General features: G+C 46.5%; 1 protein-coding gene across 2 annotated transcripts; it reads right to left on the reverse strand.

The window, feature by feature from the left end:
- Positions 1 to 45,255: 45,255 nt before the first annotated feature.
- On the reverse strand, positions 45,256 to 241,261 carry SLC22A16 (solute carrier family 22 member 16). 2 transcript variants are annotated; one of them, XM_063917134.1, is made up of 9 exons: positions 240,990 to 241,261; positions 239,361 to 239,505; positions 174,066 to 174,542; positions 102,266 to 102,383; positions 64,884 to 65,421; positions 62,953 to 63,080; positions 57,743 to 57,852; positions 57,508 to 57,607; positions 45,256 to 48,619 (listed from the first exon to the last, which is right to left on the reverse strand). In XM_063917134.1, the coding sequence occupies exons 2-9, from the start codon at positions 239,387 to 239,389 to the stop codon at positions 48,416 to 48,418; spliced, it is 1,704 nt and encodes a 567-aa protein (XP_063773204.1). In that variant the 5' UTR covers positions 239,390 to 239,505; positions 240,990 to 241,261; the 3' UTR covers positions 45,256 to 48,415. The 2 variants fall into 2 exon arrangements, with proteins under 2 accessions (XP_063773204.1, XP_063773203.1); XM_063917133.1 differs by lacking the exon at positions 239,361 to 239,505.
- Positions 241,262 to 288,358: the final 47,097 nt, after the last annotated feature.

Here is a 288,358-nt window from a genome sequence, read left to right on the forward strand (position 1 = left end):
GTTTGTGTCGGCCACTTGTGTCGCTTAGCTTAGCCATCCAGCGACCTCGGTGCAAATTTTAGGACTAAAAATAATATTGTGAGGTGTTCAGAATAGACTAAAAATGAGTGTAAATTATGGTTATTGAGGATAATAATACTATGGGATCAGAATGACCCCCAAATTCTATGATTTAAGCTGTTTTTGAGGGTTTTTTGTAAAAAAACACTCGAATCCAAAACACACCCGAATCCGACAAAAACTTTTCAGGGAGGTTTTGCCAAAATGCGTCCGAATCCAAAGCACGGCCGCGGAACCGAATCCAAAACCAAAACACAAAACCCGAAAAATTTCCGGTGCACATCACTAATATATATATATATATATATATATATATATATATATATATATATATCAGAGGCAAAGAAAAATGTTTTGGAGCCGCAACACCCTTTGTCAAGGCGAGTTATTCATCTTGACAAAGGGGCGTTGCAGCCCCGAAATGTTGGAGTTTGGTTGTGATGTATTGAATACACGGATAATAAGAATTTACTTACCGATAATTCTATTTCTCGGAGTCCGTAGTGGATGCTGGGGTTCCTGAAAGGACCATGGGGAATAGCGGCTCCGCAGGAGACAGGGCACAAAAGTAAAGCTTTTACAGGTCAGGTGGTGTGTACTGGCTCCTCCCCCTATGACCCTCCTCCAGACTCCAGTTAGGTACTGTGCCCGGACGAGCGTACACAATAAGGGAGGATTTTGAATCCCGGGTAAGACTCATACCAGCCACACCAATCACACCGTACAACTTGTGATCTAAACCCAGTTAACAGTATGATAACAGAGGAGCCTCTGAAAGATGGCTTCCTAAACAATAACCCGAATTAGTTAACAATAACTATGTACAAGTATTGCAGATAATCCGCACTTGGGATGGGCGCCCAGCATCCACTACGGACTCCGAGAAATAGAATTATCGGTAAGTAAATTCTTATTTTCTCTATCGTCCTAAGTGGATGCTGGGGTTCCTGAAAGGACCATGGGGATTATACCAAAGCTCCCAAACGGGCGGGAGAGTGCGGATGACTCTGCAGCACCGAATGAGAGAACTCCAGGTCCTCCTTTGCCAGGGTATCAAATTTGTAAAAATTTACAAACGTGTTCTCCCCTGACCACGTAGCTGCTCGGCAGAGTTGTAATGCCGAGACCCCTCGGGCAGCCGCCCAAGATGAGCCCACCTTCCTTGCGGAATGGGCCTTAACAGATTTAGGCTGTGGCAGGCCTGCCACAGAATGTACAAGTTGAATTTTGTTACAAATCCAACGAGCAATCGACTGCTTAGAAGCAGGTGCACCCAACTTGTTGGGTGCATACAGTATAAACAGCGAGTCAGATTTTCTGACTCCAGCCGTCCTTTAAATGTATATTTTTAAGGCTCTGACAACGTCCAACAACTTGGAGTCCTTCAAGTCGTCTGTAGCCGCAGGCACTACAATAGGCTGGTTCAGGTGAAACGCTGATACCACCTTAGGGAGAAAATGCGGACGCGTCCGCAGCTCTGCCCTATGTCGAATGGAACATTAAATAAGGGCTTTTATAAAACAAAGCCGCCAGTTCAGATACTCTCCCGGCCGAAGCCAGGGCCAGTAACATAGTCACTTTCCATGTGAGATATTTCAAATCCACATTCTTTAGTGGTTCAAACCAATTGGATTTGAGGAAATCTAAAACTACATTTAGATCCCACGGTGCCACCTTAGGCACCACAGGAGGCTGTATATGCAGTACTCCTTTGATAAAAATCTGGACCTCAGGGACTGAGGCCAATTCTTTTTGGAAGAATATTGATAGGGCCGAAATTTGAACCTTAATAGATCCCAATTTGAGACCCATAGACAATCCTGATTGCAGGAAATGTAGGAAAACGACCCAGTTGAAATTCCTCCATCGGAGCACTCCGCTGCTCGCACCACGCAACATATTTTCGCCAAATACGGCGATAATGCTTCGCGGTGACTTCCTTCCTTGCCTTTATCAAGGTAGGAATGACTTCTTCTGGAATGCCTTTTCCTTTTAGGATCTGGCATTCAAACGCCATGCCGTCAAACGCAGCCGCGGTAAGTCTTGAAAAAGACAAGGACCCTGCTGAAGCAGGTCCCTTCTCAGAAGTAGAGGCCACGGATCGTCCGTGACCATCTCTTGAAGTTCCGGGTACCAAGTCCTTCTTGGCCAATCCGGAGCCACTAGTCTTACTCCTCTTTGCCGTATAATCCTCAATACCTTTGGTATGAGAGGCAGAGGAGGAAACACATATACCGACTGGTACACCCAAGGTGTTACCAGCGCGTCCACAGCTATTGCCTGCGGATCTCTTGACCTGGCGCAATACCTGTCCAGTGTTTTGTTGAGGCGAGACGCCATCATGTCCACCATTGGTTTTACCCAACGGTTTAATAGCATGTGGAAAACTTCTGGATGAAGTCCCCACTCTCCCGGGTGAAGGTCGTGTCTGCTGAGGAAGTCTGCTTCCCAGTTGTCCACGCCCGGGATGAATACTGCTGACAGTGCTATCACGTGATTCTCCGCCCAGCGAAGGATCCTGGCAGCTTCTGCCATTGCCCTCCTGCTTCTTGTGCCGCCCTGTCTGTTTACATGGGCGACTGCCGTGATGTTGTCCGACTGGATCAACACCGGTCTTCCTTGAAGCAGAGGTTCCGCCTGGCTTAGAGCATTGTAGATTGCTCTTAGTTCCAGAATGCTTATGTGAAGAGACTTTTTCAGGCTCGACCACACTCCCTGGAAATTTCTTCCCTGTGTGACTGCTCCCCAGCCTCTCAGGCTGGCATCCGTGGTCACCAGGATCCAATCCTGCATGCCGAATCTGCGGCCCTCCAATAGATGAGCCTCCTGCAACCACCACAGAAGGGATACCCTTGTCCTCGGCGACAGGGTTATCCGCAGGTGCATCTGAAGATGCGACCCTGACCATTTGTCCAACAGATCCCTTTGCATGGAATCTGCCGAAAGGGATTGCTTCGTAAGAAGCTACCATTTTTTCCCAGGACTCTTGTGCATTGATGTACAGACACCTTTCCTGGTTTTAGGAGGTTCCTGACCAGGTCAGATAACTCCTTGGCTTTTTCTTCGGGAAGAAAAACCTTTTTCTGAACTGTGTCCAGAATCATCCCCAGGAACAGCAGACGAGTTGTCGGCATTAATTGGGATTTTGGAATATTCAGAATCCATCCGTGCTGCTTTAGCACCTCTTGAGATAGTGCTAAACCCATCTCTAGCTGTTCTCTGGACCTTGCCCTTATTAGGAGATCGTCCAAGTATGGGATAATTAATACGCCTTTTCTTCGAAGAAGAAATATTATCTCGGCCATTACCTTTGTAAAGACCCGAGGTGCCGTGGACAAACCAAACGGCAGCGTCTGAAACTGATAGTGACAGTTTTGTACAACGAACCTGAGGTACCCCTGGTGTGAGGGGTAATTGGAACGTGGAGATACGCATCCTTGATGTCCAAGGATACCATAAAGTCCCCTTCTTCCAGGTTCGCTATCACTGCTCTGAGTGACTCCATCTTGAACTTGAACTTCTTTATGTACAGGTTCAAGGACTTCAGATTTAGAATAGGCCTTACCGAGCCATCCGGCTTCGGTACCACAAAAAGAGTGGAATAATACCCCTTCCCTTGTTGTAGAAGAGGTACCTTGACTATCACCTGCTGAGAATACAGCTTGTGAATGGCTTCCAAAACCGTCTCCCTTTCTGAGGGGGACGTTGGTAAAGCAGACTTCAGGAAACGGCGAGGTGGCTCTGTCTCTAATTTCAACCTGTACCCCTGAGATATTATCTGCAGGATCCAGGGATTTACCTGCGAGTGAGCCCACTGCGCGCTGTAATTCTTGAGACGACCGCCTACCGCCCCCGAGTCCGCTTGCGAAGCCCCAGCGTCATGCTGAGGCTTTTGTAGAAGCCGGGGAGGGCTTCTGTTCCTGGGAAGGAGCTGCCTGTTGCTGTCTCTTCCCTCGTCCTCTGCCTCGTGGCAGATATGAATAGCCCTTTGCTCTCTTATTTTTAAAGGAACGAAAGGGCTGCGGTTGAAAGGTCGGTGCCTTTTTCTGTTGGGGAGTGACTTGAGGTAGAAAGGTGGATTTCCCGGCCGTAGCCGTGGCCACCAAATCCGATAGACCGACCCCAAATAACTCCTCTACGCATCGCCTGTCCACTGTCGTGTCCATAAAGCTCTTCTGGCCGAAATGGACATAGCACTTACCCGTGATGCCAGTGTGCAGATATCTCTCTGTGCATCACGCATATAAAGAAATGCATCCTTTATTTGTTCTAACGACAGTAAAATATTGTCCCTGTCCAGGGTATCAATATTTTCGATCAGGGACTCTGACCAAACTACCCCAGCACTGCACATCCAGGCAGTCGCAATAGCTGGTCGTAGTATAACACCTGCATGTGTGTATATACCTTTTTGGATATTTTCCATCCTCCTATCTGATGGATCTTTAAGTGCGGCCGTCTCAGGAGAGGGTAACGCCACTTGTTTTGATAAGCGTGTTAGCGCTTTGTCCACCCTAGGAGGTGTTTCCCAGCGCTCCCTAACCTCTGGCGGGAAAGGGTATAAAGCCAATAACTTCTTTGAAATTAGCAGTTTTTTATCGGGGCACCCCACGCTTCATCACACACGTCATTTAATTCTTCTGATTCGGTAAAAACTACTGGTAGTTTTTTCACACCCCACATAATACCCTGTTTAGTGGTACCTGTAGTATCAGCTAAATGTAACATCTCCTTTATTGCCAAAATCATATAACGTGTGGCCCTACTGGAAAATACGGTTGATTCGTCACCTTCACCACCGGAATCAGTGCCTGTGTCTGGGTCTGTGTCGACCGACTGAGGCAAGGGGCGTTTTACAGCCCCTGACGGTGTTTGAGGCGCCTGGACAGGCACTAATTGAGTGTCCGGCCGTCTCATGTCGGCAAACGACTGCTTAAGCGAGTTGACGCTATCCCGTAATTCCACAAATAAAGGCATCCATTCTGGTGTCGACCCCCTAGGAGGTGACATCCTCATATTTGGCAATTGCTCCGCCTCCACACCAATAACGTCCTCATACATGTCGACACACACGTACCGACACACAGCAGACACACAGGGAATGCTCTATACGAAGACAGGACCCACTAGCCCTTTGGGGAGACAGAGGGAGAGTCTGCCAGCACACACCAAAAAGCGCTATATATGACAGGGATAGCCTTATGATTAAGTGCTCCCTTATAGCTGCTTTTATATTAATATATTGCCATTTATTTTGCCCCCCCTCTCTGTTATACCCTGTTTCTGTAGTGCAGTGCAGGGGAGAGACCTGGGAGCCTTCCTGACCAGCGGAGCTGTGACAGAAAATGGCGCCGTGTGCTGAGGAGATAGGCCCCGCCCCTTTTTCGGCGGGCTCGTCTCCCGCTATTTAGTACATTTAGGCAGGGGTAAATATCTCCATATAGCCTCTGGGGCTATATGTGAGGTATTTTTAGCCTTTTTAAAGGTTTTCATTTGCCTCCCAGGGCGCCCCCCCCCCAGCGCCCTGCACCCTCAGTGACTGCCGTGTGAAGTGTGCTGAGAGGAAAATGGCGCACAGCTGCAGTGCTGTGCGCTACCTTAAGAAGACTGCAGGAGTCTTCAGCCGCCGATTCTGGACCTCTTCTTGCTTCAGCATCTGTGAGGGGGCCGGCGGCGTGGCTCCGGTGACCATCCAGGCTGTACCTGTGATCGTCCCTCTGGAGCTTCATGTCCAGTAGCCAAGAAGCCAATCCATCCTGCACGCAGGTGAGTTCACTTCTTCTCCCCTCTGTCCCTCGTTGCAGTGATCCTGTTGCCAGCAGGAATCACTGTAAAATAAAAAACCTAAGCTAAACTCTCTAAGCAGCTCTTTATGAGAGCCACCTAGAATTGCACCCTTCTCGGCCGGGCACAAAAATCTAACTGGAGTCTGGAGGAGGGTCATAGGGGGAGGAGCCAGTACACACCACCTGACCTGTAAAAGCTTTACTTTTGTGCCCTGTCTCCTGCGGAGCCGCTATTCCCCATGGTCCTTTCAGGAACCCCAGCATCCACTTAGGACGATAGAGAAATATACTTTAAGTCTCTGAGTGCCGCTGTCTTTTTCATTTTTGCTGCTGTACTACACGTTCCAGAGGGTACCGGAGCTAATTGTGAGATGGAGATAGAGTGCCGATCAATACACCAAGCCAAATATATATATATATATATATATATATATATAAACACACACACACACACACACACACACACACACACACACACACACACACACACACACACACACACACACAAAATAGTGAATTTGTCACTGACACAGCAGTATATCTCCTACTCGCTGCCTTGCTGTAACACACTGACTAGTCTCAAGTTCAGCCTCCCCAGTCCCACCTGTGCCGGGTATGCTGGACTCTGGAGCAAGACTGTATATGTATATAGTGCACCCTCAGTCCACTCCATTCCCTCTTCCCTGTATGTTAGTTGTTGCTTAAAGTCCGAGCCCTGTCCCCGATCTCAATTCTAACCCTGCAAACGGCGCTGCAGGGTTTTTGCGCATGCGCTAGAGTAGTCATATAAATAATTTTCACCATTGAATACTTTTGATGCGATGGTTAGTTACCATTACATCGAAAGTTTCAATGGTGGAAGCCCAGCCATCATTTGATGGTTTGCTTCCGATGTCCATCCCTTTGGGTGTCAGTCATGCACGGAGCCGTCTTGCTGCCGAGGATCCGCCCCGCACACACAACAGAGTCAAACGGCTGGGGCGGGAGTGTTGATGCTACTGCCGCTGTGTGTGCGCGCACTATTTCCCTTACTCTATCATTACAGCGGTTGTATGGAGGGTGTATATACTGCTAAGCTCCCATAGCTACACACCCGGACACAGCCCCACAGCAGCTATATACACGTCTGTACAAACAGTCAGTGCTCCTATAATGACGACAGAAGAGCTATGCTGTGCTCGCAGCAGTTACTAATGACAATAGGTAACAGCTGCTCCATTTTATCTGCTCTTCTGGGATCATCATTAGCTTGCGGCATTAATATATAGTTGTCACCTCTAGATGGCAACAAAGAGCTCTTGGACTCTCAAAACATATAACAGAGCATCATGTGCTAATAAAGGACAATCACCGTACCAGAAACAAAGCAATGACACAGGGGAAGATGTAGTTATCAGTGATAAGTGCCAAATGCGCTAGAACTGGCACACTCTGTATTTTGGGGCTCTATTCAGCCCTGAATATTTTCGGACAATGTCAACACCATTTTTTTTAAAAATTGATTTCCGTGCTGTGTAGCAGTAAACTCAGGGACAGCGGTTCATTAGCACACTTGGGGAGATGTATTATGCGGGCACATACCGTGCAGCTGTAGGGCTTCCTGCTTTGCCTCTTTACCAATGTGAAGCAGTACCAACAAACAGGGCCAGATTACGGGTGGTGGGGGCCCAGGGACAACAAAGTTGTGGGGCCTCCACTACTATACCCCTGTGCACACCCCAACATCCCACCACTGCACATGACCGGCTCAGGCTCAGTGTCCCATGGGAAGTCATGGCACTATCCCTCGAGACTCACGATACATGGAGGAGCACCCCGCCAGCCGCTGTTAATGAACAGCTCAGCCGAGGGAGACTCCTCTGATTCACACAGCAGTATGTGGGGGCCCCGGGACAACTATCCCTGTCACCCCTGCTTTAATCTGGCCCTGCTGATGAGATATACCCTGTATATACATCTAATTTGCTGAAGCAGGGGAGTGAAACCCCTTCCTCTTGCGATCCCTGACAGAGACCAAAGATCATCAGCTTAGTTCTAAAGCGCTGTGTCTCCCTGCCTGGCCGGCTCCACTGGGCATGTGCGAGATCTCGCTACTATCACAATATTTCCAGTGCAGCCCAGAGCCCAGCAGCTGCTGCAGCCAAGGACAGCGCTGCCCCTGCTATGATGGTTGAGCAACGACACCTGCAGCTGTTGAAATCAGTAGCTGCAGGTGTCGGAATGGTCAGTGCCAGATGTGGGCGGTGATGTGGGTGGAGCTACCACTGACTTTTCAAACAATTGAATATTGCCCTATGTCTTTGCTGTACTGCCACTGAAATGTCCTGAAAGATTAGAATTCTAACCCCATCATTAGTCAGAGACTGAGCCCTTCTATAGGCAGCTAGAATGTTGTCTTTGATCCGAAAGTCTAAAAATGTAGCTGTCACCAGATACAGATAAGATATAGCTCTCTCCTGCTTTTAGCCAAGATGATTTGCACGTTCAGTTTGGGGGAGTCCTAAACTATCAGACATGTAAAGAGCCAAGGGCAGGGAGACACTGAGACGAGTAAGATTGTTCCTACGGTTTCTGTCTTGTAGATTGACCAATTTATCCATCATAGATTGGAGGGGATGCGGTCAACACCAATGGAGGGCCTGTTGAGTTACAATATTCTGTATGGACAGAATAGTATTGTTCACATCCCTGATGTGCTGCTCGGCTGTGGGCAAGCAAGTGGCACGAGTAGAGAGCAGGCTTAAAGCCATATCCTTAGAGGTTTAAAGGGAGGATAGTTTTTGCTTAATTTTAAGTAGCCCAGATAAGCGATGGTCAATTATGGGTATCAGAATTTCTGTAATTTCTTTGGCCATGTCAGAAGGGGTATGAGACGGTGCTTATATCATTATAAAATAGATTCATACACATATTTGTTCCTTTTTGTAATACTTTTTTTTTTTTAGTGTATTGTATCTTTCTTACATTTGATGTGAATCTTTGCAGTACAAAACACTGTTAATATACAACCTTGCTTAAAATTAAAACATATTAACTGAGTTAACTGGCTGAATAAATATCCTGAACTTCACACAGCTTTAAACTTATATTATGCTGACCTTTATACATATCCATTACTCATTTTTACATATAACATTTTCTAAATTAACTATCTGGTCCTCTAAGTGAGTGTCAGTGTTCAATATGTGGGAGGGTGGGAAGATGATCAATTCAGTCTTAGACATGTTAAGTTTAAGAGTGCTGGGACATCCAAGAAGAGATAGCAGAGAGATAGCTGGTGATATGAGGAGCGAGGGGGAGAGGTCAGGGGAGGAAAGGTAGAGTGTCATCAGCATGATATTGGAAGTCGAAAGAGTAAATGAGCTCACCTAAAGAAGATGTATGGAGAGAGAAAAGGAGAGGTCCAAGAACAGAACCTCAAAACACACCTACTGTTATGGGAGATGAGGGAGAGGTGGAGAAATGAGATGAGACAGAGAAGGAGTAGTCAGAGATGTAGGAGACAGCTAGGAGAAGGCAGTATCATGCATACCAATGGAGTGAAAGATTTGCAGGAGGAGTGTGGTCCACAATGTCAAAAGCAGCAAATAGGTCAAACAAAATTGGCAAAGAGTAGAGGCCCTTTTATTTGGCAGCATGGAGGTCATTGCAGACTTTCGTGGGATCATTTTTAGTGTAGAGGACAGAAGCCAGGCTGAAATGGGCTAAGCAGAGAGTGGGAGGGAGGAAAGAAAGGCTGGAAGGCGTTTGTAGACAATATGCTCAAGGAGTTTGGGGGCAATAGGGAGGAGAGAGATGGGTCATAGTTGGAGAGAGTGTTAGGATCTAGGGTAGGTTTTTAAGAATAGAGGAGCCAAAGGCATGTTTGAAGGAGGGGGGGCACTGCCTGATAAGAGGGAGAGATTGAGGAGGTGGGCAAGACTGGAGCAGGCAGAAGGAGAGAGGTAGTGAAGGAGATGGGAGGGGATAGTGCCAAGTGGGGAGGTGGTTGGGTGAAGGACTAAATGAGGTCCATTACTTCATCTCCAGGTAAAGGGACAAAGAAGTCAGAGTTGGTGAGATGGATGGGGAGGGGTGGTCAGTGAAAGGAGGGGGCAGGTTGTTGAAGGTCTGTTGGGGTGTAAAGTCATGACATATGGAGTAAATTTTTTATGTGAAGTAGGTGACAAAGTCAAGGGCAGAGAGCAAAGAAGGGGGTCAAGGTGGAGGTGAGCAAGGAAGGAGTTGACAGTGGCAAAGAGATGCTAGGGGTTTGAAGATTGTGAGGAGATGAATGATGTATGATTGTTTAGAGATGGAAAGGGCATTACTGTAAGATGAGAACATAAATTTGAAATGGAGGAAGTCCGTTTTGGAATGTGATTTCCTCCATTATGGCTTGGCGGTATGTGAACCTTTTTGCAGATGGATTCGGTATGATATACCGATGGACGGGATGCCGGCAGTCAGAATACCAAAAGTGCCAACCCGTCCATCAGAATCCCGGCAGCCCCCCAGAAAAGACCCTAACCCTCCCCTGCCCCCTACCCTCCCTTGTGGGTGCCTAACCCTAGCCCTCCCTTCCCTGCTGCGTAACCCTAACCTCCCCTTGTAAGTGCTTAGCCCTAAACCCCCCTCCCTGGTACCTAAGCATCCCCTTTCTGTCCCTGCACACTATCCCTAACCCCCCTTCTAATGTCTAAACCTAACCCCCTTCCCCGCACGTGACAGGACGCAAGTGGGTCCCACTAAAAGAACGTTCTGGATTTCAGACGTCAGTATTTTGACACCGGGATCCTGAGCACCATCTGGATTTTGATGTTGGCATTATGCCCCCCATTCGGGATTCCGGCCTCAGTATTCGACAACCGGGATCCTGTCCGGCGGATATCTGGTGATTTGGAATGCCAGGGTTGACGTTTTGATCTTCAAGGGCGAATAGTGGTTGCTGGAGCGACAACGTCAAGAGCAAACGTAAGGGAGGCATTCTATAGGGAAGTGGCTTGTTTAGGAGAGGGAGAGAATAGGAGAGTGAAGTGAGTTAAGCAGGGGGGGGGATAAGGAAACTGTGTTCATGGCCTCAATGTTACGCTTAGTGATGGTAGCCTTAGGAAGCAGATATGGATAAGGAGAGAGGGATAAGTTAAAAGAGATCAGGTGATGGTCAGAGAAAGAGAATGGGGAGTTGGAAAAAGTCAGAAATATCACAATGGTGAGTGAAGACCAGATCAAGTGAGTTCCCATTCACATGGGAGGGTGAGGAGGTCAGCTGGGTGAGACCAAGAAATTATGTGAGGTTAAGGAGCGTAGTGGCAGAGGATTCTGTTGGAACATTGGAGGTCATTCCGAGATGATCGTAGCTGTGCTAAATTTAGCACAGCTACGATCATTCACACTGACATGCGGGGGGACGCCCAGCAGAGGACTATCCCGCCCCGCATGTCAGTGCTGGCCCCCCCGCAGAAGTGCAAAGGCATCGCATAGCGGCGATGCCTTTGCACTTCAAGAGTAGCTCCCGACCAGCGCAGCTACTGATCACTCCCCGGCCCGCAGCGGCTGCGTGTGAAGTCACGCAGCCACTGCGGCCCGCCCCCCGTTCGGTGTGGCCACGTCTGCATTGGCCGAACCACGCCGCCATTCCGCCCCCCTCCCCAGCGACTGCCTCTGCCTGTCAATCAGGAAGAGGCGATCGTAGCGCCTGGCATGCACCGGTGCACTGCGACGCCGGCGCAGTTCTGCCCCGATCGCACCGCTGCGATAAACTGCAGCATGCGATTGGGTCAGAATGACCCCCATTGATTGGGATGTTGAGATCACCTAAGATAATGGAGGGAATGTCTGAAGAAATTAAGTGAGTGAGCCAGGAAGCAAAGTGATCGAGCAATTTGGGGGAATGCCAGAGGGACGGTAAATGACATCTACTCGAAGGTGAATAGATTAGAAGAGGCATACAGCATGGACCTCAAATGTAGAGAATGTAAGGGTATGAGTTGGTAGGAATAACCAGAGGATAGACAGACCCCAAAACCATCATCACGTCATTCCCCGGGCTGGGGTTTGTGTGAATGTGAGGCCCTCAGCAGAAAGCACAGGAATGGTGTGAGGAAACCCGGGTTTTGATAATGGCTAGATAATTCGCCCATTGGGTGCCATCTACTGGCTGTTGGCACCTAAAACAATGAAATATTGCCCAATTATACAAAATCCAGACTCTCAAGTGAGGAGTGTAAGTCAATACTTGAATGTACAAAAAGTGAGACCTTCCAAAATTTATAATCAATTAAAGCAGGCCTATGGTGTTGTGAGAAAGTATTGTGAAATGTTCAATAATGTATAAACAATGGTGCATGATGAGGATCCACCGGGACAGCAGATCACTTGTCACAGTTTTGGGTGGGAGGTTATCGATCATCCACCAATTTTCCATTTTTTTTCTAAGCTCAAAGAGTTCTTGGGCGCAAAGCATTTTGGAAGTGATGATGATTTGAAGTTTGCAGTCAACAACTGTTTTAACAGACTGAAGGCATGCGAGTACAAGGGGATTCTAAAGCTCGTGGACAGATATGATAAATGCTTAAATTAAGTATATGTTGAGAAATAGACAAGAGAACTCAAATGTTTAAAAAAGTAAAGACACGGGGGGTAGGGTGGGGTGGGGGGTCCTGGCTATGCTGGCAAGGTGCTAGGAAGCGGGTAAGTACAGCACCCCGGTCTGTGATCCTGCAAAACCCATCCAGAGCCCAGTCAAAGTTTTTTCACTCACCCAGCATTGTGCCCCAACACCCACTGCCCCCGGTGAGGCGTGTGACGGCCTGTTAGCATCAGCCTGAAGCCGTGGCTGGACAGGTTTGTGTGCGGCCCTGCAGCTGGTAGAAGCCATGGCCGCCTGTCATTTCCAGTGTTGCTCTGACTCTCAGTGTGGAGCTCCTTGTGCGGCTGCCGGATGCGCTCTCTTAGGGGGTCACAGGTTCGGAGAAATAAGCCGGCGGGCCCGCTGTCTGTGTGGTCCTGAATGCTGGGTGCCGGTCTGCTCTTAAGACTACCAACTAAGACCTAGTGAGGGAGCAGTGTACTGTATTGACGGCGCCCATCTTTGGGAGTATCCCACTGAATACACTACACTGCAGCTTGGAGCCTTTCCTGCACAGCAACTTCTCCCTTTGTAGAGGTATCTACATAGCCTGCATTTATTAACCTGCTCCTTTTCCATTTCTAATTTTTAAATATGGTGAAGCACCACTATCCATCCGCAGATGAGGCTGAAGTTAGCTTCTTATTCGGCCAGCTTCTTATTCACTTCTTATTCGAGCTCCAGCTTCTTATTCAGAAAATTTAGTTTTGCAAGGGTTAACCAGTCTTGGGCCACAAATTTGACCCCTGAAATGTGACTCACTTGTATTTTGCCTGGCCCGACGCTGTTTTGGCCATGAAATACACTGGCAAAGTGGGCACAAACACCATATTTTACCATTTTGAATAAGTAGCTGTAGTTTTGCAAGGGTTAACTAGTCTTGGGCCACAAATTTGACACCTGAAATCAACACAGGGTGGTCACTTACATATGACCCACTTGTATTTTCCTTGGCCCAACGCTGTTTTGGGCATCAAATACACTGGCAAAGTGGGCACAAACACCATTTTATAAATTGCCATTTTGAATAAGTAGCTGTAGTTTTGCAAGGGTTAACTAGTCTTGGGCCACAAATTTGACACCTGAAATCAACAAAGCGTGGTCACTTACATATGACCCACTTGTATTTTGCCTGGCCCAACGCTGTTTTGGGAATGAAATACACTGGCAAAGTGGGCACAAACACCATAATTTACCATTTTGAATAAGTAGCTGTAGTTTTGCAAGGGTTAACTAGTCTTGGGCCACAAATTTGACACCTGAAATCAACAAAGCGTGGTCACTTACATATGACCCACTTGTATTTTGCCTGGCCCACACTGTTTTGGGCATGAAATACACTGGCAAAGTGGGCACACACACCATTTTTCACCATTTTGAATAAGTAGCTGCAGTTTTGCAAGGGTTAACTAGTCTTGGGGCACAAATTTGACCCCCGAAAACAACAGAGGGTGGTCACTTGCATGTGACCCACTTGTATTTTGCCTGGCCCAACGCTGGTTTGGGCATGAAATACACTGGCAAAGTGGGCACAAACACCATTTTATAAATTGCCATTTTGAATAAGTAGCTGTAGTTTTGCAAGGGTTAACCAGTCTTGGGCCACAAATTTGACACCTGAAATCAACAGAGGGTGGTCACTTACATATGACCCACTTGTATTTTGCCTGGCCTAATGCTGTTTTGGGCATGAAATACACTGGCAAAGTGGGCACACACACACCATATTTTACCATTTTGAATAGAGATGAGCGGGTTCGGTTTCTCTGAATCCGAACCCGCCAGAACTTCATGTTTTTTTTCACGGGTCCGAGCGACTCGGATCTTCCCGCCTTGCTCGGTTAACCCGAGCGCGCCCGAACGTCATCATGACGCTGTCGGATTCTTTGCGAGGCTCGGATTCTATCGCGAGACTCGGATTCTATATAAGGAGCCGCGCGTCGCCGCCATTTTCACACGTGCATTGAGATTGATAGGGAGAGGACGTGGCTGGCGTCCTCTCCGTTTAGAATAGATTAGAGAGACACTTGATTTACTAATTTTGGGGAGCATTAGGAGTACTCAGTACAGTGCAGAGTTTTGCTGATAGTGACCACCAGTTTTATTTATAATCCGTTCTCTGCCTGAAAAAAGCGATACACAGCACACAGTGACTCAGTCACATACCATATCTGTGTGCACTGCTCAGGCTCAGGCCAGTGTGCTGCATCATCTATTATCTATATATAATATTATATATATCTGTCTGACTGCTCAGCTCACACAGCTTATAATTGTGGGGGAGACTGGGGAGCACTACTGCAGTGCCAGTTATAGGTTATAGCAGGAGCCAGGAGTACATAATATATTATATAGTGAGTGACCACCAGACACACAGTGCAGATTATTTAATATATCCGTTCTCTGCCTGAAAAAAGCGATACACACAGTGACTCAGTCAGTCACATACCATATCTGTGTGCACTGCTCAGGCTCAGGCCAGTGTGCTGCATCATCTATATATATTATATATCTGTCTGACTGCTCAGCTTACACAGCTTATAATTGTGGGGGAGACTGGGGAGCACTACTGCAGTGCCAGTTATAGGTTATAGCAGGAGCCAGGAGTACATAATATTATATTAAAATTAAACAGTGCACACTTTTGCTGCAGGAGTGCCACTGCCAGTGTGACTAGTGACCAGTGACCTGACCACCAGTATATATAATATTAGTAGTATACTATCTCTTTATCAACCAGTCTATATTAGCAGCAGACACAGTACAGTGCGGTAGTTCACGGCTGTGGCTACCTCTGTGTCGGCACTCGGCAGCCCGTCCATAATTGTATATACCACCTAACCGTGGTTTTTTTTTCTTTCTTTATACATACATACTAGTTACGAGTATACTATCTCTTTATCAACCAGTCTATATTAGCAGCAGACACAGTACAGTGCGGTAGTTCACGGCTGTGGCTACCTCTGTGTCGGCACTCGGCAGCCCGTCCATAATTGTATATACCACCTAACCGTGGTTTTTTTTTCTTTCTTTATACATACATACTAGTTACGAGTATACTATCTCTTTATCAACCAGTCTATATATTAGCAGCAGACACAGTACAGTGCGGTAGTTCACGGCTGTGGCTACCTCTGTGTCGGCACTCGGCAGCCCGTCCATAATTGTATATACCACCTAACCGTGGTTTTTTTTTCTTTCTTTATACATACATACTAGTTACGAGTATACTATCTCTTTATCAACCAGTCTATATATTAGCAGCAGACACAGTACAGTGCGGTAGTTCACGGCTGTGGCTACCTCTGTGTCGGCACTCGGCAGCCCGTCCATAATTGTATATACCACCTAACCGTGGTTTTTTTTTCTTTCTTTATACATACATACTAGTTACGAGTATACTATCTCTTTATCAACCAGTCTATATATTAGCAGCAGACACAGTACAGTGCGGTAGTTCACGGCTGTGGCTACCTCTGTGTCTGCACTCGGCAGCCCGTCCATAATTGTATATACCACCTAACCGTGGTTTTTTTTTCTTTCTTTATACATACATACTAGTTACGAGTATACTATCTCTTTATCAACCAGTCTATATTAGCAGCAGACACAGTACAGTGCGGTAGTTCACGGCTGTGGCTACCTCTGTGTCGGCACTCGGCAGCCCGTCCATAATTGTATATACCACCTAACCGTGGTTTTTTTTTCTTTCTTTATACATACATACTAGTTACGAGTATACTATCTCTTTATCAACCAGTCTATATATTAGCAGCAGACACAGTACAGTGCGGTAGTTCACGGCTGTGGCTACCTCTGTGTCGGCACTCGGCAGCCCGTCCATAATTGTATATACCACCTAACCGTGGTTTTTTTTTCTTTCTTTATACATACATACTAGTTACGAGTATACTATCTCTTTATCAACCAGTCTATATATTAGCAGCAGACACAGTACAGTGCGGTAGTTCACGGCTGTGGCTACCTCTGTGTCGGCACTCGGCAGCCCGTCCATAATTGTATATACCACCTAACCGTGGTTTTTTTTTCTTTCTTTATACATACATACTAGTTACGAGTATACTATCTCTTTATCAACCAGTCTATATATTAGCAGCAGACACAGTACAGTGCGGTAGTTCACGGCTGTGGCTACCTCTGTGTCAGCACTCGGCAGCCCGTCCATAATTGTATATACCACCTAACCGTGGTTTTTTTTTCTTTCTTTATACATACATACTAGTTACGAGTATACTATCTCTTTATCAACCAGTCTATATATTAGCAGCAGACACAGTACAGTGCGGTAGTTCACGGCTGTGGCTACCTCTGTGTCGGCACTCGGCAGCCCGTCCATAATTGTATATACCACCTAACCGTGGTTTTTTTTTCTTTCTTTATACATACATACTAGTTACGAGTATACTATCTCTTTATCAACCAGTCTATATATTAGCAGCAGACACAGTACAGTGCAGTAGTTCACGGCTGTGGCTACCTCTGTGTCGGCACTCGGCAGCCCGTCCATAATTGTATATACCACCTAACCGTGGTTTTTTTTTCTTTCTTTATACATACATACTAGTTACGAGTATACTATCTCTTTATCAACCAGTCTATATATTAGCAGCAGACACAGTACAGTGCGGTAGTTCACGGCTGTGGCTACCTCTGTGTCGGCACTCGGCAGCCCGTCCATAATTGTATACTAGTATCCAATCCATCCATCTCCATTGTTTACCTGAGGTGCCTTTTAGTTGTGCCTATTAAAATATGGAGAACAAAAATGTTGAGGTTCCAAAATTAGGGAAAGATCAAGATCCACTTCCACCTCGTGCTGAAGCTGCTGCCACTAGTCATGGCCGAGACGATGAAATGCCAGCAACGTCGTCTGCCAAGGCCGATGCCCAATGTCATAGTACAGAGCATGTCAAATCCAAAACACCAAATATCAGTAAAAAAAGGACTCCAAAACCTAAAATAAAATTGTCGGAGGAGAAGCGTAAACTTGCCAATATGCCATTTACCACACGGAGTGGCAAGGAACGGCTGAGGCCCTGGCCTATGTTCATGGCTAGTGGTTCAGCTTCACATGAGGATGGAAGCACTCAGCCTCTCGCTAGAAAAATGAAAAGACTCAAGCTGGCAAAAGCAGCACAGCAAAGAACTGTGCATTCTTCGAAATCCCAAATCCACAAGGAGAGTCCAATTGTGTCGGTTGCGATGCCTGACCTTCCCAACACTGGACGTGAAGAGCATGCGCCTTCCACCATTTGCACGCCCCCTGCAAGTGCTGGAAGGAGCACCCGCAGTCCAGTTCCTGATAGTCAGATTGAAGATGTCAGTGTTGAAGTACACCAGGATGAGGAGGATATGGGTGTTGCTGGCGCTGGGGAGGAAATTGACCAGGAGGATTCTGATGGTGAGGTGGTTTGTTTAAGTCAGGCACCCGGGGAGACACCTGTTGTCCGTGGGAGGAATATGGCCGTTGACATGCCAGGTGAAAATACCAAAAAAATCAGCTCTTCGGTGTGGAGGTATTTCACCAGAAATGCGGACAACAGGTGTCAAGCCGTGTGTTCCCTTTGTCAAGCTGTAATAAGTAGGGGTAAGGACGTTAACCACCTCGGAACATCCTCCCTTATACGTCACCTGCAGCGCATTCATAATAAGTCAGTGACAAGTTCAAAAACTTTGGGTGACAGCGGAAGCAGTCCACTGACCAGTAAATCCCTTCCTCTTGTAACCAAGCTCACGCAAACCACCCCACCAACTCCCTCAGTGTCAATTTCCTCCTTCCCCAGGAATGCCAATAGTCCTGCAGGCCATGTCACTGGCAATTCTGACGAGTCCTCTCCTGCCTGGGATTCCTCCGATGCATCCTTGCGTGTAACGCCTACTGCTGCTGGCGCTGCTGTTGTTGCCGCTGGGAGTCGATGGTCATCCCAGAGGGGAAGTCGTAAGCCCACTTGTACTACTTCCAGTAAGCAATTGACTGTTCAACAGTCCTTTGCGAGGAAGATGAAATATCACAGCAGTCATCCTACTGCAAAGCGGATAACTGAGTCCTTGACAACTATGTTGGTGTTAGACGTGCGTCCGGTATCCGCCGTTAGTTCACAGGGAACTAGACAATTTATTGAGGCAGTGTGCCCCCGTTACCAAATACCATCTAGGTTCCACTTCTCTAGGCAGGCGATACCGAGAATGTACACGGACGTCAGAAAAAGACTCACCAGTGTCCTAAAAAATGCAGTTGTACCCAATGTCCACTTAACCACGGACATGTGGACAAGTGGAGCAGGGCAGGGTCAGGACTATATGACTGTGACAGCCCACTGGGTAGATGTATGGACTCCCGCCGCAAGAACAGCAGCGGCGGCACCAGTAGCAGCATCTCGCAAACGCCAACTCTTTCCTAGGCAGGCTACGCTTTGTATCACCGCTTTCCAGAATACGCACACAGCTGAAAACCTCTTACGGCAACTGAGGAAGATCATCGCGGAATGGCTTACCCCAATTGGACTCTCCTGTGGATTTGTGGCATCGGACAACGCCAGCAATATTGTGTGTGCATTAAATATGGGCAAATTCCAGCACGTCCCATGTTTTGCACATACCTTGAATTTGGTGGTGCAGAATTTTTTAAAAAACGACAGAGGCGTGCAAGAGATGCTGTCGGTGGCCAGAAAAATTGCGGGACACTTTCGGCGTACAGGCACCACGTACAGAAGACTGGAGCACCACCAAAAACTACTGAACCTGCCCTGCCATCATCTGAAGCAAGAAGTGGTAACGAGGTGGAATTCAACCCTCTATATGCTTCAGAGGTTGGAGGAGCAGCAAAAGGCCATTCAAGCCTATACAATTGAGCACGATATAGTAGGTGGAATGCACCTGTCTCAAGTGCAGTGGAGAATGATTTCAACGTTGTGCAAGGTTCTGATGCCCTTTGAACTTGCCACACGTGAAGTCAGTTCAGACACTGCCAGCCTGAGTCAGGTCATTCCCCTCATCAGGCTTTTGCAGAAGAAGCTGGAGGCATTGAAGAAGGAGCTAAAAGGGAGCGATTCCGCTAGGCATGTGGGACTTGTGGATGCAGCCCTTAATTCGCTTAACAAGGATTCACGGGTGGTCAATCTGTTGAAATCAGAGCACTACATTTTGGCCACCGTGCTCGATCCTAGATTTAAAGCCTACCTTGGATCTCTCTTTCCGGCAGACACAGGTCTGCTGGGGTTGAAAGACCTGCTGGTGACAAAATTGTCAAGTCAAGCGGAACGCGACCTGTCAACATCTCCTCCTTCACATTCTCCCGCAACTGGGGGTGCGAGGAAAAGGCTCAGAATTCCGAGCCCACCCGCTGGCGGTGATGCAGGGCAGTCTGGAGCGACTGCTGATGCTGACATCTGGTCCGGACTGAAGGACCTGACAACGATTACGGACATGTCGTCTACTGTCACTGCATATGATTCTCTCAACATTGATAGAATGGTGGAGGATTATATGAGTGACCGCATCCAAGTAGGCACGTCACACAGTCCGTACTTATACTGGCAGGAAAAAGAGGCAATTTGGAGGCCCTTGCACAAACTGGCTTTATTCTACCTAAGTTGCCCTCCCACAAGTGTGTACTCCGAAAGAGTGTTTAGTGCCGCCGCTCACCTTGTCAGCAATCGGCGTACGAGGTTACATCCAGAAAATGTGGAGAAGATGATGTTCATTAAAATGAATTATAATCAATTCCTCCGCGGAGACATTGACCAGCAGCAATTGCCTCCACAAAGTACACAGGGAGCTGAGATGGTGGATTCCAGTGGGGACGAATTGATAATCTGTGAGGAGGGGGATGTACACGGTGATATATCGGAGGGTGAAGATGAGGTGGACATCTTGCCTCTGTAGAGCCAGTTTGTGCAAGGAGAGATTAATTGCTTCTTTTTTTGGGGGGGTCCAAACCAACCCGTCATATCAGTCACAGTCGTGTGGCAGACCCTGTCACTGAAATGATGGGTTGGTTAAAGTGTGCATGTCCTGTTTTGTTTATACAACATAAGGGTGGGTGGGAGGGCCCAAGGACAATTCCATCTTGCACCTCTTTTTTCTTTTCTTTTTCTTTGCATCATGTGCTGATTGGGGAGGGTTTTTTGGAAGGGACATCCTGCGTGACACTGCAGTGCCACTCCTAGATGGGCCCGGTGTTTGTGTCGGCCACTAGGGTCGCTAATCTTACTCACACAGTCAGCTACCTCATTGCGCCTCTTTTTTTCTTTGCGTCATGTGCTGTTTGGGGAGGGTTTTTTGGAAGGGACATCCTGCGTGACACTGCAGTGCCACTCCTAGATGGGCCCGGTGTTTGTGTCGGCCACTAGGGTCGCTAATCTTACTCACACAGCTACCTCATTGCGCCTCTTTTTTTCTTTGCGTCATGTGCTGTTTGGGGAGGGTTTTTTGGAAGGGACATCCTGCGTGACACTGCAGTGCCACTCCTAGATGGGCCCGGTGTTTGTGTCGGCCACTAGGGTCGCTTATCTTACTCACACAGCGACCTCGGTGCAAATTTTAGGACTAAAAATAATATTGTGAGGTGTGAGGTATTCAGAATAGACTGAAAATGAGTGTAAATTATGGTTTTTGAGGTTAATAATACTTTGGGATCAAAATGACCCCCAAATTCTATGATTTAAGCTGTTTTTTAGTGTTTTTTGAAAAAAACACCCGAATCCAAAACACACCCGAATCCGACAAAAAAAATTCGGTGAGGTTTTGCCAAAACGCGTTCGAACCCAAAACACGGCCGCGGAACCGAACCCAAAACCAAAACACAAAACCCGAAAAATTTCAGGCGCTCATCTCTAATTTTGAATAAGTAGCTGTAGTTTTGCAAGGGTTAACTAGTTTTTTTTTGTACATTTTTCCTACCTTATATCTGTCTGTTTTTACCCAGTTTTGTTTTTTCACAGTTGTTTACAATTGTAAAGTTCAACGGAATTTGCTGCGCTATATAAGAATCTGATAATAAGGAAATTTATTTTCAGAACTTAACTTTGTTAAATCTCTTTCTGCGCGGTACACTGGATTCTGCAGGGAATAACATCGGGGTGTAGAGTTGGATATTGATCCGAGGCACCAACAGGCTAAAGCTTTGACTGTTCTCAGGATGCCTTGCACCGCCTCCTCTATAACCCTGCCTGCATGCACAGGAGCTCAGTTTTGTTAACCAGTCCAATGCAGTAGCATGTAAAAGATATGACAACAGTTAGTAGCCACACAGACCCACATTCTCACAACAGGAGGGTGTAGTACGGTATGCCGGCGCTCGGGCTCCCGGCGACTAGCATACCGGCGCCGGAAGCCTGACCGCCGGCATACCAACAGCGTGGCAAGCGCTAAGGAGCCCCTTGCGGGCACGCTGCGCTCACCACGCTGCGGGCACGGTGGCGCGCTATGCTTGCCACACTATTTTATTCTCCCTCCAGGGGGGTCGTGGACCCCCACGAGGGAGAATAGCTGCCGGTATGCCGGGTGTTGGGATTCCGGCGCCGGTATAATGTGCACCGGGATCCCGACATTCGGCATACTGAAGACCACCCCAACTGGAGAAGGTACCAGCGGCTAATGCCATACAATCCCAAAGAAGCTAAGTGCGTCAGGGTGGGTGCCCTGTTGAATCCAGTGTACCTCGCAGAAAGAGATTTAACAAAGGATAAGTTCTTTCCATAAATCTCCTTTTCTGCAGCTGGGTACATTAGTATTCCACAGGGAATAACATCGGGGATGTCCTAAAGCAGTTCCTCATGGGTGGGGATGCAGTGTAGCGGGCACAAGAAACCCGCGTCCAAAGGAAGCATCTAGGGATGCGGAAGTATCAAAGGCATAGAACCTAATGAACGTGTTCACTTAGGACCACGTAACCGCCTTGCACAATTTTTCGAGGGAGGCGCCACGGCAGGCCGCCCAAGAAGGTCCAACAGCCCGAGTAGAATGGGCCTTGATAGTTGCAGGAGCTGGACGACCAGCCTGTACATAAGCTTGTGCAATCACCATTCTAATCCACCTGGCCAAGTTCTGCTTATTAGCAGGCCAGCCACGTTTATGAAAACCAAAAAGAACAAATAGAGAATCCGATCTCCTAAGGGAAGCGGTTCTCTTCACGTAGATACGGAGAGCCCGTACCACATCCAAATACCGCTCTTTGGAGGACAAATCAGGAGAGATAAAGGCCGGAACCACAATCTCTTGGCTAAGGTGGAAATATGACACTACCTTAGGTGAATAACCAGGGTGAGTTCTAAGAACCGCACGGTCACAGTGAAAAATCAGAAAGTGTGACCGACATGACAAGGCACCCAAGTCCGAAACCCGTCTAACAGAGGCAATTGCCAGAAAAAACAAGACCTTAAGCGTAAGCCACTTAAGGTCCACAGACTCAAGAGGTTCAAACGTAGCCTCATGCAGGGCATCTTGAACAACAGACAAATCCCAAGGAGCCACCGAAGGGACATAGGGAGGTTGAATCCTTAGAACACCCTGAGTGAAAGTATGAACGTCAGGCAGAGACGCAATTTTTCTCTGAATCCATATCGACAAGGCTGAAATATAAACCTTGAGGGAGGCCAGACGAAGGCCTAAGTCCAGGCCCTGTTGCAGGAATGCCAAAAGTTTTGCAGTACTGAACTTGTATGCATCATAATTCTTAGCCGCAGAGCAGGTGAAGTAAGAATTCCAGACTCTATAATAAATCCGAGCCGAAGCTGGTTTACAGGCTTTCAACATCGTTTGAATGACCGCCTCAGAAAAAACTTTGGCACTCAGGACGGAAGCTTCAAGAGCCACGCTGTCAAAGCCAGACGGGCCAAATCCTGGAAGACACAGGGGCCCTGAACTAGGAGGTCTGGGCATTGTGGAAGTAGAAGAGGACGCTCTATCGAGAGACCCTGTAGGTCTGAGAAGCAATGTACTCTGGGACATGCTGGAGCGAGTAGAAGTAGGATTCCTCCTTCTTGCTTGAACTTCCTTATTACCCTGGGCAGGAGTGACACCGGAGGGAACACGTACGGCAGCCGAAAGTTCCATGGAATTGCCAGTGTGTCCACGAACGCTGCTTGAGGATCCCTTATTCTTGCTCCGAAGACTGTAACCTTGTCATTGTGTCGAGACGAAATCAGGTCTACATCTGGTAGACCCCACTTGTCTACTAGGAGTTGAAATACTTCAGGATGAAGGCTCCACTCTCTGGCGTGTATGTCCTGACAACTGAGGAAGTCCGCTTTCCAGTTGAGGACCCCAGAATTAACACTGCCGATATGGCTGGCAGATGGCGTTCCGCCCAGTGAAGGATTTTTGACACTTCCAACATTGCCATGCGGCTTCGAGTGCCACCTTGATGGTGTATGTACACCACTGTGGTAGCATTATCCAATTGTACTTGAAAAGGCCTGTTCTGTACCAGAGTCAGGGCAAGTTTCAGAGCATTGAACACTGCCCGCAACTCCAGAATATTTATCGGGAGGAGAGATTCCTCCCTGGTTCACCGACCCTGAAGAGAATGTAGTTCCAACACTGCACCCCAACCCCGCAGACTGGCATCCGTCAGAAGGACCCAGTTGGAGATCCAGAAGGGACGACCCCTGCTCAATTGTTGGTCCTGTAGCCACCAGGCCAGTGACAGACGAACCTCTGGAGTCAAGGATATCATGTGAGATCTGATCTGGTGAGGCAGGCCGTCCCACTTGGCAAGGATTAGCTTCTGCAGAGGGCGAAAGTGAAACTGAGCATACTCCACCATGTCCAAAGCAGACACCATGAGGCCTAGTACTTGCATCGCCGAGTGTATCGACACTCGTGGGCGAGACAGGAAGTATTGTATACTGTCCTGACGCTTCAGGACCTTCTCCTGAGACAAGAACAACCGTTGGTTGAGTGTGTCCAACAATGCCCCCAGGTGCACCATGCTCTGAGCAGGGACCAGGAAGGATTTCTTCCAGTTGATGAGCCACCCGTGGGCTTGCAGAAATTGGACCGTCAGTTCCAGATGACGGAGGAGAACCTCTGCGGAGTTTCCCAGGATAAACAAATCGTCCAGACCTGGTGGGATCCTGTTACCTTAACGGCGGAGTAGGGCAGTCATAACCACCATGACCTTGTTGAAGATTTGCGGAGCCGTGGTCAGGCAAAAAGGTAATTGATAATGTAGGTTGCCAATAGCAAACCGCAGGTTTTGTTGATGCGATATAGCAATAGGTATATGTAATAAGTTTCCTGTGTGTCCATAGATACCATATAGTCCATGGGCTCCAAAGCGAAAACAATAGAGTGAAGGGTTTCCATACGGAACTTGGAAACCTTCACAAAATTGTTCAAAGACTTGAGGTTTAGAATGGGCTCCATTCGGTTTCGGAACTAGGAACAAAATATGGTGTTTGTGCCCACTTTGCCAGTGTATTTCATGCCCAAAACAGCTTTGGGCAAAGCAAAATACAAGTGGGTCATATGTAAGTGACCATCCTCTGTTGAATTCAGGTGTCAAATTTGTGGCCCAAGACTGGTTAACCCTTGCAAAACTACAGCTATTTATTCAAAATGGTAAATTATGGTGTTTGTGCCCACTTTGCCAGTGTATTTCATGCCCAAAACAGCGTTGGGCCAGGCAAAATACAAGTGGGTCATATGTAAGTGACCACCCTCTGTTGATTTCAGGTGTCAAATTTGTGGCCCAAGACTGGTTAACCCTTGCAAAACTACAGCTACTTATTCAAAATGGTAAATTAGGGTGTTTGTGCCCACTTTGCCAGTGTATTTCATGCCCAAAACAGTGTTGGGCCAAGCAAAGTACAAGTGGGTCATATGTAAGTGACCACCCTCTGTTGATTTCAGGTGTCAAATTTGTGGCCCAAGACTAGTTAACCCTTGCAAAACTGCAGCTACTTATTCAAAATGGCAATTTATAAAATGGTGTTTGTGCCCACCTTGCCAGTATATTTCATGCCCAAACCAGCATTGGGCCAGGCAAAATACAAGTGGGTCACATGCAAGTGACCACCCTCTGTTGTTTTTGGGGGTCAAATTTGTGGCCCAAGACTAGTTAACCCTTGCAAAACTACAGCTACTTATTCAAAATGGTAAATGATGGTGTTTGTGCCCACTTTGCCAGTGTATTTCATGCCCAAACCAGCGTTGGGCCAGGCAAAATACAAGTGGGCCATATGCAAGTGACTACCCTCTGTTGTTTTCAGGGGTCAAATTTGTGGCCCAAGACTAGTTTTTTTTTTTTCCAAAATGTTTTTATTTTAAATTTTTTCCTTGAAAACATTTTCAATATAATGCCAACAAAGCATTAAGTGGGATAATACTTAAGAAAACAATACAGTAGAAAATGATTGTAATACAAATTGTCGTATCCAAAATATAAAGTCTGCATATTATCAAAACCTTTTGTAATCGATCAAGAAAGGAAGAGTAAAGGAGAATTTAGTCTTCCAAGGAGAAAGAGTAGAGAGAAAGAAGAGAGAAGAGGAGAAGGAATAGAAGAGTAGGAAACGACAAATGAACGTATGTATGATGTAAAGAGAGGAAGGTGGGAAAGGGATCGCCTGTAGCCCCGTAAAAAAAAAAAAAAAAAAAAAGGGGGGGGAGGGGGGGAAAGGGCACTAAGGAAATGGATGTTAACTCAATCGGATGGGAGGTTCAGATAGAAATACTGCAGTTTCATACCATAGAGTTGTACGAAAACAATTATGAATTTGAGTTTTTGTTGAAATGTTTAAAGTGTCAATAAAAGATTCCCAAATCTCAAAAAATTTCTCTATGCGTTGTTCTTTATGTAATGAAGTTTCCATCCAATCCATTTTGAATACATGAAAAAGTTTATCTTTAAACATTTGTAAGGAGGGAGGAGATGGATGTATCCATTGTTGTAAAATACATTTTTTTGCCACAGCTGATAAAATCAACAGTAGCTTGCGACAACCCGGAGATATTCTAGAAGTGGTTGTTAATATGCCAAAAACGGCCCATTCAGGGGACAATGGTAGAAAATTAACCAAATCTGAAATAGCGAATTGTTTTATTTGAAGCCAGAATTTTTTGATATAAGTACAATCCCACAGACAGTGAAAAAGAGTAGCTTCAGGTCGAGTGCATTTTGGACATGTCGAAGTGGAAGACATCCCCACCAACTGACAACGAGAAGGTGATAGGTATCCCCTATAAAAGATTTTAAAAAACATTTCCTGGTACATAATGGTTGGAAGGGTACGATTGGAATATAAAAGCGCTTTTAGAATGATTGCTTCACTAAGATCAGGAAAGTGTCTCTGCCATCTGGTGATGCCTGTATCGTAGTGGCCTTCATAATATGGTGTCCGCAATATTTTATAGAACCTTGAAATAGCTCCTTTAGTGTTAGATGTAGATCGAAGGGAGATATCCAACTGGTTCCTCCAGTCCATGGGAGAAAGATAAGAGGTCACTTTAGAAACATAATGCTGTGCTTGCAAAAAGGCTAAATTGTGAATTTTTAAGAAAGAAAATTTAGATTGAGCCTGAGAAAAAGTAAGAGTACGTTGTATGGTTTTATCAGTAAGCTGATGAATTGTGGTAAGCCCCTGTTGGGCCCACAGAGAAAAGGGGCCAGATTCCAAACCATGTTGAAAGTGTACATTGCCAAGCCAAGGAAGAAACAAAGAGTACGAGGCGTTAAGTCTCCATTTATTACGAATTGTATGCCAAACTGACCATGCTGACATTAAGAGAGGGTTGTCTAGTACTCCTGCTGGGACGTCAGATTTATGGAGGTGTAAAAAACAAACTAAGTCTATATTGGTTAGGAAGGACTGTTCTACTAAATAATTGGAATATAATTCAGAATGTGAGATCCAATCCTGAATATGCCTGCATACAGCAGCATAATTATAGATTTCCATATTTGGAAAATTAATACCTCCTTCTGATTTAGTTCTTTGTAGCAATCGGAGACTAAGGCGAGGTTTCATTTTTTTCCAAATAAATTGTCTGAAAGCTGCATCAATTCGTTTAAGATCCGTCTTGGTAAACACTAGTGGTAGAACCTGAATAGGATACAGCAGCTTCGGGAAGGTAATCATCTTTATAAGGTTGGCTCTTCCTAGAAAAGATAGTTTTAAATGTTGCCACCCGTCCAATTCTTTAAGGACTGTATCAATAGTACTTTTAATATTAATGGTATATAAATCATGAATATTTCTAGGAAGGCGAATCCCTAAGTAAGAGATGTAAGCATCTGCCCATTTCAGATCACCAACCGATAATGTATTTCTACGAAAGGAAGCGCTTAGGGCCATGATGGTAGATTTGGAGTGATTTATGGTAAAACCTGATATCCTACCAAAATCTTCTAGTTTAGAGAGAAGGGGCATTAAACATTCGTGTGGATTAGAGATAAAAAGGAGAAGGTCATCTGCAAAGGCAGCTATCTTGATTTCTGTGTTGAAGGGGCCAGGATTGGAGAACTCTCAACAAAGGATCTAATGCAAGATTGAAAAGTAAGGGGGATAAAGGGCATCCCTGTCGAGTTCCCCTAAACATTTGAATAGGATCACCTAAAAGTCCATTGATTAATAATTTTGTCTTGGGGGATCTATATAGATATTTGAGTAGATTAATAAAGGAAGAACCAAACCCTCGTTGTTGTAATATAGCATATAAATGTGGCCATAAAACTTTATCAAAAGCTTTTTCGGCATCTAAACTCAACAATATATTAGTGGAGTGGCCTTGAGTTGTTGAAGAATATAAAGCCGCTATTGCCATGCGGACATTGCGAACCATGTTCCTGCCATGAGTAAATCCAGATTGGTGGGATGTCAGGAGAGAAGGAAGGATTGTTTGCAAGCGAAAAGCCAGAATTTTAGAAAGAATTTTGTAATCCTGATTCAGGAGAGTAATGGGTCTATATGAGGCTACTAAATCAGGATTTTTATTGGGTTTTAATAATAATATGGTATAGGAATCATTAAATGTAGGATAATTAAGTTTTCCCTCCTGAATCTGTTTGAAAACATGAGTCAGGGAAGGAATAATATCATCTTTTAGTATCTTATAATAGTTCCCATTAAATCCGTCAGGCCCCGGTGACTTGTTGAGATGTAGGCTATCAATGGCAAACCTAACATCTTCCTCTGTTATGTCACTAGAAAGGAATTCTTTCTGTTGAGCTGTTAAATATGGTAAGTTGGCTTCTTTAAAAAAGGAGTCTGACAAAAGGGGGTCGACTGGTGCATCTTCATAAAGAGAAGTAAAATATGAATGAAATATATTGTTAATGTCAGCAGGTTTAGCAGCCATTACATTAGAGTTTGGATCTAGGATTTTTATAATGAATTGTTTCTTCCGTTGTCGACTTGCCATGTAAGCCAAAATTTTTCCCGATTTACCTCCCCAGCGGTAATAAGTATTTTTAGAATAATCCAATTTGATTTGAGCCTCCTTTAAAAGAAAATATTCCAAAATTTGTTTATGATGTAAATAATTAGATTTATTATCTGCTGTTGAAAATCGCAAATAGTGACGGTAAGCTTCCTTCAGTCTATTTTTCAAAGAAAGTAATGTCTCCCTGTGGGTCCGGTTACGTTTGGCTATGTAAGATATCACGTGCCCTCTCATCACCGCCTTTGAGGCCTCCCAGAATAAAACAGGATCGTTCCAATGTTCTAAGTTATCGTCTACATATTCCCTCCACTTGGTTTTCAAATACAATTGAAAATCGTCATTCTGGGAGAGGAAAGATGGGAAGCGCCAAAGGCGTGAGGAATGCCAAGGAGTATGTCTAGTTAGGTCAAAAAGTATGGGGGCATGATCCGATATAATGATAGGATCTATTATAGTATTGCAGACTCGCTGGAATAGAGTATCCGCTACTAGTATATAGTCTATTCTGGTAAATACATCATGAACCTTAGAATGAAATGTGAAGTCCTTGCAAGAAGGATTATGCAGTCTCCATTGATCAACCACATCATGGTTGGAACAGAGAAAATCAATCCCACTTACACGATTGGAAGGGATGGGGGAGGCATGGGCGGAGTGATCCAATAGGGGATTATGTAAGCAATTAAAATCGCCACCAATTATTAGATTAGGGTTATCATATTTCATAAGAAGATTTGATAGTTTTTTAAAAAAGGTTAAATTAGACGTGTTGGGAGCATAAATATTTAAAATAGTAAATTTCTCACCATGAACTGAAAGATGTACCAGCAAAAACCGCCCCTCCCTATCAGCCACTACATTATCAATAGTATATTGAAGATGTTTACTAAATAAAATCGCCACACCACGTTTCTTTTTATCGAAAGAGGCTGAGACACATTCCTGAATCCATGTCGCTTTAAGGGTCGTATGGGGACCACGCAGCCAGTGCGTCTCCTGTAATAAAGTGATATCTGGGGTTAATCGTTTGAGATGAGATAATACCCGTCGTCGTTTGCATATGGAATTCAATCCAGCTACATTCCATGACAGAAACCGGATAGAAGTCGATGATAGTTGGGGGGCTAAATTGGAAATGTTAGCATGGGCCGTCATCCAATTCCACACCTACCAAAGGAGAATGTAAACGGTGTATCTTTGATTAGGGTGCCCGTCACATCCCAGCGAGTGAGACCGGCGTTCTGAATGTAAGTTGAAGATGGTAACTGCATGGGGAGAATGGAAAGGGGCCACAGGCGATTCAGGAGAATGGGAGAAAGGGAAAAAGAAGAAGATAAGAAAGAAAATAAAGAGCACCAAAAATAACACATGAACATACTGTAATGCATCATAAAAATAGTAAGCATGTAACTACTGCAATAATTCCGACAACTTATTAATAATAGACCAACCCCTCCTTCACAAAGAGGGTAAGAAACTACTATTTTGCCGGGAGACCCGGGTAAAGCGTAAATAGCCAAGATGGTAATCCATCGATTCATCCATTTGGAGGTGGATTTTTAGAGGAACCTTGCAATGGAATCTTTAGGTGATCTCTAGCTTGGTCAGGATTATCAAAAGTAAGGGTCCTCCCATCAGTGAAGACCCGCAGTTTAGCCGGGTAAAGAAGGGCGAATTTAACATTCTCAGTGAACAAATGTTTGCATATTGGGGTGAATTCTTTTCTCCTCTGAGCCACAGAGGCCGAAAAGTCCTGAAATATCAGCACTTTAAAGTTTCGTACTTCAAGAGTGCGTTTTTTCCTGTATGCCATGAGTATGTTCTCTTTATCTCTAAAATTAAGAAATTTGGCAATAACAGGACGGGGGCGTATCTGGGATGAGGGGGGACCTCTATCAGGGCCAATTCGATGCGCCCTTTCAATAATCACTGTTCCCGAGGTACTAGGAACATTAAGGATTTGAATTATATCAACACTGAGTAAATCAAAAAGATCTGAACCCGATATTGATTCTGGGATTCCTATAAATCTGAGATTGCTCCGCCTATCTCTGTTTTCAAGTTCATCAATCTTTGAGGTCAGGAAAGCTATTTGTTGATAGTGGGAATCATCAGAATTTTGCAGAGATACAATAGCATCCTCTGCCGTACTAACACGTTGTTCCACTTCCACTAATCGTTTGGTATGTGATTCTAAATAGGATAGGACCGTATTCAAACTTGTTTGGATTGCATCCAACTTTTTCTCCAGAGTTGGGTTTAAAGGTACGGAGCTTTCCACAGAGAGAGAGGGTATAATGGGTGAGGAGGAAAGATCTTGAGAGGCTGAGGGAGGTGAGCGGTTGGGTTGGGGTGTATTTACCTTTTCCCTAACAGAAGGGGTTTTGGATTGAGATTTCCCGTTCTTGACCATGGTATCAGTTGGATATTTGTCTACAAACTTGTCCATACTACGGGACAATAACCAGATTAGCTAGAGATTCTGTACCACCTATGGATGTAGATCTTTGAGGCAGCTACATAACTATAAATATATCTAGAATCAAGATTAAATTCAATTACTGAATCTGTAAAAATTAGTCTGCACTTATTGGATTGTACACAAATTATCAGGATCAGTACCTGTGGGTCATTTATAGCAACACAGTTATTCAGCAGCAGTTCTGCAAGATTTAAAACCAATAAAAAATAAATAAATAAAAAAAAAGGGGGGGGGGGAGAGGGAGGGGGAGGGAAAAGGGTGAGGGGGGGAGTAAACCTCTAAAACAATATCCAATGAGACTTATACCAATATATAATTGGAAGTAGATGTAGTGTATAGAGGATTATGATCCTAGAATCAGCGTAATTTGTATTAAATACCAGTAATGTGGGGTATATTATTTATCCATAAACCACGTCACTTTTGCGGAGAGTTAAGCGACTTACGATGGTAACGTCTGTCCTCTGTGATCAGTGCTATTTATCGTAGTGGGAGAATAGCATATAGCACATATGACTAGAAATTACAGTAATGACTGCTTCACAAATTAACAGTAACCAAAACAAGTATAGATATGAAACAATATAGTATATGAATATGTCACAAAGTGCAGAATTTTAGTCAAAGGCGTTTGTCACCACTTTAACCTTTGTTATGATAAATTATTTGGAAACAACCTCCTCACATTCACCAATCACAGTATGTTTTCTAATACATGCCAGAGTAGATGGATAATGCTGGCTTTTATGACTGAACACCACCAGATGGCAGTGTTTGCTTTCTGTAACAAGGTTGAGCGACGTAGTATTAATTTATGGAACAGTGAGCTGTAGTGGGTCTCGGAAATATTTGCAATAATATAATTATTATATACAGTAGTTTTACAGTCACACTAAGCCATAAGCTCCTTAGGTAAAAGTAGGTTGTGTTCTGGCTTGAGGTATAGAGTGGAGATGAGAATATTTAGCAGAAGTATAGAAGAGAAGAGGGCTAGAAATAGAGAGAAAGTGAAAGGGAGAGATGGGTAATTAATACCAGATTAATCAATACTCCGTCCGTCACCGATTCTGGTATCGAGGGTTCCGATGGATGAGTGATGGGTAGAGAAGATTAAGGAGAGACTCTGCAGTAAAGGTGGGATCCGTCTTCTTAGGGCTTAATTCTCAATTGCCAAGACAGGAGATCCTCGCATAGGGGTCTGAGTCCACCGCAACTAGGGTTCGATGTTTGGCATTGATTGCAGGCTCACCATCCATCTACAAGTCATCTCCCGGGTCCTCAGCGGCAGAAACACATCCGAGGTCCGGGCACCAGCAGGGGTGGGCAGCACGCCGATCAGTCCCAGTTGACACAATCAACAGTTCAGCAGGCAGCCCTGCCAGCACTTCACACACTACACCAGCAGGTAAGTTCAGCGGGTAGCCGGGCAAAGCTGTGTTCCTGGGGGGTATGCCCGTTGTTACCGGAGCGCTGCTGCGTTATCTTCATACGGGGGAATAGGAGGCGTTCATCCGGCGCGTCTCTGAGGTCTTATGCAGGGGTGAGTGATCCTCCGTCCCCTCTCTCCGCCCGACAGTAGTAGGTCGTATAGCCGCCACTATAGTTACGGGGAGTGGGCTCCAAGGGCAGTCGTCTCAGGCAGTGCTCGCCAGACCGCGCCAACCAACCAGGTCCCGGTCACTGCTCACTCGGCTCCGCTATTGAACGGGAGGTAGTCACAGGATTCCGCTGCTTTCCCCGATATTTAACCAGAGTCTTCCGTAAGGCAGCTCAGAGTCACATTGAACAATGGCTGTTCCTCGCCACGAGACACGTAGAGGCCCCGACTGTGTGGGCTAGATTCCGGTGGAAATATTTCTCTGCTGTCCCCGATATATGGCTTGTTGCGTACAGCCAGTCCTCCCACGGCTCTCTGTATGGATTATTTTTGTTAATTAGCCGTTTTAAGGAAGGATGGTGGATGATTCTGTACAGGGGAGACGGAGAGAGGACTAAAATGCGGCCATCTCGATGCTCCGCCCACCGGAAGTCGGCCCAAGACTACCGTATTTTTCGGACCATAAGACGCACTTTTTCTCCCCAAAAATGTGGGGGGAAAAGTACATGCGTCTTATGGTCCGAATATGCGTCTTATGGTCCGAATAACAGAGCAGGAGTAAAAACCTTATGGAGCGCTCTCAATGCGCTGGGTGGGAGCGCACTGGGTGGGAGAGGCAGCAGTTACGAGTGCGGGTAGCGGCGGGTCCTGTCTGCTGCTGCTGCTGCTTTGCCGTCATCCGAGAGGCGGCATCACGTGGCTCCCCCGCTCCCTCCCCTCGCCTCCTCCAAAGTACTGCTGCTGCTGCCTCGCCGTCATCTGAGAGGCGGCATCACGTGGCTCCCCCGCTCCCTCCCCTTGCTTCCTCCAAAGTACTGCTGCTGCTGCCTCGCCGTCATCTGAGAGGCGGCATCACGTGACTCCCCCGCTTCCTCCCCTTGCCTCCTCCAAAGTATTGCTGCTGCTGCCTCGCCGTCATCTGTATGTTGTGAGGTAAAAAGGTTCTCGTCTGCTCTGTACTGTGACTATGGCTGTGCTTGTGTGGCTGCCTCTGTCACACACTGTCCCAGAAAAATCTGTGTACCGTATTCTATGTAAATGGCCTGTAAAGCTGATGTCTGTGTCTACAGTATAGATTGTAAGCTTATTACACTATTTGGTTCAGAATATTTTTTTTCCTGTTTTCCTCCTCTAAAAACTAGGTGCGTCTTATGGTCAGGTGCGTCTTATGGTCCGAAAAATACGGTAGTTAACCCTTGCAAAACTACAGCTACTTATTCAAAATGGCAAAATATGGTGTTTGTGCCCACTTTGCCAGTGTAATTCATGCCCAAAACAGTGTTGGGCCAAGCAAAATACAAGTGGGTCATATGTAAGGGAACCTACTCTGTTGATTTCAGGTGTCAAATTTGTTACCCAAGACTTATTAACCCTTGCAAAACTGAATGATCTGAATAAGAAGCTGGAGTTCGAATAAGAAGTGAATAAGAAGCTAGAGCTTGAATAAGAAGTGAATAAGAAGCTGGCCGAATAAGAAGCTAACTTCAGCCTCATCATCCGCAGCTGCAAAGCTTGAAAAGTATTCAAAAAATCCTGCAACGCAGGGCTCTGCACCCCCAGTTACAAGTAATCTACCAGACTCTGAAGAGTCAAATATATTGCAAGATTCTGCAAACACTTCTCCCCCTCAGGTCTCCCTGCAACAAGTGCTTGATGCTATTGCCAGCAGCTAAAATAGACTCTCTGGTAAAATTGAAAGGGTGCAAGGCGATTTATCCCTATTAAGACAAGATGTTCATCGTATCCGGGAAAAGGTTGGTGAGGTGGAGACCCACATATCTACCACTGAAGACTCTTTGGCCCTATGAAAAATACCATCACCTCATTACAGGGACATGCAGTCAGGGGAGGCAGTGCCTCCCCTGTCATTAATGACTAAAATAATACAAAGAAGATACATATGACACATATCCTGTGTCATATATATCTTCTTTATATTATTCTAATAATTTTAGGTTATTAAACTAGTTTGGGAGGCACTGCCGTAGACAATGGGAACGGGGTTAAAGCGGGGGGCGGGGCCAAGCACTGGGCTCTAAAAGCCCGTTAAAACAAGAGGGGAAAGCGGCACTTCTACAAGTGCCTCGCTGGCAGGGAAAGCACGCCCCTGCCAGCGAGGCACATGTGATTGGACAGCGGATCCAGTGCTGGATCCGCTTGCCCAATCACCCGTACGCAGCTGCAGGACAAGGAAGGGACTCGGGAGCTCCCCTCCCTTCATTCCCCCTGACCTCTCTCCTGCCGGAGGGACAGCATCCGCAGTCAGTTCCTGCTGGCCTCTCGTCCTGCGCAACACAGTTGCTGAGGTAAGGAAAAAGTATTGATTTGTAAGGCGCACCCCCCTCTGGTATCCGCTTCTCCGGTCCCCGTGTTGCCTATGCCCACTCACCCATCCATGTGCCGCGGCAGCGGCTCCCCCCCCCCTGCGCAGCAGCCGGCAACACCCCTCTCTCCCTGCGTATCAGCTCTTTTCCCCGACGGCCAACAAACCCCCCGCTATCTCCCCCTGCAGAAGCCGTTCTTCTTGCAGCAGCCGGCAACCCCCATCTCTCCCCGCGCATTGGCTCTCTCCCCCGGCGGCCATTAAACCCTGTTAGCTCTACTCTGTGGATGCCGGCTTCATCTGCAGCGGCTTTAAACCCCACAACCGATGGGTCGTAGTGTCCGCTGGCTGCCTCGGAGCAGGAGGTAGGACTGGGGCACATATGAATTGGTCCACCCTGTTGGAAGTGAGGAGCACAGCCTATAAAGAGAGGAAGGGGCCAGCCTTTGATGCATCCCACCCTCCGGCTTTAATGAGCTTTGCTTGTGTGCGGCAGCCATGCGTGGGGGGGAGCGGCCAATGAGGGGAGCAGAGGACTGGCTGCCCGGGATCTGATCCGGGGTCCCGGCGTCCCAATCCGCCCCTGTCTGCAACTAAGATATCTGCATTCTATGCACAAAGAGAAGTCAGTATTATTTTGTGTCTACTGACTGACCGCAAAGTTCTGGTTAAATTTTGTGTCTCTTAGCGAGGCGAGGCACATGTGATTGGACACGTGGAGTGCTTCCCCAGTCATTGTCCTCACCGCATGTCACTGCCTCATTATCACTACAAGTAACTATCACGCAGAATAAGATGGTGGACATGGTTCGGCGGTTACGTAGAGACAATGGGCCTAATTCAGACCTGATCGCAGCAGCAAATTTGTTAGCTAATCGGTAAAACTATGCGCACTGCAGTGGGGGGGGGGGGGGGCAGATATAACATGTGCAGAGAGAGTTAGATTTGGGTGGGGTGTGTTCAAACTGAAATCTAAATTGCAGTGTGACTATAAAGCAGCCAGTATTTACCATGCACAGAATCAAAATAACCCACCCAAATCTGACTCTCTCTGCACATGTTATATCTGCCACACCTGCAGTGCACATGGTTTTGCCCAGTAGCTAACAAATTTGCTGCTGCGATCAGGTCTGAATTAGCCCCAATGTGCGGTTTGTTGGCCTACCTGAAAAAGAGAAAGGATCCTCTCCAGAATCCTTTTTAGAAACTTGGCTACTTGAAATTTATGGTAAAGATCCTTTCACGCCTCAGTTTGCAGTAGAGAGGGCTCACAGAATTCCCATCCACCCTTTACCACCAGGAGCACCACCCCGAACACTTATCGCTAAATTTTTTCATTATAAAGATCGGGGCACCGTGCTTAGACTGGGTTGCACTAACGCACCCTGACAAGAAATAAAGACTTCTACCTTTCCAGACTTTGCAGCAGATGTCCAAAAAGATCTGCCTCAATTTGTTCTAGTAAAATGTAGACTTCGGGACTTAAATTTGTCTTACTCCATGCTGTTTCCAGTTAAGCTCCTAGTGGTCGCAGAAGGAGAAACCAAGTTCTTCAACAAGCCGCTTGAAGCCACCGCTTTGCTCCGAGCGGTCGACAGATGGCTCTGGACTGACCGCTTGATCATATATCCTCGTTAGATACGTGTAAGTTATGTCAGTATGTCACTTAATGCTCTAGGCATATTATATTATGTGCTATATATGCTATATTGGTCTGGTTTAGCTGAAAATGCTCTTTCATTACTTGTACCTTGTCACGTCTAGCAAAGTTTGAGGATCCGGCAGCTGAGACTTGCCCGAGGAGGTAGATGGCAGTGGGTGAGCAAGATGAGGGGGTTGGATATAGTTCCTTCGCATTGGACACGGAACAATGAAGAACGTAGGCGGGGTTGAAAGTCAAAGAATAGTATTTATTATGTACAGGGCTGAGTTAGAGAACTGTAGCTGGAGCACGTTGGTTTAAGAACGTAGTTGCGGATAAAGCACTGCATGTTGTGGCTTGAAAGACAAGGGCCAATATTTACGAAGATTTCGAGTTTGTCCGATTTGTGTTTTTTTTTCTAAGTCCCAATCCGGGAATTCACTAAGCACCAATCTCGGCAGTGTTTTGACTATTCGTAATGGTTTGATTAGCAAAGTTCCAAAATACGAATGAATAGACCATCGGTCAAACATGGCTGTTATTTCATACAATACGGGCATTCACTATTCATTCGTATTTGGGTGTTAGTTTCTGAGTGCTCAAGTGCGGGTCTGTTTTTTTCCGATTCGTTAAAAAAAGCAGCATAAAATAGACCTGCTTTTTCCAGTCGAGTTTGGATAACCATGCACGGATCAGTGAGATCTGTGCATGGTTATCTATGGGAAAGGGTCTGTTTAATGTAAAAACTGAAAAAAATTGCGTGGGGTCCCCCCTCCTTAGCATAACCAGCCTCGGGCTCTTTGAGCCGGTCCTGGTTGTCAAAATATGGGAAAAAAAATGACAGGGGTTCCCCCATATTTAATCAACCAGCACCGGGCTCTGCGCCTGGTCCTGGTTCTGGTTCCAAAAATACAGGGGACAAAAAGCGTAAAGGTCCCCCGTATTTTTGAAACCAGCACAGGGCTCCACTAGCCAGGTACATAATGCAACAGTCGGGGGACACTTTTATACTGATCCCTGCGGCCCTGGCATTACATACCCAACTAGTCACCCCTGGCCGGCGTACCCTGGAGGAGTGGGAACCCCTTAAATCAAGGGGTCCCCCCCTCAAGCCACCCAAGGGCCAGGGGTGAAACCCGAGGCTGTCCCCCCCCCATCCAAGGGCGGTGGATGGGGGGCTGATAGCCTTTTGAAAAAATGTAAATATATTTTTTAATAGTAGCAGTACTACAAGTCCCAGCAAGCCTCCCCCGCAAGCTGGTACTTTGAGAACCACAAGTACCAGCATGCGGTGGAAAACCGGGCCCGCTGGTACCTGTAGTCCTACTACTAAAAAAATACCCCCAAAAAAGCAGGACACACACACACCGTGAAAGTATAAGTTTATTACATACATGCACACCTCCATACATACATACTTACCTATGTTCCCACGAGGCTCGGTCCTCTTCTCCATGTAGAATCCTTGGGGTACCTGTGAAAAAAATGATACTCACATAATCCAGTGTAGAATCAGACCTTTGTATAATCCACGTACTTGGCAAAATAATAAAACGGAAACCCGACCACGCACTGAAAGGAGTCCCATGTTTACACATGGGACCCCTTTCCCCGACTGCCAGGACCCCCCCTGACTCCTGTCAAAGAGGGTCCCTTCAGCCAATCAGGGAGCGCCACGTCGTGCCACTCTCCTGATTGGCTGTGTGCTCCTGTAGTGTCTGTCAGGCTGCACACGGCAGAGATACAATGTAGCGCCTATGCGCTCCATTGTAGCCAATGGTGGGAACTTTGCGGTCAGCAGTTGACCGAAAGTAACCTCACCGCTGACCGCAAAGTTCCCACCATTGGCTACAATAGAGCGCATAGGCGCTACATTGTATCTGTGCCGTGTGCTGCCTCACAGACACTACAGGAGCACACAGCCAACCAGGAGAGTGCCACGACGTGGCGCTCCCTGATTGGCTGAAGAGACCCTCTTTGACAGGAGTCAGGGGGGTCCTGGCAGTCGGGGAAAGGGGCCCCATGTGTAAACATGGGACCCCTTTCAGTGCGTGGTCGGGTTTCCATTTTATTATTTTGCCAAGTACGTGGATTATACAAAGGTCTGATTCTACACTGGATTATGTGAGTATAATTTTTTCACAGGTACCCCAAGGATTCTACATGGAGAAGAGGACCGAACCTCGTGGGAACATAGGTAAGTATGTATGTATGGAGGTGTGCATGTATGTAATAAACTTATACTTTCACGGTGTGTGTGTCCTGTTTTTTTGGGGGTATTTTTTTTGTAGTAGGACTACAGGTACCAGCGGGCCCGGTTTTCCACCCACCGCATGCTGGTACTTGTGGTTCTCCAAGTACCAGCTTGCGGGGGAGGCTTGCTGGGACTTGTAGTACTGCTACTAAAGACAATGTTCACATTTTATCAAAAGGCTATCAGCCCCCCATCCGCCACCCTTGGATGGGGGGGGGGGGGACTGCCTCGGGCTTCACCCCTGGCCCTTGGGTGGCTGGACCCCTTGATTTAAGCGGTTCCCACTCCTCCAGGGTACCCCGGCCAGGGGTGACTAGTTGGGTATGTAATGCCAGGGCCGCAGGGACCAGTATAAAAGTGTCCCCCGGCTGTGGCATTATGTACCTGGCTAGTGGAGCCCGGTGCTGGTTTCAAAAATACGGGGGACCCCTACGCTTTTTGTCCCCCGTATTTTTGGAACCAGGACCAGGCGCAGAGCCCGGTGCTGGTTGATTAAATATGGGGGAACCCCTGTCATTTTTCCCAAAAAATTTTTTCAACCAGGACCGGCTCAAAGAGCCCGAGGCTGGTTGTGCTTAGGAGGGGGGGACCCCACTCAATTTTTTTCAGATTTTTTAAGACTGTAAACAACTTTTTAAGGTACACAATGAAGCCCTGCACGGATCTCACAGATCCGGCCGGGATTCCTTGTGTTTTGTCAGGCAGTGTTTTACTCATCACTCCCGTAAAACACTGCCTGATATTACGAATCACATCGACATCGGAAAAAACGATTGTGCAAAACTCGGCAGCTTAGTGAATGATCGTATCAGGATTCAAAAAGTTGCAGTAAAATGCACCCGTTACCATTCGAGTTCAAACACCCTTCAAAACGGCCAAAACACGAATCTTTGTAAATATACCCCCAGGTTGTGAATAATGAGCTGCGGAACTGTGGATGGTGGTTAAAAGACGTGGCTGGAAGTAGGAACTGTGGACTGTGATTTGAAAGACGAGACTGTAGATAATGAACTGTGGAACTGCGGATGGCAGTTGAAGACGTGGCTGGAGACAAGGGCCAGTATTTACTAAAAATCCGAGTTTGTCCGATTTGTGTTTTTTTTTCTAAGTCCCAATCCGGGAATTCACTAAGCACAAATCTCGGCAGTGTTTGGACTATTCGTAATGATTTGAATGACAACGTTCAGAAATACGAATGAATAGACCATCGGTCAACCGCGGCTGTTATTTCATAGAATACGGGAATTTACTATTCATTCGTATTTGGGTGTTAGTCTCTGAGGGCTCAAGTGCGGGTCTATTTTTTTCCGAATCGTTAAAAAAAGCAGCAAAAAAATAGACCTGCTTTTTCCAGTCGAGTTTGGATAACCATGCACGGATCATTGAGATCTGTGCATGGTTATCTATGGGAAAGGGTGTGTTTAGTGTAAAAACAGCAAAAAAAATTGCGTGGGGTCCCCCCTCCTAAGCATAACCAGCCTCGGGCTCTTTGAGCCGTTCCTGGTTGTCAAAATATGGGAAAAAAAATGACAGGGGTTCCCCCATATTTCATCAACCAGCACCGGGCTTTGCGCCTGGTCCTGGTTCCAAAAATACGGGGGACAAAAAGCGTAGGGGTCGCCTGTATTTTTAAAACCAGCACCGGGCTCCACTAGCCAGGTACATAATGCCACAGCCGGGGGACACTTTTATACTGGTCCCTGCGGCCCTGGCATTACATACCAAACTAGTCACCCCTGGCCGGGGTACCATGGAGGAGTGGGAACCCCTTAAATCAAGGGGTCCCCCCCCTCCAGCCACCCAAGGGCCAGGGGTGAAGCCCGAGGCTGTCCCCCCCATCCATGGGCTGCGGATGGGGGGCTGATAGCCAAGTGTAAAATAAAAGAATATTGTTTTTTGCACAAGAACTACAAGTCCCTGCAAGCCTCCCCAGCAAGCTGGTACTTGGAGAACCACAAGTACCAGCATGCGGGGGTTAAACGGGCCCGCTGGTACCTATAGTTCTTCTGCAAAAAAAATACCCAAATAAAAACAGGACACACACACCTTGAAAGTACAACTTTATTACATACATTCCGACACACACTTACCTATGTTCACATGCCGACTCGGCCCACGTCTCGACGGCGATTCCAGGGTACCTGAAAATAAAATTATACTCACCTAAAGCCTGTGTGTCGTGTCCTTTTGTAATAATCCACGTACTTGGCAAAACAAAAAAACGGAAACCTGACCACGCACTGATAGGGGTCCCATGTTTACACATGGGACCCCTTTCCCCGACTGCCAGGACCCCCCCTGACTCCTGTCAAAGAGGGTCCCTTCGCCAATCAGGGAGCGCCACGTCGTGGCACTCTCCTGATTTGCTGTGTGCTCCTCTAGTGTCTGTGAGGCAGCACACGGCAGAGATGGGATCCGGTCTGAAGATCGACAGTATCTAGGTCGACAATGTTTAGGTCGACCACTATAGGTCGACAGTCACTAGGTCGACATGGATGGAAGGTTGACAGGGTTTCTAGGTCGACATGTGCTAGGTCGACAGGTCTAAAGGTCGACATGAGTTTTTCAAATTTTTTTTCTTTTGTTGAATTTTTTCATACTTAACGATCCACGTGGACTACGATTGGAACGGTAATCTGTGCTGAGCGAAGCGGTAGCGGAGCGAAGGCACCATGCGAGGGGACGCGGTACACTAATTTGGGATCCCGGTCACTCTACGAAGAAAACGACACCAAAAATAATAATCCTCATGTCGACCTTTAGACCTGTCGACCTAGCACATGTCGACCTAGAAACCCTGTCGACCTTCCATCCATGTCGACCTAGTGACTGTCGACCTATAGTGGTCGACCTAAACATTGTCAACCTAGATACTGTCGATTTGATGAACCACACCCGGCAGAGATACAATGTAGCGCCTATGCGCTCCATTGTATCCAATGGTGGGAACTTTGCGGTCAGCGGTTGACCGAAAGTAACCTCACCGCTGACCGCAAAGTTCCCACCATTGGATACAATGGAGCGCATAGGCGCTACATTGTATCTCTGCCGTGTGCTGCCTCACAGACACTAGAGGAGCACACAGCCAATCAGGAGAGTGCCACGACGTGGCGCTCCCTGATTGGCTGAAGGGACCCTCTTTGACAGGAGTCAGGGGGGGTCCTGGCAGTCGGGGAAAGGGGTCCCATGTGTAAACATGGGACCCCTTTCAGTGCGTGGTCGGGTTTCCGTTTTTTTGTTTTGCCAAGTACGTGGATTATTACAAAAGGACACGACACACAGGATTTAGGTGAGTATAATTTTATTTTCAGGTACCCTGGAATCGCCGTCGAGACGTGGGCCGAGTCGGCATGTGAACATAGGTAAGTGTGTGTCGGAATGTATGTAATAAAGTTGTACTTTCAAGGTGTGTGTGTGTCCTGTTTTTATTTGGGTATTTTTTTTGCAGAAGAACTATAGGTACCAGCGGGCCCGTTTAACCCCCGCATGCTGGTACTTGTGGTTCTCCAAGTACCAGCTTGCGGGGGAGGCTTGCAGGGACTTATAGTTCTTGTGCAAAAAACAATATTCTTTTATTTTACACTTGGCTATCAGCCCCCCATCCGCAGCCCATGGATGGGGGGGGGACAGCCTCGGGCTTCACCCCTGGCCCTTGGGTGGCTGGAGGGGGGGACCCCTTGATTTAAGGGGTCCCCACTCCTCCAGGGTACCCCGACCAGGGGTGACTAGTTAGTGATTTAATGCCAGGGCCGCAGGGACCTATATAAAAGTGTCCTCTGGCTGTGGCATTATCTCTCTGACTAGTGGAGCCCGGTGTTGGTTCAAAAAATACAGGGGGACCCCTACGCTTTTTGTCCCCCGTATTTTTTGCACCAGGACCAGGCGCAGAGCCCGTTGCTAGTTGATCAAATATGGGGGAACCCCTGTCAATTTCCCCCACATATTTTTTCAACCAGGACCGGCTCAAAGAGCCCGAGGCTGGTTATGCTTAGGAGGGGGGACCCCACGCAATTTTTTCCAGATTCTTAAACACTTTAAAAACCTTTTTAAGGTACACAATGAAGCCCTGCACGGATCTCACAGATCTGTCCGGGATTCCTTGTCTTTTGTCAGGCAGTGTTTTACTCATCACTCCCGTAAAACACTGCCTGATATTACGAATCACATCGACATCGGAAAATACGAATTGTGAAAAGTCGGCAGCTTAGTGAATGACCATATCAGGATTAAAAAAGTTGCAGTAAAATGCACCCGATACCATTCGAGTTCAAACACCCTTCAAAACGGCCAAAACACGAATCTTTGTAAATATACCCCCAGGTGTATTCAGCGTGTAGTCTTCATCCGGGCCCCCTTCTCTAGCCAGCAGTACAAGTAACCCCTTTCAGACCGCCTGAGGCGGGTTGCACACGGGAGCCTGATACGGGAGCTCCCAGTGTGCGACCCGCCTCAGTCCCATCGCCACCGCTGTCTGCAACCCGGCATATTGCTGGGTAGGTGACATCAGTGGTGACGCTGCGGGGGCAGCACTTGGAGATCACATGATCTCCAAGCACAGCCCGTACCCACACAGTGAACGGGAAATGGATCGTATTGACCCGGCTCCCGATCACACCGCACAGTGAACCAGGTTGAACACGAGTTTAACCCTGCTCGCAACCAAGGTTAAAATACCAGGTCGCTCGACCCAGTATTTCAACCCTTGCACCTTTCAGACCGCACCTGAACACGGGTTATGCGTGTTCATGTGCCAATAACCCGTGTTCATAGGTGGTGGTCTGAAAGGGGTATGAGTAGACTCTGGTGCTGTCCTAGAGTCTACTCACCAGCTTTTCCCAAAAGTCACTTGTGCGGGTTTTTGAGGGCAAATGGGTGGTAGGCAAAAATTTAGCCTAGGGCGCAGTGCCACCATGCACCGGCCCTGCTCCCAGCCACGTACCTGTGGAGCTAGGAAGTGCTGGAGGAAGAGCAGCCCCAACACAGGGAGCAGGTATGTTGTTTACTCTCTCTGTTACCGGCTACAGCAGGGGCTGGCCAGGATTTGCACGGGAAAGTGGCGGGTACTTTAGTTTGATATGGGCTAAGCTCACCGGGGACCGGGCTGTACTGCCTATATTCTATGCTATACTGCGAACAGAGTGGGATAGAAATGTGCTCTCCATAGTATTTAACAGTTTCTTATATAGCGCAGCAAATTCCGTTGTCACCCACTGCTGTCACCCTCTCCCTGGAATCACCCTCTCCCGGTCACCCACTGCTGTCATCCTCTCCCTGGTGACACCCTCTCCCTTTCACTCACTGCCTCTCTCCATCACCCTTTACCTGTCACCCTCTCCCCGTCACCCACTGCCTTTCTCCGTCACCCTCTCACTGTCACCCACTGCATCTCCCCTGCATCACTGTCTCCCCATCACATCTCTCTCCTGTCACCCTCTGCCTTTCCAAGGCATCACCCTCTCCTTCGTCATACCGATACAACATTCCCATTGAGGACTTGTTGCGTGGTCACATCCTTATTGCAAGACCACACCCAGTTTTCCGAGAGCACGTGTGCCTTTGGCACACGCAGGGACAGTGGCGGTAGTGGGCATGGTAGATGCTAGAACCAAGTGGGCTAAAGGACCTCTGATGTCAGGGGGAGGAGCTAGGCCGGCGGGATACTTCTTTCACTCTGCACGCCACCAACTACTCCCTTTAGTAACCTGGTGGTGAGCGGAGCGAGCCACCGTGTCCAAAGCACGGCGAATTAAGTGAGCCCACAAGGGTACATTTTGGGTTCCCTGTACAGCCCTGGTGACGTCAGAGGTTTTCTCTCCAACTGGGTTTTAGACATTTTAGTGGGCATCGGCTCAGGGGAGGTAGCGAACAGTGGCTCGATGGCGGTAGGGGTCATCGGTGGGACTCGGCGGACATTATGGCTGCAGTGCCTCACCAGCCACTGACCTCACCGCACGCCACTGATTAGTACAATGTACCCGATAATGGTATAATATAAAAGTTGAAGATATATCTAGAACAGTTGATACATTGAGGAAGTTATCAGAGAACATTCTGAAGCTGAATTAAATACAGTAGGGACAGACATACTCCAAGATGTATTTTGCGGACATTTATTTGTGACAATAAGCAAAGTATACCGGCAACATTTAGCAATTATACTACAATACATGGCCTTCAACTAAACTTCACTCTGATGCAAACTGATATTTTAAGAAAAATTACCCCAAATAATTGTAACGGTTCTTTTGCTAATCTGGTGAGCGCAATTTTTTTCAGTATCGATATGTAAGGTAAGATGTAGATTAGGAAGATTTTGAATAAAGTCTTAAAGTAATATTTACTCTAGTGCTCTCTTAGGAATTTTGCGAACAGCATTTGTAGGATAATATGAGAGGAGTGTTTCCTCCAAATCTCATTCTAAATAAGCTCATTCTTAAAATAAATAAATAGAGGAGTATTCAGTTAGTGGGCCGTTTTTGCTGATTTTTAGGCATTTTTCGCCAATGCCTTTTCACTAAGAAAAAGAATTGAAAAGGCATTGGCGAAAATGCCTTAAAAACGAGCATAAATGGCCCCCAATTGAATACGAAGAGGGGTACATTTGATAGCTCCGAAAAAGATGGCGCTAATGGAATACTCCCCATGGACTAAAGGTAACACCACAACAAGCACTTCACTGTATTTTAGTGAATTCAGGACATAATATCAATTAGGTATGGAAATTAATCAGTTAGTACTCTAAGTTTAGTTAATTCAATTAAAGTAAGTGATGTCATTTGTAGTGGGGTTTAAAAACCCAGCAGTCTCAGTCCAGATTGTGTGCAGCAGCTAGGAGCATTACTGGATGCAGAGAGGTAAGCATATTGATCTCATGGCCCTCTATATTTTTATTGGTGTATAATTACAAATGATGTTAATAATTGGAATTGAATACTGATGATAATAATGTGTGGAGTTAAATACTAGCTCTAAAAAATCTTGTGGTTTAGATAATAGGGATATAAATAATCCAAAATCCATTTTTTAGTTGATCTATAGTATTTTCTCTATAATGGATAGCTTCTAAATGTTAACATGATAAATATTTCTGGTAAATAGTCCTGGAGGTTTAGAAAAGAAGGTATTCAATATCAATATAATATCTAATATTTAGATGAAAAGAGTTTATACTTTCTGCTATTTTAAATCAGATATGAACAAATTCCTACAAAATCCTTCAGTATATTTTGGGTAATGACGAATACCTCCTTAAAACATTAATTCTGACAAAGAGCTAAAGCTGATCAGAATTATTTGTGTACCTATATCATTATTCCCTTATTTATACACTCTACTCCATCATAGGTACATTTACAGTTTTCTGCCTTGTGTAAAATCTACGTTTGGACGCGATTTAGTGAAAAGCTGCTCTATGAGCTATTTTTCAACACAATTGGTATGTATGAAAATTATGGGCCAGTATTTTTAATATATATCATACCCATATAGTATTAGAAATGTGTTTTCCATTATAGGTTTAAATACAATTGCTCTCAGAAATCTCCAAACATAGTTTGGCTCAGTGGATAAACACAGAATGAATTACATCTAATGTGCTTAATTGGTATGTATAAATGTATCATACTAATATGATTATGGAATTATAAATCACCATAAAATGAGTAGCAATACGTCCCCCACTTTAGTTTATAAATGATAAATAAGATAAGTTTTTGCAACAGCTCCATTTAGCTTATAAATGATGAATATAATAATTTCCTATAACAATTTAACTGTCTTGGGTTATTATGTCAATATAGATCAAATAGGTCAGATTTGATCCACTAAAGAAAACCCCATTTGTCATTTATTCAGTTTTCTATCCTCCATTCCTCCTCATATATATTCCTATCCTGTCATTATTTATATATAATATATGTTATAATTTTACAGATATCCCATGTGGTGTGATCTAGTTCGATATCACTTTTAAGTGTTTTTATTTATCTTTGAAGACACGCTAAGTTGCTTGTCCATACTGTGATCCTTTGGTATGTATACATTATAATTGCAATTAATAGGAGTACATTGTAGATAAACAAAATGATATATTTATGGAATGTTTTCCACATTGTTTAGATTATAAATATAACCCCTGATGAAGTCCGTAGGACGAAACGCGTTGGGTTAAGACAGCGGTTTTTGTCATCTCTTCAAGGAGGATCAATTATCATGTTAATATGTGACTGAATTGTTACCAACACAAATATTTGTACGAAACTTTGTTGATTGTCACTTTGGACATATTGTGATACAGCTTATTTTACTGTATTTTATTAAATAAATAAGTCTATTTCTCATGATTTTTTTATTTGAAGTGAAAACTCTTGATATACCAAAGAATATCACTAGCTCCCTGGGGAAACTTTATTTCTTTTTTATTCGTAACCATTGTACCCCGTCTAACAGGGGGTACTTCCCCTACGGTGTAGCTCTTCATATCTTTAGCGCGATAAAGGTCTTATACTTTTTCTACAACACCACATATGTGTTTAACTTCTTTACACAGACTAATAATTGGATGCTTTGCAAACATTATTAACTTGTGCTTGAAAAATCATATACTTAGCACATAAATTCCTCAACTCTGCCACTCATTCCCCGCATCTGTAATGATTAAACATTTCTAGTGCATATCACTGTGTATTGCAATCAATAAAACAAACTCAAGAATCATATAAAACTAAATATATCCATCTCTAAAGCAGCAACTTGTTTCTCTTTTGGTGCCGATTTCAACGTATAAAAACCCAAACATTTGGCTATGAATGTATGATCCCAGTATAAAGTGAATGCAGTAATGTACATAAACACTAGTTACTTGGTAACATATGAAAAAGCTGATTTCTCTTGGCACTGGCTGTGTGTGGGTGACATTGGATACTGGGAATACTACAGGTGACCTTTTCTCTCAACACAAACAAATGGATAGTCCAACAAATGTTAGCTTTTTGTTTGTTCTGGCAATCATTTATCTAATTAGTTGGAGTTTGTATTTCAGCAAAATGTTTGAGTTTTTTATTCAATATGTCATTAAAAACATCAGGCTTCGGCCTAGATCTGCATGTATGTCTACGACTTCACATCTGAGCACATTAACTGATTGACTTAGTAGAAATACAATGTTTTCAATGTACACTACAGTATGCCTTATGCGATGTTCGTGAAATCAATCCCTGTGATTATTTATAACACATGATCAGTAGCTTCAAAGTCTATACATCAGGGAGGTCTGTACTTGAGGACTGTAATTTTTCCATCACAATGCCATTTGATTCTGACAGTGATTTCCTTGCACTTTCCTTCTTTTTTTGCATTTCTGCAGCTTCCTCCATCGTGTTCATGAGTGGCATCCCAAGTGTTTCAGGGAGCAGAAGGGTTAAAATGCCAGAAATGAAGGCCACAATCCCAACTAGTAGCTAAAAGTGGCAACACAAAACAAGTGCATCAGTAATTCTTTATGTGCTCAAGAATACAAAGACCATTGAATAAATACAAAGTCAAACATTCATAACATTTATACTGACAGTGGTTTAAAAAAAGTGAGATCTATAATAGCTTCTATATATCAAATAAAAAGGCCACCATTCAGAATGGGCTCTACTAGAGATACCTGCCCCCCAAACCCTGCATTAAGCAGGACAGGAGGCATCTTTTATTGCCAATAAGTGCTTTTTAAGGCTAAACTGCATTATTTGCAGAGATGAGCGGGTTCGGTTTCTCTGAATCCGAACCCGCCCGAACTTCATGTTTTTTTACACGGGTCCGAGCGACTCGGATCTTCCCGCCTTGCTCGGTTAACCCGAGCGCGCCCGAACGTCATCATCACGCTGTCGGATTCTCGCGAGTCTCGGATTCTATATAAGGAGCCGCGCGTCGCGGCCATTTTCACACGTGCATTGAGATTGATAGGGAGAGGACGTGGCTGGCGTACTCTCCGTTTAGAAATTAAAATAGATAGGAGAGTGAGAGTGAGACACTTCATTTACTTACTGGAGCTTAGGAGGAGTTATACTGGTGACTGATGACCAGTGACCTGATCACCAGTGCAGTTTTATAATTTATTATTATTTAATAATCCGTTCTGTTCTTGTTCTCTGCCTGAAAAAAACGATACACAGTGACTCAGTCACACTCACATACCATATCTGTGCTCAGCCCAGTGTGCTGCATCATCTATGTATAATATCTGACTGTGCTCACACAGCTTAATTGTGGGGGAGACTGGGGAGCAGTTATAGGTTATAGCAGGAGCCAGGAGTACATATTAAACAGTGCACACTTTTGCTGCCAGAGTGCCACTGCCAGTGTGACTGACCACTGTGACCAGTGACCGGACCACACTGACCACCAGTATAGTATATTGTGATTGAATGTCTGCCTGAAAAAGTACACTCGTCGTGTGACTTGTGTGGTTTTTTTATTCTATAAAAATTAAAAAACTCATTCTGCTGACAGACCGTGTCCAGCAGGTCCGTCATTATATAATATATACCTGTCCGGCTGCAGTAATGATATATATATATATATTTTATATCATTATTTATCATCCAGTCTATACTGGCAGCAGACACAGTACGGTAGTTCACGGCTGTAGCTACCTCTGTGTCGGCACTCGGCAGTCCATCCATAATTGTATACCACCTACCCGTGGTTTTTTTTTTCTTTCTTCTTTATACATACTACATCTCATTATCATCCAGTCTATATTAGCAGCAGACACAGTACAGTACGGTAGTCCACGGCTGTAGCTATCTCTGTGTCGGCACTCGGCAGTCCATCCATAATTGTATACCACCTACCCGTGGTTTTTTTTTCTTTCTTCTTTATACATACTACATCTCATTATCAACCAGTCTATATTAGCAGCAGACACAGTACAGTACGGTAGTCCACGGCTGTAGCTACCTCTGTGTCGGCACTCGGCAGTCCATCCATAATTGTATACCACCTACCCGTGTTTTTTTTTTTTCTCTTCTTTATACATACTACATCTCATTATCAACCAGTCTATATTAGCAGCAAACACAGTACGGTAGTTCACGGCTGTAGCTACCTCTGTGTTGGCACTCGGCAGTCCATCCATAATTGTATACCACCTACCCGTGGTTTTTTTTCTTTCTTCTTTATACATACTACATCTCATTATCATCCAGTCTATATTAGCAGCAGACACAGTACAGTACGGTAGTCCACGGCTGTAGCTACCTCTGTGTCGGCACTCGGCAGTCCATCCATAATTGTATACCACCTACCCGTGGTTTTTTTTTCTTTCTTCTTTATACATACTACATCTCATTATCATCCAGTCTATATTAGCAGCAGACACAGTACAGTACGGTAGTCCACGGCTGTAGCTACCTCTGTGTCGGCACTCGGCAGTCCGTCCATCCATAATTGTATACCACCTACCCGTGGTTTTTTTTTTCTTTCTTCTTTATACATACTACATCTCATTATCAACCAGTCTATATTAGCAGCAGACACAGTACAGTACGGTAGTCCACGGCTGTAGCTACCTCTGTGTCGGCACTCGGCAGTCCATCCATAATTGTATACCACCTACCCGTGGTTTTTTTTTCTTTCTTCTTTATACATACTACATCTCATTATCATCCAGTCTATATTAGCAGCAGACACAGTACAGTACGGTAGTCCACGGCTGTAGCTACCTCTGTGTCGGCACTCGGCAGTCCATCCATAATTGTATACCACCTACCCGTGGTTTTTTTTTCTTTCTTCTTTATACATACTACATCTCATTATCAACCAGTCTATATTAGCAGCAGACACAGTACAGTACGGTAGTCCACGGCTGTAGCTACCTCTGTGTCGGCACTCGGCAGTCCATCCATAATTGTATACCACCTACCCGTGGTTTTTTTTTCTTTCTTCTTTATACATACTACATCTCATTATCATCCAGTCTATATTAGCAGCAGACACAGTACAGTACGGTAGTCCACGGCTGTAGCTACCTCTGTGTCGGCACTCGGCAGTCCATCCATAATTGTATACCACCTACCCGTGGTTTTTTTTTCTTTCTTCTTTATACATACTACATCTCATTATCAACCAGTCTATATTAGCAGCAAACACAGTACGGTAGTTCACGGCTGTAGCTACCTCTGTGTTGGCACTCGGCAGTCCATCCATAATTGTATACCACCTACCCGTGGTTTTTTTTTTTCTTCTTTATACATACTACATCTCATTATCATCCAGTCTATATTAGCAGCAGACACAGTACAGTACGGTAGTCCACGGCTGTAGCTACCTCTGTGTCGGCACTCGGCAGTCCATCCATAATTGTATACCACCTACCCGTGGTTTTTTTTTTCTTTCTTCTTTATACATACTACATCTCATTATCATCCAGTCTATATTAGCAGCAGACACAGTACAGTACGGTAGTCCACGGCTGTAGCTACCTCTGTGTCGGCACTCGGCAGTCCATCCATAATTGTATACCACCTACCCGTGGTTTTTTTTTTCTTTCTTCTTTATACATACTACATCTCATTATCAACCAGTCTATATTAGCAGCAGACACAGTACAGTACGGTAGTCCACGGCTGTAGCTACCTCTGTGTCGGCACTCCATCCATAATTGTATACCACCTACCCGTGGTTTTTTTTTCTTTCTTCTTTATACATACTACATCTCATTATCAACCAGTCTATATTAGCAGCAGACACAGTACAGTACGGTAGTCCACGGCTGTAGCTACCTCTGTGTCGGCACTCGGCAGTCCATCCATAATTGTATACCACCTAGTCCTACCCGTGGTTTTTTTTTCTTTCTTCTTTATACATACTACATCTCATTATCATCCAGTCTATATTAGCAGCAGACACAGTACAGTACGGTAGTCCACGGCTGTAGCTACCTCTGTGTCGGCACTCGGCAGTCCATCCATAATTGTATACCACCTACCCGTGTTTTTTTTTTCTTTCTTCTTTATACATACTACATCTCATTATCAACCAGTCTATATTAGCAGCAGACACAGTACAGTACGGTAGTCCACGGCTGTAGCTACCTCTGTGTCGGCACTCGGCAGTCCATCCATAATTGTATACTAGTATCCATCCATCTCCATTGTTTACCTGAGGTGCCTTTTAGTTGTGCCTATTAAAATATGGAGAACAAAAATGTTGAGGTTCCAAAATTAGGGAAAGATCAAGATCCACTTCCACCTCGTGCTGAAGCTGCTGCCACTAGTCATGGCCGAGACGATGAAATGCCAGCAACGTCGTCTGCCAAGGCCGATGCCCAATGTCATAGTACAGAGCATGTCAAATCCAAAACACCAAATATCAGTAAAAAAAGGACTCCAAAACCTAAAATAAAATTGTCGGAGGAGAAGCGTAAACTTACCAATATGCCATTTACCACACGGAGTGGCAAGGAACGGCTGAGGCCCTGGCCTATGTTCATGGCTAGTGGTTCAGCTTCACATGAGGATGGAAGCACTCAGCCTCTCGCTAGAAAACTGAAAAGACTCAAGCTGGCAAAAGCACCGCAAAGAACTGTGCGTTCTTCAAAATCCCAAATCCACAAGGAGAGTCCAATTGTGTCGGTTGCGATGCCTGACCTTCCCAACACTGGAGGTGAAGAGCATGCGCCTTCCACCATTTGCACGCCCCCTGCAAGTGCTGGAAGGAGCACCCGCAGTCCAGTTCCTGATAGTCAGATTGAAGATGTCAGTGTTGAAGTACACCAGGATGAGGAGGATATGGGTGTTGCTGGCGCTGGGGAGGAAATTGACCAGGAGGATTCTGATGGTGAGGTGGTTTGTTTAAGTCAGGCACCCGGGGAGACACCTGTTGTCCGTGGGAGGAATATGGCCGTTGACATGCCTGGTGAAAATACCAAAAAAATCAGCTCTTCAGTGTGGAGGTATTTCAACAGAAAAGCGGACAACAGGTGTCAAGCCGTGTGTTGCCTTTGTCAAGCTGTAATAAGTAGGGGTAAGGACGTTAACCACCTCGGAACATCCTCCCTTATACGTCACCTGCAGCGCATTCATAATAAGTCAGTGACAAGTTCAAAAACTTTGGGCGACAGCAGAAGCAGTCCACTGACCAGTAAATCCCTTCCTCTTGTAACCAAGCTCACGCAAACCACCCCACCAACTCCCTCAGTGTCAATTTCCTCCTTCCCCAGGAATGCCAATAGTCCTGCAGGCCATGTCACTGGCAATTCTGACGAGTCCTCTCCTGCCTGGGATTCCTCCGATGCATCCTTGCGTGTAACGCCTACTGCTGCTGGCGCTGCTGTTGTTGCTGCTGGGAGTCGATGGTCATCCCAGAGGGGAAGTCGTAAGCCCACTTGTACTACTTCCAGTAAGCAATTGACTGTCCAACAGTCCTTTGCGAGGAAGATGAAATATCACAGCAGTCATCCTGCTGCAAAGCGGATAACTGAGGCCTTGACAACTATGTTGGTGTTAGACGTGTGTCCGGTATCCGCCGTTAGTTCACAGGGAACTAGACAATTTATTGAGGCAGTGTGCCCCCGTTACCAAATACCATCTAGGTTCCACTTCTCTAGGCAGGCGATACCGAGAATGTACACGGACGTCAGAAAAAGACTCACCAGTGTCCTAAAAAATGCAGTTGTACCCAATGTCCACTTAACCACGGACATGTGGACAAGTGGAGCAGGGCAGGGTCAGGACTATATGACTGTGACAGCCCACTGGGTAGATGTATGGACTCCCGCCGCAAGAACAGCAGCGGCGGCACCAGTAGCAGCATCTCGCAAACGCCAACTCTTTCCTAGGCAGGCTACGCTTTGTATCACCGCTTTCCAGAATACGCACACAGCTGAAAACCTCTTACGGCAACTGAGGAAGATCATCGCGGAATGGCTTACCCCAATTGGACTCTCCTGTGGATTTGTGGCATCGGACAACGCCAGCAATATTGTGTGTGCATTAAATATGGGCAAATTCCAGCACGTCCCATGTTTTGCACATACCTTGAATTTGGTGGTGCAGAATTTTTTTAAAAACTACAGGGGCGTGCAAGAGATGCTGTCGGTGGCCAGAAGAATTGCGGGACACTTTCGGCGTACAGGCACCACGTACAGAAGACTGGAGCACCACCAAAAACTACTGAACCTGCCCTGCCATCATCTGAAGCAAGAAGTGGTAACGAGGTGGAATTCAACCCTCTATATGCTTCAGAGGTTGGAGGAGCAGCAAAAGGCCATTCAAGCCTATACAATTGAGCACGATATAGGAGGTGGAATGCACCTGTCTCAAGCGCAGTGGAGAATGATTTCAACGTTGTGCAAGGTTCTGATGCCATTTGAACTTGCCACACGTGAAGTCAGTTCAGACACTGCCAGCCTGAGTCAGGTCATTCCCCTCATCAGGCTTTTGCAGAAGAAGCTGGAGACATTGAAGGAGGAGCTAACACGGAGCGATTCCGCTAGGCATGTGGGACTTGTGGATGGAGCCCTTAATTCGCTTAACAAGGATTCACGGGTGGTCAATCTGTTGAAATCAGAGCACTACATTTTGGCCACCGTGCTCGATCCTAGATTTAAAGCCTACCTTGGATCTCTCTTTCCGGCAGACACAAGTCTGCTGGGGTTGAAAGACCTGCTGGTGAGAAAATTGTCAAGTCAAGCGGAACGCGACCTGTCAACATCTCCTCCTTCACATTCTCCCGCAACTGGGGGTGCGAGGAAAAGGCTCAGAATTCCGAGCCCACCCGCTGGCGGTGATGCAGGGCAGTCTGGAGCGACTGCTGATGCTGACATCTGGTCCGGACTGAAGGACCTGACAACGATTACGGACATGTCGTCTACTGTCACTGCATATGATTCTCTCAACATTGAAAGAATGGTGGAGGATTATATGAGTGACCGCATCCAAGTAGGCACGTCACACAGTCCGTACTTATACTGGCAGGAAAAAGAGGCAATTTGGAGGCCCTTGCACAAACTGGCTTTATTCTACCTAAGTTGCCCTCCCACAAGTGTGTACTCCGAAAGAGTGTTTAGTGCCGCCGCTCACCTTGTCAGCAATCGGCGTACGAGGTTACATCCAGAAAATGTGGAGAAGATGATGTTCATTAAAATGAATTATAATCAATTCCTCCGCGGAGACATTGACCAGCAGCAATTGCCTTAACAAAGTACACAGGGAGCTGAGATGGTGGATTCCAGTGGGGACGAATTGATAATCTGTGAGGAGGGGGATGTACACGGTGATATATCGGAGGATGATGATGAGGTGGACATCTTGCCTCTGTAGAGCCAGTTTGTGCAAGGAGAGATTAATTGCTTCTTTTTTGCTGGGGGTCCAAACCAACCCGTCATATCAGTCACAGTCGTGTGGCAGACCCTGTCACTGAAATGATGGGTTGGTTAAAGTGTGCATGTCCTGTTTATACAACATAAGGGTGGGTGGGAGGGCCCAAGGACAATTCCATCTTGCACCTCTTTTTTCTTTAATTTTTCTTTGCGTCATGTGCTGTTTGGGGAGGGTTTTTTGGAAGGGACATCCTGCGTGACACTGCAGTGCCACTCCTAGATGGGCCCGGTGTTTGTGTCGGCCACTAGGGTCGCTTATCTTACTCACACAGCTACCTCATTGCGCCTCTTTTTTTCTTTGCGTCATGTGCTGTTTGGGGAGGGTTTTTTGGAAGGGACATCCTGCGTGACACTGCAGTGCCACTCCTAGATGGGCCCGGTGTTTGTGTCGGCCACTAGGGTCGCTTATCTTACTCACACAGCTACCTCATTGCGCCTCTTTTTTTCTTTGCTTCATGTGCTGTTTGGGGAGGGTTTTTTGGAAGGGACATCCTGCGTGACACTGCAGTGACACTCCTAGATGGGCCCAGTGTTTGTGTCGGCCACTAGGGTCGCTTATCTTACTCACACAGCTACCTCATTGCGCCTCTTTTTTTCTTTGCGTCATGTGCTGTTTGGGGAGGGTTTTTTGGAAGGGACATCCTGCGTGACACTGCAGTGCCACTCCTAGATGGGCCAGGTGTTTGTGTCGGCCACTAGGGTCGCTTAGCTTAGTCATCCAGCGACCTCGGTGCAAATTTTAGGACTAAAAATAATATTGTGAGGTGTGAGGTATTCAGAATAGACTGAAAATGAGTGGAAATGATGGTTTTTGAGGTTAATAATACTTTGGGATCAAAATGACCCCCAAATTCTATGATTTAAGCTGTTTTTTAGGTTTTTTGGAAAAAAACACCCGAATCCAAAACACACCCGAATCCGACAAAAAAAATTCGGTTAGGTTTTGCCAAAACGCGGTCGAACCCAAAACACGGCCGCGGAACCGAACCCAAAACCAAAACACAAAACCCGAAAAATTTCCGGCGCTCATCTCTAATTATTTGTTTAGAATTAATTGGGTCGAAGTTACCTTAAACGAAGAACATAGAACTGAAATATTCTTTCTTATGTGTGAGAGTTACATAGCTACACTCTCTATCCCAATGAAGACCCATATCCATCACAGTTCACAGAATTCCTTATGGTATTTGTTACAAATTGCAGCCAATCATCCTGCAATACAATTGTGAAATGTTATTTGCCCTTGAACACCACACATTACTGCCTTTCTATGAACTGGGGTGGGGAAAACGGTAAGGTACCTATTTTATGCGGTTCTCGCAATTTTTGCTATTATGGGCCAGATGAAATGATGTCCGAGTTGGCTGGAGCTGCGGCCTCCTGGCCGAATTATGTCTTTTTTGAAAGCGGCAATTATTTACAAGGCAAAACCATACCTTGTAAATGATTGCTGCTTTAAAAAAAAAACCCAGAGTTCGTTTGGGAACCCGCACCTCTGGCCAACTTGGACGTCATTACATTCAATCATTATCTTAATCTCTATTATAACCAACTTCCAAATGATAGAGACTATTGGCTTATTGCTTGATTATCTCAATGACTCTACGTATTCTATGTAATACTTAATTCTCTCTGACTATTGCTGTATTTGTCAATTGTACCTTTAATTCTTACAATGTCTGCGTATGTGACACTTCATACTTCAATAAAAAAGTTTTATAAAATAAAAAGCCAACATTACAATAGGATGACTTCATACCATAAAAATAAACTGAGAAATTATAAATGAGTGATGATTTAACATCTTTTAATAGAAAAGAAGGTAAGGAAATAGAGAATATAAAATAAAACTATGACAGAGAGATGGACTACATCACGTCATGTAAAACCTCCAGTCTCTAAGGATGGGCAATGCATGGCTTTAGAACTACTGATGCTACGGCAGTACCACTAGTAGGATAATAATAAGAATAATACCTGTGGCATAAATATCCACACTTCTGTAAGGTAAACACAGAACGGAGCAACCACACTACCAATCCGACACATCATGCTCCCACTGCCAACAGCCAAGGACCTAGAATTACAAGGGGATAGATTAGTACTTGACAAGAAGCTGCTTGAATTTGTCCACTCGGTAAAAAAAGTACTACTGAAACACATTTCACTATTTTAATCTAAATGTACATACTTTATGTTCAGATCAGCTTACCGTACAACTGTTGGATATAGTTCAGCTGTGTATAGGTAAATAAGTCCAAATGCAATACCTATAGAAAACTTTCCCGCCATGCTCATAACAATGATTATAGTACTGTAGTCCTGTAATACACAAGTATATCATTTACATCTGTTACCCTGGAATATCTGCATAGGAATTATGCTATAAATGTATATTAAGGCATAAAAGGTCTCAAATTATTTCCAAAATAAAACTTGTCATTAAAAATCGCCAGTGCTGTCTACTGCTGAGACCCCATTGTTCTAATTTTATCGGTCAAGTACTCACTGTACCTTTACTGTATTTTTATGAATCAAACTGTTGCTTTATGTTTAGATACCACCATACATACAAAATAATGAATAAGCGTATATTATAGGTGTGTGAGGAGATCTGCTAAAGGCACATTTTGCCAATAGTAGAAATTCAGCCCAATCTGATTGGTCTGAAATGTATCATGTCAATAACAAACTACCGTATATACTCGAGTATAAGCCGACTTTTTCAGCACTTTTTTTTGTGCTGAAAAAGCCACCTCGGCTTATACTCGAGTCAGTGACAGGCAGAGGCAGAGCAGTGTGAAGGAGGGACACGGAGCGCACAGCGCGCGGCTCTCCTGTGTCCCTCCTGCATCTCCGGCGGCAGCAGCGGCGGTTCTATTACAGGAAGTACCCGTTCGTGACCTCTGATCACGAACCGGCACTTCCTTTAATAGACCCGCCGCGGCCGCCGAAGATGCAGGAGGGACACAGGAGAGGCGCGTGCTGTGCGCTTCGTGTCCCTCCAGAAGACAGCGCGGGATCGACGGAGGGGTAAGTAACAACACTGTGGGGCATACCTGGCACTTGGGGAGGGAACGTATCTGGCATCATGAGGGGGCGTATCTGGCAGCACTGTGGGGGCATATCTGGCAGCACTGTGGGGGCATATCTGGCAGCACTGTGGGGGCATAACTGGCAGCACTGTGGGGGCATATCTGGCAGCACTGTGGGGGCATATCTGGCAGCACTGTGGGGGCATATCTGGCAGCACTGTGGGGGCATATCTGGCAGCACTGTGGGGGCATATCTGGCAGCACTGTGGGGGCATAACTGGCAGCACTGTGGGGGCATATCTGGCAGCACTGTGGGGGCATATCTGGCAGCACTGTGGGGGCATATCTGGCAGCACTGTGGGGGCATATCTGGCAGCACTGTGGGGGCATATCTGGCAGCACTGTGGGGGCAGATCTGGCACTATGAGGGCATATCTGGCACTGAGGGCTGTGTACGGCTAGAGCTGCATTTCCCACCCTAGGCTTATACTCGAGTCAATAAGTTTTCCCAGGTTTTTGTGGTAGAATTAGGTGCCTCGGCTTATATTCGGGTCGACTTATACTCGAGTATATACGGTAGTTCTTTCAGACTGAAACTGAGAACTAGGTGTGAAGCCAATTTTGAGTCATAGACCAGAGGTACTCAAACATGATCCTCAAGGCACCCCAATGGCCCAGGTTTTAACTATATACATAGTTCAGCACAGATGGTTAAATCAAATTGACTGATGTACTAATTAAGTCACCTTTGGCTAAGCATGGATATACTTAATGCCTTGAGGACTGCGTTTGAGAACCTCTATCATAGACTAACTGGACCACGGAAAACGCAAGAATTTTATCCAAAGCATCATCCATTCACTTTGAACAGGTAAGTCTTCAAATCATTTTCCTGCCAGATCTGAATTAAGCTATAAACTCCCTTACAATTCATTTTGTAAAGACTGTTTCCCATTGCAGCTAATAAATGAAAAGGCAAGAAGGAGTATGTTTTTATCTTAATATTAATTTGTTTACTATAATAAATACATGGATGCAGGAGTTCGATGTGTTAGGTTGACTGAGATTATATAGACATTGATGAAATGTCAATATGGTCACATGTTGACAATTTGTGCACATTCTGGTATTGACATTGTGAATTACGACATACTGACTGCATACCAGATGTAGAACACCATACTTTTTTACCAACAAATATAAAACCTGTACTAGTGAGTGATGTATAAGGTTTACAAAAACCTGCTCTGTGCATTGCTTTACTTTTAGGCTCATGCAGTGCATCATTCTAGAGGCCTAGGTATTACATTAATGGGGCAAACACTGGTCTCTGTGGAGAAAGCAGATGGAGATGGCCGAGGAAGACCATCTGCTTGCATTTCCTGAGCAGTTCAAATGATCAAATTTCTCTCTGCATGGTATACAGTATGTCCCAGCTGATTGTAATTCATCACTGGTGGCAGCCAACTAGAAGCCAGTGGGGAAACCATCACAACATGCCAAGTGATTGCCATTGGGACCCTGCTACTACAACAAATGCAACCTGCTAATTCTAAACAACAAGCAGAAGATGGTGGCATGGGTAAGTAGTGTTGACCACATTACTGCATATTCCTGCTTCTGTATCACTATGCCCTGCTGTCATTATATTTAGCATCACTGCTGATGGTAGCATATTAATGGGCATTATTTCTTGTACATTAATGGGCACTAATACTACTGTCATTTAACTGGTCAATACTATTACTAGTGGCAAAGAAATAGTTATTACTGGACACTGCTATACTGGGCCACATTAAGTACTGTGGGTACCCAAGGCTAAAGAGATGTGGAGTAACTTCGTACCAAGGGTCACGAGCCCTTACTATCATCCATTCGACTTCCTGATTTAGATTATATGCACCACAGTTTTAGGTCTAATGCATACCATTCATAATGGCTCTAATAAATTTTTTGACGTTTGACTAATAAAACTTTAACACGTATGCCATCAGACCACCCCACATGCACTTCCAATGTCCATTAGATCCCCCACATAACCCGAGATCTCCCAACATGTTCCTTAAATGCCGCCAGGCCCCCCCTATTTGACATAAGACCTTGGCACCTGACCCATAAATGGCTTTCAGACAGACCCACATGCTTTTTTTTTTATAGGACCTTCAAATCCTGCACATGCCCTAAGGTAGAGTGACTATATTACCCCATGGATAACACAGGTTCTGTGGCTGATTAAAACCAGCTGAAATGTAGGCTTGAAGTCAGCCAGCCACAGAACCTGTGTAACCTATGAGCGTCCCAGATAAAGGGGATAATATGGTCACTCTACCTAAGGTGGCTTACACCTAAATATGAATTACATGAAGAGACAATTTAGTAAGTCAAAGGCTTTGTAATTATCTATTCAGTATTATGAATCCTATATACTGACAATGGAAATTACGGAAAGAATCCAAGATGTACAGCCTGCTATTATTTATAAGACAGATCTGCAACACACACACATTGTAACACCATGCTACTGGAGTTAAACAATACAATGGATTGATAACTGCACAAAATTGAAGCCTTTGCTCCCTATAAACTTAATGTTTCACACTGACAATTCTCTGTGTTTACCACAAACAGAGTAGTAATCATTAACAGGATGGACAGCTTTATTGAGGATTATGTTTAGATAATCTCTTTGATGTATTTGTACAAAGAAAAAAACTCGGCCACATGCGGCATTTGCTGGAGATTCGCGTGACAGTGCCATTGCCAGCAAAGGAGAACATCACTCATTCATAAGATGAGCATAATTACAGCATGGCTAAAAGTAGCAGGATCCCGTGGAGCAGAAGGGAGAGCATACTCTCCTTAGTGGGAGATGTACTAAGCAGTGTTAAGAGTGGAGAAATGAGCCAGTGGAGAAGTTGCCCTTGGCAATCAAGTATAATTTTATAGTATGCAAATTATAGATGTTACTTCAATGCTGATTGGTTGCCATGGGAAACTTCTCTACTGGCTCACTTCTCCGCTCTTTTCACTGCTTAGTACATCTCCCCCTTATTCTTTTCCTCTCCCAAGTGCTGTCTGACCAAGTTGCACTAGGAGGGAGCATCTCTTTGGCTGTTTCCCCAAAGAGGCACTGCTGTTACTGGTAATTTATCATTCAATACTATTGCTAGTGGCATATTAATAGTTATTACTGCTACAACTAAAAGGATACATAGCCAGTATATATAACGGATAGCACTGTCGCCAAAATATCAAGGTTACAAAAGACACAACTGGCTAAATCTCAGAGAAGTGCGGAAATTTTATGCGAGTCTGGCCATTTGTTTAGAGCAGCAATCATTTACAAGGCAAAACCAGGTTGGAGCATGGGTGGACAAAATCCATATATTTACTCATATGCAGATCTGTATGTATCTAAAGATGTGTAGCATATATGCTTGGTTTGCCGGTTTAATCTATACTAGTTGCAAAATTGTGCCTCAGGCTCCAAACACATCCAGGTCTGTATAGCCCGCATTTAAGTGAACGTGCCCTCAATGAACTTTGAATACTTGAAAACACTTGGTCACAAACAAGTTTTGTTGTAATTGTAGACACGGTAAAAAACATACAACTTTGCATCAGCTGTGCTTGTGTATGCTCATTTTCTAAGTTACGCAAATGGCTGTATATTCACCCTGCATCAGCCCCTAAGGATATAATTAAGTGTTACTTATGCTCTTGTGCATTTTGAGCCTCATTGAGCAGCAGACACAGCACCTGCCATGAGGCAATTAGAACGCATGTCTAATATTGGCCCTCATTCCGAGTTGTTCGCTCGCAAGCTGCTTTTAGCAGCATTGCACACGCTAAGCCGCCGCCTACTGGGAGTGAATCTTAGCTTAGCAAAATTGCGAACGAAAGATTCTCAAAATTGCGAATAGAAATTTCTTAGCAGTTTCTGAGTAGCTCGACACTTACTCTGCCACTGCGATCAGTTCAGTCAGTTTCATTCCTGGTTTGACGTCACAAACACACCCAGCGTTCGCCCAGACACTCCCCCGTTTCTCCAGCCACTCCCGCGTTTTTCCCAGAAACAGCGTTTTTTCACACACACCCATAAAACGGCCACTTTCTGCCCAGAAACACCCACTTCCTGTCAATCACATTACGATCACCAGAACGAAGAAAAAACCTCGTAATGCAGTGAGTAAATTACCAAACTTCTTAGCAAATTTACTTGGCGCAGTCGCAGTGCGAACATTGCGCATGCGCAATTAGCGGAAAATCGCTGCGATGCGAAGAAAATTACAGAGCGAACAACTCAGAATGACCACCATTGTACAGATAGGCTACATATTTATATAACATTAGTGACAACTACATGAGACACAAAACAAAGAAATACCTCAGGGATGAGCATAATTACACCACAAAAGACAGTGCTGAGTAACAGGAATGGAACTAGTGTGTTCCTTCTTCCAAGTTTGTCCATACAGAGACAGCAAATAATATAAGATGGAATCTCTACAGCGCCTGTAAAATATTTTCAAATTATTTGACTTTACATTGGAATTTATCTTTAAAAACCATTGTGCTTTGAAAACGAATTTCATTTTTAAATTAAACAATGGAGGTTTAACATAAACATACTATACAATACTATTACATGGTCGCAGCACATTACTTGCACATGACATATATAACAATGATGATATAGAAGCAGTGGCAGAACTTGTGAGTGGCGGCCCCAGGTGCATACTTTGAGTCCCCCTTCTCTGACCAACCCCAAGTTCATAATATTCCACACACCAATGGGTGACGGGGAGAGGTAGAGGATGACAGGGTGAAGCAGTGCGTGGCAGAGAGAGGCACAGAGTGAAAGGGAGAGGTAACAGGAGAGGCAGTGGGTGACAGAGAGATGGTGACAAGAGTACAATCAAACAATCATGCTGTGTAGAGACCAAAGGGATATACATTGGTGACGGTGGGTGTTGAAGGAAGAGTGTGCCAGTGCACAGACTCTAGTCTTCCTGATCTCCAGGGAGGCCTCATGCCCTATCCCAAGATGGCCACCAAAATCACAATTGAGAATGTACAGGGGCCATCTTATTTCTTTACTGTATAAGACTGTGTAGTGACATGGTGGAAGACATGGTCTCCTACTTAGCTCCTATAAGAGACCTGGTTAACACCTGCCATAAAGCTGTTCCAGCATAACTGCAAAGCTACCCATGGCTTCATCACCAGTGTACATGTAACAGTGGGCATGGCTGTACCTGCTATTTATTAATAAGCCAACACCACTGGTTAAATAACTGGGCTGCTCATAGTTTAAGTCATCCACTGGTGTTTGCCTATATAACTCTGCAATATCAACACTGGCACGCAAATCATTTACAACATTGGGAACACAGAAGCCACTGCCCTGTCTGTAAGAGGGGGCCCCCACCCTCTGTGCTTTCTTCAATTCAGTACTCTGACAAGCAGGCACTGACAGCCCCAATTACACCGGCCATGATTTGCCTTTAGTTCACAGACAGCTGAAATTCAGGAAGAATTCACAGTTCAGCGAAGCAGAAAGCATCTCTGAGCATCAGCACTAACAGGCAGCAGGACTCCCCTATATGTCCGGCTCAGATGGCAAACTGACGTTGCCGCACACACACAAGGTCAGCCCCACCTCCCTTCACTGAGCCAAACGTCTGACTTTGCTCAAAATGGTCATGCACTGGCCCAGGGGATAACTCATTGCTGGTCTAGGGCCCTTGTTCAATGCACCTGCTGCACCCGTGGTAGTTCCGCCTCTGCACAGAAGCCTCTTGATAAGCCTGAGGAATGCTATACGGTTCTTAATACGTGTGAAAACTTAGTGGGTAGACATTTTTGGTCTTCTTAGATGGCTCAAATTGGATTGATGTGATTTTAGTGATGCAACAAAGCTAGGGTGGACCAGATAGGAACAAACTTGCTAAGTAATAACAGGATGGTAGTAGTAATGAGATATGCAGTCATTGTGCCACCTTCGTGGGTATGAGGATAGCTGACACAATAATGATAACGTATACATTCTAGCAGGAAGTATAATAAAAATTATTATTTCAATATTTTCACCAGATAAATAGTGAAGTAAAAATTAATATAGTATTAACCCTAGGTGAGATACACAATCTTGCATTTAAATGATATAGTAAAACAGAATAAAAAACTTTTAATTACTAAAATAAAAATAAAAAATACTTTCAGACCACTCACAATATTTGACAGTATTGTAAATGCACTAATGTATTGGTACGTCATTGTGTGTGTTTGTCGAGCTTTTGAATATGATGTGAATACCTGAAAGAAAAAGATTTACATATTCGTTTCCTCCCAGGTTGACAGAATTTAGGGCAAACACGTAGTATCCCAAGCTACTAGTAAACCAGATGAGCCACACAGACATGGTCCTTCTTGCAAAACTCCAGCTGTGAAACAAATGTAATAAATTGTGCTTTTTGGCTATTTGAATTTCTTGTCCACTAGCAGTGTTGGCTTCCTCCACAGGCAAGAGTTCAGCGAGATTGTAGGATGTGCTCACTCTGTTCCACTTCTCCATTGTACTAATTATATCTTCTACCTCTTTGTATTTTCCCTGGGAGTGCAGCCAAAAAGGAGTCTCAGGAAGCATCCAGCAACATAGGACAAATGGTAGGGTGATGACAGAAAGGATTATTTGGTAGAGCCACCAGGTGCGCACCAAAAAACCAACCAAAGCCACAATCATAACTCCTACTGCAAAAAATGCATGTATATGAATAGAAGCCCATGTACGAGCTTTGATCCCTACATATTCCGTCACGTAAACAAACACCACCACTAGGTAACCACTGGAAACCTGTAAATAAAGAGAAATATTTATTAATTTAAAATTAAATTGTATCGGGTCATACTTATAACTGAATACAAACCAATTACAAAGCACCAACATTGTACTAAGCTCGAAGATGTTTTGTATATGATACTATCAGACTTTGGGGTCTATTTACTAAGCCTTGGATGGAGACAAAGTGGACGGAGAAAAAGTCCCAGCCAACCAGCTACTAACTGTCATTTTTCAAACGCAGCCTGTGACATGCCATGTAGATGCTCATTGGCTGGTACTTTATCTCCAGCCAATGCTTTGTAAATAGACCCCTTTATATTTAAAGAACAAACAGACACTTTCAGTAAGATTCAGCACTAACATTTGTATTTAGTCTTTGTTTAGTTTGGAGAATTATAATATGAAAGTTCCAAAAAATATTATTACAGTGTTAATCTCAGTTTTGCCTTTTGTTTTAAGACCTAGCTTAGTATTTAGTCTATTGGTATAACAACGGAAAAAAGCTCTGTGGAAAATTAATTGATGAATGAAATAAATCTATCCACAAAAATGGTGCGTTAACTAGATCATCATTAGTATTAACGAGCAAAATTCTACCATCTTATCACAAAGTGTTTTTAAGGAGATTTAAAAAGAAAAAAATTGTATTTGTATATTAAAGCCCTTAAGCTAGCCATACAGTAGGATGATTTTCCGTACAATGCATGATTAAGACGCCTTGTACAATGCATTGTGTGCACATCGTGCATTTTTGGGGTACGGATGCGATATGCAGTCACGCGGGTCAAATGTCGCACATATGATCAGGCAATCTGAGTAGCGGTGAATTAAAGGGCGTACGATAGATCATAAGGTACAAAGTCCGACCTTATGATATCATACGCCGGGGAGCTGCAGGGGGAAATCGGAGATGACTCGCATCTAATGCTGGTCGTCCTAATGTATGGCCTGCATTAGTGTGATAATATTTGTGTGTCCAATGTATAGAGGGTTTGATTCTGATATGGTTAGCATTGCACAGCCGCAAGGAAGCAGTTGTGTACTACCATACAACAAATAATCTAATGCTGCAGGAAGCATATGTAGGAAAAAGAATCCTCTTGCATGCATCTGCCACCCGAGTGCTGCATCTGAGAATGCAGCATCAGATTACCATCACGACCATCAGTCACGATGGATGCAGCCTTCACCGTCTGCATAAGCCAAACTTTAATCAGACAGAATGTCAGAACCCCTCTGCCTGGTCCAGGAAACCTGCATCCTGGACATGACACGACCCCGTTTTGTCACAGTCTACATGTATGAAACGGTACCTTGATAAAGAGTTCAGAGAATGTCCGGTTTATGAGACTTAACAACTGTACACACTATTTCCCCTGAAGAGGTTCCAGGAGACAAAATGTGTTGGGACCACTTTTTGGCTTTCCCAAAAACTTTCATACCTGGATAAAAGACTTTCTGCACTGGAATTCAGAACACCAATCTGACATACAGTTTTTAAATAGCCATGGCCATCTTATTGCTATACATATGCCTATATGCTGAATGAATTGAACTGTTCTTTTGTAATAATTTAACTACTGTATATGAAAATAAACTCACCTATTATTACACTTAAGACTAAATGTAGTGGGTCCATATTTGCAGCAAATTGCAAATAATTAAGATGGGCCGGTGATAAGCCAAGCTGCCAGCAACGTGCAGTGGGTTTACAACTTGCCCTATTCTGGCATATTTTCTACAATTAAAAGAATAAATAATACACAAAAAAGTGTGTGTCTTCTCCCCTAAGGTATCACCAGCACTAATTATAACAGTCTAGAATTGTAGCAGTAAAATCGTGGTGACATACAGCATGTGACCACTGCCAGCATTAAAGTATGAAAGACTGGGCTGTGTAGACCATAGCAGGGGATACACAGTGTGATGTCCTACTGCCATAAAAAGTATCATATCTCTCCCATTCTGGCAACCGAAAACGGAGGACTCCCCGCTTTCAAAGTATATTGTCCTTTAGTAGTTCATTTGTGGTGATCAACAAACAGTAACCCCTTACACTGCAAAACTCATTATGAAGTTCAGGGCTGGAGGAACAGTGTTTCCCCAAAGATTAATTTCATGGGCACTCAATCTGACTTTTTTTTCTACAGCCTATCAGGCACAATGCTTCTTCAGGGGTCAAAAGTAGGGAGGCCAATTACGGGCCTTTTTTCAAAACCGGGTAATGGGAATGAAAAAAGGTAAATCCCGGGATTCCCGGATTTGGAGTCGAAGACCTGCCCACCCCAGCCCACACAAATACAATCGTGAGTTGAAGTCAGGCCCGCGGACGCCAAGGTGCGGTCCTGGCGTCTGGCGTCAGACTCGCCATCATGAGCTTGCGGGCAGTGAGGTGAGGTCCAGGCGGCATGGGTGGCTGGTCTCAGACTACACAGCGTGACCTCTGACATCATGTCACGCTGTGCAGTACGCTCTGCTGGGGGCAGGGGGAGCCAGAAGGAGGGATCGGGTTAGTGCCTGAGCCACCTGAGTACGTTCAAGGCTGCACGGCATTAAAAAAAACCAATGGGGCAGGTAGATCCTGCTATCCCTGGAATTGGATCTTCCAATCCTGGGATTGAATCCCGGCCATTTTTTTGCCTAAATCCCGGGATCCCGCCGATCCTGATCCCGGGATTGGCCTCCCTAATCGGATGCCTAAAATCAGAGTCACGCTGCGCTTGCATTACTGTGGCAGACACAATAACAGAGATCCATCCCCTTCTTTAAGTTGCAGGGAGCGGTTTGGACGGAGTGAACATTGCAGAGAGGCTATATGGAGAATGCAGACACGCACTGTGTCTCAGCGTGCAGCACTATCTCAGTTCTATTGTATCTGTGTCATGCCAGCAAGTGGGCAATACCTGCAAGTGCCTATCTGTGTCCAGCATAGTACACCCCCTACACCTGGCTACTTCTTTATGCTTTTTCAGAAGAAGGAGAGAAAGAATTGGGTGAACAGATTCAATATTACTTTGATTGATATATATTTTAAAATGTCCCATATTACAGGGTGTATGACAGTTAAATATAGAAGGTAAAAACAAAATGACAAATTGACACAAACATTGTGCTCCAGAATAATGTTTTATGTTATAAAAACAAAAGAGGTGTGTACTTCAAAATGATTGACAAGTGTTTGTTCAAATAATCAATATATAAATGTATATAAATTGTCAAATTTTGGGGATTTGAAGATCGTCTTATAATAAATCACATTTCACAATGTAAGACCCAATTAATATACTTTAGTATTATAGAGTGGTACATTGGATATAAAGTATACATTTATTTGCACTGATTGTATTAGTAATTTTTATAATAAAATGCAACAATCTGATATGATTCAACTAGTTACATTTCTAAAATTAGGTACATTATTGCTGTATTAATCTCATGTATACTTGTTCAGTGTTATTGCATCCTTACCAGGACCTTCTGCCAGCTTTTATTTATAATTATAAGTTTATATTTTCCACACACACTAATATGTTTCTGACTAAACATTATAATAAGTGACAATATATACATTAGTGTGAATTTATACCAGTATATAATAAACAAGCAATATACTTACTGGAGCATAGAATATTTAATTTATAGAATAGGAATGTGATTTCCAAACAATTGTGTTCTCTTTGCTTAATTAACCGGTTTTAGCTAGCAATATTTGGTCTTAATCCACACAGATGAATATGTTTCTGGCTAAACATTATAATAAGTGACAATATATACATCAGTGTGAATTTATACCAGTATAAGCAATATACTTACTGGAGCATAGAATATTTAAGTTACAGAACAGGAATGTAATTTCCAATCAGTTGCAGGGACGTGCAGTCAGGGGAGGCAGTGCCTTCCCTGTCATTATGATTAGAATAATATAAAGAAGATACTTATGACACATATTCTGTGTCATAAGTTATTTCGCTGCTGTGGCGCTATCACGTCTGGACAGTAGCACGGGCAAGTGAAGCGGGATCCGATGTTAGAGCTGCGCTACAGAAGCAGGCGCTACGGAGGCAGCGGGCTGGGGACCGCGCGGCGGCGCTGGGCAGAGCTGTAACTGCAGCTCACCTTGATCGTCCTCCGCTCTCCTCACAGCAGCACCTGCACCCTCCGGAACGGGGCCCATCACCACACAGGCGAGGTGGTGGGTGGTGGTGGGTGGGTGGGGAGCCGGGGGGGGGGGCCAGTTGTACTGGGTGGGAAGTGACTGGGCAGCTCACCCTCAGATCACCTGGACTGCAGCTCACCTTCAGATAATCAGGGGATGAGCTGCAGTCCAAGTGATCTGGAGGTGAGCTGCAGTCCAAGTGATCTGGGGGTGAGCTGCAGTCCAAGTGATCTGGGGGTGAGCTGCAGTCCAAGTGATCTCGGCCAGATCACTTGGACTGCAGTTCACCCCCAGATCACTTGGACTGCAGGGACAATGAGGAATAAATAAAATAAATGTAAAAAAATTATATATATGTATATATCACAGCCGCCCGCCGCTCACCGCTGACCAACGCTCACTGCCGCACGCTGCACCGCCACTGAAAGCTGACCACCGCAGACCACAACTGGCGGTGGTCAGAGGGACATCAACGCTGCAGCAACAAAGGACAGCTTAGTACCGCCACATCCCCCGCAGACCATGGGCTCCTCCGCCACCGCCGCCGAAAGTCCCTTCCACACCTCCGCTGCACATATCAGGTAATGTTTCCCTGCTTCCCTATGTCCTCTGCTGTCACTTTCCCTGTCCTTTCTGTCACTCGCTCTGTCACTGCTGTCACTCTCTCTCCCTGTCCCTGAAATGTGTATCATACCGTGTGCTGTAATGTGAATTTCGTCTCATACGGTGTGCTGTAATCTGAATTTCGGCACATACCATGTGCTGTTATGTGAATTTCACCTCATACCGTGTGCTATAATCTGAATTTCGGGTCATACCGTGTGCTATAATCTGAATTTCGGGTCATACCGTGTGCTGTAATCTGAATTTTGGCTGATACCGTGTGCTGTAATGTGAATTTCGGCTGATACCGTGTGCTATAATCTGAATTTCGGGTCATACCGTGTGCTATAATCTGAATTTTGGGTCATACCGTGTGCTGTAATGTGAATTTCGGCTGATACCGTGTGCTGTAATGTGAATTTCGGCTCATACCGTGTGCTGTTATGTGAATTTTGGCTGATACCGTGTGCTGTAATGTGAATTTCGGCTGATACCGTGTGCTATAATCTGAATTTCGGGTCATACCGTGTGCTGTTATGTGAATTTCGGGTCATTCCGTGTACTGTTATGTGAATTTCGGCTGATACCGTGTGCTGTAATGTGAATTTCGGCTCATACCGTTTGCTGTTATGTGAATTTCGGCTCATACCATGTGCTATAATGTGAATTTCGGGTCATACCATGTGCTGTAATGTAAATTTCGGCTCATACCGTGTGCTGTAATGTGAATTTTGGCTCATACTGTGTGGTATAAGGTGAAAGGGGCACAGTATAGTATAAGGGGTCCTACTACACTGAAGGACACGCCCCCATTTGAGTGGCCATGCCCCCTTTTCCGGAGGCGCGCGCATAACCAGTGCCTCCCCAGCCAATGTCCTCACCGCACGTCACTGATCAGTTGTGTTCTCTTGACTTAATTCACCGGTACATTTTCACCCCCTGTACCACTCCATAATCCTAAGGTATATCAATAGGGTCTTACATTGTGAAATGTGATTTATTATAAGCCAATCTTGAAATTCCTAGAATTTTGTCAATTATATACATTGATATATTGATTGCTTGAACAGACACACGTCAATCATTTTGAAGAGCGGACACCTTTTGTTTTTATTACATATGTTATTCTGGAGCACAATCTTTATTTTTGCGTCAGTTTGTCATTTGTTTTTAACCTCTATATTTTAATGTCATACACCCTGTAATATGGGATATTTTTTAGATATATAGCAATAAAAGTAATGCTTTAATATTAAATCTGTGCACCCTTCGATATACAACCCTTTCTCTCTCACTTCTAAAATGTCAATTTGGTCGTCAAGGGTGGTACTCCTGTTAGAGATATTATTTATATAACTATTAGTTACGGGGTCTTTTGAAGCAACATTTCATAAGTCGTACGTGTGTGCAGATATTTGTGGTCCACCACTTTGTTACTTGTCACCTGGCTGGCATACTTTTCTGTGAAGAAGATCTACTCCGTCTTCCATATGAATTGTGCTAGATAATGTAACAAAATATATCTGCAGTGTCATAGGGTCATTTCTTTTTATAGTATCTTAAAGCCCATTCACCCCTCCTTCTCGGAATAGGAAAGACACTAAATGAATCAGAGGCATAGATACAGGGGTCACAGCAGACAACGGACACTGAGCCAAGCACATCTACTGACACACAGCACATGTACTGTGCACTCCTGGGAGAATTGCAGTTGTTCCAATAAACATTGCCCCGAACACTGCACAGCCTAGTGGCCAGGCATGATATTTATGAGTCAGCTGAGGTGACAGGATGGCCTGATTAAGAGTTGAATGCTATGTTATGCATTGCGATATACTACCTACGTAAGTTGCAGTGAGAATTTGGCTACAGAGTGACTGACAGTGTGTGTTGATGGCAGATAACAGGGGGAGTTAAAAGCAGGCATTTAGGAAGCACTTTGTGGGCATGCCGCAGCCAGTGACTACATTTGTATACACAGTTTTGGCGGCTTACTTTCGACGAACATTCTGAACAAACACAAGGTTGCTCAGATGTTTGATGGTGCATCTTTGTACACAAGCAGATTACAAAAGCCACCAGTGGATGACCCTGTATACATTCCAGTGGCTTCAGCATTAGCATATTTTCACAGTACTGTTGCGTACAAAGATGCAGTCGCAACAGCATTTGCACCCACCACTGAATCGGGACCAGACACACTTACTGTTATCCCTGGAAAAGGCAGTGTAGAGATACCCTATGGGCGCTAAAGATGCTGCTGTCCTCTGTCGTGGTTATACCCTATAACCGTAATGTTACGCTAATTAAGAAAAAGTGGGTGACAGAGAACTTGCGCACTAAGGTTCAAAAGTGTGTGACCAGACAGCACCCCGTGTGAAAGAGGTTTACTTATCTCAAGCGATATTCCAAATCGTTGTGTATGATGCTTTCCTCGTATTTAGAATATTGGCAAATACAGTATGTGAAAAGAGAAAGAATTTCCATATAGTGTAATCCCGTTTGGACCAATATCAATACATTCAGACATAAAAAAAAATTATATACATATTCCTTAATGTATCCGTTACTTGTGAGAAATGGAGGCTTTACCGGACTGATATATATTTCATGCGCATATAAATTCCGTCACAGCCGTGGCTCATGTAAACCACCAAGGCGGGACAAGGAGCAGAGTGGCGATGGCGGAAGCCACCAGGATTCTGCGCTGGGCAGAAAATCACGTAAGCGCTCTATCAGCGGTATTCATTCCGGGAGTGGACAACTGGGAAGCAGACTTCCTCAGCAGACCCGATCTCCATCCAGGAGATAAATCATGGAGGCCAGGTGCAAGGAGGTTGCATTAGTCCAGTCAAGAGATGATCAGTGATTGGAAGAGGGTCTTTCTTGCCTCCAGGGTGAGAGAGAGGGTCTTATTCGAGAGATCTTGCGGCTTCAAAGGTGGAAGCAGCAAGAATAACAGATAGCCTGTGTGCGGGTTTGAAGCCGAGAGTAGAGTCAAGCATAACTTCTTCACATTGCTCTTTATGTGATGGAACAGATGGTGATATTATTGATAGATAGTGAAATGGAAGGAGGTGAGGGGACTCTGGAGGGTGGGAATACTATCAGCATGGCATTAGACATTAAATTTAATAAACTGCTGGTACATCCTGGAGGATATAGCAATAGCAAAGACAGCTGGATACATTGGAGAGGCTGGTTTTGCATTAAACGTTATTGCCTGTACATCTAGTGTTTATCTCGGCTGAATTGTGGTGGTGCCTGTAAATTATGAGCTAATATATTTGGGCCTATAAGTTTAAACTGCGTATAGCTCTGAATGAGCCTAGTACAGCCAGGTAGGGATAACAGTAAGTTAGAAAAGAAAAAAGTGGGTGACAGAGAACTTGTGCGCTAAGGTTCAAAAGTATGTGACCAGACAGCACCTCGTGTGAAAGAGGTTTACTTATCTGAAGCGATATTCCAAAACGTTGTGTGGGATGCTTTCCTCGTAATTAGAATATTGGCAAATATGTGAAAAGAGAGAGAATTTCCATATAGTGTAATCCTGTTTGGGCCAATACCAATACATTCCTTAATGTATCCATTAATTGTAGGACATGGAGGCTTTACCGGACTGATATATATTTCATGCACGTAGAAATTCAATCTTAAGCGTCTGTTCCATGTCCACCTCAATAATTCGAAAATCACTCAGACATGTGGAAAAAGAAAAGTGGTACCCCACATAGCGTGATATTGTATGTACAATTTATTTCACAAACAATAGCATAAAAAACCAATAGGTTAAGGTAAAAATGGAGGCTTTACTAGATCGAGATGCATATAGATAGAAATGTGAGTGCCAGGGTCCGGATCTCCTGGTGCTCTGCTCAACTGCTGGATGTCAGGCTCCACAGCCTTACCTCCGGTGGGTGCACCCGCGGGTTACCGTCCCGCTGGTTGACGCGGCTGCGGCAGCAGGGAGCTGCTGGCGGCGGGTCCTCCTGGACAGATGTGCGGCTGCCAAGGGCCGAGGGTCTGGAGGCGGGGATCACTGCGGTAAGGTCCTCTAATGGTGACACAGTATAGTGCGTCAGAGACAGAAGCTGGCTAAAGCTGTGTGCTAACAGCTAAGTCTCCTGTGCTGGGGGCAGCCATGTTGGAGACCAGAGTATTACCAATGAAGTTCCCAATCTGTTTCCAGCCAATCCTGCATGTTCTCCCCTTACAAAAGGGGGCTGGCTCAGAAGGAGAGTGCCAGTGCTTCAAGTTACCTCCTTGTGAAAGGTTCTCCAGCTCTGTGCTCCCAGGTTACTTCTGGTTCCCTGGTCATGGTTGCTCTCATCCATCGGTTACCTAAATGCTGCTGCAGTCCTGCTGTCTAAGTCCGTTGCCACTTGTGGAAGCGCTCACGGGGTCCCAGGTCGTAGAGGAGCTCCAGGTGCTAACAGCGGTTCCAGCAGACATCTTCATTTCTTCAAAGTCCAAATTCTTCAGCCTCGTCTTTCTATCACAAACCACAGCCTTCATTTCTTCAAAGTCCAAGTACTTTAGCCTCATCTTTTAATCATAAAACACAGTCTTCAGTTCTTCTTTACCGGAGTTCTTCAGCTTCACTCTTCAAGTCATTTAGCCATAGACTATAATTCTTACAGTTTCTTCTATTTCTCCAATAATCGTGTACAACCTGATTATTCATTAAAACTACAGTTATCTTCCTACGAAGTCCTCCTTGGCTTTACGCCCTCAGGCCAACATTAACACTTAGTTTGGCTTCCACCCCATGAGGAGGAATTACATTCAGCCACCTCGTTAACTCGGAAACCCAACTTACGTCAAGCGTGACACTGGAAACCGAAATGCAATGCTCAGTCCACTGTTACCATCAGTCCACCTGTCACAGGCCAACGCATATCGAGCAAATGCTCTTCGTCAGGGCAGTGACATTTGCACCAGGAGATCCGGAGCACCATGAGCACCAGGAGATCCGGACCCTGGCACTCACATTTCTGTCTATATGCTCTTGTTGCATCTTGATCTGGTAAAGCCTCCATTTTTACCTTAACCTATTGGTTTTTTATGCTATTGTTTATGAAATAAATTGTGTATACGATATTACGCTATGTGGGGTACCACTTTTCTTTTTCCACATGTCTGAATGATTTTCAAATTATTGAGGTGGACATGGAACAAACGCTTAAGAGAACCGGTAGGTCGCGAAGAAGATTCTCCGCTTGTCGTAGGCCGTTGTATATGGCCCTCAATTCCAGGACGTTGATGTGTAGACAAACCTCCTGGCTTGACCATAGGCCCTGAAAATGTCTTCCCTGTGTGACTGCTCCCTATCCCCGGAGGCTCGCGTCCGTGTTCACCAGAACCCAGTCTTGAATGCCGAATCTGCGACCCTCTAGAAGGTGAGCACTCTGCAGCCACCACAGGAGAGACACCCTGGCCCTGGGGGACAGGCTTATCTTCTGATGTATTTGTAGATGGGACCCGGACCACTTGCCCAGAAGGTCCCACTGAAAAGTCTTCGCATGAAACCTGCCGAAGGGGATGGCCTCGTAGGTCGCCACCATTTTCCCCAGTACTCGAGTGTATTGATGTACTGACACTCTTTTCGGTTTTATCAGGTCTCTGACCATGTTCTGGAGTTCCTGGGCTTTTTCCATCGGGAGAAAAACCCTCTTTTGTTCTGTGTCCAGAATCATGCCTAAGAACGACAGCCATGCTGTTGCAGCACTCTCAGGGAGAGCGACACGCTTTTCTGCAACTGTTCTTTTGATCTCACTTTTATCAGGAGATCGTCCAAGTACGGGATAATTGTGACTCCTTGCCTGCGCAGGAGCACCATCATTTCCGCCATTACCTTGGTGAAAACCCTCGGGGCCGTGGAAAGCCCAAACGGCAACGTCTGAAACTGGTAATGACAGTCCTGTACAGCGAATCTCAGGTATGCCTGATGAGGAGGATATATGGGGACGTGAAGGTATGCATCCTTCATGTCTAGTGACACCATAAAATCCCCCCCCCCTTCCAGGCTGGAGATAACCGCCCTGAGCAATTCCATCTTGAACTCGAACCTTTTCAAGTACAGGTTTAGGGATTTTAAATTTAGAATGGGTCTGACCGAGCCATCCGGTTTCGGGACCACAAACAGGGTTGAATAGTACCCCTTTCCCTGTTGAATTAGGGGAACCTTGATAATCACTTCCTGTTGGCACAGCTTTTGAATTGCAGCTAAAACTATCTCCCTCTCTGGGGGAGAAGCTGGTAAAGCAGATTTGAAGAATCGGCGAGGAGGCACGTCTTCGAATTCCAGCTTGTAGCCTTGGGATACAATTTCCACCGCCCAAGGATCCACGTCCGACTGAACCCAGACGTGGCTGAAAAGTCGCAGACGTGCCCCCACCGGCGCGGACTCCCTCAGTGGAGCCCCAGCATCATGTGGTGGATTTAGTAGAAGCCGGGGAGGACTTCTGCTCCTGGGAACTAGCCGTAGCAGGCATTCTTTTCCCTCTACCCTTACCTCTGGCGAGGAAGGAAGAGCCCCGACCTCTTCTGGACTTATGCGACCGAAAGGACTGCATCTGATACTGTGGTGTTTTCTTTTGCTGTGGGGGAACATAAGGCAAAAAGGTAGATTTACCCGCGGTAGCCGTGGAAACCAGGTCCGTGAGACCTTCCCCAAACAAAACCTCACCCTTGTAAGGCAAAACTTCCATATGCCTTTTTGAGTCGGCATCCCCCGTCCATTGGCGGGTCCACAATGCTCACCTAGCAGAAATCGCCATGGCGTTGGCTCTCGAACCTAGCAGTCCAACGTCTCTCTGAGCGTCTCTCATATATAAGACTGCGTCTTTAATGTGACCTAAGGTCAATAAAATGGTATCCCTATCTAGGGTATCAATATCAGCAGACAAGGTATCTGTCCAAGCTGCTACAGCGCTGCAAACCCAAGCCGATGCTATTGCCGGTCTGAGTAATGCACCCGTATGTGTATATATTGATTTTAAAGTCGCTTCCTGTCTGCGATCAGCAGGATCCATGAGGCCTGCCGTGTCTGTAGACGGTAGCGCCACCTTCTTGGATAAGCGCGTTAAAGCCTTGTCCACCCTGGGCGAGGATTCCCAACGTACCCTGTCCTGTGCAGGGAAAGGATACGCCAAAAGAATTCTTTTGGGAATCTGCAGTTTCTTGTCTGGAGATTCCCAAGCCTTTTCAAATAACGCATTCAGCTCATAAGATGGGGGAAAGGTTACCTCAGGTTTCTTTTCCTTAAACATGTGTACCCTCGTGTCAGGGACAGAGGGTTCATCTGTGATATGCAAAACATCTTTTATTGCAATAATCATATAATGAATGCTTTTGGCCACCCTTGGGTGTAACCTCGTATCATCGTAGTCGACACTGGAGTCAGAATCCGTGTCGGTATCAGTGTCTGCTATTTGGGATAGGGGACGTTTTTGAGATCCTGAAGGGCCCTGTGACACCGTCAAAGCCATTGATTGACTCCCTGTATTATCCCTGGACTCTGCTTTGTCTAATCTCTTATGTAACAAAGTCACATTTGCATTTAAAACATTCCACATGTCCAACCAATCATGTGTCGGCGTTGCCGACGGAGACACCACAATCATCTGCTCCACCTCCTCCTTAGACGAGCCTTCCGCTTCAGACATGCCGACACACGTGTACCGACACCCCCACACACACAGGGATATAGTTTATATGGAGACAGTTCCCCAATAAGGCCCTTTGGAGAGACAGAGAGAGAGAATGCCAGCACACACCCAGCGCCAACTGACACTGGAAACAAAATTCCCAGATAAACAGCACTTTTATTTAATCATATGTATATATCTATACACTCACTGCGCCTTACAAGTGCCCCCCCCCCCTCTTTTTTGCCCTGTGTCACCGTGTTCAGCAGGGGAGAGTCCAGGGAGCCAGCTTCTCTGCAGTGTGCTGTGGAGAAAATGGCGCTGGTTAGTGCTGTGGGATCAAGCTCCACCCCCTCAGCGGTGGGCTTCGGTCCCGCTCAATTTTTCAATACTGGCGGGGGATATTAATATATATTGCCTCCGCAGCCTATATATTGCCTGTTAGCCAGTCCTAGAGGTTTATTATTGCTGCCCAGGGCGCCCCCCCTGCGCCCTGCACCCATCCGTGCCTGCAGTGTGTGTTGTGTGTGGGAGCAATGGCTCCCACACACAACACCTCAGAGAAGATCTGAAGTCTTCTGCCGCCTTTGAAGTCTTCTTTCTTCTTATACTCAACCGGCTTCTATCTTCCAGCTCTGTGAGGAGGACGGCGGCGCGGCTCTGGGACGAACGGCGAGGGGAGACCTGCGTTCCGACTCCCTCTGGAGCTAATGGTGTCCAGTAGCCTAAGAAGCAGAGCCTATCATTTAAGTAGGTCTGCTTCTCTCTCCTCAGTCCCACGATGCAGGGAGCCTGTTGCCAGCAGTGCTCCCTGAAAATAAAAAACCGAACAAAATTATTTTTCAGAGAAACTCAGGAGAGCTCCCCTGTAATGCACCCAGTCTCCTCTGGGCATAGGATCTAACTGAGGTCTGGAGGAGGAGCATAGAGGGAGGAGCCAGTGCACACCCATTCTAAAGTTCTTAATAGTGGCCATGTCTCCTGCGGAGCCCGTCTATACCCCATGGTCCTTACGGAGTCCCCAGCATCCTCTAGGACATAAGAGAAATATATATATTTCTCTGACGTCCTAGTGGATGCTGGGGACTCCGTCAGGACCATGGGGATTAGCGGCTCCGCAGGAGACAGGGCACAAAAATAAAGCTTTAGGATCAGGTGGTGTGCACTGGCTCCTCCCCCTATGACCCTCCTCCAAGCCTCAGTTAGGTTTTTGTGCCCGTCCGAGCAGGGTGCAATCTAGGTGGCTCTCCTAAAGAGCTGCTTAGAAAAAGTTTTTAGGTTTTTTATTTTACAGTGAGTCCTGCTGGCAACAGGCTCACTGCAACGAGGGACTTAGGGGAGAAGAAGTGAACTCACCTGCGTGCAGGATGGATTGGCTTCTTAGGCTACTGGACACCATTAGCTCCAGAGGGATCGAACACAGGCCCAGCCATGGAGTCCGGTCCCGGAGCCGCGCCGCCGACCCCCTTGCAGATGCCGAAAAGTGAAGAGGTCCAGAAACCGGCGGCAGAAGACTTTTCAGTCTTCATGAGGTAGCGCACAGCACTGCAGCTGTGCGCCATTGTTGTCACACACTTCACACCAGCGGTCACGGAGGGTGCAGGGCGCTGCAGGGGGCGCCCTGGGCAGCAATGAGAATACCTTGTTCAGGCTAAAAAATACATCACATATAGCCCCTGGGGCTATATGGATGTATTTAACCCCTGCCAGGTCTCAGAAAAACGGGAGAAGAAGCCCGCCGAAAAGGGGGCGGGGCCTATTCTCCTCAGCACACAGCGCCATTTTCCCTCACAGAAATGCTGGTGGGAAGGCTCCCAGGCTCTCCCCTGCACTGCACTACAGAAACAGGGTTAAAACAGAGAGGGGGGGCACTTATTTGGCGATATGATTATATATATTAAGATGCTATAAGGGAAAAACACTTATATAAAGGTTGTCCCTGTATAATTATAGCGTTTTGGTGTGTGCTGGCAAACTCTCCCTCTGTCTCTCCAAAGGGCTAGTGGGGTCCTGTCCTCTATCAGAGCATTCCCTGTGTGTGTGCTGTGTGTCGGTACGTGTGTGTCGACATGTATGAGGACGATGTTGGTGAGGAGGCGGAGCAATTGCCTGTAATGGTGATGTCACTCTCTAGGGAGTCGACACCGGAATGGATGGCTTATTTAAGGAATTACGTGATAATGTCAACACGCTGCAAGGTCGGTTGACGACATGAGACGGCCGGCAAACCAATTAGTACCTGTCCAGGCGTCTCAAACACCGTCAGGGGCGTTAAAACGTCCTTTTACCTCAGTCGGTCGACACAGACACGGACACTGACTCCAGTGTCGACGGTGAAGAAACAAACGTATTTTCCTTTAGGGCCACACGTTACTTGTTAAGGGCAATGAAGGAGGTGTTACATATTTCTGATACTACAAGTACCACAAAAAAGGGTATTATGTGGAGTGTGAAAAAACTACCTGTAGTTTTTCCTGAATCAGATAAATTAAATGAAGTGTGTGATGATGCGTGGGTTTCCCCCGATAGAAAATTATTGGCGGTATACCCTTTCCCGCCAGAAGTTAGGGCGCGTTGGGAAACACCCCTTAGGGTGGATAAGGCGCTCACACGCTTATCAAAACAAGTGGCGGTACCGTCTCCAGATAGGGCCGCCCTCAAGGAGCCAGCTGATAGGAGGCTGGAAAATATCCTAAAAAGTATATACACACATACTGGTGTTATACTGCGACCAGCGATCGCCTCAGCCTGGATGTGCAGCGCTGGGGTGGCTTGGTCGGATTCCCTGACTGAAAATATTGATACCCTTGACAGGGACAGTATTTTATTGACTATAGAGCATTTAAAGGATGCAATTCTATATATGCGAGATGCACAGAGGGATATTTGCACTCTGGCATCAAGAGTAAGTGCGATGTCCATATCTGCCAGAAGTTGTTTATGGACACGACAGTGGTCAGGTGATGCAGATTCCAAACGGCACATGGAAGTATTGCCGTATAAAGGAGAAAAAGACAACGTCTTTTCAGCCTCAGTCCTTTCGTCCCCATAAGGGCAAGCGGGCAAAAGGCCAGTCATATCTGCCATGGGATAGAGGAAAGGGAAGAAGACTGCAGCAGGCAGCCCATTCCCAGGAACAGAAGCCCTCCACCGCTTCTGCCAAGTCCTCAGCATGACGCTGGGGCCGTACAAGCGGACTCAGGTGCGGTGGGGGGGTCGTCTCAAGAGTTTCAGCACGCAGTGGGCTCACTCGCAAGTGGACCCCTGGATCCTACAAGTAGTATCCCAGGGGTACAGATTGGAAATTCGAGACGTCTCCCCCTCGCAGGTTCCTGAAGTCTGCTTTACCAACGTCTCCCTCCGACAGGGAGGCAGTAGTGGAAACAATTCACAAGCTGTATTCCCAGCAGGTGATAATCAAAGTACCCCTCCTACAACAAGGAAAGGGGTATTATTCCACACTATATTGTGGTACTGAAGCCAGATGGCTCGGTGAGACCTATTCTAAATCTGAAATATTTGAACACTTACATACAAAGGTTCAAATCAAGATGGAGTCACTCAGAGCAGTGATAGCGAACCAGGAAGAAGGGGACTATAGGGTGTCCCGGGACATCAGGGATGCTTACCTCCATGTCCCAATTTGCCCTTCTCACCAAGGGTACCTCAGGTTCGTGGTACAGAACTGTCACTATCAGTTTCAGACGCTGCCGGTTGGATTGTCCACGGCACCCCGGGTCCTTACCAAGGTAATGGCCGAAATGATGATTCTTCTTCAAAGAAAATGGACGATCTCCTGATAAGGGCAAGGTCCAGAGAACAGTTGGAGGTCGGAGTAGCACTATCTCAAGTAGTTCTACGACAGCACGGGTGGATTCTAAATATTCCAAAACCGCAGCTGTTTCCGACGACACGTCTGCTGTTCCTAGGGATGATTCTGGACACAGTCCAGAAAAAGGTGTTTCTCCCGGAGAAGAAAGCCAGGGAGTTATCCGAGCTAGTCAGGAACCTCCTAAAACCAGGAAAAGTGTCAGTGCATCATTGCACAAGGGTCCTGGGAAAAATGGTGGCTTCTTACGAAGCGATTCCATTCGGCAGTTTTCACGCAAGAACTTTTCAGTGGGATCTGCTGGAAAAATGGTCCGGATCGCATCTTCAGATGCATCAGCGGATAACCCTGTCTCCAAGGACAAGGGTGTTTCTTCTGCGGTGGCTGCAGAGTGCTCATCTACTAAAGGGCTGCAGATTCGGCATTCAGGACTGGGTCCTGGTGACCACGGATGCCAGCCTGAGAGGCTGGGGAGCAGTCACACAGGGAAAAAATTTCCAGGGAGTGTGATCAAGTCTGGAGACTTCTCTCCACATAAATATACTGGAGCTAAGGGCAATTTACAATGTTCTAAGCTTAGCAAGACCTCTGCTTCAAGGTCAGCCGGTATTGATCCAGTGGGACAACATCACGGCAGTCGCCCACGTAAACAGACAGGGCGGCACAAGAAGCAGGAGGGCAATGGCAGAAACTGCAAGGATTCTTCGCTGGGCGAAAAATCATGTGATAGCACTGTCAGCAGTGTTCATTCCGGGAGTGGACAACTGGGAAGCAGACTTCCTCAGCAGGCACGACCTCCACCCGGGAGAGTGGGGACTTCATCGGGAAGTATTCCACATGATTGTGAACCATTGGGAAAGACCAAAGGTGGACATGATGGCGTCCCGCCTGAACAAAAAACTGGACAGGTATTGCGCCAGGTCAAGAGACCCTCAAGCAATAGCTGTGGACGTTCTGGTAACACCGTGGGTGTACCAGTCGGTGTATGTGTTCCCTCCTCTGCTTCTCATACCCAAGGTACTGAGAATTATAAGACGTAGAGGAGTAAGAACTATACTCGTGGCTCCGGATTGGCCAAGAAGGACGTGGCACCCGGAACTTCAAGAAATGCTCACAGAGGACTCATGGCCTCTGCCGCTAAGAAGGGACTTGCTTCAGCAAGTACCAGGTCTGTTCCAAGACTTACCGCGGCTGCGTTTGACGGCATGGCGGTGGAACGCCGGATCCTAAGGGAAAAAGGCATTCCGGAAGAGGTCATTCCTACCCTGGTCAAAGCCAGGAAGGAGGTGACCGCACAACATTATCACCACATGTGGCGAAAATATGTTGCGTGGTGTGAGGCCAGGAAGGCCCCACGAAGAAATTTCAACTCGGTCGATTCCTGCATTTCCTGCAAACAGGAGTGTCTATGGGCCTCAAATTGGGGTCCATTAAGGTTCAAATTCCGGCCCTGTCGATTTTCTTCCAGAAAGAATTGGCTTCAGTTCCTGAAGTCCAGAAGTTTGTCAAGGGAGTATTGCATATACAACCCCCTTTTTGTGCCTCCAGTGGCACTGTGGGATCTCAACGTAGTTCTGGGATTCCTCAAATCACATTTAAACCGCTCAAATCTGTGGATTTGAAATATCTCACATGAAAAGTGACCATGCTGTTGGCCCTGGCCTCGGCCAGGCGAGTGTCAGAATTGGCGGCTTTGTCTCACAAAAGCCATATCTGATTGTCCATTCGGACAGGGCAGAGCTGCGGACTCGTCCCCAGTTTCTTCCTAAGGTGGTGTCAGCGTTTCACCTGAACCAGCTTATTGTGGTACCTGCGGCTACTAGGGACTTGGAGGACTCCAAGTTGCTAGATGTTGTCAGGGCCCTGAAAATATAGGTTTCCAGGACGGCTGGAGTCAGGAAAACTGACTTGCTGTTATCCTGTATGCACCCAACAAACTGGGTGCTCTTGCTTCTAAGCAGACGATTGCTCGTTGGATTTGTAGCACATTTCAACTTGCACATTCTGTGGCAGGCCTGCCAAAGCCTAAATCTGTCAAGGCCCATTCCACAAGGAAGGTGGGCTCATCCTGGGCGGCTGCCCGAGGGGTCTCGGCATTACAACTCTGCCGAGCAGCTACGTGGTCGGGGGAGAACACGTTTGTAAAATTCTACAAATTTGATACCCTGGCTAAAGAGGACCTGGAGTTCTCTCATTCGGTGCTGCAGAGTCATCCGCACTCTCCCGCCCGTTTGGGAGCTTTGGTATAATCCCCATGGTCCTGACGGAGTCCCCAGCATCCACTAGGACGTCAGAGAAAATAAGATTTTACTTACCGATAAATCTATTTCTCGTAGTCCGTAGTGGATGCTGGGCGCCCATCCCAAGTGCGGATTGTCTGCAATACTTGTACATAGTTATTGTTACAAAAAAATCGGGTTGTTATTGTTGTGAGCCGTCTGTTCAGAGGCTCCTACGTTTGTCATACTGTTAACTGGGTTCAGATCACAAGTTGTACGGTGTGATTGGTGTGGCTGGTATGAGTCTTACCCGGGATTCAAAATCCTTCCTTATTGTGTACGCTCGTCCGGGCACAGTATCCTAACTGAGGCTTGGAGGAGGGTCATAGGGGGAGGAGCCAGTGCACACCACCTGATCCTAAAGCTTTATTTTTGTGCCCTGTCTCCTGCGGAGCCGCTAATCCCCATGGTCCTGACGGAGTCCCCAGCATCCACTACGGTAAGTAAAATCTTATTATATATATATATATATATGCACAGACACACACACACTCTTGGATACCTGACAATTACACAGGCAGGGACTGTGATGACATTGTATTCAAATACATATATTATAGTTAGTCCCCCTTTTGCAGTTATAACAGCTTCCACACTTTTTGGACTGCTTTCCAAAAGATATTGGAGTGTTTTTGTGGGAATTTGTGCCCATTCATTCTGTACAGCTTTTATGAGGTCAGGCACTGATTTTGTACCAGTAGGCCTAGTTTACAATCTCCATTCCAGTTCATCCCAAAGGTGCTTGATGGGGTTGAGGTCAGGGCTCTGTGCGGGCTAGTCAAGTTCTTGCACACCGAACTCATCAAACCATGGGGTCTATTTACTAAGCCTTGGACGGAGATAAAGTGGATGGATATAAAAGTACCAGCCAACCAGCTCCTATCATTTTTCAAACATAGCCTGTAACATGGTAGTTAGGAGCTGAATGGCTTGTCCTTTATTTCCATCCAAGGCTTAGTAAATAAACCCCCATGTCTTTATAGCTTTGTGCACTGGGGCACAGTCATGCTTGAATAGAAAAGCGCCTTCTCCAAAACTGTTGCCACAAAGTTGAAACCATAACATTGTCCAAAATGTCTTGGTATGCTGAAACATTAAGATTGCCCTTCACTGGAGATAAGGGGCCTAGCCCAACCCCTTAAAAACAGCCCCATACCATTATACCTCCTCCACCAAACTTCACAGTTGGCATAATACAGTCAAGCAGGTAACATTCTCCCGACATCTGCCAAACCCAGACTTGCCCATCTGACTGCCAGAGTAGCGATTTGTCACTCCCCAGAACACGTTTCCACAGTCCAGTGTGGTTTGCTTTACACCACTCCATCCTACGCTTGGCATTGGAATTTGTGATGTGAGGCTTGCATGTAGCTGCTCAGCCATCGAAAACCCATTCCACTAAGCTCCCGCTGGACAGTTTTTGTGCTTACATTAATGCCAGTGGAATTTAGGAACTCTTAAGCTATGAAATCAGCAGAGCGTTGGCGACTTTTACACACTATGCGCCTTAGCAGTCGTTGACCTTGCTCAGTGATATTACACTGTCTTCCACTTCATGGCTGAGTTGCTGTTGTTCCTAAATGCTTCCACTTTCTAATACTATCATTTTCTTTTGACCGTGGAATAATCAGCAGGGATGAAATTTCAAGAAGTATCTTACTGCAAAGGTGGCACCTTATCACAGTACCGCACCTGAAGTTACCGAGCTCTTCAGAACAACCCATTTTGTATTACAAATGTTTGCAAATGTAAACTGCATGGTTGGGTGCTTGATGTTATACACCTGTGGCAACAGGTCTGATTGAAACACCTGAATTCAATATTGAACAGGTGTGGTCAAATACTTTTGACCATTGTGTGTGTGTGTGTGTGTGTGTGTGTGTGTGTATACATATATATATATATATATATATATATATATATTTCTCTATCGTCCTAGTGGATGCTGGGGTTCCTGAAAGGACCATGGGGAATAGCGGCTCCGCAGGAGACAGGGCACAAAAGTAAAGCTTTCCGATCAGGTGGTGTGCACTGGCTCCTCCCCCTATGACCCTCCTCCAAGCCAGTTAGATTTTTGTGCCCGGCCGAGAAGGGTGCAAATCTAGGTGGCTCTCCTAAAGAGCTGCTTAGAAAAGTTTAGCTTAGGTTTTTTATTTTACAGCGAGTCCTGCTGGCAACAGGATCACTGCAACGAGGGACTTAGGGGAGAAGAAGTGAACTCACCTGCGTGCAGGATGGATTGGCTTCTTGGCTACTGGACATCAGCTCCAGAGGGACGATCACAGGTACAGCCTGGATGGTCACCGGAGCCTTGCCGCCGGCCCCCTTGCAGATGCTGAAATAAGAAGAGGTCCAGAATCGGCGGCAGAAGACTCCTCAGTCTTCTAAAGGTAGCGCACAGCACTGCAGCTGTGCGCCATTTTCCTCTCAGCACACTTCACACGGCAGTCACTGAGGGTGCAGGGCGCTGGGAGGGGGGCGCCCTGGGAGGCAAATGAAAACCTATTTTGGCTAAAAATACCTCACATATAGCCTCCGGAGGCTATATGGAGATATTTAACCCCTGCCAGACTCCGTTAAGAGCGGGAGACGAGGCCGCCGAAAAAGGGGCGGGGCCTATCTCCTCAGCACACAGCGCCATTTTCCCTCACAGAAAGGCTGGAGGGAAGGCTCCCAGGCTCTCCCCTGCACTGCACTACAGAAACAGGGTTAAAACAGAGAGGGGGGGCACTAATTTGGCGTTAGAAATATATAAAAAAGATGCTATAAGGGTAAACACTTATATAAGGTTGTCCCTATATAATTATAGCATTTTTGGTGTGTGCTGGCAAACTCTCCCTCTGTCTCTCCAAAGGGCTAGTGGGTCCTGTCCTCTATCAGAGCATTCCCTGTGTGTGTGCTGTGTGTCGGTACGTGTGTGTCGACATGTAGGAGGACGATGTTGGTGAGGAGGCGGAGCAATTGCCTGTAATGGTGATGTCACTCTCTAGGGAGTCGACACCGGAATGGATGGCTTATTTAGGGAATTACGTGATAATGTCAACACGCTGCAAGGTCGGTTGACGACATGAGACGGCCGACAAACAATTAGTACCGGTCCAGACGTCTCAAAAACACCGTCAGGGGTTTTAAAACGCCCGTTTACTTTAGTCGGTCGACACAGACACAGACAGGGACACTGAATCCAGTGTCGACGGTGAATAAACAAACGTATTCCTTATTAGGGCCACACGTTAAAGGCAATGAAGGAGGTGTTACATATTTCTGATACTACAAGTACCACAAAAGAGGGTATTATGTGGGATGTGAAAAAACTACCATAGTTTTTCCTGAATCAGATAAATTAAATAAAGTGTGTGATGATGCGTGGGTTCCCCCCGATAGAAAATTATGGGCGGTATACCCTTTCCCGCCAGAAGTTAGGGCGCGTTGGGAAACACCCCTTAGGGTGGATAAGGCGCTCACACGCTTATCAAAACAAGTGGCGGTACCGTCTATAGATAGGGCCGTCCTCAAGGACCAGCTGACAGGAGGCTGGAAAATATCATAAAAAGTATATACACACATACTGGTGTTATACTGCGACCAGCGATCGCCTCAGCCTGGATGTGCAGAGCTGGGGTGGCTTGGTCGGATTCCCTGACTAAAAATATTGATACCCTTGACAGGGACAGTATTTTATTGACTATAGAGCATTTAAAGGATGCATTTCTATATATGCGAGATGCACAGAGGGATATTTGCACTCTGGCATCAAGAGTAAATGCGATGTCCATAACTGCCAGAAGATGTTATGGACACGACAGTGGTCAGGTGATGCAGATTCCAAACGGCACAAAGGTGTATTGCCGTATAAAGGAAGAGGAGTTATTTGGGGTCGGTCCATCGGACCTAGTGGCCACGGCAACTGCTGGAAAATCCACCGTTTTTACCCTAAGTCACATCTCTGCAGAAAAAGACACCGTCTTTTCAGCCTCAGTCCTTTCGTCCCTATAAGATCATATCTGCCCAGGGATAGAGGAAAGGGAAGAAGACTGCAGCAGGCAGCCCATTCCCAGGAACAGAAGCGTTCCACCGCTTCTGACAAGTTCTCAGCATGGCGCTGAGACCGTACAGGACCCCTGGATCCTACAAGTAGTATCCCAGGGGTACAGATTGGAATGTCGAGACGTTTCCCCTTCGCAGGCTCCTGAAGTCTGCTTTACCAAGGTCTCCCTCCGACAAGGAGGCAGTATGGGAAAAAATTCACAAGCTGTATTCCCAGCAGGTGATAATTAAATTACCCCTCCTACTACAAGAAAAGGGGTATTATTCCACACTATATTGTGGTACTGAAGCCAGAAGGCTAGGTGAGACTTATTCTAAATCTAAAAAATTTTTGAACACTTACAAAGGTTCAAATCAAGATGGAGTCACTCAGAGCAGTGATAACGAACAGGAAGAAGGGGACTATATAGTGTCCCGGGACATCAGGGATGCTTACCTCTATGTCCCAAATTTGCCCTTCTCACTAAGGGTACCTCAGGTTCGTGGTGCAGAACTGTCACTATCAGTTTCAGACGCTGCCGTTTGGATTGTCCACGGCACCCCGGGTCTTTACTAAGGTAATGGCCGAAATGATGATTCTTCTTCGAAGAAAAGGCGTCTTAATTATCCCTTACTTGGACGATCTCCTGATAAGGGCATAGTCCAGGGAACAGTTGGAGGTAGGAGTAGCACTATCTCGGATACTGCTACAACAGCACGGGTGGATTCTAAATATTCCAAAATCGCAGCTGATCCCGACGACACGTCTGCTGTGCCTAGGGATGATTCTGGACACAGTCCAGAAAAAGGTGTTTCTCCCGAAAGAGAAAGCCAGGGAGTTATCCGAGCTAGTCAGGAACCTCCTAAAAACAGTGCATCATTGCACAAGGGTCCTGGTAGAAAATGGTGGCTTCCTACGAAGCAATTCCATTCGGCAGATTTCACGCAAGAATTTTTCAGTGGGATCTGCTGGACAAATGGTCCGGATCGCATCTTCAGATGCATCAGCGGATAACCCTATATCCAAGGACAAGGGTGTCTCTCCTGTGGTGGTTATAGAGTGCTCATCTTCTAGAGGGCCGCAGATTCGGCATTCAGGATTGGATGCTGGTGACCACGGAGCCCAGCCCGAGAGGCTGGGGAGCAGTCACACAAGGAAAAAATTTCCAGGGAGTGTGATCAAGTCTGGAGACTTTTCTCCACATAAATATACTGGAGCTAAGGGTAAATTTATAATGCTCTAAGCTTAGCAAGACCTCTGCTTCAAGGTCAGCCGGTATTGATCCAGTGGGAAAAACATCACGGCAGTCGCCCACGTAAACAGACAGGGCGACACAAGAAGCAGGAGGGCAATGGCAAAAACTGCAAGGACTTTTCGCTGGGCGGAAAATCATGTGATAGCACTGTCAGCAGTGTTTCATCCCGGGAATGGAAACTGGGAAGCAGACTTCCTCAGCAGGCACGACCTCCACCCGGGAGAGTGGAAACTTCATCGGGAAGTTTTTTCCACATGATTGTAAACCGTTGGGAAATACCAAAGGTGGACATGATGGCGTCCCGTCTGAACAAAAAACGGGACAGGTATTGCGCCAGGTCAAGAGACTCTCAGGCAATAGCTGTGGACGTTCTGGTAACACCGTGGGTGTACCAGTCGGTGTATGTGTTCCCTCCTCTGCTTCTCATACCTAAGGTGCTGAGAATTATAAGACGTAGAGGAGTAAGAACTATACTCATGGCTCCGGATTGGCCAAGAAGGACTTGGTACCCGGAACTTCAAGAGATGTTTACAGAGGTCTTATGGCCTCTGCCGCTAAGAAGGGACTTGCTTCAGCAAGTACCATGTCTGTTCCAAGACTTACCGCAGCTGCGTTTGTTGGCATGGCGGTGGAACGCCGGATCCTAAGGGACAAAGGCATTCCGGAAGAGGTCATTCCTACCCTGGTCAAAGCCAGAAAGGAGGTGACCGCACAACATTATCACCACATGTGGCGAAAATATGTTGCGTGGTGTGAGGCCAGGAAGGCCCCACAAAGAAATTTCAACTCGGTCGATTCCTGCATTTCCTGCAAACAGGAGTGTCTATGGGCCTCAAATTGGGGTCCATTAAGGTTCAAATTTCGGCCCTGTCAATTTTCTTCCAGAAAGAATTGGCTTCAGTTCCTGAAGTCCAGAACTTTGTCAAGGGAGTATTGCATATACAACCCTCTTTTGTGCCTCCAGTGGCACTGTGGGATCTCAACGTAGTTCTGGGATTCTTCAAATCACATTGGTTTAAAACCAGTCAAATCTGTGGATTTGAAGCATCTCACATGAAAAGTGACCATGTTCTTGGCCCTGGCCTGGACCAGGCGAGTGTCAAATTGGTGGTTTTTTTCTCAAAAAAGCCCATATTTGTTTGTCCATTCGGACAGGGCAGAGCTGCGGACTCGTCCCCAGTTCTCTCCCTAAGGTGGTGTCAGTGTTTCACCTGAACCAGCTTATTGTGGTGCCTTGCACCTACTAGGGACTTGGAGGACTCCAAGTTGCTAGATGTTGTCAGGGCCCTGAAAATATAGGTTCCAGGACGGCTGGAGTCAGGAAAACTGACTTGCTGTTATCCTGTATGCACCCAACAAACTGGGTGCTCTTGCTTTTAAGCAGACTATTGCTAGTTGGATGTGTAATACAATTCAGCTTGCACATTCTGTGGCAGGCCTGCCACAGCCAAAATATGTAAATGCCCATTCCACAAGGAAGGTGGGCTCATCTTGGGCGGCTGCCCGAGGGGTCTCGGCTTTACAACTTTGCCGAGCGGTTATTTAGTCAGGGGCAAATACGTTTGTAAAATCCTACAAATTTGATACCCTGGCTAAGGAGGACCTGGAGTTCTCTCATTCGGTGCTGCAGAGTCATCCGCACTCTCCCGCCCGTTTGGGAGCTTTGGTATAATCCCCATGGTCCTTTCAGGAACCCCAGCATCCACTAGGACGATAGAGAAAATAAGAATTTACTTACCGATAATTCTATTTCTCGGAGTCCGTAGTGGATGCTGGGCGCCCATCCCAAGTGCGGATTATCTGCAATACTTGTACATAGTTACAAAAATCGGGTTATTATTGTTGTGAGCCATCTTTTCAGAGGCTCCGCTGTTATCATACTGTTAACTGGGTTTAGATCACAAGTTGTACGGTGTGATTGGTGTGGCTGGTATGAGTCTTACCCGGGATTCAAAATTCCTCCCTTATTGTGTACGCTCGTCCGGGCACAGTACCTAACTGGCTTGGAGGAGGGTCATAGGGGGAGGAGCCAGTGCACACCACCTGATCGGAAAGCTTTACTTTTGTGCCCTGTCTCCTGCGGAGCCGCTATTCCCCATGGTCCTTTCAGGAACCCCAGCATCCACTACGGACTCCGAGAAATAGAATTATCGGTAAGTAAATTCTTATTATCCACACAGTCAGGTCCATAGATATTGGGACATCGACACAATTCTCATATTTTGGGCTCTGTACACCAGCACAATGGATTAGAAATTAAACAAACAAGATGTGTTTTAACTGCAGACTTTCCGCTTTCATTTGAGGGTATTTACATCCAAATCAGGTGAACGGTGTAGGAATTACAACAGTTTCTATATGTGCCTCCCACTTTTTAAGGGACCAAAAGTAATGGGTCAAACTAAACAATCCTAAATCAAACTTTCACTTTTTAATAATTTGTGCAAATACTTTGCAGTCAATTACAGCCTGAAGTCTGGAACGCATAGACATCACCAGACTCTGGGTTTCATCCCTGGTGATTCTCTGCCAGGCTTCTACTGCAAATGTCTTCAGTTCCTGCTTGTTCTTGGGGCATTTTCCCTTCAGTTTTGTCTACATCAAGTGAAATGCATGCTCAATCGGATTCAGGTCAGGTGATTGACTTGGCCATTGCATAACATTCCACTTATTTGCCTTAAAAAACTCTTTGGTTGCTTTCGCAGTATGCTTCGGGTCATTGTCCATCTGCACTGTGAAGCGCCGTCCAATGAGTTCTGAAGTCCAACCTGTTTCGTCTGATGAGACTTCTTCAAAGGGTAGGTACCCTACCCTTTGAAGAAGTCTCATCAGACAAAACGCGTTGGGTGACCTGTACCTACCTCATTCTAAGATAAGAAAAAAATTATTTGTTCTTATTGTAGTGCACACGTTCATTTAGTGCTTTTAGCTCAGTTGTGTATATATTGTTGTCCCTATTTTTATGTGTCTCTTATGTTCAATTTTTTGGTAATAAATAGCTTTTTAATGTTATTTTTATTGGCAATTTTAATTTATTGACACAGTGGTCGCTACCTATCCCTCATCCCCTCCTTTCTCATATACACTGCTCAAAAAAATAAAGGGAACACTTAAATAACACATTCTAGATCTGAATGAATGAAATATTCTTATTAAATACTTTGTTCTTTACATAGTTGAATGTGCTGACAACAAAGTCACACAAAAATAATCAATGGAAATCAAATTTATTAACCCATGGAGGTCTGGATTTGGAGTCACACTCAAAATTAAAGTGGAAAAACACACTACAGGCTGATCCAACTTTGATGTAATGTCCTTAAAACAAGTCAAAATGAGGCTCAGTAGTGTGTGTGGCCTGTATGACCTCCCTACAACACCTGGGCATGCTCCTTATGAGGTGGCGGATGGTCTCCTGAGGGATCTCCTCCCAGACCTGGACTAAAGCATCCGCCAACTCCTGGACAGTCTGTGGTGCAATGGTGGATGGAGCGAGACATGATGTCCCAGATGTGCTCAATTGGATTCAGGTCTGGGGAACGGGCGGGCCAGTCCATAGCATCAATGCCTTCATCTTGCAGGAACTGCTGACACACTCCAGCCACATGAGGTCTAGCATTGTCTTGCATTAGGAGGAACCCAGGGCCAACCGCACCAGCATATGGTCTCACAAGGGGTCTGAGTATCTCATCTCGGTACCTAATGGCAGTCAGGCTACCTCTGGCGAGCACATGGAGGGCTGTGCGGCCCCCCAAAGAAATGCCACCCCACACCATTACTGACCCACTGCCAAACCGGTCATGCTGGAGGATGTTGCAAGCAGCAGAACGTTCTCCTTGGCGTCTCCAGACTCTGTCACGTCTGTCACATGTGCTCAGTGAGAACCTGCTTTCATTTGTGAAGAGCACAGGGCGCCAGTGGCGAATTTGCCAATCTTGGTGTTCTCTGGCAAATGCCAAACGTCCTGCACGGTGTTGGGCTGTAAGCACAACCCCCACTTGTGGACGTCGGGCCCTCATACCACCCTCATGGAGTCTGTTTCTGATCGTTTGAGTAGACACATGCACATTTGTGGCTTGATGGAAGTCATTTTGCAGGGCTCTGGCAGTGCTCCTCCTGTTCCTCCTTGCACAAAGGCGGAGGTAGCGGTCCTGCTGCTGGGTTGTTGCCCTCCTATGGCCTCCTCCACGTCTCCTGATGTACTGGCCTGTCTCCTGGTAGCGCCTCCATGCTCTGGACACTACGCTGACAGACACAGCAAACCTTCTTGCCACAGCTCGCATTGATGTGCCATCCTGGATGAGCTGCACTACCTGAGCCACTTGTGTGGGTTGTAGACTCCGTCTCAAGCTACAACTAGAGTGAAAGCACCGCCAGCTTTCAAAAGTGACCAAAACATCAGCCAGAAAGCATAGGAGCTGAGAAGTAGTCTGTGGTCACCGCCTGCAGAACAACCCCTTTATTGGGGGTGTCTTACTAATTGCCTATCATTTCCACCTGTTGTCTATTCCATTTGCACAACAGCATGTGAAATTGATTGTCAATCAGTGTGGCTTCCTAAGTGGACAGTTTGATTTCACAGAAGTGTGATTAACTTGGAGTCACATTGTGTTGTTTAAGTGTTCCCTTTATTTTTTTGAGCAGTATATATATATATATATATATATATATATATAAACAGATGATCCGGCGGCACTCACGGCAAAGAGAACACGACACAGCTCTAATAGGCCGACGTTTCAATGTTATTCCATCAACATTTTCATGCCCTGATGAAAATGTTGATGGAATAACATTGAAACGTCGGCCTATTAGAGTAGTGTCGTGTTTTCTTTGCCGTGAGTGACTGAAAATGTTGATGGAATAACATTGAAACGTCGGCCTATTAGAGCTGTGTCGTGTTTTCTTTGCTGTGAGTGCCGCCGGATCATCTGATATATATATATATATATATATATATATATATATATATATATATATAAAAATTAAACATTACGTGCACTTTTGCACTTTGAATTTAAAGGGTGTGATGGTTATCGGTCATTGGCTTTACAGCTACTGAGGATGAATTTAGATATTAATTACCTTGGACCTTGCACTCAACATTGTGGATATGTGTGCAATACCCACAAGCTTTGCCTGTATGTATGTATGTATGTATGTATGTACCGCCGGCGGGTGACGCGGTCACATGGTTTGGGTAACATGTGACCGGAACTGCTGAAGCTGCCAGCGGGCGCACGCTGAGGTGACGTCATCCGATGAGGACAGGCGGCGTCTGGAAGTGCACCCGAGCAAAATCCTTACTGGTCAGTGAAGCAGGTGCCGACATAATTGTTTGATATATATATATATATATATGTATATATAAATATATATATATAAATGAAATGTCATGTTTAATGGGATTAAATACTGTTATTCCCCTACTTTTTGACTTGATAGACACGCTGGGGTACCTGCCTCTTGAGAGCCCATGGAATGACCCCAGCATCAACCCATAGGTATTGTTGAAGTTCTTATGTACACCCCAAAACCAGCAGGACACATGGCACAGACAGGTACATTTACAAGTCTCAGTAGCTTATCTGATTTGCCTACCCTACTCGGCTTTTCTCCATCTTATCCAAGATATTGGATTCAGAATGAGAGAGAGGGAGACCAACAATGGGAGGAAGAAAGAGATGGAGGGTTTGTTGCAGGAGTGGTGTATGGCTGCTTTTCCTGGTGCTTAAAGGTATTGCAGGGGGAGTGCGCCTGTACACCCAACAAGTGCATGGTACCCATCGGAGATTGTGATCATACTGTTTAGTGGCTTATGCGGCCATAGATGTAGCTTGATGGGCTGGGCGGTTTTGGGATGAGTCACATGTGCGGCACTTTACCCGCTGACATGCAGTGACGGGATTGCCTGGTCAGTGGTATGGGATTGCCGGGGTGGAGATCACTAGGTATGGGTCAGCTGGGAAGGAAAAGGGGCTAGCTGCGAGGCCCAACCTTGGGGCCCCTCTGAACCAGGGGGACCAGGATGGTTGTACCCTTTGTCCCCCGTCATCAGGCCTAATGTGGGCATTACGTGTACAAAGGATACTACTGTGACCATTGTGTGTAAGGGGTACGACTGTGTTAACGTAATGTGAATAAGGAATACTACTATGTGGTGTAATATGAATAGGGGCACTAGGTGCAATGTAATGTAACTACAAATGTGCTACTGAATGATGTCATTTGAATTGGTACTATTGCGTGGCTATGCCCCTTCCTTATGAGAAAACACCCCTTATTTGTGGCGGCGCATGCTGTTCCTTTATGAAATATGGGAGGGCGCAAATGTACAGTTTGCTGGGGGGCGCCGATCACCCTAGCCCTGCCCCTGTTTACAGGTATGCATTTGTGCTAGGTTTGCACAACTGTTTACTATGATATGGAAAGCCTGATTCTGATGTGTGAGTAAGGCAGAAAAAATAAGATTTTACTCACCGGTAAATCTATTTCTCGTAGTCCGTAGTGGATGCTGGGGACTCCGTAAGGACCATGGGGAATAGACGGGCTCCGCAGGAGACAGGGCACTCTAAGAAAGAATTAGGTCTACTGGTGTGCACTGGCTCATCCCTCTATGTCCCTCCTCCAGACCTCAGTTAAGGAAACTGTGCCCGGAAGAGCTGACAGTACAAGGAAAGGATTTTGGAATCCAGGGTAAGACTCATACCAGCCACACCAATCACACCGTATAACTCGTGATACACTTACCCAGTTAACAGTATGAACAATAACAGAGCATCAGACACCCTGATGCAAACATAACATAACCCTTATTTAAGCAATAACTATACACAAGTATTGCAGAAGAAGTCCACACTTGGGAGGGGCGCCCAGCATCCACTACGAGAAATAGATTTACCGGTGAGTAAAATCTTATTTTCTCTAACGTCCTAGTGGATGCTGGGGACTCCGTAAGGACCATGGGGATTATACCAAAGCTCCCAAACGGGCGGGAGAGTGCGGATGACTCTGCAGCACCGAATGAGCAAACACAAGGTCCTCCTCAGCCAGGGTATCAAACTTGTAGAATTTTGCAAAAGTGTTTGAACCCGACCAAGTAGCTGCTCGGCAAAGCTGTAATGCCGAGACCCCTCGGGCAGCCGCCCAAGAAGAGCCCACCTTCCTTGTGGAATGGGCCTTTACTGATTTTGGAGGCGGCAATCCAGCCGCAGAATGAGCCTGCTGAATCGTGTTACAGATCCAGCGAGCAATAGTTTGCTTTGAAGCAGGAGCACCCAGCTTGTTGGATGCATACAGGATAAACAGCGAGTCAGTTTTCCTGACTCCAGCCGTTCTGGCTACATAAATCTTCAAAGCCCTGACTACATCTAGTAACTTGGAATCCTCTAAGTCACGAGTAGCCGCAGGCACCACAATAGGTTGGTTCAAATGAAAAGATGACACCACCTTCGGCAGAAATTGCGGACGAGTCCGTAATTCTGCCCTGTCCATATGGAAAACCAGATAGAATTGGCGGCTTTCTCATGTAAAAGCCCCTGACACACGCCTAGCCGAAGCTAAGGCCAATAGCATGACCACTTTCCACGTGAGATATTTTAACTCCACGGTCTTAAGTGGCTCAAACCAGTGAGATTTCAGGAAACTCAACACCACGTTAAGATCCCAAGGTGCCACTGGTGGCACAAAAGGGGGCTAAATATGCAGCACTCCCTTTACAAACGTCTGAACTTCAGGAAGAGAAGCCAGTTCCTTTTGAAAGAAAATGGATAGGGCCGAAATCTGGACCTTGATGGACCCTAATTTTAAGCCCATAGTCACTCCCGACTGTAGGAAGTGAAGGAAACGGCCCAGCTGGAATTCCTCTGTAGGGGCCTTCCTGGCCTCACACCAAGCAACATATTTTCGCCATATACGGTGATAATGTTTTGCGGTCACGTCTTTCCTAGCCTTTATCAGCGTAGGAATAACTTCATCCGGAATGCCTTTCTCCGCTAGGATCCGGCGTTCAACCGCCATGCCGTCAAACGCAGCCGCGGTAAGTCTTGGAACAGACAGGGCCCCTGTTGCAACAGATCCTGTCTGAGAGGCAGAGGCCATGGGTCCTCTGTGAGCATTTCTTGCAGTTCCGGATACCAAGTCCTTCTTGGCCAATCTGGAACAATGAGTATTGTTCTCACTCCTCTTTTCCTTACGATTCTCAGCACCTTGGGTATGAGAGGAAGAGGAGGAAACACATAAACCGACTGGAACACCCACGGTGTCACTAGAGCGTCCACAGATACCGCCTGAGGGTCTCTTGACCTGGCGCAATACCTTTGTAGTTTTTGTTTAGGCGGGATGCCATCATGTCCACCTGTGGCAGTTCCCATCGATTTGTAATCTGTGTGAAGACTTCTTGATGAAGTCCCCACTCTCCCGGGTGGAGGTCGTGCCTGCTGAGGAAGTCTGCTTCCCAGTTGTCCACTCCCGGAATGAACACTGCTGACAGTGCTTGCACGTGATTCTCCGCCCAGCGAAGAATTCTGGTGGCTTCTGCCATCGCCACCCTGCTTCTTGTGCCGCCCTGGCAGTTTACATGAGCCACTGCGGTGATGTTGTCTGACTGAATCAGCACCGGTTGGTTGCGAAGCAGAGGCTTCGCTTGACTCAGGGCGTTGTATATGGCCCTTAGTTCCAGGATATTGATGTGCAGACAAGTCTCCTGACTGGAACACAGCCCCTGGAAGTTTCTTCCCTGAGTGACTGCCCCCCACCCTCGGAGGCTTGCATCCGTGGTCACCAGGATCCAGTCCTGTATGCCGAACCTGTGGCCCTCGAGAAGGTGAGCACTCTGCAGCCACCACAGAAGGGACACCCTGGCCCTGGGGGATAGGGTGATCAGCCGATGCATCTGTAGATGCGATCCGGACCACTTGTCCAACAGATCCCATTGAAAAGGTCCTCGCATGGAACCTGCCGAAGGGAATGGCCTCGTATGACGCCACCATATTTCCCAGGACTCTCGTGCAGTGATGCACCGACACCTGTTTTGGTTTTAAGAGGTCTCTGACCAGTGTCATGAGTTCCTGAGCCTTCTCCGTCGGGAGAAAAACCTTCTTCTGGTCTGTGTCCAGAATCATGCCCAGGAAGGGCAGACGCGTCGTAGGAATCAGCTGCGACTTTGGAATATTCAGAATCCAGCCGTGCTGTTGTAACACTTCCCGAGAGCGTGCTACACTAATCAGCAACTGCTCTCTGGACCTCGCTTTTATGAGGAGATCGTCCAAGTATGGGATAATTGTGACTCCTTGCTTTCGCAGGAGCACCATCATTACTGCCATTACCTTGGTAAGTATTCTCGGTGCCGTGGACAGACCAAACGGCAACGTCTGGAATTGGTAATGACAATCCTGTACCACAAATCTGAGGTACTCCTGATGAGGTGGATAAACGAGGACATGAAGGTAAGCATCCTTTATGTCCAGAGACACCATAAAATCCCCCTCCCTTGCGATGACCACTCTAAGCGATTCCATCTTGAACTTGAACTTTTCAAGTATATGTTCAGGGATTTTAAATTCAATATGGGTCTGACCGAACCATCTGGTTTCGGGACTACAACATGGTCGAATAATAACCCCCTCCTTGTTAAAGGAGTGGAACCTTGACCACCACCTGTGGAGGATACAATTTGTGAATTGCAGTTAACCCTGTTTCCCTCTCGGGGGAGGAAGCCGGCAGGGCCTTCAGTGAGGAGGCATCTTCTCAAAGTCCAGCTTGTATCCCTGAGACACAATATCTATTGCCCAGGGATCTAACAGGGAGTGAACCCACTTGTGGCTGAACTTATGAAGGCGTGCCCCCACCGGGCCTAGCTCCGCCTGGATTTTCGTAGAGGCCGGGGAGGACTTCTGTTCCTGGGAACTAGCTGTGTTGTGCAGCTGGTTTCCTCTGCCCCCGCCTCTGGCAAGAAAGGACGCACCTCGGACTTTCTTGTTTCTTTGTTCGAAAGGCTGCAGTTGATAATGACGTGCTTTCTTAGGCTGTGCAGGAATATAAGGCAAAATATCAGAATTACCAGCTATAGCTGTGGAGACCAGGTCCGAGAACCCTTCTCCACACAATCCTCAGCCTTCCATATGCCACTTAAGTTGGCATCATCTGTCTATTGCATATTCTACAGGATACGTCAAGCAGTATATATACACACACATACTAGGGTCTCAATTTCTGCTGATAAGGTACCTGTCCACGCTGCCACAGCGCTATAAACCCATGCTGACACAATCGCCGGTCTGAGTAGTGTATCAAATTGTGCACGCTATCTGATGGATCCCTGAGGATAGTTGTTAAATCAGGGCTATCTTTTGGGCAAACGTGACACCCTAGGGGAAGATTCCCATCATATCCTGGCCCTAGTGGGGAAAGGATACTGCCTGAGAATTCTTTGTGGGAAGCAGCAGTCTCTTGTCTGGAGATTCCCGCTCTTTTTCCTCATGAGAGGAGGGAAATTTACCTCAGCTTTCTTCCCTTTAAAATGTGTACCCTTGTGTCAGGGACAGATGAGTCATCAGTGATATGCAAATCATCTTTATTACAATAATCATATATTGAATACTTTTCTGCCATTTTGGCTGTAACTTTGCATTATCGTAGTCGACACTGGAGTCAAACTCCGTGTCGATATCAGTGTCTATTATTTTGGGTAGTGAGCATTGTGAGACTCTGAAGGTCTCTGCGCCATAGGGACAGACCTGGGTAGATTTCCTGTCTGTTCTCTAATCTTTTGTGCAATAAATTCAACTTAGCACTTACACATATCCAAACAGGTGTCGGCGTTGTCGACGGAGACACCCTCTCACACACATATTAGCTCCATCTCCTCCTTAGGGGAGCCTTTTACCTCAGACATGTCGACACACACGTACCGACACACCACACACAGGGGATGCTCTATTTGAAGACAGTTCCCCCACAAGGCCCTTTGGAGAGACAGAGAGAGAGTATGCCAGCACACACCCCAGCGCTATTAACCCAGGAATAACACAGTAACGTAGTGTTAACCCAGTAGCTTGTTTTTACGCCAAATTTATGTGCCCCCCCCCTCTCTTTTTCACCCTCTTCTATCATGCTTCTGCAGGTGAGAGCCTGGGGAGCTTCCTCTCAGCGGAGCTGTGGAGAGAAAATGACGCTGGTGAGTGCTGAGGAAGAAGCCCCGCCCCCTCAGTGGCGGGCTTCTGTCCCGCGATTTTGTGTAAAATAATGGCGGGGGCTCATGCATATATACAGTGCCCAACTGTATATATGCCCACTTTGCCAAGAGGTCTCTAATTGCTGCCCAGGGCGCCCCCCCCCCCTGCGCCCTGCACCCTACAGTGACCGGAGTGTGTGGGTGTAATGTGGGAGCAATGGCGCACAGCTGCAGTGCTGTGCGCTACCTCATATGAAGACAGAAGTCTACTGCCGCCGATTTTGAAGTCTTCTTGCTTCTCTCGCCAGCTTCTGCTTCTGGCTCTGCGAGGGGGACGGCGGCGCGGCTCCGGGATCGGACGACCAAGGGTGAGTTCCTGTGTTCGATCCCTCTGGAGCTAATGGTGTCCAGTAGCCTAAGAAGCACGACCTATCCGCAGTTAGTAGGTTTGCTTCTCTCCCCTCAGTCCCACATAGCAGAGAGTCTGTTGCCAGCAGATCTCTCTGAAAATAAAAAACCTAACAAAATACTTTCTATCTAGCAAGCTCAGGAGAGCTCACTAAAGTGCACCCAGCTCTGACCGGGCACAGATTCTAACTGAGGTCTGGAGGAGGGGCATAGAGGGAGGAGCCAGTGCACACCAGTAGACCTAATTCTTTCTTAGAGTGCCCTGTCTCCTGCGGAGCCCGTCTATTCCCCATGGTCCTTACGGAGTCCCCAGCATCCACTAGGACGTTAGAGAAAAGCACAAGTAACTATCAGAGATGTACATAAACCCAATTGTTTATGTATATCTACGATGTTTGTGGGTCTGCACATGTGCAAGAACGGTGACCGTTGCACTTTTTATGATTTGTGTGTGTGTTGCACGTAGACCTTTATGGGCCGCCCTCTCCCAAGTCATCTGAGCCTCTTTCCTTCTGAGGACTGCTGAAGAATCTGTTCTCCAGGATAATGCTTCAGACATCCTTGGGGAGAAAGGGGTGCCCCCGAGCCATGCTGCGGAGGGAAACCCATAGACCCATGCCCTCCTTTCGCTCTGGTTGGGAATGTCAAAGGGAACCTCAGCTATGGTGATGGGGATCTGAAGACTCTGAGGGGTTGGGGAGAAGAGGGTCCAAAGACCCAAGCCCCCAGCACAGTTTTACACTGCAATAGGTGATTGGAGCACGATCACGCACCATGGCCTTTAATAATAAAAATAACTTTACATTTGGGATTGGTGGTGTGTCAAAGCTGAAATATAAATTGCTCAGTAAAAATAAAGTCTTACAAAAAAAAATTATTTACACCCCAAACATGGCTTGTCCAGTACACAGTTGCTTCTTTTTTTTTTGTTTTTTTTCTCCCACCTCAAAATCAGGACCGGAGTCTTTATCAAAGTGGAAAATGTTTGCTGTAGATTACTGGTGGCTTGGTGAATTCTGTATGGATGATGATCTAGTCACACTTGTGCTCCAGACACAGACAAAAAGTGCAAATATACAAATTAGATTAAGTGAGAGACAAGCGACAGGAGATTGACAGAGCTGAAGACTTAAATGGTTCTCCAATTTGTATGGTGGTGAAAGTCTCTTTTCTACAAAAGTATTGCTTATAACCTCAGTATTGGGGGTGATATTTTAGGTTTTCATGATGAACTGTGTGCAAAGTTCTCAGAAATCAATCAATTGGGAAATGTGTACAAACAGGAACATGCACAGATAAAGCACAACATAAATGGTGTAATGAGTAAGCAGTATCTTCTGAGCAGTTTGTATCTCTAATTATTGCCCAACCTATTACTAGCAAAATATACAACATTTGATTATTCAGGCTCTAATTACCTAGTTTTTTTACTTGTAGAATTTGGTTTACTGTAACATATAATAAAATATAAACACACCGTGGCCAGGAAAAAACGAACAACGACAAAGCTGTAGTAGTCGAAGGTAAATGCCACAACAACACCGAATATGAACTGGCATGAGCTTGTGATCCACATTATTGGTCGTCTTCCCACTCTGGAGATGAGGAGAAAAATAAGTACAATATTTTATGATTAAAAAATGGATAAAACCACCATAATAGGTACTCACATTATCCCATCAAAGTGGCAGGCATACACGTGTGTGTGTATTATCATGTTAGATACTTATTATTCATGAATTCCACCCTCTAGCTAAGTTGTATTACACTTACTTATGTTGTCCCCAAAAACAGGCTCATGTGTCTTTGTCGGGCATGCATGCTTATAAATGCTGACGACAGATTAATGCTATCAGCCTATTTGTGTAGACATCTGCTGACTGATCTATATATGTGGCTGCAGAAGAAAGAGTGGCATAACTCTTGGAGGCAATGGAAGCATTTTCCTCCATGTGCCAGCTGTCAGAAAGGCAGCAAGGAGCAGGTCTGGCAACAGGGTGATACATAGGCTGGCTGGAGCTTGAGAGATATTTATTGACTTGAGGCAGATGGGAGCTGGCTGGAGCTACAGATACACTGGGACTCAAAGGAACTGGCTGGAGCTGGAGAGACAGAATGGGGCTGACTAGAGCTGGAGAGCTACTGGGGGCTGGCTGGAGCTAAAGAGAAACTAGAGGACTGGAGAAAGAAGAGGACTGGCTGGAGCTGGAGAGATACTGGATGGCTGGTGAGACACCGAGGGCTGGCTGGACTTGGACAGACCCTGGCAGGCTGGAGAGGCACATTTCTAAGTGTCGACATGGTTTATTTTGCCATGATAAACATTTCAGCATTCTCATTTTGACAATATGAATGTCACATGGTCACAGGTGACCTAATATACTGAACCCAGACACCTGTGTCCACCTCATGGAAATTTAGATGTTAAACACCTGTTTGTTATGGGACCATATACTGTAAGACATGCTTTAAGTTCAGTGGCACATGTGAGGGTGTACTGAATACCCAGAAACCCCCCCTTGATGGAACAAATGTTTTAGCTGACCAGTGGTTCGCTGCCCACGACTGGAGCCCTGCATCCCAGCGGTGGTATGCCACGATTTGCGCATCTGGGAGGAGGGAGCAGAGCCAATATGATTCAATTGTCATAGAATCGCATCATATCTCTGTCTCTCCAGCTTCAGTCAGTCCCCTTGTTTCTCTCCAGCCCCCCCCCCCCCCCCTCCCCTAGTGTCTCTCTAACGCCAACCAGCCCCCTTCTGTCGCTTCAGTCACTTAAGGGGGGTACTCACGGAGTGATAATCTAAGCAATCTTACTAGATTAGATTTTAAGCATGATTGCTCTGTGTGTACCCCTACAGCGATAGCGATGCGCAGCCCCGCACATCACTATCGCTGGTGCTAGATTGGCCTATCTAGCAGGTCGCTCATTTCACCCGCTGGGTGAAATGAGCGCTACCCCCCCCCCCCCGTCTTCCCCCACACGCTCAGCACACATCTCTCCACCCGCTCAGCACAGCGCGATGTGTGCTGAGCGCGCGGGGGGAGACGGGGGGGGGGGGGGGGGCTCGTTTCACCCAGCGGGTGAAGTGAGCGTCCTGCTAGATTGGCCTGTCTAGCACCAGCGATAGCGATGCATCGCTATTGCTGCTTAAAATCTAAGCAATCTGGTCAGATTGCTTAGATTTTAAGCAGCAATCACTCCGTGAGTACCCCCCCTTTAGTGCCTTAGTGAGATTAAGAGACCAGATAAAGGGTAGGTCAGTTTTCCACCCTGTCGTAATACTAGCACCAGAGGGTTCACATTACTTGTGTGACGCTGTCATCATTTATTAAAAAGAGACGAAGATCATATTAAAATGATGGCAGGCATCCATGTTTGAGAAAAACAAAAACATTTGTCATGCAAGATGACAGGTCGAGTTATAAGAATCAGGCTAAGGCCACCTGTTATGTTCCCTCATCGTATCAGGAGATCAGACTGCAAATTAAAGATTACATATGAAAATTAAGAACACATATACAATATAACATTTCTTAGTAGTATAAACATTGGGCTGTAGTTATGTGACCGGTGGTCAGGAGACGGCCGGTCACAATACCTCCCCCTACAAACATACCCAACCCTAATCATCAATATAATCAGGTTTTTAAGATATCATCAGTTGTTTGAAAATTCAGAACATAAATGAGCTAAAAATGTTCTACAACTCCGAGATTTTTCTTAAACAGTGGCATTTCAGCAAATGACATGCTAACAACCTGTGACATTACACATTGATTCAACAATTTTATTTATTTTTCTGTTAGCATTTTGCTAACGTATGGTAAATATATAGCTATGTGACCTTATTTTGATTTGGGTTTTACAGTAATATGCAAAAGAATACAAATGCAGAAGCAGCCATTATCTGAAAACCTGAATCTGAAGGCAACACGTGTGATAGAAGTATTTTAACTGTGATAGCTACATACATCGATAGCTACATATATCCGACTGTGATCGCTACATACAGCAGAGTGTGATCGCTACATACATAAAAGTGTATAGATGCCAGAAGGGATAATGTGCTGGTGGGTTGGTCCTGTCATACGTGGTCTGGCCACTTTCCCGTTCTGGCTCTCTGGTTTGGCCGCTCCCCCGTCTGTCTCCATGGAAATGCAGACATGCCGTGAGTCCACATGTGGCATATGAATTGGGTTTACCCGTGTTTGGTGCCCCCAGCTCAGTGACACTGATCATGACCAGGGTTATTCCTGGGTCCATGCCTCGATGTAAATGGGATATTAATAAAGGAGCTCACTCACTCGAACACACCTGCCACTCCAGCATAATTCCATTAGGATGGTCTGATGCAGCTGTAACCCACCTGCCGTTTTCACCAAAATCTCCAGTACTAACTCCAGGAGGCTATACATTTCTGGTACATATTCTCCCTGGAAGCAGGAGAAGTGGTTAAAACTAGGGCACAGTTGCAGTGGTAATCCGACCTCAAGTAACATTAACAACCCAACAATGGTATCCCTTATTTTTTTATTTACATCTCACCGATTATTTAAATGTTACAATCACTTGGAAATGCAGTTTAAGCTGCTTCATAGCCTATATTTTACCCCAGCAAAGTTACTTTTGATATGGCCCTCTCAGTTGAAATATAGTTGCTGGAATTGCTCACAAGGGGGGGATGTTTATCACGTTTTTTGGGGCTGTCCCAAGATCCACATAAATCCATTATGCTTATTAAATGGAAACCCTACGATTGCCTTACTCCTTTTTGGCCTCCTCCCCATTAGTGAAATGGTTTAAGTGGCACAAATGTGTTATTGATGGGAATGGTGCCCTGACGCTCCTCAAGAACCCTTGATAATCTTTTTTGGATTTTATGTTAATTTCTATGCTATTTCTAATATATGATTCCCTGCCTGCACCCCTATTTCCTTCTCTGTATCCCTTCCCATTTATGTGTTGTTTTTGTTATGTTTCGAGTATTCTTACATTGCATAAACTCAATAAAAATTATTAATGACAATAAAGGAGCTCCCTGAGCTCCTTTTAACATAACCCAATCAAGTAACTTGGGTCGCCACTTTTACACCGTAGCATATTCAAATCAGTCCAGGGAATAACCCTGGTCATAACCAGGATTACAGACCCCGCCAATGTTACCCAACTTGACTCTTTCACACAGACACACACCTCAAATGCTTGGTGTGAAAGTATTACTACTTATGCATAAGCTGAAATGTTAAACTTGTACAATTGTACTGGTTTCAGTAAAAAAAAATAAAAAAAAAATATATATATATATATATATATATATATACTGTATATATACACATACACACTGCTCAAAAAAATAAAAGGAACACTTAAACAACACAATGTAACTCCAAGTGAATCACACTTCTGTGAAATCAAACTGTTCACTTAGGAAGCAACACTGATTGACCATCAATTTCACATGCTGTTGTACAAATGGAATAGACAACAGGTGGAAATTATAGGCAATTAGCAAGACACGCCCAATAATAGAGTGGTTCTGCAGGTGGTGACCACAGACCACTTCTCAGCTCCTATGCTTTCTGGCTGATGTTTTGGTCACTTTTGAAAGCTGGTGGTGCTTTCACTCTAGTGGTAGCATGAGACGGAGTCTACAACCCACACAAGTGGCTCAGATAGTGCAGCTCATCCAGGATGGCACATCAATGCGAGCTGTGGCAAGAAGATTTGCCGTGTCTGTCAGCGTAGTGTCCAGAGCATGGAGGCGCTACCAGGAAACAGGCCAGTACATCAGGAGACGTGGAGGAGGCCGCAGGAGGGCAACAACCCAGCAGCAGAACCGCTACCTCCGCCTTTGTGCAAGGAGCACCTCATCAGGAGCATACCCAGGCGTTGTAGGGGCCCCTTGATGAAGTCTGATGGACGAAACGCGTTGGGTGTACCTCAATTGACCCTCCATTTCTTAAGATAAGCACTATTTTCTTATCCTAAAAGTATTTACGCTTTTAGTTTTTTATTGTCAGTATTTTGTGCATTTTTAGCTTTACTTTTATGTAGTTCTATTAACATCTCATGCCTATGATTTTTTAGCCCGCCTTTTTTAATTATCTCTTGTATAAATAAATAATAAGAATTTACTCACCGGTAATTCTATTTCTCGTAGTCCGTAGTGGATGCTGGGGACTCCGTAAGGACCATGGGGAACAGCGGCTCCGCAGGAGACTGGGCACAACTATAAAGAAAGCTTTAGACTACTGGTGTGCACTGGCTCCTCCCACTATGACCCTCCTCTAGACTTCAGTTAGGATACTGTGCCCGGAAGAGCTGACACAATAAGGAAGGATTTTGAATCCCGGGTAAGACTCATACCAGCCACACCAATCACACCGTATAACTCGTGATACAATACCCAGTTAACAGTATGATAACAACTGAGCCTCTCAACAGATGGCTCAACAATAACCCTTTAGTTAAGCAATAACTATATACAAGTATTGCAGACAATCCGCACTTGGGATGGGCGCCCAGCATCCACTACGGACTACGAGAAATAGAATTACCGGTGAGTAAATTCTTATTTTCTCTAACGTCCTAAGTGGATGCTGGGGACTCCGTAAGGACCATGGGGATTATACCAAAGCTCCCAAACGGGCGGGAGAGTGCGGATGACTCTGCAGCACCGAATGGGCAAACTCTAGGTCCTCCTCAGCCAGGGTGTCAAACTTGTAGAATTTAGCAAACGTGTTTGACCCCGACCAAGTAGCTGCTCGGCAAAGTTGAAGAGCCGAGACCCCTCGGGCAGCCACCCAAGAAGAGCCCACCTTCCTTGTGGAATGGGCTTTCACCGATTTAGGATGCGGCAGTCCAGCCGCAGAATGTGCAAGCTGAATCGTACTACAGATCCAGCGAGCAATAGTCTGCTTTGAAGCAGGTGCACCCAACTTGTTGGGCGCATACAGGATAAAGAGCGAGTCAGTCTTTCTGACTCCAGCTGTCCTGGAAACATAGATTTTCAGGGCCCTGACTACGTCCAACAACTTGGAAGCCTCCAAGTCCTTTGTAGCCGCAGGCACCACGATAGGTTGGTTCAGATGAAACGCTGATACCACTTTGGGGAGAAACTGGGGACGAGTCCTCAATTCTGCCCTATCCATATAGGAAATCAGATAAGGGCTTTTACATGACAAAGCCGCCAATTCTGATACACGCCTGGCCGAAGCTAAGGCCAACAACATGACCACTTTCCACGTGAGATATTTCAAATCCACGGTTTTCAGTGGCTCAAACCAATGTGACTTTAGGAAATCCAACACCACGTTGAGATCCCAAGGTGCCACTGGAGGCACAAAAGGGGGCTGAATATGCAGCACTCCCTTAACAAAAGTCTGAACTTCAGGTAGTGAAGCCAGTTCTCTCTGGAAGAAAATAGATAGAGCCGAAATCTGGACCTTAATGGAACCCAATTTAAGGCCCATAGTCACCCCTGACTGTAGGAAGTGCAGGAAACGGCCCAGCTGAAATTCCTCCGTTGGGGCCTTCCTGGCCTCACACCACGCAACATATTTTCGCCATATGCGGTGATAATGGTTTGCGGTTACTTCTTTCCTAGCTTTAATCAGCGTAGGAATGACTTCCTCCGGAATGCCCTTTTCCTTCAGGATCCGGTGTTCAACCGCCATGCCGTCAAACGCAGCCGCGGTAAGTCTTGGAACAGACAGGGCCCCTGCTGCAGCAGGTCTTGTCTGAGCGGTAGAGGCCATGGGTCCTCTGAGATCATTTCTTGAAGTTCCGGGTACCAAGCTCTTCTTGGCCAATCCGGAACAATGAGTATAGTTCTTACTCCTCTTCTCCTTATTATCCACAGTACCTTTGGTATGAGAGGAAGAGGAGGGAACACATAAACCGACCGGTACACCCACGGTGTCTCTAGAGCGTCCACAGCTATCGCCTGCGGGTCCCTTGACCTGGCGCAGTACTTTTCTAGCTTTTTGTTGAGGCGGGACGCCATCATGTCCACCTGTGGCCTTTCCCAACGGTTTACAATCATTTGAAAGACTTCTGGATGAAGTCCCCACTTTCCCGGGTGGAGGTCGTGCCTGCTGAGGAAGTCTGCTTCCCAGTTGTCCACTCCCGGAATGAACACTGCTGACAGTGCTAACACGTGATTTTCCGCCCATCGGAGAATCCTTGTGGCTTCTGCCATTGCAGTCCTGCTTCTCGTGCCGCCCTGTCGGTTTACATGGGCGACCGCCGTGATGTTGTCTGACTGGATCAGTACCGGCTGGTTTTGAAGCAGAATTTTTGCCTGACTTAGGGCATTGTAAATGGCCCTCAGTTCCAGAATATTTATGTGCAGGGAAGTCTCCTGACTTGACCATAGTCCTTGGAAGTTTCTTCCCTGTGTGACTGCCCCCCAGCCTCGAAGGCTGGCATCCGTGGTCACCAGGACCCAGTCCTGTATGCCGAATCTGCGGCCCTCTCGAAGATGAGCACTCTGCAGCCACCACAGCAGAGACACCCTTGTCCTTGGAGACAGGGTTATCAGCCGATGCATCTGAAAATGCGACCCGGACCACTTGTCCAACAGGTCCCACTGAAAAGTTCTTGCATGAAACCTGCCGAATGGAATTGCTTCGTAGGAAGCTACCATCTTTCCCAGGATCCGCGTGCAGTGATGCACCGACACCTGTTTTGGTTTTAGGAGGCCTCTGACTAGAGATGACAGCTCCTTGGCCTTCTTCTCCGGGAGAAACACTTTTTTCTGTTCTGTGTCCAGAACCATCCCCAGGAACAGTAGACGTGTCGTAGGGACCAGCTGAATGTTTAGAATCCAGCCGTGCTGTTGTAGCACCTCCCGAGATAGTGCTACCCCGACCAACAACTGCTCTCTGGACCTCGCCTTTATCAGGAGATCGTCCAAGTACGGGATAATTAAAACTCCCTTCTTTCGAAGGAGTATCATCATTTCGGCCATTACCTTGGTAAAGACCCTCGGAGCCGTGGATAGACCGAACGGCAACGTCTGGAATTGGTAATGACAATCCTGTACCACAAATCTGAGGTACTCCTGGTAAGGATGGTAGGCATCCTTGATGTCCAGTGATACCATGTAATCCCCCTCGTCCAGGCTTGCAATAACCGCCCTGAGCGATTCCATCTTGAACTTGAATTTTTTTATATATGTGTTCAAGGATTTCAAATTTAAAATGGGTCTCACCGAACCGTCCGGTTTTGGTACCACAAACATTGTGGAATAGTAACCCCGTCCTTGTTGAAGTAGGGGTACCTTGACTATCACCTGTTGTGAATACAGCTTGTGAATTGCCTGTAACACTGCCTCCCTGCCTGAGGGAGTGGTTGGCAAGGCAGATTTGAGGAAACGGCGGGGGGGAGACGTCTCGAATTCCAGCTTGTACCCCTGAGATACTATCTGAAAAATCCAGGGATCCACTCGTGAGCGAGCCCACTGATTGCTGAAATATTTGAGACGGGCCCCCACCGTACCTGGCTCCGCCTGTGGAGACCCAGCGTCATGCTGTGGACTTAGAGGAAGCGGGGGAGGACTTTTGCTCCTGGGAACTGGCTGTATGCTGCAGCTTTTTCCCCCTACCTCTGCCTCTGGGCAGAAAGGACGCGCCTTTAACCCGCTTGCCCCTATTGGGCCGAAAGGACTGTACCTGATAATACGGTGCTTTCCTTGGCTGTGAGGGAACATGGGGTAAAAATGTAGACTTCCCAGCTGTTGCTGTGGAAACGAGGTCCGAGAGACCATCCCCGAACAACTCCTCACCCTTATAAGGCAGAACTTCCATGTGCCTTTTGGAATCTGCATCACCTGTCCACTGCCGAGTCCATAACCCTCTCCTGGCAGAAATGGACATTGCACTAATTTTTGATGCCAGCCGGCAAATATCCCTCTGTGCATCCCTCATGTATAAAAGTGCGTCTTTTATATGCTCTACGGTTAGCAATATAGTGTCCCTGTCTAGGGTATCAATATTTTCTGACAGGGAATCTGACCATGCAGCTGCAGCACTGCACATCCATGCTGAAGCAATAGCTGGTCTCAGTATAACACCTGTGTGTGTATATATAGATTTCAGGATAGCCTCCTGCTTTCTATCAGCAGATTCCTTCAGGGCAGCCGTATCCGGAGACGGTAGTGCCACCTTCTTTGACAAGCGTGTGAGCGCTTTATCCACTCCAGGGGATGTTTCCCAACGTGACCTATCCTCTGGCGGGAAAGGGTACGCCATTAGTAACCTCTTAGAAATTACCAGCTTCTTATCAGGGGAAGCCCACGCTTCTTCTCACACTTCATTTAACTCTTCAGATGGAGGAAAAGCTACTGGTAGTTTTTTCTCTCCAAACATAATACCCTTTTTTGTGGTACCGGGGGTAACATCAGAAATGTGCAACACATTTTTCATTGCCTCAATCATGTAACGTGTGGCCCTACTGGAAGTTACATTAGTCTCATCGTCGTCGACACTGGAGTCAGTATCCGTGTCGACATCTGTGTCTGCTATCTGAGGTAGCGGGCGTTTTAGAGCCCCTGATGGCTTTTGAGACGCCTGGGCAGGCACAGGCTGAGAAGCCGGCTGTCCCACATTTGGTATGTCGTCAAACCTTTTATGCAAGGAGTCGACACTGTCACGTAATTCCTTCCACAGCACCATCCACTCAGGTGTCGACCCCGCAGGGGGTGACATCACATTTACAGGCATCTGCTCCGCCTCCACATAAGCCTCCTCATCAAACATGTCGACACAGCCGTACCGACACACCGCAAACACACAGGGAATGCTCTGACAGAGGACAGGACCCCACAAAGCCCTTTGGGGAGGGAGACAGAGAGAGAGTATGCCAGCACACACCAGAGCGCTATATAACACACGGATCCCACTATAAATTAGTGTTTTCCCTTATAGCTGCATTTTATATTATATATATATATCCTGCGCCTAAATTTAGTGCCCCCCTCTCTTTTTTACCCTTCTGTAGCTTGCAGACTGCAGGGGAGAGCCAGGGAGCTTCCTTCCAGCGGAGCTGTGAGGGAAAATTGGCGCCAGTGTGCTGAGGGAGATGGCCCCGCCCCTATTCCGGCGGACTTCTCCCGCTTTTTCTGGAATACTGGCAGGGGTATTTTTACATCTATATAGCCTCTAGGACTATATATGATGTAGATTTGCCAGCCAAGGTGTCATATATTGCCCTCAGGGCGCCCCCTCCCAGCGCCCTGCACCCATCAGTGACCGGAGTGTGAGGTGTACATGAGGAGCAATGGCGCACAGCTGCAGTGCTGTGCGCTACCTTGGTGAAGACCGAAGTCTTCTGCCGCCGATTTTCCGGACCTCTTCATGCTTCTGGCTCTGTAAGGGGGACGGCGGCGCGGCTCCGGGAACGAACACCAAGGTCGGATCCTGCGGTCGATCCCTCTGGAGCTAATGGTGTCCAGTAGCCTAAGAAGCCCAAACTACCACCTGTTAGGTAGGTTCGCTTCTTCTCCCCTTAGTCCCTCGCTGCAGTGAGTCTGTTGCCAGCAGATCTCACTGTAAAATAAAAAACCTAAATATACTTTCTTTCTAGGAGCTCAGGAGAGCCCCTAGTGTGCATCCAGCTCAGCCGGGCACAAGATACTAACTGAAGTCTGGAGGAGGGTCATAGTGGGAGGAGCCAGTGCACACCTGTAGTCTAAAGCTTTCTTTATAGTTGTGCCCAGTCTCCTGCGGAGCCGCTGTTCCCCATGGTCCTTACGGAGTCCCCAGCATCCACTTAGGACGTTAGAGAAATATTGTTATTTTTTTTATAAAGAAACGTATCCAGCTAGATTCTTCATATTTATTTTTTAGCCATTAGACACTGTCGGTCGCTAATACCCCTATCACCTTTTATATATATATATATATATATATATATATATATATATATATATATATATATATAATTTTATTTATATAGCGCTCTTTCTCCAATAGGACTCAAGGCGCTTAACAGATACTTAGCATAATATAGTACAGAAAATAATGAAGTACATTTTCATAAAATACAGAAGCATGGAGATACTAAAAGGGACATTATGGAAATGCTTGAGTAAACAGGAAAGTCTTGAGTCTACTTTTGAAGGATTCTATAGTTGGGGCCTCTCGCACGGTGCAGGGAAGTGAGTTCCATAGAGTCGGACCCACATGACTAAAAGCTCGACCCCCAGATGAATTACGGGAGATTCTAGGTACTGCTAAAAGTCCTTCATCTACAGATCGCAGTAATCGAGTGGGGCAGTATGGGGTCAGAAGCTGCTTCAGGTAGCTTGGGCCCTGGTCATGTAATGCTTTGAAACTTATATATATATATATATATATATATATATATATATATATTGTCAAAGTCGGAAAAATATCATGATTCACATGCCTTGTACTAACCCCATGCACATGCCCGCTGCGCATGCACATGCTCTGCTGTGCGTATGCATATTCGCACTTAGCGTAATGGAGCTTCTACGGCCGTGCGCTTTGGCGCGTGGTATGCGCATTTACGGTAGAGTTTGTGAGCATCTAGCGGGCGACTCGATCGCAACATATTTAACTCATATAGTGTGTTTTATAGTTAATATTCCCCCAGACAACGTCAGCAAGTATGTTAAGTTTAAATGGTTCTTGGACAGAGAGATTCCTCTTTACATGCTAGGAAGGCTCAGATAAAGGATGAAAGGTGGTGTTTAGTATCCAGCTGTAAGGTATTTTAAGGGTAATATTCCTATGATAGTTAGGAAAGATTCGCATATTCTGCGCATAGTTATGCGCAGAAGTAGAAAATAGATAAATTGTATCTAAAATAAATTACAAATAAGTGCAGGGTAAGTGAATGGAATTCAGTCATTTCTTTCCCACAGACTGAATTCAATGGCCTTATTTACACTAAGCTTTGAGATTTTATGAAGAGGGCTTACACCTTTGTTTATGAATAGGGCCAGGTTTCTCTCCAGAATAATGAGTGCCGAGTTGTCATTGTCTCAACTGAAGGAGGGGACAGTGGGGTAAACAAAGCCCAGAGACAGAGTTTGTTTGGAAGATCCAAAACAATAGCTTTCCACAATATAACCAGACAGACAGGAATTTGGAATACTAACAAGTCCTAGTCATCACCCACTTCTTGAAATAACCAATGGCCCCTGGTGCAGGACATGTCCCACCCCCCTAACCAATGGAAAAAGAGCACACAGTGTCTATTGTAGTATGTCTTGAGCTAGTGAATAAATATAGCTTGCAATAGGCTTTGACACACAAGACTCTGAAGGCTTTCTCCTTGATAGCTGAGGACTGAATTCAGGTTGCGCCGGCGAAACATTCTCACGTATGTATATTTCTCTGCAGCCACTTTGTTACCTTTTGTGTATGCCATTCATTCTCTCTCTCTGTGTATTTGTGTTTGCGATCGTTCACTATTGTATATATTTCTTTTTATGTTATTCTGTTTAGCTATTAATGTTAGGTTTGTAGTGTATAAGCTGTAACTGTTTTTTTCCCCTTTTACGTACTAAAATCATCTAAGAAGGTGTTGGAACCTTACCAAGTATTGTGTGTTTCACCATTTATTACTAAGGGTTTCTGAGCATCTCAATCGCTCAAACAGCTTGCTTAAATAACAAGGTTAACCAGTGTTATATCATTACAGTATCTTAGTACTAAGGTTTACAGTATAAGCATACTCTGTGTTTAAGGTTTAAAAGGTTATTGACTGTGTGTATTCCGTACACCCAGAGCAGCGTGTGTACGTAACTTGCGTACCACGTGCGAATTCTTTGTACGCAAATAGCGTACAAAGTGCGTAGCACGTGCACGTGGTTTAGCGGCCATTACGGCTTCACGGTATTAGTAAATAGCTTATGTTAAAAGGTAGATATTTGACTCTATCAATATATATATATATATATATATATATATATATACATACATACATACATATATATATATATATATACATACATATACACACACACACACACACACACACACACACACACACATACAGATTTTTCTGTTGTGCTTCCAACCAGTGTTAACAATGGAATCATGCAGGAACGATTAGTTAAGGTGAAACAATTTTAACAATGTTAGCATTTTTCTGGCAGACGTGAAAGATGTGAAAGTAATTGAGTGAAGTTCAGAACAAATGGGCTGCTGAGCCACATCTAAGTCCAAAGTAATCCATAAAACTGTTTATACATAAATATACATGATATTTCACCCTCACTGTGTCTGCCAGGAAAAATAATGAGGCCTGCTATTTCCTGGCAATCTGGTACACTAATCCTGAACCCGCTGGTTCAAGCAAAGTCCAAAGTTACTTCAATAGAATTTTCTGTAAATCTTTAGATAATTTAGAGCAGTAACAATTGTTAATGAAAATAAGATATCTGAATGCATACCTTATGTTTACAGATCAATGCATTCTGAATTCATGTTTTAAAAAGTTTCTTATGTCGTCCCTATGCAGCTCTGTGAAAAATAACTTGTGTACATAGTAAACAGATACCGATTGTTGCCAATGTCCAGGGACAACAAATTTGTATATTTTATCCCTGAAAACCATGTTACTGTACACTGCAGTCTATCCTATTCTGGACATATGATACAATTAAAACAATCTGTTATTCTCTGGGCTTTGAAGAGACCCTGACATTTTTCTATTACTAGAATGCAATGTGTAGATATTTTGGGCCTTTTTTTAACCATTCCACTGGTATGTGTCTGCGCAAAAGTTGCACCTCATGAGCCATACAGTTTCTCTGAGCCAGCTTCACCAGGAACAATGGGGCAGATGTACAGTATTAAGCCTGGAGAAGGCATAAAGAAATGATAAAGTATAACTGCAAGTTGATAATGCACCAGCCAATCAGCTCATAACTGTCAATTTACACATTGGAGCCGACTGGCTGGTGCGTTATCACCTTGCACTTTTCACAGCTTTATCACTTCTTTATGCCTTCTCCAGCTTTAATACACCTGCCCCAATGTTCTCTATTTTACAGCAGTCAGTACAATTTTATATATTATTTTTCAATGCACTAGTACCATACACTGATAAAGCTTTTAGTACAATCTGTTTTTATTAGTTCAAAAAGACAAACAATTGAGGCCAACAAGACTGGAAACAGATAAACACAAGAAACAATCAGTATTCCATTGACCATAACCGTACATTCATAGATACATTTGTTAATATAAGAACAAAATATAATCTGTCATCATCAATACAACTATAAATAGAATACTGAGAAGAAAGGAAAGAAAAAACAATAAGTATAGCGATAAAGAGACAAGAGATATAGGGAGGGAAGTAGGGAACACGCAATAACGTTCACAGAGTAACAGGTAAAGAGGGAGCTATATGGGCTTGATAATCAGGAGTAGTTTTAAAGGCCAACCTGTTTCTCCAAGTAGCGCTAGAATTTAACGAGGGTGATTTCATAAAGGACAAGTCGTCCATTAACATATAATGATCAAGCCTCTGAAACCAACGGGAGATAGGAGGGCATGAAGTGGTTCTCCAGTAACAGGGTATTCTTGTTTTTGCGGCATTCATCAAATGCCGAAGGAGCAAGGTTTTATAAACTGAGATAGTATCTCCATCAGGTTAAACAGCCAGAATTCAGGCGTGTTGGGTAGTGTAACGCCAGTGATTTTTGAACAAACATCATGTATTGTTAGCCAAAAACTCTGCAAAACCGAGCAACCCCACCATATATGGAGAGGGGTGCCCGATTCCTGATTGCACCACCAACATGTAGAAGGTAAGTTGGGATGCATCTGTACTGGACATCTATACCAACGGGCTAAAAGTTTATATTGAGTAGCTAACACTTGAAGAGAAGAAGTGCTAGCAAATGTGAAAGTAAAAATACAGGTCCACTGATTCTCCGTCAAGTCTCTAAGTAACTCGCCTTGCCATGCCAAGACATAAGAGGGAAGACCAGCATCCATAACAGTGACACACAGACGATACAGCAGTGATATTAAATGTCTAGGAGGGCTAGCAGTCAGGCAAAGAGCTTCAAATTTAGTGTGGGTGTATGTCAAAGTATGTTTCCCAAAAGAATGGATGAAATGCCTAACCTGTAAGTAAAACCAAAAGGAATTAGTCGTAAGGTCATATTTCCGCTGAAGAACTTCAAAGGAACAAATGCCGGTACTAGTGACTAAATGGTAAATACTAGAAATACCCGCAGTCGACCAGGAGGGTAGTCTAAATGGTGGCATACCTGGGGGGAAATCAGGGTTATTAACTAGAGGTGTAGATAAGGAAAGTCTTGATTTAAAATTCGAGAGGTTCTTATATTTTTGCCAGCATTGTAGCGTAGGGCTTAAAGTGGGGTGAGTGAAGCGAGTACATCTTGACACCCATGGGAGGACGTCTGGTGGAACAGGAGCTGCGCGACCCACAATACATGGCCATTGTTTCATACCCTAAGATCTGGACATCTCAACAATCCTAGCGAGGTGAATGGCATGATAATACGCTAGGAAGCAGGGCAGCTGAAGGTCGCCTCGGGCTCTGCTTTTAATTAGAGTGGCTCGAGATATGCGGGGCCCAAGTGATCCCCAAACAAAGTGACCCACCATACTCTGCTAATCCCTAAAGAAGGAAGACGGTACGATAATCGGTAGAGATTGTAATAAGTATAAAACCTTAGGAAGAACACTCATTTTGATTACATTCAATCTACCCAACCAGGATAGCTTCAATATGGAGCAATTCTGAAAGTCTGCTTTCATTTTCTTCAGGAATGGAATAAAATTAAGTTGAAACAGGGAATCAGTATTAGGAGACAACAGGATTCCTAAATATTTTAGCTGGGTAGGATGCCAGAGGAAAGGGAATGAGCCTTAAAGGCTATTCACCATAGAGGGGGGCGCCGAGATATTAATTTCTACAGATTTTGCGTAGTTTATTTTGAAGTCAGAGATATGACTAAATCTATCGAATTCGTGCATAAGAGCAGGGAGAGAGGTCACCGGGGCGGTTATGGTGGCAAGAAGATCATCGGCAAATAAGGCCAACTTATATTCAGAGCCACCAAGCTGTAGACCCCTAACATGATCATTTGAACGAATCGCCCTCGCCACTGCCTCCATACATAAAACAAAAATAAGGGGAGATAAGGGGGAACCCTGATGCGTACCATTCTGAATCACAAATGGGTCTGATAAAGCCCCATTAACACATACTCGCGCAGAGGGATTGTTATAAAGAGCAAGTATCCTGTGCAAGCAATATGGCCCCAGTCCCAGACGGCGAAGAAGACCCTCCATGAACTGCCAGTTAATCCTATGGAAGGCCTTCTCCGCGTCCGTGGACAAAAGGATCATAGTCTCGCTGTTATGCACGGCGTGATGAATAAGGTCGATTATTTTCGTGGTATTATCCTTAGCTTCCTTTCCCCTCACAAAGCCCACCTGGTCCCCATGGATCAAAGTCGGCAAGAAGTGATTCAGCCTATTAGCTAACATTTTAGAATAGAGTTTGAGGTCATTATTTAGTAAGGAGATAGGTCGGTAGCTGGAGCAGAGAGCGGGGTCTTTCCCCTCCTTGGGAATTATAGAAATATGCACCTCCAGCGATTGGGGAGGAAACACAGTCTTAGAAGATATTGCATTACATGCTTTCAAAAACAGTGGCATAAGGGATGACTGGAAAGACTTATAATAACTCACTGGGAAGCTGTCCAGACCTGGACTCTTCCCAAGAAGAGTGGCAGATAGGGCCAGTTCCAATTCTTCGATAACAAAGGACCGTTCAAGAAACTCTACATCATCTCTAGATAATAGATAACTGAGGATAATCTACAGAAGAGAGATCATCATTGACTGCCTCCACGGATGAAAGAACATCAGATGGAGATTGGGCTTTTCTTGAATTATAGAGATCCATAAAGTAAGTTTGAAAGGCCCCTGCCATCTGTGGAAAGGTGTGTACCATACGCCCTCCTTGGTCTTGGACTGAGTGCACATAAGACTTCTGGCGTTGAGATTTCAGGGCTTTCGCCAACATAGAGCTAGGTTTATCACCCCATAGATAGAATTTGTGGCGATATCTCTGTAATTCAAATTTAGTTTTCTCTTGCATACATTTTTTAAAAGCTAATCTTGCCTCGGTGAGATCGCGCAGCACCTGTCCATCAAGTGACTGTTTGTGAGACAGTTCTGAAGATTGGATACGGTTCAAAAGCAGCCGTCGCTGAGCCTCTCTTTCCTTTTTTAACTGGGATCCCAATTGGATACATTTACCCCTAACTACACATTTATGTGCCTCCAAAATCATAACAGCAGGCGTATCGGGCAAATCGTTAAGGGAGATGTAGTCAGTGATAGTCTGGAGTAGGCAGTCTTTCAGTCGAGTATCATGAAGCAAAGTCTCATTGAATTTCCATGACCACGGTTTTACAAAAACAGTGGGGAGACATACGGAAGCAAACATAGGAGCGTGATCCGACCAGGTAATCTGACCTATTCGACTATCAGTGAAAAACTGCAGTTGTATATGGTCCACTAAAAAAAAAAATCAAGATGAGAGTAAGAGGCAGGAGGGGTAGAGAAAAAAAAGTATAGTCCTTAACTGTGGAGTGGTGTAATCTCCAAAGACCAACTAACTGACTATCGTGTAAAAGTTGACGTACCCTACGATGGTCCCTGGAGGAGTGGTGCAGAGGCCTAGTAGAACAGTCAAGAGTGGGGTCTAGTGTCCAATTAAAGTCTCCCACTAATATTAAACAACCCTCTCGCAAAGGTTCTAAAAGTCGCATAATCTTAGTTAAAAATTTCCTTTGATGTTGATTGGGCGAATAGACATTAGCCAGGGTATATACTTGGTCAAAAATCTTACATTTTAAAACCTGGCATCTACCAGCCACTAAAACATGATGGGAAGTATCTGAAATAACTAGGTGGCGAGAGAGGAGTATAGCCACACCCAATGATTTACCTAGAGCAGGGCTGGCCAAACCGGTCCTCGAGATCTACCAACAGTTCATGTTTTCCAGGCCTCCTGGAGATCTGTGGAATTGTCAGTTAGGAATGAATGCAGCACATCTTACCTAATAATGACTACACCTGTGCACCAGCTAGGTGGTCTGGAAAATGTGAACTGTTGGTAGATCTCGAGGACTGGTTTGGCCAGCCCTGACCTAGAGGGTTATCACTACAAAACCGGTGAGGAAAATTTTGGTTTCTAAGGGGAGGGGCAGCGTATTGTTTAAAATGTGTCTCCTGCACAAAAGCCACGTCAAACTTTTCAGAGTAAAGTTCTCTCAGAAGAGTAGAACGCTTTTCAGGAATGTTTAAGCCTTTGAGAACATGATTTCAATGGCCTCGCTTTTATAGAGGCCATGGTAAATTTTGGATGGAGCGTGGAAGATGTACAGGAGAACCTACTTGGAGATACCATAAAAGATGGAGAATCATCCCCGTGATAAAGCTTTTAATTTTAGTATTGGAGGGGGCAGGGGATTGTTATTGTGAGTCTTTCTTTAGTTGGTTTCACAAAATGTATTAATCCTGTGCAAAATACACCATACTTTTTCTATGAATTGCCTGTAGTAGCTCAGAGTTGCATATACTCAGATCAAACACATGCTTCGTGCAAAAAAACTGCTAAATCTGTATGCAAAATAACAGCTCTGAATTAGGACTCAGATCAAGTAATCTAATCTTAACTCTAATATCCCAGTTGACATCTATTGCATGTAACCCAAGACTCATTCAAAGATTACACACTAAGGCACAATTAGGCAGGGTACACACTAGGCAGATATCGGCACAATTTGTCGTACTGGCACGACGAATCGTGCATATCGGCTAGTGCGTACAGTACACACAATTGTGTGTTCCCATGGGTCGTTTGCTACGTCTTCCAGTTGACTGTGCTGCACGGCCAGCTGAAAGATATTGCATGCAACCTGGTGCTTTGTAATGAAGGATGAAACAGTGATCGTTCTGTCCTTCATTACATCAGGATGGTGTGTATGGGCAATTGGGCATGGTCCATGACGAAGGGAATTCGGTCCGACTATCAGCCCGACTGCCAGTTGTACAAGTATGTACCCAGCCTTAGGGTGGTGCATTGGGGGTGCTCTCAGGATTGGTCAGCTGGAGGACTCGAGTGGGATGTTCTAGTTTTTGTCCCTCTCTCCCTGCTAGGGAACAGTGGACATACCTGAAAGTTAAACTCTTTCTGCTGGGATTAACCAGAGATTACACCCTCTACAGGACACTGACCCCTTTCATTGACTTATGTTCGTCCCTATGGATACTGAGGCATACTATCTCTGGTCTTTATCAAACTCTCCTAGACAACGCCTTTACTTCCTTGTTCTAATTAACTCAGCCTTAGCAATGAGAGCTCCCCATTACATTGGATGACCAGCACTGGCTGATGATATTCCTGATAGCTAAAGGTCCGTGCCATCAGGCTCTCTGTTGTAGAAACACAACTGAAGATACTGACTCGATTGTACAGGTGTTAGGTTCCTGGTGCTCAGAACAAGGGAGATGTTATGAAGCGAGTCCAGAGCACCAGGACGTAATGCTGGGAAAGGGGAATGGAAAGGGAATAGCCCCTGGCGCCCTAACTCCGTTGTCTCGCCCGTGTGGTCAGAAATCCCCTGCGAGACTATGGTTGCTTGAGCCCATGGCAGCCGCGTTTGAAGGGCGGATTATGTCTGCCCAACTCCGATGCCCCCTCAGGTCTTAATGGGAGACAAAGGGAAATCCGAGACAGGGTGATAACAAGGGGCCCTCTGACTAAACAACCAGGCCAGGGGCTACAAGCTAACTGACTAAACCTGAGGTATGTGCGGTAACCCGCCAGGGAAAAGGACAACCAAAATCCACTAGTCCGTACTCCTACCCAGCACCGCTGGATACCAGAGTGGATCTGTGGGAGCGGAATCCTCCGCAAAAGCTCCGGAACACAAATAATAAAAGATAAATAATTAAGCGGCCCAAGCCGCAACACACGGCTACGCCGTGACTCACGAACACCACTGGATGTTCAAAGGTGCTCAGTCAGGACTCCAGGAACAGATGACGACTTCCGAGTACAGGACAACTGAGAACAGGAACGACCGGATACAGCAGGACTGGAAACACTTTCAGCAAACAGATTCAGCATTCGGGAAGCTCAGGAACTAGCAGGAACCAAGCTCAGAACTCAAGCAGACTGAAAACCCAGAAATATCACCAGCATCTGCGAACTGCAATCAGCCAGCATATAACAGAGAGGCCTAATTAATAATCCAGTGCAGCTGGCCTATTGCAGGACTCCAAGCTGACAAGATGCAATTAGCAGCCAGATGAGGCTGAACACATGGGAACAAGCTGCAATTGCACAGACTCACCAGCGGCAGCAGACAAGAGTAATCTAAAACAGAGCAATGGGAAATCCTGGCATGCAAGACAACTAAATAAACATAAAATAGAAATGAACCACTACCTGTGGTTCATAACAGTATCCCCTCCTTAAGGGTGAGCTCAGAGCACCCCATGACACCCACGGGGAACATAAACAGAAGTATAACATAAAATACATAACAAAAATGCAAAACAGGAATGAGCCACAGCCGTGGCTCATAACATTACCCCCCCCTTGAGGAGGGGTCAAAAGACCCCAAAATTCAGACTATCCAGAACAAGGGATACAAAAAAACACAAAAACCTGACACACTGGTCTAACAGACAAGAAAACAAAAACAAGCTGTAGCAACAACTTGTAACAGTGCCCTCCCCCTAACGGTGGCCACAGGACACAAGACAAGGAGAAAAAAAAATCTTTTTTTTTTTTTTTTTTTTAAATCAAGGCAAGAGTCAAAAAATTATTTCTTTTTCTTCTTCTTCTTTTTACAAAGCTCTTTAGGTCTGACCAAGGTAATTCCCCAAACATTGTCTGAACTGATGGTACCACCCAGCAAGGCTGCGTTCAAATCAGAGACAGGTTTCTTACCCTTGGGAGCTGAACTTTCTGGTAAAGTACTATTATTAGAAGAAGAAGAAGTCAAAAAAGCACATCCTGCAGTCAAAACATCGGGCTGGGACTCTTGTGCAGAGTTTACAGTATTTGGTGGACTCTCAGCAGACAAGACGGGTGACTTAGAGGAACCTGAACCAATTTCTTTGGAACCGTATCTTTTAACAATTGCATCACAGAATGCTAGGGGATCCTGAAGAATGGGATCTTCAGCTTTCATTAGGCTGGTTGCCCACTCAGAAGGCTCTCCTCTAAAAGAATAAATCAGATAGAGCCCAAGGTTTTCTGAAGTGATGCCCAGAAATGGTCTAGACAACATAATAGTGTAATAGTGTTTGAAAAGCGCCAGAAATTGGGCGAAGTCCCCATCAAAGGTTATGGATGTTGAGATATCAGAGTCAGGATCTGTTTCCTTCTCATCTGACTGACTGGAGTGCTTTGCTAGGACCTGGTCACTATTGACCTTACTCGAGGCTGAGACTCTCTGAACCCCACCCGGGGCTGAGACTTTCTGAACCCCACCCGGGGCAGTGACTTTCTGAACCCCACCCGGGGCAGTGACTTTCTGAACCCCACCCGGGGCAGTGACTTTCTGAACCCCACCCGGGGCAGTGACTTCCGGGAACCCAGCTGGGGCAGTGGCCTCCGGGGACCCCGCTGGGGCAGTGGCCTCCGGGGACCCCGCTGGGGCAGTGGCCTCCGGGAACCCCGCTGGGGCAGTGGCCTCCGGGAACCCCGCTGGGGCAGTGGCCTCCGAGAACCCCGCTGGGGCAGTGGCCTCCGAGAACCCCGCTGGGGCAGTGGCCTCCGAGAACCCCGCTGGGGCCAGCACCTCGGATTCTTTTACTGGGACCGGGCCGTTGGCCTTCCTGACTGGGATCGGGCCATCGGCCTCCCTCTCTGAGTCGATAATTATCGAAAGTTCTCCCGGGACTATGACTTCCGGGACTTTTGCTGAAGCAATAACGTTCAGATCCTCCACTAATGCTATGCTTCTTAAGTTCTTTCCTGGGGAAGCGACTTCTAGACCCTTCTTTGGGGCTGCGTCTCTCGAGACCCCACTTGGGGATATTACTTCAAAGATCCCTTCTGGGGTTTTGCTTCTCGAGTTCCCCTCAAGAACTATGGTTTTAGAGACCCTTTCTAGGGTTGCGCTTTTCAAGTCACTACCTGGGGTAACAGCTTCTGAGACCCCTTCCGATATGGACACCTGAACTATAATATTTGATGTCCCTCTATAAGCTAGGGCATCAGGTACCGCTCCAGCACTCTGGGCATCGGGTACCGCTCCAGCACTCTGGGCATCGGGTACCGCTCCAGCACTCTGGGCATCGGGTACCGCTCCAGCACTCTGGGCATCGGGTACCGCTCCAGCACTCTGGGCATCGGGTACCGCTCCAGCACTCTGGGCATCGGGCACCGCTCCAGGACCCTGGGCATCGGGCACCGCTCCAGGACCCTGGGCATCGGGCACCGCTCCAGGACCCTGGGCATCGGGCACCGCTCTAGGACCCTGGGCATCGGGCACCGCTCCAGGAACCTGGGCATCGGGCACCGCTCCAGGTACCTGGGCATCGGGCACCACTCCAGGTACCTGGGCATCGGGCACCACTCCAGGAACCAGGGCATCGGGCACCACTCCAGGAACCTGGGCATCGGGCACCACTCCAGGAACCTGGGCATCGGGCACCACTCCAGGAACCTGGGCATCAGGCATCACTCCAGGGACTTGCAACTCCGCTTCCACAGGAACCTCAAGAGAGGAGAGAAACATTCTCTTTTGATTCCTGAATCTATAATGGGGCTCCCTTGCCCAAGGACCCCAATTATAGGACAGAGAGCTTTTTTGTGTGGGTTGTGTGACAAGTGCCTCTGCCACAGTAGAGACAGGAGTAGGTCTTATATCATGACTCAACTTGGCCAGAGGGCAAGACTCGTCACCACACTTTGGCTTGCGCAACTCACAGGTCTGCAGATAATGGCCTAAACCCCCACAATATAGGCATAAGTTTAAGTTTCTGCGACGCAGACGCTCCTCTTCTGAGAGCCTGGGCCGCAGAAAACTTTTAAACCTTTTCTCTTCAATTAGACCAGAGGATTCTCTTGTCACCATACTGTGAGCAAGAGTCTCTTTAGAGATAGATGTACTCTCAACGACTTCTGGCAAAATGAGCAAGATTTTAGTCAGAAGGTTTTGCAGTTGCTTTAGGGATTGCTGCAAAACTTCTAGTCGCTCTGGTCTCAAAGCACTGAATACAGAGTTCAGAGCTGCGAGAGATGCCTGCAGGGCTTGCATAGTAGACATAGGAGGATTTAAAACTAGACGAGACAAGACAAGACAAGACAAGGCAAGACAAGGCAAGGCAAGGCAAGACAAGGCAAGGCAAGACTAAATTTTGCTAAACAAAACAAGACTTTTTTTTTTTTTTTAAACACCGGACTGGATTCAAAACACCGGACTGAATTCAAAACACCGGACTGGATTCAAAACACCGGACTGGATTCAAAACACCGGACTGGATTCAAAACACCGGACTGGATTCTAGACTAGACACTGGACTGGGCCAAAAAAGAAAAAAAAAGTTATTTCTTTTTTGTGGTATGGCTGGTGATAATGTTAGGTTCCTGGTGCTCAGAACAAGGGAGATGTTATGAAGCGAGTCCAGAGCACCAGGACGTAATGCTGGGAAAGGGGAATGGAAAGGGAATAGCCCCTGGCGCCCTAACTCCGTTGTCTCGCCCGTGTGGTCAGAAATCCCCTGCGAGACTATGGTTGCTTGAGCCCATGGCAGCCGCGTTTGAAGGGCGGATTATGTCTGCCCAACTCCGATGCCCCCTCAGGTCTTAATGGGAGACAAAGGGAAATCCGAGACAGGGTGATAACAAGGGGCCCTCTGACTAAACAACCAGGCCAGGGGCTACAAGCTAACTGACTAAACCTGAGGTATGTGCGGTAACCCGCCAGGGAAAAGGACAACCAAAATCCACTAGTCCGTACTCCTACCCAGCACCGCTGGATACCAGAGTGGATCTGTGGGAGCGGAATCCTCCGCAAAAGCTCCGGAACACAAATAATAAAAGATAAATAATTAAGCGGCCCAAGCCGCAACACACGGCTACGCCGTGACTCACGAACACCACTGGATGTTCAAAGGTGCTCAGTCAGGACTCCAGGAACAGATGACGACTTCCGAGTACAGGACAACTGAGAACAGGAACGACCGGATACAGCAGGACTGGAAACACTTTCAGCAAACAGATTCAGCATTCAGGAAGCTCAGGAACTAGCAGGAACCAAGCTCAGAACTCAAGCAGACTGAAAACCCAGAAATATCACCAGCATCTGCGAACTGCAATCAGCCAGCATATAACAGAGAGGCCTAATTAATAATCCAGTGCAGCTGGCCTATTGCAGGACTCCAAGCTGACAAGATGCAATTAGCAGCCAGATGAGGCTGAACACATGGGAACAAGCTGCAATTGCACAGACTCACCAGCGGCAGCAGACAAGAGTAATCTAAAACAGAGCAATGGGAAATCCTGGCATGCAAGACAACTAAATAAACATAAAATAGAAATGAACCACTACCTGTGGTTCATAACAGTATCCCCTCCTTAAGGGTGAGCTCCGAGCACCCCATGACACCCACGGGGAACATAAACAGAAGTATAACATAAAATAAGAATTTACTTACCGATAATTCTATTTCTCTGAGTCCGTAGTGGATGCTGGGGTTCCTGAAAGGACCATGGGGAATAGCGGCTCCGCAGGAGACAGGGCACAAAAAGTAAAGCTTTAGGATCAGGTGGTGTGCACTGGCTCCTCCCCCTATGACCCTCCTCCAAGCCTCAGTTAGGATACTGTGCCCGGACGAGCGTACACAATAAGGAAGGATTTTGAATCCCGGGTAAGACTCATACCAGCCACACCAATCACACTGTACAACCTGTGATCTGAACCCAGTTAACAGTATGATAACAGCGGAGCCTCTGAAAAGATGGCTCACAACAATAATAACCCGATTTTTGTAACTATGTACAAGTATTGCAGATAATCCGCACTTGGGATGGGCGCCCAGCATCCACTACGGACTCCGAGAAATAGAATTATCGGTAAGTAAATTCTTATTTTCTCTATCGTCCTAGTGGATGCTGGGGTTCCTGAAAGGACCATGGGGATAATACCAAAGCTCCCAAACGGGCGGGAGAGTGCGGATGACTCTGCAGCACCGAATGAGAGAACTCCAGGTCCTCCTTAGCCAGGGTATCAAATTTGTAGGATTTTACCAACGTGTTTGCCCCTGACTAAATAGCCGCTCGGCAAAGTTGTAAAGCCGAGACCCCTCGGGCAGCCGCCCAAGAGAAGCCCACCTTCCTTGTGGAATGGGCATTTACATATTTTGGCTGTGGCAGGCCTGCCACAGAATGTGCAAGCTGAATTGTATTACACATCGAACTAGCAATAGTCTGCTTAGAAGCAAGAGCACCCAGTTTGTTGGGTGCATACAGGATAACAGCAAGTCAGTTTTCCTGACTCCAGCCGTCCTGGAACCTATATTTACAGGGCCCTGACAACATCTAGCAACCTGGAGTCCTCCAAGTCCCTAGTAGGCGCAAGGCACCAAAATAAGCTGGTTCAGGTGAAACACTGACACCACCTTAGGGAGAGAACTGGGGACGAGTCCGCAGCTCTGCCCTGTCCAAATGGACAACCAGATATGGGCTTTTTTTGAGAAAAAAACCACCAATTTGACACTCGCCTGGTCCAGGCCAGGGCCAAGAGCATGGTCACTTTTCATGTGAGATGCTTCAAATCCACAGATTTGACTGGTTTTAAACCAATGTGATTTGAGGAATCCCAGAACTACGTTGAGATCCCACAGTGCCACTGGAGGCACAAAAGGGGGTTGTATATGCAATACTCCCTTGACAAACTTCTGGACTTCAGGAACTGAAGCCACTTCTTTCTGGAAGAAAATCGACAGGGCCGAAATTTGAACCTTAATGGACCCCAATTTGAGGCCCATAGACACTCCTGTTTGCAGGAAATGCAGGAATCGACCGAGTTGAAATTTCTTCGTGGGGCCTTTCTGGCCTCACACCACGCAACATATTTTTGCCACATGTGGTGATAATGTTGTGCGGTCACCTCCTTTCTGGCTTTGACCAGGGTAGGAATGACCTCTTCCGGAATGCCTTTTTCCCTTAGGATCCGGCGTTCCACCGCCATGCCGTCAAACGCAGCTGCGGTAAGTCTTGGAACAGACATGGTACTTGCTGAAACAAGTCCCTTCTTAGCGGCAGAGGCCATAAGTCCTCTGTGAGCATCTCTTGAAGTTCCGGGTACCAAGTCCTTCTTGGCCAATCCGGAGCCATAAGTATAGTTCTTATAAGTCTCAGTACCTTAGGTATGAGAAGCAGAGGATGGAACACATACACCGACTGGTACATCCATGGTGTTACCAGAACGTCCACAGCTATTGCCTGAGGGTCTCTTAACCTGGCGCAATACCTGTCCCGTTTTTTGTTCAGACGGGACGCCATCATGTCCACCTTTGGTATTTCCCAACGGTTTACAATCATGTGGAAAACTTCCCGATGAAGTTTCCACTCTGCCGGGTGGAGGTCGTGCCTGCTGAGGAAGTCTGCTTCCCAGTTTCCATTCCCGGAATGAAACACTGCTGACAGTGCTATCACATGATTTTCCGCCCAGCGAAAAGTCCTTGCAGTTTTTGCCATTGCCCTCCTGCTTCTTGTGCCGCCCTGTCTATTTACGTGGGCGACTGCCGTGATGTTTTTCCCACTGGATCAATACCGGCTGACCTTGAAGCAGAGGTCTTGCTAAGCTTAGAGTATTATAAATTTACCCTTAGCTCCAGTATATTTATGTGGAGAAAAGTCTCCAGACTTGATCACACTCCCTGGAAATTTTTTCCTTGTGTGACTGCTCCCCAGCCTCTCGGGCTGGCCTCCGTGGTCACCAGCATCCAATCCTGAATGCCGAATCTGCGGCCCTCTAGAAGATGAGCACTCTGTAACCACCACAGGAGAGACACCCTTGTCCTTGGATATAGGGTTATCCGCTGATGCATCTGAAGATGCGATCCGGACCATTTGTCCAGCAGATCCCACTGAAAAATTCTTGCGTGAAATCTGCCGAATGGAATTGCTTCGTAGGAAGTCACCATCTTTACCAGGACCCTTGTGCAATGATGCACTGATTTTAGGAGGTTCCTGACTAGCTCGGATAACTCCCTGGCTTTCTCTTCCGGGAGAAACACCTTTTTCTGGACTGTGTCCAGAATCATCCCTAGGCACAGCAGACTTGTCGTCGGGATCAGCTGCGATTTTGGAATATTTAGAATCCACCCGTGCTGTTGTAGCAGTATCCGAGATAGTGCTACTCCGACCTCCAACTGTTCCCTGGACTTTGCCCTTATCAGGAGATCGTCCAAGTAAGGGATAATTAAGACGCCTTTTCTTCGAAGAAGAATCATCATTTCGGCCATTACCTTGGTAAAGACCCGGGGTGCCGTGGACAATCCAAACGGCAGCGTCTGAAACTGATAGTGACAGTTCTGTACCACGAACCTGAGGTACCCTTAGTGAGAAGGGCAAATTTTGGACATGGAGGTAAGCATCCCTGATGTCTCGGGACACTATATAGTCCCCTTCTTCCTGGTTCGTTATCACTGCTCTGAGTGACTCCATCTTGATTTGAACCTTTGTAAGTGTTCAATTTTTTTAGATTTACAATAGGTCTCACCTAGCCTTCTGGCTTCAGTACCACAATATAATGTGGAATAATACCCCTTTTCTTGTTGTAGGAGGGGTAATTTGATTATCACCTGCTGGGAATACAGCTTGTGAATTGTTTCCCATACTGCCTCCTTGTCGGAGGGAGACCTTGGTAAACCAGACTTCAGGAGCCTGCGAAGGGGAAACGTCTCGACATTCCAATCTGTACCCCTGGGATACTACATGTAGGATCCAGGGTTCCTGTACGGTCCCAGCGTCATGCTGAGAGCTTGGCAGAAGCGGTGGAACGCTTCTGTTCCTGGGAATGGGCTGCCTGTTGCAGTCTTCTTCCCTTTCCTCTATCCCTGGGCAGATATGACTCTTATAGGGACGAAAGGACTGAGGCTGAAAAGACGGTGTCTTTTTCTGCAGAGATGTGACTTAGGGTAAAAACGGTGGATTTTCCAGCAGTTGCCGTGGCCACCAGGTCCGATGGACCGACCCCAAATAACTCCTCTTCCTTTATACGGCAATACACCTTTGTGCCGTTTGGAATCTGCATCACCTGACCACTGTCGTGTCCATAAACATCTTCTGGCAGATATGGACATCGCACTTACTCTTGATGCCAGAGTGCAAATATCCCTCTGTGCATCTCGCATATATAGAAAATGCATCCTTTAAATGCTCTATAGTCAATAAAATACTGTCCCTGTCAAGGGTATCAATATTTTTAGTCAGGGAATCCGACCAAGCCACCACAGCTCTGCACACCCAGGCTGAGGCGATCGCTGGTCGCAGTATAACACCAGTATGTGTGTATATACTTTTTATGATATTTTCCAGCCTCCTGTCAGCTGGCTCCTTGAGGACGGCCCTATCTATAGACGGTACCGCCACTTGTTTTGATAAGCGTGTGAGCGCCTTATCCACCCTAAGGGGTGTTTCCCAACGCGCCCTAACTTCTGGCGGGAAAGGGTATACCGCCCATAATTTTCTATCGGGGGGAACCCACGCATCATCACACACTTCATTTAATTTATCTGATTCAGGAAAAACTACGGTAGTTTTTTCACATCCCACATAATACCCTCTTTTGTGGTACTTGTAGTATCAGAAATATGTAACACCTCCTTCATTGCCCTTAACGTGTGGCCCTAATAAGGAATACGTTTGTTTATTCACCGTCGACACTGGATTCAGTGTCCGTGTCTGTGTCTGTGTCGACCGACTAAAGTAAACGGGCGTTTTAAAACCCCTGACGGTGTTTCTGAGACGTCTGGACCGGTACTAATTGTTTGTCGGCCGTCTCATGTCGTCAACCGACCTTGCAGCGTGTTGACATTATCACGTAATTCCCTAAATAAGCCATCCATTCCGGTGTCGACTCCCTAGAGAGTGACATCACCATTACAGGCAATTGCTCCGCCTCCTCACCAACATCGTCCTCATACATGTCGACACACACGTACCGACACACAGCACACACACAGGGAATGCTCTGATAGAGGACAGGACCCACTAGCCCTTTGGAGAGACAGAGGGAGAGTTTGCCAGCACACACCAAAAACGCTATAATTATATAGGGACAACCTTATATAAGTGCCCCCCCTCTCTGTTTTAACCCTGTTTCTGTAGTGCAGTGCAGGGGAGAGACTGGGAGCCTTCCCTCCAGCCTTTCTGTGAGGGAAAATGGCGCTGTGTGCTGAGGAGATAGGCCCCGCCCCTTTTTCGGCGGGCTCGTCTCCCGCTCTTTAATGGATTCTGGCAGGGGTTAAATATCTCCATATAGCCCCCGGAGGCTATATGTGAGGTATTTTTAGCCAAAAATAAGAATTTACTTACCGATAATTCTATTTCTCGGAGTCCGTAGTGGATGCTGGGGTTCCTGAAAGGACCATGGGGAATAGCGGCTCCGCAGGAGACAGGGCACAAAAAGTAAAGCTTTTCCAGATCAGGTGGTGTGCACTGGCTCCTCCCCCTATGACCCTCCTCCAGACTCCAGTTAGGTACTGTGCCCGGACGAGCGTACACAATAAGGGAGGATTTTGAATCCCGGGTAAGACTCATACCAGCCACACCAATCACACCGTACAACTTGTGATCTAAACCCAGTTAACAGTATGATAACAAAGGGAGCCTCTGAAAGACGGCTTCCTACAACAATAACCCGATTTTTGTAACAATAACTATGTACAAGTATTGCAGAATAATCCGCACTTGGGATGGGCGCCCAGCATCCACTACGGACTCCGAGAAATAGAATTATCGGTAAGTAAATTCTTATTTTCTCTATCGTCCTAGTGGATGCTGGGGTTCCTGAAAGGACCATGGGGATTATACCAAAGCTCCCAAACGGGCGGGAGAGTGCGGATGACTCTGCAGCACCGAATGAGAGAACTCCAGGTCCTCTTTTGCCAGGGTATCAAATTTGTAAAATTTTACAAACGTGTTCTCCCCCGACCACGTAGCTGCTCGGCAGAGTTGTAATGCCGAGACCCCTCGGGCAGCCGCCCAAGATGAGCCCACCTTCCTTGTGGAATGGGCATTTACATATTTTTTGCTGTGGCAAGCCTGCCACAGAATGTGCAAGCTGAATTGTACTACAAATCCAACGAGCAATAGTCTGCTTAGAAGCAGGAGCACCCAGCTTGTTGGGTGCATACAGGATAAACAGCAAGTCAGATTTCCTGACTCCAGCCGACCTGGAAACTATATTTTCAGGGTCCTGACAACATCCAGCAACTTGGAGTCCTCCAAGTCCCTAGTAGCCGCAGGCACCACAATAAGCTGGTTCAGGTGAAACGCTGACACCACCTTAGGGAGAAACTGGGGACGAGTCCACAGCTTTGCTCTGTCCGAATGGACAATCAGATATGGCTTTGTGAGATAAAGCCGCCAATTCTGACACTCGCCTGGCCGAGGCCAGGACCAACAGCATGGTCACTTTCCATGTGAGATATATCAAATCCACAGATTTGAGTTGTTTAAAACAATGTGATTTTAGGAATCCCAAACTACGTTGAGATCGCCCAGTGCCACTGGAGACATCAAAAAGGGGTTGTATATGCAGTACTCCCTTAACAACTTCTGGACTTCAGGAAACTGAAGCCAATTTCTTTCTGGAAGAAAATCGACCGGTCGAAATTTGAACCTTAATGGACCCCAATTTGAGACCCATATACACTCCTGCTTGCAGGAAATGTAGGAATTAACCTAGTTGAAATTCTTCCGTGGAGCCTTCCTGGCCTCACACCATGGAACATATTTTCACCTAAGCGGTGATAATGTTGTGCGGTCACCTCCTTCCTGGCTCTGACCAGGGTAGGGATGACCTCTTCCGGAATGCCTTTTTCCCTTAGGATCCGGCGTTCACCCGCCCTGGCGTCAACGCAGCTGCGGTAAGTCATGGAACAGACATGATTCTTGCTGAATCAAGATCCTTTCTAGTATCTCTTGAAGTTCCGGGTACCAAGTTCTTCTTGGCCCAAACCGGAACCCCGAGTATAGTTCTTACTCCTCTCCTTCCTATCATTCTCCATACACTGGGTATGAAAGGCCGAGGAGGGAACACATACACCGACTGGTACACCCACGGTGTTACCAGAGCGTCCCAGCTATTGCCTGAGGGTCTCTAGACCTGGCGCTTCATGTGGGACGCCATCATAACCACCTTTGGTCTTTCCCAACGGTTTACAAACATGTGGAAACTTCCAGATGAAGTTCCCACTTTTCCGGGTGGAATTCATTTATGCTGAGGAAATCTTCCTAGTTGTCCACTCCCGGAATGAACACTGCTGACAGTGTTATCACATGATCTTTCGCCCAGCGAAGAATCCTTGCTGTCATTGCCCTCCTGCTTCTTGTGCCGCCCCGTCTGTTTACGTGGGCGACTGCCATGATGATGTCCTACTGGATCAGCACCGGTTGACTTTGAAGCAGAGGTCTTCCTAGGCTCAGAGCATCGTAAATTGCCCTTAGCTCCAGTATATTCATGTGGAGAGAAATCTCCAGACTTGACCACACTTCCTTGGAAATTTCTTCCTTGTGTGACTGTTCCCCAGCCTCTCAGGCTGGCATCCGTGGTCACCAGAACACAGTCCTGAATGCTGAATGTGCTGCCCTCTAGAAGATGAGCACTCTGCAGCCCCCACAGAAGAGACACCCTTGTCCGTGGAGACAGGGTTATCCGCTGATGCATCTGAAAATGCGATCCGGACCATTCGTCCAGCAAATCCCCCTGAAAAGTTTTTGCGTGAGATCTGCCGAATGGAATCGCTTCGTAAGAAGCCACCATTTTTCCCAGGACTCCTGTGCATTGATGCACTGATACTTGGCCTGGATTTAGGAGGTTTCTGACTAGGTCGGATAACTCCCTGGCTTTCCCCTCCAGGAGAAATACCTCTTTCTGGACTATGCCCAGAATCATTCCTAGGAACAGCAGACGTATCATCGGAAAACAGCTGCGATTTTTGGAATATTTAGAATCCACTCGTGCTGTCGTAGAACTACTTTAGATAGTTCTTTTCCGACCTCCAACTGTTCTCTGGAAACTTGTCCCTTTCAGGATATCGTCCAAGTAAGGGATAATTTAGATGCCTTTCTTCTTTTAAGAATCATCTTTTCGGCCATTACCTTGGTAAAGGCCCGGGGTGCCGTGGATAATTCAACGGCAGCGTCTGAAACTGATATTGACAGTTCTGTATCACGAACCAGAGGTACCCTTGTTGAGAAGGGCAAATTTGGACATGGAGGTAATCCTTGATGTCCAGGGACACCATATAGTCCCCTTTTTTCCGGTTCTCTATCACTGCTCTGAGTGACTCCATCTTGATTTGAACCTTTTTATGTAAGTGTTCAAAGATTTCAGATTTAGACTATGTCTCACCAAGCCGTCTGGCTTCAGTACCACAATATAGTGTGGAGGACTAATACCCTTTTCCTTGTTGTAGGAGGGGTACTTTGATTATCACCTGCTGGAAATACAGCTTGTGAATTTTTTCCCAATACTGCCTCCTTGTCGGAGGGAGCCGTTGGTAAAGCAGGCTTCAGGAACCTGCGAGGAAAAAATGTCTCGACTCTCCAATCTGTACCCCTGGGATAATACTTGTATGATCTAGGGGTCAACTTGCGAGTGATCCCACTGCGCGCTGAGACTCTTGAGACTACCCCCCCACTGGTGGAGGGCTTCTTTTCCTGGGAAGGGGCTGCCTGCTGCAGTCTACTTCCCTTTCCTCTATGTCTGGGCAGATATGACTGGCCTTTTGCCCGCTTGCCCACATGGGAACGGAAGGATTGAGGCTGAAAAGACAGTGTCTTTTTCTGCTGAGATGTAACTTGGGGTAAAAAGGTTGGATTTCCCAGCTGTGGCCGTGGCCCCCAGGTCCGACGGACCGACCCCAAATAACTCCTTCCCTTTATACGGCAATACTTCCATGTGCCGTATGGGATCTGTATCACCTGACCACTGTCGTGTCCATGACATCTTCTGGGAGATATGGACAACGCACTTATCTTGATGCCAGAGTGCAAATATCCCTCTGTGCATCTCGCATACATATATATAGAATGCATCCTATTAAATGCTCTATATCAATAAAATATTTTTAGTCAGGGAATTCGACCAAGCCAACCCAGCACTGCATCTCCAGGCTGATGGCGATCGCTGGTCGCAGTATAACCACCGTCTGTGTGTATATACTTTTTAGGATATTTTTCCAGCTGCCTATCAGCTGGCTCCTTGAGGGCGGCCGTATTTGGAGACGGTAACGCCACTTGATAAGTGTGTGAGCGCCTTATCCACCCTAATGGGTGCTTCCCAACGCGCCCTAACTTCTGGCGGGAAAAGGTATAACGCCAATATTTGCTATCGGGGTAAACCCACGCATCATCACACACTTCATTTTATTTTATCTGATTCAGGAAAAACTACAGGTAGTTTTTTCACTTCCACATAATACCCTTTTCTGTGGTACTTGTAGTATCAGAAATATGTAACAGCTCCTTCATTGCCCTTAACGTGTGGCCCTAATGAGGAATACGTTTGTTTATTCACCGTCGACACTGGATTCAGTGTCCGTGTCTGTGTCGACCGACTGAGGTAAATGGGCGTTTTTTATAAAAAACCCCTGACGGTGTTTCTGAGACGCCTGGACCGTTACTAATTGTTTGTCGGTCGTCTCATGTCGTCAACCGACCTTGCAGCGTGTTGACATTCTCACGTAATTCCCTAAATAAGCCATCCATTCCGGTGTCGACTCCCTAGAGAGTGACATCACCATTACAGGCAATTTCTCCGCCTCCTCCAGCATCGTCCTCATACATGTCGACACACACGTACCGACACACAGCACACACACCTGGAATGCTCTGACAGAGGACAGGACCCCACTAGCCCTTTGGAGAGACAGAGGGAGAGTTTGCCAGCACACACCAAAAAACGCTATAATTACATAGGGACAACCTTATATAAGTGTTTCTCCCTAATAGCATCTTTATATATATATTTATATCGCCAATTTGTGCCCCCCCTCTCTGTTTAAACCCTGTTTCTGTAGTGCAGTGCAGGGGAGAGCCTGGGAGCCTTCTCTCCAGCCTTTCTGTGAGAGAAAAAATGGCGCTGTGTGCTGAGGAGATAGGCCCCGCCCCTTTTACGGCGGGCTCGTCTCCCGCTCTTTAGTGAAGTTTGGCAGGGGTTAAATATCTCCATATAGCCTCTGGGGGCTATATGTGAGGTATTTTTAGCCAGTATATAGGTTTACATTTGCCTCCCAGGGCGCCCCCCCCCAGCGCCCTGCACCCTCAGTGACAGCGTGTGAAGTGTGCTGAGAGGAAAATGGCGCACAGCTGCAGTGCTGTGCGCTACCTTTAGAAGACTGTCAGAGTCTTCAGCCGCCGATTCTGGACCTCTTCTAACTTCAGCATCTGCAAGGGGGCCGGCGGCGCGGCTCCGGTGACCATCCAGGCTGTACCTGTGATCGTCCCTCTGGAGCTAATGTCCAGTAGCCAAGAAGCCAATCCATCCTGCACGCAGGTGAGTTCACTTCTTCTCCCCTCAGTCCCTCGTTGCAGTGATCCTGTTGCCAGCAGGACTCACTGTAAAATAAAAAACCTAAGCTAAACTTTCTCTAAGCAGCTCTTTAGGAGAGCCACCTAGATTGCACCCTTCTCGGCCGGGCACAAAAATCTAACTGGAGTCTGGAGGAGGGTCATAGGGGGAGGAGCCAGTGCACACCACCTGATCTGGAAAAGCTTTACTTTTTGTGCCCTGTCTCCTGCGGAGCCGCTATTCCCCATGGTCCTTTCAGGAACCCCAGCATCCACTAGGACGATAGAGAAAAAGGTTTTCATTTGCCTCCCAGGGCGCCCCCCTCCCAGCGCCCTGCACCCTCAGTGACTGCCGTGTGAAGTGTGCTGAGAGGAAATGGCGCACAGCTGCAGTGCTGTGCGCTACCTTAAGAAGACTGAGGAGTCTTCTGCCGCCGATTCTGGACCTCTTCTCGTTTCAGCATCTGCAAGGGGGCCGGCGGCGAGGCTCCGGTGACCATCCAGGCTGTACCTGTGATCGTCCCTCTGGAGCTAATGTCCAGTAGCCAAAGAAGCCAATCCATCCTGCACGCAGGTGAGTTCACTTCTTCTCCCCTAAGTCCCTCGTTGCAGTGATCCTGTTGCCAGCAGGACTCACTGTAAAATAAAAAACCTAAGCTAAACTTTTCTAAGCAGCTCTTTAGGAGAGCCACCTAGATTGCACCCTTCTCGGCCGGGCACAAAAATCTAACTGAGGCTTGGAGGAGGGTCATAGGGGGAGGAGCCAGTGCACACCACCTGATCCTAAAGCTTTACTTTTTGTGCCCTGTCTCCTGCGGAGCCGCTATTCCCCATGGTCCTTTCAGGAACCCCAGCATCCACTAGGACGATAGAGAAAATACATAACAAAAATGCAAAACAGGAATGAGCCACAGCCGTGGCTCATAACAACAGGTGTCCTAGACTCTTTGATAAAGTTTTCCCACTCAACCCTTCTACTTGCTGGTGTTGTGACTCAGCTATAGGTACTCCAGTTCATGTCTATTGAGAATGCTCTAGTTATTCCTGATTTCCAAACCTTGATCCCTGTTTCCACTTATAAGAAATCATTAATAAAGCATTTAAACAATACAGCCAAAGCAGTAATATCTTTGCATCATTTGAAAGAGGAGACTCTCCTCTTTTAAGACAGGGTGCCCTCATGTGTATGTAAGCTAAAATGGGGGTGATGGGGCAAAAAATACCCTTCTCCCACCTAGGGAAAACTTTTCTTTCCGATGATACGGTCTGGTAGTCACCAACAAATAGCTGCTACAGGGCTACATAATTTGAAAAGTGGGGACACCCTTCTTTCATATGTGAGTGACCCCACAATTACAGGTGTAATTATGATAGGACACTATGACCCAAATGTATTAAGCCTTAAAAAGTGATAAAGTGGAGACTGATAAAGATGCAGCCAATCAGCTTCCTAACTGCAATGTTACAGGATGTGTTTGAAAAATGACAGTTAGGAGCTGGTAGGTTGGTGCTTTATCATTCTTTGGGGTCTATTTACTAAGCTTTGGATTGAGAAAGTGGATCGAGATAAAGAACCAGCCAATCAGCTACTAAGTGCCATGTCACAGGCTGGCTTTGAAAAAATTACAGCTAGGAGCTGACTGGCTGGTACTTTACCTCCATCCACTTTATTTCCGTCCAAGTCTTAGTAAACAGACCCATTTTTTTTTTTTATTGGTTTTCACTTTTTAAGGCTTAATACATTAAGGGGTAAATGCATTATAGCGGCACTTTCTACTTTGCCTCATTACAGAGGCGAAGCAGGAAGGGACATCACAAAATGTACTGCTGAAACAAGGCAGTGAAAACTTCCCCGTCCGGTGATGCCACTCCTGAGCACACAGTGCATCAGGTTAGTGCCGATGCGGTGTCTCTCGGCACGGCCAGCTCCTCTGTGCATGTGTGGTATATCGCTACTCATGCGAGATCCCCTGCGCAGTCCAGAGCCAGCGCCCTGCCACAGCCATGGACAGCTCTCTCCCTGCTGTGGAGATAGAGCATCGCCACCTGCAGGTTTCGGATCGATCAGCACTGCTGACCGTTCATACATTGCACCCTCATATCGGCGTGCTATCTTTTAGAAAGCAGCGCTGATATATATGTACAGGGGCGCATCGTGCCACTGTCACTGAGCCTGCACCGCCAGAGTAAGACATGAGGGAGAAGTGGTATGAGTGCACATAACATGCGCTGATACCACTTCTTCCCCATAACGACGCATCATACATTTACCCCTCGAGCACATGTCTGTTGCACCTCTATTAGTCTGGACCACATTGGGGTCCAACCAAAAAGGAGGATGAAAGAATGATGCTATAGTTGTGCTATGTTTAGTTAGTTATTTCATTTTTTTTTTAAAGATCTGTAGGTAAAAAATTTATCAAAATATTTGATATGAAGATTTGTCAAAGAAATTTGGAAAAAACAGAAAAAAAAATCTGATTAAAAGTCCTTGACCATATGGAACACCAAGTATATTCGAATAGTAATTTAGGTTTCACGCTAGGCTGTTTTAGCAGGCCGCCATGCCCTGCCCAATTTTTAAAGGGCAAAATGCACCCTGCCCCTTTAGCGGCGCCTTGCTAAAACAGCTTGTCATGCCGCAGCTGCGCGAATAAATGTCATGCACACACGCACGCGGCATCTGTTCACATTATAGGCAGAGAGTGGGGGAAGCCCAGCACGTGTACGCCCCAATCCGTGACCCCGCGGGGTGTGGCAAGCCCCCATCGGTGACACTGAGGGGCCGGCTCGCCTTAACTGACACCTTTATAATGAATGACAGTGACACTTAATTTATACAAAAGTAGGAGACAATGTTAATTATAACTTGTTTTTCTATAAATTAAGTGATGATAAATAGGAGACTATATAATTGAACACCACTTAATTCTTAGATCAAGCCTGGACAACCTCTGCCTCTCAAGCGTTTTGAGAAACTACACATCCCAACATACCCTGCCACAGTTAGCATTCCCTAATAGCAAAACTGTGGCAGGGCATGCTGGGACTTGCACTTTCACTACATCTGGAGAGACGCAGGTTGGCCAGGCCTGGCTGAAGTCAAAAGACTGGCAATTTAACACTTACGTTCACTTACACTTTCCATGCTGCCACAGCTAAATGTTTACTTTGGTCATTATGTGTATGTGGGAATATAGTTGACTTCCACTATCGTCACTCTAGCTGCTGTGTAAAACCCCTTTCAGACCACCTTAAGCGGGTCCCACTCGGGAGCCTGACACGGCAGCTCCCAGGGTGCAACCTGCCTCAGGCGCCCCGCTGCTACATTCTGCAACAGGGCATATTAATAGTCTCCAAGCGCCGCCCGTCTACAAAGTGTGAACGGGAAACGTGTCGAATCGACTCGGCTCCCGTTTACACCGCACAGCAAGCCGGTTTGAACACGTGTTCAACTCTGCTCGCTACCAGGGTAGGAATACCGGGTTACTCGACCCAGTATATTTCCCCTGGTACCTTTCAGACCGCACAGGAACACGCGCTCATGTGCCAATAACCTGTGTTCAAAGCTGGCGGTCTCAAAGGGGTATTAATAACTCGGTGACTAATTGCTACAATGTTGCTGTAGAGGTCTAGATTGTGTTTAGAACCATACCGTCCTGCTAGTCTCTACCTGTGCAGTACTGTCACTTTGCAATATGCACTAGAGATGAGCGGGTTCGGTTCTCCGAGATCCGAACCCCCCCGAACTTCACCTATTTACACGGTTCCGAGGCAGCCTTGGATCTTCCCGCCTTGCTCGGTTAACCCGAACGCGGCTGAACGTCATCATCCCGCTGTCGGATTCTCGCAAGATTCGTATTCTATATAAAGAGCCGCGCGCCGCCGCCATTTTCACTCATGCATTGGAGATTGAACGGAGAGGATGTGGCTACGTTCTCTCCCTGAAAAGCTCCATATCTGTGCTCAGTGTGCTGCAAATATCTGTGCTCAGTGTGCTGCATTTTGGTGACCAACAGTATATAGTTGTACAGTACAGTAGGCCATTGCTGTATCTTGCAGCTCTGTGTCACTGCAAGTATCCATTCCATATCTGTGCTGCATTTTTGTGAGCAGTATATATAGTAGTACAGTGCAGCATTTTGGGAGCCAACAGTATATAGTTGTACAGTACAGTAGGCCATTGCTGTAACTTGCAGCTCTGTGTCACTGTAAGTATCCATTCCATATCTGTGCTGCATTTTTGTGAGCAGTATATATATATAGTAGTACAGTGCAGCATTTTGGTGACCAACAGTATATAGTTGTACAGTACAGTAGGCCATTTCTGTATCTTGCAGCTCTGTGTCACTGCAAGTATCCATTCCATATCTGTGCTGCATTTTTGTGAGCAGTATATATAGTAGTACAGTGCAGCATTTTGGTGACCAACAGTATATAGTTGTACAGTACAGTATGCCATTGCTGTATCTTGCAGCTCTGTCACTGCAAGTATCCATTCCATATCTGTGCTGCATTTTTGTGAGCAGTATATATAGTAGTACAGTGCAGCATTTTGGTGACCAACAGTATATAGTTGTACAGTACAGTAGGCCATTGCTATTGATATAATAATATTACTGGCATATAATTCCACACATTAAAAAATGGAGAACAAAAATGTGGAGGGTGAAATAGGGAAAGATCAAGATCCACTTCCACCTAGTGCTGAAGCTGCTGCCACTAGTCATGGCAGAGATGATTCAATGCCATCAACGTCGTCTGCCAAGGCCGATGCCCAATGTCATAGTAGAGTGCATGTAAAATCCAAAAAACTTAAGTTCAGTAAAATGACCCAAAAATCTAAATTAAAAGCATCTGAGGAGAAGCGTAAACTTGCCAATATGCCATTTACGACACGGAGTGGCAAGGAATGGCTGAGGCCCTGGCCTATGTTCATGGCTAGTGGTTCAGCTTCACATAAGGATGGAAGCACTCATCCTCGCGCTAGAAAACTGAAAAGAGTTAAGATGGCAAAAGCACAGCAAAGAACTGTACGTTCTTCTAAATCCCAAATCCCAAAGGAGAGTCCAATTGTGTCGGTTGCGATGCCTGACCTTCCCAACACTGGACGGGAAGAGGTGGCTTCTTCCACCATTTGCACGCCCCCTGGAAGTGCTGGAAGGAGCACCCACAATCCAGTTCCTGATAGTCAAATTGAAGATGTCACTGTTGAAGTACACCAGGATGAGGATATGGGTGTTGCTGGCGCTGAGGAGGAAATTGACAAGGAGGATTCTGATGGTGAGGTGGTTTGTTTAAGTCAGGCACCCGGGGAGACACCTGCTGTCCGTGGGATGAATATGGCCATTGACGTGCCTGGTCAAATTACAAAAAATCACCTCGGTGTGGAATTATTTTAACAGAAATGCGGACAACAGGTGTCAAGCCGTGTGTTGCCTTTGTCAAGCTGTAATAAGTAGGGGTAAGGACGTTAACCACCTAGGAACATCCTCCCTTATACGTCACCTGGAGCGCATTCATCAGAAGTCATTGACAAGTTCAAAAACTTTGGGTGACAGCGGAAGCAGTCCACTGACCACTAAATCCCTTCCTCTTGTACCCAAGCTCCCGCAAACCACACCACCAACTCTCTGAGTGTCAATTTCCTCCTCTTTAGACAGGAACGCCAATAGTCCTGCAGGCCATGTCACTGGCAAGTCTGACGAGTCCTCTCCTGACTGGGATTCCTCCGATGGATCCTTGAGTGTAACGCCTACTGCTGCTGGCGCTGCTGCTGTTGTTGTTGCTGCTGGGAGTCGATCATCATCCCAGAGTGGAAGTCGGAAGACCACTTGTACTACTTCCAGTAAGCAATTGACTGCCCAACAGTCCTTTGCGGGGAAGATGAAATATCACAGCAGTCATCCTGTTGCAAAGCGGATAACTCAGGCCTTGGCAGCTGTGTTGGTGTTAGACGTGCGTCCGGTATCCGGCGTTAGTTCACAGGGACTTAGAGAATTTCTTGAGGTAGTGTGTCCCCGGTACCAAATACCATCTAGGTTCCACTTCTCTAGGCAGGCGATAGCGAGATTTTACCAATTAATATCAGTGATTTATAAGTAATTATTAATTACAGTGATCTTGCCAAATGATTCCAGTGATTTTGTCATTTTCTTCCAGTGATTTGGACCAATAATACCATTGATTAGAACGAATAATTCCTGTGATTTTGTCATTTTCTTCCAGTGATTTGGACCAATAATACCATTGATTAGAACGAATAATTCCTGTGATTTTGTCATTTTCTTCCAGTGATTTGGACCAATAATACCACTGATTAGAACGAATAATTCCTGTGATTTTGTAATTTTCTTCCAGTGATTTGGACCAATAATACCATTGATTAGAATGAATAATTCCTGAGATTTTGTCATTTTCTTCCAGTGATTTGGACCAATAATACCATTGATTAGAACTAGTGATGTGCACCAGAAATTTTTCGGGTTTTGTGTTTTGGTTTTGGATTCGGTTCCGCGGCCGTGTTTTGGATTCGGACGCGTTTTGGCAAAACCTCCCTGAAAATTTTTTGTCGGATTCGGGTGTGTTTTGGATTCAGGTGTTTTTTTTACAAAAAACCCTCAAAAACAGCTTAAATCATAGAATTTGGGGGTCATTTTGATCCCATAGTATTATTAACCTCAATAACCATAATTTACACTCATTTTCAGTCTATTCTGAACACCTCACAATATTATTTTTAGTCCTAAAATTTGCACCGAGGTCGCTGGATGACTAAGCTAAGCGACACAAGTGGCCGACACAAACACCTGGCCCATCTAGGAGTGGCACTGCAGTGTCAGACAGGATGGCACTTCAAAAAAATAGTCCCCAAACAGCACATGATGCAAAGAAAAAAAGAGGCGCACCAAGGTCGCTGTGTGACTAAGCTAAGCGACACATGTGGCCGACACAAATACCTGGCCTATCTAGGAGTGGCACTGCAGTGTCAGACAGGATGGCACTTAAAAAAATAGTCCCCAAACAGCACATGATGCAAAGAAAAATGAAAGAAAAAAGAGGTGCAAGATGGAATTGTCCTTGGGCCCTCCCACCCACCCTTATGTTGTATAAACAGGACATGCACACTTTAACGAACCCATCATTTCAGCGACAGGGTCTGCCACACGACTGTGACTGAAATGACTGGTTGGTTTGGGCCCCCACCAAAAAAGAAGCAATCAATCTCTCCTTGCACAAACTGGCTCTACAGAGGCAAGATGTCCACCTCATCTTCATCCTCCGATTCCTCACCCCTTTCACTGTGTACATCCCCCTCCTCACAGATTATTAATTCGTCCCCACTGGAATCCACCATCTCAGATCCCTGTGTACTTTCTGGAGGCAATTGCTGGTGAATGTCTCCACGGAGGAATTGATTATTATTCATTTTGATGAACATCATCTTCTCCACATTTTCTGGAAGTAACCTCGTACGCCGATTGCCGACAAGGTGAGCGGCTGCACTAAACACTCTTTCGGGGTACACACTGGAGGGAGGGCAACTTAGGTAGAATAAAGCCAGTTTGTGCAAGGGCCTCCAAATTGCCTCTTTTTCCTGCCAGTATACGTACGGACTGTCTGACGTGCCTACTTGGATGCGGTCACTCATATAATCCTCCACCATTCTTTCAATGGTGAGAGAATCATATGCAGTGACAGTAGACGACATGTCAGTAATCGTTGGCAGGTCCTTCAGTCCGGACCAGATGTCAGCACTCGCTCCAGACTGCTCTGCATCACCGCCAGCGGGTGGGCTCGGAATTCTTAGCCTTTTCCTCGCACCCCCAGTTGCGTGAGAATGTGAAGGAGGAGCTGTTGACGAGTCACGTTCCGCTTGACTTGACAATTTTCTCACCAGCAGGTCTTTGAACCTCTGCAGACTTGGAAGAGATACAACGTAGGTTTTAAATCTAGGATCGAGCACGGTGGCCAAAATGTAGTGCTCTGATTTCAACAGATTGACCACCCGTGAATCCTGGTTAAGCAAATTAAGGGCTCCATCCACAAGTCCCACATGCCTAGCGGAATCGCTCTGTTTTAGCTCCTCCTTCAATGTCTCCAGCTTCTTCTGCAAAAGCCTGATGAGGGGAATGACCTGACTCATGCTGGCAGTGTCTGAACTGACTTCACGTGTGGCAAGTTCAAAGGATTGCAGAACCTTGCACAACGTTGAAATCATTCTCCACTGCGCTTGAGTCAGGTGCATTCCCCCTCCTTTGCCTATATCGTGGGCAGATGTATAGGCTTGAATGGCCTTTTGCTGCTCCTCCATCCTCTGAAGCATATAGAGGGTTGAATTCCACCTCGTTACCACCTCTTGCTTCAGATGATGGCAGGGCAGGTTCAGGACTGTTTGCTGGTGCTCCAGTCTTCGGCACGCGGTGGCTGAATGCCGAAAGTGGCCCGCAATTCTTCGGGCCACCGACAGCATCTCTTGCACACCCCTGTCGTTTTTTAAATAATTCTGCACCACCAAATTCAATGTATGTGCAATACATGGGACGTGCTGGAATTTGCCCAGATGTAATGCACGCACAATATTGGTGGCGTTGTCCGATGTCACAAATCCCCAGGAGAGTCCAATTGGGGTAAGCCATTTTGCGATGATGTTCCTCAGTTTCCGTAAGAGGTTGTCAGCTGTGTGCCTCTTATGGAAAGCGGTGATACAAAGCGTAGCCTGCCTAGGAACGAGTTGGCGTTTGCGAGATGCTGCTACTGGTGCCGCCGCTGCTGTTCTTGCTGTGGGGGGCAATACATCTACCCAGTGGGCTGTCACAGTCATATAGTCCTGAGTCTGCCCTGCTCCACTTGTCCACATGTCCGTGGTTAAGTGGACATTGGGTACAACTGCATTTTTTAGGACACTGGTGACTCTTTTTCTGAGGTCTGTGTAAATTTTCGGTATCGCCTGCCTAGAGAAATGGAACCTAGATGGTATTTGGTACCGGGGACACAGTACCTCAATCAAGTCTCTAGTTGCCTCTGAATTAACGGTGGATACCGGAACCACGTTTCTCACCGCCCAGGCTGCCAAGACCTGAGTTATCTGCTTTGCAGCAGGATGACTGCTGTGATATTTCATCTTCCTCGCAAAGGACTGTTGAACAGTCAATTGCTTACTGGAAGTAGTACAAGTGGTCTTCCGACTTCCCCTCTGGGATGACGATCGACTCCCAGCAGCAACAGCAGCAGTGCCAGCAGCAGTAGGCGTTACACTCAAGGATGCATCGGAGGAATCCCAGTCAGGAGAGGACTCGTCAGACTTGCCAGTGACATGGCCTGCAGGACTATTGGCTTTCCTGTGAAAGGTGGAAATTGACACTGAGGGAGTTGGTGGTGTGGTTTGCAGGAGCTTGGTTACAAGAGGAAGGGATTTAGTGGTCAGTGGACTGCTTCCGCTGTCATCCAAAGTTTTTGAACTTGTCACTGACTTCTGATGAATGCGGACCAGGTGACGTATAAGGGAGGATGTTCCTAGGTGGTTAACGTCCTTACCCCTACTTATTACAGCTTGACAAAGGCAACACACGGCTTGACACCTGTTGTCCGCATTTGTGTTGAAATAATTCCACACCGAAGAGGTGATTTTTTTTGTATTTTGACCAGGCATGTCAATGGCCATATTCATCCCACGGACAACAGGTGTCTCCCCGGGTGCCTGACTTAAACAAACCACCTTACCATCAGAATCCTCCTTGTCAATTTCCTCCCCAGCGCCAGCAACACCCATATCCTCATCCTGGTGTACTTCAACAGTGACATCTTCAATTTGACTATCAGGAACTGGACTGCGGGTGCTCCTTCCAGCACTTGCAGAGGGCGTGCAAATGGTGGAATGCGCAAGCTCTTCCCGTCCAGTGTTGGGAAGGTCAGGCATCGCAACCGACACAATTGGACTCTCCTTGGGGATTTGTGATTTAGAAGAACGCACAGTTCTTTGCTGTGCTTTTGCCAGCTTAAGTCTTTTCATTTTTCTAGCGAGAGGATGAGTGCTTCCATCCTCATGTGAATCTGAACCACTAGCCATGAACATAGGCCAGGGCCTCAGCCGTTCCTTGCCACTCCGTGTCGTAAATGGCATATTGGCAAATTTACACTTCTCATCAGACGCTTTCAATTTTAATTTTTGGGTCATTTTACTGAACTTTTGTATTTTGGATTTTACATGCTCTCTACTATGACATTGGGCATCGGCCTTGGCAGACGACGTTGATGGCATTTCATCGTCTCGGCCATGACTAGTGGCAGCAGCTTCAGCACGAGGTGGAAGTGGATCTTGATCTTTCCCTATTTTAACCTCCACATTTTTGTTCTCCATTTTTTAATGTGTGGAATTATATGCCAGTATCAATAGCAATGGCCTACTACTATATATACTGCGCACAACTGAAATGCACCATAGGTATGGATGGATAGTATACTTGACGACACAGAGGTAGGTAGAGCAGTGGCCTTCCGTACCGTACTGCTATATATACTGGTGGTCACTGTCAGCAAACTGCAAAACTAAAATGCACCACAGGTATAGAATCTAGATGGATAGTATACTTGACGACACAGAGGTAGGTAGAGCAGTGGCCTTCCGTACCGTACTGCTATATATACTGGTGGTCACTGTCAGCAAACTGCAAAACTAAAATGCACCACAGGTATAGAATCTAGATAGATAGTATACTTGATGACACAGAGGTAGGTAGAGCAGTGGCCTTCCGTACCGTACTGCTATATATACTGGTGGTCACTGTCAGCAAAACTCTGCACTGTACTCCTCCTATATAATACTGCTGGTCCCCACAATAAAGCAGTGTGAGCACAGATATATGCAGCACACTGAGCACAGATATGGAGTGTTTTTCAGGCAGACAACGTATACTGGTGGTCACTGGTCAGCAAAACTCTGCACTGTACTCCTCCTATATAATATACTGGTGGTCCCCAGTCCCCACAATAAAGCAGTGTGAGCACAGATATATGCAGCACACTGAGCACAGATATGGAGTGTTTTTCAGGCAGACAACGTATACTGGTGGTCACTGTCAGCAAAACTCTGCACTGTACTCCTATATAATATACTGGTGGTCCCCAGTCCCCACAATAAAGCAGTGTGAGCACAGATATATGCAGCACACTGAGCACAGATATGGAGTGTTTTTCAGGCAGACAACGTATACTGGTGGTCACGGTCAGCAAAACTCTGCACTGTACTCCTCCTATATAATAGAGCTGCTCCCCAGTCCCCACAATTAAGCAATAAGCACAAATATTTGCATCAACATTAATAAACGGAGAGGACGCCAGCCACGTCCTCTCCCTAACATTTCCAATGCACGAGTGAAAATGGCGGCGACGCGCGGCTGCTTATATAGAATCCGAATCTCGCGAGAATCCGACAGCGGGATGATGACGTTCGGGCGCGCTCGGGTTAACCGAGCCATATGGGAGAATCAGAGTATGCCGCGGACCCGTGTAAAATGGGTGAAGTTCAGGGGGGTTCGGTTTCCGAGGAACCGAACCCGCTCATCACTAATTAGAACGAATAATTCCTGTGATATTGAGGTGTTTGTGTCGCTTCGCTTAGCCGTCCAGCGACCACAGTGCACCTCTTTTTCTCTTTTCTTTGCATCATGTGCTGTTTGGGGCCAATTTTTTTAAGTGCCATCCTGTCTGACACTGCAGTGCCACTCCTAGATGGGCCAGGTGTTTGTGCCGCCCACTTGGGTTGCTTAGCTTAGTCATCCAGCGACCTCGGTGCAAATTTTAGGACTAAAAATAATATTGTGAGGTGTTCAGAATAGACTGGAAATGAGTGCAAATTATGGTTAATAATACTATAGGATCAAAATTACCCCCAAATTCTATTATTTAAGCTGTTTTTGAAAAAAAAAAAAACCAAATCTGACAAAAAATTTTGAGGGAGGTTTTGCCAAAACACGTCTGAATCCAAAACACGGCCGCGGAACAGAATCCAAAACCAAAATATAAAACCCGAAAAATTTCCGGTGCACATCTCTAATATGCACTATGTCTTTCACATCCATATGAAGCAGTGCATGTTCCTAAATAACAATGAAAATATAAAAATTGTTATACCCACTGGCCTCTGGAAAGTTCAGGGTGATCACTGCAGTAGACAAACCATTATTTACTAATAGTTGGCACTGGGTAATTTTCAAACCCATTTTATCCCCTTGTGATGCTTTACAAATTAGAAAGCACTGCCGGCCTTGGTCATCCTGCCAAAACCATGTTTCAAAGCAAATGAGACATAAGAACACATAATCCCAGCTTTCTGCCAGATCAACAGAGCTTGTTTGTGCAGAGGTTGTTACTGAAAACATTACAAAGACGGAAATCTGACAGCAATTAGTGTTAAACTCACCATTTCAGGAAACATTGGTAATTAAGGATCAGTGAAGAATACAATAAACAGTGGCAGATTTAACCTATGAGCTGCAGTAAAATCTGCCAACTTAGTGGGCCAGTTTCAGTCCGTGACTGCACTGACTTCACTGTGTATGGCAGTGACTTCCTATTGGAAGTGCTACCTGTCAGTCACCCACACAACAGGAAGCCCCGTAGTTGGCTTTTTCTCCCTCTGGCACTGCCAGGCCAGGCTGCTATTCTTGTAGGAAGCCACTTCCTGTCTTATTGTTAGCCCTACCCGGCTTCTATGGGCCACAGCCAATGCAGTCCATAGAAACAGGTGTTTTGCGCATGTGCAGTCCTGCCACCGCTTGTGCGCATGCGCCGGTCCTGGCTGCTGCCAGATCCACTGCGCAGCTGCCAGGAGTCCTCCTTCTTAAAACAGGCAGCTGACAATAAGTACCTAGTGACATCTACAAGAAAAAAGCAAACTACTAAACTCTAGCATTCTAAAAAATTTCCATGTCTCAATAATACCCCTTTCCACCAGTTCAAAAAACATGGGTAAATGCACGGGGGCGTGCATTTACCAGTGTTTTTTGCTAGTTGAAATGGCTTCCTCTGCAAAAACCCGGATCAAATCCTACCTGGGTAGCTTACCGGGGTGAACACAAGTTCAACCCGGGAAGCTGTGCCGATTCGACACGGCTCCCGTTCACAGTGTATGGAAGGATGGCGCTGGGAGATCATGTGATCTCCCAGCGCCACCCCTGCCGCGTCACCAGCAGCGTCACCAACCCGGCAATATGCCGGGCTGGTGAGTGCAGTGGGAAAGGGGGCTCTGATGCAGGTCGCAGCCGAGTAGCACCCATGTCAGACTCCCGGCTGCGACCTGCATCACTAGTGGAAAAGGGGTATAACTGCATACATTTACTTGCAACCTCTAAAACAGTGGTTCCCAAACTTTTTTGAATCATTCCACCCTAGAGCATTAGAATTTTTTTCATGGCACCCCTAGGCCAAAAGTTTCTTAGTGAGAAATTTTTTTTAGGAACAAATATCAAATTAAGTAAATTGTGTTTATAGGTCATCCTTAGGTTCTATCGATTGGTAAAGGACAAAATTTGCTTCTGTTTGTGCACATATTGCATAATTGGCAGCCACCAGCACTGGTTTTGACTACTACATTGACCATAAATAAGTTGAAATGGTCCCGGACCACCAAACCAGGGCAAGTGTCCCACGGCACCCCAGGGTGCCACGGCATACAGTTTGACAACCACTGCTCTAAAGTCTAAACACAAACAAAATAGAAGAAGGATCACACTGCTCCGCACGTTAGCAGCATTATTTTGTCCATCTTAAAGTGGTGTTGTAAATTTAATTAGTTGACTTCTACATGACTTCTGGCTTCTTTCTTTGGTTTTCACCAAGGCCTTATCTAGGTCAGGGGTGCACATACTTTCTAGATTTGAGAAGATAATACTCATTTGAAGGGGGCACAATACCACTAGTAAATTTGCATTTTACATGTTTAAGCAAGTTTAACGTTTTAAAGGGTAATAAAGTTATGCCATACCGCTTAACATTGTTAAAAAAATCCCCATGGGGACAGAAGTGTTTGCCAAAGCACAGCCATTCCATGTAGAGGGTGTGTGGGTTATTTTACATAATGAGTGAACAATGGGGGTTATTCAGTTGTTAGCAAACCAACTAAGTTAGCAATTTTAACAGATGTAACATGTGCAGTGAGATTTAGATTTGGGTGGGTTATATTGTTTCTGTGCAGGGTAAATACCTTCTGCTTTATTTTTATACTGCAATTTAGATTTGAACACACCCCATCGAAATCTCTCTCTGCACATGTTACACCTGCCCCGCCTGCAGTGCAACATGGTTTTTCCCAATTGCTAACTTTTTTGGTTTGCTAACAAACCTGAATAAGGCTCCATGCCCCTCTTTGGTAACATACAGATGCTTCCATCCTCATCTTGCTTACAAGCGTAATTTGTTGCGGCACACGGGTAGCATGAGAGCCATCAGCTATCGTGTGACTCCAGGAAAACACTGTGATGTAGCAATTCGTATGCAGATACAGCTGCAGTTGCACACTTAATACCCTGGTAGGAATACATTCTGCACCCCACACACACTTTCACCACTCTGTTCTAAAACTATCAACAATACGGCGCACAGTTGCCGGTGGAGGCAGACAGTGTGGACATACACATTGCAGCCGCATCCATGAAGGATGCGGGCCACAATGTGATTGACAGCAGCGGGTGGTTGTGGGGTGGCGATGCTGCATTGGGGGGGCTGGGCAAGGGCGAACGGGGGCGGGCAAGGACCATTTTTGGGGCAGCTGCGTGACATTGCACGCAGCATTTTCGATACAAAAAATGGGCGCTGAACGCCAGACAGCGCAGAAAGGCTGCACTGCCAGGGGACAACCTTACATCAGATGCGCCCGCAATCTAATTGCGGACACATTGGTGGGGGGGCCTCAAACATGCTGGGCTGCCTTGCCCTGTGCTGGACGGCCCCTAGCATGTGAGGAGCTGAATGCAGATCTGGCTGCGTATGCAGCGATCTGCATTTATCTCTGACTAAGCCCCTTTGTTCTATGTGGTAACGCAGTGATTCTCAACCTCGGTCCTCAAGTACCCCCAACAGTTCATGTTTTCCAGGTCACCTAGCAGTACTAACTGACACATTATATATGACCCACAGGTGGAGCAAATTATTTCACTTGTAATCCTGTGAGGAGACCTGGAAAACATTAACTGTTGGGGGTACTTGAGGACCGAGGTTGAGAACCTCTGTGGCAACATATCCCTCCATCACCTCTGTAGTAGGTCAATTTCATAATATATGGGACAACTTTCCTTCAGTTTCTTAACATCCGTTTATATCTGGCTAACCTGGAAAATGTAAAATATTACATTTACATCTATTTTAATCCCCCTCCCCAGTTTTGAGATGTGTACCATATAATTAGCTGTAACTGGCAACAGTGGGGGAGTAGGTGGAGCTCTTGCTCCAGAGCCGATGGGAGAGGCTTGACTTTTAATAGCAGTTTGATATGTCACTGGGCCACTGCATGCTTCCCAATTTCAGAGGTAGCAGAAACCATACTTTGAAGGTGATGGTGCTGAATGGGAGTGAAGGGATGTGCTCTTGATGCAGGCACCCATTAAACATGGCTGATCCACAGCAGACACAGGCGCTGGATGCTGGGTGTAGGCAAGTTGTCATTTAATGTATGGCTGTAATTGAAACAAGATGCCTGTAGGCAGGGCTTGCCAACTCAACTCCCATGTGCTGCCTCCCCATCTCTGCTTTTTCTCCTCTGGATATCCATGACCCCTGTTTCCCTCATTGTTCTTGCCGTCTTACCTCCACACCACCCCTCCCACATATATTCTTCTTTATGTGTGAATATCCTGTCTACCTCCCCTTTGTGTATGTTTGTCAACCTTTATTATATATCCGTCCCCAACCACATCTACCACTAACCCCCAAAGAAACACTCTTACCAGGTGTCCCAATCAATCCACTTTTGTCCAGCTCCTAGTGCAGTCATCCCGTTTTACCTCTTATACCATCTACACACCTTACCTTACCTTCCCCCCTCCTCTTCTGTTAAGTTAATTAAGTACTGCTGGCTATTGGTCAGTAGTGACATGGGCGAACCTGAGGCCAACAGGTAAGCAAAAACTTTGGATTTAAATGATTTATGCCCTATAACCCTGCTATCACCAGCAATAACTCTGACAGCATTAAGATTTGCCAGCTAACGCCAACAAGGGTTTAGACTTGTGAAATCCCCTTCCCTGGTGAAAGGAAATGCCCCTTCAGTGGCAGAATGTCATAGAGAATTGTCAAGGGCCAACACACTCCCCTTAATGGGGTAGATTCAAATGATTTTTTGGCCGGCAGCCAGTAGATGGCGCCAAACTGAGATATTCAAATGTAGTGCCATTTGGACGCAAACAGCTGCCGGCGTCTACATTTCAGCTCACACCCGCCGGTGGCCAGTGAGTGCAAATGTTTGAAAAGTGATCCGTTTGGGTTCCCAGTTTAGTAGTTTTTAGTTGCTTTACGCAGCGAAACCAGACACTAGTGGGCGCGATTAGTGCGATAGGGGGCATAATGTGAATATTGCCCCCCCTGCAATCTCCCGTCACTTTAGATGGGAGATCGGGGCGATAACATATGAATTCCCCCCAATGAGTCTTTAACACCCAGGCTTGGCGACAGGGGGGTACAAAGGGTACTCCCGTCCCGGGCCCCGAAGTTAAGGATGGCCCCGAGGTTCAGGGGGGCATGCACAAAACATTGCTGCAGTGTGATAATCTGACTACACCGGCAGCCAGTTCAGTGCGGCGCAAACAGACTAAAAAGAAATACATATATCAAACCGACCAGTGTACCCAGTCACCTCCCCCGGTTACCCCGTCACCTGATCTGATCCGTGTTCTATAGACTCCGCCTGCTCCTGCCACTCAACTCGGAGCCACTTCCCAGGGGCGTTTCTAACAGGGTTTCACAGTGCCTGACAGGGAAGGATGCTCCGTCTCTGCCCCGTCGTCACAGCCAAGGCCGCCTCCTTCTCGGAGCTGCAGATGGAGAGCGTCACCGGACCCACACTGCACGGACAGCGGAGATCACCGGCGGTACTGGTACTTAAATTTACTTAGTTTAGGGACTGTTAAGGGGTATGATAGCTGGACTGTCTCTCATCTCCGCGCTTCACTGTCCTCTCAGAAAGTCTCCCTAATGGTCGCTCCTGTCCTCCTTTTATCTCCTTGATCCCCTTTCACGCTCTGTCTGCGCTGGCTCCTCCACACACCTGCCCTGACATTCCCATTTTTCCGAAACATGGGAGAGTCGCTTATGCCGCGCGCTCGCATAGTTCACCGAGCGCTGACGCACCAGTCTGAAACCATGTGCACTGCAGGGGAGGCAGATATAACATGTGCAGAGAGAGTTAGATTTGGGTGGGGTGTGTTCAGGGCTGTTTCTAGCCAATTTGGCTCCCAGTGCGAGATTTAAAAATGCGCCCCCCCATGACATAAAAAAATGTGCCCCCCCCCCCACACACACCTAGATTAAAAAACAACAACTTGCGTGCGCACCTGGCAAGGGGGCGTGGCCTCATCTAAATGGGTGTGGCCTCATCTGAAAAGACTACCTCACAATCCAGTTTTTGACCCTGCTCCAACAGATCACGACCACCACAGGAAAAAAAAAATTCTACCATATTAAGCCCCACACAGTAATGCCCCCTGCACCATATTATGCCACAACCCGCAATGCCCTTGATACATTAAATCTCCACACTACGGCAGGCAAGAGTCCCCATTTCACACATTACGGCAGGTGTCCCCATTTTACACATTGAGAGAGAGAGAGAATACTTACAGAGGCGATTACCGCTCTTCGGCCAGCCTCACCAGTCGCTCCTCGCGCCAGCCTTTCCCTCTTCCTAACTTGGATCCCCCTCTGTACTCCGCTCGGGGTGGGGGGGGGGAGTTTCGCGGAATGACGGGGTTGCGTCGTGACGTAACGACGCAACCGCGTCATTCCATGAAACTCCGCCCCCCGAGCGGGTTACTCGGGGATAAATAGGAGGGGGAAGCAGGGAGCCACAGTTAGTGCCACGGCGGGCGCCCAGTGCGGTTGCACTGCTCGCCTGCCCCAAGAAACGGCCCTGGGTGTGTTCAATCTGCAATCTAATTTGCAGTGTAAAAATAAAGCAGCCAGTATTTACCCTGCACAGAAACAAAATAACCCACCCAAATCTTACTCTCTCTACACGTTATATCTGCCTCCCCTGCAGTGCACATGGTTTTGCCCAATTGCTATCAAAAATCCTGCTGCGATCAACTTGGAATTACCCCCACAGCTAATACAATTAGGAACAGAATCTCCCAGATGATCTGTTCCTAATTGTATAAACTGTGAATGTCATGGCAGGTGTGTGGAGGAGCCAGCTTCAAGGAACTTCTGTATACTGTCCCTTAGAATACCCTCCAGTACTTTCCCCACTACAGATGTAAGACTAACTGGTCTATAATTACCAGGTTCAGCTTTACTTCCCTTTTTGAATATTGGCACTACTTCCACAATACGCCAGTCCTTGGGGATCCATACCTGATATAATTGAATCATTGAAGATCAAAAGTAGCGGTCTTGCTAGTTCAGAGTGAAGCTCCATGAGAACCTTTGGGTGAATTCCATCAGGACCAGTTGACTTATTAATCTTTACATTTTTTAATTGGTTACAGACTACCTCCTCACATAAATAAAGCACTTAGTAGTGGGACATTATCTTTGTTGAGATTGTGTGTTAATCCCTGCATCTGGTCCTCTCTTGTAAATACTGATAAGAAAAACTCATTTTGTTTGTCTGCAATGTCATTATCGTTTTTTGATTAAGACTCCCCGCTTGTCCTTTAAAGGGCCTATACTCTCCTTCTTAAACTTTTGCTCTTGATATGTTTAAAAAAAAATATTGGGATTTGATTTGCTTTCTTTTGCTACTAGTTTTTCAGTTGCTACTTTAGCCGCTCTTATTTCTTTTATGCATATTTTGTTACAATCCTTATAGTGCTGAAATGACTCCGCATTCCCGTCAGATTTGTATTTTTCGAATGCTCACCTTTTTTTGACATTGGTTCCTTTATCTTTTTGTTAAGCCACATTGGTTTGGAATTTTTACTCCTTTGTTTGCTGCCCGTGGGAATACATTTGCGAGTATTTTCAACTAGCAGTGATTTTAATACCTCCCATTTCTCCGTAGTATTTTTTCCTTGAAACAAAATTTCCCCTTCAATATCCCTTAAAGCTTCCCTCATCATGTCAAAGTTGGCTTTGCTAAAGTATAGAGTCCTAGTTGAGCCAGTATAGGACTGCTTATGAAAACGGATATTGAATGTGACCATATTGTGGTCGCTGTTTCCCCATTTCCCCTGTTATAATATTTGATAGCAATTCCCCATTGTTAGTAAATACCAGGTCTAAGATTGCATTGTACATAGTTGGTTCCTCGATTAGTTGAACTAAGTAGTTATCATTTAGTGTGTTTAAAAACATATTACCCCTAGCAGTATCACATGAATCGTTTGTCCAATTTATCTCTGGATAGTTAAAATCTCCCATCACTAGTACGTCTCTTGCTCCTGCTGCTTTTTCAATTTGTTTCAGCAACATTTCCTCATCAGACATATTATTACCAGGCGGCTTGTAGCATAGCCCCAATGCAATTTCTACCCATAACATCTCAACAGTATTTACAGTCCCCTCTTGAATATCTTCCCGTATATCAGTTTTTAAAAATGGCTTTATGTAAAGACATACCTCTCCACCCCGTTTATTTAATCTGTCTCTCCTGAACAGCGTATAACACTCTAGATTGACTGTCCAATCATGAGATTCGTCCCACCAAGTTTCAGTAATGCCTATAATATTGTACTGTTTGCTTGCTGCAAGGATTTCTAGTTCCCTCTTTTTACCTGTAAGGCTTCTAGCGTTTACATACATACAATTAAGATAAGTATTTCCCCTTGTGCTAGGGACATCATTTTCTATATGCAGTAATGATGACCCATAATCATTGTTAGTGTTTTGGTAATACCCATGTTATTACCCTTGCCAGCTGCTCTTTTCCTCCCCCCCTCTCCACCCCCATTTCGTTCACTACCTCCATCCCCACTATTCTCACTGCATGACCCGTAGTTCCTAGCTAAACCCTCCCCCAGGCACCTAGTTTAAAAACTCCTCCAACCTTCTAACCATCCTTTCCCCCAGCACTGCTGCCCCCTCATCATTCAGGTGCAATACATCGCAACAAAAAAAATGGCGCCTGACTGAGAAGCCCGCCCAGGGTTCCAGGAACACAAACCCCTCTTTCCTACACCAGTCTCTAAGCCACACATTTACCTCCCTAATCTCCCTCTGCCTCCCTGGACTAGCGCATGGCATGGGTAATATTTTAGAGAGTAGTTGATTCCTTATGAAGAGCAAGGTCTTCTACTGTGGTGAGAGATCTATGGTTGAGTTGTGATGTTATTGTGGAATGGAAGTGTTGAATTTGTAAATATTGAAAAATTTATGAGGAATGGAAACAATTGTTTGAATATCAGAAAATGTAGGGAAGGATGAGCTCTGAGTGATATCATTCAGAAGTCTTATACCATTATTTTGCCAGTGTGTGAAGGCAAACAGGTGACATCCTGGACGGAAAGCGGGGTTATCAAACAGTGATTAAGGGACATGGGTATGGAGTTATATTGTATAGACCATTAGCTATGTTCCAGACATCAAGAGAATGAGCAATAACAGGGTGAAAAAGGTTAGCCCGAGGGCGAGCAGATCTAGGGAGCCAAAGTAAGGAAGATATTGTGTGCAATTTAAGAGCATTAGTTTCTATTAGCACCCACATCCTATAAGAGAGAGGTCCATTTCATAGTACACATTGTGCTAATCTAGCAGCTAAGTAATAAGATTTGAAGTTTAGGACCCCCAGGCCACCATTTAAGGTGTGTTTTTGTATTACCGTGCACCTTACTCGAGGTTGTTTTTTGTAGCCCAAATAAATGTTGCCGTAATGCGTTGTGGTTGTTTGAAAACATAGGGAGGGACCCGAATTGGTAATGTTTGAAATAAATATAACAGCCTGGGCAATAAATTAATTTTAACGCCATTAATACGGCCAATCCACGATATATGATGGCTCCCCCAGTTTTCAATATCTTTTTGAAACTCTGTAAGCAATTTAGGATTGTTAGCCTGGAAAAGATGTCGATAATTTTTAGTAATAGAAACTCCTAGATATTTTAGTTGGCGCCTATACCACTGAAAGTGAAAAGATTGTTATAGGATAGTTTTAGAGCTTTGAGCAATATAGAAATCAAGAACCTCAGGTTTTTTTGCATTCATTTAATAGTCAGAGCACACCAACTTCATCTATTTCACAGAAAGGGTGGGGCAGAGAGTGGATCGGATTGGTTATAGTAAGAAGGACATCATCCGCATAGAGAACTATTTTATGCTTAGTGGACCCAACAATAATACCCTTTATATGCAGGTTGGCACGTATTCGCCAACCCACATATAAAGCGATAATTAAAACCTATAGATTGAAGAGTATGAAACATGAAAGGCCACTGGATCCGGTCGAACGCCTTTTCAGCATCTAACCCTAGTATCAAGACCAGTAATTTCTGTCTATGGATTTCGTGAATCAGATCAATACAATTAGGCGCATGCTGTCAAGCGATTGTCTCCTCAGTACGAAGCCAACCTGATCTGGATGGACCAGACTAGGAAGAAGAGGACCCAGTCTATTTGCCAACAGCTATGCATAGATTTTAATGTTGATATTTAATAGCGAGATGGGCCTGTAGTTAGTTACTGATTCAAGATCACGGTTCGGCTTTGGAATGAGAAGTATTCTCACCAAGGACCAGAAAAGAAAAATGCGCCTTAATGAGCCTTTGCTGATTTGCTGAATGCTGCTCTCCAATAACAGGGTATCAGCACCCCTGTATATACAATATAGAAAAAAAGGACACACGGAGAGCGCAAACAGACTGAATGGATTAACATGTTTTAATAATAAAACCAGGACTCAAAGGTCCAATAAATGTAAAGTAAATACACACATGTATACCACAAATTATTTCACATGGATAATTAAAAACCGGAAGCTGGGCACATAAAAAATTGTATACTCAAGTTGGTATTTCTTTGTCTTTTAGCAATGCATTGCAATATGTCCCATAGTTGGAAATCATTCAATAATGTAGCTTCTTTAGAACTAATGTTGCTCAAAAGTTCCTTAAGGAATTCCAGATAACCATTAGGCACATAAGTATGTACTTGTTCTTATATCATTAGCTGCACAGTTGATTTCCAAATTAATTTGGCAACAAATACTCCACTCAGTGGGGCAGAAAGAACACTCAGCACTGCAGCGGCTCCGTCAACCGCTCTCCATAGATTAGTGTTGCGGTAATGATAAACGCTTCCCGCTTCCAAGTGAGTCCGAAACCAGTGGCGCTGGGCGTCCCCGTGCGCTGACTGGTTATGCTGCTCACTTGTGATGGGTGGATGTCGGCCACGGCCCCCGTTTAGCAAAGGAGGCTACTGCAGGTGGCTTGAAATCCAAAATCTCGGTGCGGTGCAATGCAGTGCAGTAGCGGATGGTATCCGTGGCAGCTACAGGAATCCCGAAGCCTGAACCTGACGCGTTTCTCAACCAAAAGGCACTGGTTGTTTCTTCAGAGGGAAAGAATAATCATTTCCTTCCCAGCCTCAGTTTTTATAGAGACCAGGAGCTAATTAAAGTGCAATCACCTGAAAGGGCCATTCATTATAATTAAACAGACAGGTGTATAAATGATACACATTCTATCCACATTCAAATATAGAAAGGAACAGAGTACTTAAATCTTTATACTTGTAATAAAAAGCATTTACTCATGCCTATTTTATTGTGACGTCTGGCAGAGCGTATATAAAACACTTACACACAGAACTTATTGGTGTTGTTTTAGGAAAATTATTAAACATGTTTTTAAAGTTCTTAGAGTATTTATATTAGTTAATAACATTATTAGATTTCTATTTCTGTTTATACTTATACAGGTTGAGTATCCCATATCCAAATATTCCGAAATACGGAATATTCCGAAATACGGACTTTTTTGAGTGAGACTGAGATAGTGAAACCTTTGTTTTTTGATGGCTCAATGTACACAAACGTTGTTTAATACACACAGTTATTAAAAATATTGTATTAAATGTCCTTCAGGCTGTGTGTATAAGGTGTATATGAAACATAAATGAATTGTGTGAATGTACACACACTTTGTTTAATGCACAAAGTTATAAAAAATATTGGCTAAAATTACCTTCAGGCTGTGTGTATAAGGTGTATATGAAACATAAATGCATTCTGTGCTTAGATTTAGGTCCCATCACCATGATATCTCATTATGGTAGGCAATTATACCAAAATACGGAAAAATCCCATATCCAAAATACCTCTGGTCCCAAGCATTTTGGATAAGGGAGACTCAACCTGTATTTTTGGTAAGAGGAGACAGCAAAACACATTTAGGGGTATATGCAATTGCCGGCGAATCACGGCAATTTTTCGCCCGTTTTTTAATTCGACCGTCGAATTCCAGCAAGTGGGTGCCGGAATTCAACATATTCAATAAAAAACGGATTAGACAGTCCCGCTGTCAAAAAACGGCCGATTTGACGGATTTTGATTAGACTTGTAAAAATGTAAAAAAACCGGGAAAACAGGTAAAAACCACGAAAAAAAATTGCGTGGGGTCCCCCCTCCTAAGCATAACCAGCCTCGGGCTCTTCGAGTCGGTCCTGGTTCTAAAAATCCGGGGAAAAAACTGACAGGGGATCCCCCGTATTTTTAAAACCAGCACCGGGCTCTGCGCCTGGTGCTGGTGCAAAAAATACGGGGGACAAAAAGCGTAGGGGTCCCCCGTATTTTTTTACACCAGCATCGGGCTCCACTAGCTGGACAGATAATGCCACAGCCGGGGGTCACTTTTATACAGCGCCCTGCGGCCGTGGCATTAAATATCCAACTAGTCACCGTTGGCCGGGGTACCCTGGGGGAGTGGGGAACCCTTCAATCAAGGGGTCCCCCCCCAGCCACCCAAGGACCAGGGGTGAAGCCCGAGGCTGTCCCCCCCATCCAAGGGCTGCGGATGGGGGGCTGATAGCCTTGAGTAAAATGATAGAAAATTGTTTTTTCCAGAAGAACTACAAGTCCCAGCAAGCCTCCCCGCAAGCTGGTACTTGGAGAACCACAAGTACCAGCATGCAGGTGGAAAAACGGGCCCGCTGGTAGCTGTAGTTCTACTGGAAAAAAAAACCCAAATAAAAACAGGAGACACACCGTGAAAGTAAAAGTTTATTTCATACATGCCGACACATACATACTTCCCTATGTTGACCCGCCGACTGCCACGCCCCCCTCGTCACTGAAGAATCCGGGGCACCTGTGAATAAAATTATACTCACCTGATCCAGTGTCCGGATCTTTTTAAATAATCCTTGTACTTAGCAAAACAACAAAACGGCAACCCGGACCAAACGGACTGAAAGGGGTCCCATGTTTACACATGGGACCCCTTTCCACGAATGCCGGGACCCCACGTGACTCCTGTCACAGAGGGTCCCTTCAGCCAATCAGCGAGCGCAACGTCGTGGCACTCTGCTGATTGGCTATGCTCGTCTGAGCTGTCAGACAGCGCATCGCAAAGCCTTACCATTATATTCAATGGTGGGAACTTTGCGGTCAGTGGTGAGGTCACCCGCGGTCAGCGGCTGACCGCGGGTAACCCCACCGCTGACCGCAAAGTTTCCACCATTGAAACTAATGGAGGGAGCTGTGCGATGCGCTGTCTGACAGCAGACGCGCATACAGCCAATCAGAAGAGTGCCACAAAGTGGCGCTTCCTGATTGGCTGAAGAGACCTTTCTGTGACAGCAGTCACGGGGGGGGTCTCTGCATTCGGGGAAAGGGGTCCCATGTGTAAACACGGGACCCCTTTCAGTCCGCCTGGTCCGGGTGTTCGTTTTTTTTTTTTGCCAAGTACGTGGATTATAATAAAGGACCACAGGACACTGGATCAGGTGAATATAATTTTATTTTCAGGTACACCGTGGATTCTACTTGGACAAGTGGACAGAGGTCGGCGTGTGAACATAGGTAGGTATGTGTGTGTCAACATGTGTGAAATAAAGTTTTACTCTCACGGCGTGCGTGTCCTGTTTTTATTTGGGTATTTTTTCCCCAGTAGAACTACAGGTACCAGCGGGCCTGTTTTTCTACCGCATGCTGGTACTTGTGGTTCTCCAAGTACCAGCTTGCGGGGGAGGCTTGCTGGGACTTGTAGTACTACTGGAAAAAAACAATATTCTTTCAATTTTCAAAAGGCTATCAGCCCCCCATCCGCAGCCCTTGGATGGGGGGGGGGGGGGGGGGGACAGCCTCGGGCTTCACCCCTGGCCCTTGGATGGCTGGAGGGGGGGGGACCCTTTGATTGAAGGGGTCCCCACTCCTCCAGGGTGCCCCGGCCAGGGGTGACTAGTTGCGTATTTAATGCCACGGCTGCAGGGCGCTGTATAAAAGTGACCCCCGGCTGTGGCATTATCTACCCAGCTAGTGGAGCCCGATGCTGGTGTAAAAAATACGGGGGACCCCTACGCTTTTTGTCCCCCGTATTTTTTGCACCAGCACCAGGCGCAGAGCCCGGTGCTGGTTTTAAAAATACGGGGGATCCCATGTCAGTTTTCCCCCCGGATTTTTAGAACCAGGACCGGCTCGAAGAGCCCGAGGCTGGTTATGCTTAGGAAGGGGGACCCCACGCATTTTTTTTTCTGATTTTTACCATTCCATTAAAAAAAAAAATATACATATATTTTTAAAAATATATAAATAATACTTGTGCCTCCAAAATAGACAAACCAAGTACCTAATCCCTTCTAATATAAATAGATATGCTATTACCAATAAAAAAAACACAAAAAAAACATGTTTTTAAATTTTTTTATTAGATTCCGCCAGCAAAGTGTGGCGGATTGAAAATGACGAATTTACTGTCTAAAAGCACTGTTGTCGAATTTACAATCTTCAATTGAATATACTTTTGTCGAATTGCCGCATTTGTACCATTGCAGAAATGTCGAATTTGACAAATGTTGAATTTCAAAAAGTCGAATTTTGAAAGTCCGTTTTTTTTACAAAAAGTACTGAATTGCATTGTCGAATTTTTTTTCCTGTTTTTCGACATTTTCGTGAATTCGACCGCAATTGCATATACCCCATAATGGCACATATATGTTTATAATAATTTCTCAATGCATGGATAATACTATGGAAGTGTATATATACCCAAGACCGAAAATTATACAGTCTTTAGAAACTTATACACACACACTTCCATTTCTATAAATATGTGCAGAACATACACTTCTTTAGTCTAAGTATACAAGATTACTAGAACATATTATTTCCAAAAGCAATAATACTTATCCATGTGAAATAATTTGTGGTATACATGTGTGAATTTACTTTACATTTATTGGACCTTTGAGTCCTGGTTTTACTATTAAAACATTTTAATCCATTTAGTCTGTTTGCGCTCTCCGTGTGTCCTTTTTTTCTCACCAAGGAGGTCATTGTATCAAAAGATGCTCCATCCAATAGGTTAATAAAAAACAACAACAAAAAAACAACAACCTTTTAAAAAGGGGGTGAGATGCGCAGCAAACTTTAAGTAGTATTGAGGTGTAAAAAGTGGGGCCAGGGGCCGCAGATGCCTTAAGCCCCTTAATGGCAGCACAAATTTCCTCTTCCACTATGTCTGCATTTAGCTCTAATTGTTGTTGCTCCAAAAGACGAGGGAGTAATATATTGGAGAAAAAGTCAGACAAGGAAGGTGTGCCCCTGGGTTCTTGGAGGGACGGAGATGCCGATAAATCATAATAGGCCCGAAATGACAAGATTATTTTTTCGGGATTGTGAGTACCCCTGATTGTTGAAACCTAATTGTATTAATTATGCCAGATGCCCTTTTTTATCCGAGTTTATTCGCCAAGACACATCCCGCATTGGGGGTCATTCCGAGCTGATCGTTAGCTGCCGTTGTTCGCAGCGATCAGGCTAAAAATAGGCATTTCTGCGCATACGTATGCACCACAATGCGCAGGCACGTCGTACGGGTACAATGAGCATCGTGGGTTTGCACAGAGTGTAACACACATTCCAGCCGCACGTCCGAACGCAGGAAGATTGACATGAAGTGGGCGTTTCTGGGTGTCAACTGACCGTTTTCAGGGAGTTCTTAGAAAAAAAGCAGGCGTGGCAGAAAAAACACAGGTGTGGCGTTCACTGGGCGGGTGTGTAACGTCAAAAGCCATCCCTCCGTCGTTTGAATCAACGCTCACGGAGAGTAACTACAGGGCTGGTCTAGTTTTGCACAAAATTATTTTGCAGGCGCTCTGCTGCACAAGCGTTCGCACTTCTGCAAAGCAAAAATACACTCCTCAGTGGGCATCGACAATGCATTTGCACGGCTGCTAAAAGTAGCCAGCGTGCGATCAACTCGGTTTGACCCCCATTGTCCGCATTATCATAGTATTTTTGCTGGAGTTTCCTCAAAATATTAGCCCATCTACGAGACAGTATACTATTGAGCCATCCCCTAAGGTTATTAATCTGGGAGAGTAGTGTAAATTTAGGACGTTATTTGTGTTCATCTAGAAGTTTAGCAATCTCAACTTCCAGAAGTGAGATTTCATTTTGTTCTTGCTTACGATGATATGAGGCTTTACTAATAAGTCTGCCCCTAACTGTAGCTTTGGGAGCTTCTCAGAGTGTACTCTTAGCAATCGTCAGATGGGTTAAATTCAAAGTAATCGAGATGGCTGAACTAATATCTTGGAGTGTGGAGGGGTCTAACAACAGAGTATCATCAAGACGCCAAGTTTTAGACCTACTTGGGGAGTTAAACAAATCGACTAGAATAAAAGTACCTACGTGGCCAGAAAGGTGTGATGCCTGCATAAGTGATTATTGGGGCTAGAGAACGAAAAATTAAGATCAAGTCAATTCTGGAGTATATTTAGTATGGACCAGAGTAATGAGTGTAGTTTCTGGCTGTGGAATTTTTTAAGCACCAGGAGTCTAGGACAGAGAGTCTATTCAAACCATTACCAACAGAGGCGTAACTAGGGTTTTTGGAGCCCAGGGCAAGATTAATAATGGCGCCCCCCCAAAAAAACAAAAAACAAACAACTACCTCGGGAACTGAGATGCCCTTCTCACCATACAGCAGTGTGTCCGAGCCGGGCGGGGGGACAGCCAGCAGCAGCATGCCGGATATCAGCAGCCGAGGGTGTGGGCTGTACATACTTGAGGCAGCTGGATATTCAACAGTGCTGAGAGCCTCCGGAGCTCGCACCCCACGGAGCTGCAGTACACCGCCAGAGGACACCCATCCCCCGAACCCTGCGTAGCCCAAAGCCGGAGATCAGCAGCATGTTTAATGCGGAAGAAGCCACTTGTTGCCGGTCAACATGCTGCCGATCTCCGGCTTTGGGCTCCGCACCGCTCCGCACGTGCCTTACAGCCTGCACCTTCGGCTGCTGATATCCGGCATGCTGCCCCTGCTGCTGGCTTTCCACCAGCTTGGCTCTGGATGGTGAGTGAGAAGGGCATCTCAGTGCCCTTGGTTTAATACGTATCCCTCTTCGGTAAATGGTCTCTGCGGTAAATGGTACTAATGCTTACCGTGGCGGTAAGCATTAGTACATCCCGCCCTATAGGTGTAAAGCCAATATCACACACACACACACACACACACACACACACAGACTGCCCCACCCCCTTACTTACACACACACACAGTCAGACTGTAGATTACACACACACAGACTGGCCACCCCAAACCCCACACCCACCCAGACTACACACACATTCTCATACATTCCCCTCCCCCACACACACTGGACTGCAAAAATGAACACACTCACACTGTCCCCCCCTCCCCCCCCACACATATACACGCACACACTGGATTGCAAAAATTAACCCCCACACACACACACTGTCCTGCACCCCCCCCCCCCCCCCCCTACCCCCCACCAACACACTGGACTGGAAAAATTAAAACACTCACACTGTCCTGCACCCACCACACACAAACACTGGACGGGAGACATTAACACACTCACACTGTCCTGCACCCCCCTTACCCCCACACTGGACTGGAAAAATTAACACACTCACACTGTCCTGCACCCACCAGCCCACCACACACACACTGGACTGGAAAAATTAACACACACTCACACTGTCCTGCACCCCCCCCCCCCCCCCACACACACACACTGGAAGAATGAACACACTCACACTATCGTGTCCCTCCCTCCCCCCCTACCCCCGGCCTGCTCGCCTGCTGTTGATGGCCCACATGTTGAGGGTGCAGGAGCCGTTCTCTCAGTGGCCGCACTCCGGGAGCTGCGCCGGCGCTCAAAGTCCTTATCCCTCCTCCGCAGTCTACACACACTGACTGCCCAGGCCACACTGTGTGCAGCCTGCAGTACACCGGGAAGATGCTGCAGGGACTCTCCCACCGCCACCGGTGTCTCCTGTCAGCTGGGTACCGGCCCCTGTCAGCCAGCCTGGCTGCTGTGGTGGCAGCAGGCAGGGCGGGCACGGCCAGCGCCAAAACGGGGCCGGACATGTGTCTGGTGTAACTGGAGAACTTCCACCAACCATCACCCCGGATAGCAGGGGGAGCTCCCTGCCCAGCACACAGCGCGCTGCCCGGCTCCGGATACATGGCGCTGCACCGCTCTGCCAGAGACCCTGCCCTATTCTTACCCTGCCTCTGGGTAGATGTACAATCCTCAGCAGTGCTCTGAGACTGTACACGCCGAGGACCCGCTCGCTTCCTTCTCAGTTATTTCACATTTTGGCTGGTTGCGACGGCGCCCCCGAAACCCTGACGCATGGGGCGAGCGGGCCGTGCAGGTGCCCCCCTCTGCCCCGTGCTAGATACGCCTCTGATTACCAATAACTTTAGAGGTTTGTAGAGTGTCTGGTAAATGTTTTAGCTGTGATGGAGCAGTTTTATCAAGAGCAGGATCCAGAACGGTCCCCACCTTTAATCAAATAGATTTGATGAAATTTTTAATTTGTTTAAATATATCAGAGAAGAAAGGACCCTGACTTGTATTGGGTGGATATAAATTAACCAAGGTGATCATGTCTGCCCCAATAGTGCCCACTAAAATAAGGCATCTACCATCCTGGTCAGCAGCAGACTTAGAAAGTACAAAGAGGACATTGTTTGATATTAAAATCGCTACCCCCCCCCCCCCTTCTTTTTTTTTCTTACAAGGAGCGGATGCAAAGAAAGTTTGTGGAAAATGCTTACCGCGTAATAGAGAAGGTTTTCCAGTCATATGTGTCTTTTGAAGCAATACAATGTCTACTTTTTTTTATCTTTTAGGGGAATTTAGGCCAATAACATTAAATGAAACAATCTTTAAACCCATGGGAGGAGCAACAATCGGCCAGACAAGACCAGTCGAGGAGAGAAGAAGTATAGTTATTGGAGAAAAAAAAAGGAGACAGAAAGGAAGAAAAGCTGAAAGGTAGCATAGTTGAAAGAGGCTTCAAAATGCCGAAACCCTTTCAGAAATAGGCCCTAAAAGAGGGACTATACTTGATAATCTACAAGTATTGTTACAAAAATAGGTAAGGGAATGTGTATGTATGCTGGAGGGGGTAAGTGGATACAGAGCTGGAGTTGGCAATATACCAGCCCCCCCCCCCATCCCGAGTCAAAATTATATATCAACCATATCGGGGGATAAGGTGAAAAGGGATCTATTGCAGAGGAATTGGTGCAGATAACGTATGTAACATATAGACCAAAACTATATTGCTAAGAGTAAAAGAGAAAGCATGTCAGTAAAACATTTAATTAGCAATATCTCATAGAAAAACGTGATAGACAAGGCAAGTCATTAAACATTATAACCTGTAAACTGAGAAACCGCAGTAAAAAAAAGAAGAAAACAGGCGCTAATTAGTGTTTCTCCAATAATAAACGTGGATGGATAATTAAAAATGTATACATTTATTTAGTATAAAACAAATGTACCACATATACTTACTTCTAAAAGAACATGCAAATTGGACATATATAAAAAAAACTGAGAAGTGGAATTATGGTGTAGCTGCTAGAGAATGTCCACATGGGATCCCGGACTGAAAGCAATAAAGTTCCCTGGGGAATCTTTGTTTAAATACAGCTGGTGTTACCCGTGGTGATGGAACCTCCAAGTGCTTGAATAATCTCAGCAAGCAAGCTGTGATGTTTATGCATTGACTTGGTCCTTTCCAATCAATGCCGTAAGGTGGTGCAGTCCCGCAGGGAATATTCCAATGGCAAGGAAAAAAGGTTAAAAGTCCATATCTGGATCCTCATTCAGATGGAACAATGTGATGGCAGCTTGTAACACTTAACGTGTTTCCCTAGGCACGGTCACCTAGCTTGGGGCTGAAGGGAGTATATCCAGCAAAATACGATCTTGTTTAAGAATCTTAAAGTTTCTAGTTATTATGTTTCGAATTTGCCCAGCACAGCTATTGTAGCTACACACAAAGGAAGAACTTTTGTCTTCATTACTGTCATACATATGTTTTATGGGACGATATTGTAAAAGTGTATCTCTGTCTATGTCCGAAACCTCCATGAAGGCCTTTTGTAAAATGTTTTCTGGATATCCACACTCTCTAAAGGAAGCTAATAATGTGTTTGCCTGTTCAACAAAAGTAACAGGATTCGAACAATTCCGCTTAAGGCGAATCAATTGTGCCTTAGGGATATTTTGTTTCCAGGGTCTAAAATGAGAACTAGTGAAGTGCAAGTAAGAATTGGTGCTTGTTTCTTTATTGTATGTGGACGTAACTATCTTATTATTAAATAATCTCCAAATTAACATCTAGGAAATTGATTTTTGTAGTATGAAAAGTGGAAGTGAAAGTTAGATTGTATTCATTAAGGGACAGTGATTGAATAAACTGTGTAGCAGAGTGAAGATCCCCATCCCAAATAATTAAAAGATAATCAATATACTGGCCATAGAGGACCAGATTCGCCGCCCAGCCGCCACCCCACACATGGGTTTGTTCAAACTCCCCATGTAGAGGTTGGCATAGCTGGGCGTGAACCTGGTCCCCATGGCCGTACCCTTCACCTGAAGATAGAAAACAGAGAAATAAAAAATAATTGTGCGATAAAATAAGGGTATGTTCATTACACATAATGGTTTATTGTATTGTTTTAGTGGATGGATAATTTAATTAATTGTACCACACCTGATGGAGATCAGGTTGTTAAAGGGGTTTAAATAGATCCCTCATGCAGACTGAGCTTTACTTCTGATGAAGCTAGGTGACCGTGCCTAGGGAAACGCGTTAAGTGTTACAAGCTGCCATCACATTGTTCCATCTGAATGAGGATCCAGATATGGACTTTTGACCTTTTTTCCTTGCCATTGGAATATTCCCTGCGGGACTGCACCACCTTACAGCATTGATTGGAAGGACCAAGTCAATGCATAAACATCGCAGCTTGCTTGCCGAGACTATTCAAGCACTTGGTGGTTCCATCACCACGGGTAACACCAGCTGTATTTAAACAAGATTCCCCAGGGAACTTTATTGCTTTCAGTCTGGGATCCCATGTGGACATTCTCTAGCAGCTACACCATAATTCCACGTCTCAGTTTTTTTTTTTATATATGTCCAATTTGCATGTTCTTTTAGAAGTAAGTATATGTGGTACATTTGTTTTATACTAAATAAATTTATACATTTTTATTTATCCATCCACGTTTATTATTGGAGAAACACTAATTAGCACCAGTTTTTTTTTTTTTTTTTTACTGCGGTTTCTGTTACTGGGACTAACAATCCCTTACTGGCAGCTGTGACAGTGCTTTATGGGTTTTGCATGTAAACTGAGAAAGGATACTTGAATGCGAGAGTTGTATGAAGTGAGAACAACTCTACTCAGTGTGATTCTGAGGGAAGCAATTAACTCTGGGAGAAACATCCGAACAGGTGTAAAACTTTCCATAGGGTGTGTAGAGGTAAGATAGACCGTCCTCTCCAACACTAAGAGTAAAAAGAGAACACCATTGAACATCAGCGTCCACATCACGGCGGGACAAAATCATCCTTCTGGCTTTGGCGTACTTGGGTCCAGGTTGCTTGCAGGGGATAAGTACGTTGAGGTTTAGGAGATCCCGAAGGTGGATAGGATCAAGACAGTCCTGGAAGAATGTCCAGATCTTCAAGAATTTTCTGATCTTGTTCAAGTGTTTTAGCTGTGCGAACAGTATTATCTGCTAAGACCTGCAATCGAAACAGGAAGTTCCAGTGACATTACCCATTATTCTGTCGAAGAATCTTTGTGATAGGCTGAAGATCCCTTTTCTGTATAGCTGACAGTGCCAAGTCTTGAATTAATTGGATGTGCATATCCTTATAGGTAATGATGGGAAGGTCTCTGGTTGCTATCACAAGTTTCTCCTTTGCTCGATAATAATGTAGTCTGGTGAATGAGGTTTAGCTCTTAGCGCCCAATGGGCTCAGTCCAAAAGAAGCTCTCTGTCTTGAAGTTCAGCAAGAATATGCTTGAAAAGGTCTCAAAGAAAATTAGGTAAGGTAGCAGGAGAGACTGATTCAGGAACATTCCTAATACTGAGGTTATTCCTGCACAATCTATTTTTCAAGTCCTTTTGCTTTTCCTTGAGGTCAATGACTTCAGACCTCAAGAGAGAGAGCTCTCTGTCTACCACTCCCTCATAACAGCATAGCTCGTCTGCTTTGACTGCAAAGCATGAGTTCTTGTTCCTATGGAGGCCAGTTCAGACTTAAAGTCATCTACTGCTTCCTTAAGGTCCTGTTGAAATGTCAATTTAATCCCATCTACTAAAGTGGTGAATACAGCATGTATAGACAGGTCAATGTCCATTACAGGGGGACAGTCGAGAAGGGAAGACCCTGCCCGGTTTGTAGTTTGCAACAATGACTTAGATCTGGGAGTAAACATAGGAGTAGTACTTGTGGCCAAGGCCTCCTGACCTTTGCCGGACACTCTAATAATGATATTAGAATAAGTAATAGCAGTAAGTGAGACACAGATCCACTTAATGAATGCAAAGATCTCACTGTGAGAATAGATGTATCAATTGCTGCTGATATATACAAGATCACTCTTGAATGGTAAGGATGGCAATCAGATAGGCAATTAGACTCTTGAGATGTAAAACTTTAGGAGTGAGATAAACACTGTTAGAGTCAGTTAGTAAAGGGAGTCAGTGTATTGAAAATTGCTATATATAGAATCAATGAAAAAAAAATAATTCTCCTGTGTTAAGCAAAGAAAATGGGAGCAGCTTTAACATATATCTTGTCCCCTTTTAGAAGGATCAGATCCTGTGTGAGACAATTTTTAGGGGTTGATTGTATACAGAAGAGTTGTAGACACCCAGCTCCAGGGAACAACCTGCCAAGGACAGGAGGGAAGGGGGGGGGGGGGGTTAAGAAGAGGAAATATGGTGTTTCTTTATAAGGGACTCACCATCCAGCATCCATAGAGGCCCAAGCTGTTTCTGGAGATTTATGTCCTAACGGAGAAGAGCCGTGGTAGTGGTCCAGCCAACAACTGCAGCTCCTCCAAATTTTACTGGTGGCGTAGGAGAGTATCAGAGAGAGCTCCGGGCGGACTGTGGGTAAGATGGCCACCACACGCGGTGCCTTGAGATAGCGTTCCAGCGGGTCCTGGCCTCTAAGTATACAGTGCTTCAGCTAGCAGTAAGGCAGTGGGGAGGTCTGGGAACTGGTAAACGCTGTGGTACTCCGGTGGTGAGCCGAATAAGCGTCCCAGCTCTAGCTCCTCCGGGCGGCTGCCCGAACTCGAGGTCCTGTCTCCGAGGGTGTCTATTCTGCCGATCCATGTGTTTTCCGACAAGTCAGGAATTCCCGACTTGTCAGAAAAAAACTGCCCTCTTTGAATAGGTCGGATCCCCTTCCGACAGAAATCTGTCGGAAGCTGCCGTCTTTCCAACAGCTATTGAATACGGCCCAAAGCCTTGATATAATCCAAACACATAGATGTCTCTGCATAGCAGGGTTTACAGGCCTATTTTCAACCTTGTTGACTAATTAAATCATGTGGAAACAGCAGTATTGCTCCTATTTATGATACTGCAGGTACCTACTGAATTATAGACAAAATTGCAGCATACCGCAATCCCCATTCAGTGTATGAGGACAATGCATTCTGCAATTAGCATACTCTGGAATCCTAAACCTCCAAATGGCGTTAGAAAGCGCTTTCCAATGAAAAGATCTCAGAGTGAGAAGAGGTAGAAAAAAAACTGCACTTTTGAATCCATTACTAGATCAGGGTAGGTCACGTGTCATTAGGATTACTAATACCCCTTTTAACACGGACATAAAAATACCAGGTTTTTGCACGACCTGGGATTTTGGTCAATGAAAAAGGAGACTACCAACCCTGCTCCTGACCATTTACCGGGTTGATAGACCCGGCAATTTCCCAGGCCACAGTGGAAATGGGATTTAATGTAGCAGCAACATTTTCCATTGCACTTTGCAGTAAAAAAAAAAAAAAAAAAAAAAAAGAGATCCAAAGATTTTTGTATTCAAAATTAGAATTCTAAATTATAGATGAAATTTGTGCAGAACACTACTAAAGATAATATATACTATTTACGGTCCAGTCAAATCAATTACATACATTTATTGTAGAAAATTACATTTGTATGTATAGGTCTGTGGTCATTAATATTCTTTGTTTTGGAAATGAACAAAAAATAAAAGGGACCAAATCTTCTAAAAAGGGCAGGTTAAGAAGTTACCCATAACAACCAATGAGAGACTAGCTATTTTATTAAATGTACTTGATAAATGATAGTTAGAAGCTGATTAGTGCTATGGGCAACTTCTACACTTGTACTCCTGAGAAGGTTTAATACATCGTCCCTCGTTGAGAAAGACCTGCAGGTAATGTTATCAAACAAACATTTTCAAGTGTTGTATGCACAGATGTATGACCCATAAGAATAAAAATAGATATGAAGTAGCACAGTGGGTAGCACGGTTGTCTCATAGAACTGTGGTCATGAGATCAACTCCTGATCAAGGCACCGTGTGGAGTTTGTATGTTCTCTCCTTGTTTGCACAGATTCACTGTAGGTGCTTTAGTTGCCCTATAACTAATTAAGGCTTTAAATTTAGAGGTTGAATACCCAAAACACGCCACTTCCTTGAACTCAGAACCTATTACATAACTGTTAATGTTTATATGAATAGTAAAAAGGTTTATTATTAGTTGCATAGCAACCAGTAAGAGACAAGCGCTACTTGTTTCTCATCTAGATTTTATAAATCTACGCACATTTGTGCAAAAATGTGCAGCAACTATCACGATAGGATATTTATCGCTACAAGTTGAGTATCCCATATCCAAATATTCCAAAATACGGAATATTCCGAAATACGGAATTCTCAGAGTGAGAATGAGATAGTGAAACTTTTGTTTTCAGATGACTCAATGTACACAAACTTTGTTTAATACACAAAGTTATTAAAAATATTGTATTAAATGACCTTCAGGCTGTGTGTATATGAAACATAAATTAATTGTGTAAATGTACACACACTTTGTTTAATGCACAAAATTATGAAAAATATTGTCTAAAATGACCTTCAGGCTGTGTGTATAGGGTGTATATGAAACATAAATGCATTCTGTGCTTACACTTGGGTCCCATCGCCATGATATCTCATTATGGTATGCAATTATTCCAAAATACTGAAAAATCCGATATCCAAAATACTTCTGGTCCCAAGCATTTTGGATAAGGGATACTCAACCTGTATTTACCCACTTCAACCTATTGTACCGTTTTTTATATATTCTGTAACTACACACGGCATGTTACACTTCTACAAACTGCTCATCCTTCCCACTGTAACCTATGTTATCTAAACCGCTGTGTTAAAGCTTCTGAAGTCCTACTGATAAAAAGTGCAACATAAATAAATTATTACGGCAATAAACAGAAACGTTGCATTAAATAGAATGAATGGTGTGTTCTCACCCACTGCATTGTAAAATGTTATCTTCTACATTTAAATTGTTAGAACGCAGCATAACCTTTATTTCACAAGGCAACTCGTGTTACCAGTGCCATACGCCATTAATAAAATGCTCAGGTTAATTTTGCATTAGTTACTTTTTACCCACTGCCCGATGAATGAGTGTGTATCATAGGTAATCATTTGTGAAGAGACCCAGTACTTTTCATATTACATATTCAACCTGATGATCTTGCTAATCATCTTTTTATCTAAACATTAACCTTTTTTTTAGATCATCCATATTGCATTATAATAACATACCTGTCTGCGATATCACCAAAAAACATTGCACCGATAAGTACTCCAAGCATAAAGGTGGGTTGAACTAATTTAGCGAGCCATTCACGGTCACAGACCAGGTCCCATTCTGTAACAATGCTACTATCCACATTTGTGTGATCGTACCAGTATCCATCAGAACACGAATGCAATGTCCTATTTTCTTCATAGCTATTTGCTGGATCTAATGTGTTTGTAAGTTTATGTCGACTGCATCGGCTTAGTTCCCAAATGTCACCATTATCCTGCTGGGAAACAAGGTAATCATTTGGTGATGTCCATAGGCCCCACGCTTCATCGATCCCAGATATAGATACATTATTGATTGATATCAGGCTTGCATTTCCTGGAGGTCTGCAGACATACTTCGGAGTAACAGCAATAAACACAGATGCCAAGTAGTGGATTCCACAAGATATTGCTTGAAAGGCAGAAGCAAAGTATATACATGCTTGGAATCTACAAAAAGCATAAGAGATACAATCAGATTATACAGCAGAAAAACAGGTCTATAATAATAAATATCTAGCCATTTCTACTTGTGAGTTTGTTTTGTTAATCAAAAATAGTTAATAAATTAAAAATATTTTTCACAAAAATAAAAACAATTTAAAAATGCTTTATTCAAGGGGATTAAAATAAGATTTACATACACACGACTGATCAAGTGACATAGAAAAGGAATCCTCCCTATAAAACTGTCAGACTATGGAACTCTATGCCAATAGAAGTAGTGATGATTGATTCTTTAAAAGTTAACCTCTAGTGATGTCAACATTTTTAGTGTCGACATGTCACATGGTGATATTTTGCCCATATCGACGTCATAACTGTTGACATTCGAGTATCAACATCCTATCTTACTGCAACAAGATTCCCCTTTTATCTCATTAAAATAATCTTGCTATGCAAAATATAATCTCATTTCTGCACTATAGGCCAAATTCAAGGTTGATTGCAAAAGCAAAATCTTCCTCTAATGGGCAAAACCATGTGCAGTGCAGGTGTGGCAGATATAACATGTGCAGAGTGTGTTAGATTTGGGTGGGTTATATTGTTTCTGTGCAGGATAAATACTGGCTGCTTTATATTTACACTGCAATTTAGATTTCAATTTGAACACACCCCACCCAAATGTAACTGTCTCTGCACATGTTACATAGGCCCCACCTATAGAGCACATGGTTTTGCCCATTAGAGGAATATATTACTATAGTGACCAACCTCGAATGAGGCCCTGTGGGTACACCAGTGCTCTATGGGGGTCATTCAGACCTGATCGCATGCTAGATTTTTTAGCTGCGATCAGGTCAAAATTGCGCATGCATATGCACTGCAATGCGCAGGCGCGTCCTACGGGTACAAAGTGGATCGTTGCTGTGCGATGGATTTAATGAAGAATCCATTCGCATAGCCGATCGCAAGGAGAATGACAGGAAGAAGGTGTTTGTGGGTGTCAACTGATGGAATGGTTGGAAAAACGCAGGCGTGTTCAAGCGTTTGCAGGGCGGGTGTCTGACGTCGATTCCGGCCCTGGACAGGCTGAAGTGATCGCAACGTCTGAGTAAGTTCTGGGCAACTCAGAAACTGCACAAAACTTCTTTGTACCGCTCGGCTGCACATGCGATCCAACACTTGCAAAGCAAAAATACACTCCTCTATAGGCGGCGACTTTCTGATCACAGCGCTGCAAAAAAATAAGAATTTACTTACCGATAATTCTATTTCTCGTAGTCCGTAGTGGATGCTGGGGACTCCGTCAGGACCATGGGGATTAGCGGCTCCGCAGGAGACAGGGCACAAAAGTAAAAGCTTTAGGATCAGGTGGTGTGCACTGGCTCCTCCCCCCATGACCCTCCTCCAAGCTTCAGTTAGGATACTGTGCCCGGACGAGCGTACACAATAAGGAAGGATTTTGAATCCCGGGTAAGACTCATACCAGCCACACCAATCACACTGTACAACCTGTGATCTGAACCCAGTTAACAGCATGATAACAGCGGAGCCTCTGAAAAGATGGCTCACAACAATAATAACCCGATTTTTGTAACAATAACTCTGTACAAGTATTGCAGACAATCCGCACTTGGGATGGGCGCCCAGCATCCACTACGGACTACGAGAAATAGAATTATCGGTAAGTAAATTCTTATTTTCTCTGACGTCCTAAGTGGATGCTGGGGACTCCGTCAGGACCATGGGGATTATACCAAAGCTCCCAAACGGGCGGGAGAGTGCGGATGACTCTGCAGCACCGAATGAGAGAACTCCAGGTCCTCCTCAGTCAGGGTGTGCCCCTGACCAAGTATCAGCTCGGCAAAGTTGTAAAGCCGAGATCCCTCGGGCAGCCACCCAAGATGAGCCCACCTTCCTTGTGGAATGGGCATTTACATATTTTGGCTGTGGCAGGCCTGCCACAGAATGTGCAAGCTGAATTGTACTACACATCCAACTAGCAATCGTCTGCTTAGAAGCAAGAGCACCCAGTTTGTTGGGTGCATACAGGATAACAGCAAGTCAGTTTTCCTGACTCCAGCCGTCCTGGAAACTATATTTTCAGGGCCCTGACAACATCTAGCAACTTGGAGTCCTCCAAGTCCCTAGTAGCCGCAGGTACCACAATAAGCTGGTTCGGGTGAAACACTGACACCACCTTAGGGAGAAACTGGGGATGAGTCCGCAGCTCTGCCCTGTCCGAATGGACAACCAGATGTGGGCTTTTTTGAGACAAACGCCGCCAATTCTGACACTCGCCTGGCCGAGGCCAGGGCCAACAGCATGGTCACTTTCCCTGTGAGATATTTCAAATCCACAGATTTGAGCGGTTTAAACCAATGTGATTTGAGGAATCCCAGAACTACGTTGAGATCCCACAGTGCCACTGGAGGCACAAAAGGGGGTTGTATATGCAGTACTCCCTTGACAAACTTCTGGACTTCAGGAACTGAAGCCAATTCTTTCTGGAAGAAAATCGACAGGGCCGAAATTTGAACCTTAATGGACCCCAATTTGAGGCCCATAGACACTCCTGTTTGCAGGAAATGCAGGAAACGACCGAGTTGAAATTTCTTCATGGGGCCTTCCTGGCCTCACACCACGCAACATATTTTCGCCACATGTGGTGATAATGTTGTGCGGTCACCTCCTTCCTGGCTTTGACCAGGGTAGGAATGACCTCTTCCGGAATGCCTTTTTCCCTTAGGATCCGGCGTTCAACCGCCATGGCGTCAAACGCAGCCGCGGTAAGTCTTGGAACAGACATTGTACTTGCTGAAGCAAGTCCCTTCTTAGCGGCAGAGGCCATGAGTCCTCTGTGAGCATCTCTTGAAGTTCCGGGTACCAAGTCCTTCTTGGCCAATCCGGAGCCACGAGTATAGTTCTTACTCCTCTACGTCTTATAATTCTCAATACCTTGGGTATGAGAAGCAGAGGAGGGAAGACATACACCGACTGGTACACCCACGGTGTTACCAGAACGTCCACAGCTATTGCCTGAGGGTCTTTTGACCTGGCGCAATACTTGTCCAGTTTTTTGTTCAGGCGGGACGCCATCATGTCCACCTTTGGTCTTTTCCAACGGTTCACAATCATGTGGAAGACTTCCCGATGAAGTCCCCACTCTCCCGGGTGGAGGTTGTGCCTGCTGAGGAAGTCTGCTTCCCAGTTGTCCACTCCCGGAATGAACACTGCTGTCAGTGCTAACACATGATTTTCCGCCCAGCGAAAAATCCTTGCAGTTTCTGCCATTGCCCTCCTGCTTCTTGTGCCGCCCTGTCTGTTTACGTGGGCGACTGCCGTGATGTTGTCCCACTGGATCAATACCGGCTGACCTTGAAGCAGAGGTCTTGCTAAGCTTAGAGCATTGTAAATTGCCCTTAGCTCCAGTATATTTATGTGGAGAAAAATCTCCAGACTTGATCACACTCCCTGGAAATTTTTTCCCTGTGTGACTGCTCCCCAGCCTCTCAGGCTGGCCTCCGTGGTCACCAGCATCCAATCCTGAATGCCGAATCTGCGGCCCTCTAGAAGATGAGCACTCTGTAACCACCACAGGAGAGACACCCTTGTCCTTGGAGATAGGGTTATCCGCTGATGCATCTGAAAATGCGATCCGGACCATTTGTCCAGCAGATCCCACTGAAAAGTTCTTGCGTGGAATCTGCCGAATGGAATCGCTTCGTAATAAGCCACCATTTTTCCCAGGACTCTTGTGCAATGATGCACTGACACTTTTCCTGGTTTTAGGAGGTTCCTGACTAGCTCGGATAACTCCCTGGCTTTCTCCTCCGGGAGAAACACCTTTTTCTGGACTGTGTCCAGAACCATCCCTAGGAACAGCAGACGTGTCGTCGGAAACGGCTGCGATTTTGGATATTTAGAATCCACCCGTGCTGTCGTAGAACTACTTGAGATAGTGCTACTCCGACTTCCAACTGTTCTCTGGACCTTGCCCTTATCAGGAGATCGTCCAAGTAAGGGATAATTAAGACGCCTTTTCTTTGAAGAAGAATCATCATTTCGGCCATTACTTTGGTAAAGACCCGGGGTGCCGTGGACAATCCAAACGGCAGCGTCTGAAACTGATAGTGACAGTTCCGTACCACGAACCTGAGGTACCCTTGGTGAGAAGGGCAATTTGGGACATGGAGGTAAGCATCCTTGATGTCCAGGGACACCATATAGTCCCCTTCTTCCTGGTTCGCTATCACTGCTCTGAGTGACTCCATCTTTATTTGAACCTTTGTATGTAAGTGTTCAAAGATTTCCCATTTAGAATAGGTCTCACCGAGCCGTCTGGCTTCAGTACCACAATATAGTGTGGAATAATACCCCTTTCCTTGTTGTAGGAGGGGTACTTTGATTATCACCTGCTGGGAATACAGCTTGTGAATTGTTTCCAATACTGCCTCCCTGTCGGAGGAAGACGTTGGTAAAGCAGACATCAGGAGCCTGCGAGGGGGAGACGTCTCGAATTTCCAGTCTGTACCCCTGGGATACTACTTGTAGGATCCAGGGGTCCACTTGCGAGTGAGCCCACTACGCGCTGAAACTCTTGAGACGACCCCCCACCGCACTTGAGTCCGCTTGTACGGCCCCAGCGTCATGCTGAGGACTTGGCAGAAGCTGTGGAGGGCTTCTGTTCCTGGGAATGGGCTGCCTGCTGCAGTCTTCTTCCCTTTCCTCTATCCCTGGGCAGATATGACTGGCCTTTTGCCCGCTTGCCCTTATGGGGACGAAAGGACTGAGGCTGAAAAGACGGTGTCTTTTTCTGCTGAGATGTGATTTGGGGTAAAAAAGGTGGATTTTCCAGCTGTTGCCGAGGCCACCAGGTCCGATGGACCGACCCCAAATAACTCCTCCCCTTTATACGGCAATACTTCCATGTGCCGTTTGGAATCTGCATCACCTGACCACTGTCGTGTCCATAAACATCTTCTGGCAGATATGGACATCGCACTTACTCTTGATGCCAGAGTGCAAATATCCCTCTGTGCATCTCACATATATAGAAATGCATCCTTTAAATGCTCTATAGTCAATAAAATACTGTCCCTGTCAAGGGTATCAATATTTTCAGTCAGGGAATCCGACCAAGCCACCCCAGCGCTGCACATCCAGGCTGAGGCGATCGCTGGTCGCAGTATAACACCAGTATGTGTGTATATACCTTTTTAGGATATTTTCCAGCCTCTCAGCTGGCTCCTTGAGGGCGGCCCTATCTGGAGACGGTACCGCCACTTGTTTTGATAAGCGTGTGAGCGCCTTATCCACCCTAAAGGGTGTTTCCCAACGCGCCCTAACTTCTGGCGGGAAAGGGTATACAGCCAATAATTTTCTATCGGGGGAAACCCACGCATCATCACACACTTCATTTAATTTATCTGATTCAGGAAAAACTACAGGTAGTTTTTTCACACCCCACATAATACCCTTCTTGTGGTACTTGTAGTATCAGAAATATGTAACACCTCCTTCATTGCCCTTAACATGTAACGTGTGGCCCTAAAGGAAAATACGTTTGTTTCTTCACCGTCGACACTGGAGTCAGTGTCCGTGTCTGTGTCGACCGACTGAGGTAAATGAGCGTTTTACAGCCCCTGACGGTGTTTGAGACGCCTGGACAGGTACTAATTTGTTTGCCGGCCGTCTCATGTCGTCAACCGACCTTGCAGCATGTTGACATTATCACGTAATTCCTTAAATAAGCCATCCATTCCGGTGTCGACTCCCTAGAGAGTGACATCACCATTTCAGGGAATTGCTCCGCCTCCTCACCAACATCGTCCTCATACATGTCGACACACACGTACCGACACCCAGCACACACACAGGGAATGCTCTGATAGAGGACAGGACCCCACTAGCCCTTTGGGGAGACAGAGGGAGAGTTTGCCAGCACACACCAAAAACGCTATAATTATACAGGGACAACCTTTATATAAGTGTTTTTCCCTTATAGCATTTTAATATATATATATATACATATCGCCAAATAAGTGCCCCCCCTCTCTGTTTTAACCCTGTTTCTGTAGTGCAGTGCAGGGGAGAGCCTGGGAGCCTTCCCACCAGCATTTCTGTGAGGGAAAATGGCGCTGTGTGCTGAGGAGAATAGGCCCCGCCCCCTTTTCGGCGGGCTTCTTCTCCCGTTTTTCTGAGACCTGGCAGGGGTTAAATACATCCATATAGCCCCCAGGGGCTATATGTGATGTATTTTTAGCCAGAATAAGGTACTATCATTGCTGCCCAGGGCGCCCCCCCCAGCGCCCTGCACCCTCAGTGACCGCTGCTATGAAGTGTGCTGACAACAATGGCGCACAGCTGCAGTGCTGTGCGCTACCTTATGAAGACTGAAGAGTCTTCTGCCGCCGTTTCTGGACCTCTTCACTTTTCGGCATCTGCAAGGGGGGTCGGCGGCGCGGCTCCGGGACGAACCCCAGGGTGAGACCTGTGTTCCGACTCCCTCTGGAGCTAATGGTGTCCAGTAGCCTAAGAAGCCAATCCATCCTGCACGCAGGTGAGTTCACTTCTCTCCCCTAAGTCCCTCGTAGCAGTGAGCCTGTTGCCAGCAGGACTCACTGAAAATAAAAAACCTAACAAACTTTTACTCTAAGCAGCTCTTTAGGAGAGCCACCTAGATTGCACCCTTCTCGGCCGGGCACAAAAATCTAACTGGGGCTTGGAGGAGGGTCATGGGGGGAGGAGCCAGTGCACACCACCTGATCCTAAAGCTTTTACTTTTGTGCCCTGTCTCCTGCGGAGCCGCTAATCCCCATGGTCCTGACGGAGTCCCCAGCATCCACTTAGGACGTCAGAGAAATAGAAAGCGAGCGATCAGGTCTGAATTAGACCCTAAGTTCACAGTTCACTAGTAGCACCTTTACAATGCTCCAATTCCTACACTCTAACTGTGCAAACTGCTGCTCATTAACAAATGCAGCCATCTTGTTCTGCCAACTTAAATGCTGTGGCAGAAAATCTAGATGTGCTACAAATCAGCTGTTATGTTTATACATGAGAACGTCTACATGGTAGAAAATGTCTACATGCAGCATGTCGGCGACCATGTTGACATTGTCAGCCTAAGGTCCCTGGTGGCCCAGTGGTCACTTAACTGGTCCTGGCAGTAGCATTGTCTTCCGGGTCCTGGTGTTCATGCGACAAGAAGTTGCGGCGGACATCCAACGAACGGCATTCTGGCGAGTATTCTTCCCATATCCCTAATCTCTACCCATAACCCTTCCTCATGCGCTTAAGCCAAACTTCCATCTAGAGCCTAACCATAACAGTCCCAGTGGCAGGGATGGATAAAAAGAGGAGGGGGCTCATGTGCAGACTCCGTGTGGGCCCCCTCCTTTTTCTGCAGCACAGTTGCAAGCAAACTCTCGCACTGTCCCTGAGACTTCTGCGTGGACATGCATCTCTAGAAACATGCACTTCCGCCATGTTCCTGATGCTGTACTATGCATCCTCAAATCTCTGGGAAAATGGTGGCTATAACATTCTCCTGGTAATTTGTGCAGCATTGACACGACAGGACTCTGGAAAGGCAAGTATATCCATTGGGTGCAGAGTGTGCGACATGGGCCTGTGTGCGCCTTGCACCAATTATAGAAACGCCACTTACCATCAGCATTAGGATGTTGACATTTCACATGTCAACATTCTGAGGATTTTAACATGGTGCCCATCGACATGTTGAACAGTGTCGGCATTGAAACCGGATACCCTTTCAGGTCGCATAATGCTCTTCTCCACATTACCTTAAACCCACTGCACTAGGTTATCCTCCATATGGTAATGATTTGTGTTCCTGTTAGATGCCCTATTACAGTTTAAACCTCTTAACTGTTCTAAATGAAAATAATTATTAACTGAATTAGGATTTGGGTCCATTTTTGCCTTTCCTAGTCACATACAGCACTACTATGAGAAAAAGCAGAATAATAGGTCTTATTCAAAGTTAAGCAATAGTCTTAAGTTATTTTATGTTTCTTAACTTGGATCCTATCCATTGGAAAACTGAGCTGATGCAACATTTTTACGCAAAAGAAAAAGGGTTATGCATTCGTTCATTCAGTAACTTCTTTCTTCTAGTCTTATTTACAGACAACTACTGTACTGTGTCACACAATTATAGTAAAATACAACACACAATTTCTACAGATTACATGTTATTAATGAGATTGTTCAGTTCTTAGGCCTCAGAAAGTCTCCTCTGTATTCGTGTGCAGCACACAGAATACACAGACGATAGTTGCCAAAAATGTTTCTCACCACAAGCATTTTGGAATAATGGTTAAAAGCTGACTCAATATGAAATAACACTCTGTAGCATTCACATGTTGATTCAAAGATATGTGTTTATGTAAGACGTAATGGAATCTGAAAGCCATTTAAAAAGTGGTACAGGCTGAGTATCCCATATCCAAATATTCTGAAATACGGAATATTCCAAAATATAGAATGTTTTGAGTGAGAGTGAGATAGTGATACCTTTCTTTTCTGATGGCTCAATGTATACAAACTTTGTTTAATACGCAAAGTTATTAAAAATATTGTATTAAATGACCTTCAGGCTGTGTGTATAAGGTGTGTATGAAACATAAATGAATTGTGTATATGTACACAAACTTTATTTAATGCACAAAGTTATTAAAAATATTGGCTAAAATTACCTTCAGGCTGTGTGTATATGGTGCATATGTAACAAATGCATTCTGTGCTTAGACTGGCATCCCATTGCCATGATATCCCATTATGGTATGCGATTGTTCCAAAAATAAGAATTTACTTACCGATAATTCTATTTCTCGGAGTCCGTAGTGGATGCTGGGGTTCCTGAAAGGACCATGGGGAATAGCGGCTCCGCAGGAGACAGGGCACAAAAGTAAAGCTTTCCGATCAGGTGGTGTGCACTGGCTCCTCCCCCTATGACCCTCCTCCAAGCCAGTTAGGTACTGTGCCCGGACGAGCGTACACAATAAGGGAGGAATTTTGAATCCCGGGTAAGACTCATACCAGCCACACCAATCACACCGTACAACTTGTGATCTAAACCCAGTTAACAGTATGATAACAGCGGAGCCTCTGAAAAGATGGCTCACAACAATAATAACCCGATTTTTGTAACTATGTACAAGTATTGCAGATAATCCGCACTTGGGATGGGCGCCCAGCATCCACTACGGACTCCGAGAAATAGAATTATCGGTAAGTAAATTCTTATTTTCTCTATCGTCCTAGTGAATGCTGGGGTTCCTGAAAGGACCATGGGGATTATACCAAAGCTCCCAAACGGGCGGGAGAGTGCGGATGACTCTGCAGCACCGAATGAGAGAACTCCAGGTCCTCCTTAGCCAGGGTATCAAATTTGTAGAATTTAGCAAACGTGTTTGCCCCTGACCAAGTAGCTGCTCGGCAAAGTTGTAAAGCCGAGACCCCTCGGGCAGCCGCCCAAGATGAGCCCACCTTCCTTGTGGAATGGGCATTTACATATTTTGGCTGTGGCAGGCCTGCCACAGAATGTGCAAGCTGAATTGTATTACACATCCAACTAGCAATAGTCTGCTTAGAAGCAAGAGCACCCAGTTTGTTGGGTGCATACAGGATAACAGCAAGTCAGTTTTCCTGACTCCAGCCGTCCTGGAACATATTTTCAGGGCCCTGACAACATCTAGCAACTTGGAGTCCTCCAAGTCCCTAGTAGGTGCAAGGCACCACAATAAGCTGGTTCAGGTGAAACACTGACACCACCTTAGGGAGAGAACTGGGGACGAGTCCGCAGCTCTGCCCTGTCCGAATGGACAAACAGATATGGGCTTTTTTGAGAAAAAACCACCAATTTGACACTCGCCTGGTCCAGGCCAGGGCCAAGAGCATGGTCACTTTTCATGTGAGATGCTTCAAATCCACAGATTTGACTGGTTTTAAACCAATGTGATTTGAGGAATCCCAGAACTACGTTGAGATCCCACAGTGCCACTGGAGGCACAAAAGGGGGTTGTATATGCAATACTCCCTTGACAAACTTCTGGACTTCAGGAACTGAAGCCAATTCTTTCTGGAAGAAAATCGACAGGGCCGAAATTTTAACCTTAATGGACCCCAATTTGAGGCCCATAGACACTCCTGTTTGCAGGAAATGCAGGAAACGACCGAGTTGAAATTTCTTTGTGGGGCCTTCCTGGCCTCACACCATGCAACATATTTTCGCCACATGTGGTGATAATGTTGTGCGGTCACCTCCTTTCTGGCTTTGACCAGGGTAGGAATGACCTCTTCCGGAATGCCTTTTTCCCTTAGGATCCGGCTTTCCACCGCCATGCCGACAAACGCAGCTGCGGTAAGTCTTGGAACAGACATGGTACTTGCTGAAGCAAGTCCCTTCTTAGCGGCAGAGGCCATAAGACCTCTGTAAGCATCTCTTGAAGTTCCGGGTACCAAGTCCTTCTTGGCCAATCCGGAGCCATGAGTATAGTTCTTACTCCTCTACGTCTTATAATTCTCAGCACCTTAGGTATGAGAAGCAGAGGAGGGAACACATACACCGACTGGTACACCCACGGTGTTACCAGAACGTCCACAGCTATTGCCTGAGGGTCTCTTGACCTGGCGCAATACCTGTCCCGTTTTTTGTTCAGACGGGACGCCATCATGTCCACCTTTGGTATTTCCCAACGGTTTACAATCATGTGGAAAAAACTTCCCGATGAAGTTTCCACTCTCCCGGGTGGAGGTCGTGCCTGCTGAGGAAGTCTGCTTCCCAGTTTCCATTCCCGGGATGAAACACTGCTGACAGTGCTATCACATGATTTTCCGCCCAGCGAAAAGTCCTTGCAGTTTTTGCCATTGCCCTCCTGCTTCTTGTGTCGCCCTGTCTGTTTACGTGGGCGACTGCCGTGATGTTTTTCCCACTGGATCAATACCGGCTGACCTTGAAGCAGAGGTCTTGCTAAGCTTAGAGCATTATAAATTTACCCTTAGCTCCAGTATATTTATGTGGAGAAAAGTCTCCAGACTTGATCACACTCCCTGGAAATTTTTTCCTTGTGTGACTGCTCCCCAGCCTCTCGGGCTGGGCTCCGTGGTCACCAGCATCCAATCCTGAATGCCGAATCTGCGGCCCTCTAGAAGATGAGCACTCTATAACCACCACAGGAGAGACACCCTTGTCCTTGGATATAGGGTTATCCGCTGATGCATCTGAAGATGCGATCCGGACCATTTGTCCAGCAGATCCCACTGAAAAGTTCTTGCGTGAAATCTGCCGAATGGAATTGCTTCGTAGGAAGCCACCATTTTTACCAGGACCCTTGTGCAATGATGCACTGTTTTTAGGAGGTTCCTGACTAGCTCGGATAACTCCCTGGCTTTCTCTTCCGGGAGAAACACCTTTTTCTGGACTGTGTCCAGAATCATCCCTAGGCACAGCAGACGTGTCGTCGGGATCAGCTGCGATTTCGGAATATTTAGAATCCACCAGTGCTGTTGTAGCAGTATCCGAGATAGTGCTACTCCGACCTCCAACTGTTCCCTGGACTATGCCCTTATCAGGAGATCGTCCAAGTAAGGGATAATTAAGACGCCTTTTCTTCGAAGAAGAATCATCATTTCGGCCATTACCTTGGTAAAGACCCGGGGTGCCGTGGACAATCCAAACGGCAGCGTCTGAAACTGATAGTGACAGTTCTGCACCACGAACCTGAGGTACCCTTAGTGAGAAGGGCAAATTTGGGACATAGAGGTAAGCATCCCTGATGTCCCGGGACACTATATAGTCCCCTTCTTCCTGGTTCGTTATCACTGCTCTGAGTGACTCCATCTTGATTTGAACCTTTGTAAGTGTTCAAAAATTTTTTTAGAATAAGTCTCACCTAGCCTTCTGGCTTCAGTACCACAATATAGTGTGGAATAATACCCCTTTTCTTGTAGTAGGAGGGGTAATTTAATTATCACCTGCTGGGAATACAGCTTGTGAATTTTTTCCCATACTGCCTCCTTGTCGGAGGGAGACCTTGGTAAAGCAGACTTCAGGAGCCTGCGAAGGGGAAACGTCTCGACATTCCAATCTGTACCCCTGGGATACTACTTGTAGGATCCAGGGGTCCTGTACGGTCTCAGCGCCATGCTGAGAACTTGTCAGAAGCGGTGGAACGCTTCTGTTCCTGGGAATGGGCTGCCTGCTGCAGTCTTCTTCCCTTTCCTCTATCCCTGGGCAGATATGATCTTATAGGGACGAAAGGACTGAGGCTGAAAAGACGGTGTCTTTTTCTGCAGAGATGTGACTTAGGGTAAAAACGGCGGATTTTCCAGCAGTTGCCGTGGCCACCAGGTCCGATGGACCGACCCCAAATAACTCCTCTTCCTTTATACGGCAATACACCTTTGTGCCGTTTGGAATCTGCATCACCTGACCACTGTCGTGTCCATAACATCTTCTGGCAGATATGGACATCGCATTTACTCTTGATGCCAGAGTGCAAATATCCCTCTGTGCATCTCGCATATATAGAAATGCATCCTTTAAATGCTCTATAGTCAATAAAATACTGTCCCTGTCAAGGGTATCAATATTTTTAGTCAGGGAATCCGACCAAGCCACCCCAGCTCTGCACATCCAGGCTGAGGCGATCGCTGGTCGCAGTATAACACCAATATGTGTGTATATACTTTTTATGATATTTTTCAGCCTCCTGTCAGCTGGTCCTTGAGGACGGCCCTATCTATAGGCGGTACCGCCACTTGTTTTGATAAGCGTGTGAGCGCCTTATCCACCCTAAGGGGTGTTTCCCAATGCGCCCTAACTTCTGGCGGGAAAGGGTATACCGCCCATAATTTTCTATCGGGGGGAACCCACGCATCATCACACACTTTATTTAATTTATCTGATTCAGGAAAAACTACGGTAGTTTTTTCACATCCCACATAATACCCTCTTTTGTGGTACTTGTAGTATCAGAAATATGTAACACCTCCTTCATTGCCTTTAACGTGTGGCCCTAATAAGGAATACGTTTGTTTATTCACCGTCGACACTGGATTCAGTGTCCCTGTCTGTGTCTGTGTCGACCGACTAAAGTAAACGGGCGTTTTAAAACCCCTGACGGTGTTTTTGAGACGTCTGGACCGGTACTAATTGTTTGTCGGCCGTCTCATGTCGTCAACCGACCTTGCAGCGTGTTGACATTATCACGTAATTCCCTAAATAAGCCATCCATTCCGGTGTCGACTCCCTAGAGAGTGACATCACCATTACAGGCAATTGCTCCGCCTCCTCACCAACATCGTCCTCATACATGTCGACACACACGTACAGACACACAGCACACACACAGGGAATGCTCTGATAGAGGACAGGACCCACTAGCCCTTTGGAGAGACAGAGGGAGAGTTTACCAGCACACACCAAAAACGCTATAATTATATAGGGACAACCTTATATAAGTGTTTTCCCTTATAGCATCTTTTTTATATATTTCTAACGCCAAATTAGTGCCCCCCCTCTCTGTTTTAACCCTGTTTCTGTAGTGCAGTGCAGGGGAGAGCCTGGGAGCCTTCCCTCCAGCCTTTCTGTGAGGGAAAATGGCGCTGTGTGCTGAGGAGATAGGCCCCGCCCCTTTTTCGGCGGCCTCGTCTCCCGCTCTTAACGGATTCTGGCAGGGGTTAAATATCTCCATATAGCCTCCGGAGGCTATATGTGAGGTATTTTTAGCCAAAATAGGTATTCATTTGCCTCCCAGGGCGCCCCCCTCCCAGCGCCCTGCACCCTCAGTGACTGCCGTGTGAAGTGTGCTGAGAGGAAAATGGCGCACAGCTGCAGTGCTGTGCGCTACCTTTAGAAGACTGAGGAGTCTTCTGCCGCCGATTCTGGACCTCTTCTTACTTCAGCATCTGCAAGGGGGCCGGCGGCAAGGCTCCGGTGACCATCCAGGCTGTACCTGTGATCGTCCCTCTGGAGCTGATGTCCAGTAGCCAAGAAGCCAATCCATCCTGCACGCAGGTGAGTTCACTTCTTCTCCCCTAAGTCCCTCGTTGCAGTGATCCTGTTGCCAGCAGGACTCACTGTAAAATAAAAAACCTAAGCTAAACTTTTCTAAGCAGCTCTTTAGGAGAGCCACCTAGATTGCACCCTTCTCGGCCGGACACAAAAATCTAACTGGCTTGGAGGAGGGTCATAGGGGGAGGAGCCAGTGCACACCACCTGATCGGAAAGCTTTACTTTTGTGCCCTGTCTCCTGCGGAGCCGCTATTCCCCATGGTCCTTTCAGGAACCCCAGCATCCACTAGGACGATAGAGAAATACGGAAAAATCAGATATCCAAAATACTTCTGGTCCCAAGCAATTTGGATAAGGGAGACTCAACCTGTATTAGATAATATCAATGGCCATGAAATATGTAAAACATTTAAATATACAGCAGTTTCCATGTGAGTATCACTAAATTAAATAGAAGAGATCAGAATCTAAGCACACCACAATTTATTGCAGACCTTGCAATTTATCAAGCTTCGAAAATGAAAAATTTTCTGATCTGGACTAGAGATGAGTGGGTTCGGTTCTCTGAGAACCGAACCCTAGTGAACTTCACGTGTCAAACACGGGTCCGAGCCAGGCTCGGTTGTTCCCGCCTGACTCGGAGAACCCGAACGAGGCAAAATGTCATCATGATTCTCGCGAGATTCGGATTCCATATAAAGAGCCGCACGTCACCGCCATTTTCATTTGTGCATTGTAGAGGGTACAGAGAGGACGTGGCTACATTCTCTCAGTGTCAAATCTAGTATCAGTGCTCAGTATCAGTGCTTATTGCTGCTCAGTAATACTAGTACAGTGTCTCTCTTGTGCTGCATCTTGCTGCTGTAGGGTGCTCTGGTAGTAGTGTCCTGTGACTGCATCAGTCATCATCATTCCAGTCACAGTGGTATCTGGGGGGTGACAATTCCCGAGTGCTTTTGTGCTGCTCAGTAATACTAGTACAGTGTCTTGTGCTGTATCTTGCTGCTTTAGGGTGCTGTGGTAGCAGTGTCCTGTGACTGTGTATCGTTCATCATCATTCCAGTCACAGTGGTATCTGGGGGGTGACAATTCCTGAGTGCTTTTGTGCTGCTCAGTAATACTAGTACAGTGTCTTGTGCTGTATCTTGCTGCTGTAGGGTGCTGTGGTAGCAGTGTCCTGTGACTGTGTATCGTTCATCATCATTCCAGTCACAGTGGTATCTGGGGGGTGACAATTCCTGAGTGCTTTTGTGCTGCTCAGTAATACTAGTACAGTGTCTTGTGCTGCATTGTGCTATTCAGTGTCAGTTCTCCGTAGTATCATCAGTGCTCAGTATCATCAGTGCTCAGTATCACTGCTCATTGTCTTGTGGTGCTCAGTAATACTACATTACTAATACTAGCACAGTGTCTTGTGCTAATCGTGCTGCTCAGTGTCAGTTCTCCGTAGTATCAGCAGTGCTCAGTATCAGCAGTACTCAGTATCACTGCTCATTGTCTTGTGGTGCTCAGTAATACTACATTAGTAATATTAGTACAGTGTCTTGTGTTAATCGTGCTGCTCAGTGTCAGTTCACCGTAGTATCAAATCAGTGCTCAGTATCACTGCTCATTGTCTTGTGGTGCTCAGTAATACTACATTAGTAATACTAGTACAGTGTCTTGTGTTAATCGTGCTGCTCAGTGTCAGTTCTCCGTAGTATCATCAGTGCTCAGTATCAGCAGTGCTCATTGTCTTGTGGTGCTCAGTAATACTACATTACTAATACTAGTACAGTGTCTTGTGTTAATCGTGCTGCTCAGTGTCAGTTCACCGTAGTATCAAATCAGTGCTCAGTATCAGCAGTGCTCAATATCACTGCTCATTGTCTTGTGGTGCTCAGTAATACTACATTAGTAATACTAGTAGTGTCTTGTGCTAATCGTGCTGCTCAGTGTCAGTTCTCTGTAGTATCATCAATGCTCAGTATCACTGCTCATTGTCTTGTGGTGCTCAGTAATACTACATTAATAATACTAGTAGTGTCTTGTGCTAATCTTGCTGCTCAGTGTCAGTTCTCTGTAGTATCATCAATGCTCAGTATCACTGCTCATTGTCTTGTGGTGCTCAGTAATACTACATTAGTAATACTAGTACAGTGTCTTGTGCTGCATCTTGCTGCTGTAGGGTGCTGTGGTAGTGTCCTGTCACTGTGCATAGGTCATCATCATTCCAGTAACAGTGGTATCTGGTATCTATCTAGTGGTATCTAATTCCAGACATTACTGCCGTCTAATTCCAGATATATTACTGGCATATAATTCCACACATTAAAAAATGGAGAACAAAAATTTGGAGGGTAAAATAGGGAAAGATCAAGATCCACTTCCACCTAGTGCTGAAGCTGCTGCCACTAGTCATGGCCGAGATGATGAAATGCCATCAACGTCGTCTGCCAAGGCCGATGCCCAATGTCATAGTAGAGAGCATGTAAAATCCAAAAAGCAAAAGTTCAGTAATTAAAATCGTCTGAGGAGAAGCGCAAACTTGCCAATATGCCATTTACGACACGGAGTGGCAAGGAACGGCTAAGGCCCTCTCCTATGTTCCTCATGACTAGTGGTTCAACTTCACATGACGATGGAAGCACTCATACTCCCGCTAGAAAAATGAAAAGAGTTAAGCTGGCAAAAGAACAGCAAAGAACTGTGCATTCTTCTAAATCACAAATCCCCAAGGAGAGTCCAATTGCGTCGGCTGCGATGCCCGACCTTTCCAACACTGGATGGGAAGAGGTGGCCCCTTCCACCTATTGCCCGCCCCCTGAAAGTGCTGGAAGGAGCACCCAGTTCCTGATATTCAAATTGAAGAGGTCACTGTTGAAGTACACCAGGATGAGGATATGGGTGTTGCTGGCGCTGAGGAGGAAATTGACGAGGAGGATTCTGATGGTGAGGTGGTTTGTTTAAGTCAGGCACCCGGGGAGAAACCTGTTGTCCGTGGGATGAATAAGGCCATTGACATGCCTGGTCAAAATACAAAAAAAATGACCTCTTCGGTGTGGAATTATTTTAACAGAAATGCGGACAACAGGTGTCAAGCCGTGTGTTGCCTTTGTCAAGCTGTAATAAGTAGGGGTAAGGACGTTAACCACCTAGGACAGAGGTTCCCAAACGTGGTCCTCAAGGCACCCCAATGGTCCAGGTTTTAGGTTTATCCATGCTTGGCCACAGGTGACTTAATTAGCAGCCCTGTCTATTTGATGTAACCATCTGTGCTGAGCCATGGATATACCCAAAACCTGGACCGTTGGGGTGCCTTGAGGAACGCATTTGGGAACCTCTGACCTAGGAACATCCTCCCTTGTACGTCACCTGGAGCGCATTCATCAGAAGTCATTGACAAGTTCAAAAACTTTGAGTGACAGCGGAAGCAGTCCACTGACAACTAAATCCATTCTTCCTCTTGTACCCAAACTCCTGCAAACCACACCACCAACTCCCTCAATGTCAATTTTCTCCTTAGACAGGAATGCCAATAGTCCTGCAGGCCATGTCACTGGCAAGTCTGACGAGTCCTCTCCTAACTGGGATTCCTCCGATAGATCTTTGAGTGTAACGCCTACTGCTGGTGTTGCTGCTGGCGCTGCTGTGAGTCGATTGTCATCCCAGAGGGGAAGTCGGAAGACCACTTGTACTACTTCCAGTAAGCAACTGACTGTCCAACAGTCCTTTGCGAGGAAGATGAAATATCACAGCAGTCATCCTGTTGCAAAGCGGATAACTCAGGCCTTGACAACTATGTTGGTGTTATACGTGCGTCCGGTATCCACCGTTAGTTCACAGGGACTTAGAGAATTGCTTGAGGTAGTGTGTCCCTGGTACCAAATCCCATCTAGGTTCCACTTCTCTAGGCAGGCGATACCGAGAATGTACACAGACCTCAGAAAAAGTGTCCTCAGTGTCCTAAAAAATGCAGTTGTACCCACTGTCCACTTAACCACGGACATATGGACAAGTGGAGCAGGGCACACTAAGGACTATATGACTGACAGCCAACTGGGTAGATGTATAGCCAGCAGCAACAACAGCGGAGGCACCAGTAGCAGCATCTCGCAAACGCCAACTCGTTCCTGGGCAGGCTACGCTTTGTATCACCGCTTTCCATAAGAGGCACACAGCTGACCTCTTACGGAAACTGAGGAACATCATCGCAGATTGGCTTATCACAAATCCCCAGGAGAGTCCAATTGGGGTATCGGACAACGCCACCAATATTGTGCGTGCATTACATGTGGGCAAATACCAGCATGTCCCATGTTTTGCACATACAATAAATTTGGTGGTGCATTATTTTTTGAAAAACGACAGGGGTGTGCAGGAGATGCTGTCGGTGGCCCGAAAAATTGCGGGCTACTTTCGGCATTTAGCCACCGCGTGCCGAAGACTGGAGCGCCAGCAAACACCCATGAACATGCCCTGCCATCAGCTGAAGCAAGAGGTGGTAACGAGGTGGAATTCAACCCTCTATATGCTTCAGAGGATAGAGGAGCAGCAAAAGGCCATTCAAGCCTATACATCTGCCCACGATATAGGCAAAGGAGGGGGAATGCACCTGACTCAAGCGCAGTGGAGAATGATTTCCATGTTGTGCAAGGTACTCCAACCCTTTGAACTTGCCACACGTAAAGTCAGTTCAGACACTGCCATTCCCCTCATCAGGCTTTTGCAGAAGCAGCTGGAGAGATTGAAGGAGGAGCTAAAACGGAGCGATTCCGCTAGGCATGTGGGACTTGTGGATGGAGGCCTTCATTCGCTTAACCAGGATTCACGGGTGGTCAATCTGTTGAAATCAGAGCACTACATTTTGGCCACCGCGCTCGATCCTAGGTTTAAAGCCTACGTTGTATCTCTTTTTCCGGCAGACACAAGTCTGCAGATGTTCAAAGACCTGCTGGTGAGACAATTGTCAAGTCAAGCGGAACGTGACCCACCAACAGCTCCTCCTTCATTTCCTACCGCCACTGGAGCTGCTAGGAAGAGGATATAATTTCCAAAACCACCCGCTGGCGGTGATGCAGGGCAGTCAGGAGCAAGTGCTGACATCTGGTCCGGACTGAAGGACCAGCCAACGATTACTGACATGTCGTCTACTGTCACTGCATATGATTCTGTCACCAGTGAAAGAATGGTGGAGGATTATATGAGTTACCGCATCCAAGTAGGCATGTCAGACAGTCCGTACGTATACTGGTAGGAAAAAGAGGCAATTTGGAGGCCCTTGCACAAACTGGCTTTATTTTACCTAAGTTGCCCCCCTCCAGTGTGTACTCCGAAAGAGTGTTTAGTGCAGCCGGTCACTTTGTCAGAGATCGGCGTAGAAGGTTACTTCCAGAAAATGTAGAGAAGATGATGTTCATCAAAATTAATTATAAATTCCTCCGTGGAGTCATTTAGCAGCAATTGCCTCCAGAAAGTACACAGGGACCTGTGATGGTGGATTCCAGTGGGGACGAATTAATACTCTGTGAGGTGGAGGATGTACACAGTGAAAGGGGTGAGGAATCGGGCAATGGGGATGAGGTGGACATCTTGCCTCTGTAGAGACAGTTTGTGCAAGGAGAGATTGATTGCTTCTTTTTTGGTGGGGGCCCAAACCAACCAGTCATTTCAGCCACAGTCGCTGAAATGATGGGTTTGTTAAAGTGTACATGTCCTGTTTATACAACATAAGGTTGGGTGGGAGGGCCCAAGGACAATTCCATCTTGCACCTCTTTTTTTATTTATCTTTGCATCATGTGCTGTTTGGGGACTATTTTTTAAGTGCCATCCTGTCTGACACTGCAGTGCCACTCCTAGATGGGCCAGGTGTTTGTGCCGCCTACTTGGGACGCTTAGCTTAGTCATCCAGCGACCTCAGTGCAAATTTTAGGACTAAAAATAAATACTGTGAGGTGTTCAGAATAGACTGGAAATGAGTGGAAATTATGGTTATTGAGGTTAATAATACTATAGGATCAAAATTAACCCCAAATTCTATGATTTAAGCTGTTTTTGAGGGTTTAAAAAAAAAAAAAAAAAACACCCGAATCCAAAACACATCCGAATCCGACAAAAATCCGAAAGGGTGGTTTTGCCAAGACGCGTCCGAATCCAAAACATGACCGCGTAACCGAAACCAAAACACAAAACACGAAAAATGCCCGCTGCACATCTCTAATCTGGACTCTGACGGCGAAGGTCATCTTCAGATGGTGTTAGCACACCCTTTCCTTTATAACAAGCTCTTGGAGTATGAAGAGGTGAAGGGGGGAGTTCCTTCACTCCCCCCGTCACCCGGCTCTACAGAAGTGCAGGCAAATATGGACGATCTCGTCCATATTGGCCTGCATGCACAGCCGACGGGGCACCAGCGATGAACGAGCGCGGGGCTGCGCATCATTCATCGCTTGTGCCTCCACACTAAAAGATATGAACGATATCTCATTCATCAATGAACGAGATCGTTCATATCTTTCAGTGAAATCGACCAGTGTGTAGGGCCTATAACACTGCTGGGACAGAATAGTATAGACTTTCACAGCTGCCATTTGTAGCAAAAGTAAAAGCGTTTAAATTTGCCTGGACAGTTACTTATTGGAGCAGCTATCCCGGAACAAGGCTATTGATAAACAGCCCCAAAACTCGGTCCCAAATCACATTGAACAGTGGCAGTAAGCCAGGGTCTCTGGTACAGAGTGGTGTTTTGTGGCATTTGCGGTGGAAATAAGATGCAAATTTAAAGAAAAAGATGCTATATTGCTTGGTGTGGCGTCTAATTCCGCAAGGCATACAAAGACAAATCAGTAACCAATAATTAAATATTGTGGGGTCAAAGTACAAGGTTATTTGGATGAGAGAATCCCTCTCATCCAAATAACCTTGTACTTTGACCCCACGGTGTAACATCACCGCCACCCACACGTTGCGCCCACAGCAGGTTCTATACAATTTTTCTTTTTGTGTATTTAATCTGTTACAGGTGTGTGGTGACACATCAGGATAGGACCTTACGCTAGTCAGCATAGAGAGTGCGCAGGAACCTACCTCACCTACCCAGTTTCAATAATTAAATATTGCATGGGGCAGTTTTAACTCTTTTAAAGTCTTGTGTGCTCTTGCTCAGACAAATTCCAAAAAGATGCAAAAGTGCCCTATTTAGAATCCAACCATAACCCCAGCCTTGTGAGGGAGCAATGCTAACCACTATGCACTGTACCATCATTCAGTAGCAAACTGTGGGAAAGTCCTGCACACTCTAGATGGCATATAAGATGCAAGATTATTTAGTAAGGTTCAATAATAGACTGTAGCAGTGAATGCATAATATCAAATAACCCAACAGAATACTTACGAAATCCAGGTAGATGGGACGCCGGCTGTCACTATACTGACAGAGGTATCCCGTCTGCCGGGATCCCGGCAGCAAGTTCGCTCGCTGTGAAGATACCGGGTTCCAAATCACTCAGGCACGGTGGTAGATGAAAAACCAACAGTGGTATATTGGGGGTCATTCCGACCCGATCGCTCGCTGCAGTTTGTCGCAGTGCAGTGATTGGGTCGGAACTGCGCATGCGCCGGCACCACAGTGCGCTGGCGCATGGCAGTCGTCAGTGCCCAGCGATCGCCTCTTAGACAGAGGCGGTCGCTGGGCGGGAGGGGGCTGAACGGCGGCATCAAGCCGCCGTTTAGTAGGCGCAGTCCAGCCACCGCAGGCATGGCCGTACCATTGGGGGGGCGTGGCGCGGCAGCTGCGTGACGTCTCACGCAGCCGCTGCGGCCAGCGACACACAACTCCCCGCCAGCCGCAGGAGCTGCACTGGCCGGGAGTTGCTCCACAGATACAAAGGCATCGCCCGCTTTTGTATTTGTGCGGAGGGGGGGGGGGGGGGGGGCGGCACTGACATACGGGGTGTACTTGCCCTGTGCTGGGCGTCCCCCCGCATGTCTGAGTTTATGATCGGAGCTGTGCTAAATTTAGCACAGCTACGATCAACTCGGAATGACCCCCATTGAACAGAATGGGTTATAAACAGCTCAGCAAACTTCTGTAATCCAATTCCACATGAGAATTCCCACCAAAAGCTCCTGACAGAACATTACTTCTTAGTCTAGGAGCACAGAATCTCTCTTCCAGCTCTCTGGATAGCTCTACTTATAACCCCAGAAGCTTCATATTGCAGGGGTGTGTGTGACTTCTTTGTCTTAGGATCTTACAGCATTGGAATACAATACATATTCTAATCAAGGTGATTACATCAGCCAGAGAGCCACCATGTCTGGTCAGCTCAATGTTGGACAATAGGGAGTAAACAAAAAGGGACAATGGTACCTTATATGACTCACCCTTTGAGTGTCCACTATGGTGTTAGTAAACAATAGGAAACTAGGTCTAAGGCTTGGGCCACACATAGCGGTGAATGGGACCCACTTGGCCGGGATGGGGTTTTGTGTTCACATGGATCCTGTTCTGCGTGATGCCGCAGAACAGGATACGGCCAGTGACACACAGGATTTCATAGAACACTGTGTGAACACATACATTGAAATGTATGTGTTCACAATGAAATCCCGTTGTCCTGCTGTCCGGCACAACCGCAGCATGCTGTGGTTGGATCCGGTGATGGCGAGACTGCCGCACATGTGTGGGCGCCTACATAGGCGCCCATGTGCACCTTCCTTCCGGCCAAGCAATGGACATGTTATGGAGAATGAACAAACAGACGAATTGAATGTATACGGATATGGGTATAAAAAGTACATATTTGACATGGGAAATGAGGCAAAGCTATACTAATTGTCACAGACCTCATTTCCTCACATTCCCCTCCTACTTTTTAGACCCAATGTCCCGGCAAGTTGTAGGTAAATTCCTCAATATCCAAGCGAGGCTGTTGGGACAATCCAGTAAGTCTTTTCTTAAGTTTGGTGAGAGGGTGATTAGCAGTTCCTCCACCACTTTTAAGCCCTGTGCCTGGGTAGTACAAACTAGCTGGCACTTTAACCTCACCTGGATCAAAAGGACTGAGGGCCATGTTTCCTGAAGAGTCTAATGACCGGCCTTTTGGGTCTAGTGGAATTATGATTAGCAATCTACAACCGTTCAGTTCTTCACCAGATTCCCAACTGTATGTCCCTGGTAGCAAATAACTCTGGCAGTGCCGTAACTAGGTGTGTGCAGAAGGTGCATTGCCCACAGCGCATTTGCCCTGTGGGCGCACCTTCTACATACACCCCGACTTCCCGAGTTGCTGCATATTCCCCAACTGACTGACACTCCGCCCGCTTGTATGGCGCCCGCAGACCCAAGTTCCTGGTCTCCGCACCTAACAGGCACAGGGGGAGGCAAGTCACTCCGCTCCAAGTACCACCCGGGACCTCCTCTAAGGGTGGGCTGCGCCTGTCATCACGGACCTTCTCCGCCACGGCTGCCACTTCCCCGCTGGATTTGCCTCGTCAGGAGCAGGTAAACACTGGGGCTGGTGGGGAGACACTCAGAGTTACTGAAGCCTGTCAGCGCTGCAGTAACTCGCAGCGCGGCTCCTTCTTTCAACAGGTCACCTCAGTGCTGGCTTTTCTCACACTGCCACCAATGACTCGCAGCCTAGGACAGCAGTATAAGCTGCATATAATGAATAAATGAAGGTCTCTTTCTGTTTAACCCCCTCCTCTCCTCAATCAGGGTAAATGGTACGGTTTAGGGGGTAATTATAACAGGTATCACCTGGAGGGAAGGGAGAACGTGCCTACACACTACACTAATCTACATTATACTACACTACACTTCAATACTCTACACTATCCTACAGAACACTACACTACACCCTAAGAGTGGGGTGTAAGGTGCTCTGCCTGCGTAATGTGTAAAAGGGGACGCTGTCTGCCGTAATGTGTAAAAATAAGATTTTACTCACCGGTAAATCTAGTTCTCGTAGTCCGTAGTGGATGCTGGGGACTCCGTAAGGACCATGGGGAATAGACGGGCTCCGCAGGAGACTGGGCACTCTAAGAAAGAATTAGTACTACTGGTGTGCACTGGCTCCTCCCTCTATGCCCCTCCTCCAGACCCCAGTTAAGGAAACTGTGCCCGGAAGAGCTGACATTACAAGGAAAGGATTTTGGAATCCAGGGTAAGACTCATACCAGCCACACCAATCACACCGTATAACTCGTGATAACATACCCAGTTAACAGTATGAACAACAACAGAGCATCAAACAACAGATGCCAACATAACATAACCCTTTTATTAAGCAATAACTATATACACGTATTGCAGAAAGTCCGCACTTGGGACGGGCGCCCAGCATCAACTGCGGACTACGAGAAATAGATTTACCGGTGAGTAAAATCTTATTTTCTCTAACGTCCTAGTGGATGCTGGGGACTCCGTAAGGACCATGGGGAGTATACCAAAGCTCCCAAACGGGCGGGAGAGTGCGGATGACTCTGCAGCACCGAATGGGCAAACACAAGGTCCTCCTCAGCCAGGGTATCAAACTTATAGAACTTTGCAAAGGTGTTTGAACCCGACCAAGTAGCTGCTCGGCAAAGTTGTAATGCCGAGACCCCTCGGGCAGCCGCCCAAGAAGAGCCCACTTTCCTTGTGGAATGGGCTTTTATTGATTTTGGATGCGGCAAACCAGCCGCAGAATGAGCCTGCTGAATCGTGTTACAGATCCAGCGAGCAATAGTCTGCTTTGAAGCAGGAGCACCCAGCTTGTTGGATGCATACAGGATAAACAGCGAGTCAGTTTTCCCGACTCCCGCCGTCCTGGCTACATAAATCTTCAAAGCCCTGACTACATCAAGCAACTTGGAGTCCTCCAAGTCACGAGTAGCCGCAGGCACCACAATAGGATGGTTCAAATGAAAAGATGACACCACCTTCGGCAGAAATTGCGGACGAGTCCGTAATTCTGCCCTGTCCATATGGAAAACCAGATAGGGGCTTTTACATGACAAAGCCGCCAATTCTGACACACGCCTAGCCGAAGCTAAGGCCAATAGCATGACCACTTTCCACGTGAGATACTTTAGCTCCACGGTCTTAAGTGGCTCAAACCAGTGAGATTTCAGGAAACTCAACACCACGTTAAGATCCCAAGGTGCCACTGGTGGCACAAAAGGGGGCTGAATATCATGCAGCACTCCCTTTACAAACGTCTGAACTTCAGGAAGCGAAGCCAGTTCCTTTTGAAAGAAAATGGATAGGGCCGAAATCTGGACCTTTATGGACCCTAATTTTAAGCCCATAGTCACTCCTGACTGTAGGAAGTGCAGGAACCGGCCCAGCTGGAATTCCTCTGTAGGGGCCTTCCTGGCCTCACACCAAGCAACATATTTTCGCCATATACGGTGATAATGTTTTGCTGCCATGTCCTTCCTAGCCTTTATCAGCGTAGGAATAACTTCATCCGGAATGCCTTTCTCCGCCAGGATCCGGCGTTCAACCGCCATGCTGTCAAACGCAGCCGCGGTAAGTCTTGGAACAGACAGGGCCCCTGTTGCAACAGATCCTGTCTGAGAGGCAGAGGCCATGGGTCCTCTGTGAGCATTTCTTGCAGTTCCGGGTACCAAGTCCTTCTTGGACAATCCGGAACAATGAGTATTGTTCTCACTCCTCTTTTTCTTACGATTCTCAGCACCTTGGGTATGAGAGGAAGAGGAGGAAACACATAGACCGACTGGAACACCCACGGTGTTACTAGTGCGTCCACAGCTATCGCCTGAGGGTCTCTTGACCTGGCGCAATACCTTTGTAGCTTTTTGTTGAGGCGGGATGCCATCATGTCCACCTGTGGCAATTCCCATCGATTTGTAATCTGTGTGAAGACTTCTTGATGAAGTCCCCACTCTCCCGGGTGGAGGTCGTGCCTGCTGAGGAAGTCTGCTTCCCAGTTGTCCACTCCCGGAATGAACACTGCTGACAGTGCTTGCACGCGATTCTCCACCCAACGAAGAATCCTGGTGGCTTCCGCCATCGCTACCCTGCTTCTTGTGCCGCCCTGGCGGTTTACATGAGCCACTGCGGTGATGTTGTCTGACTGAATCAGCACCAGTTGGTTGCGAAGCAGAGGCTCCGCTTGACTCAGGGCGTTGTATATGGCCCTTAGTTCCAGGATATTGATGTGCAGACAAGCCTCCTGACTTGACCACAGCCCTTGGATGTTTCTTCCCTGAGTGACTGCTCCCCATCCTCGGAGGCTTGCATCCGTGGTCACCAGGACCCAGTCCTGTATGCCGAACCTGCGACCCTCGAGAAGGTGAGCACTCTGCAGCCACCACAGAAGAGACACCCTGGCCCTGGGGGATAGGGTGATCAGCCGATGCATCTGAAGATGCGATCCGGACCACTTGTCCAACAGATCCCACTGAAAGGTCCTCGCATGGAACCTGCCGAAGGGAATGGCTTCGTATGACGCCACCATCTTTCCCAGGACTCGCGTGCAGTGATGCACCGACACCTGTTTTGGTTTTAAGAGTTCTCTGACCAGAGTCACGAGCTCCTGAGCCTTCTCCGCCGGGAGAAACACCTTTTTCTGGTCGGTGTCCAGAATCATGCCCAGGAAGGGCAGACGAGTCGGAGGGATCAGCTGCGACTTTGGAATATTCAAAATCCAGCCGTGCTGTTGCAACACTTCCTGAGAGTGTGCTACGCTGATCAGCAACTGCTCTCTGGACCTCACCTTTATGAGGAGATCGTCCAAGTATGGGATAACTGTGACACCCTGCTTTCGAAGGAGCACCATCATTTCCGCTATTACCTTGGTAAATATTCTCAGTGCCGTGGAGAGACCAAACGGCAACGTCTGGAATTGGTAATGACAGTCCTGTACCAGAAATCTGAGGTACTCCTGATGAGGTGGATAAATGGGGACATGCAGGTAAGCATCCTTTATGTCCAGAGACACCATAAAATTCCCCTCTTCCAGGCTTGCAATGACCGCTCTGAGCGATTCCATCTTGAACTTGAACCTTTTCAGGTAAATGTTCAGGGGTTTTAAATTCAATATGGGTCTGACCGAACCGTCCGGTTTCGGAACCACAAACATTGTGGAATAGTAACCCCTTCCCTGTTGAGGGAGGGGAACCTGTACCACCACCTGCTGGAGATATAATTTGTGAATTGCCGCTAACACTACTTCCCTTTCTATGGGGGAAGCAGGCAGGGCTGATTTTAGGTAACGGTGAGGGGGCATCACTTCGAATTCCAGCTTGTATCCCTGAGACACAATCTGTATAGCCCAGGGATCCACCTGTGAGCGAACCCACTGGTGGTTGAATTTTCGGAGACGCGTCCCCACCGCTCCTGGCTCCACCTGTGGAGCCCCAGCGTCATGCGGTGGATTTAGTGGAAGCCGGGGAGGACTTCTGTTCCTGGGAACTAGCTGTATGGTGCAGCTTCTTTCCTCTACCCCTGCCAAGAAAGGACGCACCTCTGACTTTCTTGCCTTTTTGTGATCGAAAGGACTGCATTTCGTAATACGGTGCTTTCTTAGGCTGTGAGGGAATATATGGCAAAAAATTTGACTTCCCAGCTGTAGCTGTGGAAACTAGGTACGAGAGACCGTCCCCAAACAATTCCTCACCCTTGTAGGGTAAAACCTCCATGTGCTTTTTAGAGTCGGCATCGCCTGTCTATTGCAGAGTCCACAGGACCCTTCTGGCAGAAATCGACTTTGCATTTATTCTAGAGCCCAGTAGGCAAATGTCCCTCTGGGCATCCCTCATATATAGGACAGCGTCTTTTATATGCCCCAGGGTCAGTAAAATGGCATCCTTGTCCAAGGTATCCAGTTCCTCAGACAGTGTATCTGTCCATGCTGCTACAGCACTACACATCCAGGCCGACGCAATTGCTGGCCGCAGTATGGTACCTGAATGTGTATAAACAGACTTCAGGATACTTTCCTGCTTCCTATCCGCAGGATCCTTTAGGGAGGCCGTATCCTGTGACGGCAGGGCCACCTTCTTAGATAAGCGTGTCAGAGCTTTGTCTACCCTAGGGGAGGATTCCCAGCGCATCCTGTCCGTTGGCGGGAAGGGGTACGCCATAAGTAACCTTTTGGAAATCAGCACTTTCCTATCAGGAGAATCCCAAGCTTTTTCACATAACTCATTTAACTCATGTGAAGGGGGAAAAGTCACCTCTTGCTTTTTCTCCCCAAACATATAAACCCTCTTGTCAGGGACAGGGTTTACCTCTGATATGTGCAATACATCCTTCATAGCTACAATCATGTAGCGGATGGCTTTAGCCATTTTAGGCTGCAATTTTGCATCATTGCCATCGACACTGGAGTCAGAATCCGTGTCGATATCTGTGTCAACAATATGGGATAGTGGGCGCTTCTGAGACCCTGACGGCCTCTGCGCTGTAGGATCAGGCATGGGCTGAGACCCCGACTGTCCCAAGGCTTCAGCTTTATCCAACCTTTTATGCAAGGAGTTTACATTATCATTTAACACCTTCCACATATCCATCCAATCAGGTGTCGGCGCCGTCGGCGGGGACACCTCATTCATCTGCACCTGCTCTGCATCCACATAGCCCTCCTCGTCAAACATGTCGACACAAGCGTACCGACACACCACACACACAGGGAATGCTCTATATGAGGACAGGACCCCACAAGGCCTTTTGGAGACACAGAGAGAGAGTATGCCAGCACACACCCCAGCGCTATATGACCCAGGAATCACACAGTAACTTAGTGTTTACCCAGTAGCTGCTGTATATATGATTATTGCGCTAAATTTATGTGCCCCCCCTCTCTTTTTACCCTCTTTCTACCGTGAGTCTGCAGGGGAGAGCCTGGGGAGCTTCCTCTCAGCGGAGCTGTGGAGAGAAAATGGCGCTGGTGAGTGCTGAGGAAGAAGCCCCGCCCCCCTCAGCGGCGGGCTTCTGTCCCGCCATTTGGTGTAAAAAATGGCGGGGGCTCATGCATATATACAGTGCCCAGCTGTATATATGCTGCTTTTGCCAGAGGGTACTCAATTGCTGCCCAGGGCGCCCCCCCTGCGCCCTGCACCCTACAGTGACCGGAGTGTGTGGGTTAGTGTGGGCGCAATGGCGCACAGCTGCAGTGCTGTGCGCTACCTCATGTGAAGACAGGAGTCTTCTGCTGCCGATTTTGACGTCTTCTTGCTTCATCCGCCGGCTTCTGTCTTCTGGCTCTGCGAGGGGGACGGCGGCGCGGCTCCGGGAACGGACGACCAAGGTTAAGTTCCTGTGTTCGAACCCTCTGGAGCTAATGGTGTCCAGTAGCCTAAGAAGCGCAACCTAGCCGCAGTTAGTAGGTTTGCTTCTCTCCCCTCAGTCCCACGTAGCAGAGAGTCTGTTGCCAGCAAAAGCTCTCTGAAAATAAAAAAACCTAACTAAAATACTTTCTTAATAGCAAGCTCAGGAGAGCTCACTAAAATGCACCCAGCTCCTTCCGGGCACAGATTATAACTGAGGTCTGGAGGAGGGGCATAGAGGGAGGAGCCAGTGCACACCAGTAGTATTAATTCTTAGAGTGCCCAGTCTCCTGCGGAGCCCATCTATTCCCCATGGTCCTTACGGAGTCCCCAGCATCCACTAGGACGTTAGAGAAAAAGGGGGACGCGGTCTGCCGTAATGTGTAAAAAAGGGACGCTGTCTGCCGTAATGTGTAAAAAGGAGCGCTGTCTGCCGTAATGTGTAAAAAGGGGGCGCTGTCTGCCGTAATGTGTAAAAAGGGGGCGCTGTCTGCTGTAATGTGTAAAAAGGGGGCGCTGTCTGCTGTAATGTGTAAAAAGGGGGCGCTGTCTGCTGTAATGTGTAAAAAGGGGGCGCTGTCTGCATAATGTGTAAAAAGGGGACTCTGCCTGCCGTAATGTGTAAAAAGCGAATTCCACCTGGCGTAATGTGTAAAACGGTGTAGTGGCGCTGCTGTGCGGCGTAATTTGAATTATGGAGACTACTGTGCAGCGTAATAGGAATTGGTATTATCTTGTGGCCATGCCCCATATTTTTGGGGCACGCTTACGGCGCATACTGGCCCTATTTTAAATAGGGGGGCGCCGATGCGGTTTCTTGCACACAGCGCTAATATGTCTAGTTACGGCACTGAACTCTGGGCCCAAAACATACTTGTAAATGCCTGTACCTCTCCCACTCATTCCGTGGTCTCCCACCCGAGAACAAACAAATAGTGGGATGCAGGCGGAGAGCAGTTTTCCATCCTGGTGGTGCATTTTATTCCTTGCCTCTGACACTTCAGGATTGTGTGTTTTTTACATGTGTCCCAAACATAAATTTGTCAGTTGCATAAGGATGGGCACATTCTGGCACTCGGCCATGGCTCCAGATACAGCATGGGGCTCTCCTTCCCCCTCCCCGGATTGCATGCCCAAAATCTGTCCAATGGCAGTAACATGTCGGGACTCCTGCCCTATTGCCAAAGGCAAATTGAACTTAGGCTGCAGGGAAGTAGCAAAATCTGACAATTTGTCTCTCAACTCTTCCCCCTCAAAATCCACTTCCACTGTTCCCTCAGGTAATTCCCCATGTGGCTGCAGAGAAACTGACAGGACTGACTGATCCTGTTCAGGTCTTCTCCCTCAAAAGCCAATTCCTCCTCCCCCAAACTCAATACTGTGAATGGCTCAGTAGCCAGGACTGGCAAGTGCTCATTAGAGGAATTCCCTTGGATGTTCTGTTGCTCGAGTGGTGGTAGGGTGACCATGGTGACTTCCTCAATGTCTGGCTGGCACTCTGCAATGGTTTCTATACCCCCCAAGCCAGCAAATGGCCAGTTGTAAACCAGCTCAGGCTGGTCACAGAGTGTTTCACTGCGACATTCCCCCAGGGAGGAGATAAGGGTTGCAAGCAGTGCTTCATTGCATCCACTTGGTCAAGGTCGGCCTTCCCCAGTGTAACGTACTGGGCAGACAGTTCTTGGCATTCTCTCACTAAGTCCTCATCTTCAATCTCAGCAAAAGGGAAGTTGTAGTGCAGTTCCTCCTTGGGTGCCTGGATTGTGGGCACGGCTTTTTTCACTTCAGCGCTAGCCACTTTTCATATAGAACACTGGGTGGCTTCTTCCCTTGGGTATGGGAGAAGCTGTTGCAGATGGTGCCTTTCAGAATCAACCCTGCGACACTGCTCTCGTCATGCTGGGGTATCCAGGGGCCGGGGGATCCAATACTACTTTCTCTGGCTCTGTCCGGGAAGACAATTCACTCTGGATTTGCTTTTCCGTCTCTGTATATTGTATTCTTTGTGTCATCTGGGCCACTGTGGCGATCACTTCCTCCCTAAATTCCACAAACTCTGGCTCCCCCAGAAGATTCCATGTGGCTGCTTCACTTCTGCAGTGCATGAACGCATTACCCAGATGACACAACTTGTCCTGTATGCTGGATACTCTCCACCTGCTGATTACCCGCTGAGCTTCATTCCAGTACGCCCAAATGTACTGCATCTTGGCAAATATCCCAGCCTGCCGATATGCTGACGAACTTCCATCCACAAGCTCCACTGCCCTGATTCCATTACTGGCCCCCTCCGCTGGGTCATGGACCATATCCTCCTCTTCCTCCTCATCACAAGGGTTCTCCAAGTTCCATTGAGCCAATTTTCCAATTAGGGACCCACTGGTATCCACTGCATTGATTACCATTTTTTTTTGCTTGACAGAGTTCTTGCAGGACTACCTTCTTGATGTGTTTGTAGGTTTGTGCTGCTGCCTACATTCTGCTGTAATATCTTGCTTCCATGCTTCTAACCTGAGTGATCCCTCTGCTTGCCACCAAATGTGAAAATACCGGGTTCCAAATCACTCAAGCACGGTGGTAGATGAAAAACCAACGTTTTATTGAACAAAATGGGTTATAAACAGTTCAGCACACTTCTGTAATCCAATTCCACATGACAACTCTCACCATTAACTCCTGACAGAACATAACCTCTTAGTCTAGGAGCACAGAATCTCTCTTTCAGCTCTCTGGGTAGCTTTACTTATACCCCCAGAAGCTTCATATTGCAGGGGTGCGTGTGACTTCTTTGTTTTAGGATTTTACAGCATTGGGATACAATACATATTCTAATCAAGGTGAATACATCAGCCAGAGAGCCACCATGTCTGGTCAGCTCACTGTTGGGACAACAGGGAGTAAACAAAAAGGGACAATGGTACCTTATATGACTCACCTTTGAGTGTCCACTGTGGTGTTAGTAAACAATAGGTAACTAGGTCTAACATGAATACATTATCTAAAGGGTACATAACACAACTGCATATATTAACAATATTAAGACTGAATTAAATACAATATTGGGTGAGCAGCAATGGACATGTTATGGAGAATTAACAAACAGACGAACTGAATGTATACGGATATGGGTATAAAAAGTACATATTTGACATGGGAAATGAGGCACAGCTATATTAATTGTCACAGACCTCTTATTTCCTCACACTCGCCATGCATCGGACCCGTGGCAAGCTTCCCTCACCACAGGTTCTATTCCCACTCGGTTGGTGGGTTGGAGAGGCAAGGGGTACTATTCACCGCTGTTTCTAGTCCCGAAACCGAATGGGTCTTCCCGGCCCATTCTCAACCTCAAGTCCTTGAACAAATTTGTGAGGATCTCCAAGTTTCGTATGAAAACTCTTCACTCTATTGTTCTGGCCTTGGAGCCTGGGGATTATATGGTCTCCCTGGACATACAGGATGCTTACCTGCATATTCCCATTGCAATGTTGCATCAACAGTACCTGAGGTTTGCGGCTGGCAACCTCCATTACCAATTTCGGGCGTTACCTTTTTGGTTTGACCATGGCTCCGCGAGTCTTCACCAAGGTCATAGCAGTAATGACGGCTGTACTCCGCCGTCAAGTGGTCAGGACCCTCCCATATTTGGATGACTTGTTGATCCTGGCGAATTCCCCAGACATTCTCCTGCGCCATCTGGATCTGACTGTCCAGTTTCTGCAAACCCACGGGTGGCTCATCAACTGGAAGAAATCTTCCCTGGTCCCTGCTCAGAGCATGGTGCATCTGGGGGCGCTGTTGGACACTCACAACCAGCGGTTGTTCCTGTCTCAGGAGAAAGTCCTGAAACTTCAGGACAGGATTCAATGCTTCCTATCTTGTCCACAAGTGTCGATACATTCGGCGATGCTAGGTCTCATGGTGTCGGCTTTCGACATGGTGGATTACGCTCAATTCCATTCCCGCCCTCTGCAGAGACTGATACTTGCCAAGTGGGATGGCCTGCCTCACCGGATTAGGTCTCAAATGATTTCCTTGTTGTCTCCGGAGGTCCGCCTGTCACTGAGCTGGTGGCTTCAGGACCAACGATTGAGCAGTGGTCATCCCTTCTTGATCTCCAACTGGGTCCTTCTGATGACGGATGCCCTTCAGGGCCGGTGGACCAAGGAGGATTCTCTCCTCCCGATAAACATTCTGGAATTGCGGGCAGTGTTCAATGCATTAACACTAGCCCAACATGTGATACAGAACCGACCTGTTCAAGTGCAATCGGACAATGCCACCACGGTGGCATACATAAATCATCAAGGCGGCACTTGAAGCAGCATGGCAATGAGGGAAGTATCAAGAACTCTTCAGTGGGCAGAGCGCCATCTGCCACCCATATCGGCAGTGTTCATTCCGGGGCGTCCTGAACTGGGAAGCGGATTTTCTCAGTCGTCAGGACGTACATGCCTCCATCCAGAAGTGTTTCAACTCCTCGTGGACAAGTGGGGCCTTCCAGATGTGGACCTGATGGTGTCTCGACACAATCACAAGATTCTGGCCTTCGGAGCGAGGACAAGGGATCCTCAAGCAGCGTTCGTGGACGAACTGGCAATTCCATGGAACCTTCAACTGCCATACGTGTTCCCTCCGGTGTCACTCCTGTCCAGAGTAATAAGGAAGTTCAAGCAAGAAGGAGGAATCCTACTTCTGATTGCTCCCATGTGGCCCAAACGGCATTCCTTCTCAGACCTTCAGGGTCTCTCGATAGAGCGTCCCCTCCTACTCCTGCAGCGCACAGATTTTCTCGCAAAGGGCCCCTGTGTGTATCAGGATTTAGCCCGGTTGGCCTTGACGGCGTGGCTCTTGAAGCTTCCATCTTGAGGGCCAAAGGATTTTCTGAGGCGGTCATTCAAACCATGTTGAAGGCCCGGAAACCGGCTTCTGCTCAGATTTATCATAGGGTCCGGAATTCTTACTTTGCTTGGTGCGTATCTCACAATTATGACGCTTACAAGTTTAGTACGGCCAAACTTTTGGCTTCCTACAACAGGGCCTGGATTTAGGCCTTCGTCTGGCCTCCATCAATTGGCTATGCCAATACCAACCTAAAGAAGCTAAGTGCGTCAGGGTGGGCGCCTTGTGGAGCCCAGTGTACCTCGCAGAAACAGATTTAACAACGGTAAGTTCTTACCATAAATCTTGTTTTCTGGTGCGGGGTACACTGGGCTCCACAAGGATTCACATCGGGGACGTCCTAAAGCAGTTCCTTATGGGAGTGGACGCACTGTAGCGGGCACAAGAACCCGGCGTCCAAAGGAAGCATCCTGGGAAGCGGTGGTATCGAAATCATAGAACCTTATACACGTGTTCCTAGAGGACCACGTAGACACCTTGCACAACTGTTCAAGGGTCGCACCATGGTGGGCCACCTAACAAGGTCCAACCGACCGAGTAGAATGGGCCTTAATGGTAACAGGAGCCGGACGACCAGCCTGTGTATAAGCATGCGCAATCACCATTCTAATCCATCTGGCCAGAGTCTGCTTGGAAGCAGGCCAGCCCCGTTTGTGAAAACCAAACAATACAAACAGAGACTCAGATTCACATAGATACGGAGACCCCTTACCACATCCAAAGATCGTTCTTTGGGAGACAACTCAGGAGAATTAAAGGCCGGAACCACAATCTCCTGGTTAAGGTGGAAAGAAGACACCACCTTGGGCAAATAACCTGGCCGTGTTCTAAGAACTGCCCGGTCATGGTGAAAAATCAAATAGGGAGACGTACAAGATAAGGCACTCAAGTCCGAGACCCTTCTAGCCGAAGCAATAGCTAGCAAGAATAGAACCTTAAGGGAAAGCCACTTAAGGTCAGCAGAGGCAAGAGGCTCAAACGGAGACACTTGCAAGGCTCCAAAACCACAGACAAGTCCCAAGGGGACACAGGTGGCACATAAGGAGGCTGAATCTGCAACACACCCTGAGTGAACGTATGGACATCAGGTAGGGTGGCAATCTTTCTCTGAAACCAAACCGACAAGTCAGTAATGTGAACCTTGAGGGAGGCCAGACGCAAGCTTAAGTCTAGGCCCTGTTGTAGAAAAGCCAAAAGTTTGGCCGTACTAAACCTGAAAACATCATGATTATGAGACGCACACCAAGTAAAGTAAGCATTCCAGACCCTATGGTAGATCCGAGCAGAAGCCGGCTTACGGGTCTTCAGCATAGTTTGAACGACCACCTCAGAAAAACCCTTGGCCCTCAGGATGGAAGCCTCAAGGGCCATGCCATCAAAGCCAGACAGGCCAAATCCTGGTAAACACAAGGGCCCTGAACAAGGGGGTCTAGTCATGGTGGAAGTAGAAGGGGATCCAGTAGATCAGAGAACCAGTGCCGCCTGGGCCACGCTGGAGCGACCAGAAGCAGGTTTCCCCCTTCTTGCTTGAACTTCCGTATTACTCTGGGCAGGAGTGACACTGGAGGGAACACGTACAGTAGCTGAAAGTTCCATGGGATTGCCAGAGCATCCACGAACGCAGCCTGAGGACCCCTTGTCCTTGCTCAGAAGACCAGAACCTTGTGATTGTGTCGAGATGCCATCAGATCCACATCTGGAAGGCCCCACGTGTCCACGAGAAGTTGAAACACCTCTGGATGGAGGCTCCACTCTCCTGCGTGTACGCCCTGACGATTGAGATAGTCCGCTTCCCAGTTCAGGACCCCGGAATGAACACTGCGGATATGGCCGGCAGATGGCGTTCTGCCCACTGAAGAATCCGTGATACTTCCTCATTGCCATGCGGCTTCGAGTGCCACCTTGATGGATTGATGTACGCCACCGTGGTGGCATTGTTAGACTGTACTTGAACAGGTCTGTTCCGTATCAGATGCTGGGCCATTGTCAATGCGTTGAACACTGCCCGCAGTTCCAGAATATTTATCGGGAGTAGAGACGCCTCCTTGGTCCACCGACCCTGAAGAGAGTGGTGTTCCAACACCACGCCTCAACCTCTCAGACTGGCATCCGTCGTCAGAAGGACCCAGTCGGATATCCAGAAGGGACGGCCCCTGCTCAATTGTTGGTCCTGCAGTCACCAGCTCAGTGACAGACGGACCTCCGGAGACAATGAGATCATGTGAGATATGATCCGGTGAGGCAGGCCGTCCCACTTGGATAGAATCATCTTCTGCAGAGGGCGAGAGTGGAACTGAGCATACTCCATGTTAAAAGCTGACTCCATGAGACCTAGCACTTGCATTGTCGAATGTATCGACACTTGCGGATGAGATAGGAAGCAACGAATCCTGTCCTGAAGATTCAGGACTTTCTCCTGAGACATGGACAACCGTTGGTTGTGAGTGTCCAATAACGCTCCCAGGTGTAACATGCTCCGAGCAGGAACCAGGGAGGATTTCTTCCAGTTGATGAGCCACCCGTGGGCATTCATGCACTGGACCGTCAGATCGAGATGACACAGGAGAAGCTCTGGGGAATTTGCCAGGATCAACAAATCGTCCAAGTACAGTAGGATCCTGACCCCTTGACGGCGGAGTGTAGCCGCCATGGCCTCCATAACTTTGGTGAAAACTCGGGAAGCCATTGTCAAACCAAAGGGTAACGCCCGAAATTGGTAATGAAGGTTGCCCACCGCAAACCGCAGGTACTGCTGATGAGATACCACAATAGGAATATGCAGGTAGGCATGCTGTATGTCCAGGGAGACCATATAATCCCCAGGCTCCAAGGCCAGAACAATAGAGCGCAGAGTTTCCATACGAAACTTGGAGACCCGCACGTTTGTTCAAGGACTTCAGATTGAGAATGGGCTGCGAGGACCCGTTCGGTTTAGGGACTAGAAACAGCGGTGAATAGTACCCCTTGCCTCTCTGAGCCAGAGGCACCTGTACTACCATCCTATGGCCAGGAGGGAATGTACCACCGAGTGCAACGTGTTTGCTTTTGCCGGATCCAGAGGCACATCTGTCAGGCAATACCGCTGCAGGGGACGATTCTTGAAGGGTATGGCGTAACCTCGAGCGACGACTTCCCTCACCCAGGTATCTGAAGTGGTCTTCAACCATTCCTGGGCAAAACCTAGAAGTCGGCCCCCCACCTTGGGATCCCCCAGAGGGAGGCCTGCCCCGTCATGCGGCAGGCTTGTCTGTTTTGGAAGCTGACTGACGGGCGGCCCAGGCACGCTTCGGTCTGGGCTTTGCAGGTCTGGGAGCACGAGCTTGCTTTGGGTATGCCTGACCTTTTGCTTTTCCTGGAGGACGAAAGGGCCAAGGGAAAGTACTTTTATAGTCTTCTGCATTGAAGGAGCTGTACTAGGTAGGCAAGCCGTTTTAGCAGTAGCCAGATGAGCCACAATCGTATTGAGGTCTTCTCCAAAGAGAATGTCTCCCTTGAAAGGAAGCACCTCCAGGGTTTTCTTGGAATCCATATCCACCGACCAGGATCTCAACCAATGGATACATCTGGCCAAGACAGACGTAGTAGCAGCGTCTCTAAAAGGACTGCAACACTCTGTTACATATTATCCAGTTCGGTGAAATCTCAATGATACCAAGTATAACAATCAAAGCTTAGACTATTCATGTGTTTTTTAAACTTCTGTATTTGACAAATGAAGTGAAGTCATAAGGAATAGTACTTATGAATTATCTATTATATAATAGTATTTTTATTCTTACTAGAGTACTGTCATTAATAAATATATATACTTTTTATCAATATATTTGATTCCTTGGTTGTTATTGAACCTGTGCAAATCTGGTGTGTGGTTCTTTCATGAGCGCCTCTATTAATTTTTGCATCTGGTTAATCTTTTAGGAGTATTGCACATCTCCATATAGCGGCGAGCGTGTTCCCACACCTCAAATTCCAGGTTCATTTAATTTTCAGCATATTACTTAACACAGGCGCAGCAAAATATTCTCTCTCTCTTTGTCTGGTAGTAGCAGCCTTGGCTGCGAGCACCCCGGTATCAGAGGCCGCCTCATTAAGGTATAGGAGAGGCCGTGGCAATCTACGAGAGACATTGTCGAGCATGCTCAGATGCACTGGAAGGCAGTTCCGCCTCAAGTTCCTGAGCCCATGCCTCAACAGCTTCAGCAGCCCAAATCGCTGCAATTGTTGGCCTATACACAGCCCCCGTTAGGGTATAAATCACTTTTAAAACAGCCCTCCACACGTCGATCCGTCGGTTCCTTCAGAGAGGCAGAGCAGAGGAAACAACCATACGCGCCACATGAGAATCTACAGGCGGAGGGGTTTACCAATTTTTACATACCTCTGCAGAGAGAGGATAACGAGCTAACAGTATCTTATTCAGTGTAAACTTTGCCCCCGGATTTTCCCAGGATTCCTGATGTATGTCAGCCAGGTGATCAGAATGGGGTAAAACTTGTTTAACCACCTTCTTACGTTTAAACCTATCCGGTTTCTTGGAGACAGACTCAGGATCATCAGCCACCTGAAGAATGAGTCTAATTGCCTCAATCAAATCCGGGACATCCACTAATGACTTTCCTTTCCCATCAGAAACATCTGTGTCAGTGTCTGTGGAATCAGTATATGCGCCATCCTCGTCAGAGGATGTGTCTGGAATAGCAGTGGATTGAGAGGAGGTAATGGCCCGTTTAGAAGACTACTTAGTCTTAGATGGACGAGAGTGACCCTTAGATTTAGTCATAGATCGGTTCAAATGCTGCAAGTGAGTGGAAAGCTGATCCTCCCATGGTGGATTCACAGCAGGGACCATAAACTGTTGCAGTGGTACAGGTGGTCCCACATGGGGCATTAATTTAGGGGGTCATTCCGAGTTGATCGTAGCTGTGCAAAATTTTGCACAGCTACGATCATCTTTCCTGACATGCGGGGGGATGCCCAGCATGATGCTTGTCCACCCGGCATGTCAGTCCGGCCCCCCTCACAGAAGTGTAAAGGCATCGCACATCGGCGATGCCTTTGCACTTCAGGAGTAACTCCCGGCCAGCACAGCTTTAGCGTGCTGGCCTAAGAGCTACTCCTCGCTCCCTAGCCCGCAGCGGCTGCGTATGACATCACGCAGCCGCTGCGGGCCGCCCCTCCCCCGTTCGGTCTGGCCACGTCTACGAAATGGCGGCTAAACACCACCGTTTCGCCCCCTCCTGCCCATCGATCGCCTCTGCCTGTCAATCCTGCTACGGCCTTCGACCGTCCCGAATACGCAGGCGCACTGCGGCGCTGGCGCATGAGCAGCAGGTACCTGTTCGCTCTGCTGCGTTAAAACGCAGCAAGCGAATGGGTCGGAATGACCCCCTTAGTCACAAGTGTGTTTAACAATGTGGAAAATGTAGCCCAAGGTGGGTCTTGTGATGCCCCAGGTGCTACCGACCCACTGGGGGGTAAGAAACCCCCTGAACCTGAACTCTCAGCTGCCATATTAGCCTCCATGACGTCCGCGGCCTCACTACCACGCAGGGTGGGAGAAGCCGCAGCGGTGTTGCCACGTGCAGCAGACATAACTATGCGCACAATATTGGGCAACCATGTACAAAGTGTAGCGGCACTATACCTATCAAGAACTCTCAGTAAAGCGTGCCTATGATAGCACAGACCGGGAGTTCAAGAGATATAGACTATATGGTGACTAGAAATCACAAGTAAAAATACACCCTCAGTATATCTTGTGATACAATCCTATATTAAATAGAAAGAAAACCTGAAACACTTGGCCCCCTCAGGTATACTAATATGGGAATAGCCCACTGAGTGAAATACGCTTTAATAAGGCAACCACGCAGCAGCTACATGCACACACACGTATATTGTCACAAACGTACCATGCAGAAATTATGCACCATAAAACTGCACTGGACTAGCTATACAAAGTAATACTCAGTATGGCTATATGTGTTAACAATAGATATAACAATGCACAGTAAACACTGGATGTATATCACAGGGTGTTTGTACCACACAACCCTGAATGTATGCACTCTTTCTTAACTAACACTGTCCCAGTGACAGGTAGAATACTTAAGTGTCCTGTAGGAAGCACAGCACTGGCAATCAGGTGGTTCTACAGGAGGATTTGCCCCAGCAGTCCTAGAAACAGCACAGCTCAGTCTATGATGGCCGCTGGTCAGGAGTGAGGGAGAGATGTGCAGCTCCAGGGCGGGAACATTGCTGAAATTGCGCCCTCGGGCTGGGGGGAGGGGCCTCGGGTCCGACCTGCTCCCCCTGCTGGCATCCCCACCCGGTACAGCGGGCGAAAAACGGGGGTAATATAGAGAAAACCCCCTTGACCTGTGCCCATGAACGTCCCTGGTGGCAAGTGGAGCGGCTGCCAAGTAATCAGTATCCATGCCAGCGCGCGTGCAGCTCGCCACCTACGGCCACGATGGATCACGGTAAAGTGCGAGCACAGAAGCCCCTTACCTCCCCCTGTCAGCGGCCCCGCGATCCGGGAGGACGGCGTGTGTGTAACTGACCTTGAGAAGAAAAGCCTCCGCTGCAGTGACCCAGCAACCAGGGCGCGGGAGTATACAGCGCCGCTGGGGGTGATGGAGCTGCAAGCAGGGAAGTCTGTCTGACTAACTTGCTGCAGCTCTTGTAGTACTCTGACAAGAATCTTTGTCTTTTTCTGTAAAAGAAGCTTTGAATAGGCTGCCCGAGGCAGCCCCCTGTAAAGTGCCTGCTTACTGCATTGGCACCAACTTACAAACTGAGCTCATTGGCATGGAGGCGGGGTTATAGAGGAGGCGGCGCTGTGCATCTTGGGAACAGTCAAAAGCTTTGAGCCTGTTGGTGCCTCGGATCAAGATCCTACTCTACACCCCAATGTGAATCCTTGTGGAGCCCAGTGTACCCCGCAGCAGAAAATAGGATTTTATTTACCTACCGGTAAATCCTTTTCTCGTAGTCCGTAGAGGATACTAGGGTCCACATTAGTACCAGGGGGTATAGATGGATCCACTACGAGCCATCGGCACTTTAAGAAATTAATAGTGTGGGCTGGCTCCTCCCTCTATGCCCCTCCTACAATACTCAGTCTAGAAACTGTGCCCGAGGAGACGGACATACTTTGAGAGAAGGATATACAAAGACAGTGGTGAGATTCGAACCAGCACACATTAAGAAAATAAGAGGAAAGCAATGCTAACCAAACTTGAACCAGGAACAGCAACAGCTGAACCAATACTTAACCAAGTAACAGTGCAGGGGGTACGAAGCACTGGGCGGGCACCCAGTATCCTCTACGGACTACGAGAAAAGGATTTACCGGTAGGTAATTTTCTTTTATGTCCTAGATGATACTGGGGTCCACATAAGTACCATGGGGATGTACCAAAGCTTCCAAACTGGGTGGGAGAGTGCTGAGGTTCCTGCAGAGTTGATTTACCAACTAAAGGTCCTCAGAGGCCAAAGTATCGAACTTGTAGAACTTAGCAAACATGTTCGAACCCGACCAAGTAGCTGCTCGGCAGAGCTGTAAAGCAGACACACTCCGGGCAGCCGCCCAGGAAGAAATCACCGACCCAGTAGAGTGGGCCTGTACAGATTTTGGAACCGGCAAACCTGCCGTAGAAGCATGCTGGAAAGTAAGCCTGATCCAGCAAGCAATAGACTGCTTTGAAGCAGGACACCCAATTTTATTGGGATCATAGAGAACAAACAGCGAGTCTGATTTTCTGTGACGAGCTGTCTGATTTACATAAATATTCAAAGCCCTCACAACATCTAGGGACTTTGAGGTAGAGGAGGTGTTGGTAACCACCGGAACAACAATAGGTTGGTTGATACGAAATGCAGACACCACCTTCGGGAGAAATTGCGGACGAGTTCTGAGTTCAGCTCTATCCTCAAGAAATATCAAATAAGGTCTCTCGTGAGACAATGCCCCCAGTTCCGACATACTCCTGGCTGAAGCCAAGGCCTACAGTGTGACAGCCTTCCACGTAATAAACTTTATGTCAACCTCCTGTAAGGGCTCAAATCATTCTGACTGGAGGAACTGCAACACCACGTTGAGATCCAAAGGTGCCGTGGGAGGCACAAAGGGCGGTTGGATGTGCAGAACACCCTTCAAGCACGTCTGAACCTCAGGAAGGGAAGCCAATTGTTTCTGGAAGACAATGGATAAGGCCGAAATCTGTACCTCCATGGACCCCATACGTAGGTCCACATCCACACCTGACTGCAGAAAAAAACCCAGAAATTTCCCAGCTGAAATTCCATCGCAGGAAACTTCCTGTTCTCACACCAAGATGCATATTTCTTCCAAATATGGTGGTAATGCTTAGACGTTACCCCATTTCTGGCATGGATCAAAGTCGGAAAAACCTTGTCCTGGATCCCTTTCCAAGCTAGAATTTGATGCACAACCTGCAATGCCATCAAACGTAGCCATGGTAAGTCTTGATAGACTAACGGCCCCTGTTGCAGGAGATCCTCACGAAGAGGTAGAGGCCATGGATCCTCCAGGAGCAGGTCCAGTAGATCCGTGTACTAAGCCCTTCCTGGCCAGTCTGGAGCAATGAGAATTGCTTGAACCTTTTCCCTTTTTATTTTTTTGAGAATCCTTGGGATCAACGGAAGAGGCGGAAACACATAAATCATCTGGGGCTACCAGAGCGTCCACTGCCACTGCTTGTGGATCCCTCGACCTGGAACAATACCGCCTGAGCTTCTTGTTTAGACGAGAGGCCATCATGTCGATTTGTGGAATCCCCCACCGACGTGTTAAGTACCCGAACACCTCTGGGTGAAGACCCCACTCTCCTGAGTGGAGGTCGTGTCTGCTGAGGAAGTCTGCTTCCCAGTTGTCTACTCTCGGAATGAAGATTGCCGACAACGCCACTGCATGTCTTTCTGCCCAGAGAAGAATTCTTGTTACCTCTGACATGGCTGCTCTGCTCTTCGTTCTGCCCTGTCGGTTTATGTGCGTTACCGTCATCACATTGTCCGACGGCACGTGAATGGCTTGATCTTGAAGAAGATGTGATGCCTGTAGAAGGGCATTGTATACGGCCCTAGTACCAGAATTTGGATTGGAAGAATGGCTTCCTATCTTGACCATTGTCCTTGGAACTGTTCCCCCTGGGTGACTGCTGCCCAACCTCTGAGGCTTGCGTCTGTGGTTAGCAGAATCCAATTTTGAATCCCGAACCTGCGGCCCTCGATCAGGTGAGAAGTCTGGAGCCACCACAGAAGTGAAATTCTGGCCTTTGGCGACAGACGAATCCTCTGGTGCATGTGAAGATGCGATCCGGACCATTTGTTCAAGAGATCCAGCCGGGAGTGCCTTGCGTGAAAACCTTCCGTACTACAGCGCCTTGTAGGAGGCTACCATCTTCCCTAGAAGGCGAATGCACAGATGCACCGATATCCGCGCTGGCTACAGGACATCTCGGACCATTGATTGGATTACCAATACCTTTTCCAATTGAAGGAACACCTTCTGTGCTTCTGTGTTTAGTATCAGTCCCAGGAACGGAAGTCTCTGTGTTGATTCCAGGTGAAATTTTGTTAGGTGCAGAATCCACCCATGATCCTGGAGTACTCGAGTTGAAAGGGAAATGCTTTCCAACAACCTCTCCCTGGATGATGCCTTTATCAGATCGTCCAGGTATGTAATTATGTTCACTCCCTGTTTGCTGCGGAGAAGTATAATTTCTGCCATGACCTTGGTGAACACCCTCGGTGCTGTGGAAAGGCCAAATGGCAGGGCCTGGAAATGGTAGTGACACTCCTGTAATACAAACCTTAGATAAGCCTGATGAGGCGGCCAGATCAGAATATGAAGGTATGCATCCTTTATATCCAGAGACACCAGGAATTCCCCCTCCTCCAGACCTGAGATTACCGGTCTCAGAGAATCCATCTTGCCTTACCGAACCGTCCGGTTTCGGAACTACAACCAGGTTGGAATAGTAACCCTTGTTTTGTAGCGGAGGTGGAACTGGGACAATGACCTGGGTCTGTACCAGCTTTTGAATTGCCTCTTGTAGGATTATACTTGCTTCCTGAGAAGCTGGTAAGCCGGATTCGAAGAATCTGTGAGGTGGGAGTTCCGTAAACTTCAGTCTGTAACCTGGGCAAGAAGATCATTGACCCAGGGAGCCATGCATGATATTGACAATATGTGACTGAAATCTTTAAAATCGGGCTTCCACCTGCCTGTCTTTCAGGCAGTGTGGTATACCGTCATGCTGAAGGCTTTGAGGAAGCCAAACCTGAGCTCCGTTCCTGTGAACCGTTGCCGGTTTTCTGGGTTTACCTCTAGCACCACTGAAGACTGTAGAGATAATTCTAGATTTATTCTTAAATTTGGCTGTCCGAAAGGACTGCAACATTAGAGCAGAGTAGGACTAGCTGGGAGCGCTGTGGAAGGAAGATATGTAGACTTACCTGCAGTTGCTTTGGATATCCACGTATCCAGGTCATCTCCAAATAAGACCTCACCTGTGAAAGGTAGGCTCTCCACACCTTTCCTGGAATCAGCGTCCACAGTCCACTAGCGTATCCATAAGCTTCTGAGTGCTGACACTGCCATGGCAGTGACGCGTGCATTCAGCAGGCCTATGTCTTTCATGGCCTCCGCCATAAAATTTGCAAAGTCTTGTATAAGTTGCAGGAGTAAAACGATCTCTCCCCTATGTAGAGAATCTAAATAATCAATTAGGTTACCTGACCATTTTGCAATGGCCCTCGTGAACCATGCACAAGCAGTAGTGGGTCTCTAGGCCACCCCCGCAGCTGTATACAGGGATTTGAGAGTGGTCTCAATCTTGCGGTCAGCCGTGTCCTTTAAGGAGGCTGCACCTGGGACAGGTAAAATAATTTTACGTGACAATCTAGATATAGATGCGTCTACGATTGGTGGGTTTTCCCATTTCTTCCTATCCTCCTGAGGGAAAGGGAAAGAAACGAGCAACCTCTTAGGGATCTGAAACTTTTTCTATGGACTTACCCAAGTAACTTCAAACAGAGAATTTAACTCATTTGATGCAGGAAAAGTAGTTGAGGACTTCTTCTTTACATTAAAATAAGATTCCTCCTCGTCTACTGTCACCTTATCAGGAATCTGCAAGACATCTCTAATAGCTTCTATCAGAGCTTGCACCCCCTGAGCCAGAGCTGCATCCCCCCCCCCCTCTATATCCACCTCATCGTCCCCTGCATCGGAGGCATCGTCATCAGTGTCAACCTGCAAGATCTGGGCCAGTGTATGCTTTTGTAGACCAATAGTAGGGGTTTGAGACGCTGGTGTGAGAGCTGAATCTCTATATTTCAGGTTATCCACAGACTTTCTTAAGCATTGCGTCTCTTTCTCATTATGGGATAATTTATTTGAAATATTGTAATCATCCCCTTTATGGAATCCAACCATGCTAGGTCGGACCCACTAGCCTGAGAATGTGTACTGTCCTGAGTACAGTGTAATGATCCCCCAGGGGAAGAGAAACACTCTGCCGTGCAGGAACACACACTCTTTAGACATTGTAATGTGGACGTTTTTACACACACACACACACACACACACGAACACAGGTTAAGCACAATTAACCAACAGAGCCCTATAGGGAGACACAAAGTTATGAGGAAACCAGCCACACAGCGCCCCTGCAGCTAATAACAATCTCAGCTGGGCGCAGACTAAGTACCCGTAATAGGGTATTAGTACTTATAATACTGCTTCCCCCCCCCCCCCCCCCCTTTGTGGAGGAGCTGCGCTTCCCTGCCAGCGTTTTCAGTGTGAGCTGCAGAGAGAAATTGGCACTGGTGAGCTGCAGGATCTGCTCATAGTGAAGCCCCGCCCCCTTAATGGTGCACGGTCTTCCCGTTTTTTTTATACTGGCTGAGGTAATTTTGTGTTCTTAACAGTGGGTTAGAACTCCTGTAAGCTAGTGGTGCCAGTGTGGGTACTTGTAGTGGCTTCAGCTCGCCTTTCACCGCAGATACACCCCTCACAGCATGTTACTCTGAAGCCTGGAGCCGCAGCCTGTCAGCGCTGTGCTCCTACCCTTGTGCCTCCATTACCGCCGGTGACCCGCTAACCAGGGCGCCGGCTTTCTACTCACTACATTCTTCTGGCTGTTAGGGGTGGCGGCGTACTGTGGGAGGGTACGCTCGCCGTGGAGGGGCTGGCAAATGACTCCCTCAGGAGCTCAGTGTCCTGTCAGCGGAGAAACGGGACCATTAACTCTTCAGGAAGTTGGGCCTTTCTCCCCCCTAAGTCCCACGAAGCAGGCAGGCTGGTGCTACCCAGCCCTGCCTGAAAATAACAAACAGAAAAATAAATGCAGAAAACTCTTCAGGAGCTTCCATAAGCATGACCGACTCCTCCGGCCACATTTTCTAAACAGTCTGGTAGTAGGGGCATAGAGGTAGGAACCAGCCCACACTATTAATTTCTTAAAGTGCCCATGGCTCCTAGTGGACCCATCTATACCCCATGGTACTAATGTGGACCCCAGTATCCTCTAGGACGTAAGAGAAATATTATTATGCAGCAGGGCCATCTTTTTGTATGGGCTCAATGGGCTCTTGCCCAAGGGCCCCAGGAGTAAAAGGGCCCTAGGCCAGCGGTGGCCAACCTGTGGCTCTTGAGCCTCATGCGGCTCTTTCTTTATTCAAATGTGGCTCCTGACACTCAAAGTCACATGACAACAACAGATCCGGAAACTGCTGCACTCCAGCCAGACAGTCAACAGCAGCACTACGGGGACTGAGAGCCGAGAGAGCCAGATACTTGAGGTGAGACACCCACTGTCAAACAGAGGACACATAAGGGGCTGCTACAATGGAATGAGGTGTTTTTTTTTTTTGGGGGGGGGGGGGGGGGGGTTGTAGTGACATATGAGGGTCCTGGCAGGAGTGACACAGGAGAGTGCTGGCAGGAGTAACTCATGGGGGAGCTGGCTGGAGTGACATACTGTAGGAGTGTGCTAGCAAGAGTGACACATGAGGTAGCTGGCTGCAGTGACACAGCAGGGTACTGGCAGGAGTGACACATGAGGTAGCTGGCTGCAGTGAAACAACAGGGTACTGGCTGGAGTGACACATGGGGGAGCTGGCTGAAGTGACACAGCAGGGTACTGGCTGGAGTGACACATTGGGGAGCTGAAGTGTATTATGTGAATCTGGCTTTTTCAATATATTTTATGTGGATCTTTCTTTCTCAATTGTTTTATGTGGAAGTGGCTTTTTAAATGTATGTTATGTTGGATCTGGCTTTAAAAATGTATTATATGTGGATCTGGTTTTTGAAATGTAATTTATATCAGAGGCGTGGCCTAGCAGGCACAAGGCCACACCCCATTTTTGCATGTGCACCTGCGGCTCGATGTCGGCTCTTTGACGTGCCTATCAAAATTTTTGGCTCTTTGTTTCTGACTGGTTGGCCACCCCTGCCCTAGGCTAATAGCTGAGGGTCCCCTCTTTCCAGGGGTACCAGATTTTTAAAAATCGGCCCTGGGGAACCAGAGATATCCAACTTCAAAGCAGTAGTCCCCATCCAAGCCTGTTAATTGTTCTTCCCAGCTAGATATCTAGGGTTTTGTCTGACTTAGAGTTTTTCTGAGGGTATACTCCAAAAGCTGTGACTCTCCCCTTTCAGTGGACACTGGCAGCTTGTCTCTACTGTGCCCAGAACCAGAGATATCAGCCTTCAAGCAGCTGGTACCTGCTCCAGCTCCACACGCCTAATATGCAGTTTTATATTTTTGTCGGTGGATTGCTCTGGCTACTGAAGTCTGATCCCCAAGTCCCAAGTACCTCCTGAAAGGTGGGACTCTCTAGTTTTTTTATCCCAGTTAAGCTAAGAAATCTATTTCCAGGAACTGGAGATATCTGCAGTAAAGCAAGCTGCCCTGACCCCCGGAAAATGATGAATATTAAGCCCACTCCACTATCCACCCCTCCCCTGTGTATTAAACACCCCCTACCACCCTGGAAGTCATGTACCAAGGCCCCTTCATTCAGCACAATGTCCCCTTCTACAGTTTAGCATTCTCCTTCCCACACCATTTGTGAAGTAAAGGAGTAATTAGCAGAAATTATTTCTCCAGGTCCTACATGCTGAACGAAAGATAGAACCCCCCTATCCCCCGCGGGACATCAAAGCTGTCACTGATAGCACCCCCCACCCCTACCGCTGATGTGTGGGTAGGGGCCCCAGTGCATTGCTGTGCCCAGGGGCCTACACTGCTGTTAAGACGGCTGTTATGCAGTGCTTCTTACATATATAGTTATGCAGGAAACTGGAAGAAAAAAAAGATATTCCCTATTGTGGGCACACACGGACTAATATATCCTCTTATAGTCAAATACCCTAAGGTAGATGGCCAAAAATACTAAAATATAACTTGTATTATTATCATTAAAACATAAGTGAAATATAGTGCAAGTGTAATAATTGTGAAAAAAAATAATAAAGTGAATTTAAAAAGCTTAGTCACTGTGTTGAGTTCTTGATTCACTGTCTCTCTTGTCCTTCAACAATGTTTCAATATTTGTTGCAATGTCAGCTGCTGAGTGTCTTTCAATGATACATTTGTGTTACAAGTGAACATCTACTATCAATGGTTTAGTAGTACCATCTATATCCTTATTTAATTGTGTGCTTGCAGTGTGCGCATCACTGACTCATATTGCACCCTTATTTATAAAGGATTAAATGGTGGACGATATAGCTAAGTGCACTGAAAGTATCTCATAGTGTCCAATGTCAATAAATGATGGCCGCTTCAGGGAGTGTCCTCAATATGTTTCTATTCCTAAAATCAATATTATATGACTGTGTGGTGGAATATATGTGGTACGTATTTATTGTTTCACAGGTATATAATCCACATATACAAACATCAAATATTCTCTCTCTATGTAGCTGGTGTGTCTGTTTTCAATCTTATAATATATCAGTAGATCACAGAGCTTTATTCTATAGCACTGTGCAATACTTTAGATCTTATTGGTAGTATATCACATTTGGCTTGTCATATGTAAGTTTGGTGGTATGTTAATTTTATAGAGCAGTATTTATTCCGTTAATATACTGAGGATACAGGGTAATTCCTTCACATATGGCAGTCACATACACAAAAAAATTCCAACATAGAATGCTAGAATATTACATGGAATACTGATGATACAGAGTGATTCCTTCACATATGGCAGTCGCACACAGAGAGATTCCAACATAGAATGCTAACCGTCATATGTCCTATACACACAGTGTTGCCTATACACTGCAGTTAAATCCCCACAGTGTCGTGGCGGCCGTCCTGTGTCTTTCAGACAATCTGCTCACACGCAGCGGTATCTGTCTAAGGGACCCACCTCACGTGTGTATCACCTCCCGAGCGGCCCGGGGGCAGTCTAAGGGTGTGTACACACGGTGAGATATTTTCTTTCGATTTTGACTATATAGTCAAAATCGTAAGAAAAGTTAGTGCAGATCGCAAGGTGAAATTCACCTTGCGACCCCGATTCGATCCCGATGCGCGGTCCCGCCAGGTCGGCATCGCAAGAAAAGATAGACTGTGCAGGCAAGTCAATCCTTGCTAGATCGGTGTACTATCTAGTTCATCTCACATGTCAATGACATCTCACATAAGCCAAAATCGTAAGCACACATAGTCCATATTTCAAGAAAAGTTAGTCAAAATCTGTCCTATCTGGGCTCCGGGGAGTTCAAGGGAAATCGCAAGTGAAAATCGGGCATAGGAAGGATCTCACCATGTGTACACACCCTAAGCCTGTGTCACTGTCCCCCCAGGTCGCCGCGTGTTCTAGCGTGAAGCCGCTAGCCGCGTCTCCCGTCTAGCAGCACACCCCCGTGGCTGATCTCAGTGTTATTACAGCCGTCTCCGGCGTGGTATGAGATCAATGGCACCCGCGGCGGCTGCAGTTGTGACTGGGGTTATGGTACTCTCTGCACTTTAACTGAACATGCAACACAAATATAGATATATAAATAGACAGTGGCTAAGCTATTAAAATTGGACACATAGTATCTGCGTCCGATCTCCTAACGATTGTTTCGCATTTGCTTCATCAAAGGAAACCCGATTAGACTGAAAACAGACACACCAGCTACATAGAGAGAGAATATTTGATGTTTGTATATGTGGATTATATACCTGTGAAACAATAAATACCACATATTTTCCATCACACAGTGATATAATATTGATTTAGGAATAGAAACATATTGAGGACACTCCCTGAAGCGGCCATCATTTATTGACATTGGACACTATGAGATAGGTTGGTTCTATATCGGAGGGGCTGTAAGGACCTTGTGACGTATTGAGGGGAGGAGCTACGTCACCAGGGGGAGGAGCTACGGGCGAACAGGGTACCCGAAAAGTACCCTCGCGGGCTCGCTTCGCTCGCCACGCTTCGGGCACGGTAATTACTAAAGCTAATAGTTGGTGGCGTGGATAGTAGAGGAACTATCCCGCTGGCCTAGCTCCTCCCTCTTGCGTCGTAACTCCTCCCCCTTACGGAAAAGGTCCCTTAGCCCACTTGATTCTAGCATCTACCCTATGAGATACTTTCAGTGCACTTAGCTATATGGTCCACCATTTAATCCTTTATAAATAAGGGTGCAATATGAGTCAGTGATGCGCACACTGCAAGCACACAATTAAATAAGGTTATAAGTGGTACTACTAAACCACTGATAGTAGATGTTCACTTGTAACACAAATGTATCAGTGAAAGACACTCAGCAGCTGACATTGCAACAAATATTGAAACATTGTTGAAGGACAAGAGAGACAGTGAATCAAGAACTCAACACAGTGACTAAGCATTTTAAATTCACTTTATTATTTTTTTCACAATTATTACATCACAATTATTACACTTGCACTATATTTCACTTATGTTTTAATGATAATAAAAGTTATATTTTAGTATTTTTGGCCATCTACCTTAGGGTATTTGACTATAAGAGGATATATTAGTCTGTGTGTGCCCACAATAGGGAATATCTTTTTTCTTCCAGTTTCCTATATTTATGTCATTCCCAGGAGCACCTCCCAAGACTTAAAAGGTATATACCTACAATATTGAATAAAGGGGAAAGGACAAATATACAATATTCAGAAAATTACAATTAGATTAGAGGGTGTCAGTGCGACCTTTTACTTACCCAATATATAGTAATGCCACAGACGTGCAGCATGAATTTCAATCAATTACAAATCAGCCATGCAGCATGTGTATTACATATGTGGGAGGCTTAAACACACTGGGGGAGATTCAAATGTTTGAAAAGTCGGTTGGGTGTCTGTTTTTTCCTACCTAATAGACAGGAAAAAAACAGACACCCAACCGACTTTTCAAACAATTGAATTTCACCCTAAGAGTCTGAGTAAATAAACTATACTTGACTATTTTGTGATATATCTTCCCTTCAGCATGTGAAGATACCAGGTAGAAAAAAAGATGACATATTTGTGATTTGATGACGCCATTTACATTACCAATTGGCCATAGCAAAGGATATCATGACATGAATGGCGTTGCCAAAGTTCTTATGATGCCATTTATGGTATCAAGTGGGTAGAACAATGCATATTATAATACAATTTGAGTCATCACAGCCCACCTCCATACATTTTCCACAATGGTGAATGGGAGCTTAGGGCCCGATTCAGCATGGATCACTATTATGCTGAAATCGCTACTTGGCAACTTCAGCACATGTGCGCAGACGCCGATGCGCAAGGTCTTAGCGTAAAGAGTTGGAGTTGTGCGAATTAGGTCCTTAGAGGTCTATTGGGTGGATGTTTTATACAGTACATAACCTGCCGGTATATCTCTACCTGCTTCACCTCTTTACCGAGGCAAAGCAGGAAGCACTAGAAGAAGTATGATAAGCTCATTTTGCCGGAGCCGGGGTGTGAAAACTCCCCTCACCGGTGGATCCCTGTCTGTACCCAGAGTGTATCAGCCTAATGCTGATGCACCGTGTCCCTGCTCGGCCAGCTCCACTGGGCATGTGGGAGCTCTTGCTACTATCGCAAGATCTCCTGTGTGCAGCAGACAGCTGCAGCTATGAATGGGACAATGACACCTGCAGCTAAAAACAGATAGCTGCAGGTGTCAGAACGGTCAGTGCCACGGACCGTTATTACATTGCTGCACTACATTTAAGATAACAGCATTGATAATGATTGCGCCCCTGCCATTCAGCACACACCCCCACATTAATACATGGGGGAGAAGCATTACCAGTGCATACATCTACCCCTATGTTCTAAAAATCCACTTTCTGTGGAAATAATGCGGCTCCTGCTTCTGCTGCAGAGCAGGAGCTGGCTACTGTGTACTAATAATTGTCCTGCCGAAAAGGGGGCCTGCCTAGACACACTGACATGATTTCTGCACTCTTTTTTTTTTTTTTATAAAACAAAACTAATTTTATTGACAATGTACAGCTACCTAGCACAGGGAGAACAAAAGTAGAGAAAATAAGATTTTACTCACCGGTAAATCTATTTCTCGTAGTCCGTAGTGGATGCTGGGGACTCCGTAAGGACCATGGGGAATAGACGGGCTCCGCAGGAGACTGGGCACTCTAAAGAAAGATTTAGTACTACCTGGTGTGCACTGGCTCCTCCCTCTATGCCCCTCCTCCAGATCTCAGTTAAGGAAACTGTGCCTGGAAGAGCTGACATTACAAGGAAAGGATTTTGGAATCCAGGGTAAGACTCATACCAGCCACACCAATCACACCGTATAACTCGTGATAAACTTACCCAGTTAACAGTATGAACAACAAACAAGCATCACTCAACTGATGCCACATAACATAACCCTTTAGTAAGCAATAACTATATACACGTATTGCAGAAAGTCCGCACTTGGGACGGGCGCCCAGCATCCACTACGGACTACGAGAAATAGATTTACCGGTGAGTAAAATCTTATTTTCTCTAACGTCCTAGTGGATGCTGGGGACTCCGTAAGGACCATGGGGATTATACCAAAGCTCCCAAACGGGCGGGAGAGTGCGGATGACTCTGCAGCACCGAATGGGCAAACTCAAGGTCCTCCTCAGCCAGGGTATCAAACTTGTAGAACTTTGCAAAGGTGTTTGAACCCGACCAAGTAGCAGCTCGGCAAAGCTGTAATGCCGAGACCCCTCGGGCAGCCGCCCAAGAAGAGCCCAACTTCCTTGTGGAATGGGCTTTCACTGATTTTGGATGTGGCAACCCAGCCGCAGAATGAGCCTGCTGAATCGTGCCACAGATCCAGCGAGCAATGGTTTGCTTTGAAGCAGGAGCACCCAGCTTGTTGGATGCATACAGGACAAACAGCGAGTCAGTCTTCCTGACTCCAGCCGTTCTGGTCACATAAATCTTCAAAGCCCGGACTACGTCAAGCAACTTGGAATCCTCCAAGCCACCAGTAGCCGCAGGCACCACAATAGGTTGGTTCAAATGAAAGGATGACACCACCTTTGGCAGAAATTGCGGACGAGTCCGCAATTCTGCCCTATCCATATGGAAAACCAGATAGGGGCTTTTACATGACAAAGCCGCCAATTCTGACACACGCCTAGCCGAAGCCAAGGCCAACAGCATGACCACTTTCCACGTGAGATACTTTAGCTCCACGGTCTTAAGTGGCTCACACCAGTGAGTTTTCAGGAAACTCAACACCACGTTAAGATCCCAAGGTGCCACAAAAGGGGGCTGAATATGCAGCACTCCCTTAACAAACGTCTGAACCTCAGGCAGTGAAGCCAGTTCTTTTTGGAAGAAAACGGATAGGGCCGAAATCTGGACCTTTATGGACCCTAATTTCAGGCCCATAGTCACTCCTGACTGTAGGAAGTGCAGGAATCGACCCAGCTGGAATTCCTCTGTAGGGGCCTTCCTGGCCTCACACCAAGCAACATATTTTCGCCATATACGGTGATAATGCTTTGCTGTCACATCCTTCCTAGCCTTTATCAGCGTAGGAATAACTTCATCCGGAATGCCTTTTTCCGCTAGGATCCGGCGTTCAACCACCATGCCGTCAAACGCAGCCGCGGTAAGTCTTGGAACAGACAGGGCCCTTGTTGTAACAGGTCCTGTCTGAGAGGCAGAGGCCCCGGGTCCTCTGTGAGCATTTCTTGCAGTTCCGGGTACCAAGTCCTTCTTGGCCAATCCGGAACAATGAGTATTGTTCTCACTCCTCTTTTTCTTACAATTCTCAGCACCTTTGGTATGAGAGGAAGAGGAGGAAACACATAGACCGACTGGAACACCCACGGTGTTACTAGTGCGTCCACAGCTATCGCCTGAGGGTCCCTTGACCTGGCGCAATATCTTTTTAGCTTTTTGTTGAGACGGGACGCCATCATGTCCACCTGTGGCAGTTCCCATCGATTTGCAATCTGCGTGAAGACTTCTTGATGAAGTCGCCACTCTCCTGGGTGGAGGTCGTGCCTGCTGAGGAAGTCTGCTTCCCAGTTGTCCACTCCCGGAATGAACACTGCTGACAGTGCTAGTACGTGATACTCCGCCCAACGAAGAATCCTGGTGGCTTCTGCCATTGCCACCCTGCTTCTTGTTCCGCCCTGGCGGTTTACATGGGCCACTGCCGTGATGTTGTCTGACTGAATCAGCACTGGTTGGTTTTGAAGCAGAGGTTCCGCTTGACTCAGGGCGTTGTATACGGCCCTTAGTTCCAGGATATTGATGTGCAGACAAGTCTCCTGACTTGACCACAGTCCCTGGAAGTTTCTGCCTTGAGTGACTGCCCCCCATCCTCGGAGGCTTGCATCCGTGGTCACCAGGACCCAGTCCTGTATGCCGAACCTGCGGCCCTCGAGGAGGTGAGCACTTTGCAGCCACCACAGAAGAGACACCCTGGCCCTGGGGGACAGGGTGATCAGCCGATGCATCTGAAGATGCGATCCGGACCACTTGTCCAACAGATCCCACTGAAAGATCCTTGCATGGAACCTGCCGAAGGGAATGGCTTCGTATGACGCCACCATCTTTCCCAGGACACGCGTGCAGTGATGCACAGATACCTGTTTTGGTTTTAGGAGGCCTCTGACCAGAGTCACGAGCTCCTGAGCCTTCTCCTCCGGGAGAAACACCCTTTTCTGGTTTGTGTCCAGAATCATGCCCAGGAAGGGCAGACGCGTCGTAGGAATCAGCTGCGACTTTGGAATATTCAGAATCCAGCCGTGCTGTTGCAACACTTCCTGAGAGAGTGCTACGCTGATCAGCAAGCACTCCCTGGAGCTCGCCTTTATGAGGAGATCGTCCAAGTATGGGATAATCGTAACCCCTTGCCTCCGAAGGAGCACCATCATTTCCGCCATCACCTTGGTAAATAATCTCGGTGCCGTGGACAGGCCAAACGGCAACGTCTGGAATTGGTAATGACAGTCCTGTACCACAAACCTGAGGTACTCCTGATGAGGTGGATAAATGGGGACATGCAAGTACGCATCCTTGATGTCCAGAGACACCATAAAATCCCTCTCTTCTAGGCTTGCAATGACCGCTCTGAGCGATTCCATTTTGAACTTGAATCTTTTCAGATAAATGTTCAGGGATTTTAAATTCAATATGGGTCTGACCGAACCGTCCGGTTTCGGTACCACAAACATTGTGGAATAGTATCCTCTTCCTTGTTGAAGGAGGGGAACCTTTACCACCACCTGCTGGAGATATAACTTGTGAATTGCCGCTAACACTACTTCCCTTTCTATGGGGGAAGCTGGCAGGGCCGATTTGAGGTAACGGTGAGGGGGCATCACTTCGAATTCCAGCTTGTATCCCTGAGACACAATCTGTATAGCCCAGGGATCCACCTGTGAGCGAACCCACTGGTGGCTGAAATTTCGGAGACGCGCCCCCTCCGCTCCAGGCTCCTGTGGAGCCCCAGCGTCATGCGGTGGATTTAGTGGAAGCCGGGGAGGACTTCTGTTCCTGGGAACTAGCTGTGTTGTGCAGCTTCTTTCCTCTACCCCTGCCTCTGGCCAGAAAGGACGCACCTCTGACCTGCTTCTCTGTGATCGAAAGGACTGCATTTGGTAATACGGTGCTTTCTTAGGCTGTGAGGGAATATATGGCAAAAAGTTTGGCTTCCCAGCCGTAGCTGTGGAAACTAGGTCCGAGAGACCGTCCCCAAACAATTCCTCACCCTTGTAAGGTAACACCTCCATGTGCTTTTTGGAGTCGGCATCACCTGTCCCTTGCCGAGTCCACAGGACCCTTCTGGCAGAAATTGACATTGCATTTATTCTAGAGCCCAGTAGGCAAATGTCCCTCTGGGCATCCCTCATATATAGGACAGCGTCTTTTATATGCCCCAGGGTCAGTAAAATGGTATCCTTGTCTAAGATATCCATTTCCTCAGACAGATTATCCGTCCATGCTGCTACAGCACTACACATCCAGGCCGACGCAATAGCCGGCCTCAGTATAGTACCTGAGTGTGCATAAACAGACTTCAGGATACTTTCCTGCTTCCTATCTGCAGGATCCTTTAGGGCGGCCGTATCCTGTGACGGCAGGGCCACCTTTTCAGATAAGCGTGTCAGAGCTTTATCTACCCTAGGGGAGGATTCCCAGCGCATCCGTTGGCGGGAAAGGGTACGCCATAAGTAACCTTTTGGAAATCAGCACTTTCCTATCAGGAGAATCCCAAGCTTTTTCACATAACTCATTTAACTCATGTGAAGGGGGAAAAGTCACCTCCTGCTTTTTCTCCTCATACATATATACCCTTTTGTCAGGGACAGGGTTTTCCTCCGGTATGTGCAATACATCCTTCATTGCTATAATCATGTATCGGATGGCTTTAGTCATTTTAGGCTGCAACTTTGCCTCATCGTTATCGACACTGGAGTCAGAATCCGTGTCGACATCGGTGTCAACCAACTGGGATAGTGGGCGCTTTTGAGACCCCGACGGCCTCTGAGCTGCAGAATCAGACACGGGTTGAGACCCTGACTGATTATCCAACCTTTTATGCAAGGAGCTTACATTATCATTTAACACCTTCCACATATCCATCCAATCAGGTGTCGGCGCAGTCGGCGGCGACACCACAGTCACTTGCACTTGTTCTGCCTCCACGTAACCATCCTCGTCAAACATGTCGACACAAACGTACCGACACACCGCACACACGCAGGGAATGCTCTAATTGAGGACAGGACCCCACAAGGCCTTTTGGGGAGACAGAGAGAGAGTATGCCAGCACACACCCCAGCGCTAAATAACCCAGGGATTACACAGTAACTTAGTGTTTACCCAGTAGCTGCTGTTTATGATAATTTTGCGCCTAAATTTATGTGCCCCCCCTCTCTTTTTACCCTTTTTCTATCTTGATACTGCAGGGGAGAGCCTGGGGAGCTTCCTCTCAGCGGAGCTGTGAAGAGAAAATGGCGCTGGTTAGTGCTGAGGAAGAAGGCCCCGCCCCCTCAGCGGCGGGCTTCAGTCCCGGGTCTGTGTAATAAAATGGCGGGGGCTCGTACATATATACAGTGCCCAGCTGTATATATGTGTCTTTTTGCCAAGAGGTATCCTAATTGCTGCCCAGGGCGCCCCCCCCCCCCTGCGCCCTGCACCCTACAGTGACCAGAGTGTGTGGGTAGTGTGGGCGCAATGGCGCACAGCTGCAGTGCTGTGCGCTACCTCATGTGAAGACAGGAGTCTTCTGCCGCCGATTTCGATGTCTTCTTGCGGCTTCTGACTTCTGGCTCTGCGAGGGGGACGGCGGCGCGGCTCCGGGAACGGACGACAAGGTCAGGTCCTGTGTTCGATCCCTCTGGAGCTAATGGTGTCCAGTAGCCTAAGAAGCGCAACCTAGCCGCAGTTAGTAGGTTTGCTTCTCTCCCCTCAGTCCCACGTAGCAGAGAGTCTGTTGCCAGCAGAAGCTCTCTGAAAATAAAAAAACCTAACTAAAATACTTTCTTATTAGCAAGATCAGGAGAGCTCACTAAAAGCACCCAGCTCTGGCCGGGCACAGATTCTAACTGAGGTCTGGAGGAGGGGCATAGAGGGAGGAGCCAGTGCACACCAGGTAGTACTAAATCTTTCTTTAGAGTGCCCAGTCTCCTGCGGAGCCCGTCTATTCCCCATGGTCCTTACGGAGTCCCCAGCATCCACTAGGACGTTAGAGAAAATCCAATTGTATATATAGAGAAGCATGGATTTTCACTTGCCTTTACCATTTTTACGATTTGGATGATATAAAGACTCTTAATTTTGTTGAGTAGTAAAATAAATCAGTTCTTATAGCCCCACCAATATAGATCGTAAACTCCACTGGGGCAGGGACTGATGTGAATGACCAACATGTTCTCTGTAAACTGACAATCAATGTGAATGTGCATGCATTGTGGCCCTGATTCCGAGTTGTTCGCTCGTTGCCGAGTTTCGCTATATTGCGATTAGTCGCTTACTGCGCATGCGCAAGGTTCGCAGAGCGCATGCGCTTAGTTATTTTACTCAAAAGTTAGGTATTTTACTCACGGCATAATGAGGATTTTTCATCGTTCTGGTGATTGGAGTGTGATTGACAGGAAGTGGGTGTTTCTGGGCGGAAACTGGCCGTTTTATGGGAGTGTGCGAAAAAACGCTGACGTTTCTGGGAAAAAACGCGGGAGTGTCTGAAGAAACAGGGGAGTGTCTGGGCGAACGCTGGGTGTGTTTGTGACGTCAAACCAGGAACAAAACTGACTGAACTGATCGCAATGGCTGAGTAAGTCTGGAGCTACTCAGAAACTGCTAAGAATTTTCTATTCACAAATCTGCTAATCTTTCGTTTGCAATTCTGCTATGCTAAGATACACTCCCAGAGGGCGGTGGCCTAGCGTGTGCAATACTGCTAAAAGCAGCTAGCGAGCGAACAACTCGGAATGAGGGCCTGTATTAATAACAGTTACTAAATAAATAAGCAACCTTTTCCTTTTTATGTGCAATACACCTTTCTAGGATATGTCAGTCATGGCCATTTCACAAGGTATTTACATACGTAAATATAATTAGTGGCGTAAATACAGGAGACAATGGAAGGCATTCACCGCTGGGCAGGAGCCCAAAAAGGGACAGCCTTACTTCCCCCATTGTATTCCATAGCACAAATAAGCATGTGCCATGGTCCTCCCTCTCACAGGGCTCCCACCATGGGGTCCGGCCCCACCCTGGGGATGTATTCCCAGCAAGCAAACTGCACCAATGTACAAAAGGAGCATTGCACAGGCTGGAGTGCATGGCCCCTCCCTCCTTTGTTGGCTCTTCCCCCCTCACACACATAGGACCTGCTACTTCTGCTGTGGGATCAGCAATTAGCAAGACTGGAATAACCTGATGAGCAACAGGTATTGTTTGTGTGCTGAGGTGTTGGTAATTAATTGGGGGAAAAGACTGTGCCTTGGTGCTGCTGGATTGCTGGAAGCAGAGGCGTAACTAGAACTTTGTGGGCCCCATAGCAAAATTTTTAGTGTATGTCCCTTTGGCATGACCACTTCTCCAACCTTCTCTTCAGATAGACAGACTAAAGAGGGGTACACACGGAGAGAATTATGCTTCATTTCTAAGCAATCTGACTAGATTACTTAGAAATTGAGCATGGATCTCTCTGCGTGTATGCCCCATAGCGATAGCGATGCGCAGAACTGTGCACCACTATCGCCGGTTCTAGATTGGCCCCCCACAATCTGGTTACATAGCTCACTTCACTGCTGGGTGAAGTGAGCGTCATCCCCCCCTTGCACAGCACACATCGCACTGTGTGCTGAGCGGGGGGAGAGATGCGTGCTGAGCGACCTGTGATAGATCGCTTAGCACATATCTCCCCGTGTGTATGTTTTTAAACATCGACCGGGAACATTGCAACCATCATGGCTTTCATTATGAAAGCCAGGACAGCCTCCAGGTATATTGGGGGGGGGGGGGGCGTCTGGGGGTGGCTTGGAAGGGTTAATTTATACTCCCCAGCGGCTGCCATTGTCTGCAGCCGCTGGAGGGGGGGATCCTGCTGTGCTGACCGATCAGCAGTGATCGGCAGCACGGCAATCAGTAGGAGAGAGTGCAGGGAGGCAGCAGCAGCAGGGGGAAGTTTCTCTTCCCTGCCGCTGCTAACACTCTCTGACTGGTCGCACCCTGTGCGACCAGGTCAGATAGAGCCCTTGCAGGCATGGTCGCATCTGATGCGACCATGCCAGGCAAGTGGTTAAGGAATCGACAGAACTCAAGGAGATTGCAGCATATACTTAGTTGCAGATGTGATATTTCGAATGAAGTGTGATGCTCTCTCACACTAGATCTGAAATGTCTTTTCTGCAGCTAAGTAAGCTAATGGGTTTATTGAAATCTCCTGGAGTGCTGTCTGTTCCTGGGTTTATATTATCACCTTTTTATTCTGGCAACTGGAGCATTCATATATGAGGCTGTAGAGAGTCTCTACAGCCGACATCTGAAGATCCAGATTTTGTTAGAGTCCTGCTGTTATATACTACTCGGCTCCCCTGCCTATAACTCCATTGTTACTGCAGAATGAGGGTACCAATGAAGAAATTAATTTACTGTACCAGCAAGCCACCACCAGTATACATAACCATGGAGAGTTTATATGAGAATTTGCTGTTGTAGGAGATCATCATAAAGGGTGACTTGCAGATCTCCCCGCAAGTTCTGCAATGCCAAGTTCCAGCCCTAATGTGCCTAGACCTAAATCTAGCCTTTAAACAACCACAGAAAAAAAAAACCTTAATAGCGCGTGTAAACTGTGGATCAATAAACCAATTGATAGAATATTGATTAGATGGCGACGGACTCCCAGAGACTTGTCTGCACCAGTCTCACATATGAGAATATAAAATGAAGGAAAAAGAGCCGCGCTAAAGAATCAATATATAGATGGAAAGAATGCCGGTAATTCTAATAAAAAGGATTTATTAATCACTAAAAATACATATAACAAATGACTAATATTAGACAGATTTCTACCAGGGTAAATTGGATGTATAATAAAAGTAACAACACTGGTGGTTACTCATGTAACAAAAAATGTTAGAGTTCAAGTCCAATATGAAACTTTGTATCAGCCCAGTTCAAATTGCTGTCATGCACAGAACAGTCATATATTGAAGGTGGTATTGGATCACTATATTTTGAGGTACATGGATATCACTATTCAAGGGAGTAATGAATTCTCCAATAAAAATTAAATCAACGTGTGGGTAAACGCACATATATTAGATGAAGTCCCATTGCAGAGCCTGTGTTACTCACTCTAATCCCTTTTACGCCGGGATCCGTCTGCAGTGTGAGGAGATAATTGACCCGAGCGTCCTCGGGTTTTGATCGGTGTGTGTGGCTCGCACTTTAGCAGCTGGCTCCGTGATGCTCAGTCGAGCAGGGACTACCCAAACGTGGATTACTCCAGCCGTGTCGTATGTAGCTGATGCGGCTGGAGTTAGGACGGCAAAGCAGTGTGACCGGATCAGTTGCCGCCGCTATAGACGGTATCCATTAACAGCAGCCTGTAACCTCAATAGTGAAACCAGGACAAGGAGTCCTAAACGCGTTTCGTCACTTCTGGTGACTTTCTTAATAGGTAAGATAACTTATTGAGAAAGTCACCAGAAGTGAAAGGAAAAAAAGAGAAAGAGGGGGGGAAAGGGGAAGAGACGGTTCGGGGGAATAAGCATCATAATACTGGATTAAGTTCAACCGCCTCGTTCAATCCGGATGGCTAAATGGTATCCAACCTATACATCCAGTACAGTTCCTGTTTGCAAAGTGTTTTAGAACGGTCCCCACCCCTTTTAGTCATTACAATGTGTTCGATCGCTACTAAGCCAAGAGAACTAGGGTCACCGCTGTGTTTATCCCTAAAGTGTCTAGAGACACTATGAGTAGGGAATTTGTTGATGATATTGCAGCGGTGTTCCATGAACCGAACCTTAATACTTCGGGTGGTGCGTCCCACATATCTTTGGTTACAACCACATGTGAGGAGATGAATTATATAGTTTGTATCGCAATTCATAAAGCTAGCCAGAGTGTATTTCTCTCCATTTTCAACAGCGATATGGGTCGTTCTTCTAGGAATATATTTGCATGTTGTGCATCTGGTGGCCCCATAGCAATAGAATCCTTTCGGTCTAGAGGGTAGCCAGTTATCCTGTATAGTACCCCCTTGTGTAGTTATGGATACCTCTTTCAAGAGGCTAGGTGCAAGAATGTTCTTGAAGGAACGATTTTTCTTAAAAAATGAACATACAACACGGCTGGAGTAACCCACGTTTGGGTAGTCCCTGCTCGACTGAGCATCACGGAGCCAGCTGCTAAAGTGCGATCCACACACAGCGATCAAAACCAGAGGACGCTCGGGTCAATTATCTCCTCACACTGCAAACGGATCCCGGCGTAAAAGGGGTTAGAGTGAGTAACACAGGCTCTGCAATGGGACTTCATCTAATATATGTGCGTTTACCCACACGTTGATTTAATTTTTATTGGAGAATTCATTACTCCCTTGAATAGTGATATCCATGTACCTCAAAATATAGTGATCCTATACCACCTTCAATATATGACTGTTCTGTGCATGACAGCAATTTGAACTGGGCTGATACAAAGTTTCATATTGGACTTGAACTCTAACATTTTTTGTTACATGAGTAACCACCAGTGTTGTTACTTTTATTATACATCCAATTTACCCTGGTAGAAATCTGTCTAATATTAGTCATTTGTTATATGTATTTTTAGTGATTAATAAATCCTTTTTATGAGAATTACCGGCATTCTTTCCATCTATATATTGATTCTTTATCGCGACTCTTTTTTCTTAATTCTAAATCTAGCCTTAACTGGTACATAAATGGAAAATGCAGGACCAGAAACTGCTTTTGTCCTGAAATGCACCCAGTGTTGGACAACCATTCTCTCGACATCTGGGTAATCACATACACAGATCCTGAAGCAAACTGCCATCTTCCTTAAGTTGTGCATAGGCTATACAATTATCTGGCAAGATTGGGCAAGATTCAAATGTTTTTTATGCCGGCAGCCAGTTGATGGCGCCCAACATAGCTATTCAACCGTAGCTACGTTTGGGAGCAATCGGCTGCTGGCGTCTACAATTCAGCTCGCACCCACTGGGGGTGGTGAGCTAAAATGTGTGAAAAGTGATCCATTGGGTGCCCAAATGGCACTTTTCCCAATCGTGCCCATTAGTTTAGTCGGGTTTAGCTGCTTTACGCGGCTAAACCAGACACTAATGGGTGTAATCAGCGCAATAGGGGACATCAATTGTATATCACCCCCTGCGATCTACCGTCACTTTAGACGGGAGATCGGGGTCGAAAACATTTAATTCCTTCCCATCTGTCCAATCAGGCTGGTTAGAATAAAAATCTGGTAATGGATGTAAGCAAATGACAATCGACCATTTGCTCTCAAACACTGGAAAACAGACAAAAACTACTGTACAGAAATTGATTAAATCCGTGATTTAACCATTTGTCTGATTGACCATTTTTGTCCATTTTCCAGTTTTTTGGAGCAAATGGTCGATTGTCATTTGCTACCATACATTACCAGATTTTCATTCTAACCAGCCAGATTGGACAGTTGGTCTTCCAGATAATGCCCATCTTAATGGGCCCTACACACTGGCCATTTTCCACCGAGGTGCCCGACCCGGCAGCGAGGGGGTTTGGGGGGGGTTACCGTGTGAGTGAAATTTCTTCACTTCCTTACGTCACGCGGCCCCATACCCCTGCATGCTAACATGGACAATATTGTTCATATTGGCTGGCATGTATAAACGAGGCGACACCAACGATGAATGACCGCAGGGCCGTGCATCGTTCATAGTTTTTTTTTCTTTCAGTTTTCTGATTCTTAGCTATACTTGTGGCTGTGTCAAAATTAATTATAACCATTATACATTATTATTAAATTGTCATTGTAAGAAAACATTCTCGTGAGAGTAAAATAATCAATTGCAATGTCCTGATCCATCACTATTTTATACCACTATAATGCTTGTGAAATCTGTGTAGTCACACACTCTGTAAACAGCTGGCAACTCGACTCCGCTCCAGGTACTTTTTGACAAACGGATTTACCTTAGCAAACAAATCGATTATTCACTGTCTCTCTGGGCTATGAATCCTTATTGGTATGTTCAACTAAACTTGTCAAGAAGGAGGTTAAGCAAGGTTATGCTTTATACTCAGGGGTTAAAGTGTGTGTGTGTGTGTGTGTGTGTGTGTGTGTGTGTGTGTGTGTGTGTGTGTGTGTGTAGGTAGGTAGGTAGGTAGGGAAGAGGTGGAACCGAGTTCCACCACCTGTAATGGTAGGGGGAACTAATTCCACCACCTCCATTGCCTTGCACAGTAATTCCAACAGAAAACCCTGCCCCTTTACCTACATCAATAGATGATGCAGGCGGCGCTAATCTTACTGATAAGCTGCAGCCACCTCCTTCCTCGGGTCCTGGTGGCTTCATGGTCTTCTTTCACTTACAGCCCACCCCTCCTGGTACTCACACATGCTGTGTCTGTTGAACAGCATTCATCCCCTCCTTCAGGTCCCAGTGGCTTCATTTTCCAGCACAATGTATGTTATGTCATGTTGTCACTGCTGCTGAAGAGGATCAGGCTCTGTGCATCTTGAAGACAAGATGACAGGGGGCTGGAGGGAAAAGAGAGGTGGGGAAGCTGCTAGAGTGACAGAGGCAGAGATTTGTATAAGGGGCACTACTATGGGCAATGTGTTTATAAGTGTCACTACTGTGGTCATTATGTGTAAGGGGCACTACTATTATTGGCATTATGTGTAAGGGGCACTACAACTGTGGGCATTATGTGTAAAGGGCGCTACTATAGCTGGAATTGTGTATAAGGGGCACTGCTGTGTGGCATAACATGTATAGAGGGTACCATTGTGTAGTGCGATGTGAATAAAGGGCACTACTAAGTGATGTAACCTGAATAAGAGGCATTACTATGTGGTGTAATATGAATCAGGGGCACTACATGCAGTGTAATGCGGATAAGATTGTGCCACTGTGTGGTGTAATTTGAATCGGGGGCACTATTAGGCGACAATGCTGCTTCTTTGTGACATTAATGTCCCTTCATAAAGTATGTGAAGTAGGGCACAACTGTAATCTATAGTTTGCAGGGGGGTGCCAAAAACACTAGCACTGTCCCTGGCTCCGCTTACTGGGGGTAATTCCAAGTTGTTCGCAGCAGGAATTTTGTTAGCAGTTGGGCAAAACCATGTGCACTGCAGGGGAGGCAGATATAACATGTGCAGAGAGAGTTAGATTTGGGTGGGGTGTGTTCAATCTGCAATCTAATTTGCAGTGTAAAAATAAAGCAGCCAGTATTAAATGCACAGACATAAAATAACCCACCCAAATCTAACTCTTTCTGCACATGTTATATCTGCCTCCCCTGCAGTGCACATGGTTTTGCCCAACTGCTAAAAAATTTCCTGCTGCGATCAACTTGGAATTACCCCCAATTTAAGGGGATTTGGGGGAATCTGGTATCTGGGTAAATGAGTTCCACCACCTCTCCAGGACCACTTTAAGCCCTGTTTATACTTGCGCTGTGTGGCATGCTTACACGCACCTGCTCACAATCAAAGCATCTATGAACATTATTTTAAAATGTAGCCATCTAGAACTTTCATCTGTATAACATTTACATAGCAGAAACAGTTATCAGAAGACTCCAAGGCAAGCACATGGCAGAAAGGTGATGCTGGGAGCAATGGGGCCACAGTATATCATATATACACAGCGTTTTATACTTAGTAATGGTCAGAAAATGTAAACCCTCGGTAATTTGTTTGGCACTAACAGTGTACACAGTGAAGTTGGATTACTGCTACATTATACAGCCGCCCAGAAAGCTTGTTTTCAGGTTATTTTCTCACACTGCCCACTCTGTTCATAGACTAGGAATAGCCCTCAATGCCAGTCTAACAATAGCCCTCTCTTCTCGCACAGCAATGCCTTCTTTTCCCACAGTCAGGTCTCTACCAAGCTTACTGCACCGACGTGCGAGCTAAAACTTTCCAGACAGACATATGCACTGTATTGCCTTTCACCTGATCTCCAACACAAATCCCTCGTCTTATTAAAGTGCAATGGAAAAAGGACATACCTTCCAAAGTGCCCCACATAGTCAAACAGCCCCTCCATGACCTGGCAGCAGCGGTGCTGGTGTGGTGGCCGTGCAGCCTGTGCACTTCTGCTTACTCAGCTGGGCATGACTCTTGAGCCAAGTTGTTTAGTAACTTCTCCGGCGATTGTGGTGATCTCAGAGTGCCCTCCCGTTACAGCCTGTGGGGGGAAAGCAGAGTGTATCATGCAGCCCTGCAGCGTGTTTATCAGATGGGTCACAGCAGGAGAGGTTAGCAGCAGACAGAGTGCAGACTAAAAACACACATATGAGCGGGGTAGTGCACAGACAGCAGCTCCTCCTCCCCCCTTTCCTTACCTAATAGACACTACTAGGGACACACTGAGAGACTGATAACTAATATCATCGGTGGGATATTGTTATGAAATGTAAATGTACAGAAAGAAAAAATGTAAATTGAGTATTACAGATGTAATATTACTTTCATAACTTATTTAACCACTTAACTGACGATTTTTCCCTTCAAAACTGTTCACATAGTTGCTTTTTTTTTTGTTTTTAATAAGTTTTATTTAATATAGTTTAAAAAGTATTTTTCTTTTAAATATTTAAATATTATGCACATATGCAGAACGGATCTCCTCATCAAAAACTGGGAAACACCATTGGGCGGGGCGGTCACATGTGATCTGACCATGCCAATTAAGTGGTTAAAAAATGTTTCATATTGTATAGAATGCAAAGGTTACATTCTGAAACTTGAAGGACTGTCACAGGTAATGTCTATCTTGTTATTAGGGTAAAGTAGTACACCCTGCTAGAAAAAAACCAGTTACGCAGCCTAGAGCAACATTGATCCTTACCAGTAGCATATCCCATTTAGTTTGGCAGTGGTATGTATTATTACCCAGCCTACGGGCAGGGACAGTGCAAGGTTTCTCGGTACTCTAGGCAAAAGCTCCAAACACCCTTCCCCCTCTCTTCCCAGCAAAAGCACATCTCAGGGGTCTATTCATGAAGCAGTGAAAAGTGCGGAGGAGTGAGCCAGTGGAGAAGTTGCCCATGGCAACCAATTAGCTGCTCCGTACTATTGTGTAATATGCAAATTATAACTGTTACTTCAATGCTGATTGGTTGCCATGGGCAACTTCTCCACACTTTTCACTGCTTCATGAATAGACACATCAGTCTCTGTGGTTTTGACCCTTGCAGATTATGGAACATATTCATTGGGGTCTATTCATGAAGCATACCTCCCAACTGTCCCGATTTTCGCAGGACAGTCCCTTTTTTTGGGACTGTCCTGCAGCCCCACCCGCAGGCCACAGTGTTCCGCGGTGGGGGGTGGGGACAGTTGGGAGGCTCTTGCACTCGCTGCTCTGCTCTGCAGTGAAGACAGAGGAACTGGGGGCACGCCAGTGGCTCACAGAGCGCTGATTATGCCTCCTTTAGTGACAGTAAAAGGGGTTGTGACTCGTGAGCGCAGCACTGCCACGAGGCCACGTCCCTTTAATTTAGGACATGCCCCCGGGGGTGAGCAGGAGCCGCTGAACAAGTGCCGGCAGCGGGGGCCATGGGACACACTGTGCCGGGAGCGGTCTGCGGCTGCAGCAGGGTGAGCCAGCCAGTGGGAAACAGTGCCAGCAGGGGGTGCGGAAGGCATGATGAATTTCATGATGAATCATGAAAAAATTGTAAGACAATGCAATGAGAATTGAAAACTAAAAATTCTCATTGCACAATTTTTCACGATGAATATGCCCGTAAGTATTTACCTCTACATTAACCTCATGCTTCTTATTCCAGCTTGTCAAAATCTAATAGGTAATGTATTTCATATTGCTAAATATGTTCCCGTATGTTGTTCGCCCAGCATATTTTTGTCCTAGGAGGCCTCGGCGGCGACCCCCCCAGAGTCAGGAACCGCAGGCAGCTGCCTAATGGTTGCACCGGGCCTGCCTACTGACGAGGTCCGATGGCATCCCTCTCCGTGGCAGCATCCTCCACACAGTTCTTAGAGTCCTTAGGGCTGTAACACACACTCCGGTTTTTCCCGGATGGCAAAAAGCCGGACAAACTTTGTCCGGCTTTTTGCCATCCGGGAGAAACCGGCAGAGTCTGTCACACAGGACGGCTCTGAGCCGTGGGTGATGCTGTGCGCATGCGCAGCATTAGACACGGCTTGGGAAAAAACTGTTGTGTGTGAAAGCTCCCCTTCACACACACGGTTTACTGGCTGCAAAGACGGCCAGGCGCCCGCCTGGCAGCCGGACCTTCCAGTGGTGAGACCCGGCTGCAACCCGGCAGCCGGGCCGGGACCGTGCCGTGTGTAAGGACACATTGCGCTGCATGTGTCTTTACATCACGGCAGCGGTTTAAAGCCGGTCGGGTGTTTGCCGGGCGGCGCCAGCCGCCTCGTGTGTTTCGGCCCTATAGATTCTCTGCGCAGTATACTACTTCCTATAGCTGATGTTCCCACCCGCTAGATGTGACGTTACAGGCTTAGGGGGTCAGGGGCAACAAAGATCCCTGTTTGTGCACAACCACTTTCAGCAACACTTCCGTGACACTCCCACTGGCCCACAGGGAAACCCCGGGTGGGCCCCACTGCCTGCGGACCCACCTCCTCCTTTAGAGGTCAGGTTCCAAACTGTGCAGTTGAATTGTACATTATACATAGGTTACCTTAGGGTGTAGTAGGGAATGCCGGCGGCCGGGCTCCCGGCGGCCAGCATACCGGCGCCGGAATCCCGACCGCCGGCATACCCACAGCTGGGCGAGTGCAAATGAGCCCCTTGCGGGAACGGTGGCGCGTTATTCTCCCTCCAGGGGGGTCGTGGACCCCCAAGAGGGAGAAAAAGTGTCGGTATGCCGGCTGTCGGGATTCCGGCGCCGGTATACTGTGCACCGGGATCCCGACAGTCGGCAAACTGAAGACCACCCGTTACCTTATACTACACAGGACTTTGGGCCTGATTCAAGTTTGACTGCAAATTCTGCTAAGTAGCAGAATTTGCGGTTCATGGGAATGCATGCTTGGAGCTGCCCATCACAAGGCAAGGCCGTCCAGCATGCTGACCACTGACACCCCCCTTTGATGAAGCAGAAATTGCAATCGCAATTTCTGCTTCATCATAGAAATTAAGGTTGCCTCTGCCTGTGCAGGAGGCCTGCCGTGATCTTTCTGATTGCGGCAGCTGTGTGTGACATCACGCAGCCACCGCGATCATGCCCATGCCATGCCACCTCTTTCCATGCTGCCACCCCTATTCCGCCGGCTCAGTCTCCACCTAGGAAATGGAGCGTTGATGCCCCACGAACGCGTCTGCCTAATTGACAGGCAGAGGAGTTCACATTTTCTGCGCCCTCCTCGCAGAAAATGCGGGCGCATGCGCAGGACGTTTTGTGATTTGTGCGGTTAGATCTCATTGCTTATTGTGATCCAACCTGAATCAGCCCTTTTGGTGTATTCTCTACAGTGCATTGTTGTTATTAATGTGGTACATTATCATGCACGCACTAGCAATATTACAGTATTTACTATATATATTTACTATATATATGTTTATCAAGGGGCCTGGACCATGCACTCTTTAATATTTAGCCAAGCCTCTACGGAAGTTGGTCAAGCCCACTCTGGAGATGGGCCACACCCCTAAACATGGGCCCCTACTACTCCCCTGGTGTGCCCTTCATGCCCCAGTCCGACACTGCACTCCCATAACATTCCAGAAGATGCAGCATTTCCATGTGTCTGATTAGCCACCTCAACAATATGTACAATATATTTCTAATGCATATCAGAGACTGTGCGTCTGAATCAGTATTGCAGCTTTGTGTGCTAACAATTGGGAAGCATGCACAGTAGAAAAACAAGGGAGTGTAGGTGCCCTGCAAGATGGTGTTGGAGTGGCATAAGGGGGAGTGGCGGCGGGCGACTCGCGTGACAGTGGCATAAAGAAAGGGGGCGGGCAGGTATGCCCGTCCTCCCTTTCACACCTGGGGATGCAGGGCAGCCAGTGAGGGACATCGGGGGCTGGGACAGCAGGAAGGGTTTAAAAATGAGCGAGGGGAGAGGCAGGCTTTGTTACAGCAATAGCAGCGCCAGGAGCATTACAGTTGTCCCCTTGGGCTACGCATCAGGCGAGCGTGATATGCACCATGGGGCTGGTTCCACCAGGGGGCGTTACCGCGGTGCCTACAGGTTAGGCAGGGCACACCTCAGAAAATTGACACGGTTCGATAATATACTCCGCCTTTCCCACCGTTTCTGTCCGTGCCCTACAACCTTATAAAGCGATGAAATAAACTGTGGCCGGTGATTTTATCCAAATATTGCTGCCTCCGAGCCTGATTTACGTTAGGTGGGGGAAGCTGGTTAGCGAGCAGGCCAGGGGTCGGCCTCTCCCACTTATAGCTCCACTGGATCTGACATCAGCAGAGCATGTGTGAATTTGGCCATAAGACATGTTTTTGTCAGCTGTCCATTAACCTACAAGAACATGTTTGGATTGTGAGAGGAAATAGGAGCCCCTGGGGAGGACCCACACAATCACAGAGAGAATGTAACTCCAAATGTATAGGGCCTGGCCAGAATGCTTACCACTGCACCACTTTTGCTGGAGTTCATTTAATCCAATTTCTAATCTTTGGAATCTACCTACGAGGACATGGTCAACTAATCTCCGTTGACAATATAATCACTAGATGTAAATACAAATTCATCTTTTGATTACGTATTTAACTGCAAACTTATATGATTGAGTATGTTTTTGTGAACTTTATTGCAAAGAGTACCCAAAATTATAATTCAGTTCCTCCACCTGAACTCTCTTTCTAAGCTCACTGCAGATAATTGAGGATGACGTCACCCACCACTGGTGGGCCAAGAACCGGCCATGTTCTCCTAACACAGTAATAATGGGCATCTTTACTGTAATGCGATGATAGCAAAGATTTTCTATCACTGCCTTAAACTTATCGTAATACTAGAAAGTCTTTTTTTTTTTGCTGCCAGTTGACAGCGGTAATACAAGTCACCTTTAAGAAGAGCCAGATGAACAATAAGGCAGCTGGGGCTGTTGCTGTGAAGCTCCTACACACTGGGGGGTGTCCCCATACAGTTAGGGGTACTGAACCAGGGTTTATGTGTGGCATAATGTAAAACTACAGTGCGATTAACACATTTGTTGTGCTGGGAGCTTATACTTTGTAATAAAATAACCAGGATATCTAATTTACCCCCCCCCCCCCCCTTCCCCAGATAAATTGCTCTGGAGCCCCACCAACCTTAATCTGGCCTTGCCATTAAGTACTGTATGCATGCTTCTACAAATGCATGCCCTGTCTGTGCCAGATAACATTTAGAAAGTGTTTTGATTATTACTAGGAAACATGCCTAGGACCTAGAATGCTGTAACCTCCCATAATACTGGTACTCATGATACATATGTCACTATATGTAATGTACAGTCCTGCTTACAAATGACTCCTCACTCTGGTCAGATGGCTCCTTTATTCCATCACAGATGCATGGTGACACAACATTTGAAAACACTCTACAGCTTCCTGACACTAGCTGAACCCACCAGCCCTAGCTATCGTCTGGCTGCTATTCAGCGTCAGAAGCCCTGCCCAGTGGATCCCACAGTTCTTTTATCCAGTCCACACATCCCAAACCAATCACACCCATGTAATGCAGCTGTGTGTAAAACCCTTCCTGTAGGTAACAGCACAATCCTTAATCTGCCCCTTTTCTTAGGGAACAAGTCCTATTCCGGACATGAGAACAGGGCAAAGTACCCCCTTTGCCACATACCTTTCCCCTTAGCTTTGCCATACTTGGTGAAGCAGACTTTTCTCGTGGAAAATATTTCCCGTATCCCACTCCCCCTCTCTTAGCTTCGTCAACTCTGGTGAATCAGTTGCCCTGGAAAGTACAAACTTCCATGCCAGGGCATTGGCAATATTATGGAGAATGCAGAGTCTATGTTCCACTAAAAAATGTAAAGGTTGTAACTCCAAGAACCAATGCGTGACCCTGGCAATTACCTCATTTGTGTGGCAAGGGGGTGGCTTCCACCCCCCACCCCCCCACCAAATATTTGAGAGGCACCAGTAAAAGTACTAAGTAGTGGGCAGGGACGGACTAGTGGCTGAAATCATTTCTATAGAGACAGGAGGGGAGGCGGGGGAGCGGCCAGGCCAGAGGCTGCGCTGCACGCGGCTTTCCCGACTCTCTGAGTGACAGGACCGGTCCACCAGCCCATCGGCCCTACTGTCATTTGCCAGAAGTGCCACATGGGCAGTCCGGCCCTGGTAGCGGGCCATAGTGCGGCCGCCATCTACAGTTAATATGGGCATTGTCAGGATGGAAATAATACCATTTCCAGCTGCTCGGCCTCCTCCCTCCAGACAGCCCTTCACCGCCTGCCTCCAGGGCCCTACTACTGCCTGCACATAGCTCCAACACCTACAGTGTGTGACTAGTCATAGGCGTCACTCACCTCTCAAACACCCGGTTTGGTTGGGAGCAAAATGGACGTGGCTTTGCGGGACATGGGCGTGACTTTGCGGGACAGGGGCGTGACTTCACGTTCCGACACTTGTTTTTGACACCTCAGAGGTCCGGGAGATGCGGCCTGGCCCCGGAGACTGGCATTTCTTCAGTGCCGGCTTCTTCATGGTGACAGGAGCCGGGTTGCTACACGTAATATTACAATGCAGCACCCGGCTTGTCACTGAGCAGGAAACAGCACTTTGGTGTCACCCCCTCAGCGGGTGACACTTGGGTGCGGGACACAACCCCCGCACCCTCCTGGTGATGCCACTGTGGCTAGTTACTGTGGGCCGGCCCCTCCTCTTCTCACCTCCCATTTTATATGTTCCTCACCTCTTCTCCCTCACCTCCCCTTTGTCCTCCCACCCCCTTCCCTTGTGGCACCCCCTGACCTCCTGATTTCCAACTGGGTTCAACTTAAAATATACCTTGTAAAGTCTTATTACCTTCCATGCACAGCCTCAGCCACGGTGTGAGCTATGAGTGGTTCCTGTCTCTTCGTCTTCTACATTAAGTCACTCACATGTTACAGTTATGTCTTGGGGGCATAGTTGTTAGACACATTTTTTGGGAAATCACCTGAAAAAAAATCAGGATACCCTTAAAATGTAAGTATAACCTGAAAGTATTACAGGGGTTCAGCAGAAGATATCAAAGATATCTGCTGCACTTTAACTGATTCCCATTGCAATAGCGATGGCATTAGCCATTGTAGTCTATGGGCTACATATTGCACAATTTACTGGGAGAGTGATTATCCGGATCCCTCCCTGGTAACAGACACTGGCATAGCCACTGTCTAATGACCACTCATGCGGAAATTAATTCCTTGTTGCTCGAATGACGGCAATAAGAAATTACATTTATCGAGTCTAAACCTCGATAAATAGTAAATGGGCCCCTTAATGTTGTACTTTTCTTCTAATACACTACTATCTGCATTCCCCATAGTGTCCTCTATGCTGCTTTTTACATAAGTGTGTGCGTAATATATATATATATATATATATATATATAAATAGTATTTGTATTCGGCACTCATAAAATAAACATCACAGTCAGCTTGCCCGGTGCCCTCTAAATCAACTTTGCAGGTTGAAGATATAAGTACAATGAAGCGGCACTCCAGGACTATGCCTATATGCCTGACGAAGGTTTGTGATTAAAACCGAAACGTTGCACATCAAAATCGGGAGACTGGACCTGTTTATTTGAATTAAGTCCTGGAGTGCCGCTTCATTGTGCTTATATATATATATATATATATATATATACACACATACACACACATACAGAAAACTCTGCACTCTCCTAAGCAGCTTCATTCACCTTAATGCTTTAGTATACATCTGAATAAACAATGGGGTTTTGGTTTATGAATTGTACAATGAATGTAAGCTTGTGGCCCACTCCACGGGACCCCTTTTCACCGCAAGTCCTACTCTATCACAAACTGGCAACTGCTGTCTCATGGGGAAAATGTGCTTATCTGGTTTAAAGCTTACCTGCCACACAGGAGCGGTTCTTGGTGCGGGCAAGCAGTGCCTTTGCCCGGGGCGCTGCGGCTTGGGGGCGCCTGCCCGCACCCCGCTCCACAGCTGCAGCAGACGCCGTGGGCTGTGTGGGCGTCCGCTGCAGCCGGCTCCAGGCACAGACACTAGAGGTCGTTATTGACCTCTAGTGTCTGTGTGGCGCTATGGGAGAGACGTCATTGACGTCTCTCCCATAGAGAGGAGCGAGCGGGCGGCCAGACTGACGGAGCAGCAGCAGAAGAAGCAGCAGGAGCGGGGCAGTGGTAAGTATTGTTTTTATTATTTTGTGTGTGTGTGTGTGTGTGTGTGTGTTTGTAAGCGGGGGGCACAGCGACAGGGGGCAAATAAAGAGGGGGCACAGCTACTGGGGGCAAATAAAGAGGGGGCACAGCTACTGGAGGCAAATAAAGAGGGGGCACAGCTACTGGGGGCAAATAAAGAGGGGGCACAGCTACTGGGGGCAAATCAACTGGGGGGCACAGCTACTGGGGGCAAAGCTACTGGGAGCATAACTGGCCACGCCCCTCCCCTATGAAGCCCCCCCCCCCTGCACACTAACTGTTTTGCCACAGGGAGGGGGGGGCGCCAGTGGAAACTCTCGCCCTGGGCGCCACAAGGGGTAGGACCGGCCCTGCTGCCACACTTATGGCATACTTGCCTACCTGACCCTCTCCATGAGGGAGAAAATGCTCTGTTCCTGGATTTTCCTGGTAATGTATGATTGCCATCACCTGTGGTGAAACGCCTTTCTTATCAATTAACTAGCTCACCACAGGTGATGGCAATCATACATTACCAGGAAAGTCCAGGAATAGAGTATTTTCTCCCTCATGGAGAGGGTCAGGTAGGCAAGTATGACTTATGGCTTTTAAAAGGTAAGACAGTCACCAACACAACTGCACAAGTGTGCTTACCTGGTTTAGAGCTCACCTGCCAAAAGACTACTGGCTTTCAAAGTGAGACAGTCACCAACACACCTAAATAGCAGCTGATCCAGGTTAAAGGTAAATGAGCTTGGGGTGCATGAGAGAGAGACCCCATTGTTTATTCAGATGTATACTAAAGCATTAAGGTGAATGAAGCTGCTTAGGAGAGTGCAGGGTTTTCTGTATGTGTATATTTGAGTTTGGTGGTCACAGCCCACCGCACCCCAACCCCTGGGAATGGAGAGTGCAGTGGTTCCTCGTGTTTGTTTGTATAACAGGGTTAATTTTTAATTGGCCCATTTGTGATCATATCTCTCTCTCATGCACCCCTAAGCTCATTTACCTTTAACCTGGATCAGCTGCTATTTAGGTGTGTTGGTGACTGTCTCACTTTGAAAGCCAGTAGTCTGTTGGCAGGTGAGCTCTAAACCAGGTAAGCACACTTGTGTAGTTGTTTAGTTGTGTAGTTGTGTTGGTGACTGCCTTACCTTTTAAAAGCCATAAGTGTGGCAGGTAAGCTTTAAACCAGATAAGCACATTTTCCCCTATGAGACAGCAGTTGCCAGGTTTCTATAAAATCTATGTGAAAGTTTGTGATAGAGTAGGACTTGCGGTGAAATGGGGTCCCGTGGAGTGGGCCGCAAGCTTACATGCATTGTACAATTCATAAACCAAAACCCCATTGTTTATTCAGATGTATACTAAAGCATTAAGGTGAATGAAGCTGCCAAGGAGAGTGCAGGGCTCTCTGTATGTGTATATTTGAGTTTGGTGGTCACAGCCCACCGCACCCCAACCCCTGGGAATGGTGAGTGCAGTGGTTCCTTGTGTGTGTGTGTGTGTGTGTATATGTATATGTATATATATATATATATATATATATATCTATCTATCTCTCTATCTCCAGAAAGTATTCACAGCGCTTCACTTTCCCACATTTTGTTATGTTACAGCCCTATTCCAAAATGGAATAAATACATTTTTCTCTGGCTGGGTCCACAGGATAACATTGGGATATTGTCGAGCGACAGCGAAAATGGCACCAACACGGTCACGAGCTTTCTGGCCTCCCAGGATGCATTGGGGCCTCCACTATATAGTCCCGCCCACTGATTCAGTCAGATCAGTTTTTTGCTTGGTGCGGCAGAAAGCCGCATGGTCACAGGGCTGCTGTGAAAGCAGCCTCAAGTTTTCATTACTTTATTTTTATAGACTTACTGTTTTTGTTTGAGCGACTTCTCTTAACAGCGTCTTAAACGTTTATTAGAAAGAGTCGCTCCAACAACTCCCCACCGGGTCGCAACAACGCTTACCTTCGCGGTACAGTGCTGTCTCGACGGGCGTCTGTGTCGGATGTTCTAGCAGCTCCAGCAGAAGTTACCAGGCTGTGGCCGGAGCATGGGGAGACAGTGAGTATATGGACTTCCTCTTACTAGAAGGGTCAGGACACAGCTACGCTGATTTGGTGGAGACTACAAACAGCGCGTTGATGCGCCGAACATCTCGAGTGTGACAGCGCTACGCTCCGGGGATCATAGGCGCCAGGACTAGGTGAGGCCGCGATCCTGGGAGTTTAAGTCAACAGGGGGTTTCAGACGCTCTCCTGGCCGTCCCTCCTCCGAGTTCATGGCCAGTTCCCGCGGGTCTCTCGTTTCATGAACTGAATGACCTCACTTCCGGCTCAGACGCTACCACGAGGGTACTCGGTCGCAGCTTAGACGCTGCGGTTGTGTACACTGGATATAAACCCGCCCAGACCGAGTCGCAGGCCTTTAGTGTCTGCATGCACGTGGAGTCGCTCAGCGTCAGTGTCCGTTGGTGAGCGTCCGTGTCCGTTATCAGTTACCAAGAGCGGCAGTGTACACCAGTAGCGTCTGAATCCACTCAGCGTCTTTCGAGCGTCTTTGCTTGGATATGGAAGTGTGGTGAGTCTCCCTGTATCCCGCTCCCTGGAGGCAGGGTATACAGTACTAAAAATTCCTTCTACTTCTTAGTGTGCACTGTTAATTTTTAGTACCTATTGCATATGAGACCTGTATATTACTGTGTTTTCTGCATGTTATGTTGAAAAAGAACCAGTTAAACAGAAGTACAATTTTCCTACTTATGTATAAGTTATTATGGAGGTTGTATTCTCATATGACAATGTCTAATGCTTTAACATGTGACTGACTGCTAGTATGTGTGCTGACTTTTCTGTGTAATGTCAGTCCTGTTCTGACCCTCAAATCAGGTGCACTGTGGTCAGATTGATTTCACCTCTATATACTGATTATATGGTGTGGTTCAGTCACAAAATTGTGTAGTCAATATCAGAAAAAATGTCTGTGAGCGGCAAAAGTGATGAGGAGAATTTGTCAAGCACTCCTACAGCCCTAACATGCTTATCTTGTAAGTCAGGGGTAATTGATATGATTCAATTGGTCACTTATGAGGGTTTGTGTGCAAACTGTTTCGCTTTTCAGCGAAGTAAAAAACAGGAGTTAGTTCAACCTCCAGTAGAGCCACCATGGAATATGTTCGCAAAGACTCTGTCTTCAATAGCGGACAGGTTAGCTCCAGTAGCACCACCTCAAGGGTTAGATTACACTATGAACCCATACATGCAGCTCCCTTCCTATGGTTTGGTTCCAGTAGCCTCTACAAGCAACCAAGGGGTAGGTAAGACTAAGACAGATACGTCTGTATGGCAAACTACACAAGAGGATACATCGGATGATGATGCGGAAACAATAGATTCAACTCCGTATGATGATCAGTCGCAGAGCTTTAGTTCAGATGATGTAGCTGAACTCATTAATGCAGTAAAGGCTGTGCTTTCTCTGGAAGAACCAGCCAAGACAGCGTTAAAAGCAAAAGCACCTGTATTCAAACGAACAAAGTCAGTGAAAGCTGAATTTCCAGCGTCAGAGGAGTTGACGGAAATGATGGATGAGTCTTGGGCAGCGCCCGGTAAAAAGTATAAGATTCCTAGGAGATGGGATTCTTATTATCCATTTCCTGCTGGAGATTGTTCGAAGAGAGAAGTTCCTCCAAAAGTAGATGCACATGTTCTGCGACTCGTGCACAAATCTGCTTTGCCACTGTCATCTACCTCTTTGAATGATGTCACAGACAGGAGGGTAGAGAGCCTATTGAAAAATATTTTTTCTCTTGTGGGTGCAGTGGTAAGACCTGCTATGGCTTCGGCCTGGGTAGCAAAGGCAATGGGCGAATGGATAGAGGAACTAGAGAATGACATCCCCTCTCCTACTAGGGAGCAAGAGGATCGTCTTTGCCGTTTAAGACAATCTGCCCAGTATTTAGAAGAAGCAGCCATTGATGTAGGCACTGTTGCTTCTAAAGCTTCAGCCCTGGCAGTAGTCGCTCGCAGAGCAGTCTGGCTACGGACCTGGAAGGCAGATGCGGAGTCCAAGAAGGAATTGGAAGCATTGCCTTTCGTGGGTAATATATTATTTGGAAAACCTTTATTGGATATCCTAGAGTCAGAGGCTGAATCGAAGAAGGTCAGATTTCCGGCTACCTACAACCCTAAGTCCAAGGGTTTAAAATTTTGCTCATTTCGCTGGCAAAGCAAAGCGAAAGGTAAAGAGGAGCCTAAACAACCCCAGTTTAAATCCAGGGGTAAGAAGCAGTGGGCTAGCAAAAAGCCAGCTTCCAAACCTGAACAAAAGCCCTCAGCCTGAAGAAACGGGCCTCCGCCTGGAGGATTCCAGGGTTGGGGGCCGACTCCTGCAATTTGCACACACATGGCAACAGTCAACAAAAGATGCCTGGGTGCAGAAGGTAGTATCTCAGGGGTATGGGTACCCATTCAGGAGGCAGCCTCCTCAAAGATTTTTTTGCACCAGCCTGTCTCGTATAGAGTTGAAGGCCAATGCCCTGCAAGAAGCAGTCCAAAAATTACTGCAGTCAGGTGTGATTGTCCCAGTACCTCCATCACAAAAGGGACAGGGGTATTACTCCAATCTGTTTCTAATCCAGAAACCAAATGGGTCATATCGACCAATTCTAAATCTGAAGATGTTGAACAATTACATATGGATCCCGAAGTTCCACATGGAGACGTTACGCTCCATAATGTTGGCTATGGAACCGGGAGACTATATGGTATCTCTGGATGTGCGGGATGCTTACCTACATGTGCCTATAACACTATCACATCAGTGTTGCCTCAGGTTTGCCATCCTCAAGGAACACTTCCAGTTCCAAGCTCTGCCCTTCGGGCTAGCTACAGCACCCAGGGTGTTTACCAAGATCATGGTGGTTATGGCAGCTTGTCTGCGCAAACAAGGGATAAGGATATTCCCATACCTAGACGACCTATTAATCTTAGCACAGTCGCAAGATTTACTGTTGAGCCATCTCCAACAGACGATAGTTTGTTTACAGAGACACGGGTGGCTCATAAATTGGGAGAAATCGTCCCTGAATCCATCACAGCGGATGGTTCATTTGGGAGCCATATTGGATTCAGACCTACAGAGAGTTCTCTTACCAGAGAAGAAAATAGTCAAGGTGCAGGTCATGGCTCAGGAAGCGTTGCAAGCCCAGACAATGTCAGTCCATGCAGCAATGCGACTGTTGGGTCTGATGGTATCAACTTTCGACATGGTGGAATATGCGCAATTCCACTCCAGACCATTGCAGCATCTCATTTTGACAAAATGGAACGGAAATCATCAAACAATAAAGAAGCAGATGATAAAGATTCCAGTAAATGTAAAAAGGTCTCTAGCATGGTGGCTACAGACAGACCATTTAAACAAGGGGAGACCCTTTTGGATAAAAGAGTGGCAAGTCCTGACGACAGATGCCAGCCTGCAAGGTTGGGGGGCGGTACTCGGAAGCCTATGGTTCCAGGGAAAATGGACCGCAAGGGAAAGTCGCCTGCCGATAAATCTGTTAGAAATAAGAGCCATTTACTTGGCCCTAGTTCAGGCAAAGGACAATCTACAAGGAAGACCAGTCCAGATCCGCTCAGACAATGCGACGGCAGTAGCATACCTAAATCATCAAGGAGGGACTCACAGCAAGAGTCTGATGGAGGAAGTAACTCCCATTCTAAAGTGGGCAGAACTCCATCTCCCAGCATTGTCAGCAGTATTTGTCCCAGGTGTACTAAATTGGGAAGCGGATTTTCTCAGTCGGCACACCAGTCAGGAAACCGAATTGGCACTACACCCAGAAGTGTTTCAGACACTGGTGAACAGATGGGGTCTACCGGAGATAGACCTTATGGCGTCTCGTCTAAACAACAAAGTTCCGAGGTACGGATCAAGAACAAGGGACCCAGGAGCAGTCCTGATAGACGCACTGTCAGTAGAATGGAGGTTTCAGCTGGCATATCTGTTCCCTCCAATATCTCTGTTACCCAGAGTAGTGAGAAAGATAAAACAGGCAAAAGGAGCAATCATTCTAATAGCTCCAGCTTGGCCAAGAAGGCATTGGTACACAGATCTGTGGAGAATATCCGTGGAAGCACCGATACTGCTCCCTCAACGTCCAGATCTGTTAATGCAGGGTCCTTGTTGTCACAGTCATCTGGATCGCCTGTCTTTGACGGCGTGGCTGTTGAAACCTCTATCTTAGAGGCTAAAGGATTTTCAAAGCAAGTAATCCAAACCATGCTTAGAGCAAGAAAGCCTTCTTCGGCCCGTGTATATCATAGAATATGGTAAGCCTATATTCATTGGTGTTCTGGAAAAAATTACAATCCAAGAGCCTTTAAAGTAGCTAGAATTTTGGATTTTCTGCAGGCAGGATTGGATAAGGGGTTGAAGGTTGCTTCCTTGAGGGTGCAAGTCTCAGCGTTGACTGTATGGTTTCAGCAGAAGATTGCTGACCTACAGGATGTACGTACTTTTTTCCAAGGAGTAGTACATATTCAACCTCCATTTGTTCCTCCTGCAGCTCCCTGGGATTTGAATTTAGTTCTTAAATTTCTCCAGGGTCCTTTGTTTGAACCACTTGAGAGAGCAGATCTTAAGTGGTTAACGGTTAAAGTTCTTTTTTTACTGGCAATGGCGTCAGCCAGAAAAGTGTCAGATTTAGGAGCATTATCATGTAAGTCTCCATTCCTAAGTTTTTTTCCAGACAGAGCAGTTCTCAGAACGAGATCTAGTTATCTTCCAAAGGTGGTGTCAAAGTTTCACCTGAATGAAGAGATTGTAGTCCCAGCTTTTCAGGTATCGGGACTATCTGCGGGAGAAGCGTCACTGGACGTGGTCCGGTCTTTAAAAATCTACATAGATCGTACTAGTGCCATCAGGAAAACAGATTCCCTCTTCATCCTCTACGGATTCCATAGGAGAGGTTGGCCTGCTAGTAAACAGACGCTGGCGAGATGGCTCCGAATGGTAATATCTGAAGCTTATTCTCATGTAGATCTCCCTATTCCGGCTAATGTCTCTGCACACTCTACACGTAAGGTAGGTCCTTCTTGGGCAGCACAACAGGGTGCATCAGCAGAACAGATATGGAAGGCAGCCACATGGTCTTCCATAAACACATTCATCAGACATTATGCCTTGGATACTTTTGCCTCTCATGACGCAGACTTCGGGCGAAAGGTCCTCCTGTGCAATCAGGAGCGTCCCCACCACTAAAATGGCTTTGGGAATCCCAATGTTATCCTGTGGATAATCCTGTGGACCCAGCCAGAGAAATGAACGTTATGGTAAGAACTTACCGTTGATAACGTGATTTCTCTTATGTCCACAGGTATCCACAGGGATCCCACCCGGACGCATCTGATTTGAGGATCTAGACAAACACTAAAAACCTCTTCCTTCTTGTATGGAAGGGTGTGCATGTGTGTTCTTATCGCCTGTACAGGTCTCTACCTAATGTTCCTGCCTATAATCGCTGTGGAAAGAACTGATCTGACTGAATCAGTGGGCGGGACTATATAGTGGAGGCCCCAATGCATCCTGGGAGGCCAGAAAGCTCGTGACCATGTTGGTGCCATTTTCGCTGTCGCTCGACAATATCCCAATGTTATCCTGTGGACATAAGAGAAATCACGTTATCAACGGTAAGTTCTTACCATAACGTTCATTTTCCCTCAAAATTCTACACACAATGGTGGTCATTCCGAGTTGATCGCTAGCTGCATTTGTTCGCTCTGCAGCGATGAGGCAAAAAAAAAAACGGCACTTCTGCGCATGCGGTGCAATGCACACGCGCGACGTACTATTACAATGAACAATGTAGTTTCACACAGGGTCTAGCGGAGTTTTTCAGTCGCACTGCTGGCTGCAGAGTGGTAGACATGAAGTGGGCGTTTCTGGGTGTCAACTGACTGTTTTCAGGGAGTGTGCGGAAAAACCCAGGCATGCCAGGGAAAACGCAGGCGTGGCTGGCCAAATGCAGGGCGTGTTTGTGACGTCAAAACAGGAACTGAACAGTCTGAAGTGATCGCAAGCGCTGAAAAGGTCTGAAGCTACTCAGAAACTGCACACAACTGCGATCCTTCTGCTAAGCTAAAATACACTCCCAGTGGGCGGCGGCATAGCGTTTGCACGGCTGCTAAAAACTGCTAGCGAGCGAACAACTCTGAATGACCCACTATACCCCATAATGACAATGTAAATATGTTTTTTGGTGATTTTTGCAAATTTATTAAAAATAAAAAAAATAAGATCACATGTACATAAGTATTCACAGCCTTTGCCATGAAGCTCAAAATTGAGCTCAGGTGCATCCTGTTTCCAATGATCATCCTTGAGATGTACCTACAGCTTAATTGGAGTCCACCTGTGGTAAATTTAGTTGAGTGGACATGATTTGGAAAGGCACACACCTGTCTATATAAGGTTCCACATTTGACAGTGCATGTCTGAGCACAAACCAAGCATGAAGTCAAAGGAATTGTCTGTAGACCTCCGAAACAAGATTGTCTCGAGGCACAAATTTGGGGAAGGCTACAGAAAAATATCTGCTGCTTTGAAGGTCCCAATGAGCACAGTGGCCTCCACCATCATAAATGGAAGAACTTTGGAACCACCAGGACTCTTCCTAGAGCTGCCCGGCCATCTAAACTGAGCAATTTGGGTAGAAGGGCCCTAGTCAGAGAGGTGACCAAGAATCCGGTGGTCACTCTTTCAGAGCTACAGCATTCCTCTGTGGAGAGAGAAGAACCTTCCAGAAGGACAACCATCTCTGCAACAATCCACCAATCAGGCCTGTATGGTAGAGTGGCCAGACGGAAGCCACTCCTTAGTAAAAAGCACATGGCAGCCCTCTGGAGTTTGCCAAAATGCACCTGAAGGACTCTCAGACCATGAGAAACAAAATTCTCTGGTCTGATGAGACAAAGATTGAACTCTATGGCGTGAATGCCAGGCGTCATGTTTGGAGGCACCAGGCACCGCTCATCATCAGGCCAATACCATCCTTACAGTGAAGCATGGTGGTGGCAGCATCATGCTGTGAGGATGTTTTTCAGTGGCAGGAACTGGGAGACTAGTCAGGATAGAGGGAATGATGAATGAAGCAATGTACAGAGACATCCTGGATGAAAACCTGCTCCAGAGTGCTCTTGACCTCAGACTGGGGCAACGGTTCATCTTACAGCAGGACAACGACCCTAAGCACACAGACAAGATATCAAAGGAGTGGCTTCAGGATAACTCTGTGAATGTCCTTGAGTGGCCCAGCCAGAGCCCAGATTTAAATTCGATTGAACATCTCTGTAGAGATCTGAAAATGGCTGTGCACTGATGCTTCCCATCTGTCAGGTCTCTGGTTTTGTCTGTCCCCGGAGGGGGCACTAGTGGGTCAGTGCAAGTGTGGTATATAAAACGAGGAGGCTGAAGAAAAGTCCTGCGCATATGCGCTGATGTTTATTATGTCACAGAGGTCACAGAGCAATGGAATAACAGATGGAATGAAATGCAATTGATAATAACTTGGAACCGACAGTAACAGGAAATGAAATATGGATAATAACTGGTACAACTGATAATAGGAATAATGGGGGTCATTCCGAGTTGTTCACTCATTGCCGATTTTTGCAACGGAGCGATTAAGGCGAGCATGCGCATGGTACGCAGTACGCATGCACTAAGTATTTTAGCTCAAAACTTAGTAGATGTACTCACGTCCGAACGAAGAATTTCCATCGTTGAAGTGATAGGAGTGTGATTGACAGGAAGTGGGTGTTTCTAGGCGGAAACTTGCTGTTTTCTGGGAGTGTGCGGAAAAACGCAGGAGTGCCAGGATAAAATGCGGGAGTGTCTGGAGAAACGGGAGAGTGGCTGGCCAACGCAGGGCGTGTTTGTGACGTCAAACCAGGAACGAAACGGGCTGAGCTGATCGCAGTGTAGGAGTAAGTCTCGAGCTACTCAGAAACTGCTTAGAATTTTCTATTCGCAATTCTGCTAATCTTTCGTTCACAATTCTGCTAAGCTAAGATACACTCCCAGAGGGCGGCGGCCTAGCATGTGCAATGCTGCTAAAATCTGCTAGCGAGCGAACAACTCGGGATGACCCCCATTGAACGTTAACTTAATCCAAGGAAATTAATATTTCAAAAGTCACTGGTAACACAAATGAGGATAACTTGATGCAAATGGTTTTGAAAATATAAAGTCACTGATAACACAAATGAGGAATGAAGATAACCTGATGCAAACGGTTTTGAGAATTATAACTGAAGCAGACAGAACTCCGGTAATTATAGAAAGGCACACAGTCTCTGTATCACACAAGTTCTTATAGCCAAGCAAGGCCCAGGCAGGAGACAGTCCTAACACAGCAAGTTTGTTAAGTGCTGAATGCAATGCACAGAATGGAATGCTGGTAATTAGGTGCACAGGTTAGGCAATGAATAAACACCTGAGGAGAGTCTCTTACTGCAGATGGATTGTAGCAGGCTGAGAATGAGACAATGAGAGTAACCACGGGGAATAACTGGAGACAGGAATACGGGAACCAGGAGAACTTGCACACCGAATGTGACTCATTGTCCGAGGCGATGAGACTGAGCCACGGACTGGAACTTATACCCCTTGCTCTGTGATGATTGGATGTTGAACTCTGTGGGAACACACCCCGCTGGATTGGGTGTCCGGATCAGCTGAGCGCAGGTGTCATGGCAGCGCCCATACTAAACAGACACCGGCACACAGCGGGGCACACACTGGTTGCGGTTCAGGGGTACTCGGCGACAATGCACTCACGCAGCCGCGACTGGGGCCGCAACCTACGGAGGCCTGCACCAGCGCGCTGGTAAGTGAGTTGCTGCTGAACGCTGATTCCTGACACCATCCAACCTGATGGAGCATGAGAGGTGGTGCAAAGAGGAATGTGCGAAACTGGCCAAAGATAGGTGTGCCAAGCTTGTGGCATCATATTCAAAAAGACTTGAGGCTGTAATTGCTGCCAAAGGTGCATCAACAAAGTACTGAGCAAACGCTGTGAATACTTATGTACATGTGATTTCTTAGGTTTTTTATTTTTAATACATTTGCAAAAATCTCCGAAAAACTTTTTTCCCGTTGTCATTATGGGGTATTGTGTGTAGAATTTTTTTTTGGGAAAAATTAATTTATTCCATTTTGGAATGAGGCTGTAACATAACAAAATGTGGAAAAAGTGAATCGCTGTGAATACTTTCCCGATGCACTGTATTTCTGTCATCAGGTAGGTGGTGTTTCGGGTAAGTTCAGCTGTCACTGAGGGGGCGACATTCAGTAATTTAGGGGAGCCAAAATTAAATTCTATCTCCCACCCAGGGACGTGCAGTCAGGGGAGGCAGTGCCTCCCCTGTCATAATGATTAAAATAATAAAAAGAAGATATTTAGAACACAGTCTGTTATAAATATCTTCTTTTTATTATTTTAATAATTCTCCCCCCCCCCCCTGTGGCTGCTTATGAGGGACAGCTGGGAGGCAGCGGGAGAGGTGCTGGTTGTCTAAATACGGGGAACCCCTGTCCAATTTTTTTCCCCAGTATTTAAACAACCAGGGCCGGCTCAAAGAGCCCGAGGCTGGTTATACTTAGGAAGGGGGACCTCATGCATTTTTTTTTTTTTACATTTTTTTTTACCCATTCAGACCCTTCTCCATTAAGTTAATGGAAGCCCTGGACAACAAAATTGCATTCATGTCCTCCTCCCACTCCCTTCCCAAACACTAATTTGTTTTTTGTTTTTTTTATAAAAATGTACAATATATCACAAGTATGATGAGCAGGCAGGCAGCGGGCATTGGCGGCATCGGATTGAGATGCAAATTAGTGGCGGAGGGCTGGGTCAGTTGATGGTGGGCAAGTTTGTAAGCCATTGGCGGTGGCAGCAGGCATCGGCTCAGAGGCAGTAGCGGGCATTGGCTCGGCGGTGGTAGGGGTCATCAGCAGGATTCGGCGGACATTATGGCTGTAGTGCCTCACCAGCCTCTGACCTCACCGCACGCCATTGCTCCCACCCCATCCCAACCAAAAAGGCTGTGGCGCCCCTGTTTGTGTGCATCCATTGAAGTGGAGTGTGGTCAGTGACCAGGGTGAATTCCCTACCAAGTAGGTAGTACTGGAGAGTCTCTACTACCCACTTAATGGCCAAACATTCCTGCTATACTGTAGTGTATTTTTTCTACAGAGAAGTTTACAGCTGAAGAAAAGAACCGGTCTCTCCTCGGCCCCCTCCATCTGGGGCAATACTTCCCCCAGTGTCTGCACCTTTCCTTGGGGAACGAGTCCTGTTCTGGACATCAGAATGTGGCAAAGTACCCCCTTTGCTACAGTAATGTTTTCCTAAAATTAAATTAAAGCTATTTTGTAAAGTTTTGTATAGTTATGTCCTATGTGTAAAGTAGTACAAATAATGCATAATAGTTATTAGAAGCAAACGTTTGAGGTAACCAAGAAGTTATTTCTTTACAAAGTTACTGAAGGGTAGATTGCAGACAACACTAGAGATGAGCGCCTGAAATTTTTCGGGTTTTGGTTTTGGGTTCGGTTCCGCGGCCGTGTTTTGGGTTCGAACGCGTTTTGGCAAAACCTCACCGAATTTTTTTTGTCGGATTCGGGTGTGTTTTGGATTCGGGTGTTTTTTTCAAAAAACACTAAAAAACAGCTTAAATCATAGAATTTGGGGGTCATTTTGATCCCAAAGTATTATTAACCTAAAAAAACATAATTTACACTCATTTTCAGCCTATTCTGAACACATCACACCTCACAATATTATTTTTAGTCCTAAAATTTGCACCGAGGTCGCTGTGTGAGTAAGATAAGCGACCCTAGTGGCCGACACAAACACCGGGCCCATCTAGGAGTGGCACTGCAGTGTCACGCAGGATGTCCCTTCCAAAAAACCCTCCCCAAACAGCACATGACGCAAAGAAAAAAAGAGGCGCAATGAGGTAGCTGACTGTGTGAGAAAGATAAGCGACCCTAGTGGCCGACACAAACACCGGGCCCATCTAGGAGTGGCACTGCAGTGTCACGCAGGATGTCCCTTCCAAAAAACCCTCCCCAAACAGCACATGACGCAAAGAAAAAAAGAGGCGCAATGAGGTAGCTGTGTGAGAAAGATAAGCGACCCTAGTGGCCGACACAAACACCGGGCCCATCTAGGAGTGGCACTGCAGTGTCACGCAGGATGTCCCTTCCAAAAAACCCTCCCCAAACAGCACATGACGCAAAGAAAAAAAGAGGCGCAATGAGGTAGCTGTGTGAGTAAGATTAGCGACCCTAGTGGCCGACACAAACACCGGGCCCATCTAGGAGTGGCACTGCAGTGTCACGCAGGATGGCCCTTCCAAAAAACCCTCCCCAAACAGCACATGACGCAAAGAAAAAAAGAGGCGCAATGAGGTAGCTGACTGTGTGAGTAAGATTAGCGACCCTAGTGGCCGACACAAACACCGGGCACATCTAGGAGTGGCACTGCAGTGTCACGCAGGATGTCCCTTCCAAAAAACCCTCCCCAAACAGCACATGACGCAAAGAAAAAAAGAGGCGCAATGAGGTAGCTGACTGTGTGAGAAAGATAAGCGACCCTAGTGGCCGACACAAACACCGGGCCCATCTAGGAGTGGCACTGCAGTGTCACGCAGGATGTCCCTTCCAAAAAACCCTCCCCAATCAGCACATGATGCAAAGAAAAAGAAAAGAAAAAAGAGGTGCAAGATGGAATTATCCTTGGGCCCTCCCACCCACCCTTATGTTGTATAAACAAAACAGGACATGCACACTTTAACCAACCCATCATTTCAGTGACAGGGTCTGCCACACGACTGTGACTGATATGACGGGTTGGTTTGGACCCCCCCCAAAAAAGAAGCAATTAATCTCTCCTTGCACAAACTGGCTCTACAGAGGCAAGATGTCCACCTAATCTTCACCCTCCGATATATCACCGTGTACATCCCCCTCCTCACAGATTATCAATTCGTCCCCACTGGAATCCACCATCTCAGCTCCCTGTGTACTTTGTGGAGGCAATTGCTGCTGGTCAATGTCTCCGCGGAGGAATTGATTATAATTCATTTTAATGAACATCATCTTCTCCACATTTTCTGGATGTAACCTCGTACGCCGATTGCTGACAAGGTGAGCGGCGGCACTAAACACTCTTTCGGAGTACACACTTGTGGGAGGGCAACTTAGGTAGAATAAAGCCAGTTTGTGCAAGGGCCTCCAAATTGCCTCTTTTTCCTGCCAGTATAAGTACGGACTGTGTGACGTGCCTACTTGGATGCGGTCACTCATATAATCCTCCACCATTCTATCAATGTTGAGAGAATCATATGCAGTGACAGTAGACGACATGTCCGTAATCGTTGTCAGGTCCTTCAGTCCGGACCAGATGTCAGCATCAGCAGTCGCTCCAGACTGCCCTGCATCACCGCCAGCGGGTGGGCTCGGAATTCTGAGCCTTTTCCTCGCACCCCCAGTTGCGGGAGAATGTGAAGGAGGAGATGTTGACAGGTCGCGTTCCGCTTGACTTGACAATTTTGTCACCAGCAGGTCTTTCAACCCCAGCAGACCTGTGTCTGCCGGAAAGAGAGATCCAAGGTAGGCTTTAAATCTAGGATCGAGCACGGTGGCCAAAATGTAGTGCTCTGATTTCAACAGATTGACCACCCGTGAATCCTTGTTAAGCGAATTAAGGGCTGCATCCACAAGTCCCACATGCCTAGCGGAATCGCTCCGTGTTAGCTCCTTCTTCAATGCCTCCAGCTTCTTCTGCAAAAGCCTGATGAGGGGAATGACCTGACTCAGGCTGGCAGTGTCTGAACTGACTTCACGTGTGGCAAGTTCAAAGGGCATCAGAACCTTGCACAACGTTGAAATCATTCTCCACTGCACTTGAGACAGGTGCATTCCATCTCCTATATCGTGCTCAATTGTATAGGCTTGAATGGCCTTTTGCTGCTCCTCCAACCTCTGAAGCATATAGAGGGTTGAATTCCACCTCGTTACCACTTCTTGCTTCAGATGATGGCAGGGCAGGTTCAGTAGTTTTTGGTGGTGCTCCAGTCTTCTGTACGTGGTGCCTGTACGCCGAAAGTGTCCCGCAATTTTTCTGGCCACCGACAGCATCTCTTGCACGCCCCTGTCGTTTTTTAAAAAATTCTGCACCACCAAATTCAAGGTATGTGCAAAACATGGGACGTGCTGGAATTTGCCCATATTTAATGCACACACAATATTGCTGGCGTTGTCCGATGCCACAAATCCACAGGAGAGTCCAATTGGGGTAAGCTATTCCGCGATGATCTTCCTCAGTTGCCGTAAGAGGTTTTCAGCTGTGTGCGTATTCTGGAAAGCGGTGATACAAAGCGTAGCCTGCCTAGGAAAGAGTTGGCGTTTGCGAGATGCTGCTACTGGTGCCGCCGCTGCTGTTCTTGCGGCGGGAGTCCATACATCTACCCAGTGGGCTGTCACAGTCATATAGTCCTGACCCTGCCCTGCTCCACTTGTCCACATGTCCGTGGTTAAGTGGACATTGGGTACAACTGCATTTTTTAGGACACTGGTGAGTCTTTTTCTGACGTCCGTGTACATTCTCGGTATCGCCTGCCTAGAGAAGTGGAACCTAGATGGTATTTGGTAACGGGGGCACACTGCCTCAATAAATTGTCTAGTTCCCTGTGAACTAACGGCGGATACCGGACGCACGTCTAACACCAACATAGTTGTCAAGGACTCAGTTATCCGCTTTGCAGTAGGATGACTGCTGTGATATTTCATCTTCCTCGCAAAGGACTGTTGAACAGTCAATTGCTTACTGGAAGTAGTACAAGTGGGCTTACGACTTCCCCTCTGGGATGACCATCGACTCCCAGCGGCAACAACAGCAGCGCCAGCAGCAGTAGGCGTTACACGCAAGGATGCATCGGAGGAATCCCAGGCAGGAGAGGACTCGTCAGACTTGCCAGTGACATGGCCTGCAGGACTATTGGCATTCCTGGGGAAGGAGGAAATTGACACTGAGGGAGTTGGTGGGGTGGTTTGCGTGAGCTTGGTTACAAGAGGAAGGGATTTACTGGTCAGTGGACTGCTTCCGCTGTCACCCAAAGTTTTTGAACTTGTCACTGACTTATTATGAATGCGCTGCAGGTGACGTATAAGGGAGGATGTTCCGAGGTGGTTAACGTCCTTACCCCTACTTATTACAGCTTGACAAAGGGAACACACGGCTTGACACCTGTTGTCCGCATTTCTGGTGAAATACCTCCACACCGAAGAGCTGATTTTTTTGGTATTTTCACCTGGCATGTCAACGGCCATATTCCTCCCACGGACAACAGGTGTCTCCCCGGGTGCCTGACTTAAACAAACCACCTCACCATCAGAATCCTCCTGGTCAATTTCCTCCCCAGCGCCAGCAACACCCATATCCTCCTCATCCTGGTGTACTTCAACACTGACATCTTCAATCTGACTATCAGGAACTGGACTGCGGGTGCTCCTTCCAGCATTTGCAGGGGGCATGCAAATAGTGGAAGGCGCATGCTCTTCACGTCCAGTGTTGGGAAGGTCAGGCATCGCAAACGACACAATTGGACTCTCCTTGTGGATTTGGGATTTCAAAGAACGCACAGTTCTTTGCGGTGCTTTTGCCAGCTTGAGTCTTTTCAGTTTTCTAGCGAGAGGCTGAGTGCTTCCATCCTCATGTGAAGCTGAACCACTAGCCATGAACATAGGCCAGGGCCTCAGCCGTTCCTTGCCACTCCGTGTGGTAAATGGCATATTGGCAAGTTTACGCTTCTCCTCCGACAATTTTATTTTAGGTTTTGGAGTCCTTTTTTTTCTGATATTTGGTGTTTTGGATTTGACATGCTCTGTACTATGACATTGGGCATCGGCCTTGGCAGACGGCGTTGCTGGCATTTCATCGTCTCGGCCATGACTAGTGGCAGCAGCTTCAGCACGAGGTGGAAGTGGATCTTGATCTTTCCCTAATTTTGGAACCTCAACTTTTTTGTTCTCCATATTTTATAGGCAGAACTAAAAGGCACCTCAGGTAAACAATGGAGATGGATGGATTGGATACTAGTATACAATTATGGACGGACTGCCACGGTTAGGTGGTATAAAAAAACCACGGTTAGGTGGTATATATTATAATAATAATACAATTATGGATGGACGGACTGCCTGCCGACTGCCGACACAGAGGTAGCCACAGCCGTGAACTACCGCACTGTACACTGGTTGATAAAGAGATAGTAGTATACTCGTAACAACTAGTATGACACTATGACGACGGTATAAAGAAAGAAAAAAAAATACCACAGTTAGGTGGTATATATTATAATAATAATACAATTATGGATGGACGGACTGCCTGCCGACTGCCGACACAGAGGTAGCCACAGCCGTGAACTACCGCACTGTACACTGGTTGATAAAGAGATAGTAGTATACTCGTAACAACTAGTATGACACTATGACGACGGTATAAAGAAAGAAAAAAAAAATACCACAGTTAGGTGGTATATATTATAATAATAATACAATTATGGATGGACGGACTGCCTGCCGACTGCCGACACAGAGGTAGCCACAGCCGTGAACTACCGCACTGTACACTGGTTGATAAAGAGATAGTAGTATACTCGTAACAACTAGTATGACACTATGACGACGGTATAAAGAAAGAAAAAAAAATACCACAGTTAGGTGGTATATATTATAATAATAATACAATTATGGATGGACGGACTGCCTGCCGACTGCCGACACAGAGGTAGCCACAGCCGTGAACTACCGCACTGTACACTGGTTGATAAAGAGATAGTAGTATACTCGTAACAACTAGTATGACACTATGACGGTATAAAGAATGAAAAAAAAACCACGGTTAGGTGGTATATATTATAATAATAATACAATTATGGATGGACGGACTGCCTGCCGACTGCCGACACAGAGGTAGCCACAGCCGTGAACTACCGCACTGTACACTGGTTGATAAAGAGATAGTAGTATACTCGTAACAACTAGTATGACACTATGACGGTATAAAGAATGAAAAAAAAACCACGGTTAGGTGGTATATATTATAATAATAATACAATTATGGATGGACGGACTGCCTGCCGACTGCCGACACAGAGGTAGCCACAGCCGTGAACTACCGCACTGTACACTGGTTGATAAAGAGATAGTAGTATACTCGTAACAACTAGTATGACACTATGACGACGGTATAAAGAAAGAAAAAAAAATACCACAGTTAGGTGGTATATATTATAATAATAATACAATTATGGATGGACGGACTGCCTGCCGACTGCCGACACAGAGGTAGCCACAGCCGTGAACTACCGCACTGTACACTGGTTGATAAAGAGATAGTAGTATACTCGTAACAACTAGTATGACACTATGACGACGGTATAAAGAATGAAAAAAAAACCACGGTTAGGTGGTATATATTATAATAATAATACAATTATGGATGGACGGACTGCCTGCCGACTGCCGACACAGAGGTAGCCACAGCCGTGAACTACCGCACTGTACACTGGTTGATAAAGAGATAGTAGTATACTCGTAACAACTAGTATGACACTATGACGACGGTATAAAGAAAGAAAAAAAAATACCACAGTTAGGTGGTATATATTATAATAATAATACAATTATGGATGGACGGACTGCCTGCCGACTGCCGACACAGAGGTAGCCACAGCCGTGAACTACCGCACTGTACACTGGTTGATAAAGAGATAGTAGTATACTCGTAACAACTAGTATGACACTATGACGACGGTATAAAGAAAGAAAAAAAAATACCACAGTTAGGTGGTATATATTATAATAATAATACAATTATGGATGGATGGACGGACTGCCTGCCGACTGCCGACACAGAGGTAGCCACAGCCGTGAACTACCGCACTGTACACTGGTTGATAAAGAGATAGTAGTATACTCGTAACAACTAGTATGACACTATGACGACGGTATAAAGAATGAAAAAAAAACCACGGTTAGGTGGTATATATTATAATAATAATACAATTATGGATGGACGGACTGCCTGCCGACTGCCGACACAGAGGTAGCCACAGCCGTGAACTACCGCACTGTACACTGGTTGATAAAAAGATAGTAGTATACTCGTAACAACTAGTATGACACTATGACGGTATAAAGAATGAAAAAAAAACCACGGTTAGGTGGTATATATTATAATAATAATACAATTATGGATGGACGGACTGCCTGCCGACTGCCGACACAGAGGTAGCCACAGCCGTGAACTACCGCACTGTACACTGGTTGATAAAGAGATAGTAGTATACTCGTAACAACTAGTATGACACTATGACGACGGTATAAAGAAAGAAAAAAAAATACCACGGTTAGGTGGTATATATTGTAATACAATTATGGATGGACGGACTGCCTGCCGAGTTCCGACTGCCGACACAGAGGTAGCCACAGCCGTGAACTACCGCACTGTACTGTGTCTGCTGCTAATATAGACTGGTTGATAAAGAGATAGTATACAATACATACAACAATATACTACTATACTGGTGGTCAGGCACTGGTCACCACTAGTCACACTGGCAGTGGCACTCCTGCAGCAAAAGTGTGCACTGTTTAATTTTAAATTAATATAATATTATGTACTCCTGGGGGCTCCTGCTATAACAACCTGCAGTGCTCCCCAGTCTCCCCCACAATTATTATAAGCTTTGCCTTTTATACATTGATGTGCAGCACACTGGGCTGAGCTGAGTGCACACAGACTGAGTCACACTGTGTGACTGGCTGCTGCTGTGTATCGTTTTTTTTTCAGGCAGAGAACGGATATAGCAGAGAACGGATATATTATATTAAAATAAATAAAAGTTAACTAACAACAACTGCACTGGTCACTGTGGTAAACTCTGTCTGACTCTGCACAATCTCTCTCTCTCTTCTAATCTAATTTCTAATGGAGAGGACGCCAGCCACGTCCTCTCCCTATCAATCTCAATGCACGTGTGAAAATGGCGGCGACGCGCGGCTCCTTATATAGAATCCGAGTCTCGCGAGAATCCGACAGCGTCATGATGACGTTCGGGCGCGCTCGGGTTAACCGAGCAAGGCGGGAGGATCCGAGTCTGCTCGGACCCGTAAAAAAAACATGAAGTTCGTGCGGGTTCGGTTTCAGAGAAACCGAACCCGCTCATCTCTAGACAACACATGATCAGATTATGCCAGAATTTTAGATGATTCAAGCACATGAGACATCACTCCAGAAGAATAATTATAAAATATACTACATAGCTAATCAATGAATCTGCTTTAAAAAAAATCCAGATGATATTATTATTATTATTATTATTATTATTATTATTATTATTATTATTTGTAAAAAAAAATTTTTTATAATTAATAATGATGATGATAATAGTGTTTATTTACAAGGTTGGTTCAATATGTACAGTAACAAGACCTGTGACATGTGTAATGTTCCCTATTTCATTCTAATTTCCCACCATGCCAGAACAGGTAGATCACTGCTTCCCCTCATGGCCACTAGACTACACTTCATAGGATGCAAAAAGCCAGAGGTATGGGACTTCATGCGAGATTAAAGGTATCAAAGGCTTTAACAAAGGGGGTCGCTAGCTATTTTTGCAGCGCTGCGATCAGATACTCCCCGCCTATGAGGGAGTGTATTTTCACTTTGCAAGTGTGCGAACGCTTGTGCAGCGGAGCGGTGCAAAAACAGTTTGTGCAGTTTTATTAGTAGGTCTGCACTTACTCAGCCGCTGCGATCACTTCAGCCTATCTGGTCCCAAAATTGACGTCAGACACCCGCCCTGCAAATGCTTGGACACGCCTGCGTTTTTCCAACCACTCCCTGAAAACGGTCAGTTGACACCAATAAATGCCTTCTGCCTGTCAATCTTCTTGTGATCGGCTGTGTGAATGGATTCTTCGTTAAATCCATCGCCCAGCACCGATCCGCTTTGTACCCGAACAACACGCCTGCGCATTGCGGTGCATACGCATGTGCAGTTTTGCCGAGTTTTAACCTGAAAGCAGCACTGCAAAAAATAGCTAGTGATCAGGTCGGAATGACCCCCAAAGTCCAGGAGGGGAACAGTCTCCAAATGAAGAGAAGCAATAGGACACAAAGACATGCATTGAGACTGGAGGGAGGTAGGTTCAGGGGAAATTTGAGGAAAAATTACTTCACAGAAAGGATAGTGGACAAGTGGAATAGCCTCCCATCAGAGGTGGTAGAGGCTAAGACAGTAGAGCAATTTAAACATGCATGGGATAGATATAAGGATATCCTTACAAAGAAATGAGAATCAAATAAGGCTTGAGATTTAAAAAAAAAAATGCTAAAAAAAAAAGGGGCAGACTAGATGGGCCAAGTGGTTCTTATCTGTCGTCACATTCTATGTTTCTATGAGAGTGCCTGTATTTTTAAAGCAAAAAGAAGGGTTGTGTATGAAATCCCAGCAATTGGGATTGTGACGGACCTCGGTAAGCATCTTTACCCGACTCCTAATCCTACACCTAACCCACCCTAACACACTTTAGGGATCCGTTGGGCAGTAGCGGATCTTGCCACGGGCAAGCAGTACTTTTGCCCGGGGCGCCGCCTTCCGGAGGGCGCAGGGCGCCCTCCGGAGGGTGCCGCACCAGGGCAAGATCCGCTGCTGGTGTGTGCCCCCCCGCTGCCCCCGGCCGCTGCCGCTGGGAAGGGAAACTAGACGCGTACGCGTCTAGTTTCCCTTCCTGGAGAGGTCCTTTACTGTGCGGTGCGCGATGACGTCATCGCGCACCGCACAGCAAAGGTCCTCTCCACGAAGGGAACTAGACGCTACGCGTCTAGTTTCCCTTCGTGGAGAGGACCTTTGCTGTGCGGTGCGCGATGACGTCATCGTGCACCACACATCAATTCAGTCTGTACAGGGGGCGTAAATGACCACGCCCCCTGTACAAAGCCACGCCCCCTAAAGCCGCCCGGGGCGCCAGTAGCCCCGGAGCCGGCCCTGCCGTTGGGTTTCTGACTGCCAGGATCCTGACTGCATCCTAACAAGAAATGGCTGGCAACAGATAGATAGCTTATTGATTACTGCTGTGGTTCAGTGCAATACTCTGTGTCAGGGGCGTAGGAAGTGCGGTTTTGGTGGAGCCCGAGCTCCAGGCGCCCAAGACAGTACAGGGCGCCGCAGCTCGACTCCGCCGTAACCTCTGCCTGGCCGCACGGAGCTCACAGCTGTCAGTCCCTGACAGCTGCGAGCAGTGGCGTAACTAGAAATTTTTCTCCCCCAAGCCAAAAAATCCTTCGGCGCCCCCCCCGGGCGCCCCCCCCCCCCATAATTGGCACTAGTAAAGGGACAAATATGCGCGTGCCGCCAAAAAGGGGGTGTGGCTTCGTTGAAATGGGCGTGGTTTCACGTAAAGGGGCGTGGTATTGCAGGAAAAGACTACCTTATACCCCAGTTTTGCAACCTGCACGCCCAGACGTTAGCCACCACAGGAAAGAAAAATAATCCTGATTCATGCCCCTTACATTATTTGTCATTTTTCCTCCTTATAGTAATGCCCAGTATACATTATGCCACATACTGCAATGGCCCTTCGACATTATTCCACACACAATAATGCACATGACACAATATGCACACACCGTAATGCCCCCGACACATTATGCCACACACCGTAATGCCTGTGACACATTATGACAGGAATCGCAATGCCCGTTATACACTATGCTACACACTGCAATGCCCCTGATACATTATAGCACATACAATGTCTGTGACACAGTATGACACACACCACAATGATCCTGAGACATTATACCACATACCACAATGCCCGTGATATAGTATACAACACACCGTAATTCCTGACACATTATGACACACACCGCAATGTCCGTGATACATTATGCCACACACTGCAGTGACCCTGAGACATTATACCACATACCACACAATGCCCGTGATATAGTATACCACACACCGTAATGCCCATTACACATTAAGTTCTACAGTAAGGCTTCCAATTACTTTTAAATTACCTGCTCGTTGCCAGGGGTTTCATGCTCTTGGTTCCATGCACGGCGCCAGGGGCTTTCATGCTCAGGGTGTCATGCTCGTTGCCAGGGGTTTCATGCACTGGGTGTCATGCTCATTGCTAGGGGGTAGTGCTTGTTGCTAGGGCCGTGCTCCCAGTGCCACATATGCCCCCAGTGCCAGATATTCCCCCCCCAGTGCCAGGTATATGCCCCCAGTGCCAGATATTCCCCCACAGTGCCACATATGCCCCCTCAGTGCCTGCTCCCCCCAGTGCCAAATATTCCCCCACAGTGCCAGGTATATGCCCACAGTGCCAGATATTCCCCCACAGTGCCAGGTATATGCCCCCAGTGCCAGATATTCCCCCACAGTGCCAGGTATATGCCCCCAGTGCCAGATATCCCCCCCCCCAGTGCCAGGTATATGCCCCCAGTGCCAGATCTTCCCCCACAGTGCCAGGTATATGCCCCCAGTGCCAGGTATATGCCCCCCCAGTGCCAGATATTCCCCCCCAGTGCCAGATATTCCCCCCCAGTGCCAGGTATATTCCCCCCAGTGCCAGATATTCCCCCCAGTGCCAGGTATATGCCCCCAGTGCCAGATATTCCCCACCAGTGCCAGGTATATGCCCCCAGTGCCAGATCTTCCCCCACAGTGCCAGGTATATGACCCCAGTGCCAGGTATATGCCCCCCCCAGTGCCAAATATTCCCCCACAGTGCCTGCTTCCCCCCCCCAGTGCCAGATATTCCCCCACAGTGCCAGGTATATGCCCCCAGTGCCAGATATTCCCCCACAGTGCCTGCTTCCCCCCCCAGTGGCAGATATTCCCTCCAGTGCCAGGTATATGCCCCCCCAGTGCCAGGTATATGCCCCCAGTACCAGGTATATGCCCCCCCAGTGCCAGGTATATGCCCCCAGTGCCAGCTTCCCCCCCTCCCTCGTGTTGGAGGGACACGGAGCGCATAGCGCGCCTCTCCAGTGTCCCTCCTGGCTCTCCCCCGGCCGGTCTAATAAAGGAAGTGCCGGTTCGTGAGCCAATCAGAGCTCACGAACGGCACTTCCTTTATTAGACCGGCCGGGGGAGAGCCAGGAGGGACACAGGGGGGCGCGTGATGTGCGCTCCGTGTCCCTCCAACACAGGAGGCAGCAGCGGAGGGAGGGAGAAGAGACCGCAGATTGACATGCGGACGCTCGTCCGCATGTCAATCTGTTCTGTCAGTGGCGCCCCCGCAGCCCCTCGCCCCCAAGCCACCGCGAGGACTGCGGGGGCAGTAGTTACGCCACTGGCTGCGAGCCTGAGCAGCGTAGCTCTCTTTCTCCCTCCTCCCCTCCACCCCTCCGCACTCCGTGATGCACGGGCGTCTGACGTCATGACCTAAATCCTCCAATCCATTTGTGGTACTAAGCAATTTACCTTACTTCCAATCAATAGGGACTATATACATTCAACAAAAAATTCACTTAGCTTCAACGCACAGTTTAGTAATAAGAATCGGAAACACAGATGTAAAACAGAACATAGCTATAATTGGGTGTAAAAGGACTATTATGATGGCTATTGATAGCTTAGGAGGCACAAATACGTGACCATGTCACCATGCAAGGCTTTACTACCTATTGTAATTTGTCCCTCATGGTTCATTAAGGAGGGTTTGTTTTTCAAGAAGTTCTTTTATTGATCAACTAGGCCTAACTTGGTAACACCCTGATTCCTCATTTGTAGAAGAGGCATAGAGTGCTAGATGGCCTTTGATCTACAATGCTCATTTGCAATTTGCAGACATGCATATGAAAGTTATTGAACAACCAGCTGCTCCTAATCACCAATTAACACCTGATGCCTGTAACCTCAGCTCCAGGCTTAAGCTACATTTCATGTGAGGCAGTCTTTGTCTGATCGCTGTTTGTTCCTGTTCCTGTATCTGTAAGGAATAGGCCTGTTATCTTCTGGCCACAGTTGCCAAATTTTTATATAATCTCATTTGTGGCATCTGAATCTGTGATCACTCATTGCCTTATGTCGTTTATCTGACACTTAGGCCAGTTTACTGGTGTGACCCCGTGCTTCCTGGTCAGATACTGGTACTAGATTGCCTGTCCTTAGTGTCAGGGCTGCCATCAGAAATTCTGGGGCCCGGGACTCCCTCGATTTCCTGTAGCCCCGCCTCCTTTTCATGATCGAGATCTGGCACTGTCACAGGAGGGGAAGAGTACGCTGCAAGCTTCTATTGTAAACGTCCCTCCAAAAATGGCCGCCGCCTCAGAGGAGGCAGTTATTAAATATACTAGATGAGTCTCCTCTAGTTTCTTTAATAATTGTCTCCTCTGAGGCGGCGGACATTTTTGGAGAGACGTTTACAATAGAAGCTTGCAGCGTCCTCTCCTGTGACAGTGCCAGGATCTGTCATGAAAAGTGGGCGGAGCATCGCGGGCGGGCAGACGGCGGTATGAGCGGCCCGGGCCCTCTCCTCTCTGTTAGGAGGCAGGGCCCGGGACAGCTGTACCCATAGCACTGGGACGGGCACCCAGCATCCTCCACGGACTAAGAGAAAAGGATTTACCGGTAGGTATTAAAATCCTATTTTCTCATACGTCCTAGAGGATGCTGGGGACACCATAAGAACCATGGGGTCAATACCAAAGCTCTAGAACGGGCGGGAGAGTGCGGATGACTCTGCAGCACCGATTGACCAAACACGAGGTCCTCATCAGCCAGGGTATCAAACTTGTAAAATTTAGCAAAAGTGTTTGAACCCGATCAAGTAGCTGCTCGGCAGAGTAGTAATGCCGAGACCCCCGGGCAGCCGCCCAGGATAAGCCCACCTTCCTGGTAGAGTGGGCATTCAATGATTTCGGTAAGGGCAATCCAGCCGTAGAATGAGCATGCTGAATCGTATTCCAGATCCAGCACGCAATAGTCTGCTTGGAAGCAGGCGTCCCAATCTTGTTGGCAGCATACAGGACAAACAGAGCTTCCATTTTCCTAAGTTGAGCCGTTCTGGTTATGTGGAACGATGAAACCACCTTCGGCAGAAATTGTTGACGAGTCCTCAACTTCACTTCATCTTCATGGAAGATGAAATAATGACTCTTGTGAGACAAAGCCGCTAACTCAGACACCCGCCTTGCGGATGCTAAGGCCAATAGCATGACCACTTTCCAAGTGAGGAACTACAACTCCACCTTCTGTAAAGGTTCAAACCAATGTGATTGAAGGAAATGCAACACCACGTTAAGATCCCATGGTGCCACTGGGGGCACAAATGGAGGTTGGATGTGCAAACACCTTTCACAAAAGTCTGAACTTCTGGAAGGGAGGCCAATTGTTTTTGAAAGAAAACCGATAAGGCCGAAATTTGTACTTTAATCGAGCCTAACTTTAGGCCCGCATCCACACCTGCTTGCAGGAAATGGAGAAAACGCCCTAGCTGAAATTCTTCCAAAGGAGCCTTCTTGGATTCACACCAAGACACATATTTCCTCCAAATACGGTGATAACGTTTAGACATTACTCCTTTTCTAGCCTGAAGAAGTGTGGGAATTACTTCACTGGGAATACCCTTTCGGGCTAGGATCCGGCGTTCAACCGCCAAGCCGTCAAACGTAGCCACGGTAAGTCGTGATACACGCACGGCCCCTGCTGTAACAGATCCTCTCATAGAGGAAGAGGCCAGGGATCTTTTATGAGTAATTCCTGAAGATCTGGATACCAAGCCCTCCTTGGCCAGTCTGGAACAATGAGGATCGCCTGAACCTTTGTTCTTCTTATGATCTTTAGCACCTTTGGGATGAGTGGAAGCGGAGGGAACACATACACCGACTGTAACACCCATGGTGTCACCAGCGCGTCCACTGCTATTGCTTAAGGGTCCCTCGACCTGGAACAATATCTCTGAAGTTTCTTGTTGAGGCGAGACGCCTTCGTGTCTATTTGAGGAATTCCCCAAAGTCTTGTCACTTCTGTGAAGACCTCTTGATGAAGACCCCACTCTCCTGGATGGAGATCGTGTCTGCTGAGGAAGTCTGCTTCCCAGTTGTCCAATCCTGGAATGAAGATCGCTGACAGAGCGCTTGTATTTCTTTCCGCCCATCAGAGAACTTTTGTGGTCTCTACCATTGCCGCCCTGCTCTTTGTTCCGCCCTGGTGGTTTATGTGCGCTACTGCTGTTATATTGTCCGACTGTATTAGGACGGGCAGGTTGCGAAGACGTTCCGCTTGGAGGCCGTTGTAAATGGCCCTTAACTCCAGGACATTTATGTGTAGACAAACTTTCTGGCTTGACCATTTTCCCTGGAAGGTTTCCCCCTGTGTGACTGCTCCCCAGCCTCGGAGACTCGCATCCATGGTTACTAGGATCCAGTCATGGATCCCGAACCTGCGTCCCTCTAGGAGGTGAGAGCTGTGCAGCCACCACAGGAGTGAGATTCTGGCCTTGGAGGACAGGATTATTTTCCGGTGCATGTGCAGATGGGATCCGGACCATTTGTCCAATAGGTCCCACTGAAACACTCTGGCATGGAATCTGCCAAACTGAATGGCCTCGTAGGCCGCCACCATCTTCCCCAGCACTCGAGTGCATTGATGAATTGATACACTCGCTGGTTTCAGAATTTGTTTGACCAAACTCTGAATTTCCAGAGCCTTCTCTTCTGGAAGAAAAACTCTGTAATTCCGTGTCCAGAATCATTCCCAAAAACAGCCGCTTCGTCGGATTCAACTGTGACTTCTGCAACAACATGGTTGGCTCCTAAACTTGCCGAACTGTCAGGGAGAGCGCAATGTCCTGCTCCAGCTTGTCTTTGTATATCGCCTTTATCAGGAGATCGTCCAGGTAAGGGATAATTGTGACTCCTTGCTTGCAAAGGAGAACCATCATTTCCGCCATTACCTTGGTGAAAATCCTCGGAGCCGTGGACAGACCAAACGGCAACGTCTGAAATTGGTAATGACAAACCTGAATAGCAAACCTCAGGTAAGCCTGATGCGGAGGATATATGGGGACGTGTAAGTAGGCATCCTTTATGTCGACAGACACCATGAAATCCCCTTCCTCCAGACTGGAAATCACTGCTCGGAGAGATTCCATCTTGAATTTGAATTTTCTTAGGTAAAGATTGAGGGATTTTGGGTTCAGAATTGGTCTGAACGAGCCATCCAGTTCGGGACCACAAACAGGCTTGAATAAAAGCCTTCTCCCTGTTGTGACGGGGGAACCCTGACAATGACTTTATTCAGACACAACTTTTGTATTGCATCGCATACTACCTCCCTGTTCGGAAGAGAAGCTGGTAAGGCTGATTTGGAAAAAAAAAAACGTCGAGGGGGAACGTCTTGAAACTCCAGTTTGTACCCCTGGGACACTATTTCTAAAATCCATGGGTCTAGGGCCAAACGAGCCCAGAATTGACTGAAGAGCTTGAGACGTGCCCCCACCGGTGCGGACTCCCACAGAGGAGCCCCAGCGTCATGCGGTGGATTTGGCAGAAGCCGGGGAGGACTTCTGCTCCTGGGAACCTGCCACGGACGGAGATCTTTTACCTTTTCCTCTTCCTCTATTGGCAAGGAAGGAATAAACTCGGCCTTTTTTGTATTTATTTGGCCGAAAGGACTGCTGATGAATCCACAATGCCCTTCTAGCTGAGACTGCCATGGCATTGGCTTTTGAACCCAAAATGCCAATATCTTTCGCCGCTTCCTTTAGGTAGGCTGCAGCGTCCTTGATATAACCAGCGTTAAAAGGATGCTATCCCTATCTAGGGTATCTATATCAGAAGACAAGTTATCTACTCACTTTTCGATTGCACTACTCACCCACGCAGATGCAATGGTTGGTCTGAGCAGTGTACCTGTGGTGATGTAAATGGATTTTAGCGTATTTTCCTGTCTACGATCCGCGGGATCCTTAAGGGCAGCTGTGTCAGGAGACGGTAAAGCCACCTTCTTTGACAATCGTGATAGAGCCTTGTCCACAGTGGGGGGGTGACTCCCACTTTTCTCTATCCCCAGAGGGGAATGGATACGCCACCTGAATCCTTTTGGGAATCAGAAACTTTTTGTCAGGATTTTCACACATTTTTTCAAAAAGAGTATTCAGTTCATGAGAGGGAGCAAATGTTACCTCAGGTTTCTTTCCCTTATACATACAGACCTGAATATCAGGACCAGCCGGGTCCTCAGTGATATGTAACACGTCTTTTATTGCCACAATCATATACTGAATGTTCTTCGCCAATTTTGGGTCTAATCTGGTATCACTGTAGTCGACACTGGAGTCAGTGTCCGTGTCGGTATCTGTGTCTGCCAACTGAGCAAATGAACGTTTATGTGCCCCCGAGGGGGTCTGGACCTGTGATAACACATCCTCCACAGATTTCTTCCATGCCTGGTTCTGGAATTCAGATTTATCTAATCTCTTATTAATAAGAGCCACATTAGCATTCAAGGCATTAAACACATTTTACCCAGTCAGGAGTCGGCGGTGCCGACAGGGTCACTCCCACAGACGTTTCTGTCCCTAACACAGTCTCCTCTTGGGAAGAGCACTCAGCCTCAGACATGCCGACACACCTGTACCGACACTCAGACACACTGGGCAAATAGGGGACAGACCCACAGTAAAGCCTGTCAGAGAAACACAGAGGGAGTTTGCCAGCTCACAACCCAGCTCTCAATCCCGGTTCTGAAACGTTAATATAAAGCCTCAGACCTGTAGCGCTTGTATAATCACTTATATTTGCACCAAATTAACTGTGCCCCCCCCCCCCATGCACCCTGTTACTTGTACAGCAGTGTTGAGGAAGGACCAGCGTCTCTGAAGCTCTGTGAACAGAAAATGGCGCTTGTGAGAGCTAAGCCCCGACCCCTTAATGGCACGCTTCAGCCCCGCTATTTTTTAAGATACATATGCTGGCGGGGGTTAGAATCCAGTGCCTAGGCACTTATAATCCACTTTGCCAGCCTTAAATGATGACCGTTATGCTGCCCAGGGTGCCCCCCCCCCCCCCCCGGGCACCCTGCACCCTGTAGTGCCGCTGTGTGTGGGAGCATGGCGCGCAGCGCGATCGCTATGCGGTACCTCAGAAGCCATCACTGTAGTCTTCTATCTTCTTCTACTCACCTGTCCTCTGACTTCTGGCTCTGCAAGGGGGGTGACGACGGGCTCTGGGAATGAACCCCTAGGCGTACCTAGTGTTCCAAACCCTCAGGAGCTAATGGTGTCCTGTAGCCAAGAATCGGAGCCTTTAAACTCATTAGAAGTAGGTCTGACTTCTCTCCCCTAAGTCCCACGATGCAGGGAGACTGTTGCCAGCAGTGCTCCTTGAAAAAAAAAAAACCTAACATAAAGTCTTTTCAGAGAAACTCAAGTGCATCCAGTCTGCCTGGGCACAATTCTAAAACTGGAGTCTGAAGGAGGAGCATAGAGGGAGGAGCCAGTTCACACCCCTTTCAAAGTCTTAAAGTGCCCATGTCTCCTGCGGATCCCGTCTATAGCCCATGGTTCTTATGGTGTCCCCAGCATCCTCTAGGACGTATGAGAAACAATGATGGTTAATACCTTAATTCTAAGACTCCCTAGTAACCTTGCTCTAAGCATTATGGGGCTCACGTAGCGTTGGATTCACCTTTGCATCAAATTTATGCAAGAAAAGATACATGCATGAAAATGTGAATTTATGTACTAAGCTGTGTCCAGCTGTACATCATATACATCCATGTGTATATCAGATATACCTACACACAACTCTACAGCCGCTATACAGATAGTGTAAAGTAAATTGATTTAGGGGTCTATTCATAAAGCAGTGAAAAGTGTGGAGAAGTGAGCCAGTGGAGACGTTGCCCATGACAACCAATCAGCATTGAAGTAACATTTATAATTTGCATACTATACAATTGTATGGAGCAGCTGATTGGTTGCCATGGGCAACTTCTCCACAGGCTCACATCGCCACACTTTTCACTGCTTCATGAATAGACCCCTAGACTGCAGTAGTGAGAAGCCATGCTAATAAAGTAGTACTTACATTATATAGTTTATGAATAGAGCATTGTGTATGTATTGTACTCTGACTGGATATTGAATTTATACAATTAGACACACTGTGTATTCCCTAGCATATTTTCACCTTATTGTCTGAGTTGTGTAGCAGAAATAACGGAAATTATAATTTGATTGAACAATAAAATACATGTTAACCAAAACAATACAACCATCCGTACATTATTTTACATATCCGTTGTACATACACACATCAGTTTCCGACAGGGACGTGCAGTAAGGTAAATGACTCAGGAGGCACTGGCTAATACCAGAGCCAGATTTGCACACAATGGTGATCATTCCGAGTTGTTCGCTCGCTGCAGATTTTCGCAGTGCAGCAATTAAGTAAAAAAACGGCAAAAATGCGCATGGTACGCAGCGCACATGCGCTAAGTACTTTCACTCAAAACTTTGTCGATTTACAAAAGCTCGAGCGACGTTTTTTCATCGCTTGAGTGATCGTAGTGTGATTGACAGGAAGTGGGTGTTTGAGCGGAAACTGTCCGTTTTCAGGGAGTGTGCAAAAAAAGGCAGCTGTGCCAGGTAAAAATGCAGGAGTGGCTGGAGAAATGGGGGGGTGGCTGGCCGAACGCAGGGCGTGTTTGTGACGTCAAACCAGGAACTAAACGGACTGAGGTGATCGCAGTCTAGGAGTAGGTCTGGCGCTACTCAGAAAGTGCAGCAAATTATTTAGTAGCAGTTCTGCTAATCTTTCGTTCGCTATTCTGCTATGCTAAGATACACTCCCAGAGGGCGGCGGCCTAGCGTGTGCAATGCTGCTAAAAGCAGCTAGCGAGTGAACAACTCGGAATGAGGGCCAATATATAGCCCATGGGTTCATGCGGCATTATACACAGGTGCAGTAGTATCTACAGCTGGAAATTCGGTGAGTATTGATCAGAGATGTGCGGAAAGGATAGGAGCTATAGACGTTATAAAAATGCTAAGAATAATACAAATTAGGTATTTATAATATATTCTTTGTATTTTTCATATACTTTATATAGTCAAAACTTTGGCGTATACTGGAGAATGACGGGAAAGGTCCTCGATCACCACACCGGAAGTCACTGGTTCCCTCTGGAGTACAGATATTGTGTTACATTTCAGTCATGACAAAAATACACAGAGCTATTCATGGGCGACGGCGTATACTGTCTCCATCCGGGCCCCCTCCTCTCTATCCGGCAGCACAGTAGACTCTGAGCACTAGGGTAACTAACTAGTACAGTCTAGTGCGCATGCACAGGTCTCAGAGAAAATGGCATGACTAAGCCTTGGAGAGTAATAAAGCAGAGAGAGAGAAAACCACCAGCTAATCAGCTCCTAACTGCCATTTTCCAAACACAGCCTGTAACATTGCAGATAGGAGCTGATTATCTGGTACTTTATCTCTCTCCACTTTATCACTCTCCAAGGCTTAGTACATCTCCTCATTAGAATCTGGAAGAGGAGGAGATTAAATGTTAATGATTTTGGTGTCAATGAAGCTAGGACTTTAAAATAGTTAGAACATTTAATGAAATGACCATAAAAAGAAGATTTACTAATAAAGAGATTTGTCCTGTAGCATTTCAGTTTTCAGAGAGCAGCCACTACTAATAAGGTTATGTTTCTCTTTCTTATACTTGTGTATACAATTGTGTATTTAATAAAATATACCACTCAAGTTAGATTACCTGATAATATATGTAATACCATATGAGTACCTATCTATGATCCCACTACAACAGGTATTCCCAACCTCGGTCCTCAAGGCACACTCAGGGCTGTAACATACGCGCCGGTTTCTCCCGGATGGCAAAAAGCTGGACAAACTTTGTCCGTCTTTTTGCCATCCGGGAGGGTCTTTCACACACAACGGCTTTGAGCCGTGTGTAATGCTGTGTGTATGCGCAGCATTAGACACTGCTTGAAAAGAAAACGCTGTGTGTGAAAGCTCCCATTCACACATACGGTCCACTGCCTGCAAAGACTGCATGGCCCTGGCCCGGCAGCCGGACCTTCCAGTGGATATTTCCGACTGCAACCCGGCATCCGAGCCGGGGCTGGGCAGTGTGAAAGGACCCTACACATCACACTGTTAATTACAATACAGGCACGGGAAAAAGCAATCCGGCTTTTTCCCGGCCGGCAAAAGCCGGCGTGTGTGTTTCAGCCCTAAGGGCTGTAACACACGCTCCAGTTTCTCCCGGATGGCAAAAAGCCGGACGCTTGTGTTTCAGCCCTAAACAGTGCAGGTTTTAGTGATATCCAGGCTTCAACACAGATGGTTATATCAAAAGTAACTGGGAAACTAATTAAGTCACCTGAACTCAAGCATAAACATCACTAAGACCTGGACTGTTAGTGTGCCTTGAGGACCGAGGTTAGAAATGCCTGCACTACAACTATACTATTTATACATGACCTGTCAGTATTATTTTGTACTTGTTACTAGCTATGGACCGTTTATTATGTGACTATTAAGTACCATTTATTTTGATGTCATGCTGTAACAAAACACACAGTTAGGGGATTTCAGTTAGGTGGTTGGGCTAGCAAGATAAAAAACCTTGCGGACCGTGTGCCTAATTTTGGATTACCGCAGCATGTACTGGGCTGGGGAGATCCAGGATGCTGACAGGTAAGAGGGGGACAGCAGCCGTCCTGGGTCCCTATCAGGCCCTTCCAACAAACCCGGGCCTGGGTAATTGGTACCCCGCTTCCCTCCCCCTCCTCGCTGGTCCTGGTGTTAACCCTCAGGTGTGAATTAACTACCTACCACATAACAGGAAGGACATTACAATGTCCCTAATCTGTTAATAATAATGATATGAGCCAATGCATGTAACTCTGAACAATTGGGGTGTGGGATTATTAGATCTACACTAAAAATGTCTACAGTAAATAGGTCTACCACTAATGGTAGACATGCATAAGGTCAACAGGGTCAAAAGATCGATATAGAATAGGTAGACAGTAGAAAAGATCGACAAGGTCAAAAGGTCGACAGGGTCAAAAGGTTGACAAAGAAATGGTCTACACAAAAAAAAAGGGAGACACAATTTATTTTATTTTTTTAGTGTTTTGTCACTTTTTTGCCACAAACAAGCCCATTACTGTACCGCGTCCCCTCAAATGGCTCACTTCACTTGCCATGCTTCAGTCAAGGTTCCTCGTTGTGCTCAGCACAGGTTACTACTCCCAATCATAGTCCATGTGGATAGTAAAGTATGAAAAAGTAAAAAAAATAATAATATATATATATATATATGTGTGTCATTGTCATGTTGACCTTTTGAACTGGCTACCTTTTACATGTCGACCTTTTGACCCTGTCAACCTAATGCACGTCTACCATTACTGGTAGACCTATTGACTGTTGACCTTTTTAATGTAGATCTATAGACCGGATACTGAACAAATGAAACGAAGGATCCTGATATTTATAGATATTTTATTGAAATAATATAATTAATATAATTGATAAAAGAAACTCCAATGTAGGGTAATAAGCAACTCTGCATTAGACTGTCTCAAAAAACCTACTGGGCAAGAGGGTCAAGGGTTTCCCGATGTTTCTTCTATTGGGCTGCTCATATCAACCAAATTACATCTTCCTTTGCCCCCTCTAACACTCTGTCATGGCTTGATATCAAATCTAAGTTTCTTGCAATTTTGGTGACTTCTAATGTTTGAAAAGAGTTCAGGAAGGCAACAGTGAAGTCCCTTTCCACTTTGAGATTCTCTTTAAAATTTAGAACATGTGCAGATCTTTCCTTCCCTCCCTAACACAGCTTTCATCCATAACCCTTTTATGGGACAACCCTAATTTTCCACTGGGTCTCTTTACCACATACTCTTATCCATTGCTCAAAGCTGGTCTACATTTTATTATGACTTCTCGGCTGGAAGATCATGGCTCACTTTTGAAGACCTTAGACTGAGATACCCCAATTTTCTCTCTAAATTGTTTGACTTTCTCCAAATCCAACAGATCTTAAGGTTGCTCCCTATTCCAGATTCCCTTCCTACCATCTCTCACTTTGAAAGGCTTTGCATCTCCTCTGTGGTATTTTGATGGACTCTACAGTGGGACTTTAAGTTAGCTATGAGTGGGAGAGGGATCTTAGACCACCCCTGAGGAGGATTACTGGGAGACTGACATGAACGCAGCCGGTCCCAAAATACATTAATCTGAAACTGCTGATCATGCTTATGGTTACTAGTGATGAGCACCGGAAATTTTTCGGGTTTTGGTTTTGGGTTCGGTTCCGCGGCCGTGTTTTGGGTTCGAACACGTTTTGGCAAAACCTCACCGAATTTTTTTTGTCGGATTCGGGTGTGTTTTGGATTCGGGTGTTTTTTTCAAAAAACCCTAAAAAACAGCTTAAATGATAGAATTTGGGGGTCATTTTGATCCCAAAGTATTATTAACCTCAATAACCATAATTTCCACTCATTTTCAGTCTATTCTGAACACCTCACAATATTATTTTTAGTCCTAAAATTTGCACCAAGGTCGCTGGATGACTAAGCTCAGCGACCCAAGTGGCCGACACAAACACCTGGCCCATCTAGGAGTGGCACTGCAGTGTCACGCAGGATGGCCCTTCCAAAAACTACTCCCCAAACAGCACATGACGCAAAGAAGAAAAAAAAGATGCGCAATGAGGTAGCTGTGTGACTAAGATAAGCGACCCTAGTGGCCGACACAAACACCTGGCCCATCTAGGAGTGGCACTGCAGTGTCACGCAGGATGGCCCTTCCAAAAAACACCCCCAAACAGCACATGACGCAAAGAAAAAAAGAGGCGCAATGAGGTAGCTGTGTGACTAAGATAAGCGACCCAAGTGGCCGACACAAACACCTGGCCCATCTAGGAGTGGCACTGCAGTGTGACGCAGGATGGCCCTTCCAAAAAACACCCCCCAAACAGCACATGACGCAAAGAAAAAAAGAGGCGCAATGAGGTAGCTGTGTGACTAAGATAAGCGACCCAAGTGGCCGACACAAACACCTGGCCCATCTAGGAGTGGCACTGCAGTGTCACGCAGGATGGCCCTTCCAAAAACTACTCCCCAAACAGCACATGACGCAAAGAAAAATGAAAGAAAAAAGAGGTGCAAGATGGAATTGTCCTTGGGCCCTCCCACCCACCCTTATGTTGTATAAACAGGACATGCACACTTTAACCAACCCATCATTTCAGTGACAGGGTCTGCCACACGACTGTGACTGAAATGACGGGTTGGTTTGGACCCCCACCAAAAAAGAAGCAATTAATCTCTCCTTGCACAAACTGGCTCTACAGAGGCAAGATGTCCACCTCATCATCATCCTCCGATATATCACCGTGTACATCCCCCTCCTCACAGATTATTAATTCGTCCCCACTGGAATCCACCATCTCAGCTCCCTGTGTACTTTGTGGAGGCAATTGCTGCTGGTGAATGTCTCCATGGAGGAATTGATTATAATTCATTTTAATGAACATCATCTTCTCCACATTTTCTGGATGTAACCTCGTACGCCGATTACTGACAAGGTGAGCGGCGGCACTAAACACTCTTTCGGAGTACACACTTGTGGGAGGGCAACTTAGGTAGAATAAAGCCAGTTTGTGCAAGGGCCTCCAAATTGCCTCTTTTTCCTGCCAGTATAAGTACGGACTGTCTGACGTGCCTACTTGGATGCGGTCACTCATATAATCCTCCACCATTTTTTCAATGGGGAGAGAATCATATGCAGTGACAGTAGACGACATGTCCGTAATCGTTGTCAGGTCCTTCAGTCCGGACCAGATGTCAGCATCAGCAGTCGCTCCAGACTGCCCTGCATCACCGCCAGCGGGTGGGCTCGGAATTCTGAGCCTTTTCCTCGCACCCCCAGTTGCGGGAGAATGTGAAGGAGGAGATGTTGACAGGTCGCGTTCCGCTTGACTTGACAATTTTCTCACCAGCAGTTCTTTGAACCCCAGCAGACTTGTGTCTGCCGGAAAGAGAGATCCAAGGTAGGTTTTAAATCTAGGATCGAGCACGGTGGCCAAAATGTAGTGCTCTGATTTCAACAGATTGACCACCCGTGAATCCTTGTTAAGCGAATTAAGGGCTCCATCCACAAGTCCCACATGCCTAGCGGAATCGCTCTGTGTTAGCTCCTCCTTCAATGTCTCCAGCTTCTTCTGCAAAAGCCTGATGAGGGGAATGACCTGACTCAGGCTGGCAGTGTCTGAACTGACTTCACGTGTGGCAAGTTCAAAAGGTTGCAGAACCTTGCACAACGTTGAAATCATTCTCCACTGCGCTTGAGACAGGTGCATTCCACCTCCTATATCGTGCTCAGTTGTATAGGCTTGAATGGCCTTTTGCTGCTCCTCCAACCTCTGACGCATATAGAGGGTTGAATTCCACCTCGTTACCACTTCTTGCTTCAGATGATGGCAGGGCAGGTTCAGGCGTTTTTGGTGGTGCTCCAGTCTTCTGTACGTGGTGCCTGTACACCGAAAGTGTCCCGCAATTCTTCTGGCCACCGACAGCATCTCTTGCACGCCCCTGTCGTTTTTTAAATAATTCTGCACCACCAAATTCAAGGTATGTGCAAAACATGGGACGTGCTGGAATTTGCCCAGATTTAATGCACACACAATATTGCTGGCGTTGTCCGATGCCACAAATCCACAGGAGAGTCCAATTGGGGTAAGCCATTCCGCGATGATCTTCCTCAGTTGCCGTAAGAGGTTTTCAGCTGTGTGCGTATTCTGGAAAGCGGTGATACAAAGCGTAGCCTGCCTAGGAAAGAGTTGGCGTTTGCGAGATGCTGCTACTGGTGCCGCCGCTGCTGTTCTTGCGGCGGGAGTCCATACATCTACCCAGTGGGCTGTCACAGTCATATAGTCCTGAGCCTGCCCTGCTCCACTTGTCCACATGTCCGTGGTTAAGTGGACATTGGGTACAACTGCATTTTTTAGGACACTGGTGAGTCTTTTTTTGAGGTCTGTGTACATTTTCGGTATCGCCTGCCTAGAGAAATGGAACCTAGATGGTATTTGGTACCGGGGACACAGTACCTCCAACAAGTCTCTAGTTGGCTCTGCAGTAATGATGGATACCGGAACCACGTTTCTCACCGCCCAGGATGCCAAGGCCTCAGTTATCCGCTTTGCAGCAGGATGACTGCTTTGATATTTCATCTTCCTCGCAAAGGACTGTTGGACAGTCAATTGCTTGGTGGAAGTAGTAAAAGTGGTCTTACGACTTCCCCTCTGGGATGACCATCGACTCCCAGCAGCAACAACAGCAGCGCCAGCAGCAGTAGGCGTTACACGCAAGGATGCATCGGAGGAATCCCAGGCAGGAGAGGACTCGTCAGAATTGCCAGTGACATGGCCTGCAGGACTATTGGCATTCCTGGGGAAGGAGGAAATTGACACTGAGGGAGTTGGTGGGGTGGTTTGCGTGAGCTTGGTTACAAGAGGAAGGGATTTACTGGTCAGTGGACTGCTTCCGCTGTCGCCCAAAGTTTTTGAACTTGTCACTGACTTATGATGAATGCGCTGCAGGTGACGTATAAGGGAGGATGTTCCGAGGTGGTTAACGTCCTTACCCCTACTTATTACAGCTTGACAAAGGCAACACACGGCTTGACAAATGTTGTCCGCATTTCTGTTGAAATACTTCCACACCGAAGAGCTGATTTTTTTGGTATTTTCACCAGGCATGTCAATGGCCATATTCCTCCCACGGACAACAGGTGTCTCCCCGGGTGCCTGACTTAAACAAACCACCTCACCATCAGAATCCTCCTGGTCAATTTCCTCCCCAGCGCCAGCAACACCCA

Source organism: Pseudophryne corroboree, chromosome 4, assembly GCF_028390025.1.
Source record: "Pseudophryne corroboree isolate aPseCor3 chromosome 4, aPseCor3.hap2, whole genome shotgun sequence".
In the NCBI taxonomy this organism is placed as follows: domain Eukaryota; kingdom Metazoa; phylum Chordata; class Amphibia; order Anura; family Myobatrachidae; genus Pseudophryne; species Pseudophryne corroboree.

Excerpts from the sequence above, each read along its gene's own strand:
- SLC22A16 (XM_063917133.1), bottom strand. The coding sequence starts at position 241,027 with ATGGAGGGGCTGTTTGACTATGTGGGGCACTTTGGAAG. Across the intron at positions 174,543-240,989 it reads TATGTGGGGCACTTTGGAAG|ATTCCAAGCATGTATATACT; the intron begins GTATGTCCTTTT and ends TGCTTTTTGTAG. Across the intron at positions 48,620-57,507 it reads TGTGGATATTTATGCCACAG|CTACTAGTTGGGATTGTGGC; the intron begins GTATTATTCTTA and ends TGCCACTTTTAG.